At 45.6% G+C, this 215189-nt stretch overlaps 6 protein-coding genes and 1 pseudogene across 15 annotated transcripts; 3 read left to right on the top strand and 4 right to left on the bottom strand.

Annotated features, from left to right (window-relative positions):
• Positions 1-25125: 25125 nt before the first annotated feature.
• Positions 25126-78212, top strand: ADGRE5 (adhesion G protein-coupled receptor E5). Of its 2 annotated transcripts, XM_035104827.3 has the most exons (19): positions 25126-25267; positions 50072-50128; positions 52994-53065; positions 53912-54031; positions 54916-55050; positions 56732-56875; positions 60004-60050; positions 61253-61345; positions 64836-65004; positions 65423-65536; positions 67914-68143; positions 68468-68641; positions 70482-70673; positions 71475-71695; positions 73025-73091; positions 73706-73797; positions 74118-74286; positions 74591-74698; positions 75819-78212. In XM_035104827.3, exons 1-19 carry the CDS (start codon positions 25234-25236, stop codon positions 75849-75851), a joined length of 2271 nt encoding a protein of 756 aa, XP_034960718.1. In that variant the 5' UTR covers positions 25126-25233; the 3' UTR covers positions 75852-78212. The 2 variants fall into 2 exon arrangements, with proteins under 2 accessions (XP_034960718.1, XP_034960719.1); XM_035104828.3 differs by lacking the exon at positions 54916-55050.
• A 521-nt stretch (positions 78213-78733) lies between these two features.
• On the bottom strand, positions 78734-90849 carry DDX39A (DExD-box helicase 39A). Of its 2 annotated transcripts, none has more exons than XM_060271764.2 (11): positions 90773-90849; positions 86365-86666; positions 85688-85815; positions 85199-85291; positions 84204-84387; positions 83680-83798; positions 81618-81749; positions 81401-81510; positions 80652-80796; positions 80154-80301; positions 78734-79026 (listed from the first exon to the last, which is right to left on the bottom strand). In XM_060271764.2, exons 3-11 carry the CDS (start codon positions 85778-85780, stop codon positions 79010-79012), a joined length of 1041 nt encoding a protein of 346 aa, XP_060127747.1. In that variant the 5' UTR covers positions 85781-85815; positions 86365-86666; positions 90773-90849; the 3' UTR covers positions 78734-79009. The 2 variants fall into 2 exon arrangements, with proteins under 2 accessions (XP_060127747.1, XP_034960720.1); XM_035104829.3 differs by having other exon boundaries at positions 86456-86666.
• Positions 90850-97306: 6457 nt separating this feature from the next.
• C2H19orf67 (chromosome 2 C19orf67 homolog) lies at positions 97307-111758 on the bottom strand. The gene is made up of 7 exons (XM_035104826.3): positions 110898-111758; positions 104028-104329; positions 103451-103595; positions 101425-101525; positions 100206-100391; positions 99847-99969; positions 97307-98040 (listed from the first exon to the last, which is right to left on the bottom strand). Exons 2-7 carry the CDS (start codon positions 104303-104305, stop codon positions 97866-97868), a joined length of 1008 nt encoding a protein of 335 aa, XP_034960717.1. The 5' UTR covers positions 104306-104329; positions 110898-111758; the 3' UTR covers positions 97307-97865.
• Positions 111742-176217, bottom strand: PKN1 (protein kinase N1). Of its 6 annotated transcripts, none has more exons than XM_035104818.3 (22): positions 176054-176217; positions 139590-139890; positions 136619-136764; positions 135228-135357; positions 134807-134952; positions 133926-134139; positions 133405-133605; positions 132908-133017; positions 131880-132023; positions 129201-129276; positions 126664-126826; positions 125646-125742; positions 125416-125501; positions 124788-124866; positions 124179-124270; positions 122933-123109; positions 122580-122642; positions 122189-122265; positions 120761-120903; positions 120109-120216; positions 119697-119777; positions 111742-117690 (listed from the first exon to the last, which is right to left on the bottom strand). In XM_035104818.3, the coding sequence occupies exons 1-22, from the start codon at positions 176072-176074 to the stop codon at positions 117487-117489; spliced, it is 2859 nt and encodes a 952-aa protein (XP_034960709.1). In that variant the 5' UTR covers positions 176075-176217; the 3' UTR covers positions 111742-117486. The 6 variants fall into 6 exon arrangements, with proteins under 6 accessions (XP_034960709.1, XP_088517817.1, XP_088517818.1 ...); XM_088661691.1 differs by having other exon boundaries at positions 124788-124863; XM_088661692.1 differs by lacking the exon at positions 176054-176217 and adding an exon at positions 173246-173294.
• On the top strand, positions 170473-170569 carry LOC118081631 (U6 spliceosomal RNA; annotated as a pseudogene).
• A 10037-nt stretch (positions 176218-186254) lies between the features above and the next one.
• LOC118079972 (transitional endoplasmic reticulum ATPase) lies at positions 186255-204606 on the top strand. Of its 2 annotated transcripts, XM_035104820.3 has the most exons (18): positions 186255-186417; positions 189136-189247; positions 191206-191378; positions 191742-191884; positions 193237-193367; positions 193851-193982; positions 194877-194979; positions 195305-195438; positions 196610-196745; positions 197108-197220; positions 198092-198256; positions 198982-199104; positions 199241-199453; positions 200323-200501; positions 202084-202213; positions 202430-202588; positions 202808-202959; positions 203826-204606. In XM_035104820.3, exons 1-18 carry the CDS (start codon positions 186398-186400, stop codon positions 203929-203931), a joined length of 2424 nt encoding a protein of 807 aa, XP_034960711.1. In that variant the 5' UTR covers positions 186255-186397; the 3' UTR covers positions 203932-204606. The 2 variants fall into 2 exon arrangements, with proteins under 2 accessions (XP_034960711.1, XP_034960712.1); XM_035104821.3 differs by lacking the exon at positions 189136-189247.
• Positions 203719-213528, bottom strand: PTGER1 (prostaglandin E receptor 1). Of its 2 annotated transcripts, none has more exons than XM_035104823.3 (3): positions 213343-213498; positions 207727-208582; positions 203719-206904 (listed from the first exon to the last, which is right to left on the bottom strand). In XM_035104823.3, exons 2-3 carry the CDS (start codon positions 208552-208554, stop codon positions 206620-206622), a joined length of 1113 nt encoding a protein of 370 aa, XP_034960714.2. In that variant the 5' UTR covers positions 208555-208582; positions 213343-213498; the 3' UTR covers positions 203719-206619. The 2 variants fall into 2 exon arrangements, with proteins under 2 accessions (XP_034960714.2, XP_034960715.2); XM_035104824.3 differs by having other exon boundaries at positions 205060-206904; positions 213384-213528.
• Positions 213529-215189: the final 1661 nt, after the last annotated feature.

Here is a 215189-nt window from a genome sequence, read left to right as displayed (position 1 = left end):
AAGACCCAAGGTGCCAATATTAAATTGCCCTGTACAGTGGCAGCACAATCAATCAAGTCCTCCTTTTCCATCAGGAGACAGCACTAACCCTGATGACAGTGAGCTTTCTTTTTTCAGTTTCTTGCTCCGTGTTCCCCTGTGTTATCATTGTGCTAGTCCTGTTCATATGGTTGCTTCCCCTAGCAGCTGCATGTTTGCAGCATCCAAGAATGCCCCTTGATCATGTTTGGTAAAGAGAAGCTTGTTGTGTGCCCATATTGATATTTTCTGCAAAGAACCTAGTTAAAGGTTGGCCACAAAGAAAGAGAAGAAACCCAATACATCTGTAGCTCACAGAGCTTGATCTGACATCATTTACTATCTCGGGACATGGCATATAATAGGCACAGACTTTTTCACCTACTTTTTCACCCTCCACCCAACCTAATGTAATTATACTTGATTCAGAGATAGGGACTAATGGTTTTCAGAAGTATTTTGTTTTATATCAGAGTCATACTTTCAAAGGGCACAAGGAATTGGGTTGTGGGGTTTTCCCTGCCCTTGTTACTGTTTCCACAGGTTTGGGTTGTATTCTTCATTAGGATCTCATTGCATGAAAGTTGGAAGGGTAGTGTGAGAATCCTGACAAATCCCTGTTGGCTCAAACTCCTTCCTGTCGCTCTTTCGATCTTGGTCCAGAACCAACTTGCTCACCCTCTTAGATGGACACCTTACCCTTGTGAGGACAAGGCCCAACTCCCATTTACCTGATTCCATCACCAAACCATGGTTCTGATCAATCCTCTCCCCAATACCAAATGGCCTTATTCACCCCACTTGCATTTGCTGCATTGGCCCAAGGAAGGCCCTGTGTTCAGGAACTGCCTTGGTATGATCACCAAGAGGTACCTCCATTTGGAAACCTCATGTGGAAAACAAAAACAAAAAAACCAAAGACATATCTGCCCTCATCCATCCTGTTGGAGCGAAGCTGTAGAGACCGAGTCTCTAGCAGCCCAACCTCAAGGCTTTGCGCTTTCCAGCTTCATGTTAGCTATGAGTAGTCCACACTGTACTTGAGATTTGGACTTTAATTGAAATGAAAAGATTGACACGATTATGAAGTACTGTAGTATCAGTGTTACGGCATGTTCTGTCCTGGCACAAGAGGAAGGGGGCGCTAACACTATTGAAGTAACCACTGTAAGAATAGTCTTGGAAACCAGCCACTGGAATCAGCCCAGATGCTCCCAGGTGCTGGGTAGTGGCAGCCAGAATCCATATGCGTTGAAGGCGTGTTCATGCTAGTTGCACTTTGCCATTGCCCTGTTTCTTTTATTACTGCTTATCTTGGTGCAAGGAAAAATCTTGGAGAGAGCTCTGTAGAGGCACACCCCTGTTTTAACTTGGACTACAGGTATAGGCCAGGAAGAGTCCTGCAGCCATTACTGCCACTGAGGGGAGAGGTATGCCCACTGTGTGTTGGTATGAAATAAGGCCAGCCCTAGATATGAGGGGGCCCTTGGCAGACCCACCTTCTGGTGAGCCCCCCCCCCAAACTGGAGACCCCTTATAAGGTCACCCACCGGTAGTGGTGCCGGCAGAACTTCTGATCAGTGGTGTGTTGTCCCCAGCTGGGGAGCTGAGATCTGCCACAAGGGGTCCCAGCAGCTATCCAAGGATGCTGTGGTGGATGCTAAGACTGTCCTCTTCTAAATGTGTGCTCCCTCACCTGTTGTCAATTATTGTTCACCGTTATCATACCCACCTCTGGCAATAGAGAGTGGATCCAGAGAAAGTATAGCTGTCCAGCCCAAACTTGAGAAGTGAAGCTACCACTAGGATAGAAGCGGGCTGCCCCCACCAGTTACATTATATATATATATATATATATATATACCCTGCCTGGGCTATACCGGTAATTATTTTGAGAGGTTATTTGTGCTCTTCACATACCTTCATGATTTCATAAATCTCTTTTCCCCCCTAACTCATCTTTTTGTTTCCTTTGTGGGGAAGATGCTCCAACCCTCTGGTTTTAGCTGCCTGTTTTAACCTATTTTCAACAACTTCCCTTGTTAGAAGAGAGTTGCATATTGTATTCTACATATGGGTGTGCCATAGATATCAAGAATGCTGTAGCGCTAATTGCTGGTTTGTTTTTAATCCTTTTCCTAACATGGAATTTACCTTTCTTCTTTTTAACTACCATGATATCCTTGCACTTTCTATTTTGACTCCCAATATTACATTCTTGTGTCATTTGCTACCCCTTTAACCAGTTTTAGCGTTTCAGTAGGGAACTGCAAGTTCCCCTCATATCCAGCAGTGATAAAAACAGGCTTTTCTCAATCCACAACTTGAAGGAAATGCCCTATTAGCTTAGAGCAAGAATTCAGAAACTGTGACCCCTCTGATGTTATGGGACAGCCCACAGCCAATCCAAGACTTGGAAGGTAACAGTTTGCTCTATACATTTTTCTTTGGGTCTGTGTGGTGCAGATGCTTCAAACGCCATCCAGCAGCACCCACTGCAGAGTCCAGATATTTTGAACGTAAGTGGCATTATCATTCTAGGGTGGAATGGTGGGCAAGGCTGCATATATCTGCTCTAGGCCTTGCACAGATTGACTTCTACTGAACTTTTGTACAGAATTCATCTTGTTTTATATCATTGAAGTCTCAATCTGTGGGTTACAGAAAGGAATTAAAGGTATCTAAAGTTTGAATGTGAAATCTGTAGGATAGTAAAAAACCAAGGAGGCATCACATTTATCGTGAAGCTTCAGGAGCCAACAGGTGCCACTCATTTTGTATGGCCAGAGGGGGCTCAAGCTTCCCCATGAGAAACCCTCCTCAGCTTCCTAAACAACTCCTGCTGACACCTCCAGCCATCCTGGGCATAGCCAGAAGCCCTCTTTGCTTGCACCCCATTAAGCTGAGGCACCTGGCCTGTCGTTCTTTTTCTCTACCCATCCATCTACGACTTATGCAAACCCATGAACTCAACTCACTTTAGCAAAGTACTCCGCTTGACTTCTCCAGAGTTACATCTCCTTGGCCCAATGAGAGCAGTTGGGCAAGCTAGCTCAAGCTTACTCCCCCTTCAGCCTTCAAACCAGAATAGCATGGAGAGCAGGATAAAATCTAGGACAAGATTAAGGCCCACGATTCCTGTGCCATGAAGCCAGTTGGGCAAATTAGCCTCTATGCCTCACTTAAGTAAACTGCACTCTGTTCATCTAGGCCATCTTTGTCTTCTCTATAATTGGCTGTCTATAAGCCAACATGAGGGGCATTTATGCATAAGCTAGTTCAGGACAGCACTACCTCTAGGGCAACATTTAAACTCCAAATCTGCTGCTCTAAATGCCACTCTGAGCTTAATCCTCTGAAGCAGTGGCAGATATGCCCTGCTCCCCCTTTGTTGGGGGAGTGAAAGACACTCCCTTCTTTGCCAGGAACTCTCTCAGGCTGCCTCCAAACTCCTCAAGCGTGGTTCTTTTGCAGAGTCCGTGAAAGGACAGATATATCGCCTGAACTAGCAACCAGCAGAGCTCAGAAGCGGAGAATCGCCCATCTTCCCCAAACTGCATGACCAAGGGGTGTGCTCCAACACTGGGGTCTCCCAGTTTGTAGGGAGTGAATTTTTGCATTGGGCTCCCTCTGCCAGCTAAGGCTGCCATACAGGGACTCCTTATACCAGCAGCTCCTTGCTTGGCACAGGCCTCCACAAGGCAGCCCTGTGCCCTAGATTGGGTCTCCCCACTTCTGTGGGCAGTGGTGGCCTTCAAAGGGTTGGAACAACACCTGTAGGGCCACCTAGTACCAACTGGTGGGCCCAGACGCCAATTATTTTCACTCAGTCATTCCATTGAAGGTATGAGCACCAATATGCCACGCCCAGCAAAGGTAGTGAGAACAGGAAGTGGATGCAAAAAGGGAAAGGGATGCCCAGTGGCGTAATGGGAAATGGCAGCCTGCTTTCCAGAGCTGCAGGCTGGTTCCCTGGTCAGGCCACACTGCCTCCTTGAAGCTGACCCTCCCTGCTCTCCCATCCTCATTCCCAGCTCCCTCCAGGTTTAGCAGTAAAGCTGTGCCTTTCGAATGGCAGCATGAAGGCCTGAGCCCAGGAACCCAGGGCCTGCTGGGAAGGTTTGCGATTCATTCTCTCCCTTGGCCCCTCAATGTCCCCCTCCTACAGGTTGGTGCTGATCCATTTCAATCTCCACACTGTTGCTTTTTGCCCACTTTGCCTCTTCCCCCCCCCCACCCTTCTCCTTTCCATTTCTCTTGTCTTTCAGTCCCCTTCCCTTCCTTTCAACATGCCAAACCAATTTTGGGTCGAGTGCATTAAACAGAAAAAAAATATAATAATGAAAATTTTAAAAATATTTAAAAAAATGGAAACTTGTTGAGTTACAAAAAAAATAAAACAATAAAGAAAATACAATTTCTTGGAACTGTTGGTAGTTGCGAATATTTCTTTGTGGCCCAAGATGTACAGGAGCATAAAGCGAAAACACAGCCATGGAAAAGGCCTGATGTGAAAAATCCTGAGCACTTTGAAGACTGTCCATGGAGCTAGCTTCTCTGTAACCAGCCACTGCATTTTCCTTTACTTATTTACTTCCACAAAATTGAGTAAAATTGTATAATAAGCATAAAATTCCTGATTCTCCTCATCCTAACTCCTACATGGGGAGGAGCAGAGCTGAACTGAGCAACGAGTGGGACCATGGCCACATCCAGCTTAGCTTGCATCAGCTAAGACAGAAGGTGTGGAGGTCAGTTTTCTCCCCCCCCCTTTTTGGGGGGGGCCATGTGAGCTCCAGGCCCAGATAAGGCCCATTAGTGGCAGTTGGATCCACTTGGGAACCAGCTAAGATTGATCTCCTCCCTGTCTTAGACAGGCCCATTATAGATGCCACTGACAGCTTCCACCCACCTGTGTCTTCAGCAGCTGCAGTGGCAATGTCCACAGAGATGGAGCTCCACCTGCCCACCCCCTCAGCAGACCTCTGACACTTCCATGCAGACAAAACAGATTGGTTCTGTTTCATGGAGCAATTATAGCTCCTAAAGAAAAATTATGGAAACAAAATTCTGAATCTCTCAGAAAAGATAATACCACACTCCTTTAAAAAAAATAAAATCCCCATGACATCAATGGCTACAGATAGAAAAGGTACATTCTTCACAGTTGTGCGTTTTATCTTGTGCACCAGCAGAGAGATTACCATCTCCTAGGTGGACCTTATTCATATGTCTCATGAAGATATAACCCGAATAATATTCTCTCAGAACTTTACACAAAGGACAGCATGTAGTAATATGTGCAAGATTAAGATGCTTAAGATGCTTTAAACCACTAGGACAGGCACACTCTGAATACGACCTGTCTTGTATCTTCTAAAAAAGCAGAATACATCACACTTAACTGAGCGAGTAAAGGCCATCCTATTGCTGAATTTTAGCAAGTCCTTTAAACAACAAAAGGAATGTAAGGGAAATTCTTGTATTAGGGTGCTATTTTAGAAACAGATAAGAGTTGTTTTATCCATCTGGAGGGATAAGTCAAGCAGTCTGCCTCAAGCTTTACAGCAAACTCTAAACTCTCTACAGTATAGGATTCAAAATTTCACCCCCAGAGATAATAGAAACACTTCCCTAGTGTGATTGTTCATTTCCTCAAAGACTATCCTAAGAGGGCAGCAAGGCTCACTGAAGATAATTTTAGCCATTAGTTTCACACAATTTTCACACAAACTGTTTGTATTGCTGCTGTAGGCATTTCAGTTCTACATAAAGCAGCCAATGTGGGTGGCAGGGTGTGTGCTAATAATAATCACAAAAGTCTGCTGTGAACTGTCTCCAGAGGACTTAAAATTCTCAGAGGCCCCACCTGGGCTCCATAAAGACATTGCAGGGCCACCTAACTTCCAAACATAAATAAATAGCAGTACCAGCCCAGGACACATCCTTGGTGAAGAAGTAACAACCCTTTGTGATCCTGATATAATCAGGTAATTGTCAGTGGGCAGACAATTGGTCTCAATTGTCACAAAGCTGCTTTCTACAGTACTAAGGTGTGTGGCTAGAAAGGAAGTTGGACCAGTGGAATTAATCCAGCAGCAGATGTGCCGAGTTGCATCCAACAGTGGGGGGCATCATGCGCAATGGGCGTTGGGAGGAGGCCGATAGTAGGAGGCCACGCCCTGAGGCCTGCCACCGCCACTACGAGGCCTGGTGCCACAAGCCCCAGAGAGGCAAACCGCCACAAGGCCCAGAACCTCAAGATTGGGGGGGGTGGGGGGCCGAAGACACCTCAGCTCTATAGAGTTGGCGCCTCTGTCCAGCAGGGCTTGTTCTATGTTCTTAAACAGGCCCAAGCATGCTATGAAAGGAAGAAGAGCAGTATCTAATATTCAGAGAGGTACCAGAAGAACTCAGGCCTGTGTGAGACGCTTGTCACCTGCCTTGCAATTCTCAGAAATAAGTCTCAGTATATTATTTGGACCTTACTGCCTTGTTCGTATGCCTAGGACTGCAGCTGAATGTGTAGGCTACAGTTTCTCAGCAATTGTAAGTGACTAGGAGTGCTTTCCTTAAGCAGGAGAGAAACAGAGGCTATATGTCAGAGTGCTGCATTTGCATTAGTTAGAGGGTACTATTTGAGTGTATCTGGTATTGAAGCTGAAACGTATAGTTGTGCCCTAGACTTGTGTGCAAAAAGTAAATAGCAGTTGTGGGTGACAGCTGGGAAATATTGCAGGAAGGGGAAGGGAGAGTGTAAAAACATATATTTATTACATTTATATCCTGCCTTGGGTTTATTGGAAGAAAGGCTGGGATAGAAACGTAATAAATCTTCCAGTGAACTCAAGATGGCATGCATGGCTCTTCCCAACCAGCACCTTTTATCCTCGCAACAATCCTGAGAATTAGTTTAGACAGAGATGGCGATTGGCCCAAGGTCACCCAGGAAGCATCATGTCTGGGGATTTGAACCAAGATCTCTCTACCCCAACACTCTGACCACTACACTACACTGGCTTCCCACTAACTTCCTCTGTGGCACAGAAAGCATTCAGGCTGCCTAAGCTGCTGTTTAGTCTAAATCATTATGCAGTTGGAGATGTGGTCATTATGCTGCTTCCCCCCACCCTGGCTTTTGAAAAGGAAACCAACTACTCTTTTTCTATATTGAAGAATGTCAAGGAAGCTCAATTCAGGAGGGGAAATGAGCATGTTCATCACCTGGCAAAGTCCAAAGAAGTTGAATTAAATCCATACGCCCCCTTCTCTCAATTTGGTTGTAGGCAGTGGGGTGGGGTGGCAAGGCTCACGTGACCTGCAGTCGGTCATGCAGAGGAGCGTGAACCCACCAGTGGAGACAATCTGGTGCTCCTGCTGGCGTGTTTGCACCACGCCAACCACACCACCACCTTGCCCCTCCCCTTCTACCTGTGAGTAAGCAGCAGCAACCGGCTGGTGGCCAGGTGAGTGCTGCTGCTCCACCACAGCACCCCGGCTACTGTTTGTAGACCTACTTTGGCCCATAATAATTTGGCGTCATCATAATTCAATGAGCTCTGGCAGAATAAAAGTCTCAAAAACCAAGAGGGAGATTATATTTTGCTAGGAGGACAGATAGAAAATGACACACTTGCAGGGAGGTGGAGGAGAGATTTAGAGCAAAAGAGGATTAGAGATGGTTTTTATCTTAGAGCTTGGGGGGGGGGGACTTGGAGTGTTCTGGAATGAAACAAGAGAGCACAGGTCAAAGGATTCTTCGATCCTGAAACTCTGAGTTCTGCTTTCAGTTTTGGTAGAATATAGCTTTGGAGGCACATCTGATTGAACAGTGTGCTTTGTCATCTCATTCTCTGCCTTTCCACTCCTAGTAGAGCAGTTTTAGGCATAGTGATTCAAAGCAACAGCTTACGAAACTAAGGCTGCACAACATGAGTGGCTTGAAACGCAGCCAGGTCATCCCCTCCCACTGCACTTTACATTGCTGTAATACTGTATGCACCAGAGAGGGGCAGGGGTGTCTCCACCCAATGCACACTGCCTGAAGTGATTCGCCACGCCTACAACCCCTCCCACTCCGAACTCCTCTTCCATTAAGCTGCACATGTGCAATGGGTGTCTGACATGTACACACCTCTGTTTAAAAATCCTTCCAGTAGCACCTTAGAGACCAACCAAGTTTGTCATGACAAACTTGGTTGGTCTCTAAGGTGCTACTGGAAGGATTTTTAATTTTAATTTTGACTGCGTCAGACCAACACAGCTACCTACTTGTAACTAACACCTCTGTTTAATCACACTTTCAACTCGGATGGAAGCTCATTTGAGGGGAAAGTGTATCAAACAGTGATATTTCTTTAAAAGCACACACAACCTATTAGATACATATGGATTGTGGCTAATGTCATGTGTGCTTGGCTTCAGTCACCAGTGTTGGGAGCACACTGGAGTCAGGGTAAACGGTAATGTGTATTCATCCTAGGGAATCTGGTTACAAGGGCATCTCCAGAGGCTGGAGTTGGAGGGAAAGGAATAAGGTTCACAGTGGAGTTCTGTGCATGTCTGCTTAGAAGTAATCACTTGCCTTGAGCTCAGTGGCTCTTGCCCACTGTGCATTGAACCAAGCCTCAGAGATGCTCCTGATCTCCACTTCCCCCTTTCATAGCTCCTTGTGAGGAAAATACCAAGTTACGGAAGTGACCGGGATTGAACAGCTGAAATTGTTTCCCTCTAGAAAACCAAGAGAGTCTTTCTTGTTCGTTATTATTTAGAGAAGGCACACAAACATGCTAAATTCCTCTCGGCCTTTGGATTCTATGATCAACATCAGTTGCCCTCTCCAGAATGCAAAAACAGTGCGGAGCCATGGGGTGAAGCATGCAGTCCACCGAGCACATTTTCTCTGCGACTTCTGCGTTGGAACGCTGAACTCCTTTCTTAAATTAGCGCCGTCATTTTTCATGGGGTTTAAAAATAAGCAGGTGGCATGTGCTTTGTTGCTGGCCGCACGCATTCAAACATCATGACAGATGGTCTTTGGAAGCAGGAGATGGGCTTGAAGTTATTTTTAATTAGTGAAATTTGGCTCTTTGTTTGGCTGAGCATGTGGGATCTCAGTTCCGCAAAGAGGCTGAGCCATTGAACAACTGGGAAAACTTGTAAGGCTTTGGGGGAGTCTGGAGCCTTGAGAGTCAAGTGATGGCTTTAATTAAGCTTTCTTCCAGATACAAATTACCTACAGGTGCTACTCAGCTGTCTCTCAACAGATGCTTTTCTCGACCTTCATCATGCCTTGGATTTTCTTAGTCAATTTTCTTGTTTGTTTGTTTTTAAAAAAATCAAGTGCTGTAAGATGCTCCAATTTTGAGAGAAGCAGTGGTACTTCTGTTGTATTTCAATTAAGCAGACAGATAATGACTGGCTCAAGATTTATAAAGGAGCAGGGATCCAAAACAGATGCAGTGTTGCTCAACTACAGCTCCCATCATCCCTGACCATTGGCCATGTTGACTTAGAATCATAGAATTGGAGAGTTGGACAGGACCACAAGGCTCATCTAATCCAACTCCCTCTAGTGCAGGAATATTGTGTCCAACATGGGGCTTGAACTCACAACCCTGAGATTAAGAGCCTCTCGCTCTACCAACTGAGCTAGGGGCTAGGAGTCCATTTACCCTCAGCTTCAAAAGGAGTTTAGGCAACTTCACTCCCATTGTGACAGCTTTGTAGCCAAAAGCACAAGAGGCAGGAACCAGCAAGGTCAGTCTCAGGCTCTGCATCATGCCATTGCTGCCATTTGAAAAATCTATTACTAAAGAGCTGCCTCAACACCGCAGGTTTTGAAATTGCACAAACTGTATACAAACTGGTGTTCTTCTCAATGTGTTTTTTCTTCTAGAACTGTCAGAAATTGCACTATAAATAGCTAGGTCACTTCGTGGCAAAGCCACTGTGAAGGTCCGCAGTGTTAGGAAAGTTTGAAGTAAACAAGGCACACATCACAGCCCATCCTGGGAAATCTAAATGCCACCTAGTTAAATTCCCACTATATAATCAAGCCCTTCTATATTGGCAGGCAGAACATGGCAACCATCAAGAGGCCCTGTGCCACAACTGGCATAACTGGATACAAGGACAATTTTGGGAAGCAAGCTGCCTAACCTGTCTGATCGACAGCTTGTACAGGGGCCATAGGATAATAGATTCCTAGAACTGTAGAGTTGGGAGGGACCATGGGGGGTTATCTTTTTCTTGCAAAGCATGTGCTCTACCAGTGAGTCACAGCCAAATATTCCCACCTCTTCAAAAATTGTCTGGAAGTAAATTGTGCACTCAGAATGCTGTCACTGGAGGTAAAGGCAATGCTTAATTGGGGGTGTTGCATAGGAGGGCAACCATTTTCCCTGGGGGGGGAGGACCATACCTTAATTCTAAGTGGGTGGGGGCAGGAAAGGTACTTTGTATATGCTTGGTGTCCCTAATCACCCATATCTTTTTTTATATTTGTAAAAATAGAATTTACAGGTAAACGTGATAAATGGGCAGTGCTGAAGAAAGGAAAGATAGCAATACAATACGGACTATGCCAGCAGGATTCCCCCCCCCCCTTCCTGCTTACACTACTGCCTTATATAGATTATTAGAGACATTTCAGAAAGCTGCAGTTCCCTTGTAGGAATTCCACAGAAGCTCCTGTTCTTTTGGTATTTTGCTTGTTTGGGGGGATTTTGATCCAACAATCTGAGCTGCAATTGAAGCTCTACAGAAAGGAAGAACCCGGGTAGTTCCTCCCAGGAGTGTGACTGCGTTGCTGACTTTGCTGCAAGGCAGATTTTTATAGTGGGCGAGTACAGTAGCATCCCATATGAGGGCAGCAGAGGATAAATGCAGCTCCAGGCCAGAGAGCTGTAGCCATAGAAAGGATTTGTGGTGTTAAGAATGGCATGTTCCCTTCAGGCCCCAAGGAGGCCCTCTGCTCACCCAAATCAGTTTCGCTCGGGCTCTGCTGGATTATTTGGTAGCAGTTCCTGCCCTTGGGTGGCGCAATCGCTTCAAAATCCGTGTGTGATTGATCAGTCCTCTTTATATGCCACTGATGGGGATGTGAGCATAAGAATGGCCACCTCAATGCTCTAAAATCACAATGTGCATGGCAGACAGATGGATAGATAGGCACACAGGGCCTTATACTGAATCAGGGCCTTATACTGCTCCATCTAACCGAGTAATGCCTGCACTGACTGGCAGCAGCTTTCCAGTGTTTCAAGCAGGGAATCTTCCCTAGCCCTACCTAAAGATACAGGGGATTGAACCAGGTGCCTTTGGCATGCAAGGCAGATTCTCCACCACTAAGCTATGGTTCAGTTAGGTATTCTCTTCTCCACCCCTCCGGTGAAAGGTAAATTCAAAATCCCCTTAGACACCACGTATACAGGCTGAAGATTTTCCAGCTGGCCTCTCCTCCTTGGGCTCCTCAGTCCTGCCCCACTTCACAGCCCCACTGCTGTGCACTATCATCATGTCTGAGGGAAAGTTGTCACTGGGATCACACTTTGTGAGGGAGAAGAGATGGTTCATGTTTAAAGGAGCAGTGTGATTCTTTCACTGAATCCTGGATTCTAGTCAGGCATCACTTTAAGCAAAACCATATTGTCCTGACCCATTTAACTTATTCAAAAGCAATATTATTCCTTTCAGGTTTCAGGCCTGAGCACTAAGGGAGCCCTTCTAGGCGCTACCCAGAGTCTAAAGTAAGAGTGAGGGATGGGAAAGAATAGGAGGCCTGTTGCAAAATGGGCCTCATTGTTGCCTTTCCTGCCTTTCTTCTGTACTTCATGCCTTTGGGATGGAAACGAGCCTGGTGTTATTAAACAGGAAATAGTTTGGATTTAGTTCTGACTACTAACAGCTATTAATGGCATAGGGCTCTGCTTTTAATTATAGTGAGGCCCAGCTTAAACCACACGGACCCTGATGCCCTCCAGCTTCAACATATCCATTTATGAACATGTAAATCTGGGCCATTAAGTAGACAACCAAAACTAATCTCCTCTTAATACCTATATGTTACTTGGGCTGACACCCAAAAGCTGTTTGCCCCACCCCCCAAAAAAAAATTATCATCGTGTGCGTCATAACTATCAGAGCTCCTGCCACCTGATGCCTACGTGTTTGTGGCACTGGCTGCAATTTGTGACTTTCTGCTTCTTCCTCTGGCTTTATAAACACTTCTATTTTCTACCTTCCTCCTTTCTAGCTGGGGGCCACCCCCAGCTGGAAGAAAGCTGGCGCCATGCAAAAGGAGAAGTACACTGTCCATGCTTGAGAAAGATGTATGAACAATATCTGAGCACAAAATCCACATGGTGTGGAACACATACGCATATATGTATGTTTTTCGGCTGTGGGAGTCTTAAGACCCATAAAAATGCAGGCAAGGAGCAGCCAGAAAATGATCACATGCCTCAGTTGTGTTTGCATTAAAGGACAACTCCCCCACCACACACACACACACACACACACACACACACACAAACACACACACAAAAGAAATACATACAGTATATGGGCACATTGCATCTGATGCAGTGTGCATCTCTTTTGAATGTGGGTATCATACCCAGATACAAAAAAATGGAGTAGTTCTAAGCATGTGGGAAAGAGGCTACCTGCTGGGAAGAGAAACTCAGCACATGCTCAGAGGCACTCCTTTTTTGTTAATATATTTCAGGACTCATTCCTGATACAGAAACCAGATTCCAGAGCTGGTTCTAAAGCATCAGTTGTATCCCAACCGATTCCACCACAAATAGGCTATAAACAATGCAAGCAGAAGCTCTTGGGCTGGTACAGAAACATACAAGAGAAAACACCACTTGGAAAGACATACTGTACTGCAAGCAGCACGTGGCAAACAGGCAGGAAAAGTGTGCGAAAATAGATCAAAAGTCCCTGGTCTAGGGAGCAATTTCACTGAACACCAAACATAGTGAATGGACTAAAAAAAAGGAGAGGTTCCCAGGAGATCATGGTCCAGCTTGAGAAGTGTTCCTGGGTTGGTCAACAGATGCCCTGTCCCAACAGAGTCCTAAATAGCCTTTCTTCAGTCTGTAGGGACTTCTGCCCAAAGATCTTATTGACAATAAAAGCAGCATGTAACTGAGGTGGCGGATCTTCCCACCCCATGATTCTTTCACTGTTTCAGTGAGTTCCAACCTCAGCCGTTGCTTTGTTAAAAGCAAAGACGCAGTTATGACATAACCCATCCTGTCAAACCCCCTGTTATACTTGGAGTCTTCCAATGTGAGGCAAAAGGCCAGGGATCCTCTTCATAAGGGGAGTGAACTATAAATAGATTTGTTTGTTTTTTTATATGTATATATTAAGCCTTTCTGTCATTAAAACCAGCTGAGATCACCCACAAATCCCCAACTGTCAAGGCCCATTTGTGTGTACTCTTGGCTCCCGTAAGTCTGATGAAAGAGGAAGCCAGAGGGGAAAGGTTGTGGCACAGATTGAGCTGCAGCAATCAAGTGGGGTGTGAGCGGGGCGGCCTGGTCACAGCAGGGCTCCTGAGTCACTTATTGCAGCCACACCTGTCTGTGGAGAACTGTGCGCACCGGTGCGCATTCAGTGCGCTGCTGCTTCGGAGAGCTGAATTAGTTCTGATGCTACCTTGGAAGGACACAGAGCTCATCTGCAGACCTATAAACAGTGCTTTCCCCCAGGGGTACTCAAGGGTACGCAGTACTGGCACCTCTTGGTGTTAAAAAGTGTGACACTTACTGTAACAACTTCATGGTGAGCACCAGCACCTACTTTTCTAGGGGGGGGAAGCAGTGCCTATGGGTATTGTTGTGTCCAAGCCAATCTCTGAGCAACAAGAGACTCCAAGGGTGCCCATGCTTACCCAGGGTTCAGTTCCTTGGAAGGAAAGCCAATGGATACTGTGGTGTCCTTAGGATATATGGTTTTATTTATACATATATACCATAGAATGGAAGGGCTCACCACATTAACACCCCAACAGGTGTTGCTTCCCCATTAGGTTTCCAAGAAAGCCCCAGTCTCAGCTTTGGACCCAGCATAAAGCAAAACATGCCTTTGCCTCCTCAGCTGCTACAGCTTCAGCCAAACTCTCTCTCCATCACTCAGGCCACCCCACCCCACCCCTTGGCCTATTGTTCCTCCTCCTGGGATGACTTGGGATCCAGCCAGGTGAGCTGGGAAAGGGCTTGCCCGTTTTGTCTCCATGGCAGCGTAGCTCACTCTTTGAGATGCTGACACTTTGAGATGCCCTTAACTGGCCAGCTGTGGCCATTGCCTTAACAAAAGGAACCACACAAGTTTCCTCTTGCAGGTTCTAACCTCAGAGGCACAGGATCACAGATTTGGAAGGGATCCACAGGTATCATCCAGACCTTCCCCTCCCCCCAGAAAACACCCCTATAACACCATATAAAATCCTTTCTCCCGCCAACACTTTCAGAAACAACCTGGCCATCCCAGACCCTGAAGGGGTTGTAGAAAGGAGAAGGATATAACTATTATCAGTGTTAGAAAGTTTATTAGAGAAGAGAAGGCGGTAGCTGGAAAAAAAATCACTTGCTGCTTAGCTTGGCATTAAGTATTCCAGATGTAAGACTTACAAATAGGGTTAGCATACAGGAGGCCATCCCACACTTTTCTAACCCTGCTAGGCTCAAAACTGAAAAGAACGTGGGAATACTGTTCAATCCCAGCAGAACTTGGTGTTTCCTTCCTCTCCCTTTTTCCCAAGCTTAAGGGATGGTTTCCTGTCACCAGAGTGGGAGTTTTCAGCTTACCCTATTTTTTCTGCTTGCTGAGTCTCAGGGGAGGGTTACGGTCAGATTGGAGAAGCAGCAATAAATGAAAGCAATTAGACAAGGATATGCTGTGTGCGCCTGTCAGCCAGTCAGTGAAGCATCTATGAAACAGAATGCAAGAATTGTGGGCGCTGTCGTTCCTTAAGTGGTCTTGGGAATTGTAACTCTGTGGGGGTAAACTACAGTGCCCAGAATTCTGTGAGGGAAATAATATGCTTCGGATGTGCTTTAAAGGTAAAGGTGTGTGTGGTGTACTGTACACAGCCTCGAGTCAGATCATTGGCTCCTCTAGCTCAGTAATGTTGACACTGAGCATTTGTTTTAGTGTTTTGGAGTGGGTGGGTCATTCATGGACAGCTATGCCCTCTCCCGTACCCTCCCCTTCCTCAGTGCTTTCATTTCTTTTCCAGCCATGCTCCTAACTGTTTCTGGTGGAAAATGAAAACTGCACAAGCAGAACACATAAAAATGTCTTCACTAGATAATGAGCAGCAACATCAATCTGAAAAGTTTCCTAAGAATGTCTGTGTGTGTTTTTTCCCCTTATGATCAGTCAGATTTGCATAATCCCAGATTTTTAATGTGTTTTCCCAGAAGCAAAACACATTACAATTGTGTGCTGAGAATTTACAATTGCCTGGCTGTTTGCTTTTGTGCACTTTGGGGTGGGTTGTTTTGTTTTTTAAAAAAATTCAGCATATGGTTATGTAAGACAATTCCACTACCGTAGTACGATCTCCCTCTCTCTGTTTTCCCACATAGGCCTAGATGGAACTGATGCCTCTTGCTTTTCAGTAGGGAGGGAACAACACTGAGCCTGTGAAATTCTTGAAAAATGCTCCTTCAGCATTTCTCCATAAGATGACAGAGAACATAAGTGTCAGTCACAATCTCACCCACATCACATGGCAGGTGAACTTCTGTAAACTCCTGACTGTAGTTGACAAAAGGACAAGAGGCCTATAAGCCACAAAGTATCGGCTGGTGGGATAATTCATTGGTATCCTTCACTGGTTGCAGAGTTTTTTGGGGGAGGGGTCCCCCTGTCCTATCTATAATACTCGTTTTGTATCCTTCCCTCAAGGTATTCATAGCACAGTTTTAGCTTCACAACAATCCTGTGAGGTAAATTAGACCAAAAGCGCCTCCAAATTGTCACTATTTTCAGGTGCAGGTAGATAACAGTGTTGGTCTGATGCTGTCAAAATATAAATAAATAAATAATAGACAACAACAATAATAAATAGTGTAGTAGCACCTTAGAGACCAACTAAGTTTGTTCTAGGTATGAGCTTTTGTAAGTGTGCATGCACATGAAAGCTTATACCTAGAACAAACTTAGTTGGTCTCTAAGGTGCTACTAGACTATTTTTTATTTTATTTTTACTTTCAGGTGGGATTCCATCACATACCAGCAAATTCAATTGGTCAATTGTAGTTGATTGGGAGGTCTTGCACAACCAACCTATTTCCTTAAAAGACTGGATTTCTTCTAATGAGGAAAGCGGTGAGAACAGCAGTAGAATAACCCTTGCTTTGCGGCAATGTCATCCAGACTCCCAACAAACAAACTGGAGTGGAAGATGCTCATTAAACAACCACTGGCAAATCAGGACGGATGCTCTATAACAGTGTTGTCTGGAAGCACTCTAAAAGACTTGCTCAAGGGCCATCCATCATGCTTCATGGCTGAGCACAGATTTTAACCCGGTATTCACTACCGGAACCAGCACTGAAATCCTCTCTTCATAGAATCACAGAATTGTAGAGTTGGAAGGGACTCTGAGGATCATCTAGTCCAACCCCCTGCAATGCAGGAATATGCAGCCACCCCAAATGGGAACTGAACCCACAACCTTGGCATTATTGGCACCACACTCTCACCGAGTCCATTAACTGCTCCTGAGAGCGCAACTCTTTCAATTCAGCAACACACAGACTGCGCAGGTGAGTCTCTGCTGTGGTTTTTTTTTAAGGTGTACACCAGGGGTAGGCAACCTCAGGCCCGTGGGCCGGATGCAGCCCAATCGCCTTCTCAATCCGGCCCACGGATGGTCCAGGAATAAGCATGTTTTTACATGAGTAGAATGTGTCCTTTTATTTAAAATGCATCTCTGGGTTATTTGTGGGGCCTGCCTGGTGTTTTTACATGAGTAGAATGTGTGCTTTTATTTAAAATGCATCTCTGGGTTATTTGTGGGGCATAGGAATTCGTTTATTTTATTTTTTTCAAAATATAGTCCGGCCCACCACATGGTCTGAGGGACGGTGGACTGGCCCACGTCTGAAAAAGGTTGCTGACCCCTGGTGTACACGCAGAATTTTGCATGATTTAGGATAGACAGATACAAAGATAGCTAGATAGAGATAGATGATAGGTAGGTAGGTAGATGATAGATCAACAGGTAGGCAGGCAGGCAGGCAAGCAGATACATTAGATAGATACTGAGCTTGAGGTTAAACCTCAGAATCTTCAGGTCAAATGAGTCTAAGTCTGTCCCTGTTTTCTCTCTTGCCTCCTTTAGGAGGTGGTTCTTTAAGCATTCGCATCCTGGTCCTAAGCAATTTAGGACTTTAAAGGTAATAACCAGCATTTTGAATCATACATGGAAATGAGCAATAAGCAAGTAGCCAGTAAAGTTAGTATAACAATGGGGTAATAAAATAGCAGCACCCTGGAGCCATCCTCGCAACACTGGCATTGCTGCAAGATACCTAGACAGCAATGGGGCAGGAGGGTGGTGAGTGGGGCTCCATGGAGGCACCAGCGGAGCCAATCAGGTGCTCCTGTCAGTGTCTTTGCACAGCCCTGACCCGCCCCCATCAACATCAGCCTCTGCTGCTGTTTCTAGGCTCAGTCTTTGAAGGAGGCTAATGAGCACATATAGACACAATTTGCCTTTTCTTTCTCTAAAACCACACGGGACTGAGCCACAATCATTTGTAGAGTATCTCCCTCCACTGTTCCCACTAAAGTAACAAGAGGTTGAAGGAAATCACCATGAACACTGCAGAGCTGCTATACTCTTCACTGTGGTAATCTGATCAAGCTACCAAGATTGATGACAGCACAGCAGAAACCAGAACATAAGCCTGTGGCCAAGGAAGCTTTCGTTATTTTCAGGAAATATATGATATAGCCCAAGAACTTGTGGTGAGCTAGTTTGGCGTTGCCAAGAGATTGTTGTGCGCTTGTTATTTTTATGAAATTGCGTGAGGAAATTAACCTTATAGTATGCTTTGAGGACAAGGCTTGCTCTACTGATGTCCACTGAATCAGTCTGAACCAAGTTCCTTTTGTTGGTCACAAGGACACTTTTGGACCCCACACCCAGTGACCAAGGGAGTCATGATTGGTCACTAAAGCAGGGATCTAACACAGATAAACCATTACGCAGACTGTTGTCAGATTTTCTAAAAGTGAAATTCACTTCAGACTGCAAACTTAAGCTTTCATGCTAAGAAATAAGTCCCATAGTTCTAAGTTAATATGTTTAGGATTGATCTATAAGAATAGCCCCTTTCAGAGAAGCCACTCACACATTCAACAAAGCTGTGAATTTCACTGCAGTGCCAGATTACCAAATAGGCAGAGTAGGCATCGGCCTATGGGCCCCACACCTTTTAGGGGCCCCGCGACAACGGATCAAAACAATATTGATTTGAGCTTGAAAGAAAATTACAAAAACGTTTTGGGTTCACATGAATGCACAGACTTTAAGAAGTGCACCACTTTATATATGGAGGCTAACCTCATATGCTAATTATAAAAAGGGAGAAGTCGCAAAAGCTACAAAGCCAGGGTAATAATGGATTGGTTAAAGTGACTCTTGAACTTAAGGGGAAAGTTATACATCTCAGGCTGGTGCACAGAGCTACACTTTCTCAAAACCATAAATTATTGCTTCTTACTGCAGCGAGATCTGGGAAGACTGGTCTTCAATTTATTCCTAAGTGGGACGCAGGAACAGATCCAAGATGTAAATATAGCTGCAATTCAAGGAAATAGATACCATAATGGTCAAAATCCGAAATGCGTAGACGAGAAGACTCAAAGGGGTGGGGGTGCGGGGGACATTCTACTGAACAGTTAACTTTCCACTCAAACGGAACAATGCAAAAATGAGGACACTAATTAGAAGACAATGCGAAGGAATAGTTTATAAGGGAATAAATCCCTCAGGAATGCACGGGTAGTGTTTATAAAGATCAATATGACCACATATAAATTCCAGACAGGAGAAAAAGGATACTGGAGTTGTTAAATAGTGCAGTAAAAGAAGCTATTAAAAGCAGACTTTAAAAGACAAAAATCAAAGTCTATTCCAAATGAGGGCAGAAATCCTGGACATTTAGTGAAACAAGGCAAAGATGTGGAAACTCTAGTGATATTTTGAAAGTTTAGGAAAGATATCAAGAACAATGTGAAGAATGCATTTGAATGTAGAGACTTTAGTTTGCTTTGTTTATTCTATCCTCCCCATATATTTATGACTCAAGACGGATTAAAGCATTTTGAAAAAATATTTTTTATACTCAGCTCCTTGCAAAATGTCATGCGCTACTTTTCATTTTTTTAAAAAAAATGTTGGCACTTTGTTTTATTTATTTGCATTTCATATTAAGCTTCTCCGTGAGCAATTCTGAATTATTCAATGTTTCCATATGAAACTTCAAAAAGCACATGCCTTCTTTGGAACTCGTACCAGCCCCATCAGCAGAAGCCCTATGCAAGAGCTTCCACTTGTGCAATGGGGCTTCCTTTCTCTCCTCCCCTCCTGCAATTGGCCCCTCTTGGAGGGGTCAGGAGAACCCCCAGAACAGCACATGGTGGGAGGAGAGAGGAGATCATTCCAGCTGGGAAGCTGGAATGCTTGTGGAGATGGAACAATCAGAAGAGAGCAACACTGAATTCAATCCCTTGAGTCTTGTACATGGGCAGAAATGCTCAGACAATCAGGCAATATGGCTCCACAGCACTGTATGCAAGGGAAGGGAGAAGAATATTGAAGAGAGGTTCGCATAAGCAAAATCCCCTCCCACTGCACCAACCTCTCCCGTTTTGTGCAACGCTAAGTCCATACCCTCTTCTACAGCTCTGCCCCACCTACTCAGTGTTGGTTCAAGGGGGAAAAACATGTGGAAAGGATAATTCCCTGGATGCAAAGATCCAAGTTTGCTGCAAGTACTATTTGGTGAGAGAACCCAAACAAATATTTAAAATCACAAAATATGCAGCAAAGTGCGGCAATATAGGCTGTTAGACCTTTAAAATATGCTCTTGTGAGTTCCAAAACTTCTATCTTCTCCCAGCATAGGAAAAGACGTCAGGTTTGGTAAGTTAAAAGGTGATTTACTTACATTCTCTCCAAAGGTCCGGTTCAGGTGGTTTTCCATACATCAGTCAGAAAAGTTGTACCAGCAGTAGTTCAGTTCCAAAGTGGTGAAAGTTCCTAAATTATTGGTATAGGAACACAAGAATGGCTTGTGAGCAACCAGCTTAGCCTCTTCACATGCTGAGTTTATAAGGTTGACCAAAGGAGAACCATAAGCTTGATTTCCTAGTTCCTCCCAAGGTGAGGGAAAGTGGACATAGTTAAGCCTTTCTGGATAGATTACTCTATGGTATTAACCCCCTCATGCATTAATTAGGCATAGCATGTTTGTTATATGAGGCTGGTTATCCCACACTCGGTATACTGGGAATATTAATATATCATTGAAGTGTTGCTTCCCTCCGCCTAATTCACAGACTAGCTTCAGCTAACAAGAGTATTTCCTTTGATGCAACTCTCCATGCAGCAACCCCTTCCAACTGGAGATGCACTGAGGGACAGCCCTGCCAGGTGCAGCTCAAGCATTGCAAATGAGAGCAGAAGATGCAGCACCTGAGGAAAATTCTCTCTCTGATGTAAGTCTTTTTAAAAAGTGGGTGGAAGTGGCATTTGAGCTGTGAATGGAACTCAGAGGCAGAGCATCTACATTGCATGCAAAATGTCCCAGGTTCAATCCCAAAATTTCTCCAGGTAAGCAAAGCTCTGGGGTGTCACTACTAATCAGTGTAGACTAAGGGTGACAGTGGAAGGTATCTGGATGGTTTGAAGTAAAGCAGGAAGGAGTTGGGGCTCTCCATTATTTAACAATGAAAACAGAATAATCCCCACCCAACACACACTAACTCTGAAATGAAGAGAGCCAAAGGTACAGGGAGAATCAATCAGAAGTGGATTTTTAGGCTGGAAGGACTGAGCTAAAAAAATTTTTCCTGGATTGAGACTACGTTAATTCTAAATTAAAACCATTTGCACCTGACTCTCTAAAACACAAAATAGATCCCACAAGCCTAAAGTCTGCCCACCCCTACTAGAGAAAATACTGAGCTAGCTGAGCCAATGTTCTGACATGGCATAAGACAGCTGCCTATATTCCTGTGATATGGTTTCTCCTTTTAAATACAATACCGTACTACGGCAACTATTCCTATTGTTCACTATTGTTTTTGTGAAGTGTGTATGGGGGGAATTCAATCCACAAAGGAAGACCAGTCTTCTATTGCCCCTAAGCTCCAGCTGTGGAGGAGAACCTCTAAGTTTATCTGCCAGCATCCTTTATTCCACCATCTGCCCACAGGGTTTTCTGGTTCTCTGGGCATGTTTTCCAGACTTAAAAAAATAAAAATAAATCCCTGTTTGGCATTCTGTTCCTGCCTTCTGGTCCTTGTGGAAGAACTCCAAAGGAGTTGAAATGCTGTAACAAACAAAAACCAAAAACCAAGCAAGCTTCTTTAAAAAAATGTACTCCAGTTAATTATGTAAAATTGTTGTGTCTGCCTGTGACACCAAGTTCCAAACCATCTGCAGTCGGGGCCTCACAGCCCCCACATACCACTGTCATTGCTGAGCCAATATCCTTCTCACAGGCAGATCCAGACCTGGGGTGACAGGGCCATGGCGGAAACCACTGAACTAGCATTCACACAAGCACCTCATTTGCAGCAGATGCCACCACCGTATGCCTACTTATCATCTTCCTTTCTTTGTAAGAGGAATTTGGGTTCTTTGCATCTTCCCCGTATTTAGTTTTTCTTTGTTTCTTATCCTTGTTGCAGATATTTCTGCCCTTGTAAAACTTGTGCAATGCAGCTGAGAGAGGGAAGACTTCCATTTCTCATTTACGGATTGACAGATTCCCCCACTCCACCCGCTGAGACTTAAGACAGTCCCATGCCTGTGGTGGTTGGCAGACAACCCTCCTCCCTCTCAGACTTCCATAATGTGTTCCTCTCCCACCTCTGAGAATTCTGTAGACCATGTCAAAAGCCTGTAGTACATTTCCCAGCTCAGGGGAAGTAGAGAGATATTAATTAATCCCAGGCTGCAGAGGAGTAGTGGCACAGCAACTGCTGCCTCTTGTTCCATTAATTCTTTTCTGCTAATAAGTTAGAAGAAACAGAACACGTATGGAATGAACACAAAGTTACCCCAGAGCCAAGACACTCGTTATTTGTTGATTTGCCACCCTTCGCCCAAAAGGCCACATAATAAGCAGACGTGCCCAATTATTCATAAATTATTTTCTGTCACTGTTACCCTCTGGTTGCAATAGCTCTCGCCCCACCCAGAAAAAAATAAAAACTAGTCATAGGCAGTTTTTGGGAGTTGTTTACAACCCCAAGATGACTTCCAATGTATCATTATTTAAGTAGGCATACATATCCTGCCCTCCAAGAAGGGTCCCAGGGCATCTAACAATATCAAATTATCTGAAGGCAGCCCTGTTCCAGGAAGCTTTTAATGTTTGGTGTTGTAGTTGTTGTTTCTGCTATGAAAAGTGACACCAGGGTTTATTTCACCCCACTCATGTAGAAGTTTAAGCTGCAGGGGACCATACTAGGAAAAAGCCACACAAAATTCATGTTGGGATCTGTGATAGAGAGTGAAACCTTTAAAGATCTGTTGCAGAAGTTCTGCTTAAGTTTCTCTCAGGCTGGGTGAGAGTGTGGCCTGGGGCCTTCTTAGCTGTGGCCCCATTTGTATAGAACTCCCTGCCTGGATAGACTTGCCTTAACTTCTAGCCTGTAGACCAGGCATCCCCAAACTGCGGCCCTCCAGATGTTTTGGCCTACAACTCCCATGATCCCTAGCTAAGAGGACCAGTGGTCAGGGATGATGGGAATTGTAGTCCAAAACATCTGGAGGGCCGAAGTTTGGGGATGCCTGCTGTAGACATTCAGGGAGAAAGGTATAGCTTCCTGTTTTAAGCGGGCTTTTCACTGTCTTTTGGATTGCATGGTCTTTTGTTTCTATTTTTTATATAGCTTTCGTATATAAGGTTGGTGTCAGTTTGTCTCCTGTTCTTAGTTGGTCACCAACACCACTAACAACTTTTATTATATGGTCACAGACCTGGTAAAATTCCAGTTGGTCAGTGTTCGCTTTGTATCATATTCATGATTCTTGGAAGTGCTGCAAGGGCGTACCCACCACGGGGCAAGTTAGGGCAGCTGCCCTACTCTAGAAGCAGGGCTGGTGGGCAGAGGCGGAGCACAGCCCGGCGGAGCGCGAGTTCGCTGTTCCCGCCCGCCGCGCTGCACCCTCCCTCCAGCTCCCCGTCGCACCCTCTGGCAAGGCCAAGCGCGGCGGGGAACCAGAGAGCGCGGCGCGGCGGGCGGGAACGCTGAACTCGCGCTCCGCTGGGCTGGGCTCCGCCTCCGCCCACCAGCCCTGCTTCTAGGGAGGGGCACAGCCCGGCGGAGCGCGAGTTCGCCGTTCCCGCCCACTTTGTGGCCCCTCCCCTTCCGTGCCTTGGCCCCTCCCCTTGCCCCCCCTAGTTTTGATCCTGGGTACGCCCATGAAGTGCTGTGTAAATGTTTTGAATACAGTTTAAGGTTTTGAGTATTGTTGTAATTGACTGTAAGTGGCCTTGTTTTTATGGGAATGCAGGACCAAAACTAAACTGAACTAAAATGCTGTGCAATTTTAAGGGTGCATCATGTTTTAAAGTACCAAAATACTATTGATTCAGGCAACCAGAATTTAACCAACCCACCCAGTTTTAAGGCATATTCCCCCCCTTGTATGGTGATTTTCCCACCCATCTGGCTTTCCCCACATTTTTAAATTGTCTAGAGATGTATGCCTGCATTGGGCATGTATGTGTACTGGACAGAGAAAGGGAAAGGTGTAGAACTGGGTGTTTGAACATAGAGTAGCTTGTGTGTGCAAAATTCAAATGGCTTCTGCACTGTATTGATCACTGTCTCCTTCCTAATGAAAAGTGCCTGAAGTGAGTGACAGAGCAGAGGAAGGTATGGCAGGAGAGGCTCAGCACCTCTGCATCCCTTATGATGAAGGACCAAGTATTTCCATCAACATGAAAGAACTCTAACCTTTGTACTTTATGCATTTGTTTATGCAAATACTTGCAACCAGAAAAACTCACCTTTTTCCTCTGTACAAAGCAGTCCTTGATCCTTCTAGGAAAATAGGATGCTACCTTATACCCAGATCATTCGCCATCTAGTACAATACTGTTGACATTGACCAGCAGCGGCTCTTGGCTCTCCAGGATTTCAGACAAGGGGCATTCCCATCTCCCAGTCTTATCTGGAGATGCCAGGAATTGAACCCATGGCATTTGGTTAGCGAACGCAGAGGCCTGTTTACATGGTTTTTGTTTGTCCAAGAGAAAAGGGGAGAGAAACAAGCTGCTGTGTAAAGCAGGGTAGGATCTTTTTTTCAAGCCGTCCACACCCTAAGATGAAAATCCAGTTACGCACAGTATTATAAGGTCAAACCCCCTTCTAGTTAGCACTCCTTTAAAAAGAGGCTGTGCCTCCTCTTCTTTCAGGTACAAAACATTTCAGCCCCATAATCCCACTCCAGATACCCGCCATACTTGAGCATGAAAATCAGAGGCGCAGCCGAGGGCGCCTCACTTTCAAACTCCTTCCAGGGAAGCCCTGGATGACCCTTGCGCGACGGCTAGTTAGCGGTGAGTCGAAAGCGTCGCCCAGCAGGGCTGCTCTCTCCACCGCGTGCGAGGGCTGAGCCGTGGTCCGGACTGGAGAGACCACGTTATTCTAGCACTAAGCCCTGGCCCGGGTCCAGACACGTTTCCCCCAATCACTCCCGCCCGTCAGCTGCCATGCCTTGCGAGAGGAGGCAGCGGCTTCGGCTGGATCCCAGCCTGGGCGATGCCTCTCGCCCCTCTCTCGGCCCGGCCCCTGCGTGTCTGGGCGGGTCCTGGCGGCAATAGATGCCGCCCCCCGCCCTGCCCCGTCTCACTTCTCCCTTCCTTTCTGGCCGGCCCGGACCCTTCGCTCGCAGCACCCGTGATTCCCCGCCCTACGCGCTCGTCTAGCAGGAGCATGGCGCTCTCCCCGCGGCTCCGGCTGACATTAGGTGAGTCCCCCGGAGTCGGGGAGCCCTGCGTGGCTTGGCCGCCTCTTCAATTGCCACCAGCAGGTCTGAACGCGTGCCCGGGGTTTTTGGGTAACTGCTAGGGCTCCACCTGCATCTGCCAGGGGCTTGTTGCTGCTGCGGGCGGGGAGGCGAGAGTCGGTGCTCGCTGCCTTGGGGGCTTGCTTCCCTTCCCCTCCGCAGGGGCTGTGTTAAGAGAAACTCCCCGAGCGACGCTCCTCTCTTCGGCTGCGATAAACTCCGCGTTGGTGTGCAAATGCCGTTGCCGCCTTTTTCTCTTTTACCCCCCAAGTGCATCGCCAAGGCACTTGGAAAATATAAATCCCGCGGTAGCAGCAGAAGCCAAAGGATTTCTTTCATTTCGCAGAGCAGGCTACCGTTGCTTTTTTTAAAAAAAACTGATATTGTCCAATAAGGAAAGTGACTTGGAGTCATCCCCCACCCCAACACTTTACGCACATTGTCCCAGGAACAGTTGCAAAACCCCGGTGTTGTAAGCCTGCGCTACTACGGTATGACAGGGCACCGTTAGACGTGGTGTGTTTCTCGGGGGCCCGAGGGAGGCGTCGGGTTGAGCGGGACGCAGGCGAGATCTCCTGCTTTTGATCCCCTCCTCAGCTCTCGAACCCGCTCTCCCAGCTTCGAGTCAGGAAGGAGAGCGGACGCAGGTGTGTGTGAAAGAGAGAAAGCAGCTCGGGATCGCTGATTTTGGAGGGGAGTCAGTGGTTGGGAAGGGCCTCAGTTCCCTGCCTAGTGAGGAGTGATAGAACCAGGGCCGGCCCTACCACTAGGCAGACTGCGACGGAAGCTTTAAGCAGTGCTGGATGGTGCTGAGGTATTGGAAGATGGACATGTGGGTGCTACTCCCGCCTGCCTGCCCTGGCTGCCCAAACCAGCCTGCAAACCTGAATGTTGGCTGCCTAATTACCACCTGGAAGTAAGAATCATCTGCCAGCCCAGGGTTGCTTCTAGCTGAGCTGTTTATTGAGCAGGCATCCTGATTTGTTTGCACAAAGTTTGTGTGGCGGTTCTGCGACCTTGGCTGTTTATTGAGCATTTGATTTGATCTGTTTGTTTCATCAAGTAATTGCTATCCTGGTGTGTTTTCCCATTGCTTTCCTTATCACAAAAAGTCTGGATTTTTTGTGGGAGGAAAAGTGGGTCTGTTGTTTAAGAATTGAATCTCACTCAAAAACAACAGTCTGGAAGTGCCGTTATTAATTTTTGTGCATTGAGAAGGGGTTGAACTCGTCTGCCTCAGGCAGCAAAATGTCTTGGGCCATCCTTTGGCAAATGAGGCATTGGGAAGGGGGGAGCAGGGCTGGGCCCTTCACCACCCTTGCCATGTGCCTAACATGTTCTGGGCAGCTGTGAGAAGGAAACCTCAGTATAGGCCAACATGTTATTGTAAAGCTCTTCCATGCTACGAAGAATCGTGGGGCAATCCTAACCCCCCCCCCCTTGTGTGGAGAAGTACAAGCCCCAAGGTACACACATCTTTCTTGAGGTGACTAAACACATTATGCATGAGCGGGTTTTCTGACTCCCCCAACCTGGGTGTCCTCCCCTCAACCTCAAGCCACCATCAGCTGCTTTACCTGATATAAGAAAGCTCTCAAGAAACATCTTAGGGGGCTGAGAGCCAAAGACAGAGTGGCTTGTGTATGCCTGGGCCAGGTGTGGGGAACCTTTGTGCCCCCAGCTGTCGCTGAACTACCACTCCTGTCATCCCTAACCATTGGTCATCTAGCTGGGTCTAGACTAGACTGTCCAGTGAGTTAATCATGTAGCTGAGATTTGAACCAAGCTACCTAGTTCATACTTTTAACCACCAACGTTTAATATTTATAACGTGGTTGGGAACATATGAAGCACAATCAGTAGGGTAAGTTTATGCCAAGTTAGAAAAATTGTTGAAGCACAATGAAAGATTAATTTCTATAAAACTTTATTGGGGCAACTGCGAAATCTTCGCATACAAATATAATGAAATAATTAGTAGTTCAATCATTCTTTTTTTAATGATTTAATTGAATAATACTTGGTCACAGGTAAAGTATTATACCTAATGAAATATTGTACGGCGAATGCCTTGGAATGCGTAATACACAGTACTTAAATTAGCCGTGCATAATTTCAAAAAATGAGGGTAACCACTCAGAAATGCAAATTATAATGGTTCTGAAAACCATCAAACTTTAAACAGAAATGTAGCACAACTTGTTATAACAATACTGGGCATTTTGATCTTGACCAAGCCTGTTTTTTGCCGTTAACTGCCCTTTCTATATCTTTACTGAAAGGTAGTACAGTACTTTTAAATAAAAATGAAAGACTTATATGGAAGCAAGACACTTGCAATCAGATCTGTTGAGACATAAATTAAAACAAGGAACACAAAACACATGGCTACATAATAAGCATCAGACGGCTTAATAACAAAAACATTAAGGAATAAACGTGAAACACACACCCTTGGGCTCTCTCTCTCTTTGTGGTTGCATACACATTACTGGATTAAAACACAGCTTGGTAGTTCTTTTTCTCAGTTTGGACCAAAGTTGGTTTGGAGGGAAACCAAAGCATAGATACGGAATATGGTTAACATTGTGTGTAAGCCACTTCCCAAACCAGCTGTGGGAGTACACAGAATGCAGAGTGGACGGAAGAATGTACACAGCCAAAGACTACAGCAACCCTATGAACACATCAGGGAGTCAGTCGCACTAAACTCAGTGTGGCTTACTTTTAACAGCCTGCACTGTAAAATGTGTTATTTGCTGCAATCCAACCAAATGCACACATACCTAGGAGTGAGTCTCACTGAACTCAGTGGGACTTTCTTCGAAGTAGACATCTATACGATTGCACTGTAAATCTCCTGTTGTATGCCGCTTTTGAGACTTGCTGCCTTCTTTGTGTTCTTCACCCTCTGCTGTTTCCACTTCCTTAAAAAGTAAAAGCAGAATCCCATTAGATCTGCTTTGGAGGCACTGCCCTGTCCTGTATAGGTTATCAGAGTCGACAAAGGCACAGAATGGGCAACCAGATGAAGAGGAGAGAGAAGCCTAGAGTCCTGGGTTCTCATGCTAACCTCTAGTTTCACCCACTAGGCACCACTCTCTTTCCATGGCTAGGTCTATGTTCTTGGCATCAGTCAGGACACAGTTGAGTGGGCCCATGACGCAAGCCAGGAAGAATTTATTTTCTACTTTGAGTATTTTGATATTTCTCATGTTGAAGCTTTACTGGAATTTCACATTCTTTGACCCTAGTTGGTCCTGCCAGCTTTGTGACATCTAGGGGGTGGGTGAAATCAGACTTGCTTTAGGAATGACTGGTCTTCTTCACTCCATAGAAAACATGGGCCAAAAAATCCAAACCTGGGCGCCTTTTGTTATAGTGTGAAGTCTAGTCCTGTTTTCAAACTGTGGCTTGGTTCTCTCCTGGCCAGAGTATCAAGTAGATCTAGATGCTGTTTCTGGACCACACTGTTTGGTAACGAACTGGGACACATTTCCATTCATCTCAGATTCTGCTCTCAACAAATGTTGCTGTTGAGAATTAAGACTGTCCAACACAGGGTGTAGCTTACGGTAACTTCGGGCTACTACAACAAAATCCAGGCATGGAGCATGCATGTTTGTGTGTGTGTAAAACTTGCAATGAATGCAATACTATCCGATGTCAACCAAAGATACGATTATTTTTAAGATGCTTCATTTTGGAAAGTGTATGTGTTTGTTTCCTCTCTCCCCCCCCCCCAAAAGGAGAACTGTGTTAGGGTCTTACTTGGGATGATGTGCATGAGCTTTGATGAGTTGATTTTGCACATCTGATTCTGGGAAGTCACATGCTACTCTTGAGTAGCCCAACGTTAGTCATACAGGCAGACAGGTTAGTCATAGGGTTATGTAAATGACAGGCAATATTCATAGTCAGGCACGTAATGTATAGCATCCCCTTCACCACCACAACATTGCATTTTCTTTTGCTACTAGACATGAAAGCAAAAACTGGTTGATTTTCAATGGAGAGTGTGGCTAATCAGGGATATTGTTGTTTAGTCGTTTAGTCGTGTCCGACTCTTCGTGACCCCATGGACCATAGCACGCCAGGCACTCCTGTCTTGCACTGCCTCCCGCAGTTTGGTCAAACTCATGTTCGTAGCTTCGAGAACACTGTCCAACCATCTTGTCCTCTGACGTCCCCTTCTCCTAGTGCCCTCAATCTTTCCCAACATCAAGGTCTTTTCCAAGGATTCTTCTCTTCTCATGAGGTGGCCAAAGTATTGGAGCCTCAGCTTCACGATCTGTCCTTCCAGGGAGCACTCAGGGCTGATTTCCTTAAGAATGGATAGGTTTGATCTTCTTGCAGTCCATGGGACTCTCAAGAGTCTCCTCCAGCACCACAATTCAAAAGCATCAATTCTTCGGCGATCAGCCTTCTTTATGGTCCAGCTCTCACTTCCATACATCACTACTGGGAAAACCATAGCTTTAACTATACGGACCTTTGTCGGCAAGGTGATGTCTCTGCTTTTTAACATGCTGTCTAGGTTTGTCATTGCTTTTCTCCCAAGAAGCAGGCGTCTTTTAATTTCGTGACTGCTGTCACCATCTGCAGTGATCAAGGAGCCCAAGAAGGTGAAATCTCTCACTGCCTCCATTTCTTCCCCTTCTATTTGCCAGGAGGTGATGGGACCAGTGGCCATGATCTTGGTTTCTTTGATGTTGAGCTTCAGACCATATTTTGCGCTCTCCTCTTTCACCCTCATTAAAAGGTTCTTTAATTCCTCCTCGCTTTCTGCCATCAAGGTTGTGTCATCTGCATATCTGAGGTTGTTGATATTTCTTCCGGCAATCTTAATTCCAGCTTGGGATTCATCTAGTCCAGCCTTTCGCATGATGAATTCTGCATATAAGTTAAATAAGCAGGGAGACAATATACAACCTTGTCGTACTCCTTTCCCAATTTTGAACCACTCAGTTGTTCCATATCCAGTTCTAACTGTAGCTTCTTGTCCCACATAGAGATTTCTCAGGAGACAGATGAGGTGATCAGGCACTCCCATTTCTTTAAGAACTTGCCATAGTTTGCTGTGGTCGACACAGTCAAAGTCAGGGATATTGCCATCAGGCAATATTTCCAGTACGTTTTCCTGTCCCTTTGCTTTTCACCAAAACTTTGCAGGGGTTGGAGGGGAGGCAGATTTCTTGCACAGCAGTGGCAAATCCAAATTGCACAACCTGAATTTTCTGCTATGCCATTGAAGCCTACATCAAATTAGCAGCCATCAGGAAGTGTCTCTTGCTCACATGTACACTAGGCTGCTGTTAAGATACAGCTGTAGCAGAGTGTTGAAAAGTTGACAACTCTAGATGTGAGATCTTGGAAGTAGGAATGGAAAGACCTGTCAATTTCGGTTCTCTCCGTTTCTCTCTCTTTATCTTAAATTCAGTTCTCCACATTTCTGCAGCAATCAGTGACTTTTTTTAAATTAAGAAAATGTTCATGAAAATTATCCAGCATCTTAATGTGAATTTCTCCTAACAAACACATTTTTGTGTGTGGCTTTGATTAATTTACATATTTTTCGCAAGCTGTTTTCCATGATACAATGCATTGCTCCATGTTATTTTCACCAATATATTTATTTTTATGCATATTTCCCCCTAATATATGTATTTTTATAAACATTGGTTAGCTGGTGAACTACAAATTTTGGAGGATAGCTGTGTTTTCGGTTCCCATGTTGTTTTGGTGCAGTTTAAGTAGGTTTGCCTTTAAATGCAAACTTGAGTTGATTTTCTCCTCTGTCCCTACCTGCGAGAACAGCCGGACGAGTTGGGAAGCAGTTTTATGTGAAGCCCTGCTTTCTGACCTCTGCTATACTTCAGACACAAATGTCGCAGGCTTGAGACGCAAAGAATCCAGAACGCCTCCCTACCGGCTGCCAATTTATAACAGCAGGGAATACCCGCTAGAGGTCTGACGTCGGGACTCAAATGCTATTTCCAGCGCCTGGATTGATGTCTGCCGCACCTGCTCACATGGCGTGTCCAGGCCCAGGGGAACAGCTGAGTCTAGTCAGCATCCACATGGCTAAGAATGTGTGTTGGGGGAGAAGAATTGCAATCTTGAATAGGAAAATGAGCCCTGGCATCCCATTCATTCAAAAAGGGAAGGTGGGGGTGGCTGCTGGGTATTTCCATGGCATCAGCTGCAAAAGACTTGTTTGTTGTGACTCGATGTCTCACTTTCAGGATGGGATTTCCCTCTTGAACGAAATCTTATGAGCCAGCTTTGCTTCAGTAGTTTCCAGATCACTACATTGTAGTGCAATGTCATTCATGGAGAGTGCTGCTCCTCTCAGGTCCATCTTTGTAGGCTTCCTGCAGGGATCATGCTGGCCACTGTGAGAACAGGATGCTGGGCTAGATGGGCCTGATCCTGCAGGGCTCTTATGTTTGTAATGGGCAAGGAGGCCGGGGAAAAAGAGCGGAATGTGAATGTCTCCTTTCAGGATATTGGCTTTTTGTGTTGAGTTAAGTAACTCAATGAATCAACTCAAGAGCTGATCTGACTACTTACAGTATATAAATGGTGCCAGCTCTTTAACTAGTGTAGATCTGCAGCAATCCTGTTAGGGAATGTTTTCCACTGAGAGGAAGTGTGGGCTGGCCTAGGAAGAGGGAGAATGACAGATCTGTCACTAACACACAGGAACACTCTTGGCCTGCCATTGTAGCAGCCTAGCCGGATTTGGCCTTCCATAGTTTATTCATATATAACACAATGCATTGTGGGCCTTATAATGCAGGTGGCCTCGCAATGTCTTCCAGCCTCTCTTGCAAAAGGAAGTATCTCTTTGGGGGGCTTTGTGGATACTGCGGTTCTTGTTTTTCCTGCCCAGGAGTAAATTATGCTAAAAACAGGCCGTGTGGGTGGGAGAAACATCTGGGTTTCTCCACATACCGCTTGTTAGTTCTCTTTTCTTCACATCACTCAGCTCAGGAAATGAATCAGCCTTGCCAAGTGGGTTACACAGTGATTCCATAGCTACTCTGTGACCCTCCTCTGCCTTTCCTCCTGGAGTTTGATGGCTCATTCTTGAGTGGTGTGTATTTACAATGAATGAAACAGTGCGCCTGGGCTCATAAGCAGATGTAGGCATGGAGTTTTCCTTCTAAGATGCTAATCGAACTTTCAGTTTTCCCAGCAGGAATCCTCTGTCCTTCTCACTGTAAACGGAAGCTTTTCTCGCATCAGCAAGCCAATTCACCTTACAGCCATGGCTCTGTATGAATGAGGATGTGTAAGTCACAGGAGTCTATGAATTCTGCTGCTAAATACTCCAAGATGCCTGTGTTTACATGTTTACTGAGAAATAATCCCCCCTGTATTCAATGGGGCTTACTCCTCAGTAATAAAAGCCACAGTGTGAAAAACAGGCAGCAATTCTTGCACAAGTAACTCACCAGCTGGCTGGGGTGGTAAGTGAAATGGGAGTATGAAGAGTGCATGAAGAGCTTATGTATGCCAGCTTTAAAAAATGGTTTTGTTTTTGTTTTGTTTTGTTTCCACTTAGCACAAGCAGATCTGGCAAATGACTAACTAGCATGGGTTTTGTCAATTTAATTGGTCTTGTTAAGACGTTTTTCAAAGAATGTAAGCAGAGCCAGCCAACTCACTCCCTAACTTTCAAACTAGCACAGGTCCAAACTCTTGATTGTCAGGGGAGTATTACTTCGTGTAGCAGGCTCTTCTCTGCCCTTTGCCTCCCCTATGATTCTCCCTGTGGGTTCACATGGCCCACCACTGCTTCCCTTTCGATTTGCTCTCATGACAAAAACAAATACTGAGAGATGAAATACTGAGAGTTTTATTTGTAACAAAAAAGTGCAAATGCTGCTTTCAGTCTCTCGTTTTCTATGTAAAGTTTTGCTGGGTTCCCCACCCCCCAACCCAGGGTCGGAATGCCAGTATGAAAAATGGAATGGTAAATGCATTGTGTTCTTGACCAGGGTGTATTCTCATGATACATTTAGGGTACTATGATACCACTGTAAACAGTTGTTGCTTTCCACAGTGAAAAGTTCTGAGAGTTGTTAGGAGGCCTCTGTTCCCATCCCAGAGATACAATTCCCGGAGTCCCCATGAAAAGGGATTGATTGTTAAACTGCTCTGAGATAGGAATACGAGTATTGTTTCCTAGGTTCATATGAAACAGGTGGTTCAGATTGTTTCCTGCAAATTGCTTTCTGGGATCCCCTTATCTTGGTGAACGAACAGGGGACATAGTGAGGATTATGCCTGCTTCTTTGGCTTGGCATTACATGTGGGTGACCCCACAAACTTATCCAGTCCACCATGTTCTTCCTCCACTGTTGAGGGCGGTATGCTTCTGAATACCAGTTGCTGGAAACCATGGGAGGGAAGAGTGCTGTTGTACTACATTTGTGGTGTGATGTCATTCACAGAGAGTGCTGCTCTGCTCAGGTCCTCCTTGTAGGATTCCCACAGGCATCTCGTTGGTCACTGTGAGAACAGGATGCTGAACTCAATGGGCCACTGGCCAGGTCCAGCAATCTATTCTTCTGTTCATCGATCAGCTTTGTTCTCACCACATTCTACCCACCAGCAAAGAAGAATGAAGGTAATCCCAGCTCACACTGAATCCTCCCAAAGAAATACGCCCCTCAAATAATTTTCCTGGAAATAACTTTCCAGGACAATGACAGAGAGGGTAGACTAGGGATATCAATGAGTCAAGCATTTGGCTCAGTGAACCCTTCAAATAAATAATCAGTTTAAAAGAAAATATAAAAGACATTTTCACAGGCTGTGTTGGCTGACTCCAGACCTTTTTTTGTCGGTTCTTGGGTAAGAGATGTGCAGTGAGTCTTCACCAGGCTGAAACCTTTGCATCCTGGAGCTGCTTTGGTAGATGAAGATTGATCTGCTTGCCCTTCAACCATTAAAGGCACCAGAGCCCTGCCAAAAAAAGGGGGGGGGAAACATGGTAGCTCCAAGCCAAGTTGGATCTGAAAAGGGGTAAGCTAGTCAGTTTCAATCTGCTGTGGAGCTGAATGGAGTCATCTCAAGAAAAGCTTATTTCTGCTCAGTTTAGCAAACCTGCTTTCCTTCTAGCAGCCTGTTGGGTCTAATTTCCCTGCAACCCCCATATCTTTCAGTGGCTGCGATGTGGTTCACCAAACAGAATCAAATGCCCCAATTGTGCTGCTGCATGCTATGGAAATGTGTGGCCCGGTGGTTTCCGCTAGGGCTTTCTGACATCTGCAGCTGCTTTTCTCAGGTACATTATTTAGTGCTGTGTTAGCACTGGGAAATCCCAGTCTTGTATGTGCATATCATACATATGCTGTATGCTAGCGATATTGTGAACTGACCCTGTTAACAATCCCTGTGTGTTTAGCCAGCCAAATAAACGCAATCCAGGACATGCACCAGCACTAACTACAGGTTAGCATGCAAAGTGGGAACAAATAGGACCTATTAAATAGTTGCCACTATGCTTTCATAACTTTGATTTACCTTGGATGAAATTTCGCAGGTCACCTGAAATTTTAATTGACAACAGGGAAATGATGAAGCTTAGGGTACAAGGATGTTTGGCTAACGGGAGAAAATATCTCTACGATAAAGGCTACAGCTATAGACACTGGGCCAGGGCCAGAGAGGGAGGGAATATCTACACTGCAAGTTTTGAGCTTAGCTACATGTTGTACACAAACATGTATAATGATGCCTCTGTTGCCCATATGCTGCTTTTAGGAGTCGGGTACTTGGGCAGGGAGAAGTTGGAGGGGCATCAAGTAATCTCTATAACCTCCTGCTATGTGTTTCTTCCAGTGACTCTTCTGCACTCCAGCCCCTGAATTCCAAAAGTGTGTTTGCTTTACACCAGTAACCTTCACGACCTGCCATCTGTTGATGGTGCTAAGAACTCACCTGTCCCCACCCCACCCCACTCCTCGCGCAGAACTCCAGCATCCACAATTCTCCAGAGAGCAGGAACAGAATCATAGAATTGTAGAGTTGGAAAGGGGCTCCGAGGGTCATATAGCCCAATGTCCTCCAATGCAGGAAGATTAAGCTACTTTTAAGTCTGTGATATAAAGAAGCACAGTTAAGCACAGTTTGGGAGGTTTGAAACCAGTTGGATTCTTTTTTTTGTTTGTATCGAGTACTTGGACTTAATCAGTTTGTAGACCACAACCTAGAGACGGATGTGCCCTTCAGCAACGTTTGAATTCTTTCCCAGTAAACTCAGACATTTGGTTATCACGAGCAGCATCATTCATGCTCGGAGTTAGCCTTGCATTTCAAGCACGCATCAGTGCCAGAGTCATTATTCTTTCTCATCCTTGGAACTATGTGCCAGTTATTTGCAGCCCACTGAACTCTGCCAACTCTGGCCATTGAGTAGCCTGAATTCCCCCTCATCTTCTGGCTTAGAAATCTTCCCCTAGTCTGTTGCCTTTTTTGTTTTGTTTTGTTGCTTTACATGTCCCACCTACAGACTTGCCCTCCTGACTTGCTCACTATATTTGCCCTGGCAATAGAAAGGAGAGCTTGGTTGCCTAGCAATGAAAACTATACTGATTCTTCTTCTACAGCCTTACGGGGGGGGGGGGGAATACTCTGATCACATCATATTCCCTCAAAGAATCCTGGGAACTGTTGTTTGTTAAGGGTGCTGGGAATTGTAGGCTCTGTGAGGGGTCTCCTGGCAACTTTTAGCACCCTTAACACTCTTACTGAATTATACTAGTGTTTCAAATGGGACCTCTGTTCAAAGTAAAACTGGAAGTTGTATTGCAGCAGCAGCAGCTATTCTGTTATCATCTGGTGCCAGAACCTCAGTTGATGCAGGTCCACACGCTAATCCCAGGGTCTTATTGGTGGGGCCTTCCTCTCAGACATGGGCGGAAGAATGTGTGCGAAAGCTCCTTGCCGAGGGCCCTCCACGTCATGTCACAACTTCTGCTGCAGCTGTGGTATTTTCTTTTTCTTTGTTGACATTACTTGCATCATGCAGTTTTGAGAACTTCCGAGAAGATAAGATCACTTACTACCCAGAACCCTTGTGACTCCCTTAGTGACAAACTAGGTGTTTACACACAAAGCATTGAGTCTTTTCTGAAATTTAGGGTTCCCTTCCCCCAAATGCGATTATAGATAACTGGTACTACAGAGCATCATCTTGCACATATTGAGTACATTTAAAGCACATTGGCCCCCACCAAAAAAAGATTGTGGGAACTGCAGTTTGTTAAGGGTGCTGGGAATGACGGGTGAGCTACATTTCCCAGGATTCTTCTGAGGGATGCTCTTTTAATGTATGGTGTGCGCACAGCCCAGGTCAATGGACATTTTGAAAAATGCATCACTAATTTAGGCCAGGCAAAGTCTTTTGACATTTCCAATGGCTCTTTCATACGTCTGCTTCCTTGGAGCATTCCAGCTGCCTGCCAAATTTGTCCTGCATCTAGTGTTAACCAGCTCTTTAGCACCTGCTACTTTTAATTTTCCACAGGTCTGTTTAGGACTACTCTTACTGAGCCTGTTCCCACTTCGTTGGCTAGATAGCTCTTGATGTATTGCGTTGCAGGAAGCCTGCCAGTCGTAAACTTCCCACTTTTGCAGAACTTAGCAAAGTTGGATATAAGACCCAAGTAGGACCTTTGATGGCGCTGTGGGTTAAACCACTGAGCCTAGGGCTTGCTGATCAGAAGGTCGGCGGTTCGAATCCCTGTGACGGGGTGAGCTCCCGTTGCTTGGTCCCAGCTCCTGCCAACCTAGCAGTTTGAAAGCACGTCAAAATGCAAGTAGATACATAGGAACCGCTCCGGCGGGAAGGTAAACGGCGTTTCCATGTGCTGCTCTGGTTTGCCAGAAGCGGCTTTGTCATGCTGGCCACATGACCTGGAAGCTGTACGCCGGCTCCCTCGGCCAATAATGCAAGATGAGCGCGCAACCCCAGAGTCGGTCACGACTGGACCTAGTGGTCAGGGGTCCCTTTACCTTTTAGGACCTTTGATGCTCCTGGCCCTAGTAGAGAGAGCTCTGTGCTTGTGCAGTGCACAAGACTTGCTGGTCAGCTAGCTGCTTTGTGGCATCGAGGGGTATTGCCTTCCTTGTGGTGTGCTTCTCTTCCCCCTTTTCTTCAATTTGTTATGGCAGTTCAAACCTATCTACTGTATATACCTGTTGCTGAAATGTGGAGGAAGCAAAAGACCTCCTTAAGAGCTTCAGGGTGTTACAATTGGGCCCCAAGGTGCTGGGCTGGGCTGCGTGAGGCTTGTCAGTCTATTTTCACTGCCCCTCCTGCCAGTTTGTGGTGGGATAGAGGGAGGGGGAATTGTTGGGGAAAGCACAGCGAGTCTCCCTGAAAGTTCAGAAATGAAACCCAGCTGAACAAAACTAGCCTTGGGGAACTTCCAGGGAGGGTCATTTTTAACCTCTTGTGGGGACAAACTTGGTCTTTGTTGGTGGGGGAAAGGGCATAGTGTTGCTATTTCCAGAGCAGATCTGCTTCCAAGCACGACTGCTTGAGTAGAAGAACTCTGTGGCATTGGGGGTACAAGTTGCTTTCCCCTCTGACTGCTCTGTTGGAATCTCCAAAGAAGGCCGGCCTAGTCTGTTTTCCCAGCTGTCCCCTTGATTAAGTCCCACTGACCTCTTCCTCACCCTAAAATCTTGAAACATTTGCAATTACAATAAATTTGTAGGTAGTGCTCCTCAGTTCTCTCTGTGTGTGGCATTGTCCCCGTTTCCCTAAGGTGGCTAACCACATTTTCCTTTCTGCAAAACGAGGAGGCGGAACTTTGTCTTTCCTGTCACCTCTGGGTTGCTTCAGAATTTCCCCAAAAGAGGTGGAAGGGGAAGCCTTGCTCTTCTTCAGAAGGATGGGTATCTGGGCGGGGTGTGTGTTTGTGTTTGTGTGCATCTCACACTTTCACATGAGGCCTAAAAGTGGAGGGGGGGGAGCATGAGTGACTCAGGCTTTCTCTGCCACCATTTCTGTTGGAAGTGAGACAAAAACATTCCTTCCAGTAGCACCTTAGAGACCAACTAAGTTTGTCATTGGTATGAGCTTTCGTGTGCATGCACACTTTACATTTCAAACTTACTACTTCAATAAGGCTTACAGATTTCTGAAATGCACATTCCTTTTCTTAGGCCCTAAGAGAGATTTTTGTTGTTGTTGCTTGGAGACCATTCCTGGTGTTATAAGAATTTTGAGGTCATATCTATATATATATAATAATTGTTCATAAAACATGTACATGAATGTACAGGCACATGTCTGAAGCAGCACAGGAAGACAGGCCTTTCTGACACCATTTTGACTCTCTCTCTGACCAGGTGTTCCTCTGCAAGGAAGAAGTGGGGTGGGGGGAACCTTCTCATTGTCTCAGGAATTAAAGTGATAATCCCTGGCATCCTGATACCTGACTGCCAGACAAAAGGGTGTGATTAACTTGGCTGGGAAACAGGGAAATGTAAATATCTCTCAATTTTGTTGATTAGGTTTTGGGGGGCAGGGGGCAGGGTCCAGACTGCTCAGATTACTGCCACCAGACCTCCCCTTTCATGATGTACCTATGATGAATCTAGGGAGGGGGGTCTTGGGCTACACCCCTTCTGTGACATATGGATGATGCTTCTGGGGGGTGGGCTGAAACCAATTTCAAATTTCTTTTTAAGGGCAAGACATCTTTGTTTGGGGTTCCTTCCTTGTTCTCCTGTGTGAGAGGAAGGACCCTGTTGCAACAGTTAAAATAAAAGTGCCTTGCTTCGTACGTCCTGGTTTGGTCTCTGTTATTTGGTGGGCAGGAGACGCTTAAATTCGTCTGCTTGCCTGGATCCTTGAGCTCTCCCTGGGTCAAGATCCATTTCTCTGGGTTCATAGGAACCAGCTTAAATTTTACAACAATTTGGCGACCACTTCGGGGACCCAGTTTTGCCTTGAGCTCCGGGTTCACTGAGGAAGGGGAGCCCAGCGCGCCCTTGCCTCTTTTGCAGGGGGGTAAACCAACCTCAGGACCCGAGGCACTTGGTAGTAATTGAGAGTCCAAGCGGGACCCCCAGGACGAAGCAACGTTTAAAGGGACAAGGCTGTTTTTTTTTCAGGAACCAGTTGGAAGCTGGAGACAACGGGATTCGACTGAAAGGATCGGTCGTGAGTATTAAAAGGGGACACCTTGGGTGAGCTAAGAACCACAGCAACTAAAAATCTATTTCTCCACTTGGACTATCCTTTTCTACTCTCCTCTTTGGACCTTAGTTGCAGCAAGGCTGCCAGGCACAGTTACAAGGTAGAACTGAGGTCCAGGGCAACAGTCTTTACGTTAAACGCAGAGCTCAGAAAGACTGTCCCAGCTCCCTTCTGCCAAACTGAGCAGAAGTCTGAGCAAACTGTCGCTTTTCTACCAATCTGGGAATCTGGCTATCCCAGCTCTGTTTCCTATTCCTCTGCTCTTAATCTTCGGGTGAAGACGCCCCCCTGCCATGGCGACCTTTGTTAGGTATGACCCATGACCAGAGATTGCAAGTGCGCCCGTTCCTTTCCTACTACTCTGTATCTCTGTATTCCTCAGTTCCGACCTGACATTGCGTAGGCAAGCGTTCAGTAGGATATGAGTCTAGTGTGTAAGAGGCAGGGAAGTTGCTGTGGAACCCTCAGGCAATTGATGACCAGTGGGAGGGTCCCAATAGGGTTTTAGCTGCACCAGGCCGCCTAGTAGTTAGTGCACGCGAACGGCAGGCAGGAACACCACTAGGACGTGGGGGTGAGTCATAGACTCGGGAAGTTAAGAGTGTCCAGGAACAGGGTCGGGGACCCGAACTGCAGTATAAAAAGGCTTAAGTAAAATGGGTGCAACCCACTCTAAGGAATTCCTTTCCCAGACTCCCAACCGAGGCAAAGCACAACTGAGGCTTGGCTCCGGTAAGGACTTTGAGGATGAAAGTCCACTCCAATTCGTTCTCTTAAATTGGCACGAAATCCCCGGGGCGGACAAGCTTGAAGGGAACCAATTGCAAAAACTTTGTAAGAAAAAAACACTGGGTCCGCTTTACTATGGACCACCCAGATGAGGGGAAATGGCTACCAGGAGGTTCCTTTAACATACAGTGAATCTCCGCTTTAAAATTAACCCTGGTGAACTCTGAATGGGAAAAGTTTTGTGAGGAATCCTACAAAGTATGTTATGGTATAAAATTATATATGTTTGCATGTTACATGTTGTCTGTGTTGTCTGTGAAGTGTATGTGCGTCTGATCCTTGTGTCTGCTATAGTTCATTGTTCCCCTTAAAGTAAATGAGAGATATAATCCAGGTTTAGGAAATTAGGGGTTTGTGTAAAATTTGGCCATGACACCCACAGACTGCCTTTTTTAAAGCATGCATAGTTTAAAATAATATAATAATAAGGCAAGCTTGCTTAAATAATCTTATGTAAGGGCTTGATCAACCCAAAAACAATGGCAAATATTTAAAAGAGTGGAGGTAGTGTGTAAAGGTTTGTTTTAAAGAGGCTGTAGAAGGCCATTTTTTCCTCTCCAAAAGTAAAAAGAGGGGGCAGGATGAAGGAAAATAAGAGTAGTAAGTTTGAAAATGCTTGCTCAATGCTTTGAAAATATTTTGAAACTTGAAAATGTTCACTTCATGAGGTGTGCAAATGTTTGTTATTGAGAGAGGCTCTAAAAGGGAGTCTTCCTCCAAGTGACTAGAGGAATATTGACTAAAGGAAAATTGAACAGCTATTCCTATAAAGGTGAATTGTTTGTCAAAAGTAGAGCTTCCTTAGCCAGGAATTGTCTATCTGAGTCTAGTTTTAACTTCAATTGTGTTGGGCTCCTGATATCACCTCTTAAGGAAAAAAACTCATCTGCTAAAGGGTTCTATATAAAGTTGGTATTTTCATTCAAATCTTGTGAATCCTGTATCTTAGAGGGTTAGACTAAATGACCTCAGGGTCCCTTCTAACCCCCATTTTAGAGCTATGTGAAAGGCAATGTGTCTGATGTGGTGATGGGTTGAAATTCAGCCCAGCTCTGCTTTCTGGCAAGGAAAGATTATTGGTTTTCAGAGTTGGAACAAGAGTGTAATTGTTGTTTTTGTGGAGTGATTATATAAGTTTTTATCACTTTCTCTATTAAGGGTTAAAGTTTAAGCACATATGAAAGTCTTGAACATTTCCCAATCTTTCTCTAGAGAGTAAAAGTGGGGTGTATGTGCATACCTACCCCTTTCTGTACAGAAAGGGGGAGCGGGAAGGGAAAAGGGAGATTGTAACCTTGAAAATGTTTGTTTGTGAACTCACAATATTTAAGGTCTGTGTCACAAGGGAGCCATGTGCTCTGTATGTAATGTTTCACCATGTGACTATGGAATATGGTGTTCCTTCTAGGGAAATGTTATTAAAAGTAGAGGATCCATAGCCAGCAAATGTCTATCTGAGTCACTTTAACCTTGATTCAAATGGACAGAATGGTTTTAGTAAGGAAGTAAATTCCCTCTTAAACTGTTTATCCAATCTTAAGGTTTGCTAAAGGCTTCTATATAACGTTGGTACTTTTAATCTTCCCCTTCCTTATTTTTCCCTTAGTACACACATGTGCTTCCGTGATAGGGCATAGCCTGTGTTTCCTTCCCAGTCAGGCGTCTGTACTCAAATGTATGTGTATCCTAAGGGCAGTGATAGTGTTGAGATCCCCATATTTCAGAAGGGGTGGACTAGATTACTCAAGATCCCTTCCAACCCTTTCCAAACTTGCAAAAAGGAGGGAGAGAAAATGTGTTTGTAAGCACTGAAAAGTGAGTTTCTGTGTAAAATCTAACCCTATTTTAAAATCTACTCTTTCCCCTTCCCTTCCTTTATTCAGATGGTAATTTTGTCAAGAGGTGCAGCACTTTAAAAAATGGTACAATAGACTGCCGAATCATGAACTCTGTACATGCACAGAGGCTATGTCAGCTTGAAGAGGAAAATAGAGGAGAAAAATGAGGTTTTAACTAAGGGGCGAAAAGGTTATAATCTGCTCATGAAATATTATTCAAATTTCTTAATGTAAAGCTTTGAACCACTGAGGGAAAACAACCTCATGTGTGTTACTGGTCCATCAAGGTTAAGTGGTTGCCAAGTTCCAAAAATCTTAACATGCCAGATTCTTTCCACAGGTATAAATAGCAGAGTACTACTATAAGTCTGTCTCTTGAGTAGTTTATAAATTAATTAAGAGGTTCAAGGTTATGCTTTGCACATGAAACTTAAATTTAAATTTCCTTATGTAAAAATAAATAGATAAAGAACCATTGAGAACCATCAACTGTTTAGAAGCTGCCAATTCCAGTTCAACATGCAAAACTCTGTACATTTTAGGAACATTTCCTGACTGATTTTCACATGAAATAATTTTCCCTTTCCAGCAGAATACTGAGATTCAGGGTGTGGAGAAATTCTTTCAGAACCTTAATGCAAAATTATCTCCCAATGGGGGGGGGGGACGCCACCTAAACAAGCCCCTCCACACTTGGAAATTCATAGAAAATTGCTGTCTACCAGTTGACAGACTATGCAAACAAAAGGCTCCATTTCTTTCCTAGCAGGTACTCAGGATGGATACTTATCTCCCATTTGCATTTCACCCCGAAGCATTACCCTATGTTAATATAACCCTCCCTTTTCTAATGTAGCAATGATTGAGTGTTTTGCCAATTCTTTTCTTCCACAGCAAAAAAAAAAAAAAAAGTGAGGAGTGAGGAGATACAAACAGTAATTTCATTTCTCTTTGGCGCTTCTCTTTAGCTTATAAATAATCTGCTTCCATTTATTATATCAGTTTTTCCATTATGTCTATGAAATTATTCTAACAATAACCAGGTAAAAATTGTTGTGTGAGTGGTAATCTAAATTTTATTTTGTTTTATTTTTGTATCTTTTTTTTTTTGGTATTTCTACTTTTTCTTTCTGTACATACAAATGTAGCATCTAAGTCATTCTTTCCTGTAAATAATAATAATAATAATCCCTTTCAAACAAGATACATGAACCTCAAAGAGAATTCAGAACCACATAAGGAAAATGTTAATAACTTATCGATTGTGTCCTAATTAACAAAATTTTTGTCCTTTGTTTCCTCCACAGCCAAACTAGGTGAAGTAAATTAAACTGACTGAGTAGACAATAACAGCAGTAATTAAATAACTATGATCTTATATTATTTGCAGCTCCCCAAGAAGAAATTTCTAGAATATTCTCCCCTTTCTTGACTATTTATCACTATTATTTTTTAACTAATTATATCTTCAGGCCCCAACCCCCTGCAGGCCTATTTTCAAAAGGATGTTTTACAGGAAACCAAATTGACATTTTATCTCTTTGATCACAACCTAAGAAGGAGGACCTAGAAAGCTATAACGTTTCAGCAAGGTTTAGAAGTGCTGTTATAGAAGTACTGTTAACTTCCTCCCAGTGACTCGAAGGCAGACAAGAAAACCCCCTTGTTGGAGATACATGCAAAAGCAGCAAGAATTATCTCAAGTTCACCTGATTGCCTCAAGATATACAAATGGCGTATAATTAATAATTTGAAGGTTTTGTGCATTATGTGTTATATAGGAATACTGAAATGTGTCAAATGACTTTGGGACAAAGGGGGAAAGTGAATTGCAAGGACATTCTCTCTCCTTGACCTCAAGACTCTGTGCCCTAGGATTTAAAAGCAGCCGGAATTGTCTCAAGATCATGATGGCCTCAAGACATACAACTGATATATAATTATTAGGTCTTATGTTGCGTGATATTCGACAGAAACATTGAACTATGTCTGACAGTATGTTATTTCCACAAGGAGGGGGAGGTGAACCAATTTTGTGTTTAATTGTTGGGTTTTTTTTTTTAAAAAAAAATGTATAGTGTCCCAATGTTTTTTTTTTGTATTATTGCCATGCATTGTATGCCTTTTAAAGGATCAGGATATTGCATAGTTCAGTATTTAGATTAGATCAACTTATGACCACATTTTCTTGTCCCACCTGGCACTCTGCAGTGTGCCAACCTTCTCTACACATTTTTTAAATTTGTTTTTACTCATTTTACCAAGAATAAGCTCCAAGATCCATGAAACACCAGATAAATGAAGGTATTTATGTCTTGATTTAACAGGAATGATCCCTTTTAGAGTTAAATTTGACTAATTTGGACATGTTTTATGGGGCTGTATAAATTTTAATTTGGCTTCAGTTCTAATTGGGCAAGTGTATCCAAGGTGCAAGTAGCTTTCTTCCTTTAAGAGCAACTGGGCAACTCCCTACAGTGCAAGGCCAGAGCCTATAATAAAGGCCCATAGAAAGCCCAAGGCAAAGGCATCTCTCTCATGACATGTCCAAACCTGTGGCAGCTATGGTGAGTGCCAGGCGACATGGTCAATATGAAAGCCCTAAGGGGATTCACCAGGGATTGTTGCTGTTGTGCCACGTTGGAGGTGTGCAACCAGAGGAGAGCTAGCTTTTGACACCTGAGAACACACAAAAGGGTAAACAAGCAAACTGCACTTTCCAGTCAATATTGGTGGACCATCCTGTTAAGTGTAATACATAGACCATTTTTGAGAAATGCTTCTCCCAAAGTACTAAAACAACACATCTGGTTATTCTTTTGTGGGGCAACAATTTTTAAGAAAAATTATAGCCCCAAATGGGGAATTGTTATAAGAATTTTGAGGTCATATCTATATATATATAATAATTGTTCATAAAACATGTACATGAATGTACAGGCACATGTCTGAAGCAGCACAGGAAGACAGGCCTTTCTGACACCATTTTGACTCTCTCTCTGACCAGGTGTTCCTCTGCAAGGAAGAAGTGGGGTGGGGGGAACCTTCTCATTGTCTCAGGAATTAAAGTGATAATCCCTGGCATCCTGATACCTGACTGCCAGACAAAAGGGTGTGATTAACTTGGCTGGGAAACAGGGAAATGTAAATATCTCTCAATTTTGTTGATTAGGTTTTGGGGGGCAGGGGGCAGGGTCCAGACTGCTCAGATTACTGCCACCAGACCTCCCCTTTCATGATGTACCTATGATGAATCTAGGGAGGGGGGTCTTGGGCTACACCCCTTCTGTGACATATGGATGATGCTTCTGGGGGGTGGGCTGAAACCAATTTCAAATTTCTTTTTAAGGGCAAGACATCTTTGTTTGGGGTTCCTTCCTTGTTCTCCTGTGTGAGAGGAAGGACCCTGTTGCAACAGTTAAAATAAAAGTGCCTTGCTTCGTACGTCCTGGTTTGGTCTCTGTTATTTGGTGGGCAGGAGACGCTTAAATTCGTCTGCTTGCCTGGATCCTTGAGCTCTCCCTGGGTCAAGATCCATTTCTCTGGGTTCATAGGAACCAGCTTAAATTTTACAACACTGGCACTGGGTGCTGGTCTAGGCACAAAGGATGCAGATGGCACCTCAGAGGAGGGGATCGTTTCCCCCTCAGCAAGGCCTTCAGATCCTAAAGAGAGAGCTGGAATTGGGGGGTGGGGGCAGTTGTGCTGTGCTACCGAGGAGGCCAAAATGCCTATATGCTTGAAGTGGGAGCTTTCCTGGACCCTTTATTCCTAATCTTTATTTTTATTTTTGTACACTGCTCAATTTTACCTATGGAATACAGTCTAAACCACAGAGCCTAGGGCTTGGCGATCAGAAGGTTGGCAGTTCTAATCCCCGCGACGGGGTGAGCTCCCATTGTTCGATCCCTGTTCCTGCCAACCTAGCAGTTCGAAAACACGTCAAAGTGCAAGTAGATAAATAGGTATCGCTCCGGTGGGAAGGTAAACGGTGTTTTCGTGTGCTGCTCTGGTTCGCCAGAAGTGGCTTAGTCATGCTGCCACATGACCTGGAAGGTGTACGCCGGCTCCCTCGGCCAATAACGCGAGATGAGCGTGCAACCCCAGAGTCGTCTGCGACTGGACCTAACGGTCGGGGGTCCCTTTACCTTTTAAGCCTGATCCTTGGCAGGATAAGCACAATTGCCAGTGTTAGCCAGCAAACCTCTGAGGTTAGTCCCCATGGTAGAGTTGAAGAGGATTATTTGACAGAAAAGGGTCCCTCTCTACCTACATTTTTTCTGTTGCTTATGGGAAAATAACTGTAAAATAAAAAAATGAAGCTAAACTTCTCCACATAGAGACATTTACAAAAGAATTCTTTCCACAACATATAATGGGAGGTGTTTTAAATTTTATTTCTTCTCTCCAGCAAGTAATAAGAGGGAGAAATATACGACTATTTTGCAGTCTGTGTGATAGCAATCAAGGCAAGTGAACTGGAGATTTCTGTTCAGTCAAAATATATGCCCTGACCAATAATTTTTGACATATTACCATATCTGAAACCTAGGAGAGATAAGTTTGTAAAGGAAACAAGAGGGGCAAGAGATTAGAGGAGGAAACAAAAGGGGCAGAAGTTAGAACAGGAACAGAGGAAGATATGAACTAGAAGAAAGAGGAAGATAAAAAGAAGATAAGGCTATTGGTCTCATTTCAAAATACGTTACAGAAACTTGGTGATAGAATGAAGGAATGTGCAAGTAATGTGATTGATAAGACATTTGAGACATAATTTGGGCATGATGGAGTGAAAGATAAGTGTGTACTTTATCTCTTCAGTTGAAGTTGCTTGGACTTGCAGTATATTGTAATTACAAGAAGTAGAAAAATAATGACTATAAATCAGAATTGATAAAAATGAGAGCAGAGGAGATCTATAATGAAGGCTGAAAAAAATAAGATCAGAATCAGATGAGTGCCTGAAAGATTTGACTGACTCTCCAGTAACATTTATTTTATTTTTAATTTGGAAGACTCAAGTGCGAGGTGCATAAAATACATGCTTGGAATAAATTCTGCTTCACAAAAAATTACTCAGAAGGAAGTGCCACTGAGTTCAGTGGAACTTACTAAGCAAATGTAGGCTTGCGGCCTAAATATACAGTATTTTCTCGTCTATAAGACACTCCCATGTATAAGACGCCCCCTATTTTTTGGGACTCCGGTTTAAGAAAATGGGGAAAGATCTATCTGTGTATAATACGCCCCCAAATTTTGGACATTATTTTTTTAGGGGAAAAACCTAGTCTTATACATGGAAAAATACATACTTAGCAACATTATAGTAAAAATATAAAGTACTAAAGCTAGCTTTCCTCTCGTACTTTGGGCAAGAAGTAATATCAGTTTAAACCAGATGGTTCCTGGTTTTAATCCCACCATTTTAATTCTGTCTGGAGAATTTAACTTCCTAGCAAATTAGTTGAAAGAAATGAATCATTGGGGAATAGGAACACAGGAAGCTGCCTCGTCCCACGTCAAACCATTAGTCCACCTACCACAGGCTGTCCAGAGCTTCAAAAAAAAGTGCCCATTTAGAATCAATTTTCAGCAGTCTTCTTCAGCTGCTGAATACAATTGTTAGAGAAAGAAAGAATAGAAGCAAATATGAACCTGGGATGGAGATTCTGTGGACCTCCAAATGTTGATGGACTACAATTCTCATCACCCCCAACCATTGACCAGGCCTGATGAGAGTTGGAGTCCAACAACATCTAGAATGCTACAGCTTCCTCACCCTGTTGTAAAAGAAGATTATCATGGTCTCTTAGCTGTAAGTAGAAGCTTGATTTTCTGTTTCAGCCATGCATCGGAAAGAGCTCAGAGAAAAGATGGCAGGCATCAAATGCTCTGGGTAGTATTCAACTAAGTATTGTTCAGAGTAGACCTATTGGAATGAATGGAGCTAACCATGCGCATTAATTTCAGTGGGTCTGCTCTGAAAAAAACCACGTAGTTGACTTCCACCTTCTGTTAATAATAGAGCTGTGTATTGGGTTGCAGAAGATGGGAGGCGTCTGTGCTTGCCAGTACGCTGTTGAGGCTTCCCAGGACCAAGCATCAAATGCCTGTCTTTCATCATCAACTAAGCTTCTAATATTGCTGGAGGATTTTGCCACTCTCTTTTGCAGCCCCAGGCCTGGCTAAGCAAGCTTCTGTAATTGTATATGCTGAAGTTATTTATTGACACATTTTCGAGACTTTTGTTTGAACCGGGGCTGAGTGCCAGAACTTGTGAAGTAACAGTACAGAAGAAAGTAGCTAGGAGCCCTTGCAGGCAGCATTTTCACATACCACTGTGTAACCACAGCCTGCTCTGGTCCACCCTGCATGTTGACTTCTAGGTGACAAAGTGTAACTTACAGGCGGGTTGAAGACTAGAAACCACTTCTTGGAAATTAACCACTTGCTTGTGTTGGTTATTACCCTGCACAAACAATTGGCCCTCAATTTGCACATTGGTTCTAAGCAGAAGGAAAAAAACATTGTTGTGCTTGCAGATGTCGTGTTGATTGAATTGCAATACAATGACTAAAAATACAACACATGCGAGGCAATAAAACATCTCGGCACAATGTTTGTAAATGTTAGGAAGTTTTTAAAAGGCGAATCAAGAAATGCAGCAGACATCTACCAAAATAAAATAAAATCACAACCACCTGTTTCTCTTTATTAATATAAATGAATATGCCTCGTGCCCTTAAAAATTCCAGGCTTCTTTAACTATCTGTAGGGGAGAAACTGGCTCCTTGCCATAGAGGAAAGGACTAAGTGGGTTGGTTGGTTGGTTGGTTTACATGGGGGGACATGTTGCACTCCAATACCCATCAGCCCCAGCCAGCACAACCAATGGGCAGGAATGAAGGGAGCTGTAGCTCAGCAACATCTGGAGAGGCAGGATAGAATTTTTAAAATATAAATTTATGACTTGACAGTCAGTGAAATGGTCACAACACGATTTAATTAAATAAAAAATACTGGGGCCTTTTGCCACAGAACTCCTTTCCTTGAATCTATTGTCGATTCCGCCTTTTATTCTGGAGGGCCTTTGACTGGAGGGCTGTTCTGTCTCAGCTGCCAAGATGGGAGTCACTGTAATCTGTTAGCAGTTGTGTAAGCACTTGAAACTGGCTCTTCTCACAGAGCTGCCCTCCTTTGAGAAACCACTGCTTCCAAGAGAGCTGTGCAGTAAGGGGAAAGAACGGCTAGATAACCAGGACAGGAAATTATCTTACTATTCATTCAGAGTCAGCCACAGAACCAGATCCAAGGATTGCATCCTGATGTAATAATATGAAGAGCTGAATTCCTAAAGAGGTTACCTGGTGAAATACAAATGTGTGCTTTCCCTTATGTTGCCCCCCTATCTCTGAGTGATGGGCAGTCCTGGCTGATATTCCAGATATTGGCTTTCTTTCTTCCATAAATGTCCTGGATTTAGACAGGGTTTTAACAGTTGTACTTCAAAGGCATCCTGCCTCCAACAGTGGAGGTAGAACATAGCCATAGCCATTGTGGCTAGTAGCCACTGATAGACTTGGCCTCCATTAAATACTTATGAAGGTGTTTGTGAGATCCACAAAGGTTTTACTTCCTGGTGGGACCGAATGACCTGCCTCATGAGTTCTGGGAAGGTTGGGACATGCAGGTGAGTAGAGCCAGTGTAGTGTAAGAGGGTTAGACTAGGACTGGGCAGATACAGGGTCCAATTCCCTCTTAGTCATGGACCTGCCTCACCCATCTCCCAAAGTAGTTATGTGGATAAAGAAAGGTGGGAAAGAGAACCATGTGTGTTGCCTTGAGCTCCCCAGAGCAATGGCAAGGTATAAATGAATGGTAAGTCTGACACTGGGGCTCTCTGTCTTTCAGGACTCTTCATAATCCTGATTCAGTCTAGAGGTACTACCCAACAAGAAGCAGCAGAAGGTGAGTTCTCTGGATTAAAAAGCCTTCAGATAAGCAATAGAGGGCCAGTTAAAAACCATCGCTTTACCATGTTGTTTGTTTTGCGGAGGAGTGCAGCGTGTGCCAAGGACACCAAATGAAAGAGCTGCCATATGGCTGGGTGCAGCAAGCAATGCACAAAGCGGTGATAGCCAAGACGGGGAGAACATACTACGGGTCAGCTCATGGGGTTATGCATAGCACTGTGGCTACATTTTGAAGAAATGTCTTTCCATCCATCCATACTGTGGGTCGGTGGTTTCCATGTCCCGGAGATAAGCAAGTTATTCGTTCTGGATGGAGTCGCTTCCCCTTGAAGGAGCAAGTGCACATCTTGGGGGCACCCATGGATACATCTCTTGTCACTAGAGGCCCATGTGTCCTCTGTGGCTGGGAGTACTTTTTACCAGCACCACCTGGTTTACCAAGCCATGGCTGTTCCTGGACAGGGATAGCCTGGCCATCACAGTGCATGCACTGATAACCTCGAGACTGGATTACTGCAGTGCACTCTGTGTGGGGCAGCCCTTGGGCCTGGTTTGGAAACTATTGCTGATGCAGAATGAGATGGCCAGACTGGGGGCACATGACCGACACATGCCCTGGCTGCACATTTACTATGGAGCCAGGTTCAAGGTTCTTGTATTTGCAAAGCCCTGGGTACTTTACAGACTTTCTGAACACTATAGCCCAGCTTGACCATGGAGATAATCTGCAGGAGCCTTGTTGACAAGGTTCATCTGACAACAACAAGAAACCGAACCTTTAATGTCATCTGCCCAGTCATGTGGGATGCTCTGCAGGCACCTTCTGGTTTTTAAAATTATTATTATTGAATTATTAACCAAAAAAGTGCAGTCATAACGAAGAATAAAATATGTAAACCATAAAGCATCACAGCCTGGAAGGCCAAAACTACAAAGGTACAACCCACCTCCAGAGGGAAATAAAATTGTCTGCTGGAAAAACGTATGCTATCAAGATTTTTCAAGCAATTAAAAAATATCCGTGGTAATTAGTTGATCTCCGATTTTAAATTTTTACATGTTTTTAATTGTATATTTCTAAGTTGGTTGTAAACCAGCTTGATAGTTTTAAAAATATGAATAGCAGTATACAAATATTTTATGAATAAATAAATGTAAGGCAGCTTTCCATGTTCCTATATCCTTTATATTGCAGATAAACTTCCTTACAGGTGAAATAGCAAATGCTTAGGTACTAGTCTAATATATTTAAATATTCAATATTGTTGCACAAATTTGCTTAATGCAGTGTTGACCAATGATTTGTCACCTAGGACCACTCTAGAAATCTTTGCTAATGTGCAAACATGAAGGCTAGAATTTTGCCTTTCAAAAACATGTTTGTATTTTACTAACTTTTACTTAGAGTAGACCCATTGAAATTAATTGACCTAAGTTAGTCACGGCTATTCATTTCAGTGGGTTTGCTCTGAATAATAGTTGAATGTAACTCATAAATGTATTAGGGACTCTCATGCCTGAATGACATTAGATCCGACTCAACTCAGAATGAGAATTCCCTGGCCTTCCAAGCAGCTTTTTTTGCCTCAGGTTTTCCTGAAGCTACATGCTTCTCCTCCAGATATGTTAGGGATTATTATGACGGTAGTCATAATATAAGACATGGCAGTATTTTAAAGCTTTTGTAAAATATAAGACATACCCCGAAAATAAGACATGCCGCCGCCTGCCAGCGCTGGGCACGGGAGAGAGCAGGAGACTGATCAGCCACTGCGGCATCACACTGCCAGAGACTCGCAGCCACTGAGGAGCTCCTTCCCCCGTTGCCAAGGAAACGGCCCAGGGGAGAGACGCCAGAGCGGAGGCGCCCCCCGCCCGTGGATCCTGCGTGCCGCCTGGCTGTTGCCGCCGCTGAAAACGGCAATGCTTAGGGCCTCCTCCTCCTCGATGAAGTAAGGCCCCCCCAAGCAGTCCAGGGCTCGCTTCTGAATGCGCAGGGACAGGGCTGCGCCGTTAAACTGCTTGCAAACTCCTTGGCAAAAAGAAAGGTGTCCTGCAGAGCACCGGATCAAGGAGGCGGCCTGCGGGGTCGGCGCTGCTCAGCACCACGCAGAGTGCCAGATCGAGGAGCCGGTCTGCAGGGTTGGCGCCCAGCAGCTCCGCACGAAGCACCGCCTCCTCAATCCAGCCCCGTGCTGCTGGGTGCTGACTCTGCAGACCGGCTCCTCGATCCGGCACTCTGCGTGGTGCTGAGCAGCGCCGACCCCGCAGTGCGATTCCGCAGTGGCTGCTCAGTCTCCTGCTCTCTCCCATGCCATGTCCAGTTCCGGTGCAGCTGGGTGCCAACCCGGCAGGCTGCCTCCGGGATCCAGCAGCAGCAACGCGGCAGAAGAAGGAGGCTTGCTGTGCGCCCTGAGCCAGTGGGACCCAGCAGCAGCAACCCTTACAGTAATTGTATAAAAAAAAGACACCCCCCGAAAATAAGCCATAGGCTTGTTTTCTTGGGTAAAATAAATATAAGACGGTGTCTTAAAATGTGGGAAACACGGTACTTAAGAATAACTAAATTGCAAACTCTGGCACACATGAAAGCTTGGATTCTCAAAAAAATTGAAAGAAAGAAACGAGTTCTGGGGTTGCTGCTCCTACCATAATATATTCTGATTGCAGAATATTTAATTCCCCACTCTGCATGGATGGACTAGTTGTTTTGGAAGTATGTAGTGGGAAAAGGGGAGGTCCAATTTGGGGCACGTGGGCTTAAGTGTTGTTTCTCTGGAAGGAAGTGAGAAGAATGGGAACTGACTGCATGGCATAGGCAGAGACTCACCAGTTGCTGTTCTCCTCTCTGTCCTAACAGGCTGCTCACAGAAGGAAAAGGTTGGTAGCACCTGTAAACCGGAAGTTAGCGACTATGAAGACGAGGAGGACGGTAATTATACTAGCTTCCCAGATCACAGTAGTGATTTTAAAGTAAAATACATTTTTTAAAATAATAAAAACCCCAACAACTTTGCTCTTTGCTTCTCCGGCAGTTGCCCACAATGAAGAAACAAAAGCAATTAAATAACCTGGTCTTACATATTTATAGAAGTAATATGTCATATATTTAATCTTGCCACACTCAGAACACCTTCTTGGAGCAGCATCCAAAGCCAACAGGCTCCCCTACAGGGGCCTGCAGCTTTTGGCTTGAATAGCAGAGCTAGCCCCAAATTATAGGCCCCTGTTTTAACAGGAAATGTTGAATATGAAGTCCCAGTTGCACACATACAAGAAACCTCCTGACCCACTGTTAAGAGAAATATTGCCAACCCTTTGTCCTACTAAGGGCACTCGCTTCCAAGCTCTCAGTATGATTTGATTATTTGTGTGAGGATGTGAGAGGCTACATCCTCTGCAATGGATGCTTTAGTTTAGTTTCCTGCATTGCAAGGAGTTGGATTAACTGACCTTCGGGTTCCCTTCCAACTCTACTATTCTAGGATAAAATATTATGTTCGGCACTCTTGGGTTAGAGGAATCCAGTGACCCAGATTCCTCAAACCAGGATCAGAGAACGTTTGAGCCTCCATATGCTGTTGGATCACAACTCCCATCTTCCCGAGTCAGCGTAGCCAACAGTCAGGAATGATGGGAGGTGTAATCCAACATCAGGGGGTGAGCAACACAGGATCCATACCCTTCAAAGGAGTTCCCAGACTTCAGCCATTTGATGCATGCAGGAGACAGTTAACATCCAGATTGCAAAGTGTATCCTCCTTTGTTGCATTTGTAGATGTGGATAAATGCCTTGAGAAGACATTACAATGTGGATACCATGCCAACTGCAAGAACAACTCCTGCGTATGTGTAGAAGGATTTGAGCCTGACCCCGAGAATGAAAAAGCATGCAAGGGTAAGGGCTTTCTTGCTTGAGATGCAGCATGCTCGCTCCAGGCACGGCACTGACTTGACTTATAAAGCTGAGAGCTACAGCAGGGGCACAGGTCTGGCTCTACGTGGAGTTGTGCACAAGTTATACAACCAGCACCAAACCTAAGTGTACTGTCTGGGAATAAAAACAGGAGGGCTTCTCTCAAGCAAACACAACACTCTGCTCCTGGGAGTGGGGAGCCTGCACCCCTTAGCCTAAATGGGAAGCCTGGTAACTGCCAAAATTTGCTTGTTGGGGAGATGTCATAATTTAGTCTTCTTAATTTACTTCTGGCAGCTGAGTCTGTAACACAAGAGTGGGGAACCTCTGTGGGGGACGGCACAAAAAGCAGCAATTGCTGCCACGAAGTGAGGCAAGGAAGATCGCCACGTTGTTTAGCAGCATCCACATCACAACACCCTCTAGCTGTGCCTCCAGTTCATTACCTTCTTGCTTGCAGCTTCCGTGGCTGAAACTAACCGAAAAACCTGACTTGTTGCTCTCTCACCCTCTAAGCTGGAGGTTCCTCGAGTTGTTCCAGATGGCAATTGCCACTGAAATCTGGTGTTCTCAGCAGACATCTATTAACGCTAGCCTTTTTTTTTTTTTACTTGAATGGGAAGCTCTCTTGTCCCTGCTAACAGCCTGGCATGCCAGCTACGATGCTCTTGCAACCCAACACTTGAGAATTGCTGCTCTAAGTGAATGCTAACAGCATGCTTCTTTGAATGGCTTAATCAAGGCGGATTTCCTAGAATGGCTTGCCTTTCTGCAGCCATAAGCAGTTTCCTGCTTATCATGATGTGATGGCTCAGGTTGGGGGCCAATTTGCTGTGTTTCACCTAGAAGCAGATTTCTCATTGCAGACATTGATGAGTGCCAGAAAAACACTTCCATCTGTGGACCTTATGGAAGTTGCATCAACACCAAAGGGGATTACCTTTGTAAATGCAAGCCGGGATTTGCGAAGAGCATACAAGATGACAAAAAGCTATGTAGAGGTACAGCTCAGAGGGAATGCAACATTACTTCCTTACCTGGCCAAAAGAATGCATGGGCAATGACAATTCTTCATTTACCACAGAGTCACAATTAGCTAGTGATGTTAAATGTGTTGGGGCCAGAGGATGATCTGAGCACCTCTGATGCTAAAGCAAAAGAGACCTCAGCATGACCAGTGCTTGGAATAGAGATTGCTTGGAGGGCTGTCTAAGCCAATCTGAGCTCCCTGGATGAAGTTTGGTGTACAATTCACTGATAAAACATTTGAAGTTGAGCTTCCGTAATGGGCATGTTTGGATGTGGAGGATCAATGAGGCCATATTTCATATGACTGTTTGTAACATACCTGTGCACAAACCTACCATATGTAAGATTTCTGTATTCTTATATCGGTTATGTGATGCCAGAACAATGATCTGCCTTCACTATTGTATGCACTGTTACACATTTTACAGGGATTAAAGCTTTTGTGCATGTAAACTGTGGATTTCTGCATGGCATAATTCACATGCAGTTGCCTCTTGTCAAGTCGGCACCGTTTGTAGAGTCTTCCTGGGGCCATATTTCCCAGATGGATTGCCATGTCCTCCATTTCTGTGAGCCTTTTTGAAGGAAACCTGGGAATAGATGGCTTTAATCTAGGCCTTTTTTTTTGTCCTTCCTATCTTCTCCAGTATCCTCATTCCCATCTGTTCATGAGGTGCTGTAGGGATGAGAAACTTGCTTCTCTTGCCAACTGGGCCAAAACTCAAAGGAGAAGCTGCCATCAGGGTTGACTCCAGTGTACTCAAGAGACTTCCACTGTGTATGTGGAAGTTTGTGCACACAGGGACTTTCCAATCCTATCAACAGGAGAGGATTTAGCATATTCAAATGGGAAGTCCTTGTGTGAAGCATCTTCCAGGCTCAAATAAGAATGCGGACCCTTCCTTTGTCAGTATCATTCTCACCCACATGACACTGGAAGACCGTCCCACAATAGTTTTGCAGTTCAGCATCAAGAGGCCCTTTTCATGGAGAACTAGCACCCAAAGGAACGGTTCAAGGCATATACTTTAGCCTGGGTGCAATTCATGTGGCTGCACTACACTGCAGATTTTTTGGCACCCAAGTTGAAAACCTATCTTTTCCAGAAAGCCTTTGTAGATGCCTATTTAACTGCCCTGAGTCTTCACTCCATCTGTCAATGTTATTTTATTGTTTATTTGTTCTGGATCTGCTGTTGCTGTATTTTTATTTTAAGTCTGTGATAGTGCCCTGATCTGATAGCATGCTCAGATGAAGGTCAGGTGAGAAATCTAAATAAATACACTGTTTTATAGAATCATCATAAAAATGTTATATGGGGTGATAGTCAACTAAGTTTAACTCAGAGTAGACCTATTGAAATGAATGGGCCTGACTTGGTTGTGTTCGTTAATTTCAGTGGATCTGCTCTGAATAAAACTTAGTTGAATTTCAGCCACGGAATAATGCAGAATGCATTGCAGCAGAACTGAATTCACACAGTTGTGATTCTATCTAGTTACCTTGACCCCAAAGACACCCCCAGTTGACTCAACAGATTGCTGAATGCTAGGAGACAGCTTGGTTGTTTCTTACTTCTTCCTCTCGATTCCCTTTTCAGATTTCTTATTCTCATGTTGTTGTTTCTCTCTCTCCACCCCCCCCCCTTTTCAGATATTGATGAATGTAAACAAAATATTTGTCATGAAAGTGCCGAATGTGAAAACGTCGAGGGGAGCTTTCTGTGTACGTGCCCATCAGGGTATTTTCAGTATATGGATGTTGGACCGTTGGGTAAAAACATCACAAAATGCAAAGGTGAATTATGGGGGAAGAGGCTAGGAAATGGAGAGGGCAGGGGTAAGGTGACCAGGTTTTTTTCAATGAATCCGGGGACACTTTTCAACTTCAATGGAATTTGTATGGGGACTGATTTGTAGATCCGGGGACTGTCCCGGGAAACGGGGACGTCTGGTAACCTTAGGCAGGGGGCTGTGTTCTAAGGGGAGGGGGGAGGCTGACATTGTCAAAGGCCATGATGTGTAATGAACATAGACCTAGAGCAGGGGTCCCCAAACTAAGGCCCGGGGGCCGGATGCGGCCCAATCGCCTTCTAAATCTGGCCCACGGACAGTTCGGGAATCAGCATGTTTTTACATGAATAGAATGTATTATTTTATTTAAAATGCATCTCTGGTTATTTGTGGGACCTGCCTGGTGTTTTTACATGAGTAGAATGTGTCCTTTTACTTAAAATGCATCTCTGGGTTATTTGTGGGGCATAGGAATTCATTCATTTTTTTTTCAAAATATAGTCTGGCCCCCCACAAGGTCTGAGGGACAGTGGACCGGCCCCCTGCTGAAAAAGTTTGCTGATCCCTGACCTAGAGTCTAGATAATGCATGGTGGGGAGATGCATACATTTGCCTTCTGATCTTGCTTTAGTGTAGCACTATTCCTTGGTTTAAAAAAATACTCCTACTCCAGTAAAGTTAAATCCACATGGGAAGAAATGCAGAAAAGGTCCATTGATTACTTCAATAAACTGAAAACACTTATCTTGCCTTCCTTGCCTCAGTCACTGGCTCCCTGCATGCAAAGACAATTTGATTCCAGATGCGTTAACAGTGATCATTTTCTGCTCAGACAACATCTAACTAGGCTACCCAGGTGCATTATTTCCTTACAACTTCCATCGATGGCTCATCTCCACAGGGGCGTCTAGTTTCCACTCCCCTGGAATTCTGCTTTGACAGATTCCCCTTCCAGCATGAGTGATTGACAACAATTAACCACCCTCTGCTCTCCACTTCTTCAGGCTCCTTCAGACCAGGCAGGGGTGAGGAGCTTTGTTTCAGCAGCACTCCCGGGGCTTGTGGCTCCAGAACGGCCAGCTTGCGCCAATCCTTGCTGTGTAGGGCCAGTATGGCCAGGACAGCCAGGTGTATCTTGGGGGAAAGAGGCCAGGTGTGTGTAGCAGCACTAAGTCGCGAACTCAGCAAACCACAAGGGGAGGCTTTAGTGCAGGGGTGGCAAGCCCACATGCGGCCCTTGACCTACCGTATTTTTCTGTGACTAGGTTTTTTTTTACTAAAAAATAATGTCAAAAATTAGGAAGTGTTTTATGCACGGATACATCTCCCCCCATTTTCTTAAATCTGAGTCCCCCAAAATAGGGGGTGTCTTATACATGGGGGCATCTTATAGATGGAAAAATATGGTAATTTCCTGCCAATGAAGAGGGGACTCTGGTGGGAAGGATGCAAAGCAGGAGGGATAGAATGGGGAGCCAAAGCTGGATGGGGAATAGAGGAAGGGGAGGGGAGGCCTCTGCAAGTGGTCAGGCCAGACATCTGGTAAGGGCTGTCTGCCCTGTTCCCTTACAGCCCTGTGAATGAGGAGGAGGAGGCCAGAGAGAAGAAGAGAAGGAAGGGGGTAGCAGAGACAGAGAGAAAGGGTATGGCGGCGTGTGGGCCCTTAGAGGCATGTGACCCCCAGCTAAAAGAAGGATCCCCATCTTTCGCTTCGTGTGCTGTCACAGTTCCCAGCCCATCCTTTAAAAGTTGGGGCTAACTGCTCCATAGCTGTGGCCAACATTTGAAAGCATGGAAACAAGGTTCCATGCTCTTGTAGTCTGAATTCGTCCACATGTGCTGGAACCTGCAGGTCATTTCTAAATGACAGACAGCATTCACCGGTGGATTTATTTTATCCTTTTCTTGCTCAAGGGTGGAGGATTCAGAAGAGACCACGGGAAGTACTTCTTCACATGGCATCGTGGCTTTTGCTCCCGCAAGAGGCCAGTCATGGGTGGCTATAAAAGAGCATTAGACAAATTCATGGAGGGGAGAGGGATATGGGAGGCTCCTAGCTATGACAGCTACATTCTCCCTCCACCGTCGGAGGCAGTATGCCTCTGAATGCCAGTGTGCTCAGCAGCTGCTTTGGGGCTTCCCATAGGCATCATGTGAGAACAGGGTATTAGACTAAATGGGCCATCGAGCAGGATCTCCGTAAGTACTTAATGTTCTCCCAATATGTTATTTTACTTTTTTCTGAGAAACGAAACAAAGCTGGCTGGGGAAAGACCCAGAGCTGGGGAGGGAAGGGGTGTAGAGGTGAGTGGGAAGGAGAACCTTTCATTTTGAAAAACAGGTGTTGCTTTCAGTCACAGTGAATTGTTTTCCCAGTGTGCTGTAGTCACAGTGACTTGGGGGATAGCACCTCCTCCAGGTCCCCATTTTTGCCCACGAAAAGGAGGGGAGAAAATTTCTCTTTTCCCACCCCCCAAAAGTATAGTCTGCCATTGCAGAAAAAACACCACATACGGTATATATCTTCGAGGCTTGACAGGCTTCATCCCCACAAAAGGAGCAACTAAGCCTGCAGTTTGCATCCAATTCTGGCAGAAAATAAAAAAGTTAGAGACTTATTCTTTAATTTAAAAAGCAACCTTTAAATATTCCCTAAACAAAAAACTTTGGATGAATCTGTCTGAAATTTGGCAGGCTTAACCCACTGTGTATGGGTTCATTTTCCTGCAAATTTCATCTATTTATGTGAAATTATAGCCGTTTTTATATTCCCCATTATAGTCAATGGGGACAAAGCAGAGCTTTAGATTTAACAGATCAGTTTTGGACTCAAAAAGTGGATTAAATTGGAATGACACAGAGCAGATTTGAAGTAGACCAATCTGCTTCCAAGCACTACGGAAACAAGCTGAATCTTGTGGTTGTTGCATGGCCCTAATACATATCCGTTGTTGGGTTCAGACATATTTAGCTACTGCCACTCAAACAGGAGCTGCTGGAGCCATTATGGGTTACTCAGTAGAAACAATGTAATGTGCCCCTGGCTCTCAAAAACAGCAAGCAGAATGTGAAAGGCTTTTTGGAAAAGGATGGAGAGCAATACTTTCTGATAATTTGTCCTTCTTTTCCCAGAATTCAGCTGCCCGGAGCCTTCAAGTGATAACTGTTCAGATGGACAGGTGAGTCCCTAACATTGGACCTTGGAAATCAAGACCAAATTGACTACATGCATAGGCTTTGTACTGACTCGGGTAATTGGCTGCTGTGTGAGAACTGCATATATCTGGTTATTTGAAAAAAGAACCAAATCCATCAAAACTCTCTAAGGAAAGCTGCATTACATTGCATGTATAAATGATACAAATTGTGAAGATTTGGATATAGTGTTTAATTGGCATACTTTACGTTAGCTATAGGAAGAGGCAAAAAGTTGTTCATGGCACTGAAGCTCTACCATGTAACCATTGGAAACCTGGTTGCAGTCCTACACGGATGGTGGAGATTCCCTCTAGGTACTTCCCACATACACTTAAATATGTTTGCACTGCCATCTTAAGGACCAGAAACTTTACCCCCCCCCCCCAAAAAAAAAAACTTAGCTGAAATTCTCAGGAAGCTACATTTCTGTTGTGTAGAGTATATACAGTCCTGTCTTGTTTGTCCATTGAGACAGGGCAGAGGGAGATGTTCATGACTTTTAAAATAAGAGCTTGTGGAATTTAAACCCCAGGAATTTCCTACAAAGAGAATTACCTTCATGTTAATACCCGTGAAACTACCGATCCATCCAAAGGTTTTATGTTTCAGCTGAGGGGTAACAATTAATCCATGAGTTATGTAGCCACAGAATTAAAACATCTGTGATTTGCTTCCCTGAAAGCATCCTCATAAAGCCCCAGCTTTCTGAAAGTGGGAACGTTTAAACTACTTTGGAGGGAAATTTGAGCATTGCTGTTAAATGTCAGAACAAAATACTGGCTGTCACCTTGTGCACTTGTCCTAAATAGGTGTTGTGCGCATGTAGCTGTGTCCTGGAATACAGCCATTTGTCTTGGTTTGAATCTTGCTCTCTGTGTTTCTTAGGGCCTCTTTCCTCTTGCGTTTGTGACGCAGCTGCTCAGTCCACAGCATTAGCCCTTTGCAGCTTCCCTTCCATTGCAAAGAACTGTCTGTCCAGTCTGGGACTGAGGCCGGGGCAAAGGACTTAAAGTACGTCTCATGCCATGATCCTGATCTGGATCAGAGTCTCCTGGCGCCAGCTGTTTGTTATTTTAAAAATCAAGTGTACCAGCACTAAAGAGATGTGAATGCTGCTTCCTTGCTTGGCCCATAGGCTTAAACAGGCACAGCAATTTAAAGTTTTGTGGGGGTTGTTTTCCAGGCACTCCTCTGTGACTTCAGAGCAAAAAGGAAGCATCTCTGTGATTCATTGCTGGAAATGCAAGGGGCAACAGATGCAAAGAAGCAGCTGCAGGTATGTTTCAAGCTGGTTTCTCCTTTGCCTTCTCTAACACTTGCCTTTACTCCAAAGGTCAGAGCTGCAGGGCTTAGCAGAATGTGCTGCTCCAAAAATAAGTGGAAACAGAGGCCAACAAGTAGTGCTTTCTAGCCAACAATCAACTTCCCTGTAAGAAAAATGGTGCTTCGTACATTTTCCATGAGGAGAGGATATGTTTTCCCACTGAAGCAGTAATTGCAGCAAATGGGGAGTCTCTGCAGGATGTACCCATATTGCACAAGTCTGCACAGTGCAGGAACATGTGCAAATGTTACACATGAAGCTGCCTTTAAGACCATTTTAGTAAGCGACTCTCAAATACAGTGTGTATGTATGTCTATATATATATATACAGTATATGCATTTCCTGCCCCTGTAGAGCAAGCGAATGAGGGAAAGCATATTTGTTTTTTAAATGACCTGGTTCTACTTTCCATTTCACACTCACAGTACTGTATTTGCAAATGAAACATCCCAGACCAAAAGGTTGTCTAAACAAAATGGTTGTGGTCTAGTTTGAGGTGCAGGGGAGGGGTGCAGGACCTGTGAGCCCTGCAGACATTGCTTTTGACATCAGCTGCCACATTGCAGACCATTGGCCATGTTGACTGGGACTGATGGGCATTGGAGTCCAACAACATCTGGAGGGCCAGAGACACTGGTGCTGGAAATGTTTAGCAATGGGTCAGATAGAATAATACCAAAATACAGCACTATCAGTGATTAAACATTCTTAAATTTTAAGGGCAACATTTCATTCAGTTTTCCCCTTTGCACATGTGCAGCTGTGCTTCTTTTTCTTCTCACACACGCTGGTTGTGACCTTCCCTCACCTCTCCAGCAGCCATTTTCCCATTTATTTTACTTTATTTACTACTGAACTATACACAGCCTTTTAGGAAATGAGTGATGTACAAAATTTTGGGCCGCCTCCAATGATTGGTATGCTCAGAGCATACCAATTGAAATGATTGGATATGACTAACTGAGGTCCATTCATTTCAAAGGATCTACTCTTGAGTATAATTTAACTGGAAACAACCCTTCATAAGTCGTCACATCATCCAGTTAAAGCCATATTGCTCTGACTTAACCCTAAATAATAGCAGCTAAACACCAGCAGCAATTAACAAAAGCAGCAGCCATTAAAGAAAAGAAGTATACTGAAACAAAAACATTTTAAGTTTACATTCCCTACCACCGCACTGTGTACATGTTTATGGAGCCCTCCATCCTCCCCATACTCATGCAAATGTTTGCACAATATTGGCAAGACCAGTTCAGTTTACAGTGCTGAATTAGATCAATCCCAGCTGCGTCAATTTTTGTTTCTTCATGAGCATAAAAAAAATGGGAGAGGGAGTTGGACAAGCTTCAACTGGTAGTCGGTAGACAAAACTTCTATTCGCACAGCAAAATTTGGTGCATTTCCATTGGTAGCTAAGAGGTTAACAATAAGCCACCATTGGAACAATCCAGAAAGCTATTGCTGTTCACAACATGAGCCAAAATAAACATTACTACTTTAGTCAATTGTATTTCTTCTGAAATGCAAAACATCAAGTGAGATAACACTCAAACCATATGCTGGAGGTATAAATGACTATCAGACTTTGAAAAGCTGGTATTAGTGGATCAAGTTCATTAATTTTGTTGAATTTATTAAACAAAACAATTCCAATTTAATTCTGAATAAATGTGCAAATAATTGTTCCTGTATTGAACTTTATTGTGTTATTATCTTTCTTAGTGTGTTGTGTTAACCAGTGTTTCCCAAACTTGGGTCTCCAGGTATTTTTGGACTACAATTCCCATTGTCCCCGACCACTGGTCTTGCTAGCTAGGGATGATGGGAGTTGTAGTACAAAAACAGCTGGAGACCCAAGTTTGGGAAACACTGGTGTAAACCGTTATTCTGAATAGTATTTTGTAGGGTAGTGGGCACTGAGGATGAGCTTATGGAGCCAAGGAGGCAGTGGCCCAAAGAAGACTGGGAACCAATGACATAAATGATACAAAATTCTATCAAGAGCATAAAGGAGGATGCAATGTATAAGGGTAGGAATGCGCAAACTTTCTGTTCACACACACACACACACACACACACACACCTCCTTTGTCAAGTGGTTCAGTGGCTTCAGACAGAACTCTGTTCAACGATCCTTTAACTTGCAAATACAAAATCTGTTACAATCTGCTGTAATGACTTGGCAGCCAAAGGTCCCTATAACCCAGTGGTTTTTCACTGAAAATTTTCATTTGAAATCTTGCTACATATGGAAAGATGATTAGAACACTGGCTACCTCCTATTAGTATTTTACTAACTTTTTAACTTTTTGTGTAGGTTTTTTTGGGGGTACAATCCTGTAAGGTAGTAAATTTGACTGAAACCAATGGGGTTGCGGTGCTCATCTCGCATTATTGGCCGAGGGAGCTGGTGTACAGCTTCCAGGTCATGTGGCCAGCATGACTAAGCCACTTCTGGCAAACCAGAGCAGCTCATGGAAACGTCGTTTACCTTCCCGCTGTAGCGGTCCCTATTTATCTACTTGCACTCTGACGTGCTTTCGAACTGCAAGGTTGGCAGAGCTGGCACCGAGCAACGGGAGCTCACCCCACCAGGGGGATTCGAACCGCCAACCAGCGGCGGAGCTGCATGCTCCGCCACTGGGGGTGGAGAGCAGGTACACTGCCCCCAGTGACGTGGCGCACTTTGGGGGCGTGGCACGCCGTGCGCAATGATGTGGCGCGGCGCACCGTGCGCAGGGGCGGGGCGTGCCTTTTGGGGGCAGGGCGGGCAGTGGCGATGGCGCCCCTGGAATTGTCGCTCAGGGCGATCCGCCCCCACCGCCCCTATCTTCCTACGCCCCTGCCGCCGACCTTCTGATCAGCAAGCCCTAGGCTCTGTGGTTTAACCCACAGCGCCACCCGCGTCCCTTTTAACTTATTCCCAAATTACTATATTTACTTACTCCCAATTAACTATATTTGGAATCAGGTGTTACTATGCAGGATATTTCCCAATCCCTCCATTTTTTATAAAAAAAAATAAAACAAAACTATGGTGCTTTCTCTTAAGTAAAAATAAAAAAACCTGGAGACCAGCATTTCTAAAGATGGGAGAATTAATAGTTCAAGAGGGAAGTTCTGAAGCGGTTGTGAACAAACAAGTCACTGGCCGTCGTTGCCATGTGCACAGTAGTACATTGGCTCAAACTGCGAGCCAACAAGTGTTTCAATAACCATACACAAGTTCACAGAACTACCTTCCCGTTTCCCATGCGCTGAACAAGCAACACACGGTCGAAATCTACACTCTCAGTGCTTGCATGCACTTGCTCTGATGACACCTGATTAATCAGACTAGTGTTGACCATCTCGTCTCTGTGTGTTTTGATTGTCTGGACCATAATGGTGGCAGCTTTTTCCCTTGAGAGCTGATGACATCCTATTTTCATTCTCAAGGGTCTGCTGGCACTTCTGGATGACCTCGTGGCTCTGATGCCAAGTGGGAACAAGGAGCAGGGGCACCGTTTGGTCACTGAGATGATGGGAACTGTGGAGGTCCTGCTCAGAGTTCTAGCATTCGCTTTACCCAAAAACACTGTGAGCACGGGGAGCAGCAATGGAACAGGTTGGTGTGCAGAGCATTTGCAGGTGACCTGATTGGGATTTTCCTGTCCCCCCCCCCATTGCAGGTGTACCTACCCTATCTCCCAGGGGTAGCCTTCCAGATGTTGTTGGAACTCCCAACTCCCATTAGCCCCAGGAATGATGGCTATTGGAGTCCCTAAGGCATCTGAAGGGCACCATGTTGGCTCCCTTGGCTGTGCACCCTGTGACCCTTTCAGGGTGGGAAAGGCTGGCACTGGAGTCATCAGGAACCTTCTTCCCTCCTTTCCCAGTTCTTCTTTGTGGCATGCAAGATCTTTCCCATGCTGGGAGAGACTACAAGTGGAGTAGCTTTTGAGGGAAGTGACATATGTTCTTGGGATGTTGTCTTTTCTGCTGGCTGTCAAACTCGGCCTGGGTTTTTGTTTCATTCACTCCAGAGTTGACCATGGACATCAGGACAGCTGGGAACCGAAACCAGAGCTCAGCACGGCTGTTGCAGGATTCTACCCAAATGAAGCTAAAATGGGAAGCAGCAAGCAAAGAAGGCGAAGGTAAGGGAACCCCATGCACACCACAAAGGGACTGGAGAGAAGAAAAAAAGAGAGCAAAAAACAGCAAAGGGGCTGGTGTACAGATGCAGCTGTTGCCCACAGCAAGAGGCCTTCAGCTGACAGGAAAAGCTGGGAAGAGGCAATGGAGAAGAGCCAGCTTCCCTGGGGACACAGCTTCGAAGGCCAGGCTTTGTATATTGTGGTGGAGTAGGGCGACAGAGATGGGGTATCCACATTTCAAGGCACAGCTCATTTATGTGTGTGCATCATCTGCAGGTGATGTCCACATGCAAACAAGCCTGTGTGTGCCTGTGGAGCTCCATAGCTAGATCAGGACAATGCCATTTCATTTTATTGCTACTATTTTGAATGGTACTGTTTTGTATATTGAATTTAATCTCGTAAACTAACTAACTTGAGGGCTGCCAGGTCCTATGTTTAATATCTCCTCCTCACCTGCTTGGGGTGATGGAATGCAGCGCTTAGAAATCCCTATGCCAGAGAGTCAACCTGAGGCGACTGTGTCTTGTTTTACAAAGAATGCAAAGTTTTCCCAATGCCAGGGATGGAGTCTGTGGCTCTCTCAAGGTTGTTGGATTTCAGCCCCCCACCCCACCCCCACCAGCGTTAGTCAACATAGTCTGTGGTCAGGGATGATGGGAGTTGTAGTCCAACAGCAGTTGGAGAGCCACAGGTTCTCCACAAATACCGTAGCTCTATTGCTGTCAAGGTGTGGGATGCAGGTAGTGAAAGCCTGAGATAACCAGTTTAAGTATGTGTTGGGGGAAGCAAAAGTGCTTGCGGCATTTCGACTTATGAGACAAAAAAGAAAAAGACAACTGAGTGGAAAGGCCTGTTAAAAAGCTTTATTTTAAGAAAAACAAATGGTATGGAGAGATTTGCCCCCACCCTTCCTCTCTCAAGGGTTACCAATAGAATTGGCAGAATATTTAGGGTGGGCAAAAGGAAGTATTATTTCTCCTGGAATATACATAATTTCAGGAACTTCCTACATAGTGGGTCCACCATTGATAGCAATATGCAACTTCCGTGTTCAGAAGCTCTGAATGCGTACCACGTCACAAACAAGAGAAGATTCTTAGTGCCCCAGAGGCAGAGAAGCCATCTTTTTGCAGCAGTGGCCAGGCAGGTACTCTGATGATCCCATAAACAGAGGAAGAAGAAATTAATCCTCTTCTCTTGCTCATACACACCACCTGCAATTCCAAATGCTGGACTAGATGCACCTTCAGCCTGCATAAAGGTAAAGGAAAAGGGACCCCTGACCAGTAGGTCCAGTCATGACCGACTCTGGGGTTGCAGCGCTCATTTCGCATTATTCGCCGAGGAAGCCAGTGTACAGCTTCCAGGTCATGTGGCCAGCATGACAAAGCTGCTTCTGGCAAACCAGAGCAGCACACAGAAACGCCATTTACCTTCCCGCTGTAGCGGTACCTATTTATCTACTTGCACTTTGATGACGTGTTGTGCTTCCAGCTCAGTACAGTCTGCACTCAAAGTGGGGAATCAGGGCTTTTCTGTCTAGCCTTTGAACTTTCCTACATTGGTCCTGTTTTGTACCCTGATTGTTTTGCCTGGCTGGAATGTGTCCTTGAACTCTAGATAATGCCTCTTCCTTGGCTGGCTGGAGGGTGTGTGTGTATAGAAACTACCCTACTATACAAAGGTATACACTTTTGCCTCTGGCCTCACCAGCTAGTCACACCAGTGAGTACAGGTTATCTAGGCAGAAATGTGGCCCTCAGGCTGTAAAAGGTTCTCCACCCTTGGTTGACAACTAACTGGCAGTGGCTTTCCAGTGTTTTGTACCTGGAGATGCCCAGGATTGAATCTGAGACCTCCTGCATGCATAATAGGTTCTCTGCAACTGAGTTACAACAACCCTTCCTTAGCCACAGCTTGATCCAAGGCAGTTCGTACATTTTTTAAGGGAAGCAGAGGGAGCTTTCCCTGTGTTGATATTTCTTAGGCCTAGTCCGCACATGCAGCACAATAGGGTGAAAGAACAGACCATACCACAAGATTGTGGGTGGGGATGTCTCCCTACCTCCCATGATGTTTCCCCCGTAAAATATTCCCTGTAAAAAAAACATTTTAAAGCATATGGAACAAGTGGGAGGCTGCACCCCAACCTAATTCCTGCTGTTCTAGTTGCAGTGTTTTCCCCTCTATCTTCATAGAGAGCAATTCAAAATTCTGATATCCCTCCAGCTGCTAAATAAAACGGTAGACTTTTCTCCCCTTTCAGGATTCTTGTCACCTCATTCTGCTGTGTATAAACCTTTAGGTTTCATCATACCAGCACCTGTTTAGTTCTTCAGTTCCGAGAGAGTGACTAACACTTTTCTCTTTTCAGCTTTCAGCCTGGCCGGCCTGCTCTCCTACCGCAGACTGGGGACCATCCTGGCTGATGCTCACGTTGAAGGGAAAGAATGGGAGCAAGTGGGGAAGTGCCCACAATGTGCACAGGTGCCAGGCAAGCCCAACTACGAGGTCCTGTCCACGGTGGCCTCTGCTTTTGTGGGCCACAATGAAACCACAGCCTTGAGGGCCCCTGTCTCTTTCAACTTCAGTCACCGGAGAACAGTGAGTACTTAATTCCCCACTTCCTCTTTGCCACCCCTAGCACCAGCCACCAGAGTGTTCTCTGTGCGGGCCATTTTTCTGTTTCAACCTCGCCCTTTTACATGAGGAAGCAGACATGCCAGAAAAGAAGGGCATTCTCAGTCCTCTTCTGTCCAGCTCCCATGAGCAGATGTTGACATCTCATTGATCCATATTAACAGCATTAAGTTCACACAGTTTATGCTTCCTCCCATTCTGTATACATGTACACATTTGCAAGAATACTGCTCCCCTGCTCCTAACCTCCAGGTACCTCAAGATGCTTCCCTCCCGCTTTCTTCTTAGGAATCAAGGCCTGACCTGCAGGTGATTTGTGCCTTCTGGAAGCCTGTCAATGGCAGTGGGCACTGGTCTCAAGAAGGCTGCACACGCCTGAACACCAGCACTGACACCAGCACACACTGCCAGTGCGACCACCTCACCAGCTTTGCTGTCCTCATGGCCTTCTATGATGTGGAGGTGAGTCCAAAAGCCCTTTCATTTTCCCGGCCACTGACACATTACCTTCCCATGTACTGCAGTCAGGGCAGTCAGGAGGAGACATTAGAGTGGGTTGTATCCAATACTGCATGAGTGGACTTCACTTTCTCCCCCTGTATGCACTCAAAATATTTCCCAGAGTCCCCCAAACCTCTGGAGCAGAGTTTTGAGGATTACAGTGGGGAGAAGAGGAAGGGGAAGTCCTGTTGCATAAGCAGAAGCCTGATTCGCTCCTGCAACAGCAGTGTTGGGTGCAAGCAGTGATTCAGAGACTTGGCATACGCTTGAGAGAGGTGGAGTGACAGCGACATTACAAGAAGTGTCAAAGTGAACATGATTGATTCACTATTTGTGTTCCCGGAGGAAAAAAAAATCTAAAGGGAAAACTTGCACATCTTTTCCTGTGCTGGACTGCGTGCATCCTACACATACCGAGTGATCACAGCCATATCAGTGAAGCATCTCTCCACAGGGGAGATGTATATCTTCCATTTTACTATGTTATAGCACAAATGTGTGGGAAGCAGAGAGTTGTCCTTGCTGTTTGAGGGCTGCATCTGAAGTCGCCCTGAAGGAGCTGACTTTGCAGGGATATGAGAGAGTTTCCTCTCTTGATGTCACACCAGCAGTGCAGATAATGGATGCGCATCAGATGGCTTTTTAGCAGACACAGAGCCAGCTGCTTGGCTCACACAAGCACCTGTTGGAGTCCATGGGGTGAAGCATGGCCTGCTATCTTTCTTAGTGTTGTGCACATGCTCAAACCTGCACACAAGGCAGAAACCAACAAAGAGAAATGGGGGGCACACTGTGAGGATAGTGGCATTTTTTTTTAAATGGTGGGAAGCAGAGGACACTTGCCTCAGCAAGCAACAGCTTCTAGAGGAGGCATCCCCAAACTTCGGCCCTCCAGATGTTTTGGACTACAATTCCCATCTTCCCTGCCCACTGGTCCTGTTAGCTAGGGATCATGGGAGTTGTAGGCCAAAACATCGGGAGGACCGCAGTTTGGGGATGCCTGTTCTAGAGCAATTGCCTCGCTGGCTGCTTGCCTGCCCTTCCATTTCCCAGCCCAGAGATGGGACACCTCTGGCCCTCCAGATGTTGCTGAATTCCCATCAGCCTCAGGCAGCACAACTATTCATCAAGGATAAGGGGGGATATCTCAGAGGCTCCCCATCCTTGCTCTAGGTTGCTTGCCTGCCAGCTAACTTATTCATGTGTGGCCTAATCCTCCACTGTGAAGGACAGGTGAGGAGTTCCAGTTCAGCCTCACAACAGCAGGAGGAAGCAGAGATGCTAGCTGGGTACAGAGAGTAAGGACTGGTCGACCACTCAAGAGGAGACACTCTTGCTCCTGGCTTTGGCGCATCTCACTTGGCTGACTCATAGAAACAGAGGGGAAGAGGGAGTGTATGAACTCGTTCCCACTGCAGTGAGTCGAGGGGAAAGGGAGAGGCTGCAGGTACTCTGAACCCAAGGACTCACAAGTGTTTGAGGCTAGATCAGAACCAAGACTACGAGTTATGGTCCCTGGTGTTTTGTGGAGATGTAGGAGTCAAAGCAGGTTGTTCAAAGAGCAAAAAGAGGTTCCTCACCTTCAGCCTAGATAACAGGACTTCTGACCCTTCTTCCCACCAAAGTTTCCAGTGGCTTCAAAACATTGCCTCCTAGATACTAGGAACTAAGATTGCAGTTCAGCTTATTATTATCAGTGTCTTTAGTGGGAGGTCCTTTTTGGGTAATCAGCTGGTTATGCCAAATTTCCTCTAAGATTTGGCTTGTATTGCATGGGCTCAACCTTTTGTCATTATGGCAGGACTGGGGCCTGGATATCATCACCAAGATTGGGCTGGTTGTGTCTCTGATCTGCCTGTTCCTGTCCATCCTCACCTTCCTGTTCTGCCGTGCCATCAGAGGTATCCGCACCACCATCCACCTCCACCTTTGCCTGGCCCTCTTCGTTGGCTACGTCATATTCCTCATGGGTGCCGGGAACACTGCCAACCAGGTAACTGGCCAGGATGGCCTGCTAGCATGCACACAGGGAGCTATTGGACCAGAGCTATTCCAAGGGAAACAATTGGGGGTGAATGGGTAGCCCAGGGCCCTTTGATAGCACCTGTTGACAGGGGGAACTCCTGGCCTCAGGTCAGGCTAGTGAGCATTCCTTGACTACAGCCCTAGCTGACAGCGTTACAAAGACCCTGTGCTTAGGAGCATGAAGCTAAGGAGACTAAGAAACTGATGGCTACAGCAGACTGTAGGATGTGGCAATGATGTGGTGGGAACAGGAAGCACCTTGCAATTCCTGTTTTGTCATATTTCCATTTTTGCATCTCCCTGTGTGTGTGGGGGGGGTGTCCCCCTGATGTGGGACTTTATAGGATATGGACACCATGCTGAAGGAGAAGCAAAGAATGTTTTTGCATAAGGTGAATAGGTGGAGGGGCAAAAGTGCAAGGCACTTGGCTCAATCTGTTCCCTTGCATCGTCATCACGTCCAAAGCTGCTGATAAAAACGAGCTGCATTGTGAAACCTCTATCTAAACGTCAGGGGTACGGTATTTGCCAGAAAGGCAGTTTGTGTCACAATGTCAAACTGCAGCTGCCATACCACTTGGAGGCAAGGGAAGGGTTGCTTGATACTGTGGTGTGGTAGCAGATCCCCATTTCAGTTTGCAAAGTACCAATTCAAGTTCTTACCCAAGCAAGTAGGCAGCTGGATTTTCCTCCCTTTGGATTTATGCATTTTTTCCTCAACAAGTAGCCCCTTTCACAACCTCCCCCTGGCTCTTGTCTCCCCTCCCAGACAACGTGTGCTGTAGTTGCTGGGCTGCTGCATTTCTTCTTCCTCTCGGTCTTCTGCTGGATGCTGCTGGAAGGCATGGAGCTCTACCTGATGGTCGTCAAGGTCTTCAATACTCACAGCCTCCGGCAGTGGCACATCTTCCTTGTAGGATATGGAATCCCAGCCATCGTGGTGGGCATCTCAGCTGCTGTCAATAGCGAGGGCTATGGCAACCTAAGAAAGTAAGTCCTGGGGTTTTGGTGTGCACCCATGTGAACTAGAGATTAAATGTCCAGTAGAACTCAGGATGCCAGATCCAGAGCAGAAATGGGGACAGCTAGGTAGCATGTTAGCAGTGTGTAAAAAAAAAATTGTTTTATACTGAGGTAAGAGGGCTCAGCATGGCAGCGAATGACACAACCTCTGTATGTGCATCTGAAATATCAGGTTCTCAGCTTAGGAGTACTCGTTGATGCACACTTCTATCCATGATGCATGGAAGGCCTTTGCCAACAGCAACCCCTGCAGGGCAGGGAGAGTTTGGCACTAGGTATTCCAGAGTCTGGTACAATTTCATTTAAAGTACTCTAATGGGGCAGCCCTTGAAAACGGTTGGGAAAAGGTAAGTAGCTCAAAATGTAGCAGCCAAAATTTTGACTCGGGACAAGGTATGAGATCATACCGTGCCAGATTTGAGAAATGTATGTACATTGCTTACTGGTTTACTTCCAAGCTCAACTCAAGATGCTGGTTTTCACATTTAAAGCCCTTCATAGTTTGGGACCTGTGAACCTTAAGGACAACCTTCTCCCACATCAAACTGACAAGTGTTAAAAATTCCATGAAGGACGTTCTCATTGTACTGGCAAAGGGTGGCAACAAAGGAGAGGAGCTTCTCATCTGTAGGACTCCAGAAATATGGGGCAGCAACCATATTTCGAGCATCTCATGCATTTTAATGGCTTGTATTTTTAAAAGTACTGGGAAGTTATATTTCCTACAGCTGTATTTTAAAAGACATTGTAAATTGCCATGGGATAATGAAGGGTAGTATACAAATAGCTGAAATACATAATTAGCAGTGAGGTCACATGTGAAGGACAGTGCTTTTCTAAGGGGACAGGGGCAATAGAGTCATAATATGCAGAAGGTATTAGGGACCCAGGTGGTGCTGTGGTTAAACCACTGAACCTAGGGCTTGCTGATCAGAAGGTCGGCGGTTCGAATCCCTGTGACGGGGTGAGCTCCCGTTGCTTGGTCCCAGCTCCTGCCAACCTAGCAGTTCGAAAGCAGGTCAAAAATGCAAGTAGATAAATAGGAACCGCTACAGCGGGAAGGTAAACGGCGTTTCCATGTGCTGCTCTGATTTGCCAGAAGTGGCTTTGTCATGCTGGCCACATGACCTGGAAGCTATACACCGGCTCCCTCGGCCAATAATGCGAGATGAGCGCGCAACCCCAGAGTCGGACACGACTGGACCTAATGGTCAGGGGTCCCTTTACCTTTTACCTTTATGCAGAAGGTAGGACAGTTCTATCTCAAACAATTCACCCTCTGCCTTTCCCCCACAGCTGCTGGCTTAAAATGGATAAAGGGTTCCTTTGGAGCTTCCTGGCCCCTGTTGCCCTCATCATCATGGTAAGTTCAATGCATCCCAGGAATAGCCATTTATTCTTCTTTCCTTGATGTCAATCTTTACCCTTTCCTTGCATGTATTAGCACACTTCTATCCAATTCAACCCTTACAAAGGCATCAGTGAGTGGTGGTTGGTTTTTTTATTCAACTTTGGATGCAATTCTCCATCTACTGCTTTGGTCAGTTTCTCAGCTGTCTGCCGTTCACTCTTTCCCCACACAGGCAACCAGAACTGCCTTGATTCTCAGCTCCATGCATTTTCCAAAGGCACAGCTTCCAGAGATTGGGGGTGGGGGGGAGGGGAGAGGTGATTTTATGTATACCAGGGAACATTTTTTTCTGGCCAAGCTGCGTTTCTTGACAAATGGTACTCACCAAAGTAGCTAAACCCCATTTCAATCAACCAGGCAGCCCAACTGTTTGATCCACGAGTTTTGGCTTACACAGTAGGGGGAAATTGTGTACATTGTGTGTGTGGAAAAACTGATTCCCCCCCCCCCTTCTGCATGTACTTTTGGAAGGTAGAAAAACTGTTGTGTGTGAAGCAGATGCAGCCCAAAGACCAGCTCTTATCTCTGCATCTTGCTAACTTCCATCTCCCATCTTTTCCGCACAGCTGAACGCCGTTGTCTTTGTGGTTACTGTCTGGAAGCTCTCTCAGAAGTTTGCCGATATCAATCCCGATATGAGTAAACTGAAAAAGCAGAGGTAAGCAGCCACAGAGAAACTGAGTCCCCCTGGAGTCTAAGACGTCAGGCAATAACTAGCAAAAGACAATAACAGCCCTTCCATGTAGCTGTAGGACTGTGCTAAACAGTTTACTGGGCTGATTGGTAGAAAGGGATGTGATATATTTTTCAAAACTACACTAATTCTACCTTGGCTGTGAACAAGTGAAACACACGCTGTTATTCTAGGACTGTCTCAAATTGCAGGCCCTCTCTAGCTCCTCTGCCAAGGCTAATCCTGACTTGTGTCCTCCACAAGTCAGCACATAAATTGTGTTCCTTTTCTTCTCTTCCCTGCAGGGTACTCACAATCACAGCCATTGCCCAGCTCTGTATTCTGGGTACCACTTGGGTCTTTGGCCTGTTTCAATTCAGCAATCAAACCCTCGTCATGTCTTATATCTTCACTATCCTCAACAGCCTGCAAGGACTTTTTATCTTCCTCCTGCATTGTCTGCTCAAGAAACAGGTATCTGCAGTAGGAGAAAGGCAAATGGGTGGGAAACAATCTCCAGTACTGCAGTGCTATACACAGTTACCTGAGAGTAAGCCCCATTAAACACAGTATGACTGACTTATGGAAAAATGCACATAGGATTGGCACTGCAAGTTTGACAAAGGGTGGTTTGGGCAGGTTGGGGCTGGGACATGAAACCCAAAGGCAAATGCTTATGTTTGTCTGGCTGTAGAAGGGGTACCATACAGACATCGGAACACCATGAAGACAATTAACAACATGAGCCTGTCAGCTGCAATTTTACTTTTGTGTCTAGGTGCGTGATGATTACTACCGCTGGTTCTGCAAGGACAAACATGGCAAGCCCCACAGCAGTGACAAGTATTCCAACTTCAGCTCCACAGTAGGTTCCAACACATTACAGGTAAGCGAACACAGCAGGTGCTGTGGCATAACCCCCCTCTCTACAGATCATCACTCTTCCCCTGTCGAGCTTGCACTTGCCCCGCAACAACAACATGGCTCTCAGCCTGGTGCTCACAATTCTTCTAAAAACTACCCCACACTTTTCCCACTGTTCTTCATTAATACTGCAGCTTCCCTGAAACAGCAATAGTTTTCTTTTGGACTTTACAGCTAAGATCCACTTAGCGGGAGACAACCAATTCCCTTAGAATCAGGAACCCTGGGGGTCATCTATTCCAACCCCCTGCAATGCAGAAACTTAGCTGCCAAGTATCCAGTGTTTTGCGGGGAAACCCCCAGATTTTAATCTGTTTCCTGCTGTTCTCCCGAATGGAGAAAAATCTCAGAAATCCCCTGGATTTCCTACCTGCCAGGGAGCCTCCATTTTGGGTGCCGCTCTTCCCATGTGTGGGCACTGGAAATCGCTTCTACACATGCCCGGCGGCCATCTTGGTTGGGGCCCACATGGCGGTGACCGTCACCAAGATGGCCACCGGGCATGCGTAGAAGCAACTTCCGGTGCTGCTCTGCCCGATTTCCGGTGCCCACACATGGGAAGAGCGGCCCCGGAAGTTGCTTCTATGCAACTTCCAGTGCTACGCCACTGCTGATCCCGCATTTTTCAGCGGGAGACTTGGCAGGTATGTGCAGAAATGACAGTTTAAAAACCTCCCAGGAAGGAGAGTCCACCACCCTACATGGAAGCCTGTTCCACTGCAAAGAAGGATTTATGAGCAAACAAGCAGAAACAGTTGGTTGCATGTTATAAAGCAGAGCTTTCCAAACTGTGTTGCAACACACTAGTGTGTTGGTTGCAGTATGTAGGTGTGTCATGCGAACGCTCCCATGTTTCGCCCGGGGCTGCAAAGGGGTTAGTTTAACCTCCAGTTTGCTGGTAAAACTGAATTGCTGTGTCACAAAATGATGCATGTGTAAAAAGTGTGTCACCAACATGAAAAGTTTGGCAAGCTCTGCTATAAACGATTAATGAAAGGGAAGATACATGGGCTATGCACACGATGCTGACAGTGAGAAAGTGCTATTAAGACTCCTACCATTGCATCCTTTCTCTCTTACAGGCACCCAGTACTTTGAAAGAATCTGGAATTTAGCAACCAAACTTTGCAGAAGCAAGTTTCAAGAGTGCTGTTTGGAACATGAGAACCACATCATCTTGTTCCAGCACTCTTTCTTCTGGAAGAGTCACCCACTAAGATGTACAGGCCTACTGCAGCAAGGACATTTGAACTGCCAGAAGGCTATATAGGGACCCACTGAGCAAACTCCATAACTGGACCAATGCTATTAAGCTGATGTTGGCACAGTCTCTTCTGATTGGGCTCCTCCTTCCTCTACATGAAGACTCACCTCTCTCAAGAAGAGATGAAGCAAGTTAAAACGGTACTTTGCACACCTGACACTTTTAAAGAGGTCCTTGCAACAGACATTTGGCTAACTCTAGTTCTAGGAAGTACACCGGCTGTATACCTCACTGTTCAATCATCATTCACCAGCTGTAGGTGATCATCAAAAATCTGAAGTGAACTTTGCACGTTTGGTCCAAAAAACTCATTGAAACAATATGGTGGGGTAAATACATCCTTTCCATCCACTCCTTGTTCTCTATGGAATGACCCCGGCAGCCTTGATCACTGCGTTATTTTCCAGGTCTCTTGTTGCTGGCTAGTTTGATAGCAGTCCTTCCTATCAGTAGCTCGTCTTTTTCCACATACTCTAAGCAGCAGCCTAAAATAGTGGCTGCAACACAAACTGGTCCAACAACCATAGATAAAAGAAGAGCCTCAACTAGGAGGGGCAAGGCTGTTACTTCCCTTGGCCCTCACTTAACCTACAAAGACTTAACAGGAGCCTGCTGGAACAGGCCAGTGGCCCATCTAGCCCAACCAGATGCCTGTAATAAGCACTGTCAGTACAACAGTATTCAGCCCACTTACGATTCCCAGTCACTGGCATTCAGAGGCAAGTTAGACCCATTTGTGCAAGGAATAGCAAAAACTGAAGCCTAGTATCACATACTTCTTCAGGCTGCAGGTGACAGCTCACATGACTGAAGATTCCCCCATATATAGAGCACCAACATAACATGAAAGAGGAGGATGTTGGGGCAATGCCTAAAATTTGCCCCCTCCCAAAAGCCTCTAGTTTTCTACATCCAATAATTTATTTATTTATAATAAGAGAAATATTCAAGCAGTCTCCAGCTATAGCTTAGGCACATTTTCTACAGGATTCAGATGCACAGAGACAATCTAGGCAAGGAGCAATAGTCAAAGTTGTGTTTGGGTTGCCCAGAGTCTACTGTTCCCAGAATTCAGATTCAACAGAAGAAAGCATCCAGATCTCATGGTTACTTCACACTCAAAAGTATCTGGTTTTGGTAAGAGAACAAAAATGCAGGAGTGCTTTATCAGTTGATGATTTAGGCACATGAGCTCATTGCTTTCCTCGTCACCACTTTCAGGGAAGCACATGTGCCCTTAAACTCAACACCTCACTTTTGTGTTTGGAACACTGGAATCCACACTAGAGTTGGGAAACGTCAAATGACTCTCCAGGTTGCCATAATCAACAACAGAAAACTGTAGCATGCACAAGCAGCATCATGACAAGAACCCCACTGCTATAAAGGTCCTCATCCACTATTTCCTTCTAGCTCCATATTCCTCAGCTTAACAGGGAGATGCACATTTCTATGCTTTGTTCCCCCCACCCACCCACACTGCTATCTCCCAGGATTTCTACACAACGACAGCCAGATACAAGGCACAGCAAGCAGTGTAATCTCAATCAGAAAACCCACCAGCCAAGTAGCAGAGAGGCTCTTGTACAAAGACTAAATGATAGCAGCACATATAAAGCAGCAGGAGAGAAAGCAGAGTTTTTTTGGAAGCTGTTATTGAAGTTAATGGAGACCCATATTGGCAGTTCACATCAAACACTGGAGCTTTACAGAGCTTCCTGTTTAGACTAATTTATTTAGGACTGTTTCCAATTTTGCCAGATTCCTACTGTTCTTGCCAAAGAGACTGGCTATGTATACTGCAATTCCAGATGCTCTTTACTCCTAATGTGTGTGGGTAGCCAACACACATTAGTGTTAACAAATCTTTATTTTTTATTTTTTAGTTTTAAATTCTATTTGAGAAAGAATAGGTGTTGCACAGCAAGCTTTGCATGCACCTGAACACTGGGTTTTGCAGTATTCAAATCAGTGCAATGGATTCAAAATGTAGCAATGTTTCTAATGCTGTGTAACTGTTTCAGAACTTGCTCTACTATGAAATATATTCACTCTAAGGATGTCCTTAGGTAAACTTACATGCAGTTTATCCAAGCATCTTTGCACAAATAAGCTTATGCTCCTCCAACTACCCACCCCGTTATTTGAAGCAATTGTCTCTCAACCACTATTTTTTCCTAACATGTACATTTAATTAAAATATATTTTGGAATTCTGAGTTATACAATCTTTCTAAGCAAGTAACTTTGGAGGGGGAGAAGAGCAATGTGCAATGCGGAGGAGATGGGTAATTACTTAAACACACCAGTTCAAACATCCTACACTTCATAGGAAAGCAAGAGAAGATAAAAGACAGGACAGCTGACACTATCTGATTATATAGAAGAGCAAATATCTCATACAAGGTATGTAGAAACCAAGCAAGGACATACATATCAAGAGTGCCTGTCTTGTTTTCTCCAAAAGGAAGATCTGTATTACCTTTCCATTCTGTGAAAGGGTTTGCAATGCAGACATGTCAAACAAACACACTGCTCAAAGCCAGGACAAAGTCTTGGCAAAGGAAGATTTAGGACATAGGAGACTAGCAGGCAGCAGAAGAGTATTTACAGCAAGTTTAAGAAAATGCACAATCCTGATACACAGAAAGTGGGAGACGTAGCAAGGATGAAAGGCACCAAGAATGTAAATACCCACAACCTGGCTCCCTATGCCTCAAGAACAGCCAGAAAATGACATTTTTAAAAGTAATTTATTACGAAACTTAGCCACAGGTGTTTACTATTCAAAAAATATAAAAGTCTAATTTAAAAAAGCTCCCAGGCTACAGCAGAGGCAAAATACCACCTGGGCAATTTGTAGGACATTCGTTTAACATCAAACACCTCTATAGGTTTAACAGTGTGTTTAAAAAAAAAGCATTAATCTCACTTCACCAGAAGATAGAGGTACTGTGTGCTTGGCCTCAGGTTCCATTCTGGACCAGGTGGGAAGGATCCACAAACAGAGCTACCGACTCTGCTCAACTGCAGGAGACAAAACAGTCAGTCAATACTCCTCCCTAGCAAAGCCAAGGCAAAAGACTTACAAGCTACCCCTGCTATGGAGAGGCATTTTGCTATATCCATCACCAGTTCTACAAAGGCTGGAGTGGGCAACTCCACCACCACCACCACCAAACATGTCCCTCCCCAGTCCCCTGCATTTCAGTGAGGCTTGAAAAAGCCTACTGGACCCCAAAGGCAGCTTTTTTCAATCTTTAAACTTGCAAGGAACAATGAGAGGATCTTGCGGGCCAAATGGGGATGCCCCCCAACTGCATCTGGCCCACATGCTCCTCAGTCCTGTACTATGGTTAAAGTTATTCAGGTAGCCTAATGGTAATTCAGAGTTGTCATCCCAAACACTTCAGCAGGCACTGCTCCCAGCATAGTGCCCTGCTTCCAAGAACCATTGCTGCAACATGTACCAAGAACTTCACGTTCCACCTTCTCACCCCAGCAGCCTCTCATTGGCACTGTAGCAGTTACCTCTGTCCCAACAGCAGCAACACATCTGCCAGAGCAGGGTTTTTTTTCCTATCAGGTGCCACTGACTCATGGGGGGAGGGGGAAAGATAGAGAATCAATTGGGGGCCAAATGAACTACAACTTCAAAGGTCTCACCCCCACATCTCTGTTCCCTTTCAAACATTTCTCTTGGGAGGAGGAGGAGACACAGAAATCTAGTGCTTATTAGAAGCCTCCCACTTAAGAGCTTTGAAGGTAACAACTGATCAGATGAAACTAAGCATCTGACAAGGCACACAAACAGGGCACAAAAATGGGAACAACTTCCACGAGTGCAATAGAACTTCTCTCCTCTCCTCCCCACACTCCTGATATGCTCTGGTGTTTCCCACAACCCCATGGAGCCAATCTGTGTGTGGCGGGGGCAAAGAAGTGAAATTCCATTGCACTTTAAGACCCAGCAACATATACTATCGGTACAGAACAGGATCCACTCAATGGACCACTTTGTCTTCCTTCAGGTTCCCAGAAATAGTGTACTCTGCAATGGCTACCCTGATTCTCCCCCACACTTGGGCAGGGTAGACAAAGAACATGCTCCTATCAGGAAGAAAAGCCCATCCAAGTCAATTTCTAGTACATACTATATGTGGAGATGTCTATCTCTTCAGGGAGCTCAGCGACGTTGACCTCAAAACGATCCTGAACTTCATTGAGGATTTTGGCATCACCTTCATCTGACACAAAAGTAATAGCCAAGCCTTTTGTGCCAAAGCGCCCAGCTCGGGCCACCTGCAAAGAAAAGGTTTATATCAAGGACACACAGGAAAACATCCTTAGAATCTCTGAATTCATCACCCCCAGAGGTACCACCCCAGAGGTACCTTGCACCCTGTAACAGGCTCAGAATGCAGACTGATGCTCTTTTTCCTCCACCCTGGAAACTATGTAGCCTGATTGCAGAAACATTTGCAAATAAACTACCAAAGTTAAATTATCAGAAGGGATTTCAATAATTTGACCAGGAACTAGCCAGGACCTGCAACGGTTAGCAGCTCCCTGCCACAAGTATTAGAACAAATGCTTTCCAGAAAAACAAGGCTGACTGTGCTGTTCATTCCCCATCCTATAACCAGACTCACTCTGTGCAGGTAGGTATCCGAATCCTCAGGCATGTCATAGTTGAAGACTATGTTGACCCGCTCTATGTCCATCCCACGGCCAAACAGATTAGTGGCTACCAGAATCCGACGCTGGAAGTCCTTGAACTGCTGGTACCTAGACAGTCTGCAAAGAACAAAAGAGACGTGGCTGACCTTCCCTGAACACATCCCCTACCAGGAGCTGTATGCAGTGCATAGCCAATTATCTGTAGTGCATTAACTTTCTAGATCCCCTCTTCCCCTTAACACACACAACTGATGTCAACAAACCACATTCCATGACAAAAAAGGTGAACTCAGCATTCATCTCAGCATCTCCACCCCCATCATTCAGCCCAGACACTGAGATTCAGCGCTGGGGGCCTTCTGGCGGTTCCCTCATTGCGAGAAGTGAGGTTACAGGGAACCAGATAGAGGGCCTTCTCGGTAGCAGCACCCGCCCTGTGGAACGCCCTTCCATCAGATGTCAAGGAAATAAGCAGCTATCCTAATTTTAAAAGACATCTGAAGGCAGCCCTGTTTAGGGAAGTTTTAAATATTTAATGCTGTATTGTTTTAATATTCGATTGGGAGCCGCCCAGAGTGGCTGGGAAGACTCAGCCAGATAGGCGGGGGTACAAATAATAAATTTATTATTATTATTATTATTACTATTATTATTATATTATTATGTTCTGCACTTTATTTGCTGCTGCCCTCTCTTGACATAGCCATCTCACTGTACTCACCTCTCCTCCTGAGACATGCCTCTGTGAATAGCAATGGCTGGGAAGTTCTGCTCAACCAAGAGCTGAGCTAATGCCATGCAGCGCTGCACTGACTTCACAAATATCACAACCTGCAAGGGGTGGGAAGAGGGAAGGGGCTTTAACATGGAAGTTCCAGGGACTCCCAGGAGCCATCAAATCCCAGGAGCCCAGCTTGTCAACCTTGGCTAACACAGACCTGGTTGAACTCCAGCACATCCAGAAGGTCAAAGAGCTTGCGGTTTTTCTCAGTGTCCTTCAACTTCACGTAGTATTGCTGCAGGCCATGCAGAGTCAGCTTGGTCTCATCATCCACAAAGACCTCCATGGGCTGTAAACGGAGAAGAAAGCCAATGTGAACTTTTACCGGGAAAGACAGAAAAATCCTCCAAACATATCTAGACAAGTTTTTAAACACCACTTTTCATGTTTAATTGATAGATGTAGAAAATATCAAATTCCCACAGCGATAGGCATTACTTTGATCACTGCAGGGAATGTTGGATGCTGGGAGCAGAAATAGAACTATTTCATCTGTAGAACTGCAGATGGATGCTCAAAAGCTCCCTCTTCTGCCAAGCACTGAAGGGAGAATTCCCACTACTGTTAATTATCTACAAAATTGGTTTAAGTGCCTGGAAGGAGAGAAAGCTGACTTGGTAGGCATTTATCATGCATTTCATCAAGGTCCCGAGGTAAACATTCTCTGATCTACTGGGGAAACAATGAAAAATAACATTCAAAACTGGTAGGTAAACTAGATGAGATGCTCCAATGCAGCTCTCCTTTACAAAAGCATGTAAAGATACCACTCAGCAGCTGTGGGCATCTGCACAGCTTCAGGCAGAATTTAACAGTGGTAATTAATAAGAGACTGATGGTCAATTTCCACCCTGAGCTATATACGGTACATGAATGTGCCTAACTTTGTCTTCTCTGGCTGTCATGATGCACTATTCCAGGGGTCTGGGGGCCGGATGCGGCCCAATCACCTTCTAAATCCGGCCCGCGGATGGTCTGGGAATCAGCATGTTTGTACATGAGTAGAATGTGTCCTTTTATTTAAAATGCATCTCTGGGTTATTTGTGGGGCCTGCCTGGTGTTTTTACACGAGTAGAATGTGTCCTTTTATTTAAAATGCATCTCTGGGTTATTTGTGGGGCCTGCCTGGTGTTTTTACATGAGTAGAATGTGTCCTTTTATTTAAAATGCATCTCTGGGTTATTTGTGGGGCATAGGAATTCATTCTTTCCCCCCCCAAAAAAATATAGTCCAGCCCCCCACTGAAAAAGTTTGCTGACCCCTGCACTATTCCAATCAGTGGGGGAATCAAAGGGTGCATGGAGTGAGATTCACTTGTGCAATGAGACTATCCCCTCCCTCCTCTTTCCACATGCACCCTAAGCCTGTTCTAGGGGTTTTCCCAACCCTCTAGAGCAAGACAATTCAGCTCTAAGGGAACTTCATTTTTTAAACTTTATATGCCAGATAGTATTAGCCTCATTAAGCAGTGTCTGCATTTCCAATACTATTGTTATGCATTCTACCAGGACTTGCAAAAAGGGAGAAAAATGCCACCGTGGTCCTATAGAGAGATGAAACAGAAAACAATGTGTGTTTGGGTTTTCTAACAGCCACGCTAAAAAAAGCATAGGGAACACAACAAAGTTGAATAGGACTATGATTACTAACTTCCCTCCACCTATTGTCACCTAAGAATATGATATACAGTCATACCTTGACTTCCGAAGGTTTCAACTTCTGAAGTTGATAACCCCCGGAAGTCCTTTCGCAGCATGCGTGGTCCTGTAGCAGCACTTCAACATCCGAAAACCTCGACTTACGAAGACAGCCGCGGAACGGATCGTCTTTGTAAGTCGAGGTACACTGTAATGAGTGGCAAACAACAAAACCCTGGCCCGACCCCACAAAAATCCTGGCTACACCCATGACTGCCTCATACTACCAAACCTTCATTCAACATAAAGGGTCCCTTTTGAAACTAGGCAGTAGGGCAAAACTGCCTCAAAGTGACCTCTTTAGCCTAGTGTGGAAGGCCCTTTCCTAGATGTCCTACATCCATCTAGGACAGTTTCTCAAACTTGGGTCTCCAGCTGATTTTGGACTAAAACTCCCATCATCCCTAACCACTGGTCCTGGTAGCTAGGGATAATGGGGTTTGTAGTCCAACAGCAGCTGGAAACCAAAGTTTGGGAAACTAATCTAAGTGGAGGATAAAATGAAAGGTTTTAGGGCTTACATCCTGCATGAACTTTCTGCAGACAGGCCGGATCTCCTTGCTTAGGGTGGCACTAAACATCATGCATTGCTTCTCATGGGGTGTCAGTCGAAAGATCTCCTGCACATCACGACGCATATCTAAAAGAACAGTGGGAAGAATCAGTTTGCTGTAATTCACCAAATACTGGCTTCTGAAAAGGACATACCAGCCCAAGTTCCACCTCCTTCCTCCACTCTTGGTATCCAACATGTAATCTACCACGTAATCTGAACAGGAACAGAACTTCAGACCGTAGAAACCATCCCTTGCTTCCCCATGTGCTTGAAAGAGATGGCTGACTTCCTGACATACCTCAGGGCAGGTTTCTTAAGCAACAGTGCCCTTCCTCTAGATGGCTGCTCCTCAGTTCCTTGACTTGGAACTCAAGCACCAGACTTTCTCCCAAGGACAGCAACTTCCATACCCAAATGGATCAATAATCCCAGACCATGAAAATGCAATACATTGTGTATATATTATACCAGCCGCCTCTTGTCTCTTACCCAACTGCTCCAGCATCTTGTCACACTCATCCAAAACAAAATGCTTGACGTTGCGCAAGTTGAGGGTCTTGTTGCGCACCAGTGCTAAAATGCGGCCCGGGGTCCCCACCACAATATGGGGGCAGTTTTTCTTCAGCACCTCTTCATCCTTTTTGATGGAAAGCCCCCCAAAGAAGACTGACACCTGCAGTACAAACAGAAACTACTGTCAGTCACACAGAAACCCAATCACCTAACCTTCAGAACTTCAATAACTCTCCACCAATTTACTTACGTCAGGGACAGTCAACATGGTACACTCCAAATGCTGCTGGCCTACAACTCCCATTATCCCTGACCACTGGGCCATGCTGGCTGGGGCTGATAATGAGTTGGTCCACCAACATCTGGAGGGCACCACACCTAACTTATGCAATAAAGTATTTGGAAGGGAGAGTATAATTAACTATGAGCATGGCATACCTACGCTGGCTCTCACCTCTCATCATAGAATCATAGCGTTGGACCATGAGGATTGTCTAGTCCAGGCATCTCCAAACTTCGGCCCTCCAGATGTTTTGGACTACAATTCCCATCATCCCTGACCACTGGTCCTGTTAGCTAGGGATCATGGGAGTTGTAGGCCAAAACATCTGGAGGGCCGCAGTTTGGGGGTGCCTGGTCTAGTCCAACCCACTGCATTGCAGGAATCGGGTTTGAACCCATGACCCTGAAATTAAGAGTCCCATGCGCTACTGACTCTCCGTCATAGTATAACACATCAGATCAACTATTGTTCCAAACCCAAGAAACATGCTTTTGGTCCCCATGAAGCAATCAGGTGGTGCAGAGGTCACTTCCTCTCTCTCAACACTCTCTACAGGCTCTTTCCTAAACAATTGCACAAACCATTTCCATTAGCAAAGATGGCCTTCCACCTTTTCCTGTCATACAGCAATAGCCTGCATTCTGTATTGTATATATTTCAGACCTAACTGCAAAAGACTTTCCCTTACCTTGACAGTGGACATATACTTTGAGAAGCGCTCATATTCTTTGCTGATCTGGAAGGCCAGCTCCCGAGTGTGACACATCACCAGCACAGACACCTGCCAGAAAGAAATGGACAAATTTGTACAATGGCATCAAGAAGGGTTTAGGACTCCCCACTGCTACCTGAAACACACATAACACCACACAATGGTTTAGAGCTATATCCTTGAGATGCAGTGAGGATGAGCAGAGCCGTGGGCTTGCACGCTCCTCTCTTCTTCGCAACCACAATGAGGACTTGTTGGAAATTAGTTTCATTGTCAAAGACTACTGGCTTAAAAATTAAGAAAAAAACACTGCCTCATCCTGGCTTCACAGGAAAGTTGTGTGAACCCAAGGCTCTGGCTCACAGCAGTTCATGCAGATGATAATAAAACATCATGTAATGTTACATGTAAATACAGCCTATAGCTGGACATAAGCACAGTACAGTACTATTCCCCATTACATACCTGCCCATCCAGTGGCTCAATCTGCTGCAGTGTAGCCAATACAAAGACAGCAGTCTTGCCCATGCCTGATTTGGCTTGGCATAGGACATCCATGCCCAGGATTGCCTGTGGAATGCACTCATGCTGCACTATGAGAGCAAGAATAAGTAACAGTTTAGGCAAGCCCTAGGCAAACACAGCAAGCCAAAGTAAATTTACCCCCAGGGGACTTGATCCCACCTCTCTCCCAATCCTTTAAATCCAGAGATTCCACACCACACCCTTCTATGAGGTTAGCTTTTCTGCACACATACTAGGGGAGGAAAAACTCTTCACATCCAATAGCAGCTGCTGCACAAGCACTGGGATTTTCCAGGTTCATCAGCCTGAATTACAAGTTAAAATGAAAGACATGGCTGTGGAATAGTCATCCTACAGAAGCCTCTTACCAGTGCACTCTAAAATCCCACCTTTCTCTTAAATGTTAGATCACACCCCATCCCATGCAGAGTCTAAACCTATTTCCCATGGCTAACAGGGTCTCTGCTCAGCAGGACTGACCATTATGAAGTCCCTCCATCCAAAGTGAACTCAATTTCCAATAAAGTAGGGCTCTAGAGAGCTATACTAGGCTCAACAGGAACATTCCATCCCAGTGTAACCCTCCCACCCTGCTCCCTGCAGCCCCCAGCTCTCACCCTGCACCGCATGGCACCACTGGCAGTTGCTCCCCGGTGGGTGGGCTGGGCTGGCTGACGAGGGGGCCAGGGGCCTTGGCTCAGCTCCTACCTTCTGACGGGTGCTCAAAGCCGCAGTCCACAATGGCACGAAGCAGCTCTGGCTTCAGCAGGAAGTCTCGGAAGCCAGAACTGTGAATGGAGACATAGGAGCCCTTCACATCTTTTTTATTGGGGACAGGGGCAGCATCAGTCACTGCCTGAGGCTCTTCATCCTCCTCATAGTCCAGCAACTCATTCTCTACATCCTGTTCAGCCATGTCCTGTAGAAAAACCAAAAGCAGGAATCAAAGGCTTGAGGAAAGACCACTAAGCCCAGGAGTAAGGTAAAGGTAAAGACCATCAGGTCCAGTCGTTTCCGACTCTGGTGTTGCGGCACTCATCTCACTCTATAGGCCGAGGGAGCCGGCGTTTGTCCGCAGACAGCTTCCGGGTCATGTGACCAGCATGACAAAGCTGCTTCTGGCGAACCAGAGCAGCGCACGGAAGCGCCATTTACCTTCCCGCAGGAGCGGTCCCTATTTATCTACTTGCATTTTGATGTGCTTTCGAACTGCTAGGTGGGCAGGAGCTGGGACCGAGCAACGGGAGCTCACCCCGTTGCAGGGATTCGAACTGCCAACCTTCTGATCAGCAAACCCTAGACTCTGTGATTTAACCCACAGCGCCACCTGGGTCCCTAAGCCCAGGAGTAAGAGCACCCTAAGAACAGGAAAAGTAAAATCTGGATGAGTTAGGAATTGCAACTGTAGCTACATCAGCTCAAAGCACTCCATCCTCATTCATTAGTTACAACTAACACTGCCAGCTAATGGTTGAAGCAGATTGTGCCATCTTTCCACAGTTCTCCAAGCATCTTCAGCAGTGGAATGCTGTTCGGCAGTGGAATTTGCTACCAAGGAGTGTGGTGGAGTCTCCTTCTTTGGAGGTCTTTAAGCAGAGGCTTGACAGCCATATGTCAAGAATGCTTTGATGGTGTTTCCTGCTTGGCAGGGGGTTGGACTGGATGGCCCTTGTGGTCTCTTCCAACTCTATGATTCTATGATCTTTTAAGGCTTTCTAACATTTGCATCACACATTGCTTTTTATAACAAAGTATTATTTCCTAACTTAGAATAACAGCTGAGAGGGAGGCAGCAGTGAGGCTCCATGCAGCATGCCCTGCCCCAGGTCATTCCGCCCAATGGGCGGCTTATCTTGACACACACACCCCCAGGCGCAGGGCGCGCACCACCCCAGGCACCCGAGTGGCAAGCTATGTCACTGGCTAAACAGGCTCCATAAAGCAATTATGTCAACAGCCCAAGCCACTTGGATGTTCCAGAGGTTCAAAACCCATTGGATCCATCAGCCTCTGAGGGCCAACCATCCTAATAGGTCCCCTGCGGAGGGGGAAAGGTGCTGAAAGCCTAAAGGTGATATGCAAAATGGCCCAAGAAAAGTGCAGTGTTTCCAGATAAGGTGTAGACATTTTTCAAATCCCTTATCAAAAACTGGTGCTGCCAGATTATATATTTTTTTTAATTGAAAATCTGCCCTGACTTTCAAAAGGGGCCTTAAATTGGATTAAAACAATTATGTGTAACAGTTATTGTCAGAAACAGTACATTCTGAATACCAATTACTGGTAATCACAAGTGGAGAGACCACAGCTGCACTTCATATTCTGATTGCAGGCATCCCCTTGGCCACTGTGAAAACAGAATGCTGGACTAGATGGGCCTCTGGCTGAATCCAGGCGGCTTTTCTTATGTCCTTAAAGCAGCATATAAACAAATTTACCTTTTTCTAAAAATAAGTTTATAGACAAATAGGGGCTGCCAATCTGTGTCTAAAGTTTATTGTACATCTATTAGAGGGTCTACCACACAGCAACAACTAAAGCACATTATACTAAGGTAGTTCTTGTGAAAATCTGGTGATGTAGAAAGAAATAGACCAAATTGGCAAACAGCAGCCCCAGGACTGTCCAATAACAAAGCCCTCCAGCCAAAGCAGAACCAATGCGATCTGAAGTCTTGCCATAGTCTGAATAAGACATACTGCACCTTATGAAAGCCTTAGAGCAAAGACAAGGCTAAGGACTGACTGCAACCTTTATTCCAATACTTTTATACCATGCAATACACCCTATTTTATTATGGCAGGTCTTCAAACAGGTTATGAAAAAACCTATGCCTGTCTTTTTGGTGTGGAGTGTTTGTGAATGATTAAGAACCGTCCGTTATTAAGCAGTACCGAAGAGGCTTATTGCTTGGGCTTATTGCCCCAGCTCTATTATTTTCATCGCCATGATCCTACACAATGTCAAAGGGAAACTCTCCACCAGAGTAGAAATCATATATCGAACAGGTGGAAATCTCTTTAATATGAGTAGGCTGAAAGCAAAGAGTAAGGTTATCATAACTTCCATCAGAGCTTCAGTATGCTAATGACAAGGTAGTGTGTGCACACTCAGAGGATGACTTCCAAACCATCCTAAATATCTTTGCAGTGGCCTATCATTCAACATCCAAAAAACCAAAGTGCTGCACCAACCACCACAAAACAACCCCTCTCCAACTCAATGGTGAAACGTCAGAAAGTGTCAATCACTTCTCCTACCTGTGCAGTTACCTTTCCACAAGGGCCAACATTGATGTCAAAATCCAGCATTGCCTGAGCTCAGCAAGTGCAGCTTTCTCCCAATTAAAAGTTCAGAGTGGTTGAGGACCAGGACATTTGCAGGGAAACCAAAATGCTTGTTTACAAAGTTATTGTACTACCAACCTTACTGTATGCTTGTGAATCGTGGACCACTTATAAACGCCATCTCCAATTCCTCTAAAGATTCCATCAACAGTGTCTCCAAAAAAATTTGCATATTGCTTGGGAAGACAGGCGAACTAATGCCAGTGTACTGGAAGAAGCAAAGATCACCAGTGTTGAAGCGATGATTCTTCAACATCAACTTTGTATGACTGGTCATGTTCAGATGCCTGATTATCATCTTCCAAAGCAACTACTCTATTCCCAACTCAAGAATGGAAAGTGTAGTTCTGGTGGTCAACAAAAGAGGTTTAAAGATTCTCTCAAAGCAAATCTTTAAAAAATGTAGTATAAGCACTGATAACTGTGAAACACTGGCCTGTGAGCGCTCCAATTGGAAACAGACTTTACCAAAGGCGTCATGGAGAAGCAGCACGAACTCAGGATGGAAGGGAGAAATGTGCTAAGAGGAAGGCACGCTTGGCAAAACCAAACCGTGATCAACTCCCGCCCGGAAACCTAGGTCCTCACTGTGGAAGGATGTGTGGATCCAGAACTGGCCTCCACATTCACTTATGGACTCACGGTTAAGACCATGCTCATGGAAGACAATCTTACTCGCAGGGTCGGATTTAGGTTTGATGAGGCCCTAAACTACTGACGGTAGTGGGGCCCTTTATATATCCAACAACAAATTGTTGGGTTTTGTGTTGGAATATATGCTAAGTTATGGGCCTAATAGGTATCTAAATCCATTTGCACATGCAGAATGTGGGCACCCTATGCAGTGGTACCTCTGGTTAAGAACTTAATTCGTTCCGGAGGTCCGTGTATATAGAAATGAGCAAACCAGTGATATTTAGGGAGCAAGCTAGCAGACAGGGCCCATTACTTACATCATAGGAGACTACACAACACAAAACACTGTTGCTGTATGTAGGTTTCATTTTATTTGTTTTTTATCTTATATTTTGGAAATGTACATCCATGGTTTTTTCCCTTTAAATTTTATGGGGCCCCCAAACTATAGCTTGTTTAGCTTATACCGGTAGGTAAACCCGGCACTGCTTACTAGGGTACGAGTGATCGCCAGAGTAGGAGGAAGTAGAAGGAAGAAGAAAGAGAGGCGGGACGTCGGCGGGGCCGAAAGAGAGCGCCTCCTTTTCAGGCGCAGGACCCCCAAGGGAGCCTCGGAAGCACAGCCAAGGCAGGGCACTCCCGGGTAGGCCCGAGCGCTGCAGCCACGAGGCTGGCGCGGGCGGAAGGGAGGCGGCGCGGCGGCGCCTTCAAGTTCCGCAAGCAGCCGAGGCGTCCCGGACTTCCGAGGCGCCGCCATGCAACCGAGGCGCCTGCCCTCCTGAGCGCCTCGGCGGAGGCAAAGCGACGTGTATGAGGAGCTCTTTCGCGCGTGGCAAAAACGGCCGTCTGAATGGGCCGGCGAGGAAGGAACGAATGGGCCGGCGAGGAAGGAACACAAGCAGAGGCGCCTCTTCTCCACGACCGCCCGACCGCCCGCCCCGAGAAGGTCTGAGGGACCGCGCGCCAGGGTGGGAGGCTCGCGCCGCCATGGGAGGCCCCCCTCGCCCGCTCCCCGCTGCCGCCCCACGCAGAGCCCCCTCACCTGCTCAGGTCCGAGTTGTCGAGGCGCTTCCCGCTTCTCCTTGTGCACACCGCGCTCCAATTAGGATAGGACGGCCCACTACAGGAAGCACCTTCGATTCCTATTGGCCGCCGCCGCCGAGCGCGGGCCCGCCTCTATACGAAAGCGGCGGAAGGAAGCTTCGACACGTCTTCGCGCCCGCCAATCAAAGACGTCAGCGCTGCGCCATTGGCTGGATTGAGACCCGGCGATTGAGAAAGAGAATAACCTGTTTAAGAGGGGAGGAGGGGGCTGAGCAAAGCTTCCAGAAATCTATGGTGAGGTTGTAGGAGGAGACTCCGCCATTTTGGATGCTGGCGGGAGTCGCCGCAAGCCCTTTATTGTGTTGTTGTTGTTTAGTCGTTTAGTCGTGTCCGACTCTTCGTGACCCCATGGACCATAGCACGCCAGGCACTCCTGTCTTGCACTGCCTCCCGCAGTTTGGTCAAACTCATGTTCGTAGCTTCGAGAACACTGTCCAACCATCTTGTCCTCTGTCGTCCCCTTCTCCTAGTGCCCTCCATCTTTCCCAACATCAAGGTCTTTTCCAAGGATTCTTCTCATGAGGTGGCCAAAGTATTGGAGCCTCAGCTTCACGATCTGTCCTTCCAGTGAGCACTCAGGGCTGATTTCCTTAAGAATGGATAGGTTTGATCTTCTTGCAGTCCATGGGACTCTCAAGAGTCTCCTCCAGCACCATAATTCAAAAGCATAAATTCTTCGGCGATCAGCCTTCTTTATGGAAGCTCTCACTTCCATACATCACTACTGGGAAAACCATAGCTTTAACTATACGGACCTTTGTAGGCAAGGTGATGTCTCTGCTTTTTAAGATGCTGTCTAGGTTTGTCATTGCTTTTCTCCCAAGAAGCAGGCGTCTTTTAATTTCGTGACTGCTGTCACCATCTGCAGTGATCAAGGAGCCCAAGAAAGTAAAATCTCTCACTGCCTCCATTTCTTCCCCTTCTATTTGCCAGGAGGTGATGGGACCAGTGGCCATGATCTTGGTTTTTTTGATGTTGAGCTTCAGACCATATTTTGCGCTCTCCTCTTTCACCCTCATTAAAAGGTTATTTAATTCCTCCTCACTTTCTGCCATCAAGGTTGTGTCATCTGCATATCTGAGGTTGTTGATATTTCTTCCGGCAATTTTAATTCCGGCTTGGGATTCATCTAGTCCAGCCTTTTGCATGATGAATTCTGCATATAAGTTAAATAAGCAGGGAGACAATATACAACCTTGTCGTACTCCTTTCCCAATTTTGAACCAATCAGTTGTTCCATATCCAGTTCTAACTGTAGCTTTATTGTGTAGGTTTATTTTTTAGGCGCTCTTTTCTCCGCATACATAGATCAAGGTCTGCCCCCCTGAACTGTTCGGAGGATGCGTAGGATTATAGTGCCATAAAATAAATACTGCTGATGCAATCTTGCCCCTGCCGTTGAACAAGGGGACTTATTCCCGATCAGGAAGGCTTACACGTGAGTTTAGTGCTTCATGGGGCTACGAAAGCTGGAGTTGCAATAAAACCAAGATCCTGGCTTGTTCTCTGACCGCAGCAGGCTACTCTATACTCTAAATATATCTAGGGGTGGTGAGCCGTATGTGGTCAGGAAAAATAGAACAAGTGCTGCTGTCTTGAGTGCCAAGTACATTGTATATCAAGGCATAGGTGTCAATGAACTAAGATTGTGTGCATAGACAGAGGGCCTTCTCGGTAGTGATGCCTGCCCTGTGGAATGCCCTCCCATCAGATGTCAAGGAAATGAGCAGCTATCCTATTTTTAAAAGACTAATGAAGGCAGCCCTGTTTAGGGAAGTTTTTAATATTTAATGTTATATTGTTTTTAACACTGGATTGGGAGCTGCCCAGAGTGGCTGGGGAAACTCAGGCAGATGGACAGGGTATACATTTATTATTTTTATTATTAATTTACCAGTTTAAAATGTTTGGATCAAAGCTGGTTTGTTTGGGTGGGTAGGAAGAACACATCAAAATGCAATATTTCATGGCTTTACAGCAGAATTCTTCAAGAAATTCAAAGAAATCCTGATGCCCTACTACAGTACTTTTATTGCATACATATACAATATATATGTGATTTTTTTCCTTCACTTCTCACTTCCCTCTATGGTCCCCACACAGCATAAAACTTCCAGATAAAAACCTGGCAAGCCAAAGGCCTATATCACCTAGCAGACTTCCACAAAACAGCAAACCCATATCAACACAAGAAATACAAGACAAACTAGGGGACACCCAAATACCCTGGGCCAACACCCCACCAATTGTTTGCCTTCTTAAACAATCCAGTAGTAAAATCAGCAATCACTAGGCCCTAAACCAGCTTTGAAAATCTCCTCCTAAACAGCAAATGGACACAGAAAGAGGATGGTATCCGCAATAGACAAAATACTGTTCTAAAGCCCCACAAACCCCCTTGACGCAATAAAAAAACAACGGGAGGATGACATAGGCTACAAAATTAACCCCACCCAATGGACTAAAATATGGTCTAAACCTCCCTTTAAATCCATCTCAGCCAAAAGAAAAGAACTCACTCTGAAACTCACTTACAGATGGTACCTAACACCACGGAAACTGGGGCTGATATGCCCAAGAACCTCACCAAAATGCTGGAGAGGCTGCGCCTCCATAGGCACATACTTCCACATGTGGTGGGGATGCCCCCAAATCCAACTCTTCTGGACAGCAGTCATACGAGAAATATGCAAAATAACTAAACAGGTGTTAATAGTCACCCCAGAACTGGCCCTAATGAACATCTTCAAAGACAACAATGCCCACTCACACTATAAAGAGCTCATAACCCACCTACTCTCAGCAGCCAGAAGCCTCATAGGCAGACACACAGGAGAGACCTGTCAGGAGTAAACATGGACCACTGGTATCAAATTGTATGGGAAACAGCCTTACTAGAAAAGCTAAGCAATAGACTGAAACTGACATGGGGACAAATAGAAGAAAATGCTTTCACTCTGGTTTGGCTCCCCTTTATCACGTACACAGCTCAACAAGACAATAACAAGAATCCACCGACAGCCTATGGATCAATATGGCTAACGTGACCCAACAACACCAACACCAACACCCCCCCATACACACAAACAAATCTCACTGCAGCCAAGCGAAGACAACCAACCACACCCTAGGCCATGCCCAACCTCTCTCACTACCATGGGCATAGCCGGGGGGCAGCGAGGGGCAGCCCCCCCATCAATAAAGATCAATAAAAATACATAGCCAACTGAGGTTCTGTCCCCCCTAACAAAAATCCTGGTCGCGCCCAAGGAAATATAACAAGCGAATAGAAAGAGAACCTACCCAAGTAACACAAAACGCCACACATAAGCTTCACCACACCACCCCCTATCCCCACTCTTTTCTTCCCGACCTTATACTGCATAGAACACTAATGTCGCACAACAAATGTAAATGATTTGTAGAAAACACAACCTGAAGGAAGAGACAATGCAAAGTAAATCTTTAATAAAAATTATTTTTTATTTAAAAAATGCAGTACTGTATTTCATAAGAAACCACAGGAAAGATGCAGGATAGGTATGGATTGTGGCTATTGCGTACACAGCTTGCCGAACCAGCGGTGGGGTGGGAGCACACTGGATGGAGAGTATACAGGGGTGTGTACACAGCATCAGTGGGGCACCTCTAAGTGCGCTCCATTTTGCACAAAGGATGCTCTTTAAAGGGCAAATTATTTTGGGATCTCCAGGAAAGCCCCCTCAAGATCCACCACCAGGATGAGCAGCTTAAGAGTGCAGCAGATCTTCAGTTTAGCTGGCTGATGCTCAGCTCAGTTGGAATTAAGTTCCCAACCCTAGCTCAGCTGAAGAGAGGCCAGCATAACTTGCTCAGCCAGGGCTAAGCCAAGGCTAGTGTAGGTCCCCCCACCCCCAAGGATGCAACAGGGATGGGACCAAAGGGGGAGGGGGACTTCGGCCAGATCTGAACCACTTCAGCTTGGCCATATGACCTGGCAACCCAGCACAGAACGCTATTTCAAAAGCTTGTTTTCCCTCTGCCAGGTTTAGGCAGAGCAGCTGCAGCAGCCCTGCTGTGGAATGGGGTTAGGGATCTTGTGTAACTTTACGCCAGCTTACCTTACACCAGCTTGCTTCACACCAGCTCCTTGAGCATAGTATTGTTCCCTTAGTGATGACTCACAGACATCAGGGAATTCATGAGCTATTTCATTAAAAACATTAATCCTCCGAAAAGCCAATCCATTGTGCAGAACCGTCTGTGCTATTTTTTTTTCACTGGAATGCATCCAGCTCTAATTGAGCCATTATTCAGCCTTCATTCTTGTGCTAAATGAAATACTATTTCCTGTGCTAAATGCAGTACTATTTCAGCCCACGCTGGATGCTGGGCTGGAAAGTTTGCCAAGCACTTAACAGAAATTTCTAAGCCTGGTCACACCCCCTTCCCACTGCAGCAGAATTAGGTGGTCTCAGATTGAAAAAGCCTGTCTGCCCTGTAGAAGTAGCTTGACTACACTTGGAACTACTTGATGCTTGGTTTTGCTTTTATAGCTGAAGAGTTTTTGCTATGTTGCAGATTATGTCTGCTGAGGTTGCTGTTCTTCACTGTTCAAAAAATAAATAAATCCTGAACTGAAGTGCAGATAAATTGTTCTCTTTCTTCCAGCAGGTCCTGGTTCACAACTTGTCCATTGTTGCATTCCTTCACAACTGAATGAGCAACCTCAGAGTTCTCCCCTCAAAATATGGAGAGTCTGCTCCCTGACAGGCATATCTTATAAAAGCTTAGCAAAGAGGGTTAATCTCTTTGCTCATTTCACAAAGGGCGAACTTTTGATGCTATAATGAAGACATAAAAAGTGTGGCTCTTATTTTGAGGCAGTGCAGTATGGACAATGCCTGTGTACACATGCCGAAAAGAGCTACAATTCCCAGCAGCCTTAAGAAACTATGGTTCCCAAGATACTTGGGACAGGGGGAGTCAAGTGCTTTAAATTGTTTTGAAGCTACATTCAAAATCTGGAGACATCTTAGAGTAAACGCATCTCTCTTGCTTTGCATTACACTGTAAGCAGTGGGATGTGGTCGTGGCAACTATATTGTCTTACTGTTCACTGAAGCATTTGATCTAATGTTTGTGTGTGTGTTTTCCTAAATTATTATGCTAAGCAAAGATGTGCAGAAGTGGCATCCACAGGTGTTCTTTCTGTGTATCCCACTCTTGGAGCATCTTGGAGAAAGATGGAATTAGCTGTGTCTCTTTATACTACCGGTACTGCTGGTTAAGGACACGCTGAAGACACAAATGAAACTACCGTATGAATCATGGGTGCTGTCCTTAGGGGAATTCTTGTGATCAATCATCAATTTGGTTATTTTTTCCACATGGAACAACATATCTTTGCAACTCTGAATTTCTGAATTCTATTATCGATGTTTATTTTAGTGTTTATACTGGTGCATGCTTTTTAACCTAACTTTGAGATATACACTTTGGGCGCTAGATGGCAGGGCTTCTCCACTCCTGTTTACCTCTGCCTTCTAACTGCCTTCTTTCTCCTTTCTGAGAAGGGCCCTTCTGCAGGTTTCCCTAATGTTTAACCAGGAATGCTGATGGAGCAGGGATGGCCCTCTCCACCAGCTCCTCTATGTTGGCTGGCCTTCCCTGTTCTACAGGACCAATTATTCCTCATACAATGGTTGTTTCAGTTGTAGAGTTTCAGGTGTGAAATTTTTAAAATCCTTCTAACCAAGTCCTATCCATTATTATGGCAGGTGAATAAAATTCAGTTTTTTCTGCAAACTGCCATGAGTTTCCAGGCATGGATTGAAGGTGCTAGCACTGACTTCTAAAATCTGGTGATGACTTTTATCATTGGCACGATTGTTTTCAATTATTGTTTTTAATGTTGATCTGGGTGGTTTTTAAAAAAATGGATTATTGTATTTTATTATTTTCTGTCAGACACCTGGGAGGGAACCTTTGGGATGAAAGATGGGATATAACTGGAAATAAGAGTCTGAGAGCTACTTCTCTAAGATAACACTTCTGCTCCCATGAAACACCAGCCTGCTTCCCCTGAGGTGGCGGCAGAGACAAGCTGAAACTCAGACCACCCCCTGGGTTAGGCTGTTTACATGACCACCTCAAAGCTCTGGAAGTTCATCCTCAGAAGGGTGCAAACGCCCAGCTTTTTGGGCTCGCTGGAACCACTGCAGGCATATTTATATTGTCAAGTGTTTGAACATATATTTCTGCTGATTTTTTTAGCCTATTTCTTGTTCTCTTATGTTAACTAGATCATGTTCTAGATCTGTTCTAAATATTTATTTAGACAGCTTTCTAATTTTGTGCACCACCCTAAACATTGTCAAAATGAATTGCCAAAACTGGAGCTGAAAGGTGAAAGGAGATTGAATCTGATCGTCTCCAGCACCCTTCTACTTCTGAGAAAAGTTCCACACGTCAGTAAAGTCGAGCCTGAAAATAGTCACCACTTCTTTATTAAGGAAGCTATACAGACGTTTTAAAAACAAAAAGCTTTCTAGATGTCCGCACTTAGGTATTTCAGATACTTTGACCTGCCTTAAGCCACAAGTGACTAGAGCTCAGAGGGAAACAGGGAATTCAAAGGCAAATGTGACTTCCAGCTCTATCCTGCTGCACCTTGTAAGGAGGCGCATGAGAGCCTCAGTACTTTGGTGATATGGCTTATCTCAAAGTGGGTTGTTCCTGTTCAGTGGCCAGTCACAGCAAGCCAGCAGAAGGGCAGGCAAGTATATTCTTGTTCAAAAAATATCACTCACATCTCATTGCAAGCAGTGCAAGCACAAGAGGATTAACATTGGGAAGGGGGGGACCTCAAAATTTGTCAACTTCAACACAAAAAGTTGTCAAAATCCTAAACTGGCATATCTGCATGCCAATATCTAGCATGGCCTCACTGTGCCTAATGTGAGGGTAGCATCTTATGCCACATATGTGGCACTGGTGGTGACAGGAGGCAGTGGGCTGCCCCTTGGTGGCATACCATGAAGGTACGTTTTTCACTGCACCTGCTCCCCTGAGCTCACCCAGCAGGAGGACTCGCGGTTCAGCAGACCGGCGCTCTGAGCACTGAGCATCTGCACCAAGAGGTCCGTGGCAAGCGTGTGGGAGGGTTCCTCAAATCCAATTGTCAGGAGCTGCTGGTAATCCCCCATGGGCTGGCGGCACAAGACCCTGTGGGAACAAAAGGTAAAGGGGGTGGCAGCATTCCTGGCATCCGTGCTATTTTTAACGTCATTTGAAATTAGTTCGATCTCATCACTGCTTTTATTGTTTTGGGCTCCTGTATACCACAATTGTGATTCAGTGGTACATAAATGGTTGATATAAATACCTAAACATCCAGGTAAGTCCAACCCCCTGGTTTTAATGAGCAGTCACTACAGCATGGCTACACAGGGTTGCCACTTTTGTTCTGACAAAATGCAGGGTTGTGGGAGGGGGCATTATTATTATTTCCATCTGGTGCTGAAGTGACTTCAAAGCAATCCGTTACAGTCTATTGCAGCCTAACAGGATGGCCCCTCTGGAATTTGTTACACATACAAACACAAATTTGAGCTTAAATACATGACCCTTCAAACACCCTTTAAAGCCCATGCATTTGGAGAGGATCCCTAACTTGGCAGAGAGAGAGAGAGGAGAGAGAGAGAGAGAAAGGCCTGAAATACAGGACATAAACATTTTACATTGAAATACGGGACAACCAGTAGGTGGCAATCCTACTGGCTACAGGAAGGCATGTATAAAGCCACAGGAGAAGCCAATGTGGTCCCCTTCTGATACTTCGGACTACAACTCCCATCATCCCTGACCATTGGCTATGCTGGCTGGGCCGAAGGTACTTGTAGTCCAAAATATCTGAAGGGCACCTGGAATACCTTCACCCTGCATGTCACCTTGCACTTCAGCAGACACAGCTATGACTAAGCTACATTCCACATTTGCCACTGTCAGAATGTGCCCTGGCCCCCTTGCGAGTACATCTTTTCCCAGAAGCAAGAGGAAATTAAGTGTTCGATTTGTGGTGATTTGTGGTGGTGTTTTTATTTTCATGCTTGTTTCTTTGCATTCATTCTTCCAGAAAGCACAAACCAGCATTCAGGCATCAGTCTTCAGTCATAATATTGAATCAAGTGCCAGGCATCAGCTGCACTTGTATTTACCATAGTAAAAATGTGTGGGAAGTTCCAACCCACTCATCAGATAAGAGAGAAGCTGCTTGCCATACACACATTTCAAGCTATATCCCACAATGCAGAAATGCCTCAGAATTTCAACTGTGTTAGAATTTGGAACAGTTGTGATCCCTGGTTTAACGTTCTTCCTGAATAACTTCCTGTTACATGTCTGGGCGCGTGCCAAAGACAGTGCAGACAGGAATACACAAGTGTATTTTTCATAGTGTATGTGTCTGCTTCACTTTCAAAGCTTAAAATAGGGAAATGATGTCAGATGCCACAGCTGAGCATCTTTGCCAAAAGTGTTTAAAAGAATCAAACAGTGAAGCCCATGATTTCTGAAAGGCACGTCCTGAAGTTAGCTCGTGTCGACCTAAAGTTTAGTCATTTGTCGGAGTTTGGTAAATATATTACAGTGGTGTGCAGAAAGAAATAGTCTGGCAAGACTGCTGGTTGAAGATAAGTGTTTTAAATGTGGCCAAGATAGCATGGGATAGTGTTAATCTATTGGCTCCGATTCATACTTGAAGAAGCAGGAAGGAAGGAAAGCCTGAAAGGAAGTGATCTGCTTTACCAACAAGTACTAAAAAGAGAAGAACAGGTTGTCTTTCTGCCTATTGCCCCCAACGGGTTCAGGTAGGTTATTGAAAGCTTTGGTGCACCCGCTGTCTTAATTGTTAGGAGATCTTGAGTACGGTATATGATATTGCTTTGTAAAAAGAAAGTGCATTGGTAGACCACACAAGACTCAAGTCAGCCCACCGCTGTTCTAGACAGCACTTCCCTGCTGCATGCTTACCAGGAGAGCACATCGGAGCTGTGGTCACTGTCAGGATCTAAAGGCACCCAGCGTCCAATGGACCAGAGCTTCTGCATCTTCACTGTTGTCTCATCTCCTGTATCCCGGAAGCACAGGAAGTAGCTACAACAGAAGGACAAGGTTGCAGTTAGGCAGTGAAGAATGGGGATGGCCAGTCAAGCAAGCCTCAGGAAAGTGGCAGTGGAATAAAACCACACCAAGACCTGCATCAAGTAGCCTTGAAGTAGTGGAGCAGAGGAATAAGGTGGGGGGAGAGGGGTGGGTCAGTGCCAGATATGGCTCTCCATTCAGGTCCCCTCCACCTACACCCCATATCTCCAGGGTGTCCTGCAACTCACTATTCTGTCCGGGGTGTTTGATTCCGGCAAGCAGAGCCTTCCAAAATATCGAGGTTCCAGCGCATTTTCTTATAGAGGTTGCGGGGAATATGGGAAGCTGTGTAGGGTGCTGAGATGCAATATCGGAAGATGGAAACTTGTCGCAACTCATTCAGCCAAAACTTTCCACAGAAGAAGCATGAGACACTGGTAGTGATTGACAGACAGGTAAGAGCAGCTGTGCATGAGATCGGATATAGAGCACATAACTTACAAAACACATGCAAAAAGCTAATGATTACATTTTCCACTTAAAAAGTACCAGTTTTCTAGATAATTTGCAAATATAAAGCTAGATTGCTATAACTGAATGTTGGGTTTGAAATATATTTGCTGGAAATTGAAACCCAAAGCTAAACAATTGGGGAGAGATGTGGGATGACAATGTAAAAAATAATAATATTTAATATATTTTGAAAGGGACTTCATTTTTAAATCTGCTACTTTCTGTCTTGGGGAAAAAAAATCTAACTGGAAGACCTTATTGGTACAAAGAATCTCCTCCTGCCTTTGGACTGAATCTTCATGGTATGCAGAGAGCCGATATATTCCAATGCTGTGCATTCTATTATTTAAAAATTAATATTATTTTTTGGCATTTATAGACTGCAGGTTGGATCCAACGTAGACCTAAGTGAAAGCCACTTAGCAGTATAGTTGTTCCACTGGTGAAATGTTTTATGTTTTACGCCAGTAGAGTATTGCTGTGTAACTGAATGCATAAGCAGGTTGCTGGCAACTTTGTTGCACAATAGATTGCACAATCTGTTGTGCAATGACTTTCCGCTAATGCAACTGCATTGGATTTCTCTGGTGCATAAAATGAAAACTTACCCATTCCCTAATGCAAGAACCTTTGTGCTAGCAGACAGGGAACACCAAATACAGCCCTGTCCAATTAAGCATGTGCCTCTGGGCAGCTCATGAGATGAAATCAACAACATTCAAATAAAACCTATCAATTAAAACCATCAAGCAGCACTAGCTCAAAAATTAACAAAAGCAGCATAGAACTAATAAAACAGTACTAAAAGCCAGCAAGGGGAGAAACAAAATGGTTGGAAGAGCTAAACTCTAGTGACTAGCAGGCACCAATTCCAGAGCAACCTGCTCCTCGTAGCACTCTGGGGCCACTTGTGCCACACTTGGGCACATGCAAGTCTTTGAGACAGTCTCCTACCTGAATGGGTCAGTGTCTTCTAAAGAGACAAAGCTGAAAGAAGCATACATCAGCACCAGTTGCTCAAGCTGGCAGGCCAACTGCTGGGAGATCTCCAGGAGCTGTGGGGGAAAGTGCAGAATTGCAAATTCAAGATGCACAATCTTAGCTGATTGGGAGTTTGGGCACAACAAATCCACTTCCCCAAAAGTTTAGACTTTTTGCAGTAAGGAAAGTGACAGGCGAAATGCTCTGGAGTGTGTGGGATTTGACACAACATCATCTAACCTCCTTGCAAGCAAATTGGGATGGGTGCTCTGGAAGTTCCCCAAAGGCTTGAAAGGGCAAGTTCTTGAGCAGTGGGAAGTGAGAGATGAGACCTCTGTCCTTCTGGTTGCATACGTCCGGAAAATCCCGGACATGCCCCTAAGGGTGAAATGTTCTGTGCCAGCCAAGCTCTTCATACCTGGATTTGCTTATTTTAATTATTATAAAGGTATATGTCTACCTTTTTAATGCATATATTCAAGGCAGTGTATAGTAATTATAATCACAGCAGAAAAATACAATAACACACATGAATGTAAAAATAAAATACAGTAACAGAGACAGGCATGGCTGATCAAAGTCAGTCTTCAGTAAAAGGCACTTCAACCTTCAGCCTGCCTAAACGAAAACAGAAGGCTGCCAGAGAGGAGAAGGAGGTCTTCTAGACTTCATGAGGCAAGCTGTTCCAATGGTGCAGCTACTGAGAAAGCCCTATCCCTTGTCCCAAGAGCCATCCTTACACAATGGATGGGTATCTGCCAGAAGCACAGAGGGTGGGAAACACAACTAAGTCCAGCAAAATTTCACCCTTGGTCAGCTATGAGTTTGCTGACAACAGACAATAAAGTGGGTGAGAGACTCGGCTGTTCATCTCTTTAGTCTGCCTCAGATCTTTGACCAACCAAGTTGCTGACCTTTAATAATAATAAATAAATAAAAATAAAAATTATTTTTACCCTGCCCATTTGACTGGGTTGCCCCAAACACTCTGGGCAGCATTTAACAAAAACACAACAAAACAACAAACAAACAAACAGAATATCACACATTAAAAGCCCTTGTATTGAAGTGTATTCCTCCAGATTGTATTGGGGGTCTGAGCTATATCTGCTCTTTGTGTATGTAGGAATCAAATATCACGTTCTAAGGTCATATTACCTTTTCCCATTTAATATATATTGTGTTTAGCAAAGAATCTGCTAGATTCCTTCCTTTCTAAAAGCCCAGCATAGAAATCAGAGTTATAGTTATACCAAAACTATGGGTGGTATTCTGTTAACAAGTCCAATCAGCCAGGGATTTATGCTTGCACAGCAGGGTTTCCTTCCCCCACATGCAGCCTGTACCCTCTCCAAATCTGCTCTGCAGGGTTGGTGAAACACCTAGAACAGATTTAGCAGGTGCAGCAGGAGAGAATGTCCCATGGCACAAGGAGAAATCTGTCTTGATGGAACTACTTAGTGCTACATTGAATTCCATCCTAACGCTCTTCTGATTTCACTGATTGCCCACTTCACCCTGAAATAACTTGTTTCCATAGATTTCTTCTTCCCAAACTACACACACTTGTAATGGAAAAAACCAATCTATTTGCACAATTGCTTCAATGAGTAATATGGGATTTTTTTATTATTTTAAGTAGAAAAAAAGACTCTATGATTGTGAAGAAGAAAGGGAAGGGCATTGGCCAAGGATGGGCTGGATGCTGGCTAGAAAATTCAGGTGCAAAGCCATACAATAAAGTTTGATTGTGAAGGGGAGGAGGGAGCCCTGATTCAAATGAGACTTTTAACGTTAATTTCAGTTCCTTTTCGAGAGCCAAAGATAGTAGCCTTTTGATTCCAAGCACTTCTTCCATAGAGCCCCCCCTTTTTTGGCCTTTTCAGATCAGTTCTGCAAAGGTGCAAACAGAATGTCATGTAAGCTTTTTGAACCAGTTTAGATTGAGCGAATGTGCCTCCCACCTCTATGGGGATTTCCCTCCTTGTCCCAGACTCACACGCCTCCGCACTGGTTCCTGTGGGGGTCTTAAATAAGGAGTGCAGCTTCGCGCTGTGGATTCCAGGTAGTGGAAGTAAGGCTGGCACATCTGCAGGAACGTGGGCATGGCTTTGGCAAATTGCTCCTTCTGCATTCTGTCTCTGCTGGAAATAGGAGGCCCACAATATGGTCACCACACAGGGAAGAAATGCAGCGACTCTCTCTGCTTTGCCTTCCAAGCCCCTCTTTTTGCTGTGCACATGCTAGACCCACACTGCATATTCCACTACTGGGTATGTGCATCATGGCAACAACCCAGGGCTGACTTGAGGATTCTGGCACCGTCCAGCTGTAAAACTAGACCGGACAGCCCCTTCGCTTGCTCTCTCTCTCTCTGGCAATAATGTACAGTAGTATGGAAACTTCCCTCCCAAGCAGCCCATCAACTAAAGAATGGCTCAATAAGCCCTGTGTGTTTTTCAGGTCACTCCAGGTATTTCCCCTAATCAAAGTCTCTCCCCAGCAAACATGTGGCCTGCCCAGATTGCCCAAAGGCTGCCCACCTCCTCCCCAGCCCCAACTCAGCCCCTTGCCACCTGTACAGCAGGTACGTCTGGAAGTCCTCTGCTTTCTTCAGCAAATACTTGAGCTTTTCCGTAATGGGAGCCAGGAGTTTCTCCAGAGTTACATTCATTTCTCCAGGCGACTCTGGCTGGGGTGGGGCGCTGCTCAGCCAGTGGGTCTCTGCTGTGGGCGTGGAGATCAGGCAGAGCCCAGGGCTGTGAGGACTGAGGCTCAGGGTGCCTTCAGGGCTGGAAGAGGGAACATCCAGTGAGCCATCAGAGAGACAACTGTACCCTTGCTTGCCAGCCATCTTCAATGAGCAGCCTCAGGGAATCTGCCAAGAGAAAGGAAGAAAGACAGTTAAGTGTCAGGACAGCTTACCCATTCCCAAAAGGGTTTTAGGTTTCTTTGCCCAAGCTCCCCTGTTAAAGCCAGTGAGGTATAGAGCCCTGTGTTCAAGCCCTGCTCCCCTCATGAAGTTCACTGGGTGACATGTGGCTATATGCCTTGTCTCAGTATGTAGAACCTGTGTACTGTTCTGAACATCTAGTAGTGTTACAAATGGGTTAGACATTTGGCATTTTTATTATGGGTATCTTACAAAAGATATGCGGGCAGACATGCAACATGGCTTTATTATTATTATTATTTTAATATTTTTATTGATTTTATATTAAGACAAAAAGAAGTAACAATAAAAAGAAAAAATACAACAATAATAAAAAGAAAAAAGAAAAAAAGAGCAAAATTATAGCAATTCATAAACACCATTGAACACTAATAACATCAACATTTAACTTTATATAATACTATTTTGTTCAAATGCAATTCTTTATCTCTATAGACTTCCTCCTGTCCTCCCTTCTACGTTTCTCTTTATAACTAATTTAGCACTTCTAAATCTTATCAATATTCTTCTTCTTCTAAATCACTCATTCTAAATTTTATTCTCGATCCGTTATCCCAGGCTAATTCCAAAAATTCATAATATAAATTGGGTCTTGAAATCAACATGGCTTTAAATTGGGATCCTTTATATTTCATTTGTTAGAGATTTCTCACCCTCCCTTTACGATAAGGTCCCAGGACGGCTTACAAGAATAAAGCACACTATTATTAAAACATTTATGAGCGTAAAACAATAAACGTGCAAAAACAAAAAAACAGTTCCATATATAAAGAAAAACAATTAAAAACAATTCAGTCTATAAAAAGAATTAAGAGGAGCTCCAGTTGCCTACAGATGCAGACTGAGATCAATATCAGACAAATTCAGGATCAGGCTGCCCATGGCTCTGAGCTTTGATGGTTCCAGCACCAGAGGCAGAATGCTTTCAAATACTAGTTCCTGGGGAACCAGGCTGCTCAGGTGATGCTTGTGGGCTTTCTTTAGGCATTTAGTTGACCACTGTGGGAAAGAGGATGCAGATAGATAGGCCTTCAGTATGATCTAGCAGGGCTCCCCTTATGCTCTCCAGGCGACTCTGGACATACGGTAGTGATGTATGGAAGTGAGAGCTGGACCATAAAGGAGGCTGATCGCCGAAGAATTGATGCTTTTGAATTATGGTGCTGGAGGAGACTCTTGAGAGTCCCATGGACTGCAAGAAGAACAAACCTATTCATTCTGAAGGAAATCAGCCCTGAGTGCTCACTGGAAGGACAGATCCTGAAGCTGAGGCTCCAATACTTTGGCCACCTAATGAGAAGAGAAGATTCCCTGGAAAAGACCCTGATGTTGGGAAAGATTGAGGGCACAAGGAGAAGGGGACGACAGAGGACGAGATGGTTGGACAGTGTTCTTGAAGCTATGAACATGAGTCTGACCAAACTGCGGGAGGCAGTGGAAGACAGGAGTGCCTGGTGTGCTCTGGTCCATGGGGTCACGAAGAGTCGGGCATGACTAAACAACATGGGGACTGCAAGAAAATGTTTCAGTTTATTCCCCCACCCTTCACCTGGAGTCCTTGCCTAGCCAGAATGAAACAAGGAGCTTTGTAGGTCTCCGATGGGGGTGAACCTCAGGTGGAAGAATACCTTTTTCTGTTCCCACAGCCCACCTTCTATAACACTTTACCTGTGTTGCTGTATGACCCTAGATGCCTGAAAGACTCACACCTGGACATTTTATAGCTGCTGTTGTAAGATTGGGGCTTGGTCATGAGAGGGTTAATAGACGGTTACATGGACTGTTGGGAACTTTCTGATTGTTGGTGGACAAGTGGTGGAGCCCTTCATTTGTTAGGGAAATTACAGGTAAATGGCACACAATGAGGAGCTAGCTGGGGGAGATAGGCGAGAGTCATTTTGGCCAAATGCATCCTTATCTCTCTCCTCTAATCTAATCTGTGTCTGGGAAAGGGAACAAAGGAGGTGGGCTGAGGTTAGCCTGAGGTCAGGGGAGACACACAGGGAGAAGGCTCAGCTGAGGTTTGGGGCTGCTTAAGCATCTCTGGGTGCATCTCTGGAAATCTGATGTGGGTACCATGGCATTTGCTTTGTTGGCATCTTTGTGTGGTCTGCCTTTACCTATTAGTTTGTAAATAAACTCAGGTATTAGTCTCCACAGCAGAACACACCTTTAAATGACAATTCTGGGACTTGGGAGGAAAGCTCTATCATGAAAGTGCTCAACTGAAACTAATTAAAAAGTTGAATTCTATTCATTTGGGTCTGAATTGAGACAATGGTTTCCTGTCCTGGTGCAAGTGCTCATTTACTCAGATGATTCTGTCGTCACCAATTATCACTGTTGCTATGGTAGGCCATTTTGCAAGCATTTACATTATGCTTGAATTGTCATAGAGTGTATTTGTTCGTCTGCTGCCATTTAATGCCTGCCTTTACATGCACAAATGGGACCCAGGTGGCGCTGTGGTTAAACCACTGAGCTAGGGCTTGCTGATCAGAAGGTCGGCGGTTTGAATCCCTGTGACGGGGTGAGCTCCCGTTGCTTGGTCCCAGCTCCTGCCAACCTAGCAGTTTGAAAGCACGTCAAAATGCAAGTAAATAGGAACCGCTACAGCGGGAAGGTAAACGGCGTTTCCATGTGCTGCTCTGGTTTGCCAGAAGCGACTTTGTCATGCTGGCCACATGACCTGGAAGCTATACGCCGGCTCCCTCGGCCAATAATGCGAGATGAGCACGCAACCCCAGAGTCGGTCACGACTGGACCTAATGGTCAGGGGTCCCTTTACCTTTACATGCACACCCCTTTGCATTGGGAGTGGTGAGCCAGGCCAAAAAGGTGAGTGGGACAAAAGTTGATAGGGTATAGGGCCTCACACAGAGACTGCCATTTCTCCCTGCTGGCAGGCAGCAAAATAAAGCAATCAGAGCAGCAAACAGGTAGGAACTGCTTCCTATCATCGTATTTTTATACTAGTAAATGGTTCACCAGTTGAATTGTTGCCTTTCATACAGCTGTTAAAGGAGCAATAATTAATAGATAAGGTTGTCAATGGCTGCCACCTATGATGGCTGTGCTCTGTCTTCATAATCCACCTCGGTACTTGATTACTGCAATGCACTCTGTGTGGAGCTACCCTTGGACCTTGTCCAGAAGCTGCAGCTGTGGCTAGACTGTTGGTGGGGACAAACTATTACCACCAGCACATAATTCCAGTGCTGAAAAGTTTGTACTGGCTGCCTATACATTAATGGGCCAGGTATTAACTGACAAGGCCCCTAACAACTTGGGTTCAGGATATCCTTACTTAGGGGCAGACATTGGTAATCTTTGGTAACATGGCACCCTGTGTGAGGCCAAAATTGGGCCCCTCCAAATGGATCTTCTCAATTTTGTGCCCTCTTGGCTCGGGGGAACTACCTGTATTGTCCTAAATCTGACACTGCCTTATTTCTTATATTCTGGAGATATCACTGTGATCTTTCCGGGGTGTGTGTGTCTCCATTAGTAGTCCCCCGTGGTTGAGAGGAACGGTTTGTCTCTCAACAAACTTCTTCAGCAGGCATTTTAAGTTGTTTGTGCTATCTATGGTTTGTTTTTTAGCACTTAATTATTCAGACTGATGGATTGTTTTAGTGATTGTGGTGGGGGAAAGCAGGCTATAAGTATTGGAAATAAACAAAATATGCAAATCCCCCAATGTTAATGCCTGCCCCCTTCTGCAATACTCACTACAAGGTGTCAGAAGCCTGAAGAGGACAATGCCCTCCCTCCCTTTGAGATGGGTGTTTTTAACTGACATCCTAACATTCTATGTTCAACTGCTCTCAACCATAGAGTTAGATCAATAGGCCTGCATAGGCTTCTGGTTTCTTTGCAGCCTCCTGCCGCTCCCACTTGCCCACTCCATCTCTGTAGGATTATGGAGCAGTATATATCTTTGTGTGGGTTGGGAACCTGTAGAAGAAAATTGAGACGTACCTGTAGCAGATACTGAGAGTAGTCCACAGTCTGCTAAGGTTATAACTGTGATGGCCCCAGACTTCGCCAACTTGGACTTTTCTAGAAAGCTATGACCATCAGGGTTCACCTGGAGGGGGGACATCCCAGCCAATAGCCTTTTGCCACCTCTGGTGGCAACATGTTCTACCCAGGCAGGGCTTCCTCCTCCTCATTTCAGAATCCAGAACAGGTGACACAATCATAGTGATGAGAAAGGCAAGAAGTGTGGCTGCATGTGGACAACTCTTCAAGAATGCAAGTGCACAGCTAAGAAACCTGTTTTCTCCTTTGAGTGTCAACATATTGTCCCTGCCGTGGCTGAACAGCACATATTATTGTATGGAAGAAGGCTCGGAAATCCTGAATCCTTCAGTCACACCTTTACATGCTCTGCATCCTACTGTTCTGGCACTAAAAGCAGAATAGCTTCACCCAGCACCACCTAATAGCTGAATTATAAAAAAGGGAAGTTCTCTCTGAACAATATGACAAATACCTTCATGGTCTGTTTGTATGCACTGCAGCTTCCCAAAGGTTCATAGCCAGGACTTGAGAGTTATCAGCTTCACCTTAACCACTAATGGCCTACGTAAACATTCATACAAATGTATGCAATAAAACTGTGGCGCATAGAGATTTTAAAAGCAACAAGTTGCTTTAGGGGGAGGCAGTATAGAGCACCGGGGGAAGGAAGTGTTGAATTTCTTTTCCCCACCCAGTCTTTCTTTGCTGCAATCAGCTCAGCCATTACAGCCCCAATCAGCTGCAGCTCCTCCTAGAATCCAGGTGTGCTTGCAAGGATAAATACATGTTTGGAACTCCATGATGGGAGCCCCTCATTTGGAATGAAGAAGTGGCAACATTTCCTCCACCTGCTGAAAATCCTCTCTGAAGTTGCTTTTCTCTTTAAAAGTCAGAACAGAGAGGCTTCGTTACTTCCACGTCTTGATGTGTGGCACCAAGATTGGCTCTAAGTAATGAGAGATCGATTCCTCTAGCCACAGGTAGAAATTTACAGCAAAGGGCCAACTCTATTGTCTCAATGATGTATCAACTTCCTGTTTAGGTAACAGGTCTAATTAAAACAACAGCAACTATCCTGGGATACAGCAGGAAGGCAGAAGTGGGAAAAGGCAGACATGGAGCTAAACTCATGACCAGGGCCATGCACCCCAGCAGGCATTGTTCATGTGCTTATGATGCTCTGCGCATGTGATGCATGCTGGTTGGCACCCTTGTAGTGTTTGTTTGCATAGGTAACATGCAGCTATCAGTGGTGAGAGTGCAGCTATCAGAGTAGCCAGATCCGGCCCAATCGCCTTCTAAATCCGGCCTACGGACGGTCCAGGAATTAGCGTGTTTTTACCTGAGTAGAATGTGTCCTTTTATTTAAAATACATCTCTGCGTTATTTGTGGGGCCTGCCTGTTTTTACATGAGTAGAACGTGTCCTTTTATTTAAAATGCATCTCTGGGTTATTTGTGGGGCATAGGAATTCATTCATTATTTCCCCCAAAAAATATAGTCCGCCCCCCCCCACAAGGTCTGAGGGACAGTGGACCGGCCCCCTGCTGAAAAAGTTTGCTGACCCGAGTTAGCACTTGAAAACAAATTGTCCTATGGGGTATGATGGGAGAGACGCAAAATGTGATGGGGAATATCCTTACAGGCACAAAAAAACCTCCCCAAGCAACTGTTCTCGTGTGGAAATATATTGTGTACGACAGTGTTTGTATGTTTCCAAACTTTTTAGCTGCTTGACCACTCTTTCTTTGTATTTCAAAATACTTGCAACTTTCTACTACATGTGCTGCTCCATATCTGTAAAGCCGAGAGACTCCCATTGCCTCTGTGGCACCAGTACCTGCTACAGTTAATTACCAGTCAAGAGCCCTTTTTGAGGGTGGGGGGAGGGGAGGACAAGGCATCATCCTGCTCCAGAATAAGGAGAAAAGGATCTGAAGGGTGGCACTGGCCATGGGTGGTGGGGAGTTCCCAGAAAGCCCTTCATAACCATTCATTCCCCTTCCACATGAGGAGGCACCCTGAGGTTATCTGAAGAACCTCCAGTGAATAATAGGTTTCGTGATTTTTCATTCCTCTTACCAAAGCTGTCAAGCTTTGTTCACACCATGCGATGCTTGTTGAATTGTTCCAATCTGGACTCACATCTATACTCCCAACAAGCGCTTGCCTTTTCTCAGTAAGCAGCCACAGTAGTAGTTGTTCAATCTAGTTCTTCACTGCTTCAGCATTTTCTTCTCCCATTCAGCTTTAGTAAGAGTGTTGCCAGGTGGTGTTTACTGTGGAATTGATGCTGCTCATGCATTCAAGGGTTGAGTTTTTCTTTCTTTCTTTTTTTTGCAACATCCACACGTCGTCAATGGCATCAAAATGCCAGCCTGCATTTTGATCCCTCACTTAATCAAGGTTTAAAAATTCTGTAGAAAATCTGATGCTAAAAATAACCTGTTACCGGTGAATGACTCACTTTGCAGAATTAAGCGCCTGTCTAGAAGCACCATCATCCCTTAAAGCAAGCAGAGGCAGATCTTGACTTTTTCACCTTTGCTGGATTCTGAGGATAAAAGAAAAAAAAAGGGGGGGGGAGAACCTCTTGCAATGGGCTCCATGACAAAAGGTGGCTTCACACTAATAAGGGACATAAAAGGTAAGTCATGTGGTCCCCAGAGCATAAAGGACAAAGGTGGTCTAGCCATCCTACCTTCCCCTAAACCTTTTCACAGTATGGATACTGGTTATTGAAGCTTTCATTCTCCGGCCTACTGGAAATGTCCTGCAGAGTTTTAAGTAGGCAGGAAGATGAAAGCTTCACACACATACGGTAACTTGGCTTCACTTCAGTGGTGGGAAAGTAGGTAGCAGAGCTGCTGAAAAACAGGACTGTGGTCCAACATCCTTAATAGTTGCACAGTGGAAGAAATGCTAATAGGGATGTAGCACACCTGCTGAAATTCCCTCTATGCAGCTCTTACAGGTGCAAAGTACTGCCCTCTCTTGTAAGCCGCCATACCAGTAGCAACTATGTCTTATTGGCACAACCAGTTCAAGCCATTTATGACTCACTCCAAAAGGTGGCCCACCATGGATTAGCTGGGTGCATTAAGCTATTGATGAATTCTGTGTTTTTCCTTTAGTAAGTCATATGCAAAAAGGAAAAAAAAAGACGCAAAGAAACTTCTGGACACCCATTGCTGATAACTGCCAAAACATGATGTGTGCCATGCAGTAGAGGTATCACAGCAGGAGGGCTTAATAATTTATAGACCTGCAACATGGACGAAGTCTTTACAGATTAGGCATCAACCTCTTCATTGATTCAAATGAGTTTAATCTAATGGTGAATTTCCATCATCCTACAGCTCAAGCTGTATACAGAATACAGCACATTAGGCATCAACCTCTTCATTGATTCAAATGAGTTTAATCTAATGGTGAATTTCCATCATCCTACAGCTCAAGCTGTATACAGAATACAGCACATTAGGAAGGAGACCAGAGTGAGCAGGTATGAAATTGGTCCAAAAACGTTTTTCAAAGTGGCAACTTCAATATCACACAGATGTACAGCGGTGGACAGGGAAGGAGGTGCTTTAGCCAAGGCACATGGGAATAAGGGGCTTTCTAATCACCCGTGACAGGAAATGGCTACGTGTCCTATTTTGCTTCATTGCTTTAGCTAATTCCCTACACTTTACAGAGAAATGTTCTGTACCAGCAAGAGGTTGCAGATAAAGTTGTCCACCTTGGGAGGAATGATATACAGAGGAATGATGTCCACAGAGCTGGCAATCCATGTTATCTTAGTGACACTGTGGAAAAATTAGCTTCAGCCATTAGAATAAGGTAGCATTGTCTAGTAGGGAAAAGGCAGACTCGTTTGATTTAGTTCTGTTAACTCCAATAGTAAAAGGACAGTTTACATGAAAGGAAATACAGGCCAATAGCATAAAGCAATTGTACACTAGCCTATCACCATAAAGTCACCTGCTACAAGACTATGTCATCCCAGCTGGCCCTTTGCATTATAAACCAGGCACACAGATCAAGCACATTTGTAGGCAGAGACGGGAAGGTGAACACAATCACCTTCAGCAAGATTCTCTTTCATTCAACTCAACTCAACTCCCAACTTCCTGATAGCATGCTAGTGACTGTTCTTGCATCTGATTATGCTATTTGCGAGAATAGGATGCCGAAAGCCCAGTGAGGAATCGAAGGCTGCTGGGAGCATATCTTGCCTGGTAGGATGACTGAAGATAGAAACAATCGTGGGATGCAATCTTTTAATTTCTCCTCTATAGTGGAGTAAGCCAAACAAAGTGGACACAGAGTTGAGTCCAGCAGGGGGCAAGAGGGTTTAAAATCAGAAGGAAGTTGACCCTGAGGAATCAGCATTGAAGAACTGCACTCATTCTTTCAACTTCCCCACCATCATCCTCAAAATGTCCCCACTAACGAGCAACAGAACTTGGAACTTTCTGCCCCTGCTGCACTCTCGGTCTTCCTCCACAGTAAACTAAGCCAGGGCTATGTGGGTGGAGCCTGTGCTTAAAATCAAGATTCTGCACCAAGGTAACCTGAATTCTATGAGCTGTATAGATCATACAAAGTACACAGATTTGCATGTATTTACTTGCTTTGAACAGGCAAAGAGAGCTATGCAGAAAACCGAAGCCTGGGTTACTAAAAATCTTTCGCTTCTCCTTTGGCTTCTGAGATTTCTGTAAGACATTACGGACATGCTTTCAGAGCATAACTGTGACATTAAGAATTAGAAACTTGATTTTAGGGAAATGAAAGCTGAGGTTTTAATGTGCTGGAGTCTGTGTCCAGAATAAAATTTGAAGCTTGCTAACACAGCCCCAAAATCCAGACTGCCCCAATGTTTCACTGCTTTACTGCAGAACACCCCATCTGTGCTTACTGCAACACTTCCTCCCCTTTCCAGCCTATAGTTTTAAGACTTGGGAATCATGGTGCTCCATATCCAAATATTGCACACTATCTATCAGAGCCTCCTCCACCCCCCACTACCACATTAGCTACCTACCCCTCTTCTGCTAACATTTACCCAGGAAGTCAGTGCTAGAATTAAGAACGGAACCCAAGAGACCTTGGATCCAATTCATGGAAGGGCTGGAAACAGAACTGAGCCTTCCTTTTGCTCGAAAGAGAGCTCTGCTCACTTGAAAGCAAGGCTTTTGGTCAGATAGCCTCCAATATGTTAAGGACTAAGTCTACACTTTAAAACTCAAGCTTTATATAAGCAGAGAAGTGAACGATCCAGACAGCATTTTGTGGCCACAGTGCGATTCTGGTCAGGCAACAGAGGTAGTTACAGTAAGGTAGGAGACTCAGTAGGCAAGACAGAGTTTCAAGTCCACAGCATGATGGTGTCTCCTAGCACAAAATCCATACAGCTACTAAAGTTTGGACATAGCCCTGTGAAAGATGTAAGAGGCAATGCAAGCAAAGAGGCACAGAGGAAGTTAACAGTGTATCTGGGAACAGAAGCTACTACAGTGGTACCTCGGTTTATGAACACAATTGGTTCCAGAAGTCTGTTCATAAACTGAAGCGTTCATAAACTGAAGCGAACTTTCCCATTGAAAGTAATGGAAAGTGAATTAATCCGTTCCAGATGGTCCGCGGAGTAAGCGTTCATAAACTGAAGCAAACTTTCCCATTGAAAGTAATGGAAAGTGGATTAATCCGTTCCAGACGGGTCCGCGGAGTACTTAAACTGAAGCGTTCATAAACTGAAGCATGGGTGTAATTGGTTCCGGAAGTCTGTTCATAAACTGAAGCGTTCATAAACTGAAGCAAACTTTCCCATTGAAAGTAATGGAAAATGAATTAATCCGTTCCAGATGTGTCCGCGGCGTTCATAAACCGAAAATTCATAAACCGAGGTGTTCATAAACCGAGGTTCCACTGTACTCTCTTTTCAGAGTACAGGCTGAAACACAGAAGCCTTAAAAGCAAGCCCTCCCAAATCTAGGACAGAACAAAAACTTTAAAGCAGGTTGCACTGCAATTCAAGACAAGTAGGCTCAAATTTTTCGATTGTGTTAAAAGGAAAGGAGATCAACCAGCATGAATCCAAAATACATACAAGGGCCAAAAAGAATGAAGAAAAAAACAAACTCCAAGCTCCTTTAAGAAGCCACATATGCTTCAGTTCAGGAAAGACTAAGTGGCAGAGCAAATTCCTCCCCATACAAAATGCTAGACAAAACCTTGGCCCTAGTTCTCCTGTGGCAGCAACTTTTACAAAACCCTTTGGTACCCCTTTAAGAGCCAAAGCTGGAATTCTCTCCCTCCAACTTCTGTGGGATGGGACCTTCAGTTCTTTCTTCAAATAGCCCCCAACTCCTGTGTTTCGGTCTCAAAACAGAATTGCATGAGCCTGGTAAAAGCTGAAGTTGAAATAGGGGAAGACTGCAAATAAGAGGAACATCCCCTGAAAGTAAGTGGGAGGCTGCAAGTATGTTCTGAATGTGTAAGGAGGCCCTGAGTCCTTGTGCTGATACACGAGAAGAGGAGATGTCCGCTATAGCCTCCTGGCCAAAAAGACAGGAATGGATTTGCCTTTTTAAGAATGCATACTCAAAGAGTAACTAATCTGTGTTCAGTGATCTCAATAACCCTTTGATACATGAAACTGGTGAGAGTACTGTAGTAAAAAAGGGGGATTTCCTCATTCTTTTCACATAGGTTTATGGGCAGAGTGAAACTTCTAAATCTGTCTTCCCCAACCTGATGGCTTCCATGTTTTTTCCGACTACAACTCCCAACAGGCCAGGTCAACCTGTATTACAGGCAGCCAATGTGAGTTGTGGTCCAAAACACCGGGAGAGCACCAGGTTGGGGAAGGGTTACTAATCAACATTAGAAACCCAATTAGAGAACCAGGTAATAGTAGCTATGCCAAATTGATTACATATAAAAGGGTATCATAGCGGTCGTGTGATATGAGCCACAGAGCATTTATCTCAGATGCAGCTCACGGCACCAGGCAAGAGTTTGCCAGTATTTTTAAAAAATATGTAATATCTATCTATATATAATGAATCTCAGGAACATTCGTGGGAAACGAACAAATAGTACTCGGGACAAGTTGACAAAAATTAGATTTCTCCAAACAGCCTTGCAGAAAGAAGCATCGTAACTCTGGAGCATTTATGCCCAGGATATTTCCATCAAGGACCACTAATGGGGAGATGTTGCCTCCAGCAAACTTCTTGCACTCGTAAGAGAATTTGCTTGGGGCCCAGGCAGAGCCACGCTCACACCAGCAAGGGCTGTTCTCAAACTCTTCCCTATAGGTGCACATTGCTCCTTTCTCAACAAATCTCTGAACTGCCAAAGCTCAAGACCAGGTAGAACCCCTTACTCACCCTTTCTGTGAGCTAATTTCTCCCTAGCACAGCAGGGCAAGGAGGATTTTGTCACCACTGAAAATGGGAGGGTTTTTTTTGGGGGGGAGCTACCCCCCAAAATAAAAAGCAAACCAGGAACGGAATATGGGGATGGAGTTCCCAAACCATCACCTATTCCTACATGAGATGCACTCCCTTAGCATGGCAGCTAGCAGATATCGCTGCGAAGGCTGGGACATGCGATGGAAACAACAAAACATTAAGACAAGATGGTGACTTCCAAGTGGTAGTTTTGAATAAATAAATGTTGCTGAAATTCATTATTAGCTGGGCTCAGTGAACTATTCTGTCTGGCTTGCAATGCTTGACTGTAATATGAATCAAGTGTTGTTTCCTCCTGAGAAATTCCTCTCTGGCTTTGTATGCTAAACAGGACTCTTGAGTGTGCACAGCCAGCAGTTGGCAAAAGAAGTGCCAGAAGTCAGCTGCTGTTTAGTAGGCACAGAAGTTCTTTAATGCTAACTGCTACTTCATGATGAAACAAGCTCTCGTTGATTGCTGTAATCTACGTGACCAAGCCCACCCAACTCAACTTGCCAGCCTTTCGTTTGGCAAGTGTCACCTCTACTTGGGTCAATCAATGATCCTGTTTCTTGCAAGCACATTAGAAGGCTCCCCACCCCACATGTCTTGACCTAAAACCCTCCCTTGGCCTCAGGTTAGTTTGTGTGCTTGAATTTCTGCCATGGCTGGCACTGGGGCAGGTGAAACCATTCTACGATTCCCAGCAAGGGCAATATAACAATGCACCTACGTGTTGCGCTGTCAGCACACTTATGCCAACGTTATGAGCTGGAGGGAATCTGGGGGGCCAAAGCAGGCGAGCTTTCCTCCCAAAAGCTTACACATTCAGAGCCGGTTCCATTATAGAACCAAGGGGAATTTGTCCATCACTGAAGTTTAAACCACCAAACCTTTACAGTACATTTTTAGAGAAAAGATGCAAGACAGTGGTGCAAAACAGGACAAAGGTTTCCCCTTCTGGGTTAGGAGTTCAAAACATTGGGTTTCCTCAAAAACTCCAGAAGGGCAAGCCATATCTTTGGGAGATTTTTTTTTTTTTTAAGGAAGGAAGGGAAAAAATCATAGGCATTAGTTAGTTCGGGGAAATGCCTTTTGGCTTCTGTGGCTCCAACACCTACGGATTTCTATTTGTGGGAAAGCCTATTTGCTCATTTTTGCAGGCAGTTTGGGAATCAGTGGATAAGCACATGCTATCGCAGAGACTCCTCTGCCCAAGTCTCGGGGCCAACAGCGTCTGTTCTATTGGACTTGGCCGTCTTTCTTTCTATCTCTTTCTCTGCCCCTCCCCTAGAGCTAGCCAGTGTCCAAGTGTCTGCATGAATGATACTGTGTCCTGAAGGGTGCAGAAGTACTTCTGGGGCTTTCACGGTCTAGGCTCAGAGCTGGCATATGTCGGTGAACATTAACTCTACACCCATGAAGTTGGCAGTGCTGCTGGGCTGTCCCAGCTCCACTCGCAGAGCTAACAGCAGGGCTAGCAAGCGTCTCGAGTCACTGGTGGAGCAGAGCCCTGCCCCATACAGGGCTGGCAGTGGTGGTGTTTTTTTTTCCTTTGGGGGTGGGAATCTCCTTGCCCCCCAACTCCTAGAGCTAGCAGGCATTGGAAACATAGTCAAAGTCCTTGAAGGCATCCTGCTCTTTTTGGGTGAGGGGCCGTGATTCGCGGGGCGGCGTCAGGATAGCTGCTTCGGCTGTGAACTCCTCGTCAAAGTTGCTGATGTCTTCGCGGCCCTTGACTACTGGCACAAACGGTGGCTTGATCTTGCGGGCCAGCAGGGCTTCCCAGTCGATGCTCTGTGGAGATAAGAGAGGAGACAGAGAAAACCAACAGGGACTTTTGATTAATACCCCATGGAGGGTTGTGAGAGAAACTGCATGGTACTGGAACGATACAGCGGACAATGCAGCAGGAGCAGCAATATAGACCAGCACACATTTAAAGCAGTACCATACTGCTTCGGTTATTCCCAAATAATCGTGGGAGCTATAGTTTGTTAAGGGTTCTGAGAACTGTTAGGTGACCCCTGTTCCCCTCACAGAGCTACCATTCCCAGAATTCACTGGGAAGAGGGACTGATTGCTGGACTATTCTGGAAACTGTACATCTTTTGAGGGGTCTCCTAGCAACTCTCAGGACCTTAAGAGACTCCACTTCCCTGAGGAGCCATGACTGTTTAAAGAGGTACAAAACCCAGTCATCAACACATATAAATCTTTGTTACTAGTAAACCAATTTGATATACAGGGATTGAGGGAGGAATGAATAAAGAACGAGAGATCTTCAACCACACAGTGGAAAACTGTTTAAAATGCTATAAAAAGGATGCCTCTGGACCTTAAATTGAGGCTCATACAACAAAAAATATTATTTCGAATATACTGGACCCCATTACGTTTGTTTTAAAAAGGACTATCTAAGGTATCTAACTGTTGGAGATGCAATAGGGATAATGCTTCTCTAAAACAGTGGTAGGCAACCTAAGGGTGCGGCCCAATTGCCGCCTCAATCCGGCCCACAGACGGTCCAGGAATCAGCATGTTTTTACATGAGTAGAATGTGTCCTTAAAAAAAATGCATCTCTGGGTTATTTGTGGGGCCTGCCTGGTGTTTTTACATGAGTAGAATGTGTCCTTTTATTTAAAATGCATCTCTGGGTTATTTGTGGAGCATAGGAATTCATTCATTTCCCCCCCCCCCAAAAAAAAATAGTCGGGCCCACCACATGGTCTGAGGGATGTGGACTGGCCCAAAGCTGAAAAAGGTTGCTGACCCCTGCTCTAAAACATATATATATATATTAGTGTCCTATATTGAAAGATTTTTGGCAGAAGGTAACTGAAACTATCAACAGAACTGTACAGAACAGCCTTACATTTACAGAGCAAAATATCCTTTTGAATTCTATGCCCAGCAGATGGAACCTCACAAAAGAACAATATGTGTGGACTCTCCGTGCCCTTACCACGGCAAAAAGACTGATACTAAAGAACTGGAAAAATAAAAATGTGGCTCCCTTCTACAATTGGATTGAAGACTTATACTGTAATAGGTTAAGATCTGGTGGAGTACAATAACAACTTTGTAAAGAAAAAAAAAGTGGTATGATACTGCTCTAAATGCACAGTGTGGATGAGGCCTGGGGCACTTCTTCCAAATGGTGCATGCTCCATGATGCTCCATGCACACCACTAGGGAATGCTGTTGTGCGTACAGAGAAAGGAGCAGCTACTTCCCTGGTACAAGTTTGATACAGGAAAACCGCTAGCTAACAATGCTGGGTGTTTTTTTAAAACACAGCATGTGTTTTGGGTGTTTCACATAATGGGATAAGGTATCGGTAATCCTTTACAGCTCTAACATGACAAGAGCCAGACTTGAGTCTTGGGGACAAAGACAAGGTCACCACAAACACATGAGAAAGAGGGATGGCTCTGTGGCACCTTTTGCAGACAAACATGTTTATCACAGCTTTCGAGGACCCGAGTGATCTTCATCATATGCATGGAGACAAGACTCTGGTCCATGAAAACTCCACGATAAATTTGCTTGAGCCTTTCAGAAAAGGACCCACAAGACTTGCTCTTTTTCTGTGACAGATTAACACGGTTACTCCTCTGGAAGAAGTGGGGTAATCACAAAAGCACCATCCCAGCTGTAATATTAGGCTGCCGCATAGTCCCAATGAAGGCTGGGCCCACAGTGGGTGCATTTTAGATGCCAAGAAGCTGGGGCAGAGGCTCGCTCAGCATTACCCTGAAGGAAGAATCTGGGAGAAGCAGAAAGACCGACAGAAACTGACCCTGAAGAATGGCTGCTTCTTCACGTCCTCAGCATCTCGCTCACTAGAGCCCAAGCGACGTTCTGGGTTTCGCCGCAACAGCTGAGTGGAGAGAGAAAGAGAGATCATCAGCACCAGGCTTCCCTGTGAACAAGCTGCTGCTAACCTATTCCTACCCTCCGCAGTCACTCCCAAAGCCTGGGGCGACGGAGAAAAGTGTGCTCTATTTGGCTCATGCTTGGCCCATACTCAGGCCTGGGGTGGGTTGAAAGAATTTACAAAAGGATGGTGCTCCACTGTGCTCAAGGCCCCCAACCCCCCCCCCCGTTCTCTACAGCCTACGCTACCTTAAGTAGGAACCACTCCCACCACCAACCCTATTTGATTCTGGCAAGCCTCCACCCCAGACTGGGGGGAAAGCCCCTAGACTCACCCGGCGCATGATGCCGATGGCCTCCGTGGACAGGAAACGGGGGTAGCGCACCTCGTCATTGACGATGCTGTCAAATACTTCCTCTTCGTCATCTCCAGGGAATGGGGACTACAAAGCCAACCGAGGCAGGATAAGTGGATGAAGGGCATCATTGATGATCTGGTCCTCTAGGCATCCCTTAGGATGAACTCCAGGACACCACCCATGCCCCAGTGAGAATAAAACACCTAGGTGGCTCACATGACCTTGTATAGGAAGCTCTTCTCAAGTCAGTGCTAGCCCACAGAACTTCCAACCTTGCTCTTCGGAGAATGAGGCCTCTTTAATATCCCTCCTTGGGAACAGCTGCAGTTCAGTGGGAGAATATCTTGCTTTGCAATGGTTTAAATGCTTGACCTAGCCAGGTGGGACTTGGAGAGACTCCCGGGGAGCTATGGCAATTACTGAGCAAGATGGGCCAATGGTCATATGTCACCCAAACATCCAAGTTCTTCTGCACTCTCTCTCTCTCTCTGCAACCCCTCTGCCCCCAAACCTACACACACACACACACACACACACACACACACACCTATGCTTTATTCCCAATAATAAAATCCTGGTCTCTTGCACTCAACTCACTGTTTTCCTCAGTCAAACAGGTGGGACTCACCTCCCCTACAAGCATCTCGTAGATAAGCACCCCCAAGCCCCACCAGTCAACGGCTCTTGTGTATGATGTGTCTGTCAGCACCTCAGGAGCCAAGAACTCTGGAGTCCCGCAGAAGGTGCTGGTGCGGTCAGCATAGCCCATTCCTGGCAGAGCAAAAGAAAGTGGTTATTAGCATGTTCCCTCACCAACAGCCCTCTGCAAAGTGCCTGCCAGGAATGGACAAGCATCTGCAAACATTTGAGGGCAGGGCCGTCTTAAGCATATCAGGTGCCCTGGTGCGACGATCCCTCTGGCGCCCCCCCCGTTTCTCCCCCGTTTCTCAGCGCGGCGGGCGGGCGCAGCACGGCTGTCACAGGCGCCACCCAGCCTTGCCTTAGGGCCGGCCCTGTTTGAGGGGGACTTTGAAATAAGGGATAGATGAAGCACATTCTCCTTCAGGATTTGTTGGATTTCACATTACAGTGGAGAACTGGGCTAAGAAAGCTTAAGCAAAACAGACCAATCCTCCCCTCTGCATGCTCCCCACCATCCAGGTCTTTTTGGGATCATTGTAGATTAGTTTAGTGCCTACCAGAGCAGTTGTTTTAGTCTGGCATCATTTCTACAAGGCTGTACTTCATTTGCATTTTGATTTAGAGCAGGAGCAGTCAACATTTTTCAGGTTGAGGTGGCCAAGGGCTGCATGCCAGCATGCACACACATTCGGTCGCATGTGCACACCCGTGGAGCACATAGTGCATACAATCTCAGGGGTGGGGAGAGTAGATGAAAAGCAGCCTGCACACATCTCTGCCCACACACACAGAGAGAGTGAGTTGGGGGCACACACACACACACACCACAAAGCAGGCATGCACACATTCAGTTGAAGGGGGGACAGGCTGGCAGATCCAAATGTATATATATATCTCCTCCCCCCCCCAAAGTATACTATAAAAAGAGGAATAAATGCAGGGGCAAGGAAATAAGTGCTATTTCACTTCCTGCAGCTTGGCACCAATGAAAAGATATGCATTCTGCAGCTTCAAGCTTTGGCTGCTCTCGAGATCGATAGCAGAGATTATATCTCTTCATTAGGTGTCAGTGTGAAGCTACAGGAAGTGCCTAAGACAAAAGTTACTGAGAGCTGCAGAATCACTCTGTCTAAGGAGTTTTAGTAATGTTTAAGGACTGCAAAGACTTGAGAAATAATTAAGTGCAATAACTATGCATCCAAGCAAGGCCACAAGGTAAATCTGCAAAATTCTGGAAAAAAGTGCTTTAACAAATTCTGGAAAATCCTGAAAATGTCAAATGTCGAGCGGGGGTGGAAAACAGTCTCTGTGGCCATTAAAATATCTTACAGCCTGCAGGCTGTGGGTTCACTGTCCCCAGTTTAGAGGATCCTATGCCTACCGTGGAGGTATCCATCTCACCCCAGACAATCACCTTCTTTGCAGAGGCCGAAGTCTGCAATCTTCACAAAACCCTCTGTGTCCAGCAGTAAGTTATCCAGCTTCAGATCCCTGCAGGGCAAGAGAATTTTAGGCAGATAGAACCACTGCATTCTGCAGAAACTATTAGCCAACCTCACTGAAGGGAGCTACAGGGTTAACTGAAGTTGTACTGTAACACAGGAATCCTGTATCATATTCCACAGCTCTTTGTCTGGCAGGAGACACCACGATTATCCCACCGTGCATAGGCAGATGAACAACACCCTGCTACGCTATAACACATATCAAGCGGCATAGAGCAAAAAGACAATACGGAAGAGTGTAGAAGGGACTCTGGGAGGGGAGGAATTTACCAGGATGGCGGCCCACATGGCGTTACCTACCTGTATACAATTTTGTGGTCGTGAAGAAATTGCAACCCCAGCACAACGCAAGCAGCATAAAACCTACAGAGGGCAAGAGAAGGAGAGACCATGACCAGCCCTTCTCTGGTTAGTCAGCAATGACTAACAAACTGCATGAAGGCTTCAAGAAGAAACGTGTGCAGTAACAGGCAAAGTAAATAGGGCTGTAAAGCCAGACTCGCCACCCACTGCATCTCTGCCTAATCGGCTCTCAGTGTGCTGGCAAGAGAGCAAGTGACCCCAAAACAACAATGGGCAAGATGCTTTCAGGACGTCTCTAGCCCCTTTCCATTGTCTGCCCTGTGGCTCCCTCTCCCTGCCCCATCACTCACGTGGCACGTGGCTCTGTGAATACATCCGTGTGGATGTGCATCATGAGGTCTCCGCCTGCTGTGTACTCCATGACAAAGCAGACATGCTGGGGTGTCTGGAAGCAGGCGAAGAGGTTCACTAGGAAGGGGTGTCGCGCATGGGTCACGATCTCAAAGATTCTCTTCTCGCACATCAGGCTAGTAGGGAAGGGGCGGGGGGAGAGAAACCATGTCAGGATGGGCGACAACCGCACATTGCCTGGCACTCTAAAAACAGGCTGTTGCCTTCACAGTTTCAATTTGTGCATGCCCACCTCACAGTCATGCATGCTTGTGTGTGTGTGCATCCACATGCATGCATGACTGTCTCATTGAGAAGACACAGAGCTGTGAAGGTAGAGATCTACTACATCGGAACAGTCTTCCTCCCAGCTTCCACACAATTCAATGCATACAGTACATGCATTTTACCCTTATGTATACTGGGGTGTAAGGGATGCGGGTGGCGCTGTGGTCTAAACCACAGAGCCTAGGGCTTGCCGATCAGAAGGTCGGCGGTTCAAATCCCCTCGATGGGGTGAGCTCCTGTTGTTTGGTCCCAGCTCCTGCCAACCTAGCAGTTCGAAAGCACGCCAAAAATGCAAGTAGATAAATAGGTACTGCTCCGGCGGGAAGGTAAACAGTGTTTCCGTGCGCTGCTCTGGTTCGCCAGAAGCAGCTTAATCATGCTGGCCACATGACCCAGAAGCTGTCTGCAGACAAACACCGGCTCCCTCGGTCTATAGAGCGATATGAGCACGCAACCCTAGAGTCGTCCGCGACTGAACCTAACAGTTAGGGGTACCTTTACCTTATACTGGGGTGTGGGGAGCCTTGACGCTACTGGAGGCACATATGTAGCTGGCTGGGATAAAGCATTCCCACGGAAGTGAGCAATGGACAGCTGCAGCATGGGAGTCATGGCATTTAATGGCTAGAACTGCTCCCTCCTCCCCTTTGGGGGACCTTGGGAGTTGCATAAGTCCATGGCTCCTCATGAGAAGTAATGTGCTTTTTCAACTCCTGTGTACAAATACCATTTCTCTTGCATACACACCCCTAATTTTTCTGGCCAAGGCAACTGGAACAGAGCCTAGTGTGGGGATGCAGACTCAGGTCTTATCCCAAACTAGCACTATTAAGGCATCAAAATCATATTCAAAACGCCCAGAGATGCTATGGCATAGCCCTCCAGCCCCCCTGGCACAGGCTGCTGGAACAGACTCACCTCTCCACCTCATCCCTTGCAACGATGTCACCCTTCTTCAAGGCTTTAATAGCAAATAGCTCCCCTGTGCGGTGTAATTCCGACAGCAGCACCTATGCCCAAGGGTGAACACAAGAAAGGCAGCATAGATCAGTGACTAAACTAGCACCTAACATTCCTGTGACACTGAAGAGGCAAACTAGGACATCGGAAAAGGTTCAAGAAGAAGAAGTGAGGAGCCAGGGTTCCAGACCCTAGTCACCCATTAGCAGATGGCCTTATGTCTGTCAGGATGGGGCGAAGCAGATGCAGTGGGCGGAGGAACCCTCTCTGGCCCCCAGGGGTGGGCCATCCTGTACGGACTGTGCATGTGCGGCATCCCGGACGGTTGCTGTGCAAGAGGCAGCCCGTATGGTCGCTGTGTGATTGGCGCCAGTACAGACTGTGTGTGCCCTCGGCCGCTCTACGGCTGCGGGGAGGCAGGGGCCATATTGTCACCCCCCCTCCAGAGTGGCACCCGGGGCAGACCACCCCTTCCGCCCCCCACTTCGTACGCCCCTGAGCAGATGTGCCTCTTGGAGGAATCTAAGATACCTAGAAGTATTGAGGAGGAATTACTAGAATACTCACTTTGCCAAAGTGGCCACGCCCCAGCACAGCGACAAATCGGAAGTCATCCAATGCAAGAGGCATTTTTCTCAGGTGGCTGCTGTGAGATAAAAAGAACAAGCTGGAGAAAGTTGTCCCCCCCCCCCAAACACACACACACACACACACACACACACACACACACACAAACACTGAGCTTCTCCACGCTTGGGCCTATGAATGTCAGCTCATGTGAGAATCCCGTTTCTGCAACAGGGAACTCCACAGTTTGGGCACTGTGAAAGGCGGTGGGGAAGCAAGACATATGTTATCAATGGTGTTACACTTAAAACTTCAGTGGTTTGTGAAATCTGCATGTGCACATTCCAGGCAGCACCCCTGACAACCATATATTATGTTTGCTATCTCCCAAACCGAAGTAACAGCTGGAAATAAGAGGTAAAGACATGTTGGAACCTGTGCAAGGGATGAGCCACAACTAAGCTTTCATTGCAGTATAGACTGAAGTTAGCCACTTTAGGAGGCAGGGTTAGAACACGGTAAGGAGGTGCAGTGCAATTGAAGTGTGTAAATGACATAGAAGGTGAGTAAGGACCTGGATACAGGGGGTGCATGTGGAGTGGGAGGGGGAATAATGATTGTCCCCTACCTGTAAAAAGTACCATCAGATCCTTTTGCCTCCCCTCCTGGGCCCAGCTCCACCTGGAAGGGAATCTCCTCCCCAACTTGTGAGGTCTGAAGAGAGAAGCACACAACCAAATTAGAGGCATCTGCAAATGACAGATCAAGGCAATTCACTGCTGTTCATGACAGAGGAGCAGGCAAGAAAGCAACTTCCAGAAAGACAGATGAAAGAAGGGGAAGAACACAGACACTTACCAACAAGACCTTCCCAGGAAGCTCACTGTCATCCTGGCCCACCTGCTCGATTTGAATTCTGTCCCCATCCAAGCTCAGCTTCTCAATGGCAATGTCCCTGGAGAAAAGGAAAAAATGCCACTCTGGAGAATCCCAGGCAATAAATCATGGGGCTGCAGTTGAGTAAGAAACGGAGGCAAGCAGCACCCAGATCACTGCCTCCAGGCCTCAGCATCACACTGACAGCACTCTAGGTAGCCTAGGCAAGAGCTAGACATGCAGGAGAAAAGCAAGTGCTTATGGGGGGGGGGAGCTCTGATTGCTTTGTGAACTGGGCCCTGGAAGGAAGTTGTCAAGGGGTTTAGAAACCTGCATGGCTATGGCACAGCCACAAATGAGAGCAAGCGCAATCGTGATATTCTTATAATGCTAAACAACACCCACCTGGTGTTTGTTTGCTTGGCTGTCCAGGGCAGCAAACGTGGAGGCACCCCCTGGAGACGGGGCGTCGTGGCGTCACGATGCATGACGCACGCATCAGGATGAACGGTGCATGCACAGTCTGTCCAGACTGGCACTGCTGCTCCCGCGGCAACCTTACGATCCGCTGAGCAAGCGGAAACTTGTAAGGCTGCCCCATCCGTGCTGCTTTTCACAAGCAGTAGCCTTACGAGTTGCCGCTCATAAGGTTACCGCAGGAGCAGCAGCGCCAGCCCGGCTGCCACTCGCACGCAGCAGCCCGTTATGGGCTGCCGCTAGCACATGGCAGCTGGCATGGACCGCGTATGTCCGTACGGCAGAGGGGCACCCCGCGTGGAACCCGGGGCGCCCCGCCCCATCGTTCCCCCTTGCTACGCTCCTGGTGCCCACCCGAGAATAGGGTATCTCAACATTGCCCTTTCAAACGTATCATTCCCCTCAAATTCCCTTCTTTTCTTAAAACTAGCAACAAAAGAAAAAAAGGGAGCCACAATATAAAAAGAACTTGTGTTTCCCTGTTGCACAGGCTGTTTACCCACCCAGTCTAGTGGGCACCTACCCAGAGTTGAGGCTGTGCCTGCTTTCAGAGCCAGATGTTGGGGTCATCTGCGTCGAAGGGCTGTAAGTGCCTGTGGTGTTGGCCGTGGGGATGATGCGCCGCAGGAGTCGCACCCAAGTGGCAATGTCAATGTTCATCTGGCGGGCACGCAGGAAAGCTTTCCCTTGGGGAGAAATGTCAGACCACAAGCTGCCATAAATCATGAGAGCGCTGCTGGATCAAAGCAAGCCTTCTGTTTTCAACAGGGCAGACAACCCCAGGGAAGTCCACAAGCAGCACATGAGGACTACTGCCTTCTTCCACTGCTGTTTTTAACAACTGGCATTCTGGCTCTGAACCTGGGGGCACCATAAGGCATCATCTAGTAGCAGCTGACTGCCAAATAGAGGACAAGGTAATTCCCTTTCAAAGCCACCACCATATCCTATGAAGTGCATTCCACAGGTTAACTACCGTATGCGTAATGAAGAAATCTGAATCCATCAGGTTCTCTGGGTGGCCCCAGGCTCTAGCCCAGGCTTCCTCAAACTTGGCCCTCCAGCTGTTTTGAGACTACAGTTCCCATCATCCCTGACCACTGGTCCTGCTAGCTAGGGATTATGGGAGTTGTAGGCCAAAAACATCTGGAGGGCCGAGTTTGAGGAAGCCTACTCTAGCCTGGTCTTTTCCATTTGGAATGGCTTTCCTCGTTTTATATGACCCCAACAGTTTTATTTGTCTTTATAATTGTGTATCTTATTGTTGTAACCAGTTCTGGGATCACATGGTGAAGGCTGGGAAAGAAATTTTTACAAAGAAATAGCATTAAGCCAGCAAGTCAAGAATCGTTAGTCACAAGCAATTAGTGACAACAACTGAAATGTATAAAATACTTCATTTTATAGTGAAGGTGGGTCCTCAGACCTGCCTTCATTAATGCAAGAGCTTTAACACTGGTCATGAAATGCTTCCCTCTCCCGAAAGACCTGTGGTTAATACCTTCCAAATCTAAGCATATTGTGTATGTACATAAACACAGGTATTCATGCAGAGACCAAACCCTCCATGTGATAACACAGCTGTTTTGAGAGATGGTGTAGCCTACAGGCTGAAAGTGAGCGGCGACATCTCTGGTTCAAATCTCACGTTAGCTGCAAGTTTATTATGCAGCCTTAAGAAAGCCACTATCCTCTCATCTCCAGCCCTATGCCATACAAGAGTGTCACTGTCCTCTCTTACGGGTCTGTTGTAAGGATTACTAAGATATAGCAGTGAAGCGCTTTTAACCCTTGAACTGCGCTATATATACACACACACACACACACACACACACACACATGATTAGTGTTGCCAGTATCATTCTCTTTCCCTGTAGTGCCTGTACCCATGAAGAAGGAAGACCACCCCTCATTGAGACCACATACATGTAAGTGGACATAATGCTACCAGGATGGTGTAATCAGCTTATGGAAAGAAACATAAACATGCAGTGCAGTATTAAATGACAGTTCCTAAGACTATAAGGTGATGGGGGTTTCCAACCCTTTTCTGACCTAGTTGTGCAAATGAGTTTTTTCCTGAAGTGCTGAAGGATTCCTGACTAGATCCATCCCCCTTTCCAAGTACCAGTAAGAGCAACTTGCACATTCCCTCTTAAATAACATGTCATATCAAACTTCCACCCCTGACAATACCCCACAAGGAACTCTGATCGCACCTAAAGGTAAAGGGTAAAGGGACCCCTGACCGTTAGGTCCAGTCATGACTGACTCTGGGGTTGCGGCACTCATCTCGCTTTACTGGCCGAGGAAGCCGGCATACAGCTTCCAGGTCATGTGGCCAGCATGACTAAGCTGCTTCTGGCGAACCAGAGCAGCGCATGGAAATGCCGTTTACCTTCCTGCTGTAGCGGTACCTATTTATCTACTTGCACTTTGATGTGCTTTCAAACTGCTAGGTTGGCAGGAGCAGGGACCGAACAACGGGAGCTCACCCTGTCGCGGGTATTTGAACCGCTGACCTTCTGATCGGCAAGCCCTAGACTCTGTGGTTTAACCCACAGCGCCTGTCACTAAATTATGACACTGTGGGTGGAGTTCAATGTTGCACTATGGTGCACATCCTGTCAGTGCAAACGCTGCAGCTTGCCAGCCAGAATGATCTCCCACTCCTCCTTCCCCCATGCACTGTTTCGGGGGGGGGGAGAAGAGAAGAGAAACCCCACAAGTCAATTTCAAGGGGCGCCAGGGGAGAATAGGAGGGGAAGGCCACGTTGTGGAAGCCCTCACACAAGGCTTGCGCCAATAGGACTCCTTAGGTGAGCAACACAGCTTGTTTTCTTCTCACAAACTAACCCAGGGTTACCCAATGTGCTGCTGCTGGACTACATTGTGGAGGGCACAACAATGGCCACCTGTGAGCTAAGCTGTTGGGCAGAAGGATGTGTGATTCAACCAATCCTTCTGCAATGTGTGTTAAGAAAGCACCAAAGAAAACCAGGCAAGGCTAGGGTGGCGAAGATGCTGCCTGCCCTTTTGGCGTTTTCACCCAACCCTTACCTTGCTGCTTGGAGAAGATCTTCTTTTGCCGCTGGAGCTTGGGTATGCGCTCGATGACAGGGTTGAAAAAGGTAACCTGCAGCAGGGGGAAATGACATAAGCTAGTCAAGGGTGAGTTTGCACACTGGGCGATAATTTCTGCTATGAACACTACTGCAAAAAGAGCCTCAAGGCTGAGGCCATTAGGGAGGTTATAAAGCACACCCACACAGAAAGGGATAGGAGACGTCTCCACCTTGGAGCAGGAGGGAGGGGCTTAGCCTTTCTCAGCTGCAGTGCAGCCACTCCAGGGGCTGCTACGCCAGCGCTGGGTGTGGCCTTCCCACACTCCTGAACACACATATGTACACCACATACATGCAGGCAGACATAGGCGCACACACTCCATCAGGTGATCTGTGCAAATCACCACCACCACCATCATTTTGTTTGTATGCCACCTTTTCATGGTAAAAACCATGCTCAAAGTGGCTTACAACATGAAAATATTTGCAGAATTACAAACATAACAAAAGTAGTCCTAAGCAATAGATAAAACCTCATCAGAAAGTACACAACCAAACTGAACCATTTCCACATAAATCAAAGGAAGATCTAAAAATAAAGATGTGAAAAATGAATATCAATAACACAAAACCATCTAAACAAGAGCTTTCCAAACTTTCCATGTCAGTAATGCACTCTTTAGACATGCATCCTTTCGTGACACAGTAATTCAGTTTCACTAGCAGACCAGAGGTTAAACAAACCCCATTCCAGCCCCAGGAGGGGCGCGGGGAGCATTCATGTGACACACCGACACACTGCAGCCAAAACATTTGTTGTTGTTTAGTCGTGTCCGACTCTTCGTGACCCCATGGACCATAGCACGCCAGGCACTCCTGTCTTGCACTGCCTCCCGCAGTTTGGTCAAACTCATGTTCGTAGCTTCGAGAACAAAACATTAACATGTCGCTATACACAGTTTGGAAAGCTGTGATCCCAGCCCAATAATCTCTTCACCAGCCTCAGCTTCTTTCCCATCACAGTGCTGGATAGAGAAACTTAAATATTTCCCCACTGCCCAGCCCTGTCATGAGGATGAAAACAGGGACAGCCAAGCACTGTCAGAAAAATCAAAACTCCATAAGTACCAGTGTGAGCACTCATCTTAGGTATAAATGGCAACAGAAACCCACCCCCTCTCCCTCTAAAACTTCCCTATACTGCCTTAACTCCTACATATACAATGCTACCACAGAAACCCCCAGACTCTCCATGATACTGCTACTTATGTGTGGTTCAAGTTTCTTTTGTTGTTGTTGTTGTTGTTGCAGACAAAATTGTTGGGTGGTAGGAGGGCTTGGAAGGCTTGACCTGGCTAATCCCTGATCTAGATGAAGAATGAATTATATTTCTGCCATAGTGTTTAGTATACATGAAATTCCTTCTTCTTTGGGCTGAATACAGAGGTTTTCAGCTCTTCTGGTTCCTTAAGAAATGAACCCGTTTGATAGTCTTACGATTCCCTACAAAATTAGTTTTATTTAGAAATTGTTTTTCTTTACAAATAAATTCAAAGTGGCTCACAAAGTTACTAATAACATATCAAAACAAATACAATAATGGAGACAATCTGAAGATTATGAAGAACAGCACCATATAATTAAGAGCAGGTCAAAACAAGTTTAAAAGCAAGGAGCTAAAAGCATTAGACCACACTGACAGCTCACTGAAATAAAAAGGCTTTTGGCAGTGCACCGAAAACCTATAGAGAGGCAATGTCTATCTCCCAAGCTAATTCAGGGTTCACCAACACTGTTTCCAGGCTGGAATAAAAGGTTTGGAGATCATTCTTTCATCCTGTCAAAATGAGACAAAACAGAAGCTGGGGGTGTTTTGACTTCTTTTTCTCAACATGAAATCTTTGTGGGAGGAAACTATCCCACAGGAATTGAATTGGCACTGAAAGAGATAGCAGTCTGTTGATTGTCCCTGTAACGAATATTCCATATTTTAGCATCCAAATGAGATGCAATGCTTCAGAAAAAGAACAAAGCCTTTCCAGGTGGATTTCTTTGTGCATGTTCACAGTAACCGTACACTTGCTAAATGTATTTTCTCAATGTGGTGCTTTCGTTGTAGGGAAACTGCATTTTCCCAATGATCAAATCAAAGCACTTTATAGAGGGGTGGGGAACCAACATTAAAATCCATAGGCAACTTAAAGAGTCTGCTTTGGAATTCTGCAGACAATTTTAAAAATTCAGTGCATAGCTTGTGCTGGTTGCAGTCCAGAACTAGCAACGTGTAACAGCGACACCCATGTGAAGATATGATTAAATACCAAACAAGGGAAATCCCCAGAATATATATCATGGGTTTTTTCTGCCAATATAGGGAGAATGTATTGCTGCTTATTTGACACTTCCGATTTTACAAAGGGCTGCATGTTAACAGTACACTGGGCAAGTGCTTAGCCTCTATAGAAGGAATAATAATAGGCAGTATTTTGAGAATTTCCTTAATATTCACAATGATAGCAAAAATGGGGTTGTATTTCTTCTGCTGTTATCAGATAACTCTTGTGTGTTTTGGCATTTCCCATCTTATGTAAGAGTATTCTGCTAAGAAATCTGACTAGCTGGGTCTCTAGAAGTTCAGGTCCCAGTTCTGCCCAGTTTGGCTCTTTTTTATTACCTCTGCCAAGAGAATGCCCTGTGGCTCCAACTCCAGGTGGATTTCATGGCGCTGGTTGTCAAGGAAATCTTCCAGCTTCAGGTATTTCAGGGCACAGAGACTGCGGTAGTCACGCCAGTACACACCAATCTCGAGCTCTCGTGCCTGAGAGGAAGGGAAACAACTCATTTTTTAAAAAAAAGGCAGCAGCTTATTGGTTTTGACTCTACATTGTACCCACAAGTGCCATACCGAGGCTCAATCAAAACTGACACTGGGGGACAACACACCTTCACCATATTTCTCTGTATGAAGCACAGAGTTCAGCAATACGACACAAAAGGTGCCAGAGCTAGCAAGTATACTGCTTGATGGGACGCGGGTGGTGCCGTGGTCTAAACCACAGAGCCTAGGGCTTGCCAATCAGAAGGTCCACGGTTCGAATCCCTGTGACGGGGTGAGCTCCCATTGCTTGGTCCCAGCTCCTGCCAACCTAGCAGTTCGAAAGCACGTCAAAGTGCAAGTAGATAAATAGGTACCACTACAGCAGGAAGGTAAACGGCATTTCCGTGTGCTGCTCTGGTTCGCCAGAAGCGGCTTTGTCATGCTGGCCACATGACCTGGAAGCTGTATGCTGGCTCCCTCGGCCAATAACGCGAGATGAGTGCCACAACCCCAGAGTCGGTCACGACTGGACCTAATGGCCAGGGGTCCCTTTACCTTTATACTGCTTGATGAGTAAAAAGAGCAAAATATATTACTGACTCATGCTATGTCCTTGGGATGCACAAATGAATAAAATTCCTCTTTTGTATCACTGTAGGAGTCCTGATAAACTCTCTCCTTCCTCCACAAAGTTATAATTTGACATTGGGAGTGTTATTTGAGAAGAGGGGGCCAGCAGCAAGTTAAGTGGGTATGATTGTGATTGCCACCCTCCATTCCTTTCCCAAAAGGATAGCAAACGCAGGGGCCTTTTTTCCATTATAAAACTGGTGAGCCCGTGACCCAACCAGGAGCATCATGGAAGGATGCATCTTTCCACATACCCTCTCCAGCTCCACTGCAAAAGTCTGGTTCCAGGCTTGTAGGCCGCTGGGTTTCCAGGCCGTCTGGCCGACAACTATGTTATCCAGCTTCAGCACAGCACTCACCTCATCTGCAAGAGGAAGAGTACCAATAAGCTGGAAAAGCGAAGGACAGCAAGAAAGGGAAACGAATTCAGAAAGTGTTAACTCTTAAAAAGTAAAGCAGGAAACGGGGTGTGTGTCCCAACACTCAGCATGTCAGGTACCAGGAAAAGGACAGCATACTGTTGACATTCTTCAGCAGAAGATGGCAGAGCGAAGAAAATCTCTTAAATTAGAGATGAATGAGAAAGAACAGAGTAGAAGGATTCCACCTGATGCTGACTGAACCACCGAGAGAAAGATTGGGGCCACAGACCCCCACGTAGGACTAGTTGTGCTAGAAGGTCTTCCTTCTTCCAGTTGACCCTTTGCCCAGTTTAGAGCCTGACAACCCCCCCCCCCCCAGCACTACTCACTGCTATTATCTTCTGATTTGATGGTGGTCCTGCCGCTTACGCTGCCACTTCGGCTGTACAGGCCTCGCCCGCTGCGGCTCATGAAAGATGGCCGCGCTTCACCAGGGCTGTTGCATGGCAGGGAGACAGTGGAGCCACGGGTCCGTCCTGGGACATATTCCAACAGCTCGCTGCAGCCCAACAACTGCACTTCCAGCGTCCCTATCAACAAGAGATACAACAGCTCAAGGGGGAAGGTCCAACAGGCCCTGCTCAGGAGCATTTGAAGCAGAACAGCCGTAACTCCCTGGAGTCTTCTTAAGGGTTTGAGAGAGCAAGGGTTCTCCCACTAAAGTATGGGAAAGGAGAGAGCGAGGCGAGGAAGAAGTCTTGAGCAAATTAGAGAGTGCTAACTATGGACAGCTCTGGGGCATTTAGGGAGTGGATAATGCTGAATACTGCAGAAAACCCCACCAAAAAATAGCAACGGTGAGCTGCGAGGGCTTTGGAGGCACCCCAAGCAAAGCTAAGTCCATAGTTACCTGTGAGTGGAGATGGCTTTGAGAGGGTGTTGTATTGGTTGTGCTGGTAGGAAGTGGTATTACGGGCACTGAAGGCCGGGGAGGATGCCAGGATGAGCTCTTCCTTGATGAGGCAGCCCTTTGGGTGATCTTGAGGCAGCTCAGCTAGACGCTGCTCCAGGGAGTGCCGCAAAAGGTCCAGCTTCTGGCTCGACTCGTTCAGCTTGGTCTGTGCCTAAAATGGGTAGGCACAAATATGGCTACATCCTCCACGTGGCACTGATGTGCGTTCCATCCGCCACCCCATTTCCCAACCTTGTACTAATACCACAGACTTCTTGGGATATGAACGATGACACGGAGGCGCAGTACTCATTAATTCACAAACACCCCAAGCCACATCTCAGTAGCAGAGCTTGCAGCTGGACAACTCAAATACAATAACCCACCCACTCCTAATTTCAGCAGCAAGTAGAACTGGATGCAACAGGTTACAGGCTAGGGAACCGCAGAACAGTCAAGAAGGACAAATGGATGTCCCAGACCTTTCAACTTATCTCAGATTCCTGCCCGACTCTGCTTATGGAGACTCTGCAAATTATGATACCTGCCACAACCTCTGTGACAAAACAGATGGTCTGCTTGTTTCCCCTAGACAGCTTCATTAATAGTGAATGCTGCAAGAGGAAACGTAAGCCGGGGGGGGGGGGGAATGGGGAGAGGAGTTTGGCTGATTTCAACCCTATTAGCTGCTTATTGTAGTCCTAGGCAAAGGAGCCGTTTACCATTCCCAAACCATTTATAATTATGCATACATACGTGTGAGTGTATATAATCGGACCTTATGAGAGACACACACACACACACACACACACACACCAGCAGAGTGAAGCGCCCATTACCTCGGAGATGGCATGGCGGTCCTGAACTTTGGTGGAGCCCAGAAGGCGCAGCACATTCTTGGCCCCCTCAGAAACAGCGTGCTCCACCCGGAAGTGGTGCCGCAACTCTTCGATCCTCAACTCGATGTTGCTCAGGTCAGTGTTACCTGCAAGCAACAGGGTGGATGTCAGGCACCTGCTATCTGCATCAGAGATGGCAGATTAGTTGTGGAGGGAAACCAGAACACATGCATCCCAGGCACAAGGAAATGGGGGGGGGGCAGGTTTCCAGCACCAGGTGGAGGCTTTTCAAATTGCTCCAGGGGGCATTCTCTAGCTCTCAAAGGGCTCTTTAAAAGTTAAAAGGTGGGAGAAAGGGACGTTGGCTTTTGCAGAGCAGCCTGCCAGCCACGGGGACCTTCTTCTTTATCCTCCCCTTCACCTTGCCCATCTTCCATATTCAGCTGCACCTCGTCAGCCTGCATAGCCTTGCGGATCTGCATGCGGATTATATTGATCTTGGTCTTGCTGTCCTGTAGCATCTGCTGGGCTGTCTGCAGCAGCTTCCGATCCTAGAGGGCAGGCCAGGTGGGGGTGGGATTAGCAGGGACGGTGGAAGAGAATTAGTCATTAGAATGCATCCCAATCCAAGGGCAAAGCCTGCCCATCTGGCTCTCAGCGTATCAGTCCCTAGCCATAACAGAAGAAAACACCTCCAGGTTTGGGAAGCATGTGGGGGTATCATGTCCTATTCTTCTGCATACTGAACCACATCCTAGGTATCCAGTCTACGGGGTAAGCCTCAAAACAGAAGCAGCTACAGAATCCCTTTAAGTAACCAGTCTGCTTCCTCAACAAAAGTGGTTTCCAATGTGAATATTTAAAACCAGAAAACCCAATCACAGCAATTTTGAAAGTGGTATTTTAATAAATAACTGCGCGAGCGGAATGTCCACTTGAGCAACTGGATTGTCCCTCATTGCCTTCCTCCAAGTGTGCCTCACCCTCTCCCCAGATCCGTTCCAGGGGGTTGGGGGAGTCCTTAGAACAGTTTTTAATTGCATGGGGGACGGGGACATTATGTTCAGCAGGAGGAAACCCTTGTGCTGACAGAATGTTTGCCTTTGCACTACATTGAATCCCACCCAACTGTTTTTTTAAAAAAATCATGAGACCCTGATAACAAAAACACCAAAACCATTCACAGAAGCTCCTGCCTCCCCCAAAAGTTCAGATGCACAAAAATGTTATTTTCATATCAGTTCACTCAACTGTTGCCATCTTGGTGCCAAGGACGAGATCACATGAAAATGTGATATCTGAACCAAAATTTTCCTGGTGCAACCGTATGCGGCACTGCTTAATAGAGCAACTATATTTAGATTTTTTTTGCAGCTAATGGTAAGACATACAGCCATAGCAGAAGAGTTTACTCAGAAAGCTATTACTGGTCTAATAGGAAATATGTACATGGACCAGCAGGAATTACCTGCTGATGTCATTATCTAGGAACTTTCCCTCTTTTGCAACTATACATGCAACCAGCCTGCCATTCTGGCTTCGCTGGAAGCTAGAGGCAGCTAGGGGCGAGAAGGGTAGCATACTTGCATAGTTCAAAGCACCTTGCGTAGCACGTATGAGAAAGGCATTCTGCCAAAGAACTCGGAGAGAACCTGCTGCTTGTCAGAGGACAACATTGAGCTAGGTTGACCAATGGTCTAGCTCTCCATCTGGCAGCTTTGCTGGTATATTTGCATTTTAGTGGATGAGCACGCAGGGACTAGCTAAGTTCAGGGCAGGAGAGGAGGCAGCCAACCAGTGACATCCACATACCTTAGCAGCACCGTTGGCATACATCTGTATCATGTTCTCTGCTCCCTGCTTCACCTTCAGCTCAATATTGAGCTGCTTCTCCAGGCCAGCAATGCGGTTCTTGGTAGCTGTTGATCGGCTCAGGCTGCCTGGTGATTGTGGGGCATCTGGAAAGACAGTAAAGTGGTTAATGCCAAGAGGGCACAAATCCCAGACCACCACTATCAGGGGAACCATCCGAATGCATGAACTAGCAGGCAGGGAACTGGCATCATGTAGCAGGGACCTTCAAGAGCATGCAAAGGAATGCATACACAGCTTTAAGCCCATCCCGGCTCATTGGCATCTTGGAATCCGTAACCCCCCAGGAGGCACTGGGGGAAAGATTGAATCAAGCCAATTAGCACATTTAGATTGTGTTCTGCTTTAGAGGTTTCTGGACCTCAGCACAGAAAAAGACGTATTAGCCAGTCTACTTGTTTGGAGAAGATATCTCGTCTGTTTTCAGGCTGCTCTACCTACTTCCTACCCCTTTCTGGGCAGAATTCAAAGCACTGCTTCTTAACCATTAAAATCATGAGGTCCAGGTTACCTCAAGGAGGGAAAGGTCTTCTCAGAGGTGGTCTCTCAGCTCTGGAATACTCCCCACTCCCAGAGCTACTTGCTTTGTGCTCAGTTTGGTGAGTTTTAAAGTACCAGGCTAAAATGTGAGTGCACTCAGGATTTTAGTGTCTATGAAAACCTAAAGCAGCAGCAGATAATATCTCTTTTTTTGCTGTTTCAGTACTGTTTTATGGATCCATTTTTTTAAAAAAAAAGATTTTGTTTTAAATTGTGTCATTGCTAATTGTTAGTTTGATCAGTATGAGCATGTTGAAATCTTTCTGAATTTTATTTAAATTATATAAAAACACAAATTCACTTGTTTCAACCAAAGGGCCATTTGTTACAAAGAACTAGTCATTTAAATACTAAATATAAAGATGCTTTGTCAAGCCTAGTAAGAGGATTCCCTCATTATGTTTTCCATCCAAGAGCAGATTGCCAATGAGACACGACAGCAGAAAACAGCTGGGTTCAGTTAACCAGTATCTAGTATGTTCCTGGATCAAGAGAAACTTCTTCAGGTCTTGTCTAGTGCATTTGAGTGTGATTTAATCTATGAAAGAGTTGTATACAATTAGATGCAGAAACAATATTAATATATGTATTTTGTGCAACATCCATGTCAGGGTAGACAACTCTTCACTGAATACATAGGCCAAAGGCTTTTAAGAGAGACAGTATTCAGACTTTGGCACTTTAAATTCTTGACATCAGCTGACATCATGTGGAACTAGCATTAGGCAATGGTACGGCCCCAACACTCCCAATTTTGTGCTTTTCTCTCTCTCCCAGAGACAAAGAATGGACTATAAGATTGGGGGCCTGTTCTTGAGAAAGGCTGCCAGAACTGCTTGGTATTCACTGCTGTGCAATATAGTGTAAAGCAAGCCAATTGGAATGAATCCTTTTTAGAAAAGAAAAAAGAGAGAAAGAGAGCAGCTCAGATCTTCTAAGCCAGTACACCATTGAGTAAATCCTAGATTTACAAAGCACTTGGTTAGAAAGAACACTTGCAGTGTTGTCAGCAACACCACATTACAGCCCACAGACTGAATGAGGACAGGCTTAGACAGTGGCCCATCCAGAACTCTTATCCTTTCTGACCTCTGGTTTGCAGGGGGCTCTGAGCCTAGGGTCTCCAAGCAAAAAGGAAACAGCCACACCCAAGCCCTGCAGTCTTTCTAGTCCAGTTATATATATGCAGGCTCTCCCCCCCTCCCAATTTTTGTGGCCTGTGCTTGACAGTGGAGTCAGGTACAACAGCGACCGCTTCCTCTTTTGCAAAGTCACAGGCTGCTGCCTCTCCATATGGTACAGCCCCATCGTTGTAACAAGCTATCTTGGAATGGAAGTGGTGCATTGACATTTTAAGGTTCTGCCTGTGTGCTCCATGGGCTCCACTGTGCCTTTTTTTGATTGCTTCATACGGAGGGGTTTGGGGATGTTCCTCTCCCTGCTGCTGCTTATTCCCCAATGCCTCCTTCCACACGCACAGGCCAGTTGCCAAGTTTCTGCTCTGTTAGTGACTGTCCACATCTGGAGACTGGCATAGCCGGTGCTTATTAGGAAAAAGGGGCCAAGAACAGCCAGGTAGGGAGGAGCATACAAACAGGATTGGCAAAGGGTAAAGTTTCCTCTACCATACAAAGGTGCCAACAGGCTAGGGTGTGGATCCATATGGAACAGTTTTTAAACAAACAATGCCTGGCAGCTCAAATGAGTTCTTTCTTTTTCTTTTTCTTTCTTTCTTTCTCTCTCTCTCTCTCTCTCTCTCTCACACACACACAAAATACACAGTTTCACAACTTTGTTGATGGTCTTATGAACATTCAAGAACTGTAGGTAGCAACATATGGAAAGTTGTGTTTCTCCAATGCCAAATATGAAGCTAACTGAATTATTAATACAGTGGTACCTCAGGTTAAGAACGACTTCTATATTCTATCTTCTATATTCTGAACTTTTCCCCAAAACAAAATGCTGGTGCAAGTTTTCAAAAATAGTAGCTGAAGTAAGCCTAATCTGAATGGTTATTATTACATAATAATAAATGGTAGGTTATAGCTTGCTATTCTATAACATACTCAAAGAGGCTAACAGTCATCTTCATTAAAACAAATTAAAATTGTCAAATTATAATGATTTTTTCATAATAAAAGGAGAGGGATATAGCTCCTGACTCAGAAATGCATGCCGCCTCAATCTATACTGTTTGAAGGGACAACCTTCAGACTTAAATCCACCAATACCTAAGAAAAGCTTGTGCACAATGTCATCAGTTCCTACCCATCCTTGCCCTAAATCTCTGCCTGCTTTTTGGCTCCCCCATAGCACCTGACCCTTCACTTCCCACCCATCCACCCAGTGGTCCATTGCACACACTTACCCCCCAGCTCTTCAGGGTCTTTGACGACAATATGTGCATTGAGATCCTGCAGTTGGTGGTGCAGGGCCTCCAGCTTGCGGTTGGAACTCTTGAGCAAGTTGTCCACATTGGAAAGGTTCTTACGGTCTGTGGTTGCCTTGCGCAAGTTTTCTGCTCCCTCCTTTATCTTCAGCTCTTTTCGAATCTCACGCTTAATCTTCTCCTTTTCTTCATCCAGCTTCTGCTGTACACTGGTGTCTGAGAAATCTGAGCTCTGGTCCAGCCCTAGCTGCTCCAGCACTGACCAGTTGCCTAGATCACTCTGCAAGGGAAAACATAGCTGTTTATAGGCACTGGAATCAGGTTAGCATTATGATTAAATGGGTGCTATTCTGAATATCACTAGAATCATCCACAGAGCCCATATGGGTGATTTTATTATCTATCTATCTATCTATCTATCTATCTATCTATCTATCATCTATCTATCTATCTATTATTTTGTTTATGCATTTATACAACTTATATATACACCATACAATATTCATCATTATCTCTTATCTTCAGACTTCCCAGTCCATCTCTCCATGGCATTCTAGGTAGTCTTTTGTTGGCTGCATAATCTGTTATTCCACCCATTTTCGCCTCAAATCTTCCTTTATTTAATGGAATCTCCCAGTATAGCATATTTACACAACCACCACATATGGATCAGGGTTCCCTGTACCTTGTGGCACTTCCAGCATAGATTTGACCTTTTCCTGTACATTTTCACCACTTTGCTGGGTGTCAAGTTACCACCGTTACATCATCTTTTGTAAATGTTCCTTAATAAGGTAGCAGGCAGAGAAGTTCATAGTCTTCTCCCATAGTTTTTCCCACGCTGACATTTCTATATTATAACCAATATCTATAGCACATTTATATGCCTGTTGTCTTTGTCCATGGAGTTTTCTTGGCAGGGATACTGGAGTGGCTTGCCAGTTCCTTCTCCAGGTGGATCACGTTTAGTCAAAACTCTCCACTATGACCTGTCCATCTTGGGTGGCCCTGCATGGCATAGCTCATAGCTTCTCTGAGTTATTCAAGCCCCTTCGCCACGACAAGGCATTGATCCATGAAGGGGATGACAGAGGACAAGATGGTTGGACAGTGTTCTCGAAGCTACGAACATGAGTTTGACCAAACTGCGGGAGGCAGTGCAAGACAGGAGTGCCTGGCGTGCTATGGTCCATGGGGTCACGAAGAGTCGGACACGACTAAACGACTAAACAACAACAACATAGCACATTTAATCATTGTCGCCTTTACCATTTTGTCTTGTTTGCCACTCCAATAACAGTTTATAAATCTTAGAAATCAGTTTCGTATCCTTTCCTATTACCATTTTTTCAAATTCCGAACTCGTTCCCCCAAATCCCTTTTCTTTAACTTTTTAAAAATAACTCGTTCACCCGGAAGTACTGAAACCTCTTCTCTTTTTAAACTTTAAACTCTAAACTGTAAACTCTCTCTTTAAACTTTAGAAAATCCTTGTAAGTAGCCTATCTATTATCCATATTCCATATGGGTGATCTTATACTCCTACTTTATGCCTTCCAACTACCTAGATTCTGCAATCTGTTCAGAACTCAGCTTAGTCACAAATGTTCATATAAACAAAGCACCATGCACAGTTGACTTTCCATTTAACAGGGAAACATAATTTTGTGCAATTGGAAGTACAGTACCACATTTACAGCCCAAGCCCATGCATGTTGCCTACTATCCTTGCATACATCCACAGAGCTAAGCAGAAGGTCTAGTTCTAAGCAGATATGATTTTGCTGTGCAGGCAGGCTACACAATCAATGACAACAAAATGCAGATTATGCTACTAGGCTGTATAAACTAAGGTTCTAATTAGAAGCAAACCATTATGTTTCATTGTTGTAGAAACTTATTAGTATGTAAGTGACATGTGAATGGTTCACCTTCTTGCAATGTAAAAAAATAAATATTTTAAAACTGGTCTTTCTAGGTGGTTTAAAATCCCTTTATTTAAATTGGCACGATTTAAAGTCAATCCACCCTGCCGCCCCCTTCGTAGCCTTGGGCATGTCACCATTCTCTCTCTTAGTCACCAAACTGCAAATATAGATAAATAACATTGACCTACTTTACAAGGTTGCTCAATGAATTATTGCTAATGTTTGCGAGCACTAGGTAAGTGTTATTTTTATTATAATTATATTATTAATAAAAGTTTTATTTATATACTGCCCTTCCGCTCAACTGAGCCCAGGACGTTAGTTAAAGCAGCATCCAGCTAGCACTAAAAATGTTCTTATGTTGCTAGACCTTTCATGGAAATGCTACTATAAAGAGAGAAAAGAAACCATGCATAACTGGAGTGAGGAAGCAGGCGAAAGAGAGGAAGCATTACAGCAATAGACAGTCTGCCAGTGAAATAGGAATGATAAATGGTCCAAGAACCCAGCAGTCCTGGGTGCAACCTCTCCCATTCTGGACTGCACTCTCTCCTTAGAACTACATAAGAGTCCATAATTTCAGATCCAGGCGAGCAGCTTCTCCCCCTGCCCCAACTAGAAAAAAAGCAAAATAAAAACCCCTCTGACTCCTCTCACACACCCCTTGCTCAAACCACTGCATAACCAATGCTAGCCTGGATTATGTGGAGCTCTTTAGGAAGTTCAAGCAGACCATTACTGCCCTGTTCCTTTGCTTTCGGCACTATGAAGGCTGGGCTTAAGAATTCTCTTACGACGGTAGGTTCCTTTTACTAATAAGGACAATAGATAATGGTTCTCAAACCTTCGGGTCTTAAAATTATTCCCAGAACTGTGTTTGCCGTCAGTGGACTGCACCAATATGCAGGACAGTAATGAAAACTTAGCTGTCCAGAATGGTGCCTTTCCTTGGATGGAACTGCAAAAGGATCTTCATGCTTCCACCATCTGTCCATCGGAGGAAAGAGAGCATCCATTTCTTTGCTGTGTAGCTCACCATTCGGCTCCTTAGGCAGCTCCAGTCCAATCCTAGCAGCATAACTTTGCCGTACTATATGTGTGCTTAGAGCTGAAGTCTAAATGTGTTAAGTCCTAGTGTGGGCTTTTGTACTGAGCTGAAAACCCTCAGTCATGTCCATGCGCAAGTGTGTCTGTAAAATGTGTATAAATTTGTGATTAGTCATAAGGGTAAAAAATAAAATGGGATTAAGGATTGTGAAGCCTTTAGCAAATTATTATTATTCTGCTGTGCCATCAACACACATGGTGCTGTGCAGGAATAAGTAACATAAGCAAAAGAAGGCAGGCCCATGCCCCGAGAACACTGCAATCTTAGCTATGACAGATTGGGACCATAATTATAGAAGGGGAAAGGATAGATACACAGTCAACAGGTGAAGGATATGCACAAAAATGAAGCTGTGTGCATTTAAAGCTTGGCTTCTGTAGTGGGGGGTGGAGACTAAGAGGTTGAGCCAAATTAGAAGCACTCTCTCAGTAACAACAGTTTGAGTGGTGCCAACTTGGAATGGGCTGGCAAATTCTTTCTGGCACTACCTTCAATCTAGGCTGTCTGAGTCAGAGGCTGACCCTGCTGTGGTGCCCCAGCTGCAGGATACATGCCCAGGTGGGAACTTGGCACATTGTAGTTAAATATTATCCACTAAGTCTTCTAGTAAGGAAACAGACCTCACAGGCTTACTGGAAGGAATTAAACAAGTGGCCTGGGGGAGTACAACACAGAACGACACTCATTTAACAGCTTCCCTTGCTACCCTATGAACAATACCCAGAGCCTGTGGAGTCTGCACACAGGCAGAAGAACTGCTGGGGGTGGGGGCAATATGCCTCCAGTATGCTATCCGTCCTATCTAGCACAAGGATGGCTAGAATATTGGACAGAAATGGATATATTGGGGTAGGGAAGGTGGAGAATAAGGAGTTCTGAGCAGGACACAATGTAGGTCATCTCATTTCAAAACACTGCAAGGAGCTGCATATATCTACTCAATGAAGCCTGGCATTAAATATGTTAGACACATGATAGTCAGTATATGCAGTGATAACTCATCGGCCAAACCTATAGATATGTTATGGCCTCCCCTGATATTTACATGCCCCCTGCCCCCCCAAAAAAACTATTCTATATCCACTGCTCTTGGTCTCAGACACCTTGCTCAGTAGAGTAAGTACTACAGTCCCTGCTTTCTCCAACGCATAAAAGATAACATTTATTCCTCAAACGCTTATTCTGCTGCTCTCACATGTGTCCACGTGTTCTCCTGCTGCATGCAGCATACACATAGGCACACAGGGGACTGTTCCCCCAGACCAAGGCACATAGCCCACACAGATGCCCCACAAATGTTAACACTTCCTGCTACTTGTACCCCATTGTGCCGTTTCTCTGATGTGCAGAGCAACAAATGCACCACAGATGAACACCAGGGTATATTGTAACATGCAGAGCCACTTGTAGATAAGGCAGTGCAGTTCCCAAGCCACACGCAGTACTCCCTCATCTTAGACTAGGATTCCTGCTCCCTCGTACTGATACTGCCCTACTGATTTCTACACATGCAATGCCCTTCCTTCCCAGTTGTTTGGTTATCATTAAAAAAAAGGAGGGGAGGGAGCCTCCTGACACCATCCCCCCTTCAAGCGACTGTACCTCTTGGTCATGCTCAGAGTTTGTGTCCAGCTCCGAAAGAGACATCCCGGCCCCAGGAGAGGCACACCAGGCCGCCCGTCTGCTTCGAACTGTGTGCTGGCTACACCCTCATTTCCTGCCTGTTGATTCAAACGGCTCTTCCAGCCTATGAGCAAACAAACCACTTCCTAGCAGAGTTCCTGTATTCGCTGGCAACACCGGAACACAGGCCACGGCTGAAGGGAGCAATAGTGGGGCCTACATGTTCCCCTGCTGCTTTGCCACTTGCTTTCCCTTCTGAGTGAACTTTCTAGAGGGGCAGAAAACCCCCAGAACTGCAGTAGTGCGATATTTTTATTAGGTAAAATACCACGAAACAGTGAGTAAGCTTTCAAGTCGTCCAGAACTCTGCCTCTGGCTGGATGTTCAAAATGCAGGGCAGAGGAGGGAGGGAGGGAGGGAGGAGGGAAGGAGGGAAAGCTATGCATGATTTTGAAGCCCAAAAGTTCACAGTTTGTAAGCCTTAATGCAGAATGGGGGTGGGCAGACTTTATTAGACTCAGCTGGGTGCAAAAGAATTTGAGGATGCACCACAGGCTTATTAGGACAACCAGCCAACTGATCAACCACTGGCAATTCCTCCTTATTTTGGAAATATAAAATCTAGGTAGTTATTTGGATCTGTGTCCAGCACAGACTTGAAAATATAGGTCCCCTGTGTGGCAGAAAGCAGAAGTGAAGAGAAATGCGGTAGTCTTTCTATCAGCCATCCAACCATCCACACACCAGTGACCAATGGCAGAAAAGCATATCTCTCTCTCTCTCTCTCTCTCTCTCTCTCTCTCTCTCTCTCTCTCTCTCTCTCTCTCTCTCTCCTTAATTAGCATAAGACAAGACAAATACACTGCTACAGGATCTACAGCAGTTGGATCCTTACACTGAGCGGAACAGTTTTGCAGGAGCTGCACAGATCCCGTTGTCAGAGCTATGCACTACAGAGGCTTTTGCCCTTGACATTACAAAAAAAGAAAGGAAAAAGGAGTACTTTCTCTGAAGTATTCCTTCTCTCCCAGGATCCAGCACAATCCTCCCTTTGTCATTTTTAATTTTTTTTAAATGGGGCATTTTGTGCCCTGATTATTTGTAGCCTTTTCATGCTGCCTCATTTTAGCAACAATGGACTAGAAAGCATATTCCCATTTTTAACTCCCTTTCTCAAGTTACATTAACTGCACATGTGCCTTTTTGTTATTTGAAGCTTTCAGCTTCCCAATTTCAACCTTCAGTGCGATGGTACCTAGCTCAGAATTTGCAAGAGCCCATTTTAGTCCCTGTCCCCCCCCTGCTGATTTTTTAAAAAAGCTCAGCATGAAGGAATAGGGGAAAAAAGAGTTTTTTCTATCAGTGGTGTATCCCTTTTCAAAATTGCACGTTTACTGTTAGGCGCTTCAAATAGCATCTAGTGGAAAAACACGATACTACCGTAATCTAAATAAAATAAAATGTCCTGACTAACTTAGGTTCCTTAATTTCAATGGGTCTACTCTGCTTAGAACGTAAGTTGCATACTGCCCACAATATAAAAATTGGTTAAAATAATTTTCAATCAGAAAAACAGGGTGAAGTAAAAAAATTCCCCAGGCGCCAGGCACGTTTTGCTTATTTATTGGATTTATATCCCACCTTTCCCCCCCAAGAGTACATAGTTTACTCCCCTCCTCAATTAATCCCTGCAATGACCCTGTCAGGTTGGCTAGGAGGTTGTGACTGGCCCAAGGTCACGCAGTGAGTTTCATGAATGAGTGGGGATTTGAACCCTGATCTCCCAGTTCTCATCTGACACTCGAACGACTACACCACATTGGCTTCCTAAAGCCTACCTGCTATGGGGCAGCCATATAAATTAAGAAGGTAAATAAACATGGGGGAAGCAAAATGTCACCTAGAGAAGGATCTGAAATACTGTATTTTCCTTGAAGCTTGAATTTGTTTTATTCTGGACTGTTTTATTTGATGTTTTAATGAGTTGAAAACTGCTTTGGTTTTTTTTACTTTAAAATGTAAAGGAATATTGACATTAAATGAATAATAATAATAATAATAACTACTACTACTACTACTACTAAGGTTTTGGGTTGAAGATAGAGAAAGAAATTGGCATTTTTTGATAACAGAAGACACTCAGTAGCAAAGACTAGTGCCATCTGCATAAAGCTGACCAGATCTGCTGTAAACTCATACATGCCAAAAGAAGTAGTTATTTTTGCATCAGAGCAGCTATAATGCAAATTTACATTACTCATACTGGGCACTATAACTTCAAAGGAAAAGTAGCTGTATGGTATCCTGATCCATAATGTGTTCCCAATCCAGACTGGGGCTGCTGCACCAGGTGCCTGCTAAAAGTCTTCCCCCCTCCCAGCTGGTATTTATAGAGTGTGCAGGCAAATAGCAGCTGGAGCGGTGGGAGGAGATGCAGCAAGAAATCGGTGCATCGTCCTGATCTACATAGGTGTCTAGTGATCTACAGAGGCGTCCCATAGGGCCTAGTGGCTCGTTGCGCCAGGGTGCCGGCCTCAGCGAGTGAGGGAGCTGCACGGCTTTGCCCCCTTTCCCTGCACGCCACTAGATAGTGGCGGGTCGCAACGAGCCACTAAGCCCTATGGCTCCTCTGCCGGCACTGCCTCCTCTCCCTCGGCTGCGGGAATCCCCTCAGCCGCCGCCTGCCGAGCCACTGTCAAAGCGACTTTTTCTTAGAGCTCCGTGCTTGCGTCACTTATAGTCCACAATGCAGATTTTCTGGGCAAATTATTGCAGCGACTTCTCTGGCTGCTCCTCGGGCCGCTGGGCAGCAGGCTGTCATTGTCAGGTAGGAGGAGGAGGAGGCACCCCAGAGCCTCGCAAACGAGCGTGGGGTTCCGGCGGTCTGGCCAGCCGCGCCACAGCCACCACATTGGCGGCGGCTTCTGTGGGCGGCAGCTCCCAGGGCTGTGAGGTGGTCCACAAGTTGGGCCCCGAGTTCTAAATTCTGGGAAAGGGAGGGGGCACTGGAGGGATCTTTGTGCCACGGCGCCGGATGTGCTTAAGATGGCCCTTCTGATCTAGACCAGAAGGACATTCAGGATCAGGGACCCACGTGGCTGCTTTAGGTAACAGTAGCATAATTAAAACACACATTTTAATTTAACATTACATGTACAGTAGTCTAGTTGTGAGGTTACGGCAGTCTTGGCTGTAGCAGCCAGAGAAGCCGCTGCGATAATTTGCCCAGAAAATCTGCATTGTGGACTATAAGTGAAGCAAGCACGGAGCTCTAAGAAAAAGTCGCTTTGAGAGTCAAAAACCAGCCGAGAGTTCTTTCTCTGAGAGGCAGAACATGCAGGTATATAACAAAGTTCCTACGGAGTCAACTGTCTTGTGGAGATGTGGAAATGAACCTAGCAGTTTGGCTTGACCAATGGGCCTCACTGAATCTACACTTGCAGCTCTGCCTTCTTGCAGCCTGGAGCATGTGTGCAGAGCCAGTTCACTCAGCTGTGGTTTGGAATCAGGCCAGGTCACAGCCCAGAGAGCCTCAGTGCTTGTTCTGGACACCTCCTGACGCAATGCAGGAAATGGAGCTGCTGATTCACCCGCTTCCTTCACAGAGTCAGCCTAGCACAGTGCAGCAGGCCCAGCGATGCAGAGGTCAACACCAGGGGGAGGAGACTTCTCTAGCCAGCACTGGAGTAGTAGCATGACTGGGGCAAGTATTATAGGCTACTGTAAGGACAGAGGGCACAACACTCATCACTATCCTACATACTATTTCATATGCCTTGGATTGAGAACAAGCAGCTCTGTACCACATGCCTGGAACACAGGTGCCTGTGAAATCAAATGAACAATCTCCCCAACATCTTGCACCCATTTCCCAAAAGACTGCTTTATGGATTTTGCACTGAATTCAGCAGAGGCTTGGTATAAATGTGTATGGATTGTAGTCCTCTCAACCAAATTAATGTATTACAGGAAAGCTATGGGGGGGGGGAATAATGTTTGGCACAGATTTGTGGGGGAAAATATTTCATGTATCAACTCTCGAGTCAACAACAGGACCCACAGTCTCTATATAAAAACAGCCTTAAGAATAGACGACCCTTAGGACCCCTCCCAACTCTACAATTCTATGATTCTATAAAAAAACAATTGCTCCCAGATTTATTCTACTCTAGGACTTTCCCCTCTGGGACCAGCACAACAGCTATAAAAGGAAAGCAGCTATCTTCCACACAATAGCTCTAAGAATGCCCAAAGGCTGAGACAAGCCAGCCAGCTGGCACACAAAAGAATCCTTCTCTAGCCTTCCTTTTTGAGGACACTAGATCAAAGAGGCTGTCTATAGCTTTCATATACAGTACCAGAATTGGAGGGGGAGGGGCAAATGTTCAGATAGCAATTTCTAATCTTTCACTACTTCCTTGCTCTGAAGCTTGGGCAGCGCTGCCTCCCCTACGTATTCCTCTTCTAAAAACAAAACCAAGATATCCTGGCTTGCAAGCCCCAGCTCTTTCCAAGCAACAGACTCACCACTGCACAATGGGAACAGGGCCAGGAACCCAAGCAGACATTGCTACAGGGCACAGGAATGTAGAATGGCGTGTGCTGCTGATATGAAGGGAGGGTACTAAGCCCTTGTGCTCCAAGGTTAATTCTGCACCCTTGGTAGGCAGACCTTGGAGTTTTAGAACAAGTTTTTTCTCCCCAATGTAACCCTGTTTTCCCCCCTCTACAGGCCAGGCAGAAGATGGGACTCCTTCTGCATGTCTTTCCTATGGCCAGACCATTCCCCGGTTACTCCATCTCGCATCTGGATCTTTGTAAACACTGAGTGCTGCCAGGGCCAGAGATCAAAACGGAACCTGAGTGACCCTGCCTGCCTTCTCCAGTGATTCTGAGCATGGCTAGAGTGAGAAGAAGCCTCATGTGACCCACAGACTCTGAGCCAGTTCCTCCTTAAGCTTCACATGATGGAGTACCCTCAGAATATCACTACCGGTAGCCCCTATGCTAAGACTACTATGCTTATGTTCTCATGGGCCCTCATGCCAGGCTTCCCACAATACCACAGGAAATGCAGGCACACCACAAACATACTGAGCTGATAATAAAGACCCATATTATTAGAGACAGGTTCCTATGTTGTTGCTTGAGGAACAGCCTGGATTTAAGTCCATGGTGCCAAGTTCAAAGTCCATGCTGAACACTCAGTGGAGCACTCCTTAATGTAGCACAGCAGGGTTTTGCTGGACTTCCCAACTCCTCCAAGAGCACTGAACCCCCCCCCCCCAATCTGGCAGACACTGATCCCCCTTGGCCTGAACAACACAACAGCTGAGAACCTGGACATCACAATGTAGCCATTCACTTCATCCCAAGTCAAGAAGCACAATGGAAGCTCAGTAACACAGCCCAGATGGCTTCAGGCTGAAATGTGTGCACCAAGCTGCTCTGAGAACATGGAGGCAGCACAGGTGTCAGCCCTGCGTCATGTTATGACGCTTTCCGGTCAAGAGGATCATGCTCATGAATTGAGCCGCTGTCTGGATCCCCATGCACGTGGATTGCATCTTCCCCATTGTTATCATCGAGGCATGGGACCACTTGCAAGAATGACCCCATGGCTTAAAAATGTTACATGTGACTTGGACTCAACACAGTTAGTTCTGGGTGTTTTATGGTAGTGCTCAAAAGTAACCTGACAGAGGATTAGAGGGTGTTCTTAACCGCAGTACAGTCTAAGCAAAACTCGCATGTTATTTTTGTTCTCCTGAAAGCAGACCTTCTGTGCTCTGGTCAGAGTGTGAGCAAGCCAAACATCCATGTCTGGAATTTAATCTAAGTCCATTTAAACTCCTGCTCTCTGGAATTGATCAACTGATGACATAAGTGGAACCTTCAAATTAAGCCATAATTATTTAGGGTTCTTTGACAAGTCATAGCAACCAGAGTGTGCTAGTTTACGTCAATTAATCACCCCCTTAAGCTATGCTGCACTCCAAAGTCTAATTCATTATTGAAACCATGTCCCTCCCCATGAAAAAGGAGCGATATTCCATAGTGTCTGTCTGATGGCTTAAAACTAGGCAGAAACTTGGTTTTTCATTACCCAGTACAGCAAAAGAGTAGCGGCTGGAAAGGAAGGAAGGCCTCCTGAGTTCTAATCCAGTGCCCTACTTTCTCAGGAACAACTCTGGAGGACTAAGGAGCCTTACAATTCTCTGCACATAAATTTGCTAGGACCTAAGTAAAACTCTCTGTGTGTCTGTGTGTACACATGCAGACTTCTCTCTCTCTCTCTCTCTCTCTCTCTCTCTCTCTCTCTCTCTCTCTCTCTCTCTCTCCTGCAAAGTAATTCAAAGTTCAGACTCTACATGTGTCACCAGGTCTTTAGGGAGTTAAGAACTGCTGAACAATCTAAAGGCCATATAGGAACTGACCATGTGGCCTTGACACAGCGAAAGTATCCTGGGGGAAAGAATCCAGGGGAGAGGAGGAGGTATACAGGAAAAATAAGGTGGCAAAAGTTATATGAGATTAGAGAATTGAATAATTGTATGAATTTTCTTTGGGGGGGGGAGAATAGGCTTGGGAAGAGATAATATGATTATTTTGTGGAAATAGATATATGAGGTTTAAGAAATAGGTTTAGGTTAGCTAAGTAGAAATTGTATGTTTAGATAGATAGTTGGGTGGACACTTGCCTTCATCTCTCCTTGTCATCCTAGAGCCTCCTGGTGGCAGGGGGAGGTTCTGGGGGGAGGTGGGGATAAACCCAATTATAAAATGGACCACCTTTGACTACCCACCTTTCATGGGACTCTCTCGTGGCAGGAGGGGGCTTGTGGAGGGGGGGTTAGAAGAAGGGGGATAATATGTTAAGAAGGGAAAGGGATCAGTCTAGATATTAGGTATAGCTGTATGAATATTTGTTTTAAAGAATAAGGGTTGAAATTGGGACGAAGAAATCTGCTATGAATATTAATATGAAATTATGAAAATCAGAAGGAAGGGATCTGAGGAAGTCACCAAGACAATGTTAAACAAAGTATGAGGTTGAAAATGTGATATGTGTTATTTGTTTGTATGTTTTTTTCTTTATTAGGTAAAATCAATAAAAATTTATTTAAAAAAGAAGAAATGGTGTGTCAGCAGTTTCCCTCTGGAAACTGGCCATTTCTTAACCAGGATGCAACCAAGTTCCCTCAGGCAAAAGCATCTGTTCCTAGTAAGTTACATTTTTGCGGCAGTCGCACACCAACACTGAGTTGCTGATTATTCTCCAGCCACAAGGCTAGCCTCCCCCAGCTCTGTCCTCCATACTGTGGGGTCAGAAATAGACTACTACTAGTACCGGTTGGAACTAGCACGACTTTAGCAGATACAATTCAGACACCTTTGCTGCTGCTATTGATCCGGAAAGGCAATGACAGGATATACTGGGCTTTTAATTTTTAAACACAATGAGGGTTGAGATTTCAGAACGCAAACACTGACCCAGTCTCTATCATCCTTCCGTTGTGAACTCCAAGACGAAGGCAGGCCTGCACCACATAGAGACAGCAACACCCTCACCTCCAAAATAAAGTGTCAACAAGCAGCCTTCCTACAAACACTGCCTCTGACTCCTTTTCTCCACCCCGCTCACAATTGTAGTAGTTTCCTGAAAGCAGGGACTACAGAAACTCAAGCATGACCTAAGCTCATGATTCTGTTACATAAACGCCTCACAACAAACACAATGCAAGAGTTCTCTGTAAAGGAATAAGATCAGCTAGGCCCCTCTCTAAATCTCTTGAATGCATTCCCAGATGCCTCCTCCAAGCGTTCTTGGTTTTCTCAATTTCTCGCCTCCTCTCTTTGCAGGTCATCTAGGATCAGAATCAGTTTTAAATTCGCAAGAGAGTATCTGTACGGTGGGGGCAGGCAAGGGAATTGCCTTTGATCTAGATTTATAGATTTAAAACTGCACCAGCACCATAAGCAATGTGACTACAATGATTTGCATCTGCACCCGTGAGAAGGTCAATGTGCTAACTTATGTCACGCCAGTTCAAAATACCTGCCACCACCCGTTTCAGTAACAGTAATGGGAATGGCCACAACTGCTGCTAAAACTACAAGGAAATGAGATCCTAACATGCAAAAAAGAGCACTTCAGTGAAGCTTATTCTGAGCACAAACACATCATATTCTCTCCAAACTAGTATCATAGGAATCTCCCTCTGCCTCTTCTGCATTTGCTGAAAACCATATAATGAAGAAGCCAGACACACATCTGTAGAGAAGGAACCCCACAACTTAGGGGCTGCTACAGTGAATGCCCTTTCCTGCCCCAACAAACTTCTGAGGGAGGTGGAATTATCAAGATCACCTGGGAGGGTCTGTAGAGAAGAACACAGTCTTGCAGATATTTGAGACCTAAGTTATGTAAGGTTTGAAAAACTACTAGCCTGAGCACATTGGGCCTGGAAATGAACTGGAAGCCGATGCAACTGTTTTAGAACAGGGTTATATGAATTCTAAATGCAAACCCGGGGACCCAGGTGACGCTGTGGGTTAAACCACAGAGTCTAGGGCTTGCTGATCAGAAGGTCGGCGGTTCGAATCCCTGCAACGGGGTGAGCTCCCGTTGCTCGGTCCCAGCTCCTGCCCACCTAGCAGTTCGAAAGCACATCAAAGTGCAAGTAGATAAATAGGGAGCGCTCCGGCGGGAAGGTAAACGGCGTTTCCGTGCACTGCTCTGGTTCGCCAGAAGCAGCTTTCTCATGCTGGCCACATGACCCGGAAGCTGTCTGCGGACAAACGCCGGCTCCCTCGGCCTATAGAGCGAGATGAGCGCCGCAACCCGAGAGTCAGACACAACTGGACCTGATGGTCAGGGGCCCCTTTACCTTTACCTTTTAAAGGCAAACCCAGCCAGTAATCTGGCTGCTGCATTGTGGAGCAGTTGAAGTTTCTGAGTTGTCTTCGAGGACAGCCCACATAAAGCACATTACAGCAATCCAATCTGGAAATATCCCAGAGCATGGAGTACTATGGCCAAGAGATCTATACAAAAGGGGAGAAGAGGAAGGTGTGGTTCAAATACACACCAACACAGCCTGCTGTTGCCCCTCAGTAAAAGCTCTATGACAGACGAGTACAAAAGGGATGCATATTTATACTTTGCTTCTGAGGCAAAACCTCAGTGACTACAATAGTTGGCTACTACACCATCTCAAACTTGTCCTGATTGAAGGCAAAGCCTTATCTTGCCAGACACCCAGATAATTATCTAGGAGCAATTCCAATTCTGGTGCTCAACAATTTTCTTCCCAAAATTGATATTATCTGACATCACAAGTAGAGCTGGGGGGGGGGGGGTATGGAAAGGGAAGGAAAGTAGACTTTCTCCCTTGATTGTTATTTTTTAATTGTCCAACAGGAAAAAAATGTGAAATTTTGGGAAACACTGAAAAACATTCCTTTTTTAGAATGAATGAAATGTTGTTAATTTTTTTCTTTTCTTTTGCAAGCACTAGAGCAGGGGTGGCCAACTCCCAAGAGACTGTGATCTAGTCACAGAGTTAAAAACTGGCAGTGATCTACCCCCATTTTTGGGGTTCAGGTCAAAGTTGTTGAGCTTTTTCAGGGAGGAGGTAAAATGTTCAGCTTTTTTTTAGGGGAGCCACAGTTGCTCAGCTTCTTTGGGCGAAGCCAAGGATCTACCAGTGATCTACCAAAGACATCCAGTGATCTACGGGTAGATCACGATCTACCTGTTGGACATGCCTGCACTAGAGAATGGTAATTCTGACATATAGAACACTCAATCCCAAGATGCATTTTTCACCTGGCGAGTGCTGCCATCTTCAGGAGAGGAACACACAGGATCTTCATTACAGTACTTGTGAATTGCTGCTTGGCTTCTTTTGGTGACCTTTAGTCTAATTTGGTGATACGAGAAACAATATCCTGTTTCTGCTGTCCTTTTGACCTGGCTCTACCCTTGTGGCCAGACTTGCCATGTCTCCCCTCAAATATCTGTGAAAAATATCTGTCATGTTGGAGGGTAAAATAGAGAGTCAGAAGATGGGGCTGAAACTGCAGGAGTTCTGGCATGAGTGCCAAAGCATCAGAGGGGAAATCTGAAATTCTGGGTGACAACTTAGCCAAGACCCAAAGAAGGAAATGAGCTACAATTGGGCATATTTGCAATTTTTGCAAATACAAAATCAATACATTCACTTTTAAATTTTATAAATATGCCAAAAAGTATACCCTAACTCTTCCTGGCTTAGGTCATAAATGATACACTTTACGTTCTTAAAGCAGTAAAATGAGTTTAAGTTTGAAAAGAAAGTTTGCTTTTCTCCAAAAAATTATTTATTTTGTTTCCCTAGGGGGAAAAGATTGGGCCTTCACAACTTCAACCTTGTGGACATTTAAAATCTAATCACAAGCATCACTTGTCACAACAACAGTGCTTCAATTCGAGCTCATGGAAACCAGAGGATTTTGTTCTTCGTTGTTTCATGGAGTGGAGCAGAGTTCGAAATGAGGGGAGCAGATTATATCCTGCACTATCCACTATGCATATCTGAGGTCCCCAGGCACTAAGGCACTGGCAGTTTTATAATATACCCCACCGGGCATTAACCAGCTGCCGATGCAGCAGTGCAATAAATAATTCATGCAGCTTGGCAAGGAGCCCACACAAAGCCATGAGCAACGGGCACAAAGATGTTAACTTTACTGCCAGGATTTCTGTACTCAGCATTTGGAAGCAGGGAGGGGGTGGTGGAGAAGCAGCAGGACGAGGTGATGCTATTGCTGCAGCTAGGAAAGCCTTAGATTTCAAGGCTATCAAGCAGCAATTCTAAATGCTGCAAGCTCCCTACTCCAAACCCCAATGCAAGTCAAACACTGCAGTTATTTGTACTGATGGCTGGAATTTATTTATTTTTAAAAAAATCAACAGCAGCAACGAAACAGGCAGAGAGGGCCAAACAAGATGCGAGGATAAGTTTGGCTGTTGCCAACGAAGCGGCAACGGCACATTGAATAGATCTTAACTTGTGCCATGGTGTCACGGCGTCCTGGATTTCTCTCCAGTGTCTGTCCCCCACCCCCACCCCCCACCATGCAGCAGCTGATTATGTCAATCTTGAATGTTATGAGGTGGAACAAAGTTACATTTCCACAGATTACAGAAGGCGAGGGGTGGAAGGGAAGAGATGCATTGTGCCTGGCTGCCATTTTGGGCAGCAGCTTCACTTTTACCCTATCATCCATCTTGTCCATAATTCTAGCTGTCGTATGACCTCACCTTCCCCCAACTCTCATTGTCATGGTCACCATGGAACCTTTGAAAAGCATCCCTTGAAAGAGGCTCGGCAGCAGCTCCTAAAGCCTGTGGAGTGGGCATTTTCTATTATCTGCCACCCCCACCCCCAGCCTTCACAATTCACCACTGCCTTAAAGAATACCCTTTTAAGTTTCTCATGTATTGATTATCACATTGCCAACCACTTTAGAGGCCTGTCGCCAGGCAGAAAAGGTGGGATGCAAATTTCAATGCAGTAAGCAAGCTGCAGACAAACTCTCCATGAGCCACAATCTACACGCTAGACATACACACTAGGCATGAGCAAACCACCTGCCCAGGGGTCAAATCCAGTCTGGCAGACCTCTGAATCCACCCCCTCTTGTTCCTGCAGGGTAGAAAGCAATTTCTTTACCCACGACCAGCTATATCGGCTGACATCAAGTATGGAAGCTGACTGGGCTAAGGAAGCAATGACAGAAACACCCTGTTTCATCAGTGTGATTTAGCTATTGTGATATACAGTGGTACCTCGACTTACAAAGGCGATCTGTTCTGCGCCGCTCTTCGGAAGTCGAAAACTTCATAAGTCGAAGCGTCCATTTTGCGCATGCGCAAAGCGCGAGCCGCTTCTGTGCATGCTCAGAACGTGCATGCGGCAAAAATACTTCCGGGTTAGCGGACTTAGACACACACGCATGTGTGCAGGAAAGGAAAAATGAATAGTTTATGTTGGCCCTGCTGACTTGCAGTGCTGGCCTCGCCTGAGAGCGCCCTCCTTGAATCTTCCTGTGCAGCAGCTACAACGTGAACTTTCCTGTGGCTGCTGTCACATATGAAGTTAGGTACAAGAAAGGTGGGTGTAGCTTGTCAGAAATGGCTTGATGGGCCAACCTCCAAGATCTGGGAAAGGTGGTCTAATTATTTCCATGGGCTGGAATTCCTCATCTGTTATAGACCATTAGCAGGAAAGGGTGTGGGGGAAGAAAATGGGACCATGGAGCCCCAACCCCCAATAATTTTTATTTTAATACCTGGCCCTCACTTTTCTGGAAGAACAAAAAAAAAAAAACAAGGAACAAGGCAGATTTCCAGTCCCTGTTTTCCCCTCTACACCAATCATTTATTTAGGCATTTGTAAGTTGTTTGCTCTCTGGCAAGGAGGCTTCTACTAGTCATTCTGACAGATCTTCCTTTCATTCCAGCTTTTGCACAATCTGAAAAGCATCCCAGGAGAACCCTTGCTCAATTCATCCCCAACTGCAAGATGGAGTAGAAGCAAAGACAAAAATCCCTTCCCTCCTTCTGCTTGGATGATGAATTTGCATACTGCTTGATTCGTTTTAATGAAAATTATTCTTTGGGACTTTGTTCTTGATATTTAATTTTTTGTTGTTGTTCCACTGATACTGCGCTCCTTTTCTTACAAGACCTGAACACCTAAGATAATCTTGTATGTTAAAATTAATTATGCATTTAGGAATTCTGTGTTAATACTGTATATCCATTGAGCTTGAATTTTATAATTCATACTTCTCACATGATTCCCCTTGATAATACGGTCAAGCATAAAAGAAAAATCCAGTCTCTCAGACTTGCCAGGAATTGTGTATCTAGTGTGTGTCTGAGGGAGGGATGGGATGGCAGCAAACAAGTCTCAAGTCACCACCTTGGTTTCCGGAATTCCAGGCTTATTAAGAGAATGCAAATGTATTCTACACAAGTACTTTTACTGCGACAAAGAATGGAAAAAACTGCCCGCCCTTCCTCCCAAATGTTGGAAAACAGGCAGGACAGGAGCTCCCCCACCTTCTTCATCTTGCTCTGACTTTCCTCAGGAGACTTCTGGCTTGCTTATGGAAAGTTACACTTTCAGTTTAACCAGATTTTCCATCAGAAAAGATTCAAGTGAAACTAAGGAGTACCCATTTCCCTAGATCCGCCCCCCCGCCCGTGCATCATCTAACATCAACAGTCCCTATTAGTATATGGGCTGCTGAAGAGAGCAGCACATCAACAGGCACTATTTAGAGGCAGAAAGGATTCTCTTGTTTCTAGAGAGACTCCTGATAAATATTGCTTTTTTTCTTGCCTGGAAAGTCCAAGGTGCTCTCATGCACTTTGGGGTCAAGGAAGAGCTGCTGGGGGATTATTATTCCTGCAGTCCAGTTCTTTGTCACAGTGGTATTTGGCAGGGCCTTTTTGCGTTCTTTTTAAAGAATGCAGCAATCCAGCAAGGAGGGCTTCACTGCTTATCTGTGCTTACCCGGGATCTGGTCTAGCAACTGCTTGACATATTATGACCGAATAAGACATTAGAGCTCTTTTCCCTCTCTAGCAGAGAGTGCTGTTTCAGCCATCTTTGTACCTGGCCTAACTTTGCAGATACTGTCAGAGCATCATAAAATCTGTTTATGAGATCCTGAAAGATGTGCCGCCAAGCAGTACAATAAAGGCAGCCTTTGCACCCTTTTTTCCCTTGGCTACTGTTTGGGACGTGGGTGGCACTGTGTGTTAAACCACAGAGCCTAGGGCTTGCCGATCAGAAGGTCGGCAGTTCGAATCCCCCTGACGGGGTGAGCTCCCGTTGCTTGGTCCTGCTTCTGCCAATCTAGCCGTTTGAAAGCACATCAAAGTGCAAGTAGATAAATAGGTACCACTTCGACGGGAAGGTAAACGGCATTTCCGTGCACTGCTCTGGTTCACCAGAAGTGACTTAGTCATGCTGGCCACATGATCTAGAAGCTGTACACCGGCTCCCTCGGCCAAAAAAGTGAGATGAGCACCGCAACCCCAGAGTCGGTCACGACTGGACCTAATGGTCAGGGGTCCCTTTACCTTTACCTTACTGCAGGGTAGGCTGCTTTTGCTTCCATATTTGGCCCCCTTTTTCCCCCAGCAAAGGGTTGCAATCTTGTAGAGAAAAGGCACTTGAGCACTCCAAAGCTGCTATGAGGAGGAGACAGATTTCAGGGATCCGCGTCAACTTGGCACATTTGCTATGTGTGGCTGACTGCTGGTGTCAGCCTCTGCAAATCTAGGCCAATTCCCACGTTAGCCATTCTCAGGGCCAAAGAAGCACAAGAGATCTCTCTGTTTGACCCAGATGGCTTTGTCCTTCCCATAGAAGCTCCCTGTTCGCTTATCCTCTGTGTGCTATCCAGGACATCCAACTATTGCACACAGAGGTCACAAGGAGGCCAAGCTAGGTTGCGTTGAAGAAATACAGAACTGCAGCTGATGGCTAAAACCACCCTGAACAACAGAGGACGAGCAGTTAAGAGTGAATCCAGCACTACAAACATAGTGGAGACTTAGAGAAAGTTGATGGCAGCCAAGCCACCTAAGATCCTGCCAGCGAGCTCTCCATACAAGGGTCACTAAAGTTCAGTAGAGATTATAATAAATGTTCCCAAGGGGGAAGGGGGGGAGGGAGACATTCTTGCTATTAGTATCCACAAGCGGAAAGTACAGGAGAAAGCGCTTCTTCACTTGCAAAAGGGGTGGAGGAGGCTCTAAGCATTGCCAAATGGAATTCGGCTACAACCTGCAGCAGTTGCGGAGAGGAAATGTAAGGAGCATTATTTGCTGAGCAACTCCATCTCTAAAAGCCACAGATTAATGAAGCAGGCTGTACTTTCTCCCACCCCTCTCCCAAACTCTGTCCTGGACATGGGCCAAATCGGAGAAAGTGACTCAGATGCTGGGAACCAAGGGAAATTGTTGCCTTTTGTCCAGCACAGCCTTCAGGAAGATTTGCACTGCAAATTGGAGGAGAGCTAGCTGTGCAGCTGATTCATCTCTCAACAGGAACCAGGGGTAAGAAATCAGCCACTAAACTTGCACATTAAGGACTATGTCCACGTTATTTTAAGGTTAACATGGGAGCCACTCAAACCCACCCTTCCTGGTAGCACCAGGATGCATTTATGGAGTTAGAATTGCATCTGCCCTTGTCTGCCATGGGCACCAGTGCATTTAGAATAAGAGAAAGTTCACCTGGGTCCTAGGGCAAAAGCACACTGGCTGGGAAGAAAGTGGCAGTGTACCTTGTCATCTCACAGCCTAGACTTTAGGCCAGCAATGGGGGACACTCCAGTCTACGGACCCAACTATGCCTGTGAAGCTGTTTTCTTCAGATCACACCCACCTGCCCTACGTATGTGATGAGAGGTAGGCAAAGACATGGCTGCAAAGGAACAACCAAGAACTCAAAATGCGCTCCTAGTTGTACCTTGGCAATCAGGTGTCACTACTGCAGCCAACAGGGTTACTCTCAGCTCTGACCAGAGATGCGCCCCTTTGAAATGATCACCTGATGCCATAAAGACAGAACTTGCCTCCTGGTAAAAGTAAAGCTTAAGCTCCGAAATGCAGGCTCTTTGGTTGCCTCCAGCAGCCATTCTGCTAAGGGCCAAAGTCCTTATCTCCTCTGGGGTTTTTTTTCCTGCAAGTGGCCATGATCAAAGACAGCACACTTCCCTCCCCTTCTCCTGGCACCTCATTTCCCCTCCCTGTGAAACATGCTGAGTGGTTCCAGTTGCTTGTGGGACAAGTGCTCTCCCCACCCAGAGACATGAACATTTGTCTGTTTGCTAACCACATGACTCAAAAGAATGGGCAAACAAGGTTATGGAATTCAAGGCTCTTGACCAGGCATCCCCAGATTTCGGCCCTCCAGATGTTTTGGACTACAATTCCCATCTTCCCCAACCACTGGTCCTGTTAGCTAGGGATCATGGGAGTTGTAGGCCAAAACATCTGGAGGGCCGCAGTTTGGGGGTGCCTGCTCTTGACTATCTCTGCAAGGGAGCTCATACAGGCCTGCAAAGGATCCTACAATGAAATGCACAGCAGTCTTTGGTGCTGGCATTTCAGCCATTTCCACCAAAGAACTCTGTAATCAGCAACATCTCAGCAAAGGAAAATCAGTGATGGGGCTTAAACTCAAAAGATGCTGCTGCTCTTGGGAAGAAAAAGATTTGAGTTTTCTGTATCCAGGTGAGGCAGCCCTCACTGGGCCCTGACTCAGCGTGAGCCAATAATTACAGACAGCAAGGAGGGAGAGAATTAGAAAGCGCCTCCTGACCACTATAAAGCAAAGCTCACCTTCTTCAAACAAGATTATACTCTTCTGAACCCTGTGTAGGGACAACTGACAATAGGGAATCCTTTCTGGAGCTCAAAGGGCAGGAAGTGGCAAAAGCCCTAAACAAAGGCAGTGTGTTAATCTCCTTCCAACAGAAAAACAGTCATGGTCTCCTATGGCTGACCCGTATTCCACAATGTGGTGAAAGATTAACATTTTCATGTGTGCGCTAATACAGACACTGCAGAAGAAAAGGAATGCATTAGCAACAGAATGAAAAATTCCAGCCACTGAAGCAACAGAAAATGAAGCAGCCATCCGTCTGGACCATGATGGGCAACATCAAAAGCAGTAAGGAGCATCTGCCTGCTGCTACAGGAGCCAATTTTACTATCCATGTTACACTGGAAAGCTGTGGTCATTAGGATAGGTCCTGTTCATAAAACAAAATTTGGGTATTCCTGGCTTAATCATTTTAAATTATAGCCTGCAAGTCACTGGAACCATATGTTTGTGGAAAGTTTCAGAAATTAACAGGAAGAATTGCTATTTCTAAAAACAATTTTTGGAGTAGTGCTAGCCCTGGAAAGCTGAAAGCTTTTAGCTTTTTACTTGTTAAGGATATGGTTCTTCCTTACATGTGGAGGGAAAGCAGTTTGGAATCCAGCTTGTCACAGCAGCAAAGTGAATTTCCCTCTGACCAAAATAAACTGTGACTACCAGCCAATGGAAAAGAACCCTCCCCTCTACTCTGGAGTCAGCCAAAGTGGAATTGCTCCCTAACCAAAGCTCATGTCTCAGTAAAATCACAGTACCCTAGCAGAACCAGTGTTCTTGATGAAGAACAAATTAAAGCAGACATAAGGGAATAATGCAATAGCTTGTTGCCTCTGGGGACAAGTTAAAAGATGAGAGAATTAACCTCAACTCTGTTGTTGTTGTTGTTTAGTCGTTTAGTCGTTTAGTCGTGTCCGACTCTTCGTGACCCCATGGACCATAGCACGCCAGGCACCACCCTGAATATCTTCTAGCTGAGGATCTCCCGCAGTTTGGTCAAACTCATGTTCGTAGCTTCGAGAACACTGTCCAACCATCTCGTCCTCTGTCGTCCCCTTCTCCTAGTGCCCTCCATCTTTCCCAACATCAAGGTCTTTTTCCAAGGATTCTTCTCTTCTCATGAGGTGGCCAAAGTATTGGAGCCTCAGCTTCACGATCTGTCCTTCCAGTGAGCACTCAGGGCTGATTTCCTTAAGAATGGATAGGTTTGATCTTCTTGCAATCCATGGGACTCTCAAGAGTCTCCTCCAGCACCATAATTCAAAAGCATCAATTCTTTGGCGATCAGCCTTCTTTATGGTCCAGCTCTCACTTCCATACATCACTACTGGGAAAACCATAGCTTTAACTATACGGACCTTTGTAGGCAAGGTGATGTCTCTGCTTTTTAAGATGCTGTCTAGGTTTGTCATTGCTTTTCTCCCAAGAAGCAGGCGTCTTTTAATTTCGTGACTGCTGTCACCATCTGCAGTGATCAAGGAGCCCAAGAAAGTAAAATCTCTCACTGCCTCCATTTCTTCCCCTTCTATTTGCCAGGAGGTAATGGGACCAGTGGCCATGGTCTTGGTTTTTTTGATGTTGAGCTTCAGACCATATTTTGCGCTCTCCTCTTTCACCCTCATTAAAAGGTTCTTTAATTCCTCCTCACTTTCTGCCATCAAGGTTGTGTCATCTGCATATCTGAGGTTGTTGATATTTCTTCCGGAAATCTTAATTCCGGCTTGGGATTCATCTAGTCCAGCCTTTCGCATAATGAATTCTGCATATAAGTTAAATAAGCAGGGAGACAATATACAACCTTGTCGTACTCATTTCCCAATTTTGAACCAATCAGTTGTTCCATATCCAGTTCTAACTGTAGCTTCTTGTCCCACATAGAGATTTCTCAGGAGACAGATGAGGTGATCAGGCACTCCCATTTCTTTAAGAACTTGCCATAGTTTGCTGTGGTCGACACAGTCAAAAGCTTTTGCATAGTCAATGAAGCAGAAGAAGACGTTTTTCTGGAACTCTCTAGCTTTCTCCATAATCCAGCGCATGTTTGCTATTTGGTCTCTGGTTCCTCTGCCCCTTCGAAATCCAGCTTGCACTTCTGGGAGTTCTCGGTCCACATACTGCCTAAGCCTGCCTTGTAGAATTTTAAGCATAACCTTGCTAGCGTGTGAAATGAGTGCAATTGTGCGGTAGTTGGAGCATTCTTTGGCACTGCCCTTCTTTGGAATTGGGATGTAGACTGATCTTCTCCAATCCTCTGGCCATTGCTGAGTTTTCCATACTTGCTGGCATATTGGGTGTAGCACCTTAACAGCATCATCTTTTAAAATTTTTAATAGTTCAGCTGGAATATCATCACTTCCACTGGCCTTGTTATTAGCAATGCTTTCTAAGGCCCATTTGACTTCACTCTCCAAGATGTCTGGCTCAAGGTCAGCAACCACACTACCTGAGGTGTACGAGACCTCCATATCTTTCTGGTACCTCAACTCTAACCCTGGTTAAATTCACAGTCACTTTACATATGATTGTATTCAGATCATCCAACATCAGCCAGGGGGGTATTAGCAAAAGCTTAGTGTTTTAGTATTAGCAAACTTAGTATTTATTATTTCCTCAGCTGCCTCATGCAAATTGTTGTATTTGGTTCAATAGGACAGTCCCCCTTCTCAAACCGGGAGGTTTATGCATTTCCCAGGCTGACATAAGGAATGCCTTTCAATGTATACCTCTCAAAATAAGTCTTCAACAGGGTCCACAAATGTTAGCAGGTCTTGCAATCAAGCCACCATTAATGGTCATCACACAAGCTGCCCTTTTCTCATTGCCCCTTCTCCGAGTTCCTTGGTATGCATAGAAGGTCATAAAGTCCAACTTCATGCTGTGCTTCCAAGGTATTCTGAAAACTCCTGAAGTACAATATGGAAGTCAGAGATTAGGGGAGGAATTACTGCTTGGGGAAAAGTGAATGAATTTGTGAGCTCTTCTTCAAAGTATAGAACAGGGATCAGCAAACTTTTTCAGCAGGGGGCCAGTCCACTGTCCCTCAGACCTTGTGGGGGGCCGGACTATATTTTGAAAAAAAATATGAACGAATTCCTATGCCCCACAAATAACCCAGAGATGCATCTTAAATAAAAGGACACATTCTACTCATGTAAAAACATGCCGATTCCTGGACCGTCCACGGGCCAGATTGAGAAGGCGATTGGGCTACATCCGGCCCCCGGGCCTTAGTTTGGGGACCCCCTGGTATAGAATATAATGATCTCCTAAATTAGATGGTGAAATATAGCATGAATGGACTAGCTTTCGAAATAATTCCTAATATCCTGATACCCAGAATTGGAAACTCATGTGTTCTGGCACAATATAGGGCTCTTGCTTAACCACAGATCATACCACATTACAGCATCACAGAATATATAAAAAGTGTGCCTCACACAAGTTTCCCCACTGGCCTGCATTTCTTCAACATTATAGATGGGCTGGCAATATTGAATCTCTTCAGGTGGGGAGCCCAAAACTGCCTCCTATTCCTCTTATCCAGCACACAACTGAATAAATCTAAGTCCAGGGACTGAAGAATGTAATTATCATATTTTTCCGTGTATAAGACACCCTCCATGTATAAGATGCCCCCTACTTTTGGGGACCCCAAATTTAGAAAATAGGCATATCCATGTATAAGATGCCCCCAGATTTTAAACCTTATTTTAAAGTAAAAAACAAACAAACCCTAGTCTTATACACGGAAAAGTACTGTACTTTGCTCAGAACCTCATCCATGAAATGTTGGGCAGGAAAAACTGCTCATGCTCACTGGGTTCTCAAAGTGCAAAGCACTTCAAAAGTGCACAGGCATAAGACAACACTCAGCCCAACCACAGAGATCCTCAGCTAGAAGATATTCAGAACAACAAGGAACTGCCAGCCAGTATGAGACCAGGGTTATTAGAAGGGCTTAGAGGACACTCAAGAGAGAACCACCTGTCCACACAACAGCAATCGCCTTGGAAAGTTTTATCCTGGTTTTGCTACTGGGCCACTTGTATTCAAGGAAGAGTCTCATCCCTACACCTACACACACACACACACACAAAAACACCAAGACCCCAGCTACGGTACTTCTCTCTTCGCCTTATTGCAGGGAGCGTTACAAAGCTTTGAGCATACAGTACTGTAACACCATGTACACAGCTCTCTGCATATGCAGGCAAGGTTCTGCACTAAGCATGTATATTCAAAACATGCATACAGGCAAGGCCCTTTGTGGGCGCATATACTCCCTATTCTCTCTCTCTCTGTGAATTGCTTAAGCTCCCAGCACCAGTTTTTCACAGCCCTGGTGTAGCATTACAAGATACCAGGTTTCTGGTTTCAGTTCCAATTAATGGAAGAGACTTAATCAGGTGCAAAGGGCTTAGTTACCCTGCCAGTAGTTTTTAAACTGCCCCAGACCCTTGAATTTCAAGCCAACATAGCAGGCTCAATCCTGCATTCACCTAAACCTTTATTTTAACAAGTGCTCCCCACCCCCAAACAGCTCTTCAGACCCTCAAGCTAAAAAAAGTAACTGGGGAGATCTGGTGGCAGAGGTTTTAAGGGTCATACAGGAAAGGTTCTGCTAGTTCACATTATCTTCCTTCTCTTTTTGTGTACAAGGATTTGGTATGTTTTCTAATGTGAAAACAAATACGTGGGTGAACCTTTGTTAACAAGCAGGTTCTGGGAATGTGGCATGCACATGGAGGCATGATATGGTCACACTTAAGTTACCTGTTTTTCCATTTTAGCAAAAATAATGACAACCTCATACACCGATACAGGTGGGAATATGCAAAATATGTGACATGGGAATTTATTACTGGTGACTGAAAAAAGTTATTAACACTATGTAGATTTGCCCACACCAACATAAATTTTATACTTGTTCTATTATCTCCTTTGTTAGGACAGTGAGGAAGTACAGTAGTAGCTTGGGGATCCTTGGACCTGAGGAGCAACAGATAAACAAAAGGAAAGATGAACAGGGTGCTACACAGATGTATCAGTAGAGGTGCTGAAATCCCACTCCCAAAAAAATCCAAGCCACTAGACTCCTAACCAAAGTCTAGTCCTCAAAGCTTTTAAGTGAGAACAGACCATCACTTTACATTTCTTCAGAACTAGAATGGCAAATAACTATTTTGCTTCCATGAACTGCATTTTGCTTCCTTCTGCATTGTAGGCCATTATCTCATGCCGATTCCAAGATCCCTCTGTACATAAGCAATGCTAAGCCTGACAATGTGCAGAGGACCTGAAATTCAGGTCCAATCAATTTCTCTATAAAGATGAAAAGAAACTAAGAAATAGTTCCACAAGATAAAAGGTCTAAACGCCGCTAAACAAGAACCAAAAGCTGGTTCTTTAAGAAGAGAAATTTCTTGATGGAAATCAGAGCCCGCTGCTTAACAAGGAAGGTGACTAATAAGGTCACTTCCTGACTGATTAAAGTTGTCTTGAGACATGTCACCTGGCCTGCTTATTGGTTAAAAACAACCACATTCTTCTCAGTGCTGGGCAACATTGTCTTCAATGGCGCTCACTCCCCAGCGCACTAGATCCCCAACCTTTTCCCCATGGACTGCCTGAAAATTGCTGGTGGTTTTGAAAGCTAATTAATTATTTGTCCGCCCATTGTAGAAACTGCAATGTGCTGTGCTAGGTGCTATATGATTTTTTAATTGCATCTTTAATTACATATTGTTATCTTAGTCTTTTACAATTTGCATTATATGGAATGAAACTACAATACAGGGACATACCCTTTAGTCCCACATTCCAGGGGAAAAAATTATTGAAGGGATCTGGTAAAGGAATAGCAAAGCCAAGTTTATCCTGAACGGCCTGCTTCAGATCAAGAACCGCCTGAACGAAAAGCCTGAAAATATTCTCATGTAGGACTTGCAAAAAGTTGCATGCAAGTACACAGTAGGAACTGTCGGGACTCACAGCTTCTTAGCATAAGGGCAACTCAGTTGGTGCAGACGCTGCCATAGAGATGTATAACCTTCGATGAGTCCCTTAAATGCATGGTTTCCTTTATGCTGTACACATTAGAGGAGCACTTCCAAGCATTCGTTATTTGCATGCATTACGTTCAGACTCTTCTGCCCTTGCTTCGAAAAAGAAAATAATCCAGGTTAGTTTTAAAGATCTAGGAGTTAAGTTATGCCTCTGACCAAGGCCTAAACAAAGGACAGGTGGAGTTACATGCCTCTTCCCCCACCCCACCCCACCATTTCTTATTTGTTTTAAATCTCAGGAATGGTGCATCTGAGTTTCTTTTTAATATCCCCTTCCCAGCTGCTTTCACATCTATGCAGGGAGGGGGGCACTCTTCATGAAAGACAAACAAATGTTGGGAGAAGGCAGATGCATGTCACTGCCAAATAAAGTTTGGGCCTGAGATAAAAGGGACATTGTATACTGCACAGCCATGCGGTATTTTAAGTGAGACTCAGAAGGGACCTGGATATTTTGCCTTTCCTCTTCAGGCAGGGAATAGTTGATCTATCGCTGCTGACAATTCAGTTTTTCACATCCAGAGGCCTTTCAAGTCCCAGGCTTCTAATCTAAGCAGTAACCCTAGAAAACAAAGTGAGAAAAACAGCACCAACACTAATAAAGCTGAACGTGTTTTTTCAATTTAAAAAAATGCAATGAAATTCAGTTAAATGTGGGCAACTGCTGAGGTAGGCATCTCCTTATTGCAATTGCATGGTATTAGAAAAAAGAAGCATGTCTATCATGTTCCCTGTGGCCTAAAAAGATAAAGGATGCAATCCCTTTCCCACTTACCTGACAGTAAGTCCCAATTATCGCCCTGGGAATTACTTCCAAGTAGATATGTGAATAATTGCATTGCAAGGGTTACAGGTAAGCCAATTTCAAGCGAAATTTAATCATAATGGCTTCCACCCAAAGGACCCTGAAAATGTACAGGCTATTCTGTGCTGTAACAAATAAATCCTAGTACTTCCAAAAAATTTACAATTTCTAGGGTTCCATGGGAGGTATCTACAACAACGAAACCATTTTCAAACTGGTTTAAATGTATAGTATAGAAACATGTGAACTGATTTGTGCAAGGTTTATCCAGGAGCTTTCATCAGAACAGGAGCAGATTGAACACCATTTGCTGGACTTCTGCCAATGTTTGCATCACTAGGGCAGCCCCATTTGGACCTGCTTTTCAGTTTCTCTCACACACAGACACAAACCCTGAGAACCATTGTCCCAAGTGTTTCCACACACCTCTTTCCTCCTAAGCCGCAATACTGTATATTTTGAAGAAATCTGGAAAAACAAAGGATTATGTAGTCCCACAGAGGAACGTTTCAATTCTCTCCATTATTTCAATCTGAATTATTCACATACAAACCTATTTTTCTCCCCTCAGTGAATAAATAAGATAGATTCAGTGCCATTCCCAGCAATTACACACACTGGTTCTGCTCAGCCTCCCCAGTGAGAGCTCCAGAGTTCAGCCTCTATCCATGGCAGCAGTCACCACGCAACTGTGACACTAATAAGCACCTAGCAGCCACCACTTCCGAATGCACAACCAGCCATGGAAGGAAAGCAGTAATTTAACTTTCCCTCCAAATCAAGAGGAGGTTTGGCTCCAATAAACCAGACCAAACACATTCTTAGGTTTAGTTCACATGTCAGTCACCACAGGAGAGAAGGCTTCAAAGGATGCAATAGGTGAGACCCACGTGGCTCTCATAAAAGACACTGCGCTCTGGCTGTATTAGTGAATTCATTAGCAACAACACTGGCAAAAGCATAAGCTCGGGAAGAACACAAAACTACTCCTCTGAAGCATACTGTAAATCCACCTGGCTGCCCAGCAGCTGCACTGGATAGGTGCAGCAGCTTAGAGGTCACATTTCCTTCTTCTGTTGGAACATGAAGCTTAGGGACACGCTTGAACATTATGAAGCAACATGCACCTGCTGGACAGAGTAGCTTTTCTGTTTCCATCCACACCAGGAGGGACTCAAAAGAAGAGCAGTGCCATTAATGCAATTTGGCCGAGGGGGGAAGAAAAATATATACGCACAGCTTTGTGTAAGTTTATTGATACAACAAACCAAACATGGAGTACACCAAAGAAAGGCCATACATATGCACCTGACTGCACTTCCATTAAGCAAATGCACTCAAGCTTAGTAACTCTACCTCTAGGAACATTTTGTACAGCATTGCATTCTGCAAAACTGTATGGTTTTTCTAACGCAATGCTTCTGCGGTCACTCACAGTGCTTTTCTCTCTCCGAAATCACAAGCAACGCTCCAATATCAACCAGCAAACAGTGCCTTTTGTTTTTAGAAGAACTTCTGATTGGGTTTTATAAACAAGGATAATTAACTAGAATGATAACAGATACAAATAAATAGACCAAGTCTTCTCGTGTCACTTGCATATCACAAAAACAGCACAATAAATTTGCAGTAGCGTTTACAACATGTGGTGCATTATTAGAGGTCAGGGTATAAGTTCTTGGTTTGTGAATCGGTTCACACGAAAACAATTGTGAAACAGGATAGAAAAGAGTTAACAGATAACATTCAACATCACATAGCTAGACAGGAGCCCTTGCGGTCGCACTTAGATTTAGTATGAGTAATAGTCATTTTCCTCTTTTATGCTACCAATGAAACAATATGAAGTGTTGGTATATTGAAGAATTTGGAGTGGAATTTGGGAGTAAGGTTCAAAGATAATAATTTATGTTTAAATTTAAATTTAGATCACCCAGATAGATAGGACTGCCAGCAAGTAGTCCCACTCTAGGCAGTCCAAGGCCTTTAGAATGCCAAAGGCCAGGGAGGTTGAGGAGATTGTCTATTTACTATGTATGATTATGGTATGTTTTAAAGTTTTCTGATTGGCCAAATATATTCTACCTTTTGGTAGTCTTTAAATAGTTTTGGGATAGTTACTTGGAGTGGTACCAGGATTGTAACTTGGGGAGGGATGCTACTCTCATTAGGTCATTAAATAGGCGGACCATATACCATATGATAATAATGTTTATTTGAATTGTTTATAAAGCTCAGACAGCAAAGTCATCAGGTCCAGGGGCTTTATGTGGTTTCAATTTTTAAAGAACATTGTCAATTTCTTCTAGGGAGATGGGGCTATCTAAAAAGGTTTTCTCATCATGAGTTGGTGAAGGTAAAGGTATGTTTTCCAAGAAATTGTGGGTATCAACAGTGCCTTTTATAATCAGGAGTCCCAAGTATCCTCCTCAAACAAGAATGAGAAGTCTAAGACTCATACAGAAGGTACTCCAATTTAGGGTGTAATCTCTAGCTAAGTTACTCTGATTTAAGTCAGTTTTAAAGGAGAGGTAATTTATGTCTGTACATAAATTACAGAGAGAACACTGATATACCTACACCCAAAGAAACAAAATCGTAGTGGCTTAGCTATTTTAAATTGGCCTAAAGACACCAGCAGAATGTACATCTGAGGGAAATTATCGTCCTTCCACTCCCCGCTCATTTTGGTAGCTCATTTGTCAAATGATGTAAACACATATCTATTGAGACTGCAGTTTTAGGGATGAAGAATGTGTGCTTGCACCGGTGTCCATGTACTTTGAGTCAGGTTTGTCTCTGAAATAAACTGGGGACTTCCTAATGGAGGCACACTGGTACATAAGGCCTCCACACACAATGCCACTGACGCATGCTTTCCTGTTTTAGAACATATGCTGAAGCTAGAACACCACAGAGAAGATTGGCATACCCCTGCAGAAGAAGGACATACAAATCCATGCAGTGTTTCATTATATCTGACAGCTGGCATAGCACAGTGGCTAGCAGTGCAAACTGCTCCTGTTCCAACCTTGCCTTAGCCATGAATTCAGCAGATAGACTGTTCTGCACTGAGTCATAAGTTTCCCCATCCCCTGCTGCAAGCTAAGGATTATTGACAAAGCATGTGAAGCACTTTGAACACTTTTAAAGTACAGTGGTGCCTCGCTAGACGAATTTAATTCGTTCCACGGGTCTTTTCTTATAACGAAAAATTTGTCTAGCGAATCCAATAGGAATGCATTGAATTTTTTTTTGCCAATAGGAACGCATTAATTGAATTTCAATGCATTCCTATGGGAAACCACGATTCGCTAGACAAATTTTTCATAAAACAAATTCGTCTAGCGAGGCAACCTCCGCTCAAAAAATCCTTTCGTTAAGCGGAAATTTCGTTAAGCAGGGCATTCGTTAAGCGAGGCACCACTGTACTGTATAAATGCTAAGCACTATGACACTCCCCAGACCCTATCAGATTAGGAATTCATTCCCTCCCCCACCCCCTGCTCTCACAACAGAGTGAAAAATGAATAGATAACCCTTTCCCAGGCTCCCAAGGACTCTACATCAAGCTTAAAATTTACATCGCAATCCAAACAATTAGTGTCACACTAACTTTTTTAAAAAGGCAACATGGAAACAAGCTTGCATCAAAGATTCGCATGTTTGTTTCTGTATCTAATCTCCTCAACCTGTTCTGATAGTATTTGGGGGAGTTTCAAGGATAGTCAGCACAGTTCAGATTCTCGTCTTATTAAATCAACTTGTACTTTTTATCTCCTCCACCACCCTGACCCTGCCTCTAACATATATAGCACTAGTTCCGAGCCCGATATCTTAGAAGTCCCATGTGTATTTAGCCATGTCCCTCACTTCAACTCACATGATGGCCCCAGTCAGCAGAACTTCCTCAAATGGGCAAAATAAGAGAGTGCATAAGCACTTGCAGGCTCAAAATCCTGAAATAGCTTTTAAAGACTCCCAGCTACTTTCTGTTTGTTTGTTTTTTTACCTCTCTTCTTGAAAAATCAGTCAGTTTCAGTAAGATCAGTTATCATTTTGTTTCTCAGTTTTGCTTTCCGGTTTATGATAGCCTATCCATGTTTCTTAGAAACAAGGCCCTCTGTGTTCAGTGGAGCCATACTCCTAGCTACAAAAGCTGAGGCATCTTTATTATAGATCCTCTTGTGATTATGTGGCAATTGTTCAGTTTAGTTGTGGGGTGTTTTTGTTGTTGTTTTTAAATACATTTTATTTATTGTTTATTATTATTTTTGTTGTTGGAATTATGTGCTTTTTCATGTTGTAAGCCACCTTGATCATGGCTTGAACTGTGGAAAGGTGGTATACAAATTAAATTATGTAGGTATGTAGGTAAAGTGCAAATGCACTGCAGCGTTAATCCCATGTATGTATAGCAATGTAGTCTGGTTATTAAACTATGGCCTGCCATCTCACCAACCAGCCTTCAAGCAACTGAAACACTGAATTCTGTAAATAAAATTAAACAATTTCAAACTCTTGCCAAAACAAAAAAAACCTTTAAATCGCCTAAACCTTCATGTTTCACTCTAAGCCTAGGATTTGTTACTGAACAGTACATTATGGAAGACCAAAGAGCTAAGATTTGAATCTGCAGAAGAGCTGACATTTGACCCAGAATTTAAGCAACGTCTTATCCACAATGCTTCACTGTGTGTGCATAAATATGCTCACAGACAATTATAGAAGGAAGTCAGGTTTTCTAGCTGAAAGATGTTATATATTACTTTTAGTTGCAAAAGTTAGACCAATAAGTGAAAATGTATTACATCCAAATCTGTGCATCCAAACTGTAGCATGTTAAAACTTTTTGAAAAATTACAAATATGGAAGATACTTCCATCATGTTGTAAAGTGAAATCTGGGGTGCCTTCTGCCTTAACTCATTTAAAGGCTACGGGCGAAACTATATGAACAATTTTCCTGACATGGCAAAGTGAAAAGCAATCCAAGGGTACCACAACAGGGAGTGGATGGGAGAGGTGCAGAAAGGGAAAAAGGGTATTTAACTTTCACAGCTGACTATTTTGCCCACAGACTAAAAAGGTTTAAGCAGCCCCTTCCCCCTTCTAGTCGCCTCCCATTCCCCCACTCCCCCGTTACAGCACTTTGAAGCTGTTTTTCATTTTAAGAAATTGCAACTGTTACATGCATCCAGTTGCCCATATTCTCACATGTCCTTTTGCATGGGTGCAACATGAAACGGCCTCAGCCCTGTATAACTGAAGGAGCGTCTCCATCCCCATCGTTTAGCCCGGACACTGAGATCCAGCGCCGAGGGCCTTCTGGCAGTTCCCTCACTGCAAGAAGCAAAGCTACAGGGAACCAGGCAGAGGGCCTTTTTGGTAGTGGCGCCTGCCCTGTGGAACGCTCTCCCATCGGAGGTCAAGGAGATAAACAACTACCTGACACTTAGAAAACACCTAAAGGCAGCCCTGTTTAGGGAAATTTTTAATCTGTGATATTTTAATGTATTTTGGTATTTGCTGGAAGCCGCCCAGAGTAGTGGGGGAAACCCAGCTAGATGGGCGGGGTATAAATAATAATAAAATAATAATTTTAAGGAACTGAAATTCATCTTATAACTCAACACTTTTATTGCTGTTTCCCTACCATTTGTCATCTGCAAGAACTCACTCTGCCTTGTGACCTATTGAAATGTGGTACCTGAGAAAAAATATATTGTTTGTTCTTCATTTCAAGCATCCAGACTGAACAAAATACAAAATGCAATGTCAGGGCAAAACCTTAATCTGATCTTTCTATCCCTTTTAGCTCAATGGACTTTGTTGACAGTGCAAGGTAAGGGGGCTGACAGTAATGGATTTTATTATCAGCGCTGTATCTTTAATAATTGAAAAGTTGTTAGGTGCACAGGCAAGGAGGAATGGTTTTAGTGCATCGATCTTTTAAGCTGGCAATGATCATTTAAACAAACAAGCAGCAAAATCATATATTGGCCAGAGTCCTCCTTATCTTGCAATTTACTTTAAAGAGAAAGGTTGCAAATGCCTTTATTTCCAAAACAACCTAATCCCAGACAATCTCTGCCAGGGAACAGGGTCTCCAGCCTGCAGCTCCAGAAAGCCCTTCAGCATACCAGTCAACAGGTAGCCTCACAGGCAGAGTCCCCTGGAACTTGTTGGCAGGCTCAATTCCATGGATTCAACACAGGATCACAAAGCCCCGAAGGACGCTTGCCTGGCAAGCAGAATTCCCTTTAAGCAAAGTGCTTCCTCCCACAGAGCTCTGCTGCATGCCTCCCTGATTAAAAGTCTCACTTCGGCATTTCTTTATGATTGTAAAACTCTCATCTGAAGAGGGCTCCCATGGGCACACAGACAGAAACAATAAATCCAAACAGACAAGTGAGGTAACAGGGAAAGAAGCTGGCACCAAGGCAAACAACCACAAAATGTGTGAGAGAGAAACAGACAGACATGTAAAGGTTCTTGGACACAACCTAGCTAGCACAGGCTAAGAATCAGTGGCCCATCTAGTCCAGCATCCTGTTCTCACAGTGGCCAACCAGATGCCTGTCAGAAACCCACAGGCAAGACCTGAGCATAAGAGCCCTGTGACTGCCCCCCCCCCCGAGTTTCCAGCACCTGGTATTCAGAAGCATTATTGCTTCTGACTGTGAAGGCAGAACCAAACCATGATAGGTAACAGCCACTGATAGTCTTCTCTTCAACGCATGTGTTCAATCCTTTTTTAAAAGCCATCCTAGTTGGTAGCCTTCGCTAAATCTTGTGGGAGAGAATTCCATAGTTTATTAATGTGCTGCATGAAAAAGTATTTTCTGTTATCTGTCCTGAAACTTCCAACATTCAGCTCCACTGGATGGCCATAAGTTCTAGTGTTAGGAGAGAGGGAGAAAAACTTTTCCCTAACCACTTTCTGCAGCACACTAGGCATAATTGCATAAACTTCTATCATTTGACCTTTTCTCCAAACTAGTAAGTCCCAAACACTACAACCTTTCCTAATAAGACAGTCATTCCATCCCCTTTATCATTTTGGTTCCCCTTTTTTGAACCATTTCCCCAACTCTAAAATATCTCTCTTTTTTGAGGCAAGACAACAAGAACTGTACACAGCATTCCAAATGCAGTCAAAGCACAGATTTCTATAATGACATTGGGACAGCTGCAGGTTTATTTTCCTTTCCTTTTCCCAATGATCCCTAACATGAAAGTTGCCTTTTTTCATAGCTGCCACACATCGGGTGGACAGGTACATAGAACTACAATACAACCCCAACATCTTGTTCCTGGTTAGTCACCATCAGTACATACCACATGAGCATATACGGTATGTGAAATTAAGGATTTGTTTATTTATTTTGCTCTGACATCTATTGCTTTACACTTATTTACACTGAATTGTACCGGTATTTGCCATATTGCTGCCTATTCTTTTTGTTTTGGAAAGGTCATTTCAGAACTCTTCACAATCTCTTTTTGTTATGGCAATGCTGAATGATTTACTACCACCAGCAAACTTGGCCACCTCACTGCCAAGTTTAAACAACTTCTGAAAGACCTGGAAGGGTCCAAGATTTCTAGAATGACCTGGAAGAAAGGTCTTTTTGAAGGTTCACAACTAGGAGGCAATCACCTTTCACCACACTGGGATCACCAGCAAGAAGGGGCCCGGGGTTCCCAATTTTGAAGGCGGGCTCATAAGAGGGGCTAGGTAAAATAAATGGAGACACACACACACACCCCGCAAGCAAGAAATAAAGCCTATCTAACCCAGTGGTTTACTTATCGGGCATCTTGAGAGACTTAAACTGATGAGTGACAGGATGCAGAAGAAGAGCACATTAAAGTCCTGGATTAGTTTCCCTATCCACACCGAAAAGATGAAAGGATTCGTTGTTATTTAAATGTTTAGTAGTACTTCATGCGCAAGAGCTTCACTGTCGGTGGCCAACACCACGTGATCATGAAGTATCCCAAGTTATTACTTTCTTTTTAAAAATAAATAAAAATAAAATAGAACTGATGAGAGATACGGTGACTTGTGCCCACCCTACAAGCTGGTGGCTAACCAGGAATCAGAAACCGGCTCTGTCGAGGTTCAAACCCATATCTAGGAAGCATGGCTCATCTGAGTCCGTCCCCAGTCCGCCGCCCCGCTTTTGGTTAGCCAAACCAGCGCCGGGATCCGGCCTCGTGAGCACAGGCGGCAGCTGCGACTCTCGCCACCATTTGGATCGCGATGGGGGGGGGGGAGCGAGCAGGAGGAGCTCGCGCAGCCCCTCCTCAGCTGCACTCCCGAGGCGCGCAGAGACCGGCGGCTCTCTCTCTCTCTCTCCTTCCCCCCAGCACCCCAACCACCGAACCCTCCTCAGGCTGCGCGCCACCCCGCGCAGGAAAAGCGAGGACTCGGGTGGGGGGTTAGTTTTCATTCTACCTGAAGCGACTCGTTGGCCATCTTCCCGCCAAGCCCCGGCTGGCTTCCTCCCCGCCTTCTCGCTGCTGCTGCTGCTCCTGGGGCAGCCGCTGCTGCTCCCCAGGGCTGCCCTTACAACAGCAGCAGCAGAAGCAGCAAGGGCCGTCCTCGATCCGCCATCCTCTGGTTGGTGGGGCGTGTGTGAAGGGAGCCGTCGAGCCCCGAAAGGGGGCGGCCCACCCGCCCAGGAACAGACGAGCGGACGAAAAGGAAGGAGGAGTTGAGGGGTGTTTTTTCTCTCTCTCCCTCCCTCCCTCCCTCTCTCCTGCAGGCAGCTCGACGCGCTGCTTTGCCTCGCAGCGGCAGATACCGCCGCGCGCGCCACTTTTTGCCGGCCGAACGTTCTGTCCGCGCGCCGCCCCCCTTTTTTGCCGCTCTTTATTGTTGTTGCAGCGTCGGCTCCGCTGGCCCGCTCGCTCTCTCCCTCCCGGTGCTCAACTGGCCGGGTTGTTGGTCACGTGAGCTGAGGGGTGAGTTGGGGTGTGTGAGAGAGAGAAGAGGAGACGGAGACATCGCTGCAGCCGCCGCAGCAAGCTCCAGGGGAGGGGGGGAGGAGACCGTTGGCCGAAGCCGGAGATTTGCGGGGGTAGCTTGCAGCTGCTGCTTCGAGCCCTCCCCTAGGTTTCCCCCTTTCCGGAGCAGATTAAAAGATTAGCAACAAAGGCCGGGATGGGGGTGGGGAAGGGCCAGCTCCCCTCCGCCGCCCCGCCTGGCTTCCAGAAACCAGAACAGCGCCCGGTTTGTTGCAGCCGGGAGGAAGGACACGGAGAAGGCTCGTTTGGACGCTGCCATTATTTGAGAGGCCGGCCTGGCTTTCATTCAGAAGCCCCTCCCTCCGTCCGTCCCCTAGTTCAAGCGGCAGCTCTTCTTGCCCAGCAAGCACTGCCTGTTCTCGCCTCGTCGCATTCTCCCCACTCCCACCCCCACTACACTTTACAACTTCTGTGGTGAGCTTGTAGAATTCGTATTGTTGCCATACACGGCCACGAGAGGGGTCGCCCGGGTCTTGGTGCAGACCCTGATGTTCTGCTTATCGTGTCTACTCGTGGGCTTAAGGGGGTGGGGGAGTCAAATGTCGGCCGGAGAGGAAGAGAGGCGACTGTGTGTCCTACAATATAAGTCCAGAGTCTACTTGGAGGGCTGTCCCATTCAAATATGACATAATCTAAGACTCGCAGGCAGAGTTGGTCACACAAGCTCCCCCCACTACCTTGAGTGCATTTCTGTTTCGGTTATAGCAATTTTCTAAATTTGCATCTATGCATATAAAATACGGTATGCAAATTTTATGCAGTTCTGTGTCATCTGTTTCCAGTGATACCTTTCCTCTTTTAGCAATGCATACATGAACAATCCAAATGTACATTTAGTTACTGGAAAATGAGTCTGAAGGCAGTTCAGGCACGGCTTGAATAACGGAGAAGGGGCAGACTTCCTGAAATACATAAGCCCTACCTACACCCACCTGACTCCTCCCAGTTTTAGCTGAGTCATGCTGGGAGAAGATTTCTAAAAACAAAAACAACAACCAAAACGGTAAAGACCAAAAACACAAGGGTAGCTGTTTTCGGTCCATCAAAAGAGGTTAAGGGTCAGATCTCTCTGCCCTTCCTGTAATTCAATATGGTTAATACATCTTGTTTTCAGCATTGGCCTGTGATAACAAGAATAGTCTTATGACTAATCACACCTGCTTGACCATCATTCTGTGGCTTAGTTCCAGCCCTACGTGGCAATATCCCACTGTCCTCTCAAGCAGCCTATCTGCACTCCAAAATTGCTATTTTAAAAGGTAACATGTAATTTCAATCTTAAATGCAAGCTTAGTCTACAGTTAACATTTTATTGGTAAAATTACTAGTAAGAAATGTAACATTTAACATCTTACAAATTGTGCAAGACTCAAGTTTAGAATTCTGCTCCTCCCTCACACAACCTGCTACAGCAGGTTGGTTGGTTTTGAGCCCTAAACCCAAGGTCTTGTACAAAGCACACATTTTCTTCCCCAGTGATGATTCTTACTTTCTCCACAGGCCCAATAGGGAAAACTACAAAATGTACATCCTTCACGCAGCCTGGCTTTGCCACCTGCAGGGTCATTTCTCTTCCATGAGCTATCAGTAAAACAGACTGAGATTCCAAACAGTCTTTACTACCAAGGGGGAGTGTGTGTGTTATTAATTCAACATCAGAGTACAACACTGATCTGCTAAGTACTAAGGGAAATCCATCTGCTCAGTGGTAGAGCATTTGCTCTGCAAGCAGAAGGTCCTGGACTAGGTTCATTCCCCGGCATCTCCAGGTAGGACTGGGAATGTCCCCTAAGTTAGATGTTATTAATTCAACATCAGAGTACAACACTGATCTGCTAAGTACTAAGGGAAATCCATCTGCTCAGTGGTAGAGCATTTGCTCTGCAAGCAGAAGGTCCTGGACTAGGTTCATTCCCCGGCATCTCCAGGTAGGACTGGGAATGTCCTCTAAGTTAGATGGGCCAGTGGCTTGACTCAAAGTAAGGCAGTTTCCTATGTACCTTGGCTATTGGATTCCTGAATACTGTTACAAGATAAAAGACTGAGTTAGATTGCAAACCAATGTGATGTGTTTGGGCATACCTTAACCCTGCACAGGATCAGCCTGTTGTTAAAGGTAAAGGACCCCTGACAGTTAAGTTCAGTCACAGACGACTCTGGGGTTGTGGCGCTCACCTTGCTTTACTGGCCGAGGGAGCCGGCGTTTGTCCGCAGACAGTTTTTCCAGGTCATGTGGCCAGCATGACTAAGCCGCTTCTGGCGCAACGGAACACCAAAACCAGGGCAGCGCACGGAAACGTCGTTTACCTTCCCGCCGGACCAGTACCTATTTATCTACTTGCACTTTTTGGTGTGCTTTCGAACTGCTAGGTTGGCAGGAGCTGGGACCGAGCAACGGGAGCTCACCCCGTCACAGGGATTTGAACCGCCGACCTTCTGACCTTCTGATCGGCAAGCCCAAGAGGCTCAGTGTTTTAGACCACAGCACCACCCGTGTCCCTGTTGTTACAATACCCCTGCTGTTACAATACACATAAGGCTCAATCTGGGAGTGGGTGGGTACTTATGAGGAAGATGGAACAGCATAGAACTGAAACCTTTTTGTCGCAAGCACAAAACTCGAAGTGTCAGGCAGCCAACCTAACACTGCTGATCTGCACTATTTGCCACCAACACACCAATCTGGCAACCAGTTCACCAGAAATGTGATCCTCTGCTGCACACAATAGTCATGCGACTTCAGTCTTTGGATGAGTCACACTGGCCTCATTCCATTTTGCTCCAGAGCAGTATCCTCCAGTACAGCTATTCTACAGTAAATGGTTTGAAACGCACACGGTAGTATGATTTCCTCAACCTAATTTAAAAACAAAAATGCAATGCAGAGTGAACTATGCAGTCAGGAGAAACGGAGGATCCAGACATGTGCACTCCTTGATACTGGCCTGGCCTTCAAAAACGAAGTAATCTCAGATTTAATTTGATTTATTACAATAACTTATATCCCACCTTACTGTATTTCCATATGCTCCAAGCCAGGGGTAAGGAATTGGATACAGCTAGAGGCACGGACCCAGGAGCCTCTGTGGGCAATTTTGATGGGTGGACAAAGCCATCCACCTGTCAGGCACCTGATATGTCAGGTGATTTTAACTTCAGTCCATGGCATCAAAGGAAGAATCCTGTAAAGAAAGGGGGGAGCAGAGGGGGAGCTATCCACCTTTCCTAGTCAGAGGTATGGAAAGATTAAAGGGGATACCATACATCCAGCTTCTGAAAAGATCTAGTTTATCAGAGACTGCAGCTCTGTTTTTTTTGTTTTTTGTTTTTGCATCATATGGCTACTGCTACCATTTCAAAACTATTGAGGTTAAAAGCCCCACACAGGGGAGCAAAGAACAACTAGAATATTAGCCTACCTTCAGAATAAAAATAGCTTTGTTCAAAGTGTCCCTAGGCAAATATCCATTTTTGAAAGCAATTTGTCTCATTTTACCCTTGAAGAGCAGCCCTGATAAAAGGCAACAGTCTGCCAAGGACAGTTTCTTATTTGGAACTACCACTGCAGTAGTCTTCCTTCTTTAAATGCACTTTAAAAGCTTCTGCATACTCATATATGTACAAGATATCTGTGTGCAGCAATCAGTGGCCCATTGCTTGTTCTCATCAGGAATCATCTGGGCAGAAGCTAATGTCATGCAAGCTGGCATCTTTGTAAGTCAGCCCAACAAGCCCCAGCCCAAATGCTTAGCTCTGGATTTCATCAGTGTACGAGAGGCATACAAATCTATGCCATCACACTATGCCTTATCAGTTACTTAAAACATGTTAGACATCAAAAGTGGTCATAATCAAGCCCTCTTCCAACCAAATAAAATCAGGCACAGGGAGAATTGCAGGATACCCACCCAGCCAACAACATAATACACTCCTTCAATTACCTCTGCAGCTGCATATACTGTAACCGTCACATGAAACAATAAAAGGACACCACTGATATTATTTCATCACATAAAGACAGTAGGCCAGATTCAACTAACTGGTCTCCCTAGCAGAAACCTATCCAAGGACTTCAGCCAGCACAATGGGGCTTCCCCACGCCATCCCTCCCAAATTGGCTGGTGGAGTTCAGGGGATCCCCCATAACAGCATGTGGAGAGGGGAGATTGTTCCATCAAGCAAGCAGAAAAGCCGCTTCTGGCGAACCAGAGCAGCACACGGAAACACCGTTTACCTTCCTGCCGGAGCGATACCTATTTATCTACTTGCACTTTGACATGCTTTCGAACTGCTAGATTGGCAGGAACTGGGAATGAACAATGGGAGCTCAATGGTCCAAATAATCTGTAGCAAAGGCTTGTTCTTGGCTTACTGATTATGGTTCAATCAAACCGTGGTTCCCAGTTTGAATGCTACTATTAAGTCAGGGAGCACGGCTTCTTTCTTCCATATGCTAGCAGACAACAGCAAAGCAAAGTACTATAGGTGCCATCAACACATTCGTAGTAGGTTAGTATCAATGGCTTATATTGATTTCCAAATGTACCAATATGGGAAGGAGTCCTTAAGGAGGCTCATTGGGGCAAAAGTGGCCTGAGCATTTTCCAAGTCAATTTCTTCTGTTACAATATGAAATTTAGAATAATAATAAATAGTTAAGATGGATTAGATTCAAGTAGTCCTCAACTTCTTCACAACTTCAGTTACCAGAAATTGGTATTTATCCCTCAGAAACACTGAGTTCAGATTGTGAGCAAGTCCTGTGCTCATGTACTGCCTCCTTCCTTTGAAAGCTCCATTTCAATTACAGTAGTTACTGTACTACTTTTTCAGTTCAAACCTGTTTGTCATGACACCTGAAGCAGAAAACTGGCTTGCACTTGCCTTCCAAGCTAATACTGCAAACTACCATGGTTTGGTGCTGAAATCCTATGGGGGGGGGGGCTAAGCTCAAACTACAGCTCACCAGTTCTAGCCCCAAAGTAACTATAGCCTAAGGTTATAGGCTCAGAACTGCAAAACCTCAAGAACTGCTTTTCCCCATATTAACTGACCTGAATATCCTGCAATCATCAACGGAGGCTCTTCTTTGCGTGCCTCTTGCAGAAGTCCAGAAGGCGGCAGCAGGAGAACAGGCCTTTTCTGTGGTGACTCCCTGTTTGTGGAATGCTCTCCCCAAGGGAAGCTCGCCTGATACCTTCATTACATATCTTTAGGTACCAGTCAAAAACATTCCTCTTCTCCCAAGCCAATGGCTAATTAAACAAACCTATGGCCTTTTAAATTGGGGAGGGGTATTGTTTGTTGGGACGCGGGTGGCGCTGTGGTCTAAACCACAGAGCCTAGGGCTTGCCAATCAGGTCGGCGGTTTGAATCCCCGTGATGGGGTGAGCTTCCGTTGCTCGGTCCCAGCTCCTGCCCACCTAGCAGTTTGAAAGCACGTCAAAGTGCAAGTAAATAAATAGGTACCGCTCCGTCGGGAAGGTAAACGGCTTTTCCGTGCGCTGCCCTGGTTTGCCAGAAGTGGCTTAGTCATGCTGGCCACATGACCCGGAAGCTGTCTGTGGGCAAACATCTGCTCCCTCGGCCAGTAAAGCAAGATGAGCGTGCAACCCCAGAGTCGTCTGCGACTGGACCTAATGGTCAGGGGTACCTTTACCTTTTTATTGTTTGTTACTGTGGTATATTTTTGTAAACTGCCCTGTGATCCTCAGAAGGGCAGCACAGAAATTTAATAAATAAATAAATAAATAAATAAATAAATAAATAAATAAATAAAAGTTCCTAGCAACCAGGATGCATCTTTCCTAAGATGAGTTGATCCACTATCAAGTTCTCCCTAGAAGTTAATTTCTGCAAATACTACTACACAATAAACGTGGCTTACTTCCAGCTAAGTGGATATACCGGTAGGATTATTCTATAACATTTTAAAAGGCTGTTGGTTATCATAGTAGTTTTGTCATGGGGGCCGAACATTGGAAAGGGAGAGCAGCTTTTATTTTTTTCGCTGCTCAGTTAGGAAAAATAATGACGGTATGCTTTTCCTTACTATTTTACCTATTAAATAGGGTTTTTTTTAAGTCACTTGTAAAATGAAATATTACTTTGTTATCTTAGGCTACAGGCCCAAGATAATTCCTCTTAGGAATCAATCACTTATGCACACTAACCTGAGAGTAGACTCAATGGAACTTAAGTGGAATTTATGCATCTAAAACACGCAATAATCAGGTCAAATGAAGATTGGTGGAAGCCTTGGAGTTGTGCTAATTTGCTGGGGAAATGCAGAAAAACATGGTCCTTTATAGTACAAAGATGCTTTATTCTGGTTAAAGGAACCACACTTTTATGCCTATGATACAAGCACTTAATCCCCTTTGGCAGCCTCCTATAGCCTCTGAACAGCCATGTGAGCTAGTTTAGGGTGAGAGTTGGTGACTGGCACAAGGTAGAAACTGAGCAAAACAAGGATGAATTAAGCAAGTTTATAATGTGAAACTACACATGCTCAGATTGTATTTATTATTATTAATCAAAGCTTTTTTGCATACAAAAAAAGTTGCAAAACTACACATGCTCAAAACCTTTTCTCATGCCATAACAGATTGCTTTATATAGTGATATCTTATTTGATCCTTTTGAGGGGAAGGTGGTCCCAATTTTGGGAACTGCACCAGGGGTCCTCAACCACCTTAATCTGGCCTTGAGTACTGGGTGGAAAGAAAACCAATCTAGGCTGTTGATGTCAGCTGACAAACAAGTATATAGCATCTCATGTAGCTGCACTGTCAAAAAGGACATGCTATATACTGTGCTTTCTGCAACACTGCCTGGTACCACAGCACTTCCTAGTTTCAGCAGCTATCATGTGCTCTGCTTCACACATTATAAGAGACCAATGTCCTGGCCAATCATGGCTCTCTTGCAGCCATGGTACATGTGTTTTACAACACTGTATAATTATAAAACAACTCATGTTTGTAACGTGCACAGACAAAACACTTAGTACAAGCAGCAGCCCCGTGTTAGAACAGTATTCACAGAAGATTTCAATAGCAAGCACCACTTTGTATGAGCTCTTGCAATCCTTAAATCCGTGCTGATGCTGGCAAGATAAATGACAATATCCTCAGTTTGCCAGCGAATATTACTGCAATAGACCCTAAGAGGAAGCAAAGTAATTTCCCCCAGATTGGCACATTTTAGAAACGTTTCAGATGGCATATTACTTCCTGAAGTCACACAGTTCCAAGGCAGCGAGTTCCCAGTTCACCTGTTTCATCCTGGGCTTCTGCAGCTTGTTTCTGCGAGCTACAAGGATCTTCAGCAGCCCTTGCTGGCTTGGCTGCCTCCTCAATGCAGCTTCTTTTGTGGGATTCCATCTGGCTGTGCTCAGTGCCAAGTGCCCAGATGCATTCTCCTGCCTCCTCCCCAATGCAGGCATCCTGGGCATATGGCAGAGAGTAAGCAGAAGGAATCAGTTATCAAACCACAAGATGATAACATAATGTCAACAAACCTTTGGCTGGCCCCACAGGAGAAAAGGGGGGGAAGGGTAGTCGAGAGAGAAAAGATCATTACTGAACCACATAAAAGGCTACTATTAAAAAACATCCCTGGAAACTAAGCAGAATGAATGAACAGAAATCCTGGCATCAGAACTGGCAATATTGGGGAAATCAGCAAGAGAGCATTTCAGACTCCTGGGACACTCAGTAACTGACCTTAAGGTGGCTATATTGGAACTTCAAAGGAAGAATGCTACATGAAATAGATAAATCATGCTTCATTGAGAAGTTCAGTGCTATCACTTGTGGATAGAATGGACACAATGGATTTTTATCACACAATATATGGTAATTGGTTTACCAATGCCAGAGCTTCTATCCAAAGCTTCTATTAGCAACACAACTGGTTTGAGAATGTCACCATCTCTACTTTTCACATTTCATTTCCTTCTGACCTCACTGTTTACAACCCACACCAACCATCTCTGCAACTAAGAATGCGCCTGATTACGGTGTGAACTGTAATCTACAAAAAACTTATGCCACAATAAATCTGTTAGTTTTCAAGGTGCCACAAGAGTTTGTTGTTTTTAGTAGAGATAGTAACCCAACAGAATCAGAGTTAATCCCATGAAGCATGAGGATTCTATGGCAGAGGACAGGAAGGTTCTATGTGATTTCTGCTTCATGGTTTCTGAAACTTATTCCCAAACAAGACAGAAAAGGGGTCTTATTTTTGAATAATTCATAACCATAGCATTACCTCGTGTGTCTGACTGGTAGCTCTGGAACTCCTTCCACCTGGATGCTCAAAGTCCAAACCGGAGGCATTAAAAAACTTTACATAGGCTGGAGGTTCTGCTGACCAAGACTGAGCCAAGAGATGAAGCTTTTCCTTTTTAACTATATATTATGGGTCAAATTTGCACAGCAAACTGTGAAAATACACTCATACACGGAGCTACCTTAGGTTTTCACAGTATATATGCTGCTAATACCGTACCGTAGCCATGGGTGTAGCCGGGATTTTTGTTAGGGGGGGCAGGACCGACGGTCAGTTAAGTTATTCCTATACGTCCGTGCTAAGAGCCAGAGCAAAATAAGTACAGTATCCCAAACTCCTGCTATTTCACAGTTTGTTATTATGGGGTATAGGATTTCATCCAACACATTTATTAGAGAAAGAGAGGTCCAAGATTAAAGCGAAGCAACACACACCTCGCAAATATAAGGGAAGCATAATCGAAGGCCGCCAAAGCGCAAGCCTTCGGGGCGGAGCAAGACAAGCAGCCGTGTTTATACAGAGCATATCGCCACCTGCAGGGCTCGTAAAGAGTGGGCGCAAAACAAGGCTCCGTTCTAACGACAACATGATCGAATTACGCTAAACTGCTGCTGGGAATGGAAAGGAGGCCTCTCTTCCTGGTTTCCTGTGCTGCATCATGCGCGAACATCTCGCCTGTCAAAAAATTCATAGCGGTCAAGTCAAAAGCAGCCCTGGTGAGGGAAAACGGCAAATGCAGAAGGATTGGGGGTTTATCGCCGTCCCTTAAATGCATTGGTCTTTCTCTCTCCGCAGACAACCGGTTGAGAGATGCGTGTCTGGAATAAACTCTCACCTTTCCTTCTGTTCATAGCAGCCCACTCCTAGGGGCTGAGGTCCCTTCGCTCCCCCTAAAATGTTTGAGCCCACCCTCCAAATGTTAATAGGCATTGCCATTCAAATAGAGTGCGTGTGGTCGATTACGCAGGGCGGGGCTTACCTGTCCCCCCCCCCAAAAAAATTATTCCAATTGGCACCCCTGCTTCTGTTATCCATTAAGCAAGAACAGGCGAGCCGCAGACACGGGTGTGTGAACGAGGGAGGGGACCCCTACACTAACGACTCCAGTTGCGTGTAGCCACACGAGCGTGTCAGCTGCCCTCATTCGCCAAAACAACAACAACAACAACGCCTGGCTGTTTATCTCCGCGGAGGCCCCGGCGGGGAGGCGGGCAGCAGCCTCCTTCGCTTGGGCAACTCCTGGCAGGGCCGTGCGGAGAGAGAGGGCGGGCCAGGCAGGCAGGCAGGCAGCAAGCGGGGCGGGGGGCAGAGCTGGGCGGCTTTCCAAGTGTCGTGAGCGAGGCAGGCGAGGAGGGAAGCAGGGCACTCGGGCAGTGGGGAGCAGGGGGACGCGAAGCAGCCGAGGCCTTGCAGCGGAGGACGAGAGCGGCACGCCAGGCCGGGGGAAGCCCCAGGAAGGGCCTGCAGAGCAGCCAGCATGCCCGCCTCCGGAGGGGAGTAAGTTCGCCTCGCGTGGCACCCAACTTCTCCTCGCGCCTCCCGCTCTCCTCCGCCGAGAGGACAGCGCGCGGCGAAGGGGCGGCTCGGCTTCGGCACGGCACTCCTCCCAATGCGGCGGCGGCGGCGGGGGGGGGTCCCACCTCTGGCCCGAGCGGGGCAGGGCTCAGGGGGAGGCAGCCTCTCCTTGGGCCTCGCACTTGGAGGAAACTTCCCCCCAAGTTCGGAGCTCGCTCGCTCGCTCGCTTGCTCGAGCAGGTGCCGAGGGCCTTGGGTGTGTTTGTTTTGGTGTTGCTAATGCCTCTCTCTCGCTCCTCTCGTGTCGTGTGAATTGCGGGGTCCTCCGTCCCCGAAGCCTGGCAGAAGCTGGCCCTTCTCTCTTCTCGTATTTCCCAAGTTGGTTGTTTTGGGAGGCCGGACTAGGGGGCAGCTGATGTTTATATCCGACAATGATCGCACCACATGGGCATGGCGGGACGGGGAGGGGAGGGGAGCGTTGCTAGGATATTTTTAGGTAGTGGAATCCGACCGCGACGCGAGGCTGGAGGGAAAACATGACCCCCCCTCCCCCTTCCGGGCCCTGCCTAGGTATTTGCGTTTCTGCTCTGTCCTGTCTGTCGCAACAAAGAGTCTGGGGTGCGGCACCTTACAGGCCTAGGGTTGCCATAGTTCAAAAAGTACAATTGCTGACACCAGCAGATTTGTTGTTGAGCTTTCGTTAGGAAGACCCTAAAATTGTTGAGCTATTTGGGGGGAACCTCCCCCCAAAATAGTGATTTTTTTAAAAAAAAGCTTTTGTAGCAGTTTCCACCGTTTTTACCGCTGCGTTGCAATACACCTGGGTTTTCCCTGACATTTAGCCAAAATCCCCCCCCCCCACACACACACCATTTTTACATCCGAAAATCAGGGCAAGTCAGAAATTTTCTTGACATATGGCAAGCCTATTTTGGGGGGTGAGAGAGCTCACTTTGTCAGATGCATCGCTTAGAGGATTTTTGTCCGGATGCTCGTGGTGCAATAAATAGAGGACACAAAATTCGGGTTGGTTTTGCTGCATCAGACTCAGTAACTGCTATACCACCCCCACTACCCCGAATTTGTTGCAAAGGATTCAGATGTCTTTCCTTCAGATAGCTAATTTCTCCAGCCTTCAGGCCACCTATCCAAATACAGCTTCCAGTGCAATAAATAAGTGTTTCGTTTTGTGTCATGCCTACAATATCAGCAACAAGGATGTCATTTAGGGAGGGAAGCTCAGTTTTCTTCCCCAACAATTTCAGGGTACCTTTATTTATTGATTATTTATCAGCTCCATCTGGTAGGCAGGCTGAGACCCTACCTGCCTGCAGACTGTCTTGCCAGAGTGGTACATGCTCTAGTTATCTCCCGCTTGGACTACTGCAATGCGCTCTATGTGGGGCTACCTTTGAAGGTGACCCGGAAACTACAACTAATCCAGAATGCGGCAGCTAGACTGGTGACTGGGAGCTGCCGCCGAGACCACATAACACCGGTCTTGAAAGATCTATACATTGGCTCCCAGTACGTTTCCGAGCACAGTTCAAAGTGTTGGTGCTGACCTTTAAAGTCCTAAATGGCCTCGCCTCGGTCCAGTATACCGGTACCTGAAGGAGCGTCTCCACCCCCATCGTTCTGCCCGGACACTGAGGTCCGGTACCGAGGGCCTTCTGGCGGTTCCCTCGTTGCGAGAAGCCAAGTTGCAGGGAACCAGGCAGAGGGCCTTCTTGGTGGTGGTGCCCACCCTGTGGAACGCCCTCCCATCAGATGTCAAAGAGAAAAACAGCTACCAGATTTTTAGAAGACACCTGAAGGCATCCCTGTTTAGGGAGGCTTTTAATGTTTAATTGATTATTTTATTTCATTTTTCTGTTGGAAGCCGCCCAGAGTGGCTGCGGAAACCCAGCCAGATGGGCGGGGTATAAATAATAAATTGTTATTATTATTTTATTTAAAATAATTGTCAACTGTTATTCTTCAGGAACAACTATATATTATTAGATATAAAAAGTATCCACAATAAATGATCTTAAAATAATATTGTTTTGATGTTTTTTGTATTTATTTTAATAATCCCATCTGGTATGTATCCAAGACCGGGCCTTTGAAGTTTGCTGTGACACGTGACTTGAAAGAGCACACCTTCTTTTTAACAAGGGATGTGGCTCTCCAGCTGTTGTGCAACTGTATCTCCCACCATCCCTGATTATTGGCCACACTGCTTGGGGTTGATGACAGTTGAAGTCCCAACAACTTCTAGATCCATTTGAGTCTGACTGAAGGCCTGGTTTTCAGGGTGAAAACAACCTTGGTCACCCTGATTGATGACTTATCAGGAGAGAGGGAGAACTGCAACCCTGATGCTAGAAAAAAAGCTAGTAGCACACAGCCTGGGTTTCTGGTAGAAACAGAAACCTGCAAATGGCCATGTTTCTCGGTGGATGTGGAGCTGCATTCCTGAACCTGATGCCCTGCACATGTTTTCGACTTCAACTCCTATCAACCCAAGAGGGGCTGATGGGAGCTGCACCCCAAAACATGGATTGCATCAAAGGCTGGTGTAAAGTGACTACTGTATCTTCCTGCAATATTTATGATGAAACCCCTACGCATTGTAGTCGTCCTCTCTTCTCTGAAACTTACTTCTACGTGAGCATCCACACGCCTGAGAGACCTCTTTGATGTTCTGTCCTGTAGCCCCAAGGGAGAGGATTATTCCACAGCCATCCTGCGTCAGAAGCATCGTCCCAACCGCCTCATTGTAGATGAAGCGGCCAATGAAGACAACAGCATTGTGAGCCTGTCTCAGGTAAATCTACTGCTCACCTTTCCTGCCCATAGTGTCCTTTGTCCCACATTCCACAGTCAATTTAGCTGTCGTCACTGCTGCTTCAATCTAGACCAGGGGTTCCCAACAAAATTTTCTCGAGGACCCCTTATCGAGCCGCTATTGTGACAAGGACCCCCATTAATTCCTAATCCTAAAATTAAAAAGTGGTTTTATTTATTTTTTCAGTTGTTTTCCTATTTTCTTTATCCTTCTTGGGGGGGGGGCGTTGGTGTGGTGGTGGCTGTGGTGGCGGCGGTGTGATGGCCGTCTGGGGGTCGGGGGTTTCCCTCTGGAGGGGGGGAGGTTTCTACCCTTTCACCTGGGTTGAAGGTGGTGGTGGTGGGGCCCTCTCTTCCCTGTCGTCCCCTCTTCTTTTCTCCTCCTCTGGGGGTGGCTGTATTTGCGGCGGTAGCAGCGCCAGCGCCAGCAGGTTCGGTGCGGCCTTTGTTCTTCGGGTCCCCACGAGGCTCCCCGTGTGGCGCGCAGGAGCTGCGAGATCGGGGGCCTTCGCTTGGGGGGGCTCCTTCCCCCTCTTGGGCAGCTAGGGGTGATGGCGACTGCAGTCGCGAGGCAGGCCCCCCAGGATCGTTGCGCGGTGGGAGGTCTCGGGCCACAGAGCTCCGCTCGGCCGTAGGCCGGGCGCCCTCGTCTTCGGCCCGGCGGGCCTGCAGGAGGCCTCAGCGGCTCCTCGCTCCGCCGGACGTTTCCGACGCCCACGTGGTCGCCGCGGAGTCCGCGGTCTGGAAGGCGGTTTCGGGCCTCTAGGCCCAGGGGTTCCGCCGAGTCTCCGGCCGGGCGCACTCAGCCTCGGTCCGGTGGAGTCGCCGGGAGGCCTTCAGCGGCTCCCCGGTTGATCCACCGGGCTCGCTTGGCGCCCACGGTTCCGGCGGGCCAGAGGATTGGCATCTAATAGCATCTTGAGGACCCCTCTGGCATAGCTCGCGGACCCCTGGGGGTCCCCGGACCACCTGTTGGGAACCACTGATCTAGACCATTGCCTTCTGCTCCACAGCTAGTCTGGCCAGTCTATTTTCTCAAATCCTGCACCCAGTGAATATAATGGGCCATCCCTCCCCTTTCTTTTTAGCTCACAAACTAAATTTATGGGGAAACTATTAAATATGTCAAGCCACTCTGTGTTTGTCTAACTCTTTGGGAAGAAGGGCAAGATATAAAATGCCAAATAACCAGTGGTAGTTTGGGGTTGGGTCATGTGTGTGTATTTATTTTTTTGTTATAACTGTTAATTCTTTGGTTGTGTTAACTGATTTTAACCCATAAGATAAAGAAATATTGCTTATGTCCATTAGACTAAAAAATGATTGCTTGTCTGCCTTTCCTAATCTATAGCTGAGAACTGCATGCATACATCTTGTGTCACAAACATGATGTGATTTGAATATTATCATGAAGAGCACACAGAGACGGTTGAGAAATATACATAAGCAACCCATGTATGCAGAATTATGCCAAGGCTGATGTGAGCACATGGTTTGAATTCAAACATATCTTAGATTTGCCAATATGCAACAGATTTGCCAATATGCAACAGATTTGCCAATATGCAACATCTGTTTGATGTTTTATTCTTTCTTTTTTTTAGTCTGTTGGGAGCTGCCCAGAGTGGCTGGGGAAACCCAGCTGGATGGGCAGGGTATGTATAAATAAATAAATACTAAAAAAAAAAGCACCCCATAGACTTGATTTTCTCCAGAAAGATGGGCAATAACGCACACAATGGATATGCAAAAGTATACAATTTCTGTTCTCACACTGCCTTACAAAACACACATTGCAAATACACCCCACACACCCCACCTGCACAAACAGATGCACCACATCTGACCCCGCGAGAACCACATCATGAAAACACACACAGCTACATGTCATCTAGTGGAAAGTGACCTTGCCTCAGTCCCGTTCTTGGTTCACCGCAGGCCAAGATGGAAGAGCTGCACTTGTTCCGGGGGGACACGGTGCTGCTGAAGGGGAAGAAGCGCCGGGAGACGGTCTGCATCGTCCTCACGGATGACTCCTGCCCGAACGAGAAGATCCGCATGAACCGCGTCACCCGCAACAACCTCCGTGTGCGCCTCGGAGACGTGGTCAGGTGAGGCCTGTCCGAATGGAACTAGTGGCAGGAAGAAAGCATAGGACAGTCAGCAAAAGCTCATAGTGGGGCTATTTTAAGCTTTTGGAGGGAAACCACCCTTGTTATTGGTAATTTGCATGTGCACATTCATCTATATGTATACTTATTTGAAGTTGTCCAGCATGGAATCTGTTAAATTGGAATCTATTAAAATGGGGGACAATGCTAGAGCTTGGGAACGGCTGCTGTGTTGCACACCCAGTATGTTGCATACCCAATAGATTCAGCTTGTTCCTGAAGAATGTGTGTGTGCATGTGTGTGTGCATGTGTGTGCGCGCTCTGCTACATTACAGAAGCTAGCTGAGCCTTCCCTTGTCTAGTGTGCAGGCTTGTCCGGATGTGAAGTACGGAAAGCGGATTCATGTCCTGCCCATTGACGACACCATTGCAGGCTTGACTGGGAACATCTTTGAAGTTTACCTCAAACCCTATTTCCTCGAGGCCTATCGACCTGTGCACAAAGGTGAGGAGGGGCAGCACTAGGCCTGCCATAAGGAACAAGGCTAAATGGGAGGGAGGCAGTGCTGGAGAGAGGGGCCTTCGACTTGGAGGAGAAGGGTGCTGCAATGAAGACAGCATCAACACCCAGCATGGTGGGGTAAATGCCAGGTTCCATGGGTCCCAGAGACCCCACCATAGCTGATGTTGAGCTCTCTTTGCGCTCTTGCCCTCTCTCACAATTTCATTATTGCTGTAAGATAAAGTGCTGGGCTAAGTAGCCGAAGCCAATGCTACCTTGGTGATTAATAATAATAATAATAATAATAATAATAATTTATTTGTATCCGAGCCATCCGGCTGGGTTTCCCCAGCCACTCTGGGCAGCTTCCAACAAAGATTAAAACACTTTAAAATGTCACACATTAAAAACTTCCCTAAACAGGGCTGCCTTCAGATGTTTTCTAAATGTCAGGTAGTTTTTAAATCTCTTTGACATCTGATGGGAGGGCGTTCCACGCCACTACTGAGAAGGCCCTCTGCCTGGTTCCCTGTACCTTTGCTTCTCGCAACGAGGGAACCGCCAGAAGGCCCTCGGTGCTGGACCTCAGTGCCCGGGCAGAATGATGGGGGTGGAGATGCTCCTTCAGGTATACTGGGCCGATTTATTGTCTTTTATTTATTACTACCCTTATATCCCACTTTCCCTCCATGCAGCTCTAGGTGGCACCCATAGTTTGCTCCCTCCTCATTTTATCTTCAAAACAACCCTACAGGGTAGGCTAGGCTGAGAGAGAGTGAGTGGCCCAACTTCTCCCAGTGAGCTTTGTGGCTGAGTGGGGATTTGAACCCCGGTCTCCCAGGTCCTAGTCTAGGACTTTAGCTGCTGCACCACACTCACCTCCTCCACACTTCTGGGCCCCGCCCTTGGCACCTGCTACTTCAGGAGTGGAGCCTAGAGGCATTGGCGATAATAAAGATTGTGGCTGCTGCAGCTGCCTCACCCAAAGCTTCTCTTTACAGCACCAAGCTGAGGGAGACCTGGCCAGTTGGACTAGTGCCACTGCCCATCCCTTCTGCCCCTGGCAGGGAGGTGCTGGGGAGAGGAGCTTCTGGAGGGCACTATGCCAAGGGCTCTATCTAACTTGGCACTGGTTCTGCTTTTAAGCACCGGGGAGATTGTTTTCTCAGTCTGAAACTGGGTTTGGCAATCCCACTGGGATTTATATCCCCAATTCTCTTGTTTACTTGCAGGTGTTGCCTTTTCCTATTTTGCCCCAGAACTGTCACATCCCAGCCTTTATTGTGGGTCCTCAGGTTAGCATACCAAATTCGAAACCTTTGGATCTAGCAAGGTGCTTCCTCTTGTCTCCCCAGGTGACATTTTCCTTGTGAGAGGCGGGATGAGGGCTGTGGAGTTCAAGGTTGTTGAGGTTGACCCCAGCCCCCACTGCATCGTGGCTCCTGACACCATCATCCACTGCGAGGGGGAGCCCATCAAGCGAGAGGTGTGTAAGGGCTCAAGAGATGCACCTCAGGGATGGGAGAGCAAGCAGCTGGACTATGGTTGGGTGATTATTACTAGAAGCCATTCAAGCCATCTGGATAGTGAGGCACAGGATTTTGAGGGTGGGATCTGCCCTACAAAATTGGCACTGTCCAGTTTGTTTGGCACATGCAAATAACTGTGGTCCTCAGTAAAAAAAATATTTTAAAAATAATAATTCTGCAGAAGATGCACCTCAGCAAAACTGAAGAGAGGCGTAAGGGAAGCCTTCTGACCTCTTAATGTTGTTGGACTGATTCCTCCTATCACTTCCAATGGCCAATGGTTGAGGGTGACAACAACATCTGGCAGGGCCCACAGAAGAGTTAAGGCACAGATCCTGCTTCCTCAGTTTACTCAGCATGTTAACTATGTCACATAACCTTTGTGGGACAGGGTGCTCTGTTGTTGAGATAATTTCCTGTTCACCCCTCCACTCTGTCAGGACGAAGAGGAAAGCCTCAATGATGTCGGCTACGATGACATTGGGGGCTGCCGTAAACAGTTGGCTCAGATCAAGGAGATGGTGGAGCTGCCCCTGAGACACCCAGGGCTCTTCAAAGCTATTGGTGTGAAGGTACAGCAGGGGAAGTGGGAAGGCCAGGGCGTAATAGCTTCCAGAGGACCATTCTTCACTGTTGTTCATGAAACGTATTACAACAGGGGAAGCCGATGTTGTGCCCTCTAGGAACTGGAGACTTCAACTCCCTGAGCATTGCCCATGCTGGCTGGGACGGTGGGAGTTGAAGTTCACAACACCATACTAGCTATCCCTGTATTGCAACATTCTTCCATAGGTTGCGTGGATGAGTATTCCTTCTGTTTTGTTCCCACCACCTTTCTCTCTAAGCAGAATTTTCTGTGTCATTAATACTTCCACTCCTAAAATAAGCAAGAACACACTTCCTGCCTCCCACATCTTGGCTTCATTGGCCAAAGCATTTTTTCTGGCCCATTGACCTCTCACCAGGGACAGCCTGAGACATTTTGGCACCATGGGGGGGGTGGCTCATGAGGCTCTGCAAGGGCTTCCCTTCAAGGGAAAGTCCTTGTGAAGCCTCACCAGGTGTGCGGGCTTAGCTGGGACGCAACACTCTGCAAGGGCTTAGCTGGGACGCAACACTGTGCACTGGAACGCCTCCCTCTCGACGAGACTCTTAGCAAGCGGGGACATCCCACAAGGCTTTGCTGCTGTTCTGTTTCCGCCCCTAGGGGTAGGGGAGACCAGCAAGCAACACACTGCCGCTCTCCTGCCACAGAAGCCTCCTTTACATGGTTTGTGGCAGGAGCAGTGTGGCAAGGCAGGGTGTCTGTGAGGGCACCACCCTCACCGCTTCCATCGCCTGAGGCGACTGCTTCACCCCGCCTCATGGGTGGGCCAGCTCTGCCTCTGTCACTGTTGGAGAACCTAATTATTTTGCACAGACTCTCCTTATAGGACTCCTCTGCCTTCCCTCCTTTCTTTCCCTAGCCTCCACGAGGGATTCTTCTTTATGGTCCCCCTGGCACTGGGAAAACACTTGTTGCCCGTGCTGTTGCAAATGAAACTGGAGCCTTCTTCTTCCTTATCAATGGTGAGAAATACTGTGTGACATGGAGGGAGGGAAGTTGTGGGGGGGATCTTAGCAAAACCTATCCCTCCATTCTTCATCCATTGAGCACAACCACTCTAATCCTTCTTGCCACCCAGAAATAGATGATGGTTGTGATTGAAGTGAAGCCAGTGTACAGGAGACATATAAACTCTGGGCTGTGACCAAAGCAGGCACAGCAGAACTGGCAATAGTAATTTTGGTGCCATGCCATTTCATTCTCCAATTGTCCTCTACAGCTACTCTGAAATATAGAAGAGGCTGTTTCACAATCTAAGACTAAGTATTGTCTCCTGTTCTTCTACAGGCCCAGAGATCATGAGCAAACTGGCTGGGGAATCGGAGAGCAACTTACGCAAAGCCTTTGAAGAGGCAGAGAAGAATGCTCCAGCCATTATCTTTATTGATGAGCTGGATGCCATTGCTCCTAAGAGGGAGAAGGTGAGAGATGGCATTACTGGGAGCAGAGAGTAAAATTATCCTACTTTGCCCAAAGACAGCTGTCTGTTCAAGCTGGGATCCTTCTATGACTGGCTGCTCCCATCTCAGATGTGTTGGGAAGGTATCCTCAATGCAATAAACTGCCTCCAGAAATGTCAAAAGCAACTATATCTCACCATTAGGTGAAATATTAGTTTAAACAAAGTCTGTGTGTTTTCCCTCAACACACACACATATGCGGAGAGAGAGAGAAAGAGAGAGGCTGAATTTAGCCAGATGTATGCTGGTCTTTCCCCAGTTGTATTACTTGGGAAATGCTGGTGTGTGATATTCTTTGGGGCTGTTGATAGCATTGGCACATTGTGTAAAGCTGTTCAGCATGAAATGAGAGAGGAGATGGCAGAATGGAATAAACCCAGTTCTGGATGTGCTTAATGCTGTGATGGAACAGAAATCATTAAGTTTTGTACCAGGAACAGTGACTCTCTCCCAGCCTGACACTAGCAGGAGTCATGCTGAGAGAGCCTAGTTCCATTCCCATCACAGTTATCCTCAACTTGGCAGTAAGTCTGTGTAATGCAGAATACTGCAATCCTTTCTTGGCATTATACTGCTGGTGGAGGAAAAGATGCTGCCAAATATCTTCCCCCTTCCTCTTGCTTCTCAGAATGCTGCAAAATCCTATCCTATGGATGCAAGTACAAGAGAGGTGATGCTGCAAGGGATGCACCCCTAACTTTTGCCCTGTTATGGTGCTCACCTTGGGCCCCTCCTCTAGATGTTTGCTTATGGGGTGTTTATATGTCTTCCCTTTCATCATTCATCCCATACTTTTCAATGCATGTTACTTTCCAAACTGCAGAAAGCCCTTTTTAAAAATAAAGTGGATTTTTTTGGGCTAGGGCAATAAACTGCTCTAATCCACTCTAACTGCGCAAACTTGAAAATCCTGTGAGGTCTTGAATCTTTCCACAAAATCCTGATCATCTGGAGGTAGCCATACATTGCTGTACGTCTCTCCCAAGTTTGCTCTTGTGCACATCTACCACCACTAGGGGGTAGCTGTGTCATAAATTTTATGCCTAGGATGGATTTGTTTGACTTCTAAGCTAAGGTATGAGAGCCAGTTGTTGTTCCAGCGTTTCTGTCAACTTTGGTTTTCCCGTTTCAGACACATGGAGAAGTGGAACGCCGCATTGTGTCCCAGCTGCTCACACTCATGGATGGCCTGAAGCAGCGCTCACACGTGATAGTCATGGCGGCTACGAATCGGCCCAACAGCATCGATCCTGCACTGCGCCGGTTTGGTAGGAGACTGTCCTGCATTCTCACCCATCTGCCCTAGGGACTCTCCTCCTTCTCTTCCCTTGGTTGTGAGCCTTAAATCCATTGAGGAAAATACCAGAATCCCATTGTCACAAGTTGCTCCTAAAGATGCTGGCTCCTAAAGAGACAAGTTTCTAACTCTCTTGTTTAATCTATGGGGGCCTTAACCTTCCCAGATGCCAACCCATCTCCAAGGACACACCCTAACTATTTAGACCCACTTCCCATTCATTGTTCCCTCATCTGCAAGATATGATAGTTATGAGGATGAAAACAGCACACTCAAGGCTAAGGAGTGTTGTTTTTGGTAGTTCTGGGCTCAGCGCTCCTTTACCCTCTGCAGGGCGCTTTGACCGAGAAATTGACATTGGGATCCCAGATTCTGTGGGAAGGCTGGAAATCCTGCAGATACACACCAAGAACATGAAACTGGCAGACGATGTGGACCTGGAGAAGGTGAGGAACAGGCAATGGAGGCCTATGGGGAGGCAGGGTGGATCCAAGGGACACTCGGAGATGCATGGGCTCTTTAGAGCTTGGTAAGGGCTGCATTAGGCAGGAACACTTATCTCTTGATTTCTGCTACATGTACTAATGAGCTGTCACAGGTCACAAACAATAGGTGGAACACTCCATCTCATCTCAAGCCATGCCTTTCAAGGGTGCCGCTTCCCATACTGACCAAGAGGTTCAACATCAAGTGATGCACCTCATATGTGACCCAGGTTGGGTGGGAGGATGGGGGTTAAGAGCCATGGCCCTAGGTGCAAAGATGTGATGCACATGAATTATAGTAGCTCTCAGGTTCTGAGGTACGTAGGTACTAGTGGATAACAGGGGATGCAGGAAACCTAAGGAGACAGCAGCATGCTTTGGGGATTGCCTGTGTGTGCTTGTCAGGGCGTGCTTATCCTTGCTCAGAGCCTGGGTATGAAGAGTAGAATGACAGTTCCAGAAAGTAGCCTGTATAGAATGCAGGGTGCTCTACATTTGCCTTAGGTCAACTGACCTAACTAACAATTCCATTTGCCCCACTGCTTTCCCCTGGGGAAACCTGCAGTTTAGCGCTGAAATGGAGTAAACGGCAAATGTGTTTTCCGCAGATTGGCGCTTGTTCAGTGCTAAAAGAGCAAATTTGCCAGCAGTCTATTGTTTGGGACAGCTGATTACACCTCTAGCTACAATGAAAGGCTCTTTGCATCATTGGGAGAGGCTCACTTTCCTTAGAAGCTGCTTCAGGAACCCTGGGCACCTGTCCCTTAAGGAACTGTCCTAGGGAATGACACCCCATGGAAAGTCCCCTCCAACACACAGTTTGTGGTTACAGGTGGCCAACGAAACGCATGGGCACGTGGGTGCTGACCTGGCAGCTCTGTGTTCTGAGGCAGCGCTCCAAGCCATCCGCAAGAAGATGAGCGTCATTGACCTGGAGGACGACACGATCGATGCTGACATCCTCAATTCCATGGCTGTCACTATGGATGACTTCCAGGTGGGCCAGCTCTTTGCAATCCAGTAGCAAGAGCTCTTAAGCTGAATATATATAATATAGCTGTCACCCCTGTTCACTTTGTTCGCCAACCCCAGTGGCCCTACCAAACCCACTGCCCCCTTGCTAACCCCCCTCCCTTTATACCCCCAGTCTCTCTGTTGATCCTACTGTTGCTGCTGTCGCTTGAGACAGGAGGAAAAAGCCAGCGTTGAAAATGTGGGCTTCTTTCTTGTGCTTTCTTCAGTTGCAGTGGGTTGTGTGCGTGTGTGTGTGTGGGGGGAGAGAGAGAGAGAGAGAGAGAGAGAGAGAGAGAGAGAGAGAGAGAGAGAGAGAGAGAGAGAGAGAGAGAGAGAGAGAGCTTCTTTCTCCACTTTGTCCTCTCCCCCACTTCTCTCCATCACTGCTGGTATGCTGGGAAGCCAGAAAAGGAAGATGGCACTTAAAAAGGCAGGCTTTTTTTTCTCCTGTCTTCCACAATGCAGAGTGACATAGACCTCCCCTTTTCCACTGTGCCTTCCTGCCTTTGTGCAGCTCTGGTTCCCTCCTCCTCACTGGCTTTGGTCGCCCACATACTTGCTCACTTGCCTGCCCTCCTGCGTGGCCAAAGTGCCCTGGTGTTCCTGGATTGCTCTTTGAGGATTCTATGGGAAGCAAGGAAGGAAGCTGCTGCCTTTGTCCAGGGAGGCACAGGACTTCAATGCTTCATGCTCTCTTCTGCTTTGTAGTGGGCCCTTGGACAGAGCAACCCATCAGCCCTTCGCGAGACTGTAGTGGAGGTTCCACAGGTCTGCTGGGAAGATATTGGAGGCCTGCAGGAAGTCAAGCGTGAACTACAAGAGCTGGTGCAGGTCAGTAGCAGCATGGTGTGGTTTGGTTGTGCTGCTTCAAAACTGGTACAGCAGAAGAGTGTCCTGACTACATGGTCAGTAAGGGGAACAGTCCCAGTTCTCTAACACACACCCCATGCCCTCTCACCCTCAACAGTTCCCAGTGGAGTATCCCGACAAGTTCCTGAAATTTGGAATGACGCCATCACGAGGTGTGCTTTTCTATGGACCTCCTGGCTGTGGCAAGACCCTCCTGGCCAAGGCCATTGCGAACGAGTGCCAGGCCAATTTTATCTCCATCAAGGGGCCTGAACTGCTCACCATGTGGTTCGGAGAAAGTGAGGCCAACGTCCGTGATGTTTTTGACAAGGTACAAAGTGGATGCAGGGTGGGACAGATGAACACTCTCCTCACTTGAAAGCAGGTGGGCTCTGAAACTAGATAGCTTTCAGCTTCAGATAAAGGCATTTCTCTCTTACCAGGCCTTTGAGAAACAGCAGCAAGCCATTTTTTTTTTGTTGTTAAATGAATGGGGATGTATACGGAATTCTAAATGCAGTATTCTATACCTCTGTAAGTAGTTTTTGGATTGTTTTATGTATCTTAGTTGCAGCTGGTCCTGAGGCCATGTAACAAAGCGCAGGATATACATTTTATGGCTGAATGAATAAGTAAATAAGCAATGAGAGGGCAGGAACTGGAGGTTCCAACTACTTTCCAGTAGCCCATATGAAGAACCAAAAGCAAAGGAGATTGTAACAAACCTCCATACTTCATTATCATTTTTAAAAATGGCAGAGGAAATTAGGGCACTGATTCCAGAGTCTTTGTTATTGTTAAGGGAGGCCCCTGGAGGTATGTTCAATAAAGTTTTGCCTATCAGTCTTCCACAGGGAGCAGATATCTATACAGTATAGTCTTTGTGGAATACTGTTTCTCTGCTGCATTCTTATTGGCAGCCTGAAGATCTGCCCACTAAGCACCTAGCGTTAACTAGGTCTTTCCTAACATATTACTTGGGAACCACTGAGCTAAGAGCCTCCAGTTCTTCATTGCCATTAGGTGTGGGTGGCTACCATCCAGTTCACCTTCTTCACCCTATAAATAGGGACAGGCAGCTAGTGTACCCACTGCTGGGGATGCACTACACAGGGTAGACGCAGAGCCTTTGAGCTCTAGATGCAACCCTGGCCAGTCCCATCTCTTCTCCATCTCACACTGGTACCTTGCATCCCCCAGGCCAGGCAGGCTGCTCCCTGCATCCTCTTCTTTGATGAGCTGGACTCCATTGCCAAGTCCCGTGGTGGCGGTGCAGGAGACGGCGGAGGTGCAGCGGACCGTGTCATCAACCAGATCCTCACAGAGATGGATGGCATGACCAACAAGAAGACAGTTTTCATCATAGGTGCCACCAACAGGTAAAGAGGGTGGGGAAGGGAGGATACAGTTAGGTGGTCAAGTTGTGCATAAGAACTGTGCTGGGGTCTCCTCTCAAAGAAGGCTGCTCTGTTGACGTATGATCAACACCAGACTGTTTGTCCCAGTGAAAACCAGCCACTTGGCCCCCAGAGTCTATTCCGTTTTACCCTCATTGGGGTGGAATGCAAGGAGGCCTTTTTTGGAAAAGAGTTAAATCAGAACCAGGTCATTAGAGGTGAGTCCTTAGGGCAGTGGGGAGGGACCTCTTGACTGGATCTCGATATCAATGCTTCCAAATGCAGACTGCAGTTATATCTCCAAGCACACAGCCTTCCTCAGGCCATGCCACCACCTGATGACGCTCCAAGTAGTGTCTCTGTCTCTCACTAAGGAATGAGAGGGAGGCTTCATTTCCCTGCTTCATGCTGAGAAAGGGAACACTCTTCTCAGGTTGGCATGAGAGGTATTCACTTAAACTGTTGTTTCATGATTCGCTGATGGCAGGGACATGTGGCTTGAAGTTTTGTGTAGCCTCTACTCACTCAAGCTTCATTTTATTTTTCACCCAAGTCAGACATATTCTCTTTATCACTTCCTCTTATCATTTTCCTTATCTCTTCCACTTTTCTGCCTTTGTGCTCAGGTTTGTTTTTAGTATTTTGCCTGCCCTTATGTCAATTCACCCTTCCACACAGGCTGCAAGAGTTAATCCTACACTCCTTTTACCCTCATCCTCAACACCCCAGAGAGTGTACCTGGCATAAACTGGAGGTTAGAAAGGCATGGAAAACGTAAATTCAGAGGATGGAGACCTGTAGAAAACCCAGCGGTCTTTTGTCTTGTTCCATCCAGCTTCACTAGGTGAGGAGAATGGGTCCCACCAGTGCCCAGTAGATCAAAGCCTACATAGTCATAGCTTATGAAGCTCAACATTTCCCCACTCATTTACAGATCATGGCACATTCCAATAGGCCATCAATCAGCAGCCCTTTTCACTAACGCTAGCAATGTTACATCCTTTATGTGTACATTTGCCAGGCATGGAAAGTTAGAGCTCCATGCATCTGTGGAAGCAGCCTTTGGGAGGAGGATTCTTCAGAATGTTCTGCCTCACAGCTTCCCTTCATGCAAAGTTACACTGCCTTCCTTGCTAATTCTTCTTATCTGTCACTACTATAGAATCTGCTCCTTTGCTTTAAGCTTGGTCACCAATGAAACTAAGAGCTTGAGTGAGGAGAGTCATGTGTCACTGCCTTGGGGGAAACCAAGAAACACAGTTCTCTAAGGGGATGGCTCTCTATTCCCCGTTCACCATAGTGAATCCACATTCCTTTTTCAGCACACAGCAGGGAAGCTAAGCAAGGAAACCTTTAACAAGAGTGATGGTTGGTATGCAGACCCTGACTGCCTTGCTCCAAAGGAATGTGTATATCTGGGTGAAAAATATTGCCTTTCTCTACCTTGACACCTGTGAGTGGATTCCCTAGTCCATGCTATTGCTGAGCTGAAATGTGGAGTGCCTTATCTAGGGTGAAGCAGCCGATATACCTTGAATATATTCTCTGTCTCTTTGGCCTCCAGACCAGACATCATTGACCCGGCCATCCTTCGTCCAGGACGCTTGGATCAGCTCATCTACATCCCCTTGCCCGATGACAAGTCTCGCATAGCTATTCTCCAAGCCAACTTGCGAAAGTCACCTATCGCTAAGGTCAGTGAAAGCCAGGACTGAACACGGGAGGGAAGGCGAAACAGCATGGGAAGTAGATCATAGAAATGGGGATAGGATTCTGAGACCACATCCTGGTCTCCACAACCACTGTCTTCCAATAGAGGAGGGTGTATTGCACGAAAGATGTTTCTCTTCTTCAAACAGGGAATGTTAGCAGGACCTTTCCAGTAAGCCCATGTTATCTTTCTCCAACAGGATGTGGACTTGAATTACTTGGCCAAGATCACACATGGCTTCTCAGGTGCTGACCTCACTGAAATATGCCAGCGTGCCTGCAAACTGGCCATCCGTGAGGCCATCGAGATGGAGATCAAGGCAGAACGGGAGCGTCAGCGTGATAAATGTGCCGCCATGGTATGGGTAGCGAGATTTCCCCACACCCCAGCAGCGCCAGGCAGGATTCCTTCCATTGCCTCATGCCCTGCTCTTCCCCTCAGTAACATGTTCTGCATAGTATTCTGGGAACTTTATGGCCACCTCCCATTGTGGGGCCACAGATTGTATTGATATCACAGGGTTTGGAGCTTGTAAGGATGCAGCTTGACAACATCCCCCCCCGCCCTTTTGTGATAGGATGACGATTATGACCCTGTGCCAGAGATCCGACGCGATCACTTTGAGGAAGCAATGCGCTTTGCACGCCGCTCTGTCAGTGATAATGACATACGCAAGTATGAGATGTTTGCCCAAACATTACAGCAAAGCCGTGGCTTTGGCAACTTCAGGTAATGTTGGAGAACCTTTTGCTTCCTCTGCCCCGAAGCTAGAGTTTCACTTCAGTGCAATGGACAGGGCCTGGGTGAGGAAATTGTCCTCACAGATGTTGTTTGACCAGAACTCCCATCATCCCTTGTCATTGGCCATTTTGGCTGGGATTAGTGGAGACTGAAGTCCAACAACATTCCTAGGTTCCCCTTTCCTAGGATAGGGGGAAATTTGTTCTTTTTAAAAAACAAGATACAGGAACCTCAGCTTGACTCTACTGTGTAGCTTGCCTCTCTACTGTCTAGCTTGACTCTGCTAACTTTTGTAAGTTGCTTTGGGTTGCCCTGGGCAGGATAAAGTGACTAACAAATTAAATAATAACAGTACTATCAAGATTCCAAGGGTTGCATTCCATTATCCCAAGCAACTAATAACAATTTTTATTGTTATTAAATGTATGACCCAGTGAGGGCTCTCAAGTTAGTTTAGGATGTTAAATTCCATATACAAGGGTACCATTCAAAATAAGTGCAATAGAATTAAACACACACACATACTAGCTAAAATAAACAAAAGACCATTCAAAAACAGCATTGCCCTGACCCAGCTATGGAGATCCACAGGCTTGTGTGCAGGTGGTACCTGCAGACCCTGAATCACAGGTATAAATTAGATGTGCATTCAGATGCACATTAGAACTAGCACCTGAGTGAGGATACAGTCCCTCCATATTGCATTACTTTAAACGGGACGGGTTTTTATGTGCATTGGGATGTGCATAACACCTTGTTTATGTAGAGTACAACCAGATCAGTGCCCACATCCATAAAACAGAATAACCCAACTTTCTCTTGCATGGAACCAAGGCCATTCTTTATCTCCATAGGTTTCCATCTGGAAAGCAGAGCGCCAGTGGAGAGGGAAACAGTGGAAGCAGCAGTGGCCAAGGAAGCCTGTTCCAAGAGGAGGGTGATGATGATCTTTACAACTGATTGTGCAGGAAATGCCTCCTTTTTGTTGGCATCATTCGCCCTGCATTCTCATAGTTATTGTGCTCTTTAATGTAAGGTCTGGTGCTTGAGCCCCAACTCCTACCCTCATCCTTGTATGTGGACTCTGAGCTACCAGAGGCAAACTCCTCGTCCCTGATTTGGGGGCCAGGTGCCTCTTTCAATGTTTGTGCCTGTCTCGGCCACTACCAGGAACCTCATGGCACCGACAGCCCTTGTGTTTGTTGGCTGTCAAATGCAATACCCATGGAAGTCACCAGGGGGCAGCAAAAGCCTAAGCAGCTGCTGGATCAGAGGCAAAGGTCCATCTAGTCCTGCATTCTGTTTCCACCATGCAGCCAGATGCCTCACAGGGTGGTGTAGCAGCAGAGTGTAAAGCTGCCCACTTATCCCTTGACCTCATCTCAAACTGTCCCAAGCTGGTGCCTGCTCCTTGTAGTATATGTATTGATGGCTCCCACTTTTTTAGAAACCCACTTTAGAAACCAGGGAACAGGAGAAGCCGACCCAGCCTGCTCCCATTAGTCCTTTCTTATTCCACAGCAAAGACAGCTTTTGAAGCCTGCAGTTATGCATGAAGCCAATGAACTCCAGTTTGTGATACCAGTTGGCAGAGATTTCTGGATGTCTTAATAAACTGAAAGTGCATGACCCTTACACTGGGAGGAATTTTATAAAAGCCTGAAGTGTAATGTCTTGTGTGTGCTGACTTCACATCTGCAGGGGCTGGGATGGTTTGGGGAAGCAAGCTCCAGATTTGAACTGGCAGGGCATGTTGGAGAGAGAGAGAGAGACCTATGATTCTGCTACTAATTCCCATTTATGCTGGGATAATGTTAAACTTTCCCTTCTCCTGTTGTGCACATTTGCCAGATTTCAGTCAGGTTTCCAGAGGCCCAATCACACATGCCCCACAGTCATCAACTAGTTCTAGGAGGCGGCAACAACAGGCAGAGCAGAGAAATCACAGAGCAGGAAAAGAGTAAACACACTCTGAGATAAATGGAGAACTCTGCCTACCAGATTAGTAGGGCTGACAGAGGCAGCTGACAGCAGGAATGCTGGGATTTAGTCAGTGGCATGAAGACAATCAAGTGCAATAGGACAGAATGCTCCACAAAAATACTTTATTGTAGAATGGTCAGCGCCAATCAACCAGAGCCAAACAGGCCAGAGCACCAGCATGCAGTAGCCTAGATCCCCTGCCTGCATGATCCCTGCAGAACAAGCTGCTCAGGATTTTCCCAGTGTCCCCTGAAAGTCCCTGGAGGGCCATTATCCTAAGTCCAGAGCATAACAGCAGCTGGAGGTACCCCACTTATGGTCTGTTGGTTAGTCCCACCCACCTCTCCAGTATAGTACCGGTAGATTACACTGCAGGGCCCTTGGCAGCCTCCCACCTAATTGGAATTCATGGTAAGCCAGACAGGCTTCCTGTTGCAGATCTACCTGGTGCTCAGCCAACTCTTTCCTGTCTTTGGAAGTAGCTCACATATAAGTGCTTAGTTCCAGGAGGAGCTTCCTCGTTTCCCATTGAGGGTGGGAAGCATGTGGAAGAGCTTTTGGTTATCACATTTCCAGCCCTCTCACCCCATTGAGCATCCCCATTTGCCCACAGGGGGTCCCTGGAATGACCAAGTTTATATCTAAATTAAATGCTGTCCTGAGTCATCATTAGCCCTGTGCCTAGCTCTGCTCTCCTGTTTTAGGAAAGGACATTATGCAGTGATTTTTTTTTCTTGGACAGATATGCTGCTGCCTCTGAGGAAGGGCGCCGATTTATGTATGTGTTCCTTTGCACAGCACTGAACTGCAGCAGCCTCTAGAGTGGGATGTGGAAAGAACATTGTGGGCCCAGAGAGTCCAGGTCACCGCAGATTAAACATAATGCTGTATATCATCTGCAGCTGGATAGTAAAATGCCTAAACCAAATTATCCAAGAAAGGTCTCCCCCTTCCCCCAAAGAAGTTGTCTCCTTGCCTAGTAAAGAATCCACAAGCAAACTTTATGCCCCTGAGAGGTTATCATTTAAATATGGAGGGGGGGCATACATGGATGCCTTTGTGCTCTGAAGCACTGACAACTCACCACTTTGGACTATAACACTAATAACAAGTCAAGGTTTCCATTCATACTATATAGCTTGTACCAAGAAAGTGTTGGGTACACTCAGAATGCACTTAATCATGGCTTTCCTCCCTGTCATCAACAAAATTACCAGAACATATGAAGCTGTTTTATACTGAGTCAGACCACTGGTTCATCTAGCCTTGAGTACTGGAAACTCCTGGATCTGAGCCACAATTCTTCAGCCCTGCAGAACGGGTGGTGCCAGGAATTGAACCCAGGACACTCTGTAAACACTGCTGTGGGGCACACACACAAACACACACCCCGCCAAGAAAAGATGATCACAATTCCTTAACAAATCTCCAAAAAAAGATCCAGTGTCCCTTGTCCACCATAAAGTCCCAACTAGTGGGGAAATGGTCCAGCAGCATGGTCTTCTCCACAATCTTGAATCCCATCGCTCTTTTGGCCGAGAGGGTAAGCTGAGAATGCCATATCGGCTCCTTGCATACAGCACTACCATCCAAGGGCCCTGGATGCTGGTTGAATCCCAGGGGAGATAATTCTGCAAACAACGGAGAATGTGCAAAACGTGCTCCTTAGGGGGTCTTCAGAGTAGAGGTTCTCCTGCTTGCTCCCGCCAGCCCTATACTGCGCTCAGAGCTTTGGAAGGAGCTGGCTTCCCAGCGGTCAAAGCGGACTCCCTTGAAATAAGGGCGCCGAATAACTAGAGCAAGGAGTTTGCGTAGGACAGCACGCCGAAGCAGGATATATACCCAGGGGTCTAGGATCTGGTTCCAGGAGGCTAGTCGCACACCCAGGAATAGCAGCTCCTTATAATTAAGGTCTCCATGGGAGTTGGTCACTGACAAGATGACAAAGACCTGGGAACAGAAAGAGGCAACAATAGCAGTTATGAGGACAGTAATTCTGCTGCGGCTTTGTATCTTACTCCCTGGCCTTAGTGATCCTAACAAAAATTGGAAACAGAGAAATAGGAACTATGCACACACCAGACTCTCAGTACAGTCATTGCACCGTCCTCACTCAACATGCCTAAATTTGTTCCCTGATAAGAGCTTCCCAGTCTCCATGGACTCATTAAGGGGACGGCTGCTTAGTTTGCTGCCTGGACTTTAAGAGAAGAAAGGACCTACCAAATCTGCTTCATGGAGGCCCATGTACCATAATAGTTTGATTAGCTGATGCTTTGGCCTCCTGGTGGTATTGTCCTCCAAAAATATTCCAATTATAATTCTCCCCAGGAGATCAGAGTCACATTACTTCAGTGCAAACATCAGTGCCGTTAGAACTTTGGTGAAGGGCCATAGCTTTAGATGTGAAAGGTTCCAAGCTCAACCTCTGCTATCTTCAAATAGGGCTGGAAAAGTCCCCTGTCCAAAATGCCACTGCCATGCAGTTTGGGCAAACTGAATCCCATTCCTCATCAAGGTGCTGCAGCCCCCCCCCCCCAGCAAGATTCTATCCACCCATGCTGGAGACTTCACCGATGCTCACCAGCACATGAATGTCCTGCTTTCGTTCTATTGCTACTACTCCTCCCTCCCAGCTGCCTCTTAGACATTCCAGCATTTAAGAACCTAATGGTCCATCTAGAACAGCATCCTGTTCTCACAACGACAAGTTGGATGCAAAAGCAGGGCTATGATTTTCACTAATCTTCCCTCCCATCCCACCCCACTCACCAGTAAGGGGCTCCAGCAGATGCAGGAAACCACCATGATCCCCACCAGCTGCACAACCATCTCAATGTCATGGGCTTTGGCCCGCCGGTGCCCACACTTGCGCTGACTGCGGAGCCGGGCCCGCACCAGGTTGAGTCCACTGAAGGTGTTGCAGAAGAGGGAGGCCACCAGCGAGGCCAAGCCCAGTGTGGAAAAGAGCAGGGCAAAGCCCACGTCAGGCCAAGCTTCTGCCTCTCGCACCTTGATGAAACACCAGGTGCCTGGGGCCTGGACGACATAGCTCCCGAAGCTGCAGAGAGGCAGCAGAGCAATGGCGAGGGCAGTGCCCCACAGTCCAAGCAAGGAAAGTTTAGTCCGGCCCGGCGTCACCAAGGAAGCATGCAACAAAGGACGAGTGATGCCCACACAGCGCTCCACTGCCATGATGCAGCCCAGGAAGAGCGGGCACAGTCCAAAGAATACCATTGAGGCTCCAAAGAACTGGCAGAGCGATTTGGAAGGGTCCATCATTTCCCAATTGCTCTGTGTGGCATAGAGACGCAGCACGAAGGAGCCTGGAATGACGTGGCCTGCGAGGTCCGTGATAACCAGGCTGCTAGCGTACAGCAGAAAGGTGGCCTTGGAGCGACGCCGGAAGCGGGTGTAAGACTGCACCAGGATAGCCAAAGCCACCACATTGGAGACAGCACCCAAGGTCATGGAGAAAATGGGGGCGGCAGGTGAAGATGCCCTTGCAGAGCTCTGGATCTTTGTGGGCTCTGTGCAGCATGAGGAGTGGTTCATAGGTGAAGCCTGTGAAGCATTGGGAGCGTGGATGCTGGACATCATGTCAATGGCTACCTCCAGGTGCAGGCATCTGCAAGGGGAAAAGAAGTGTCAGAAACTAACCTGAGGAGGTTCTTTAAAGGTAAGAAGTCTCCCTAAAAACATTTGTTTAGGGAACCCAGCACATCTCCCTAAAAAATTCTCCTTTGCCATGGATTCTGCTCTGGAGCAGAGGGAAGAAGCATGCCTGAGGAGGTTGAAAGTGCACTTCCTGCCCACCAGAATCTTCCGTTGGGAGCTACAAATCCAGCAGATGAGAACTGCTGCTCCTTCCCAGTAATTACTTTTCTGACTACGGTATCAAACTGATTCTCCTTAAATCCTCTTTTGTCTTGCCATATAATCTGATGGATTTTCCCTGACTTTCCACCTTCCCGTTCCTCGTGTTTCATGTCCTCAAATTTGCTAGGAAATGCTGGACAGAACTATGTGCATTTTAGATGCTTTAATTAAATGGTGATGGTGGTGGTGATAAGGAGGGAGCCTGGGGGAGGGAGAGACCTTGAAAGACCTCAGCAACTGAAAGTCAAGGTGCTGCTCCTACAATGCTGAGGAACTAGAGCACTTGGCCTTTTCGTAAAGGAATACACTTGGTTGGTCCTTCCCCCAGCAGTTTGGGATCAGGGATTGTAAAGAATGGAGATCCACACATGAGAGAGAAATTGGGGGATACTAATTGGGAGAATTATAATACTGTATCTCATTTTAACAGTAACATTTTTCGAAATGTCATTTAAAGTTACTGTTTCTCCCACCATATTTTTGCCAGTTAAGAAATATAAATGGAGTGCTAGTTAGTTTGTTACATTATCATTTTACATGTAGACATGTTTAGCTTAATATAACAAACACAAAGCCTGCAACACATGCTTTATCAAGTTTTTGGATTGTACATCATCACAAAATTAAACTAAAAAGCAAAACATGATGAGGACAAGTTGGGTCTGTTCTTGGGAACTGGCATCTATTCTCTCAATGGTTATCAGGTCTCGAACTTTCTGAAAACAAAACAGAAAAGCCTGTAATTTGTAAGTAGGAATCCAGGGTGGAAACCTGGGGACTGCAGGCCAGTTAATTTAATGTCTGCCCTGGGTAAACTGGTAGAAAGTATTATTAAAGTACAGTAACCAAGCACATAGAAGAACAAGCCTTGTTGAAACAGAGCCAGTATGGCTTCTGCAAATGCAAGTCCTGTCTCATAAACCTATTAGAATTCTTTGAGAGTTTCAGCAAGCATAGTGTGCTTGGACTTTCAAAAAGCTATCATCAAAGACTCCTGAGAAAGTTTGGCAGTCATGGCATCAGAAGAGAGTTCCACTTCTTGAACAGGAATTAGTTAAGTAGCATAAAGCAGAGAATAGGAATAAACAGGCCGTTCTCCCACTGGAGGTATGTAGAAAGTGGAGTCCCCCAAGGACCTGTGTTTTTTAACCTGGTCATGAATGATCTAGAGGTAGGGGTGAACAGTGAGGTGGCTGATTATATTAAATTGTCCAGAGTAATTAAAAACAAAAAGAGATCACGAATACCTCCCAAAAGACCTATACAAATGCAGTGAATGGGTGGTAAAGTAGCAAATGCAATTCAATGGAAACAAGCGTAAAGTGATGAATGTTGGGACAAAAAAACAAACAAACTTTATTTCTTGTATACGTTCATGGGGTTTGCAGCATTACTGACTGTCCAGGAATGACACCTTGGTCTCATAATATATAGCTCAATTAAAATGTCAACCCGGTGTGTAGCAGCAGTGAAAATGGCAAATTCCATGTTAGGAATCAATAAGAAAGGAAAGGGAAAATGTTAGGGATCAATAGGAAAGGAAAATAAAACTGCTGACATCATAATGTCGTTATACAAATCTATGGTGCAACAGCATTTGGAATGCTGTGTACAGTTCTGTTCACTTCACCTCAAAAAGGATATTGTAGAGTTGGAAAAGGTTCACAGAAAGGCAACCAAAGTAATCAAACTCCCCTATGAGGAAAGGTTGTGGTGTTTGGGATTTCTTAGTTTAGGGGGAAAGCAAGTAAGAGATGACATGGTAGACATTTTATAGCATTACAGTATGCATGACATGGATGCATAATTTATCCTTCTCTCATAACACAAGAACTTGTGGACATTCAATAAAGCTGAACGTTGGAAGATTCAGAACAGGTAAAAGAAAGTGCTGATTCCTGCAGGAGGCAGTGATGGTCACCAACTTGGAGCATTAAACTATTTAATAAGGGATAAGTCTATACTGTATATGGTTACTAGCCACAATGGAGGCTATGCTCTGCCTTCATGTACCATGGATACAGATGACAGAGGCATTATGCTTCTGAATACCGGTTGCTGGAAACCACAGGAGGGGAGAGTGTTTTGTGTTCAGATGCTGTTTGCTGATTTCTCACAGGCATCTGATTGGTCACTGTGAGAACAGGATGATGGATACCGGTAAGGTGGACCAGATTGGCCTGATACAGCAGGGCACTTCTGATGTTATATAACAGTCTTAAAATGAGGTGTCTCTCGGTGTGTGTATGTAACTGAAAATAAGTTTATCACCTAGCACAGCATTCAGTTGAACTTACTCATAAGTAAGTATGTTTAGGATTGCACACCAACTGCAGACTTCAAGTCTTCAACAGAAGTGCTTTCTCTTTGACTCCCTTCTCACCATTTACATCTAGCCTGAGAAAAAATTACTGGGAACTAGAAAGCTTGCTCATTTTTTGTGATACTTTAGTTGGTCCTAATAAAAGTATTGTGCAGCTGTGGATTTTGGATATTTTCCTAATAGTTCAACACACCTACCCAACATTTGCATACGGTCTGAAAGAGAAACATGCTTTTCTTATGATGGATGGGGTGTAGCATTTTAAAATAATATACTAGTACCAGAAGCAAGTTTTATTATTAAGCTATAACCATCATTGCCACTTACAGCAGAGGTGTGTGTGTGTGTGTGTGTGTGTGTGTGTGTGTGTTTAAATCAAGAGCTCTCTGTAGTAATCATATGTAGCATAACTGAATCACTATGCTTTGTTTTTGTTTTATTCCTATTGTCTGGCTCAACTAACCTAGGGCTATATTTAGAACCGGATGATTGAGTGAGTCATAACTTCTAATATACTATAGCTCCCATTTGTCTCTGTGAATGAGAAACCGCATCCAGAGAGGTACACTTACTGAGCGATTGTCTTGCTTACTCCTCCCTTAACATCCTTTAACTGCCCAGTAGTATTAGCAGGAGGGTAATGTTAGTAAAAGAGAGGTGATTTATTAATTCTTTCAATAAACATTTGAGGGACACAATCACAATCAGGGGGAAAATGAGTTCTACATTTACTACATTAGAAGTAGTTAATTAATGTGGGGTATACAGTATTAGGTATCTAAAGAAGTGTGCATGCACACGGAAGCTCATACCAATAACATACTTAGTTGGTCTCTAAGGTGCTACTGGAAGGAATTTTTTTATTTTGTTTTGAATATTAGGGCTGTAAAGTTTGATTAATTGGTTAATCAGTTAGAAGACTATATCATTAGCTAAAAAGCTGTCCTGGATTAATCAGACAGTGGATATTGATGGTTCCATATTTAGTCATGCTATTAGTCATGACAAAAATGTTCCACTGTTTTAAATGGGTCGATTCTGAACATGACTGAGTTTGACTCCATCCCACGATATCTAATATAAGCTGATAAGTGTCTCTGTAAAAGAGGCATTCAACCTTTTCTTTCAGAAGGCTGGTAGAGAAAGGAATGCCCCTTCTAAATTGATGACTGTCATCCAAAGTGTGCACATTATCTGAAAACTGAGGATGCATCTTGCTTCAGAAATACTGCTTTTCGCTATGTGCAACTTATGCAAATTTAATCAATCAACTAAGAGCCATATAAATAATCATCTATGATCATATACAGTAGTCAATATGTGGTACCAGGATCCTGGTACCCTTTATCTAATGCAAACACTCCGCTTTGAAACACAGAAGAGAATCCAATAGTCCATTCATTTTCATCCCTTCCATGGTGGAGGATGAAGACCTCTTCCGCAGTGAGACAGGCCCTCTTCAGAGCCAGCTGCCTCCCAAGGCGCTATTGTCAGACGCAGGAGAGTAAGACCACCTCACCACACCCTTTTGCTCCGAAATCAATTAATTATTGAATACTAACTACCAGCATTCACAACTGTCTACAAGGGTTAGGATCCCCACTCCAAGCTCCCATCAGCAAGCATGCCAAACGGGTGAAAATCCCATCCTAAGTGTGACTATAACAGAGCAGTTTAAGCTGTGTTTACCGGGAAATAACAGACGCTCAGTTATTTTGTGTAGGCGCGCCAAGCTGTATTTGCCTCTGGTGCAAGATCCTTATTCACGATCGCGCTATTTTCCTTACCTCGAATAATTTGCCAGCTGCTGGTTGTTACTCCCATATTAATAGCCCTACTCCTTACGTCTAAATTTACACACAGAAGAAGTCGATAAAACTCCAACACACCCTGGTGCTTTCCGTAGCCGTTCTGGCTGTCAGTGCACCAGAGTGGTTATACATAGCGCAGCAAATCTGTGTTTAGAGATGTTGAGGGAGCCCCTTCTCAACACATCCGAATCCTCCAGAGATTCGCTTATCTTAAGTCGGGAGGGGACACGTGCAGTCCCAGATTTCAGCCCCTGATGGTCTTCAGCTTGCACACCTTCCCCTTGCCTCCCTTCCCTCTCCAGCTCTGCGCCCTCTTCCCGTCCCGTCGAAGTTGGCGGGATTGAGCAAGAGCTTGGAGCTTCGCAGGAGACTCACCTTCTTCAGGGCTGCGCGCTTCCGACGCGTCCGAGTCTCACTTTAGGTTGCGTCCGGAGACACGTAAGAGCCCGGCGCCGATGCTGCCCTGACTTGTTCAGTCCGAAGTACACTTCATTCGGCTCGCTTTTGCCTCGCCCTTCTCCGCTCATGTGCGAGTTTATAGGACGGGCACCGCCCTCTTCTGCCACTAGGGGACGCTATGAACTACTTCTGCTGCTGCTCCTCCTCCTCCGTCGCCTTCCAAAGAAGGATTTGTTCCGCACGAGCCGCCGCGCAAAACTCTCCTGCATGAAAAAAATATATATTATGTTTTGTAACTCTATACACAAGTTCACGATGATAAGAAATTGACAAACCCTCTATTGCTGATGCAGTATGAGACTCTCCTACTGCTCAACGTGCATGGAAAAGTTTGGAGGAGAGGAGGGAACCCGCTGTTTAAATACTTTTTAATCATCATCATTGTGAATAGAACTTACTGGCACAGGGAGTCATGATTCCTCTTAAGTATTCTTACATGCACACATCACCCTTCCAGCACCTGTGGGGTGAGGTACCAAAAACTTTCTGCCATATTTACCCTGGTGCTGACCACACTCACCTGGGACAGTCACCCTTTTGTGGTCATGATGTTATTAGGCCGGTTAGATGTGGTTGCAATTTCAATACCACTTGCACCTACGAAAGTTTCAAGGCACACATACCGCCTCATTTCTAATGGGTGCCTGTACCATAACCTTTGCTGAAATTCTGCAACTTTTTGAGGCAGGGCAGTCTCGAGCAGGTCGCGCGCCCTGGTGCTGAGGGGCGGAGATTGCTCCGGCGCCCCCGCCCTCGCATGGCGCAGCATGGTTTCCACACGGCGCCCTGGCGCAACGCGCCACTGGGGGTCTACCTAGAGCCGGGCCTGTTTTGAGGTGAGTGAGACAGGGTTTGTGCTGCTTGTCCTCCCAGATAGCAATAATGTGGTAACATTGGGGAAGCATCTCAGAACTAATAAAGCAAAATTGATGTGTGGGCAGTCCAGTATAAATCCACCACTATTACTGTAGTGGTGACAAGCTGCTGAATACGCTCACAAAAAGCACCACCGGTCTGGAAGGGCCCCAAGATGGGGCCATTGTGACGAAACTCAGCTCCCCTTCCCTTCCCTTCCCTTCCCCTCCAACTCTTTCATAGCTGAACATCTACACTTCCAATCAATTAGCCTGGTGGGCCTGCTGTCAGCCAAATCACAGCAACACGCATCGTGAGTCTACGATGGCCAGCTTCAAACCAGACTGCCTGATTCAAACCAGCACTTCCTTAGATTCAGATGGAAGGTGGTTGTGTGGGCAATGACAGAACAAAGTTGCCTGTCTGGGAACCCTTTCCTCACACCTGAAGACAGCTGTGGCTGAAGGACTATCTTGCCCTGACCTAGCAAAGTGTCACATTGTTTGGAGCCTAGGGGCTGCATTACACAAAACGATGTTTTCTACAGATAAGTTATGGACATCTCCTGCGATATATATCTTACATGCAGCAAACATTCACAGACATATTCACAGACATATATGTGTTTGTCCCTGAGTGAAGTAGATGCTGGATTCCTGCAAGGTCCGACTTCCATGTAGGAAATCTAGTTCATGCACAGAGGCCATAAGAGGGCCCACAGCTGGCCCAAGACAATTTGGCACCGGAGGAAAGCCACCAAAGGGTGCTCCAGGTCCTCCCCACCAGGGAGGAAGGGGTGAAGATCTACATCAGGAACAAAGGAATACAGTAATGAATATCTACATCAGGATCTGCTGCCCCCATGGAGCCTGCCACCTGAGAGGGCCCCTGCTGAGGCTTCATTGCCA

The sequence above is a fragment of the Zootoca vivipara genome, chromosome 2 (assembly GCF_965207765.1).
Source record: "Zootoca vivipara chromosome 2, rZooViv2.hap1.1, whole genome shotgun sequence".
Taxonomy (NCBI): Eukaryota; Metazoa; Chordata; class Lepidosauria; order Squamata; family Lacertidae; genus Zootoca; species Zootoca vivipara.
The sequence above is the reverse complement of the archived record's forward strand: the minus strand, read 5'-3'. Positions and strand labels throughout refer to the sequence as shown.

Coding starts and splice junctions, on each gene's coding strand:
- C2H19orf67 (XM_035104826.3), bottom strand. CDS start 104,305: ATGGCTGGCAAGCAAGGGTACAGTTGTCTCTCTGATGGCTCACTGGAT. Junction 103,596..104,027: donor CAGACGTACCTGCTGTACAG/GTGGCAAGGGGC, acceptor TCCTATTTCCAG/CAGAGACAGAATGCAGAAGG. Junction 100,392..101,424: donor GAAGACACTGACCCATTCAG/GTAGGAGACTGT, acceptor AATCACTACCAG/TGTCTCATGCTTCTTCTGTG.
- DDX39A (XM_035104829.3), bottom strand. CDS start 86,663: ATGGCTGAACAGGATGTAGAGAATGAGTTGCTGGACTATGAGGAGGAT. Junction 85,816..86,455: donor CTTTGAGCACCCGTCAGAAG/GTAGGAGCTGAG, acceptor TTGCTCTCATAG/TGCAGCATGAGTGCATTCCA. Junction 80,797..81,400: donor GGCATGTCTCAGGAGGAGAG/GTGAGTACAGTG, acceptor TGTTCTTTGCAG/ACTGTCTAGGTACCAGCAGT.
- ADGRE5 (XM_035104827.3), top strand. CDS start 25,234: ATGGCGCTCTCCCCGCGGCTCCGGCTGACATTAG. Junction 55,051..56,731: donor TGACAAAAAGCTATGTAGAG/GTACAGCTCAGA, acceptor CCCCCTTTTCAG/ATATTGATGAATGTAAACAA. Junction 65,537..67,913: donor AGCAAGCAAAGAAGGCGAAG/GTAAGGGAACCC, acceptor TTCTCTTTTCAG/CTTTCAGCCTGGCCGGCCTG.
- LOC118079972 (XM_035104820.3), top strand. CDS start 186,398: ATGCCCGCCTCCGGAGGGGA. Junction 197,221..198,091: donor ACGATGTGGACCTGGAGAAG/GTGAGGAACAGG, acceptor TTGTGGTTACAG/GTGGCCAACGAAACGCATGG. Junction 202,214..202,429: donor GAAAGTCACCTATCGCTAAG/GTCAGTGAAAGC, acceptor TTTCTCCAACAG/GATGTGGACTTGAATTACTT.
- PKN1 (XM_035104815.3), bottom strand. CDS start 144,293: ATGTCTCTTTCGGAGCTGGACACAAACTCTGAGCATGACCAAGAG. Junction 126,827..129,200: donor GATCTTCTCCAAGCAGCAAG/GTAAGGGTTGGG, acceptor TTTCTCCCCAAG/GGAAAGCTTTCCTGCGTGCC. Junction 120,904..122,188: donor CTTCGGCCTCTGCAAAGAAG/GTGATTGTCTGG, acceptor TTGCTCTGCCAG/GAATGGGCTATGCTGACCGC.
- PTGER1 (XM_035104824.3), bottom strand. CDS start 208,554: ATGATGTCCAGCATCCACGCTCCCAATGCTTCACAGGCTTCACCTATG. Junction 206,905..207,726: donor TCTGCTGGAGCCCCTTACTG/GTGAGTGGGGTG, acceptor TTCTGTTCCCAG/GTCTTTGTCATCTTGTCAGT.